The 243,793-nt window shown below is 37.6% G+C and overlaps 2 protein-coding genes, 3 non-coding genes and 1 pseudogene across 6 annotated transcripts; 3 read left to right on the top strand and 3 right to left on the bottom strand.

The window, feature by feature from the left end:
• Positions 1 to 423: 423 nt before the first annotated feature.
• On the bottom strand, positions 424 to 204,199 carry TEX11 (testis expressed 11). Of its 2 annotated transcripts, none has more exons than XM_061409806.1 (30): positions 204,082 to 204,199; positions 202,972 to 203,029; positions 186,363 to 186,484; positions 179,175 to 179,259; positions 174,406 to 174,485; positions 155,632 to 155,712; positions 155,431 to 155,550; positions 147,006 to 147,086; positions 132,346 to 132,431; positions 121,978 to 122,032; positions 118,069 to 118,164; positions 113,601 to 113,682; positions 110,640 to 110,718; positions 102,164 to 102,315; positions 99,241 to 99,326; positions 97,519 to 97,656; positions 85,312 to 85,414; positions 74,195 to 74,319; positions 68,332 to 68,417; positions 65,553 to 65,609; positions 62,982 to 63,022; positions 61,233 to 61,319; positions 59,799 to 59,869; positions 57,367 to 57,483; positions 51,472 to 51,544; positions 33,020 to 33,169; positions 31,286 to 31,394; positions 30,206 to 30,326; positions 1,709 to 1,873; positions 424 to 672 (listed from the first exon to the last, which is right to left on the bottom strand). In XM_061409806.1, exons 2-30 carry the CDS (start codon positions 203,006 to 203,008, stop codon positions 601 to 603), a joined length of 2,757 nt encoding a protein of 918 aa, XP_061265790.1. In that variant the 5' UTR covers positions 203,009 to 203,029; positions 204,082 to 204,199; the 3' UTR covers positions 424 to 600. The 2 variants fall into 2 exon arrangements, with proteins under 2 accessions (XP_061265790.1, XP_061265791.1); XM_061409807.1 differs by lacking the exon at positions 204,082 to 204,199 and adding an exon at positions 203,167 to 203,227.
• Positions 31,832 to 31,911, top strand: LOC133243605 (small nucleolar RNA U2-19). The gene has a single exon (XR_009735155.1). It is a non-coding gene; the product is annotated as a small nucleolar RNA U2-19 (small nucleolar RNA).
• Positions 32,054 to 32,123, top strand: LOC133243604 (small nucleolar RNA U2-30). Its single transcript, XR_009735154.1, has one exon. It is a non-coding gene; the product is annotated as a small nucleolar RNA U2-30 (small nucleolar RNA).
• LOC133243614 (small nucleolar RNA SNORA11) lies at positions 57,965 to 58,095 on the top strand. Its single transcript, XR_009735164.1, has one exon. It is a non-coding gene; the product is annotated as a small nucleolar RNA SNORA11 (small nucleolar RNA).
• Positions 204,200 to 213,605: 9,406 nt separating the features above from the next.
• SLC7A3 (solute carrier family 7 member 3) lies at positions 213,606 to 219,186 on the bottom strand. Its single transcript, XM_061409805.1, has 12 exons — positions 218,953 to 219,186; positions 217,540 to 217,943; positions 217,050 to 217,208; positions 216,690 to 216,867; positions 216,382 to 216,494; positions 216,034 to 216,256; positions 215,467 to 215,606; positions 215,273 to 215,375; positions 214,867 to 215,033; positions 214,561 to 214,727; positions 214,122 to 214,230; positions 213,606 to 213,989 (listed from the first exon to the last, which is right to left on the bottom strand). Exons 2-12 carry the CDS (start codon positions 217,907 to 217,909, stop codon positions 213,859 to 213,861), a joined length of 1,860 nt encoding a protein of 619 aa, XP_061265789.1. The 5' UTR covers positions 217,910 to 217,943; positions 218,953 to 219,186; the 3' UTR covers positions 213,606 to 213,858.
• A 17,861-nt stretch (positions 219,187 to 237,047) lies between these two features.
• LOC133242616 (histone-lysine N-methyltransferase SETMAR-like) lies at positions 237,048 to 241,039 on the bottom strand (annotated as a pseudogene).
• Positions 241,040 to 243,793: the final 2,754 nt, after the last annotated feature.

Here is a 243,793-nt window from a genome sequence, read left to right as displayed (position 1 = left end):
GATGAAGAGTCTATGGTTCTGTTATGTTCAGGTATCGGGAATTAGAGCACTTCTCGAATAAAATGCAATCTGTATTGGATTAGCATGAACATCCCCTTTTGTTCACATGGGGCATGAATCATCTTGCTCTCACATGGGCTATCTGAATAATTGCTCCATTGTGTCTGACTCTTTGCAACCCCATGGACTATAGCCCTCCAGGCTCCTCTGTCTATGGAATTCTCCAGGCAAGAATACTGGAGTGGGTTACCATTTCCTCCTCCAGGGGATCTTCTCAGCCCAGGGACTGAACCTGGGTCTCCTGCATTGCAGGCAGATTCTTTACGGTCTGAGCCACCAGGAAAGCCCAATATATTATGTATATATGTTTCTTAGCACTTTGGAAAAATCATTTGTCCCTCAGAAATGAGCTGGTCACAATAGTAAAAGTCAAAATGCTTTTATTTTTGGAAATTTCACTTAACAAGAAAACAGGGCAGGGGAAAACAGAAGCACAACAGCAAGCCTGGTAAGAATTTAAGCATTCAACATCTTAGAACCGTGTACACATCTTCAAGTTGCTGTCAGCTTGCCAGTGTATATATCTTGTTCCAGCAGTTCTCACTCTTCATTAAAAGCTGAGCGCTTGTTTTTTTCTAATGCTTCCATAAGCTCACCGTACAGAATATTCACCTGGGAAAGAGAACAGCAAATAGATTTCTTGAGAGAAAGGGAAATGTGGGAAAGCTTCCCAGACCCATGTTGATGGCATGAGAATCTAACCTTTACCTTCTGAGACCTGAAGCACCACTCTGGGGAGAACATACAGTGCTCTCTTGGGGAAAAGGGATCCTGTGACACTAGGTTTAATTTTACTAGCAGCTATTGAGAGTCCCTTGGACTGCAAGGAGATCCAACCAGTCCATTCTGAAGGAGATCAGCCCTGGGATTTCTTTGGAAGGGATGATGCTAAAGCTGAAACTCCAGTACTTTGGCCACCTCATGCGAAGAGTTGACTCATTGGAAAAGACTGATGCTGGGAGGGATTGGGGGCAGGAGGAGAAGGGGACGACAGAGGATGAGATGGCTGGATGGCATCACTGACTCGATGGACGTTGAGTCTGAGTGAACTCCGGGAGTTGGTGATGGACAGGGAGGCCTGGCGTGCTGCAATTCATGGGGTCGCAAAGAGTCGGACACGACTGACTGACTGATCTGATCTGATTATAAAAGATAAGGTACTTAAAACATAAAATATCCTTTGCTCTTATTTGATACAAAAACTTTCTCTCCATCAAGCCTCTCCTGGTGAGGTAGGGGCCCAGAAATAATTCTGCTCAAAATAATTCCTGCAGAAAATGTCTTTTTAAATAGTCACTGTTTGCAGAGAGGTCTTCCCTATGTGCATCGGCACTGACAGTGATACATCTTTCCTGAGCTCACTCCTGGCATTTTTCTTAGATTCCACTTGCTATTCCTAAATTTGCCTTGTTTGCCATTCTTCCTAGTTTTCACTAATTAAGAATTTCACTAATTACTGGCTTTCAGTAATTAAGAAATTACTGTTTATAGTCCCATAACTCTTACAGTTCATGGAACTACCAAGAGGAACAATGGTCAAGATCCTTTCCTAGTCAACGAAGGTAGGGTTGTGTCTTTACTGAGAGCTAGATAGAACCTCTCTATCCCCTGAGTCATGCCATCCACCCCTAACCTTCTCCTTCCTCACCTGAGTTTCATAGGTGCTCTTGAGGGAGCCAAGGTAGTCAAGGAGACGCAGTGCCAGGCCGCACCATTTTTCAGTAGATACATACATGCGTTCACTGTAAAGAAATATGCCAATATTCCAGGACTTGATCATCAGACAGAGAACCTCCATTTCTGGGTAGCCTTCCTAAAATCCAAGAACAAGAAGTTTACAGGTATTACTGTCACAATCACTGTAGCACTGATTCTATCAGAGCTGCATCCCATTATTATTAAACAATGGGTGCTCTGCCAACACTGAAGAAGAAACCCACAGCTTCTGTGAGCAATCCTGTGCTCCGGAAGAGGAGGAGAAGAGCACCTTTAAGTTCTGTCAGCTGTAGCATGTTCCATAGCAAGACCTCATGAAGTGACATATAAACTAAAAAAGCAGTGAAGCCCTCTGAGTGCAGCAGTGTCTCTCAGTGCAGCCCTCTGCACTGAGTTCTGTTTTTTCTGAAGCAGGAGAAAAACCTGTATCCTGTTTGGAGCTTCCCTTGTTGCTGTCCTCAGTCAATTATCTCCCTAATACCTATCTCTAATTTTCAGAGAAGCTTGTCAACAGTTTTACTGAGTCCGCAGTTTTATTGAATCTCTTAATTTTCTTGACCTGCATCAGTCCTGTGTTTGGAACAGAGCTTATATTAATCTTTATTTTTTTGCATATATCGATAGAGATTTATTTTAAGGAACTGGCTCACACAATATAGGGGTTGGCAAGTTTGAAATCTGTAGAGCAGGCTAGCAGGCTATAAATTCATGTAGTTGTGATCTTGAGTCTGAAATCTGTATAAATTCATCATGTATAAATCAACATTATGTATAAATTCATGATGTTATGATCTTGAGTCTGAAACCTGTAGGGCAGGCCAGTAGGCTTGAAACCCAGGCAGAATTTCTGTTACAATCTTAAGGCAGAAATCCTTCTCCAGGAAACCTCAGTTTTCGATTTGAAGGTAAAAACTGATTACGGAGGGTAATCTGTTTTACTTGAAGTCAACTTATTGTAATTTAAAAATACTAATCTTTGTGTTGACAGTATCTACCTAGCTATGAATGCAGGACACATTTCTTTTTAAATTTTTTCTTTCATTTTATTTTTTAAATTAAATACGTGTGTATGATAGATAATGCATGTATAGGAGACTTGGAAAATACAGAACAAAGTTACATAGAGTTCTACTATATATTACACTTATTAAGTAGATAAATTCAGATTTTTAGTTGGAGTTTCAATATCAAACTCTCAAAAATTAATAGAATGAATAGACAGAAAAGTAGAAGGATGCAGCAGACTCGAAAAGCACTATGAACCAACTCAACATAATTAAGATTTACACAATTTTCAAAAAACAGTAGGATGCAAATTCTATTCAAGTTCCCAAAGACTATAAAACAGGAGACAGTAGGACATATCCAGGGACATAAAACAAGGTGCAAAAATTTCACGGTCGAAAGGTTTTGAAATCATACACAGTCTTTAACCACCATGGAATTATGTTAGAAATCAGTATCAAAAGACATTTGAAAATAACCCACATATGCAATGTGACATGTACCAAGAGAGACCTTTGAACCTAGCCACTGAAAGCCTCAATAAAGTTAAAAGAGTGAAAAAAGACAGGGTGACTTCAGAGAAGAAAATATTTAAATAAGAAATTAATATCAAAAGAGAGATTAATATCAAAGATACTTAAAAAAACCCATATATTTGGGAATTAAATGTCCACTTTTAAATGATGGATGTATCTAAGAAGCTGTAACAAGGAAAATTAGAAAGTATCTGCAACAGAATAAAAATGAAAAGAGAATTTATCAGAATTTATTGAATGCAGCTGAAGTTGCTCAATGTAAGTAACTAAATACAATGTGGAATCTTGAATAATTTATGAGAACAAAAAATGGACACTAGCATAAAATTTTGTGAAATTTGAACAAAATCTGTAATTTAGTTAATAATATTGCAGCACATGTTAAATTTTCCATTTTTTACAACAACATAGTATTTCTTTATATTCTCAGAATTGGATTATTTTAATAGAAGTTTCAAGCCTCATTCAAATTTTTTAAATCACTAAGATAATAAGCTTTCTAGATTTTTAGCAGTAATAGTATATGCCAGAATAAATGGAATTGTATTTAAGTTTTGAGTGAATATAAATTAGAAATCTAGCATTCTACTCATACTTAGTCAAACAAGTGGAATCAAAATGTCAAATTTCTTAGCTAGGAAAAATTCATAATTTTTCTAAAATATATACATATCATAAATTATATATATGCATATACATATATACACAAAACCTTTTCTACTACACTTGATAAAGGCTTGAGAAAGAACAACAAAAAGAGAAATTGGAAAATATAAACTAAATGAAATAGAAAAAGTGAAACAAACTACATAAAAATAAAAGATCATCATATAGTTCAGTTGTTTTTAAACAAGGCTGCTCATCAGAATCACATCTGGAGCTTTGGAGGAAAAAATAGTATCTGTATTTTTCAAAAAATCCCAAGAGAATTCTAATGTGCATCTGGATTTAAAAAGTAATTACATAAACTGATACAGCCACTATGGAAGACAGTATAGAGAATGCTTAAAAAACTAGGACTAAAACTTCTACTATATGACCCAACAATCCCACTATTGGGCATATACCCTGAGAAAACCATAAATGAAAAAGATACATGTGCCCCAATGTTTACTGTAGCACTATTTACAATAGCTAGGACATGGAAGCAACCTAGATGCCTGTTGACAGATGAATGGATAAAGAAGCTGTGGTACATGTACAAAATGGAGTATTACTCAGCTATAAAAAGGAATGCATTTGAGGTGGATGAACCTAGAGTGTGAAGAACCTAGTGAGTGAAGTTAAGTCAAAAAGAAAAACAAATATCATATATTAATGTATACATATGGAATCTAGAAAGATGGTACTGATGAACCTATTTGGAGCAGCAATAGAGATGCAGACATAGAGAACAGGCTTATGGACACCAGGGGTGGGGAAGGAGAGGGTGGGACGAATGGAGAGAGTAGCATAGAAACATATACACTACCATATGTAAAATAGATAGCCAGTGGGAATTTGCTGTATGACTCGGAGCTCAAACTGTGGCTCTGTAACAACCTAGAGGGGTGGGATGGGGTGGGAGGTGAGAGGGAGGTTCAAGAGGGAGGGGACACACATATACCTATGGCCGATTCATGTTGATGTATGGCAGAAACCAACATAATATTGTAAAGCAATTATCATTCAATTAAAAATAAATGAAAAAAAATTTAAAAAGTGATTACAGGTTTTTCTATTAAGTGGTAGTTTTAGCGATATAGAATTCTGTTATTTTCTGTCGACCAATCGTGATACAAAGGTATTAAATAAGTAATAGTTACATAATCACAATAGTAAAAGATGTTTATCTGTTTTCACAATCCGTAGCCAGACAAAAAATAAAATATAATTATAATCACAAGCCATAATGGAAACAAGATTAACCTAACAATACAAAATAATTACATACAATTTAGGGGGTTAAAAGCAGACTGAGGTGGTAAGTGGAGGTGTGTACAAGCACATGGTTTCATCTAGCCAGCAACTCTATGTCTTTGGGTTGGTGCATTTAATCCATTTATATTTAAGGTAATTATCAATATGTATGATCCTAGTACCATTTTATTAATTGTTTTGGGTTTATTTTTGTAGATCTTTTCTCCTTATCTTGGGTTTTCTGGTGCTGAATTCTCGTTTAACTTTTGCTTATCTGGAAAGCTTTTGATTTCTCCATAAAATATGAATGAGAGTCTCACTGGGTAGAGTATTCTTGGTTGTAGGTTCCTCTCTTTCATCACTTTAAATACATCATGCCATTCTCTTCTGGCTTGTAGAATTTCTGTTGAGAAATCAGCTGATAATCTTATGGGAGTTCCTTTGTATGCTAGTAGTCATTTTTCCTTTTTGCTTTTAATATCTTATCTTTGTCTTTAACTTTTGTCAGTTTGATTACTATGTGTCTCGGTGTGTTCTGCCTTGGGTTTATTCTGTCTGGGACACTCTATGATTCCTGGACTTAGCTGACTATTTCCTTTTCCATGTTAGGGAATTTTTCAGCTATTTCTTTTCAAATATTTTCTCAGGTCCTTTCTCTCTCTCTTCTCCTTCCGGGACACCTGTAATGCAAATATTGGTGTGTTTAATGTTGTCCCAGAGATCTCTGAGGCTATCTTCATTTCTATTCATTCTTTTTTCTATATTCTGCTTTGTGGCAGTGAGTGAATTCCACCATTCTGTCTTCCACGTCACTTATCCATTCTGCTGCCTCAGCTGTTCTGCTATTGATTCCTTCTAGTGTATTGTCCATCTCTGTTTATTTGTTCTTTAGTTCTTGTAGGTCTTTGGTAAATATTTCTTGCACCTTCTCAATTCTTTTTCGGAGATTCTGGATCATCTTCACTGTCATTATTCTGAATTCTTTTTCAGGAAGGTTGTCTATATCCACTTCATTTAGTTGTTTTATCTTGTCCCTTCATCTGGGACATAACTTTCTGCTTTTTCATCATTACTTTCTGTAATGTGGTTTTTGTTGTAGGCTCTGTGGGACTCTCCTCCTTTCTTCTGTCTGTCTTCTGATGGACAAGGCTAAGAGGCTTGTGCAAGCTTCCTGATGGGAGGGAGTGGTGGTGGGAAAAACTGAGTCTTGCTCTGGTGGGCAGGATCATGTTCAGTTCAGTTGCTCAGTCACGTCCAATTCTTTTTGACCCCATGGACTGCAGTACGCCAGGCTTCCCTGTCCATCACCAACTCATGGAGTTTACTCAAACTCATGTCCATGGAGTCAGTGATGCCATCCAACCATCTCATCCTCTGCTGTCCCCTTCTCCTCCTGCCTTCAATCTTTCCCAGCATCAGGGTCTTTTCCAATGAGTTCGCTCTTCACATCAGGTGGCCAAAGTACTGAAGTTTCAGCTTCAGCATCAGTCCTCCCAATGAATATTCAGGACTGATTTCCTTTAGAATGAACTGGTTGGATCTCCTTGCAATCCAAAGGACTCTCAAGAGTCTTCTCCAACACCACAGTTCAAAAGCATCAATTCTTCAGCGCTCAGCTTTCTTTATAGTCCAACCCTCACATCCATACATGACCACTGGAAAAACCAAAGCTTTGACTAGACGGACTTCTGTTGGCAAAGTAATGTCTCTGCTTTTTAATAAGCTGTCTAGGTTGGTCATAACTTTCCTTCCATGGAGCAAGCGTCTTTTAATTTCTTGGCTGCAGTCACCATCTGCAGTGATTTTGGAGCCCAAGAAAAGAAGTCTGTCATGGTTTCCATTATTTCTCCATCTATTTGCTATGAAGTGATGGGACCAGATGCCACGATCTTTGTTTCTTGAATGTTGAGTCTTAACATTCACTTTAACTTTTTTACTCTCTTCTTTCACTTTCACCAAGAGGCTCTTTAGTTCCTCTTCGCTTTCTGCCATAAGGGTGGTTTCATCTGTGTATCTTTCACTTTTATCAAGAAGCTCTTTGTTATGATTGTTCTCCAGTTTGTGGATCACTTACCTGGCAGGTATGGGATTTGATTTTACTGTGATTGTGCCCTTCCTACTGTCTCGTTGCAGCTTCTCCTTTGTCTTTGGATGTGGGGTATATTTTTTGGTAGGTTCCAGGGTCCTACTGTTGATGGTTGCTCAACACCTAGTTGAAATTTTGGTGCTCTTGTAGGAGGAGATGAACACATGTCCTTCTCCTCTGCCATCTTTAACCAATTTCCCCTTTGTCTTTTAACATGGTTGATCACAGATTTTGCAATAGCAAAAAGGATTAGTCTAAGGAGCTACTTTCACAATTCTCATATAGGAGATGGACCACAAAGGGACCACTTGTGTGCTCATTTCATATTAAAACCGTTCATCTACACAAGAAGTTTTGAGCCCTTGAAAGGGGACATATGATAGAAGACCTGAGCAGCAGTTTCTTGAGAGTGTCAATGACATTATCTAAGCTGTACTTTCACTCGTGTGGATTTATAAAAAATTACTATGCATAAAACACTATGAGAATGAGGGTGCTAAGAGGGAGAAGACAAAGCTTTTATCCTGAATGACACATAACCCCTCCAGGGAGACACTGTATAAAGTTATCCATGTATACAGAGGATCACACCAGTTACATGATTAAGGAGTAGTCAGAATGACACAGGCATGAGATGCTTCAGCTCAGTCAAAGGAACGAGCATTGGGCTGCCAGTCAGAGGTCTAATTTTTCTGCTTGAAATGCTACCACTCCCACCCAGTCCTTATCCACCTGATAAAGTTCTACTTTTTCTTCCAATTAACAAGCAAAGTTATTCCTTTCTCTGTTACCACAGTAAGCTTTACATTCCTCTAATACAACTTATATCACATTGTTTTTAAACTGTGCATTATGTATCTCCTCTACCAGGTTGAGCTCCTTGAGTATAGGAACTTTTCTTATTCATCTTTGTATCCTCAGGGTCCAACACTGTGCCAGGCACATAATAAGGGCACAATACATATTTGCTAAGTGAATGAATGAACAAATCAATCAACATCCAGTCAAATGCTACCTCCTCTTAGGCTTTCCCTAAGACTCTCCACAATGAATACATATGCACCACTTTGTTTCTATGACACTTTGTTCACAGCACTACAGCAGCACTTACAAGCTGTACTGTCTGTCTTCTCCACTAGGCTGTGCTGTGTGCTTTGTTTAGTCACTCAGTCATGGCCAACTCTTTGCGACCCCATGGACTGTAGCCCACTATGCTCCTCTGTCCATGGGGATTCTCCAGGCAAAAATACTGGAGTGGGTTGCCATGCCCTCCTCTCAGGGGATCTTCCAAACCCACTAGGCTGGGAGTTCCTTAAAGACAGAATGTCATCTACCTTTGAATATTTACAACCTGACACATGACCATGTTGTGATTTTTAACTGATTAACTGAACAATGACTAAACAAATAGACATGATCTTAGGGTAGATGCACAGGTGATCTAGCTATAGAGAGGTTATATGAAATGTCCAGAATAGGCAAATCCAGAGAGACAGCAGATTGGTAGCTGCCAGGGGCTGAGGGAGGGGGGAATTGGGAGTGACTGCTAATAGTTATGGGATTTCTTTTCAGGGTGATGAAAGATGTTCTGGATTTAGATACTAATGATATTTGCAGGATTTTGTGTATATACTAAAAACCACTGAATTGCAGACTTTAAAATTGTGAATTTTATGATAAATGAATTGTATCTCAACTTAAAAAAATATATACAGAGAAAGAGATGGGCATTTCATGTGGGCAGAACTGAGTCAATAGACTCAGACTGTGTTTGAGTCTGAGGGGGACTAATGGTCATTTGGCCCAAGCAGACAATTGATGTAGGGTAATTAGTAGGAAATAGGACTGGAAATGTAGGATGGGGCTACCTAAGCACTTCCTAGATGCTTTTCCTTAAAACATTAGTGTCATGAAAAATGTTAACAGATGGTGTATAAAAATAGAGTTCTTTAGTCAAATACATTTTGGAAGTACTACATTCTATATATAACCTCTTGGAGCGTTATAATGAACATTAGTTCGTTAAAAGTTTTAGGAAGTTTTACAGTAATGAAGAAACTATGTTAACTTTGTTTAATCCAGAGTATGTACATCATTTACTAACATATTGTGGAAGTTAGTTTGTACAACATTGGGCTGGAGTGTTAAAGGTTTTTCATAACAGGCTACAGATTTTGAAATTTATTCTGCTGGCAATGAAGTCACTGAAACCTTCTGAGAAGGAAAGTTACATGATAAAAGTGGAGTTTTAATAAGACTGAAATGATAACGGTATTTAGAACAGACCTGAGTGTGAGAAAACAAATACAGTGAGACTAAATGGACTTGTAAGAGACAAAGTATGACGTGATGAGGGTCAGAACTAGAATAGTGACAATGGAAATGGAAAAATGTAAGAAAAGTTCTAAAGGAAGAATCAGTATAACTTGGATTGATATGGGGAATGGAAGACAGGTCAATTAAAAATGGCTTAAAGTATATAGTTTGAATGGCTGAGAGAATGCTGATACCACTAAAAGAAGAAATTGGAATAAAATGTTTCTGGGGATAAGGCATCAAGATAATGTTAAGTTCTAATTTAATCATGTTGAGACTGAGGCAACTTTGGAGATACGCAGGCTGTTGCAGATATGGACTGGAACTCAGGTTGGAGAATATCAACCCATTTAAATGACAGATTATAGAATATGGAGAAGGAAAGAGTAGAGAATATTAGAAATGTTCATAGTTGGGTGGTAAGAGGAGAAAGATAACACAGAAGAGCGATGAGAAAATAAAGGACAGAAGAAAAGACAATTTCAGTAAGGAAGGCAGTGGTTTATGAAGGCCAGGGTCAAGAAAGAGGTCTTCAAATTTGTCTAGGGAGATAGCAACTGGTGGCCTTGTATAGTGTGGTTAGCAGTACAGACAGTAATGGAAAGAGTGACTCAAGATGAGGACAGACAGGTAGGCAGGCCCTTGTAGGTCATGTTCAGGATTTTGGTTTTTAAGAGCAATGGGAAATTACTGAAGGAGATTAAGCAAGGTCATATGTATTTGAAAATTTAAAAGATCACTCTGGTTGCTAGATGGAGAGATGAAGAAAGCAAGAGATGCTAGGAGACCAGCTAAAAGTTTCCTGTAGTAGCCGAGGTAAGAGATGATAACTTGAACTAGGTTGGTGATGGTGGAAGATGAGAAAAAATGAATGGACACGATATTTAGGAGGTAGAATTGACAGGACTTAGTAATAGAAATGGGAGTGAGGGAGGAGTTGAGGATAACTCCTAGATGTCTAGCTTGGATAACTACAAGAATGACAGTGCCATTCAACGAGTTAGGGAACTCAAAGAGTTTTATTTTCATTTGCATTAACTACCCTCCTGTTCAGCACTGCTCAGGTGAACCATTAATCTTCAACAAAGAAATGCATCTATGCAGCTACTCACCCCGATGCAACACAGGCTTGCCTATGGTAATATACAAACCAACTCCAGCAAATAGAGGTGTTTGCACTTACGACTTTCTCGCGCTCATATCTGAAGCCAGTTTTCTCTGTCCTTAAGATCTTAATAAATATAGCGATCATACATATCTCTAACAAAATTGCAGATGTTCTGGAACACAAATGCCATCTTTTCAAGTTCTCTTCAGGGGTCCTGAAGTATATCAGCTTTACTGAGATACAATTCACATACCATACCATTTACCTATTTTGAAGTGTACAATTCAATAGCTCTTAGTATACTCACAGAATTCTGCCACCACTACCACAATCAATTTTAGAATATTTTCATCCCCCTAAAAGGAAACAACTGTGCCCATTAGCAGTCAATACCCATCTCCCCCCCAGTCCCTTGGTAACCACTAATCTAATATCTGTCTTTTATAAATTGGACCATTCTGGACATTTCAGATAAATGTCCTAAGTCATCTTTCATTTAGCACAATGTTTTCAAGGTCCATGTTGTAGCATGTATCAACACTTCATTTTTTTAATGGCCATATGACATTTTGTTTATCCATTCATCAGTTGGTAGACATTTAGGTTGCTCCCATTTTTGGCTATTATGAATAATGCTGCTATGAACATTTCTATATATGTCTTTGTTTAGCATTTGTTTTAATTTTTTATGGGTATATACCTTGAACTGAAATTGCTGGGTTATGTGGTAACTCCATGTTTAACCTTCTAAAGAACTTAGCCAGACTGTTTTCCAAAGCAGCTGTACTACTGTAGAGTAACACAGTGTATGAGATCACCAATTTCTCCACATCCTTGTCAATACTTATTATTGTATGTCTTTTTGATTATACCCATCTTAGTGGGTATCAAGTGGTAGATCACTTTTTTTTTGATCACTGTGTTCTGATGTACCTATCTCTGATGACTAATGTCAAGAATCTTTTGTATGCTTACTGGTCATGTGAATATGTTCTTTGGAGAACTGTCTATACACATCCTTTGTCCATTAAAAAATTTGTTTTTATATTATCAAGTTGTAAGAGCTCTTTCTATATTCTAAGCACAAGTCCTTTAACAAATGTATCATTTCCCAACATTTACTGCCCTTCTGTGGGTTGCCTTTTCACTTCCTTGATGGTCCTTTGCAGAAAAATTTTAATTTTGCTATTATCTAATTTATTGATTTTAAAAATTTTATTGCTTGTGCTCTTGGTGTCAAGCAATAAAACTGGACATGGAACAACAGACTGGTTCCAAATTGAGAAAGGAGTATCTCAAGGCTGTATATTGTCACCCTGCTTATTTAACTTATATGCAGAGTACATCACGTGAAATGCCGGGCTGGATGAAGCACAAGCTGGAATCAAGATTGCAGGGAGAAATATCAATAACCTCAGATATGCAGATGACACCACCCTTATGGCAGAAGTGAAGAAGAACTAAAGAGCCTCTTGATGAAAGTGAAAGAGGAGAGTGAAACAGCTGGCTTAAAACTCAGCATTCAAAAACTAAGATCATGGCATCCAGTCCCATCACTTCGTGGCAAATAGATGGGAAAACAACAGAAACAGTGAGAGACTTTATTTTCTTGGGCTCCAAAATCAGTGTAGATGGTGATTGAAGCCATGAAATTAAAAGATGCTTGCTCATTGGAAGAAAAGCTATGACTAACCTAGACAGCATATTAAAATGCAGAGACATTACTTTGCCAACAAAGGTCCATATAGTCAAAGCCATGGTTTTTCCAGTATTCATGTATGGATGTAAGAGCTGGACCATAAAGAAGGCTGAATACTGAAGAATACTTTTGAACTGTGGTGTTGGAGAAGACTCTTGAAAGTCCCCTGGACTGCAAGAAGATCACATCAGTCAATCCTAAATATTCATTGGAAGGACTGATGCTGAAGCTGAAGCTCCAATATTTTGGCCACCTGATGTGAAGAGTCAACTCATTGGGAAAGACCCTGATGCTGAGAAAGACTAAAGGCAGGAGGAGAAGGGGACGACAGAGGATGAGACATGAGTTTGTGCAAGCTCCAGGAGATGGTAAAGCACATGCTACCATGTGGACTGGCATGCTACAGTCCATGAGTTCACAAAGAGTCAGATATGACTGAGCGACTGAACAACAATAATGACAAAGGAGGCATAATATATAATGGAGAAAAGGAGTCTTTAGCAAGTGGTGTTGGAAAAGCTGGACAGCTACATGTAAATCAATAAAATTAGAACACTCCCTCATACTATATACAAAAATAAACTCAACATGGTTTAAAGACCTAAATATAAGACCTGACACCAAAAAACTCCTAGAAGTTAACATACGCAAAACATTACCTGACATAAATCACAGCAATGTTTTCTTTGGTCAGTCTTCCAAGGCAAACAAAATAAAAACAAATTATAAGGAAAACATCAATAAAACAAAAAGACAACCTACAGAATGACAGAAATTATTTGCAAATAATTCAACAAACAATGGTATAATATCTGAAATATAAAAAGTTTATATAATTCAGTATCAAAAAGCTCAATAGAAATTGTCAGAAAACTTAAATAGACACATCTCCAAAGAAGATGTACAGATAGCCAATAGGCACATGAAAAGATGCTCGAGATCATTAATCACTAGAGAAATGCAAATCGAAACCACAATGAGTTATCATCGGTCAGAATGGCCATCAAGAAATCTACAAATAATAAATTCTGGAAAGGGTGTGGAGAAAAGGAGACCTTCCTACACTGTTGATGAGGATGTAAACTGGTGGCACCACTATGGAAAACAGTATGGAGTTTCCTTAAAAAACTAAAAAGAGAGTTATCACATGATCCAGCAATATCACTCCTAGGCATATATGTGGAAAAGATGAAAACTCTATTTTGAAAAGATACATACACCCCAATGTTCATAAACAACATTATTTACAATAGTCAAAACAAGGAAACAACTCAAGTGCCCATCAATATACAACTGGCTTAAGAAGATGTGGAATATATACATCCAATGGAATATTAGCTATAAAAAAATGAAATAATGCAATTTGCTGCAACATGGATGGACCTAGTGAATATCATACTAAGCGAAGTAAGTAAGAGAGAGAAATACAAATATTATGTGTGGAAGGTAAAAAATAAAACAAATGAATCTACATACAAAACAGAAACAAACTCATAGAGAAAACAAACTTGGGGTTACCACAGAGGGAGAAAAGGAGGGATAGATAAATTAGGAGTACTGGATTAATGGATACAGACTACTATAGGTAAAATAAATAAGTACCAAGGTGCTACTGTATAGTGCAGGGAACAATATTCAATATCTTATAATATCTGAAATTAACACAATATTTTAAGTCAACTAAACTTTAATGTAAAAAAAAGAGACTGAAGGGAGAGGTTCAAAAAGGAAAACCATGAACACAATTCTTCTTATGAACACAACAAATTTACAGCTATATTTGGAATGATTTTACTTTGAAAAAGACCTGAAAACTAGATGGACAGCACCTTCCCAAACAAAAGATAAAGGAGACACTTTGAAACAGGTAGGAGAGGCAGAGACATGGTCTTGCCTGGGATTCCACTCTAGGAGCAGTGTACCCACAGTTGTGAGGGATACCAAAATATGGAATTTTCCCTTGAGGAGTGAAGAGATTGAACCCCAGAACAGGCACCCCAACCCCTGGATCCAGCAACAGAAAGACAAGATCCCAAAATGTCTGGTTTTAAAAATCAATGGGGATTAAGAGTTCCAGGAGAACTGAAGAACTATAGGGAATGAAGAACCTGCATTTAAATGGTTCATAGACAATCCCATTCACACTGAGATCCAGAGGAAAAGCAACAGTTTGAAAAGCACCTAAAGTAAGGGAGACCTACTTACTGATCTTACAGCAGCTACTGGGGAGGCAGAAACTTCCTGAGACTTTCTCTAGGGACAGAAGCATATCCTAAACTGCTGGTGAGTAAGCTGGTAGATGACATTTTTTGTGTCCACTCTCTAGCCTGGTTACACAATTGTACATGCTCTGCACACCCTACACAACAACCTGGCTGGGTGAGCACCCTGAGCACTTGCCTACCTCACACAACAGCTGTACTATACATGGACTGGGTGAGAACACCGCCCCCCACCCTCCTGAGTGAAGCAGTTGCAATGCAATGAGATCAGGCAGTTATCCTGTGCTTTCCACCTGCACAGCAATCTTACCACAGCTGGGCCAGGGGAGCACCCTGAGCCCAGCCCCGATATAACAACTGTTCTTCAACCAGGTCAGCATGCACCCCATCTTCAACCTTCGACGCAACAGCTGTGCTACAACTGAGGGCATAAGCACACACACTTTGCCTCACTCTCCCCATTAGCAGCTGTGGCCCCACAAAAACCCACATAAGGGACATCTCTTTAGTGCTTGGCTCTGAGTCCAGGGAAGAATGTGTTTCCAGGCTCCATAGATCATCTATTACACAAGAACTCTCATTCAAGACCAGGAGAGGTAGCTATTTTGCCTAATATATGTAGATAAGCATAGCATCTTGCCTGGAAAATCCCATGGATGGGGAAGCCTGGTAGGCTACAGACCATAGGGTTGCAAAGAGTCAGACACGACTGAGCAATTTCACTTCATTTCACTTCACTTAAAGCACAGAGTCAGACAAAATGAGGATATAAAAGAAAATGTTCCAAGCCAAAGACCAAATCCCCAGAAAAAGATTTTAATGAAAAGTACATAAACAATCTACCTTATAAAGTGTTTAAAATAATGGTTAAAAAGATGCTCACCAAACTCAGGAGAATAATAGAGAAGAAAATATTACTATAAGAAAGAACCAAACAGAAGTTATAACTGAGCTAAAAATGCATTTCAGGGATTTAACAGCAAATTAGTGAGCTGGAAGATAAAGTAATGGAAATCACTTAGAGCAACAAAATGAAAAAAGAATTTAAAAAGTGAATTTAAAAAAAAGTAAAGATATTTTAAGGGACCTCTTAGATAAACATCAAGAATATTATTAGTCACATTAAAGGGGTCCCAGAAGGAGAAGAGAGAGAAGAAGGGCCAGAAAAATTACCTGAAGAAATAATGGTTGAAAACAACCCCCATCTAGGAGAGGAAACAGACATCTAGGTCCAGAAAACCCAGAGAGTTACAAATAAGATGAACCCAAAGAAAACCACACCAAGATACAGTATAATTAAAATGGTAAAAGTTAAGGATAAAGAGAGAATCTTATAAGCAGCAAGAGAAAAAACAACATTACATTCAAGGGAAACCACATAAGACTATTAGCAGATATTTCAGCAGATAATTTGCAAGTCAGAAGGGAGTGGCAAGACATATTGAAAGTGCTGAAAGGAAAAAATTTTCTACCATGAATTTTCTACCCAGTAAGGTTATCACTCAGAATTGAGGGAGTGATTAAGAGATTTCCAGATAAGCAAAAGCTTCAACTCTTTTAGGAATTCATCACTAAGCATGCCTCACAAGACATGTTAAAGGAATTTCTCTAAGCTAAAAAAAAGGCAGTAACTGATAAAAAGGAAACATATAAAAGTAATACTCTCACTGGAAAAAGGTAAATGTATAGTAAAAGTAGTAGATCAATCACTTATGAAGAAAATATGAAGGTTAAAAGACAAAAGCAGTAAAATTAACTATAATTACAATATTAGTTAAGGGATACATAAAATGAAAATACATAAATGGTGCCATCAAAAATATAAAACTTGTAAAGGATGGAGCAAAAATGTAAGCTTTGGAATGAGTTTAATGTTAATTTACTAACAACTTATAAGAAACTGGTATATACACAGACTGTTATATGTGAACCTCATGATAACCACAAAGAAAAAAATTATAGGAAACACTCAAAAGAAACATTAAAGAAAGCCACTAAAGCACAAAGGAAGAGAGAAAGAGAAGAAAAAGGGACAGAAAAAAACTACAGAAAGAAATAGGAAATAATTAACAAAATAGCAGTAAATACATACCTATCAATAATTACTTTAAAGGTAAGTATGAAACACTCATAATCAAAAGACACAGAGTGGCTGAATGGATTGAAAAACAGGAACTATACATGCTATCTACAAGCGATTTACTTCAGAACTAAGGACAGACCCAGGCAGTGTGAAGGGATGGAAAAAGATATTCCATGCAAAAGAAACCAAAGAAAGGTAGTGTAGCTATACTCAAATGAGACAAAACAAACTTCAAAATAAAAACTATAATAAAAGAAAAAGAAGGGCACTACATAATGATAAAGAGGTCAGTTCAGAAAGATACAAAGCACCTTATAAGTATATGTGCACCTAAAATATGTAAATCAAATATTAATGAACCTAAAGGGAGAAACTGAAAACAACCCAATAATAGTAGGGGATTTTAACACCTCACTTACAGCAAGGGATGGATCATCCAGACAGAGAAGCAATGAGAAAATATTGGCCTTAATGACACATTAGTCCAATGGACTTAACAGACATATACAGAACACTCCATCCAAAAGCAGCAGAATAGTCTTCTCGTGCACATGCAACATTCTCCAGGATAGATCACATATTAGGCCATAAAACAAGTCTCAATAAATTTAAGAAGACTGTAATCATATCAAGTGTCTATTCTGACCATGTTGCTGCTGCTGGTGCTGTTAAGTCACTTCAGTCATGTCTGACTCTGTGCGACCGAATAGATGGCAGCCCACTGGGCTCCTCTGTCCCTGGGATTTTCAAGGCAAGAATACTGGAGTGGGTTGCCATTTCCTTCTCCAATGCATGCATGCACGCTAAGTCGCTTCAGTCATGTCTGACTCTGTGTGACCACATGGACAGCAGCCCGCCAGGCTCTACTGTCCATGGAATTCTCTAGGCAAGAACAGTGGAATGGGTTGCCATTTCCTTCTCCATTCTGACCATAAGACCATAAAAAACTCAAGATCAATTACAAGAAGAAAACCAGAAAAACCACACAGATGTGGATATAAAACAACATGCTACTGAAAACCAACTGGCCTTAGAAGAAATCAAAAGAGAACTCAAAATATACCCCCAAAAATAAAAATAAAACATAAATATTATGTACCAAAATCTATGGGATAGAGCAAAAGTTGTTCCATAAACAAACTAAATTTACATGTAAAGAAACCAGAGAAGAAAGAACAAATGAAACCCAAAATTAGTGGAAGGAAGAAAATAATAAAGATCAGAGCAGAAATAAATGAAGTAAACACTAAAAAGATTATAGAAAAGATCAACACAGCCAAGAGCTGGTTCTTTGAGAAGACAAACAAACTTGAGGAGCCTTTAGTTTAGACTAACCAAGAAAAAAAAGAGGACTCAAATAGATAAAATCAGAAATGAAAGAGTAAATGTTGTAATTGATACTACATAAATACAAAGGATCATAAGAGAATAATATGAATAATTATAAGTCAACAAATTGGGCAACCCAGAAGTAATGGGCCAATTCCTAGAAGCATACAACCTACCAAGATTGAATCATGAATAAATAGAAAACTGAATAGATCAATTACTAGTAAAGGAGATTAGATCAGTAATAAAACACCTCCCAACAAACAAAAGTTCAGGATGGAATGGCTTCCCTGGTAAATGCTTCCAAAAATTAAAGATTTACTACCCATCCTTCTAAAACTCTTCCAAAAAATTAAAGAAGAGGGAACATTTTCTAACACATTTTATGAGGCCAGCATTACCCTGATACTGAAAGCAAACAAGAATACCACAAGCAAAGAAAATTACAAGCCAATATTGTTGATCAACACAGATGCAAAAATTCTCAATAAAACAGTAGCAAACCCAAGTTAACAATTCATTAAAAGAATCATACACCATGGTTCAGTGGGATTTATTCCAGGGATGCAAAGATGGTTCAACATCTGCAAATCAATCAATATGATATACCATATAACAAAATGAAGGAATAAAAATTACATCATCTCAGTAGACACAAAAAAAGCATTTGATCAAATTCAACATCCACTTATGATGAAAGCTCAAAAAAGTGGGTAGCAAGGGAATGTGCCTCAACATAATAAAAGCTGTATATGACAAAACCATGATCTTAGTTTTCTGAATACTGAATTTTAAGCCAACTTTTTCACTCTCCTCTTTCACTTTCATCAAGAGGCTCTTTAGTTCTTCTTCACTTTCTGCCATAAGGGTGGTGTCATCTGCATCTCTGAGGTTATTGATATTTCTCCCAGCAATTTTGATTCCAGCTTGTGCTTCATCCAGCCCAGCATTTCTCATGATGTACTTTCCATATAAGTTAAATAAGCAGGGTGACAATATCCAGCCTTGACGTACTCCTTTCCTTATTTGGAGCCAGTGTGTTGTTCCATGTCCAGTTCTAACTGTTGCTTCTTGACCTGCATACAGAATTTCTCAGGAGGCAGGTCAGGTGGTCTGCTATTCCCATCTCTTGAAGAATCTTCCACAGTTTATTGTGATCCACACAGTCAAAGGCTTTGGCATAATCAATAAAGCCGAAATAGATGTTTTTCTGGAACTTTTTTGCTTTTCCGATGATCCAGCGGATGTTGATTTGATCTCTGGTTCCTCTGCCTTTTCTAAAACCAGCTTGAACATCTGGAAGTTCACGGTTCACGTATTGTTGAAGCCTGGCTTGGAGAATTTTGAGCATTACTTTCCTAGCGTGTGAGATGAGTCCAATTGTGCGGTAGTTTCAGCATTCTTTGGCATTGCTTTTCTTAGGGACTGGAATGAAACTGACCTTTTCCAGTCCTGTGGCCACTGCTGAGTTTTTCAAATTTACTGACATATTGAGTGCAGCACTTTCACAGCATCATCTTTTAGGATTTGAAATAGCTCAACTGGAATTCTATCACCTCCACTAGCTTTGTTCGTAGTGATGCTTCCTAAGGCCCACTTGACTTTACATTCTAGGATGTCTGGCTCTAGGTGAGTGATCACACCATTGTGATTATCTAGGTCGTGAAGATCTTTTTTGTACAGTTCTTCTGTGTATTCTTGCCACCTCTTCTTACTATCCTCTGCTTCTGTTAGGTCCATACCACTTCTGTCCTTTATTGAGCCCATTAAAATCACTGAAAATGGTGATTGCAGCCATGAAATTAAAAGACACTTACTCTTTGGAAGGAAAGTTATGACCAACCTAGATAGCATATTAAAAACCAGAGACATTACCTTGTCAACAAAGGTCTGTCTAGTCAAGGCTATGGTTTTTCCAGTAGTCATGTATGGATGTGAGAGTTGGACCTTAAAGAAAGCTGAGCACCAAAGAATTGATGCTTTTGAACTGTGGTGTTGGAGTCCCCTGGACTACAAGGAGATCTAACCAGTCCATCCTAAAGGAGATCAGTCCTGGGTGTTCACTGGAAGGACTGATGCTAAAGCTGAAACTCCAATACTTTGGCCACCTGATGAGAAGAGCTGACTCATTTGAAAAGACCCTGATGCTGGGAAAGATTGAAGGTAGGAGGAGAAGGGGATGACAGAGGATGAGATGGTTGGATGGTATCACCGACTCAATGGACATGAGTTTGAGTAAGCTCCTGGAGTTGGTGATGGACAGGGAGGCCTGGTGTGCTGCAGTCCATGGGGTCGCAAAGAGTCAGACACGACTGAGCATCTGAACTGAACTGATGACAAAACCACAGCTAACATCATACTCAATAGCAAAAAGCTAAAAGCTTTTCCTTTAAGATCAGAAACAAGACAAGGATGTCCACTCTCACCTCTTTGATACAAACATAGTTTTGGATGTCTTATTCAGAGCAACTAGGCAAGAAAAAGAAATAAAATTCATCCAAATCAGAAAGAAAAAAGTAAAACCCATGATTTGCAGATGACATGACACTGTACATATAGAAAACCCTAAAGATTGCATCAAAAAACTGTTGGAACTAATAAATGAAATCAGTAAAGTTACAGGATAAAAAATTAATATATAGAAATCTGTGGTATTTCTATACACTAATAATAAACTATCAGAAAGAGAAATTAAGAAAAAAATCCTATATACAATTGCATTAAAAAGAGTAAGATACCTAAAAATAAATTTAACCAAGAAGTGAAAGAACTGTACCCTGAAAAGTATAAGATCCTGATGAAAGAAACTGAAGATAAGCAAATCCATGCTCATAGATTGGAAGAATTAATATTGTTAAAATATCCATAGCACCCAAGCAATCTTAAGATTCAATGCAGTCCCTATCAAAATTCTAATGGCATATTTCACACAACTGGAAAAAAATTTTAAATTTGTTTGGAACCACAAAACAATCCTGAATAGCCAAAACAATCTTGAGAAAGAAGAACAAAGCTGGAGGTATATCACTTCCTGATTTCAAAGTATACAATAAAGTGATAATAATTAAATAGTATGGTCCTGGAACAAAAAGACACACAGATCAATGCAACAGATTTGACAGCCCAGTAATAATTCACTCATATAGATAATTTGGGCTTCCCTCATAGTTCAGTTGGTAAAGAATCTGAGAGAGTCATTTCCTAGGCAGGTTGTGAAGAAATGTAGGGGTCCCCAACGAGAGAGGGGTCTGGAATTCTCAAGGAGGAAGAAAGGACAAACTTTTCTTTCTTCTACATTCCTTAGGATTATGTATCCTGCCTGAGGACAGTCTCTGGATTAAACCTGGCTAATCCTGTTATTTTAAAATGTAAATTATGGGAGTAGGCCTGGTCTTTACAAGGATTATATAACAGTAATGTATCCTGCCTGAGGACAGTCTCTGGATTAAACCTTCTGGCTAATTCTGTTATCTTAAAATGTAAATTATGGGAGGAGGTCTGGTGAGGCCTTTACCACCTTCAGACATTCTTTGGATTCTTTGGAGAGTATATAACTCCATTGCTAACACTAAGCAAGCAGGTACTCTTTCTCCCCCCTTCTGATGTCTATGTCAGAAGCTTTCTCTATCTCCTTTATACTTTAATAAAACTTTATTACACAAAAGCTCTGAGTGATCAAGTCTCGTCTCTGGCCCCAGACTGAATTCTCCTCCTCCGGAGGCCAAGAATCCCAGGGTCTTTGTGTGGTTCAACAACTTTTCAAATCTACCTGCAATGCAGGAGACCAGGGTTCGATTCCTGGGTTGCGAAGATCCCTTGGAGAAGGAAATGGCAATCCACTCCAGCATTCTTGCCTGGAAAATCCCATGGACAGAGGAGCTTGGCAGGTTACAGTCCATGGGGTTGCAAGAGTCAGACACGACTTAGTGACTAAACCACCAAACCACCATAGACAATTAATTTACAACAAAGGAGCAAAGAATGGAGAAAGGACAGTCTTTTAAATAAGTGGCATTGAGAATACTGGACAGCCACATGCAAGAGAGTGAAACTATGATACTACCCTATGGCAGAAAGTGAAGAGGAGCTAAAGAGCCTCTTGATGAAAGTGAAAGAGGAAAGTGAAAAGGTTGGCTTAAAGCTCAACATCCAGAAAACTAAGATCATGGCATCTGGTCCCATCACTTCATGGGAAGTAGATGGGGAAACAGTGGAAACAGTGTCAGACTTTATTTTTTTGGATTCCAAAATGACTGCAAATGGTGATTGCAGCCATGAAATTAGAAGACGCTTACTCCTTGGAAGGAAAGTTATGACCAACGTAAATAGCATATTGAAAAGCAGAGACATTACTTTGCCAACAAAGGTCCGTCTAGTCAAGGCTATGGTTTTTCCAGTACTCATGTATGGATGTGAGAGTTGGACTGTGAAGAAAGCTGAGTGCTGAAGAATTGATGCTTTTGAACTGTGGCATTGGAGAAGACTCTTGAGAGTCCCTTGGACTGCAAGGAGATCCAACCAGTCCATCCTAAAGGAGACCAGTCCTGGGTGTTCATTGGAAGGACTGATGCTGAAGCTGAAACTCCAATACTTTGGCCACCTCATGCGAAGAGTTGACTCGTTGGAAAAGACTCTGATGCTGGGAGGGATTGGGGGCAGAAGGAGAAGGGGACGACAGAGGATGAGATGGTTGGATGGCATCACCGACTCAATGGACATGAGTTTGAGTAAATTCCGGGAGTTGGTGAGGGAGGCCTGGCATGTTGTGATTCATGGGGTCTCAAAGAGTCGGACACAACTGAGTGACTGAACTGAACTGAGACACTATCTTACACCATACACAAAAATGAACTCAAAATGGATTAAAGACTTGAATGTAAGACCTGAAACCATAAAAGTCCTAGAAGAAAGCATAGGCATTAAACTCACTGGTCTTAGTGATGTTTTTGTGGATCAGTCTCCAAAGACAAGGAAAACAAAAGACAAACAAATGGGACTACATCAACCTAAAACGCTTCTTCACAGTAAAGGAAATCATCATCAAAACACAGAAGCAACCTACTGAATTGGGGAAGATATTTATAAATCATATACCTGATAAAGGGTTAATATCCAAACTATATAAACAACTCATACAACTCAAAAAAAACACAACAACAATTGATTTAAAAATGGGCAGAGGAAACGAAACAAAACAGAAAAATGGGCAGAGGACCTGAGTAGACATTTTTCTAAAGGATACATACAGATGCCCAAGAGGCACAGAAAATGATGCTCAACATCATCATTAGAGAAGTGAAAGTCAAAATCACAATGAGATACTACCTCATATCTATTAAAATGGCTATTATCAAAAAGACAACAAGTGTTGGAGGGCACATGGAGAAAAGACAATCTTTGGGCACTGTTGGCTGGAATGTGCAGTTATTATGGAAAACAGTATGGAGATTATTTTAAAACTTTAGAATAGGTCTACCATGTTATCCAACTATTCCACTTTGGGAATTTATCCCAAGAATATGAAACAATAATTAAAAATGATATCAATATATGTGCCCCATGTTCACTGCAGCATTTATTATTTTTTATGGCTGAGTAGCATTCCACATGTAGACACAATGTAATGCTATTCAGCCATAAAAAATAATACATCTTGCCATTTGTGATAATATGTATTGAGAATATTATGTTAAATGAGTCTTAAGGAAAAAATATGCTATGATTTCACTCATATGTAGAATCTAAAAAATAAAAACAAAACAAATTCATAGATATAGAGATTATACTGGTGGTTATTCACTCATATGTAGAATCTAAAAAATAAAAACAAAACAAATTCATAGATATAGAGATTATACTGGTGGTTACCAGAGGGGAAGAGCACTGGGAATTGGGCAAAAGGAGTCAATTGTATGGTGATAAATGGTAACTATGCTTTTTGGGGTAAACACTTTGTAGTATATGCCAATGTTGAATTATAATGTTGTATACCTGAAACTTTTAATAAAAAAGGGAACATTAAAAAAGAGAGATTGGCAAAGTAGATGAAAGAAACATGTTGTTTATATGCTATCTACAAAAAATTTACTTCAAATAGGAAGGCTGAAAGTAAAAGGATGGAAATAGGTATATTATGTAAACATTAATCAAAGGATAGAAAGAGCTGCAATATTAATATTAGTCATTATAGACTTCAGAGAAAAGAAAATTACTCATGATATAGAGGGACATTATACAATGATAAAAGGTGAAATCCACAAAGAAGACATAGCAATAATAAATGTGTATGAATCCAATAACAGAGTCACAAAATACATGAAGCAAAAACCAGTAAGCATGAGAAGAGCTAGGCAACTTCACACTTTAAGTCGAATATTTCAACATGTCTACTCAACAAATAATAGAACAATTAGCCAGAAAATAAGGAAACATATACAAGAACTTGGTGACACCATTAACCAGAGAGATCTAATCAACATTTATAGAATACTCTTCCCAACAACAGCAGAATACACATTCTTTTCAAGTGCCCATGGAACATTTGGTAAGTTAGATCATATCCAGGGCCATAAAAAAATCTCAAACATTTTAAATAACTGAAATTATACAAGTTGTGTTCTCTGACCACAGTGGAACAAAACTAGAATTTAATAACAGAAAGATAATAGGAAAATCTGTAAACACTTAGAAACTAAACAATACATTTCAAAGTAATCTATGGATTAAAGAGGAAGTCTCAAGGGAAATTAAAAAAATACACTGAGTTAAATGAAAATGAAAATACAACATAGCAAAATTTGTGGGCTACAGCTAAAGTAGTACAGTAAGGGAAATTTACAGCACTAAAAGCATATATTAGAAAAGAAGAAAAATCTCTAATTTATGTTCCCATCTCAAGAAGCTAGAAAAGAAGAGCAAACTAAATGCAAAGCAAGTAGAAGGAAATAAATAATAAAGATAAGAGCATAAATTAATGAGACTGAAAACACAAAGTAGAGAAAAATCATTGGAGGAGATGGTGCTTTGATAAGGTGAATAAAATTTACTAACTCTAGGCAAGAATGACAGAGAAAAAAGGGAAGATTTAAATTATAAACATCAGAAACAAAACAGTAGATACCACTACAGACACTGCACGCATCAAAATAATAATAAAGGAATAATAATGCAAAGAAGTCTATACACCTAAATTTGACAACTTAGAAGAAACAGGTCACTTCACTGAAAAATATAAATTACCATAAATCATCCAATATAAAATAGATAATGTGAACAGCTCTATAATTATTAAGGAAATGGAATTTGTAGTTTTAAAACTCTTGGAAAGATCTCTAGCTAAACTGCAGAGTTCTACCAAACATTTAGAAAAGACTGACATAGATTCTACACAATCTTTTCCAAAAATATTAAATTTTATGAATCTAGTATTATTCTGATATCAAAACCAAAGACTGTACAGGTAAAAACTACCAAACAATATCCCTCATGAATATAGGGGAAAAAAAACTTAACAATATGCTGGCAAACAGAATTTAGTAATATATAAAAAGAATTTACACTATGACCATGTGGGGTTTATTCCAACAATGCAAGGCTGGTTTAATATTTGAAATCAGTCAATATAACCCCTCATATTAACAGTTTAAAGAAGAAAAATCACATGCTCATATCAATTGGTAAATGAAAAGCATGTGACAAAATTCTGTACTCATTCATGAAACTCAGAAAAAAAGGAATAAGGGAGAACTTTCTTAACTTGATCAAGAGCCTCTACAAAAATCCTATGGCTAACATTATACTTAATGATGAATATCCACTTTCATCACTCTTACTAACATGGTGCTGAAAGTTCTAGTCTGTGCAATAAGGCAAGAAAGGGAAAGAGAAGGCATATTGATCGGAAAGTAAGAAATAAAACCATCCCTATCTGAAGATTAGATGGTTGTTTACACAGAAAATCCTGAAGAATCTTCAAATAAATTGTATTTCTTCATACTAGAAATTAACACATGGACACCATTTACAATCACTCAAAAAAAAAAAAAAAAAAACCAACACACAACCCCCACAACACTTAGATGTAAATCTAACAACACATATATGGGATTTGTATGTTGAAAATTATATAATGCTGATGAAAGAAATAAAGAATCTAAATAAATGAAGAGACATATCCTGTTCATGGGTTGGAAGATTCAATATAATAAAGGCATCAACTCTTTTTAAAAACTGACATATAATTTAAGATGTCAATTCTTGATATATAGTGTACCAGGTTGGATGTAGCTCCCCCTCCAAATTCATATCCTTCCTGGTACCTCCATCATATGATCATATTTGGAAATAGGGTCACTATAGATGTAATTAAGTTGAGATCATACTGAAGTAGAGTGAACCCTTAATCCAGTAATGGATGTGCACTTATGAGAAAAAGAAAAAGACAGACAGATGGGGAGAATGCCATGTGGTGACAGAGACTGGAGTGATAAATCTATAAGCTAAGGAATGCCAAGGTTTGACAGCAACCACCAAAAGACAGGAAGAAGCAAAGAAGGATCCTCCCCATAGAGCCTATGGAGAGAGTACACCCTGCTAACACCTTGATTTTCAGATTTCTAGCCTCCAGAACTGTGAGAGAATAAATTTCTCCTATTATAAGTTACCCAGTTTGTGGCAATTTGTTACAGCAGTCCTAGGAATCAAATACAGTTTAATGCAATTCCTATCAAAATCCCGGGAGGAATTTTTGTTGATTTAGAGACGATTACTCTAAAATGAATATAGAAAGTCAATGGAACTAGACAGCTTATAACAATTATGCAATAGAACAATAAAGTTGGTGCAATCACTCTACTTGCTTTTAAGACATTATAGTAATCAGGACTGTATGGTACTGGCAGAAGGATTAACACATAGAGAAAATGAAGAACCCAGTAACAGACTCACATAAGTATATCCAACCGATTTTTGTCAAAAGTACAAAAGCAATTTAATGGAGGAAAGACAGCCTTGTCAACAAACGGTGCTAAGACAACTGGATATCGTAAGCGAAAATGAACCTCAACCTAAATCTCACAACTCACACAAAAATTAACTTGAAATGTATTATGAACTTAAATGTAAAACATAAAGCTTAAAAAAAGAGGAGAAAATCTTTAGGATATAGGGCTAGGCACAAAGTATACTAAATACCAACTTGAACTGAAATTCCTAGCAAGAGCAAATAAATAAATAAGATGTGTTCTGATGGAAAGAGTTCTGAAATTGAGGTCAGACAGTTCTAATTCTTTCATTCACTAGTCGTACAAACTTAGGCAAATTGGTAACTTGACATTTTTGAATCTTAAAAATCTCTCATTTGTAAATCAAGGATAATACGTATTGCCTGCTTCATAGAATTACTGAGGGTGGGGTGGTCAAATGAAATAATGGATGTAAGAATGCACTGTAAAATGTAAAACATGATACTGTGGGCCTGAGGTTTTATGTTTGTGCAACAGCCATTTTGCCACTGTATGGACATACTTGATAAAGGTTATCTGCTTAATAAATAATGAATGAGTGACTGGTCGTCAGAAAAGTCAAACAAGGGCAAATTTTTTTCCCAAGCATTTAAAACAAAAGGGGTGCACACCACATTCAATCAAACAGTAAAAACCAACATATACTATATAAGGAGATAGAGGGTTATTAAATATATGCATAAAAAGCTAACTATTCCATCACGTTTTAGAGAATTAACAATTATGGTGGGAGACTGGTCAAAAAAGTACAAAAATATTAACCTAACAGGCAATTCAAGAGTCAGAGAGATGGAACAGTAATACATTAGACAGAATAAAAGTGGCAAAAACAAAATGCTCAGAGCAGTTCTGACCTTATATAGAGACTATGGAAATTGATCAATTTGAATTTATAGTACAATTTAATTTTAGTTTGTATTCGTTACTATGGCAAACACATCTGAAGGTCCAGATGAGGCTCATGGCTTAGAAATTAAATTATTTCTTCTTCCAAAAGGAAGTTAAGATGAGGAAAAAAAAAAGATGTATGTATCTCCAAAATGTTCAATGCTGAAGTTTTTTTTTAAACTTAAATTCACACTGGCCATAATTACATAGTTCCAAAATTCTGGGTTTCTGCAAGACGATGCTAGTTTGTACCAGGTTGTCACCCTGCTATATTATTCCACCATCTGTTGTGGTTTGCAGACATTTGTATATGAAGAAGCAGTTGGGCAAGTCAGGATCCTTGGATATTAACATGGACTCAAATAATGACTTTTTGTGTGACTTTAAGCAGGCCATTTAACCTTCTTAATATTTTATAGCTCCCTTACAATACCAATACTACCTTACATGTATATGAGCTGCTAAAGTTCACAACACATATTATTATTTCAGTTGATCCTTAGAACCTCAGTGTAGGAGTAAGAGAAAGTATTATTTCCATTTTACATGAGAAAACTAAAGTCAAACAGCAGAGGAAGAATAACCTTGTGCAAAAACAAACAAATAAGAAACCATTTAGACCCTTACCTCATACACCATAAACAAAAATTAACTCAAAATGAATCACAGACCAACATGTATGAAATAAGGGTATAAAAGCTACAAGAAAAAAATAGAAGAAAATCTTCATAATTTTGGAATAGGCAAAGACTTCTTATCATGACTAAAAACATGACCCATAAAAGAAAAGATGACAAATTGGGCTTCATCAAAATTCAGAACATTTGCTTTTTAAATAATGCCACTAAAAAATGAAAAGACAAGCCAGAGACTGGGAGATAATACTTACAAACAGTATATTTGATAAAGGATTTGTATCTAGAATACATAAAGAACTCTTAAAACTCACTGAGAATCCAATTTTAAAAATGGGAAAATAATTGAATAGGTATCTTTCCAAAGAACAAATGGTCAATAAGCACATGAAAAAAAGATCAACAGTGTTAGCTACCAAGGAAGTTCAAATAAAAACCACAATGCGCTACCATTACATACCCAGTAGGATGGCTATAATAAAAGAATATGGACAATAAGAAGCACTGATAAGGATGTAAAGAAATTAGAACTCTCATACACTGCTGATAGGAACATAAAATTGATCAACAACTTTGGGAAACAGATTGCAATTCCTCAAAAAGTTAAATACAGAGCATTACCATATAACCCATTAATTCACATACTCTAGAGAATTGAAAACCCTTGAAAGCAAAGACTTATCCACAAATGTTCATAGTAGCATTATTTATTATAGCCATAAAGTGGAAACAAAGTATTTATCAACTAGTGAACAAAATGTGGCATACTGATTCAACAGAATAGTATTCTATTTATTCAGCAATAAAAAGGCCATTCCTTTACATTACTGATACATGCTACAGCATGGGTGAACCTCAAAAACAGTAAGCTAAATTGAAAGAAGCCAGACACAAGAGGTCACAAGTATGATTTCATTTATATGAAGTATCTAGAAAGAGAAAATCTATAGAGATAAAAAGTAGATCAGTGGTTCCTTGGATCTGAAAATGGAAGCAGGGATTAACTGCAAACAGGCAATGGGAAACTTTGTGGGTAATGGAAATACTCTTAAAACTGGAGTATGGTGACAGCTGCATAACCATAAATTTACTAAAAATCATGGAATTATACACAAACAATGAGTGAATTTTATGGTATGTAAATTACATCTTAATAAAGCTAATTTGAAAATTACTGAATTAAACCTGCACTGAAGAGAAAATCAGCAGAGGAGGGACTAAAATACAGGTCGTCTTCAGTGTTCCTTCCACTCTATTACCTATCTCAGAAGTGGCAGAGTAACAACAAACTTTTCCAGAGTTAGTATGATCACAAGGAAATAACAATTCTACCAGATTTGAAAATGCAAAATAATTAAAAATGCCAGATGGTACACTTTGACTTATTCCATAGTACACTTGTATTAGAAATTTTCTACTTTTAACTATTAATATTTACTTTTCACAAACCCAGGGAAATTTTATAGTATGTAACCACATTTTAAAGTGAATTTATTCACCATAAAACTCATATCAAAAAGCATTATTCTATGTAATTTCTAACACACAAGAAAACTCAATTCTTTAAAATTAGCTTAAAGTTTAATATTGTTTGACTTACGGTTTGGCTAATAAAGATCAGAGCATCTTCAAAATTGCCCCAAATTTCTTCCATGGGACAGAGTTCTGTATTCGGCACCCCATCTGGCACTAAGAGGTTAACCAAGCTGTGCATACATTGGCTGAAAATCAAAAAGAGAAAACTCATCCCATAAGGAAAGAAATCATTGACTTCATGGCTGAGACAAGTAAAATCTGGACCTCATCCCAGACTAAGAGCTTCAAAACACGTCTGTTCTTCCTTCAATTTTATCTGGCCTCCAAGCTCAACGACAGATTTTTGAAGATATAAAAGGGGCTGACCAATCCTTCATTTTATTATGCCTATGGCTGTCTTTCACTTTTTTTCTAGTTTCCTGAACTAAGGAGTTGTGTCTGTTTACTATATTTTATGAGCTGGTTTAATCTACATGCACTTTAAAGCATCTCATTACTCATTACATTCTCAAATGGGGAAAGGGAATTGGATTTAAACTGGGAATAATTCCAGGAGAACTGTCTCTCATGTCTCAGAAAAGGAAGACTGTTATGAAGTTTTCCAGAGAAAAATCACACAATATCTATTTTCCCCACATATTGGGAATAGAGAACATAAAATCTCCAATAAATATTATTTTATATTATGTACAGCACTTATTGGTCCTTAAAAGAAAGGTGCTTAGAAAAAAATATGAGGCAAATGTGCCAAAATGTTAGTGTCCGTTAAATTTGAGCAGTGGATACATTGGTGCTTGTTATATTAATCTTTGTACTTTTCTGTACAATCGGCATATTTAGTACTAAAAGAAAGGTACCAACACTTAATCAATAATTTTATTATATATAAAGACTCACAAAAGTAACTTTCTCCTTCTTTTTCTCCTTTGGGACAACCAGATTCCTTCACCTTTGCCTCAGTCTGTAACACAACTCTAAATGTGGAGCTGTTCTGCGGGCTGAGGACTTTTTAGTCCAGGAGTTACAAGAGTACCCCAATCATCTTTTGCACCAGTTGAGTATGATTGATAACAAATGGGACACTAATTATAGCACTTTTGGCTATCAAAAAGCTAGGATTCCATGTTGAATTATATTTACCAACCTGTATCTCACAACATCAATTGATTCCTTCCTTTTGTAGAAAAACAAAGCCTTTTTCAAGGCCTTCAGAGCAATAGAAGGATAGCATGCAGGCATTTCCATGGCCAATGCTACAAGAAGGAAAGCAAAAAGATTGTGAACATCATAATTTCATCCACTGAGTTTTCATCCTAGGTTACAACTTGTTTTCTCTAATGAAACTGACCGGAAACAAATACAAAAACAAACACGAAATTCCAAAAATGAATTTCATAATATGATGAACCCGTGGTGGCTTTCAGAGATAGTTTCTACTTTCTGGGCAGAGTAACATGGTAGGATCACTAGGTATATATATATATATATGTATTTCCCCCCCGCCCCCCAGTAAACATCAACAGAGAACCTACTGTTTCTGTGACTCAGCACACAGTTATATAGGCGAAATAATAATCTTATGAACCAAAGTGAAGGAGGGGCACATGAAGAAAAAACAGAAAGCAGATCAGTAAAAAGGTACTAATCAAAAACACATTTATATTCTCCACGATCTGCTTTTACTGAAGTGGATCAATAATGAAAGTAGTCAAATCTGAACATCAGAAAACCTCTTAGTTTACCAGATGCATGGTCTTTATAGTTCCAAAAAGCAAAAGAAAAATGTTTTTAAAACATTAAGGTGGGCATGTGTGTGTGCATCTGTAAAGGTAACAGTGGATAATTGAGAACTTACTGGTGGGTGAATGAGAGTGGACTGAGGGTGTGTATATATGAAATGCTGATCCGTTCTGAGCAATGATGAAAAGGTTTTACTATAGACCTTTATAACTATGAAAATTTCTACACTTGATCTGAGCTCAGAATTAATGAAAAAAAAAAAAAACACCTAGATTTTTACTACAATATACTGTTTCTATCTAATATTAAAAACAGGAAACCCTTGGCATAAGAATACATATCAAAGATAAAACTCTCAAAACTTCTAGATGCATTCACCAGGCTTCTAGAATTGGAGTTCCATTATACAAGGAGCAGTGGTCACCATCACATAGCTATAAGGTATACACCACCAGCTCCATGCTCCTAGAAATTCTGTCTTGGCAAGACAAGGAAAGGCAAATGTGACTCTTGTACATTTGGGGCTATCCAATACCTTTACTAGCCATATACAGGCTCCTGAGGAGGGTGAAAGATATAAAGGGAAGATAATTAGGCCATGTCTTGCAGTATATCCCCACAAAGGCTGAGTCCCCAAATACCACTTATAGCCCAACGAAAAATTTGAGGTTGGCAATTATGTTAAAAATACCACCAATATTTCTCTGTACACTTTAATAAATAAGATTATATCACCTTTGATTAGTGAAGCAGGTGATTATCTATTTCTAGCTAGCTGAGCAAAACTTTCTTAAGTTTGAGCTACTATCCCTATTGTGTAGTTACATTATTTGATTCTACACAAAATAAATATAAGTACCCATTATGAGCAATGCACATGGTTAGGGTTTACAAGTACAACAAATGTAAGTAATTATTATTCATGATTCTAAGGAGCTTATAATTTCATATAAAGAATAAGATAAACACAAATAATTGTAATACAGAATAGTTCAAGAATGCTATTAGAGAAGGAGAACAAAGTTCTATGGGGGTACATTGCTTCCCACCTGGATGAAAGAGAGGAGAGAGAGAAGAAAGAAAAATGTAGTATGATTTAAATGGGTACCAGCCTTCCAAAAACAAATTTAGCTCTTACCTGCCATTGTTTCAAATGCTTTACTTTCCAAAGTAGGTAGTTCCCACACTGGTTCCAGGAAGTGGTCCAGTAATGGGTCATTCAGTTTGGCTCTCACTTCAAACTCATACAGAATAAGCAACGTCTCGCATGGATCTCTTGAGAAGTCCCCTAAGAAAGAGGCAAAAACGCAACATTCTCTGTGATTACATTTCATTATTCTCTGCTATTCTACTCTCTTCTGGGGAGATTTTCCTATTGAGGAAAATTAATTCTACTTACAATTTGAGGTTATCTCAGCTCCTTTAGATATATCTTTTACATTTGTAAATCTATAAACTTACCAATACTTTCACACCCTGAAATGCATTCGCTAAAGTTGTCTACATTTCCTGAAATTATTGCCATGATATTTCTAAATAGCCTGGAAAACTCCTGCTGCTATCTAATTCAAATATAATGTTTGCCTGCCTTACTTTAATGACTGAGTTAACCAGAAGGTCCAGTGAAATATAAAACAACTGTAGTTTTATTTTCAACTAAGTAAGGGAAAGTTTCTAAACTGTTTCACTTAGTCAGTCAGTAATATTTATTTCTTGGTTATTACCATGGGCAGAATCTTGTATCAGGTGGCATATATCATACTATGTAAGTTGGTTTCCAATCACCCTTATTAGACTGAACATTTTCAAAAGTTTTGAAGTATAGCATATATACAATAAACAAGTATATTAATCTTAAAAGTGTGAATTTTAAATCTTAAAACAGTGAATTTTTATGTCTGTTAAAACCCATATAACCACTACCCAAATCATGATAAAGAACACTTCCAACACTCGTGCTCCTTTCCAGTTAATACCACCTTGCAGAGTTAACAACTATTTTGACTTCTATCACTACTGATTGTTATTTTTATTACTGAACATCAGTGACAGCATGTAGAACTATAACCATCTTTTGAATATTGACCTGTATCCTGTGACTTGCTTAATTCATTACTAGTTCCTATAACTCTTTTGGTAGATTCTTTGGACTTTCTATAAAGAGAATTATGTGTCCTCTGCAAATACATATAGTTTTATTTTATCTTTTTCACTCTACACATCTTTTCTCACTCTTTTGCTTGCCTTATTGCGTTGGTTAGAACCACCAGGATGATGATGACCAGGAGTAGTGAGACTAGATATTCTTGACTTGTTTACGTCCTTCAGTTCAATCGCTCGGTTGTGTCCGGCTCTTTGCGACCCCATGAATCGCAGCGCCAGGCCTCCCTGTCCATCACCAACTCCCGGAGTTCACTCAGACTCACGTCCATCAAGTCAGTGATGCCATCCAGCCATCTCATCCTCTGTTGTCCCCTTCTCCTCCTGCCCCCAATCCCTCCCAGCATCAGTCTTTTCCAATGACTCAACTCTTCGCATGAGGTGGCCAAAGTACTGGAGTTTCAGCTTTGGCATCATTCCTTCCAAAGCAATCCCAGGGCTGATCTCCTTCAGAATGGACTGGTTGGATCTCCTTGCAGTCCAGGGACTCTCAAGAGTCTTCTCCAACACCACACTTCAAAAGCATCAATTCTTCGGTGCTCAGCTTTCTTCACAGTCCAACTCTCACATCCATACATGACCACTGGAAAAACCATCGCCTTGACTAGACGGACCTTTGTTGGCAAAGTAACGTCTCTGCTTTTCAATATGCTATCTAGGTTGGTCATAACATTCCTTCCAAGAAGTAAGTGTCTTTTAATTTCATGGCCGCAGTCACCATCTGCAGTCATTTTGGAGCCCAAAAAAATAAAGTCTGACACTGCTTCCACCGTTTCCCCATCTACTTCCCATGAAGTGATGGGACTGGATGCCATGATCTTCGTTTTCTGAATGTTGAATTTCTGAACATTTTCTGAATGTTTACGTCATTAGAGAGAAAGTATTCAGTCTTTCATCATTAAAATGACATTAGCTGTAGGTTTTATTTTTTATGGATGGCTTTTATCAGGTTAAGGAACTTCCCTACTATTCCTGTTTAGTTGAGAGTTTCTATAATAAATGGATATTGAATCTTATCACTTAATCTGTTGATATGGTGAATTAACTGAGTTTATAATGTTGAAACCAGGACAAATCTCACTTGGTTAAAATCTGTTAGACTTTGAATTCAATGGGTTATCTGTTTCTTCTTGTGGGAGTTTTAGTAGTTTGACTTTCAAAGGAATTTGTGAGTCTCATCTAACCCTTCAAATTAATGGGCATAAATTTGTTCAGAATATCCCCTTGTTATCTTTTTGTAATGTCTGTAGGATCTGCAGTGATGTCTACACTATCATTCTTGGCATTGTTAATTTGTGTCTTGATCTGCCTGGTTAGAGGTTTCTCAATTGCATTGACAAACAGCAACAACAAAACAGCTTTTGTTTTCATCAATTTTATCAATTGTTTCCGGTTTTAAATCTTATTGACGTCTGCTTATATTATTCCTTTCATTCTGCTTAATTTGGTTCAATTTGATCATTTTTCCCTGGTTTTTTAAGGTGAAGGCTTAGATTATTTAAGATATTTTTCTAATTGAGGCATTTAATTTTACAAACTTTTGTCTAAACACTACTTTAGCTGTACCTCCAAATTTTTATATGCTGTGTTTTCATTTACTTCCTTTCAAACTATTTCTAACTTCCTCTATGAATTTATCTTTGATCCATTTGATTATTTAAAAGGACATTAAAAAAAACCTGAAGAAACAGAATCACAGACTTAGAGAATAAACTTATGATTGCCAGGGGGAAGGATGGGGGGAAGGGATAGGGGGTTTGTAATGGCCAGGCACACACTGTTATATATTATATGAGTGAAGTAAGAAAAAGAAAGACAAATATCATATAGTAATGTATACACATGGAATCTAGAAAGATGGTACTGATGAACCTATCATCAAGGCAGCAATGGAGACACAGACAGAGAGAACAGATCTGTGGATATGGGGGTGGGGTGGGGAAATGGAATGAATTGAGAGAGTAGCATTGAAAATATATATTATCATATGTAAAATTAGATAGCCCCTGGAAATTTACTGTATGATGCAGGGAGCTCAAATCAGGTGCTCTGTAATAACCTAGAGGGGTGGGATGGAGACTTAAGTGGGAGGGGACATATGGATACCTATGGCTGATTCATATTGATGTTTGGCAGAAACCAACACAATACTGTAAAGCATTGATCCTCCAATTAAAATTAAATAATTTTTTTAAAAAGAAAAAACTGAAAAAATAAAATGGATAACCAACAGGGACCTACTGTATAGCACAGGGAACTCTGCTCAATGTTATGTAGAAGCCTGGATGGAAGAGAGTTTGCGGGAGAATGGATATATATATATGCATGGCTGAGTCCCTTTGCTACCCACCTGAAACTATCACAACACTGTTAATTGGCTATATTCCAATACAAAATAAAAAGTTTAATAAAAAAGATATAGAAGTGAAGCATAGTTGATTTACAATATTGTTAGTTTTAGGTGTACAACAGAGTGATTCAATATTTTTACAGGCTACATTCAATTTTAAGTTATTACAAAACAATGGCTATATTTCACTGTGCTGTACAATACATCCTTGCTGCTTGTCTGTTTTATTATTATTTTTACTTTACAATATTGTATTGGTTTTGCCTTACATCAACATGCATCCACCAGTAGTTTGTACATGTTAATTCCATACTCCTGTATTGCCCCCTCCCCCTTCACTTTCCCTATGGGTAACCATTAGTTTGTTCTCTATATCTGTGAGTCCATTTCTGTTGTTATGTACATTGGTTTGTTTACTTTTTTTAGGTTCCACATATAAGGGATAACAGAGTATTTGTCTTCTTCTGTCTGACTTATTTCACTAGTGTAATATTCTCTAGGTCCATCCACGTTACAAATGCAGATTTCATTCTTTTTAATGGCTGAATAATATTCCATTGTGGGCTCAGTGGTGAAGAATCCACCTGCCAATGCAGGAGACATAGGTTTGATCCCTGGTTTGGGAAGATCCCCTGAAGAGGGAAATGGCAACCCACTCCAGTATTCTTGCCTGGGAAATCCAATGGACAGAGGAGCCTGGCGGGCTATAGTCCATGTGGGTCACAAAAGATTCAGACATGACTTAGTAACTAAACAACAGCAACATTCCATTGTGTGTATATATACACACATACACACACATTTATGCACACCACATCTTCTTTATCCATTCATCTGTTCACAGGTTGCTTCCCTACCTTGGTTATTCTAAATAATCCTGTTATGAACGTTGGGGTGCATGTATCTTTTTGAATTTTTTTTTTCCAGATACATACACAGGAAGGAATTACATGGTAGTATGGTAGTTCTATTTTTAGTTTTTTGAGGAATTTCAATTTACATTCCCACCAACAGTGTACAAGGGTTCCCTTTTCTCCACATCTTCACCAATGTTTGTTATTTGAGGTCTTTTTGAGACCCGCCATTCTGACAGGTATCAGATGGTATCTCACTGTGGTCTTGATTTGCATTTCTCCAATGATTAGTGGTATTAAGCATCTTTTCATGTGCCTGTTAGACATCTGTATGTCTTCTTTGGAAAAATGTCTGTTTAGGACTTCTGCCCATTTTTAATTGAGATTTTTTTTTATACTGAGTGTATGAGCTGTGTATATATTTTAGATATTAACATCTTATTGATCATATCCTTTGCAAGTATTTTCTCCCATTTCATAGTTTGTCTCTTCGTTTTGTCAATGGTTTCCTTTGCAGTGCAAAAGTTTTTATGATTAACTACACCCCATTTATTTGTTTTTGCCTTTATTTCTTTTGCCTTAGGAGACAGATTTGAAAAATATTTCTATAATTTATGTCACAGAGTGTTCTGCCTATGTTCTCTTCTAGGAGTTTTATGGTTTTAGGTCTTACATTTAGGCCTTTAATCCATTTTTAGTTTATTTTTGTATTTGGTGTGCAGAAATGTTCTAATCTCATTGTTTTACATGTGGCTGTACAGTTTTCCCAGCATCACTTATTGAAGAGACTGTCTTTTCTCCATTGTATATTCTTAACTCCTTTGTCATAGATGAACTGACCAGAGGTGTATGGGTTACTTTCTGGGTTCTCTATTCTGTTCCATTGATCTGTGTGTCCGTTGTTTTGGCAGTGCCATATTGTTTAGATTACTGTAGCTTTGAGCATAGTCTGAAGTCAGGGAGCATGATACCCCCCGTTTTGTCCTTTTTTCTCAAGATTGCTTTGGCAGTTCAGGGTCTCTTGTGGTTCCATATAAATTTTAGGATTATTTATTCAAGTTCTGTGAAAAATGTCATGAGTATTTTGATAAGAATTGCCTCAAATCTGTAGATCACTTTGGGTGTATGGACATTTGAACAATATTAATTATCCCAATCCAAGAACAGGAAAAAATCTTTCCATTTCTTTGTATAATTTTAAAATTGCTTCATCAATGTTTTATAGTTTTCAGAGTAACCTAGGTATTTTATTCTTTTCATGTGATTTTATTCAGGATTGTTTTCTTGCTTTATCTTTCTGATAGTTCATAATTAGTGTATAGAAAAGTAACAGATTTCCGTATATTAGTTTTATATCCTGCAACTTTACTGAAGTCATTTATCAGTCCTAACAGTTTTTTTGGTGAAGAATTTAGGGTTTCTTCTATACAGTATAATCTCATCTGCAAGTAGTGAGTTTTACTTCTTCCCTTCTAATTTGGATGCTTTTTTTTTCTCTTTTTCTGGTCTGATTGCAGTGGCTAGAACTTCCAATGCTACATTAAACAGAAGTAGTGAGAAAGGGCATCCTTGTCTTGTACCTGGTCTTACAAAAAAGACTTCCATTATTTCCTTGTTGAGTATGAGTGAGTTTATCATAAATGGCCTTAATTATGTTGATACATGTTCCCTTTATATCATAATACCATAATGAAGAGCCTGCGTATCACAGTGAAAGATCCTGCATGCCATAATGAAGATCCTGTGTTCTACAACTAATACTGGAGGCAGTCAAATAAATAAATATTAAAAAATAAAGTATCTTATCTGATATTAATACAGGCATTCCAGTTTTCTTTTGATTAATGTTTGCATAGTGTTTGCATAGAAGTATGTTATTTCATTTCCAAATATATATTTGGAAATAAAAATATAAACCATACATATATTTTATATTATAGATTTATCATTTAATTCCATTATGGTAAGAGAAAATACTTTTTATATTTTAATATTTTTAACCCTTTTCTGGTTTGTTTAGGTTTAGAATGTGGTATATGTTCAATGATCCACATGCATCTGAAAATAAATGTGTATTCTGGTGTAGAGCATTCTATGTCAATTAGATCAAGTTGACTGATAGTATTACTTATGTCTTCTACACCCTTGTTGAGTATCTATTGACTTATTATACTGATTACTGAGTATACTGGAGTCTCCAACCACAGGGTGGATTTCTCTAGTCTTCCTTTCAGTTCTATCAGCTTTTGCTTCATGTATTTTCAAGTTCTGTCATTAGGTAAATTACACATTTAGGATAGTTATGTTGTCATGCTTAATTGATCACTTTTTCATTATATCCCTCCTTATCCCTAGTGATATTCCTTGTTTTAAAGCATCTTTTCTGGGGATTTCCCTGATGGTCCAGTGGTTAAGAATCTGCCTTCCAATGCAGGGGATGCAGGTTCAATCCCTGGTCAGGGAACTAAGAGCCCACATGTAGTAGGGCAACTAAGTCCATGTGGCACAACTACTGAGCCAGTGCACAACCAGAGAAGCCTGCATGCCATAATGAAGAGCCTGCGTATCACAATGAAAGATTCTGCGTGCCATAATGAAGATCCTGTGTTCTGCAACTAATACTGGAGGCAGTCAAACAAATAAATATTTAAAAAAAAGTGTCTTATATGATATTAATATAGGCATTCCAGTTTCCTTTTGATTAATGTTTGCATAGTGTATCATTTTCAGTTCCTTTTATTTTTAACTTATCTATATACTCATATTTAAGTGAGTTTCTTATAGACAGCATGCAGTTGATGTTGATTTTTTAGCCAATCTTATATTCTTTTTTTCTTTTCTTGATCTTTTAATTGGTGTATTTAGATCACAAGTGATCAAACTACAGTCTGTGGGCTGGCCATTTGTTTGGCAATAAAGTTTTATGGGAATAGAGTCATGTCCATTTGTTTAAATATTATCTATGTCTATTTTCCTGCCTGTAATGGCAGAGTTGAGTAGCTGTGTCTGAGACCCTATGGCCTGCTGGCCTAAAATATTTATTAATATTATTGGCCCTTTAAGAAAAGTGCCTTGACCTCTGATTTATACCATTTATATTTAATGCAATTATTGACATAGTTGGATATTCTTGAACTTCATTAAAATTAATTTTGTTGTTGTTGTGTTAGTTTTCAGTTGTGTCTGACTTTGCAACCCCATGGACTATAGCCTGCCAGGCTCCTCTGTCCATGGAATTCTCCAGGCAAGAATACTGGGGTGGGTTGTCATGCCCTCCACCAGGGGATCTTACCAACATCTTACCTACGTCTCCTACATTGCAGGTAGATTCTTTATCAACTGAGCCACCAGGGAAGCCCAAAATTAATTATACTTAGAACAGTTAGAAAATCAAGAAAAATACTATAAACTTCAAGATATTTAGTTCACTTAAAATGTTAAACTGATATTACATTGAGTTAATAAATGGATAATAGATACCAAGATAACTTTTCAGTAAAACCAAATACTTTCATTACTAAGCATAGTTTTAAGTTTATATACTATTGTTTCTTATTTTTATATGCTATAGAGAGGCAATATCTTTGGGTTAAAGAATGTGTTCATTTTTCCTCTTTAAAAGGGATGAAGGTAGTCAGAGAAAGTTGTGCTGTGTGTTCATGAACTCTGCTAGTCTGCTACACTACTAGTGAGTGAGAGATGGGTCTCAATTACACCTAAGTTTTCTCTTTGAAATAAAAATTATTTTGGTTAAAAGTACAATTAAAACAAGTGGTTGAGATTATATTATGAGCAATAGCGTCAAATGGATATATGCCTTTGTTTTTAAAGGAAAATGCAGTTTACTCCCAAATCAGTGGTTCTCAAACTTTCTGTTCTCAGGACCCCCATGTACTCTGAAAAACTTATCAAAGAGATTTTTCATATGCAGGTTATAACTATTGATATTTACCATTTTAGAAATTAAAACAAAATTTAAATATATTTCCTGATTGAATTAATTTGAGATGAAGTCACTGTGTGTTAATGTCAATTAAAAAGTAATTGTATTTTGAAAGTGAATGAGAAGAGGGAGGTGGGAGGGACGTTCAAGTGGGAGGGGACATGGGTAAACCTATGGCTGATTCATGTTGATGTTTGGTAGAAACCAACATAATACTGTAAAGCAATTATCCATAAACAAAATTTTAAAAAATGAATGAGAAGATTGTTTCACAGTTTTGAAAAGCTCCTTAATGCCTGACTTAACAGAAATAGCTAGATTCTGTATTTTCTTCTGCATCCAATCTTATTACAGTATCACACATCATGTAGCCTCTGAAAAACTGTCTTAGTCTTTTCATAAAGCTAGTTTTGACAGGCAGATCCCCTAAAAGGTTGTCAGTTTGTTCAAGAATATAAAAGAGCATAATGAAGGACAAATCTGGAAAGTAAATTTCATTTGCCCTAGTTTAAACCTGAGTCTAAAATAAAGCTCTGTAATGTATTAAAATGGAGCAAAGTTATCTTGATTTTTTTTGATGGGCTTGCTTCCTTAGTTTACTAAATGATGGTTTCACTTATACTACAAGTCTATTCTTTGCCTTGTATGTAATCTACCTAGATAGCAGATTTTGTGTTTTACCAGAATAATTTTTTGATCTTTATTATCTTTGTGATGTCGTTATTTTTGATCATTTAATGACAAAAAGATTAAGAAAAAAGTTTTCTAATTTATTGAAGAGCTAAAGTTCTTTAGAATTGTGTTATTTTCTACACTTATTTGTAAATGTGTTATTGTCATTTTGCTTAGATGGGTAACCAAGTACTGTTTCTCAGGCACCCACAATTGTATTTTAATCAAGTGCCCAACTGCCTCTAACAACTCTTAGTTCTGCCCTGAAAAGTCACATCCCAAATATAGAAAATATAAAACAATGTTTTCAGGATATCTTCTAAACTAAAATTATCTTTGAGATTCCCAAAAGGGCCCCTGGAAAACTGCAAAAATTCATCCTTTCTCCTCATAAAGAGAGGAAATGTAAGAAGTAATTAGGTTTGTTTGATGGGTTACTATTGCTAAGAGTTGCATGAGAAGAGTTTCAAAATCAGAAGAGATGCTTAGCCTTCTCTACGTTAAATTTTTATAGGTAAAATATTAATATAAAAATTTCAGAAATTTTACTCTTTATGGGCAGTTCCTGGAGATTTCTGACTGTCTTCTCTGTTCCTAGTATATTTTTACCTTCAGATAAACATAAATCATACATTTTATGAATAATTTTCAAAAATGGATAGAATATGTAGATAGGGGATCAACAAGGAAATAAGAGGATGCCAACAACACTATAAACCAATTAGAACTAACAGATGTTATATATAATACTCTATCCGACAACAGAAGAAAACACTTTATGCTCAAGTGCTAATGGAATATTCTCCAGTAGAGACCATATATCTGGCTACAAAATAAGTCTCAATAAATTTAATAAGACTAAAATCCCATAGAGTATATTCTCTGACCATAATGGAATGAAGCTAGAAATCCATAACAGAAAGAAAACTGGAAAAGTCACAAGTATGTGGAAATTAAACAACAAGCATTGGGCCAAAAGAAAAAACAATCACAAGAGAACTTAGAAAAATACCTAGAGATGGTTGGTAACAAAAACAAAACATAATGAAATTTATGGGATGTAGTAAAAACAGTACTGAAAGGAAGACTTGTAACTATAAACATCCATAAAGGAAGAAAAATTTTAAAGCAATACCACAACTTTAAACCATGAGGAAGTAGAAAAAAGAGCAAAACAAATTCAAAGCTACTAGAGAAGTGAAATAATAAAGAGCAGAGAAAAATGAATTGGAGGATAGAAAAATAGAGAAAATCAATGAAACCAACAATTTGAAGAGATTTAAAAAATTGACAAAATTTTAGCTACACTGACAATAAGAGAAGTTCATTATTATAATCAGATCCTAGTAATTCAAAGAGAGGCTTCAAAAGAGGGGACATTATAACTGACTTTACAGAAATAAAAAGGATTACAAGAGATTACTATGAACTATTGTATGCCAACAAATTATAGATTTCCTAGATGAAACAACAAATTCTTTTCTTTAATTTTTCCCTTAGTTTTAACCTAATGTCCTTTTTCTTTTAAAAATTTATTTTTAACTGGAGGATAACTGCTTTACAATTTACAATGTGTCCGTTTCTGCCATACAACAACATGAATCAGCCAAAAGTGTACCTATATTCCCTCCCTCTTGAACCTCCTTCCCACCCCTCACCCCATCCCACCCCTCTAGGTTGTCACAGAGCACCAGGCTAAGCTCCCTGTGTTATACAGCAACTTTCCACTAGCTATCTTTTTTATATACAGTAATGTATATGTTTCAATGATACTCTCTCAATTCGTCCAAAGCGCTATATTTTCCCCACTGTGTCCACAAGTCTGTTCTCTATGTCGGCATCTCTATCCCTGCCTTGCAAATAGGTTCATCAGTACCATTTTGCTAAATTTCATATACATGCATTAATGTATGATATTTTTCTCTGACTTATCTTGTATAACAGGCACTAGGTTCACCCACCTCACCAGAACTGACTCAAATTCGTTCCTTTTTATGGCTGACTAATATAAAGAAGGGTGAGTGCTGAAGAATTGACGCTTTTGAACTGTGGTGTTGGAGAAGACTCTTGAGAGAGTCCCTTGGAGATTCCAAGCAGTCCATCTTAAAGGAGATCAGTCCTGGGTGTTCATTGGAGGAACTGATGTTGAAGCTGAAACTCCAATACTTTGGCTACCTGATGAGAAGAGTTGACTCATTTGAAAAGACCCAAATTCTGGGAAAGATTGAGGGCAGGAGGAGAAGGGGACAACAGAGGATGAGATGGTTGGATGGCATCACTGAATCGATGGACATGGGTTTCGGTGGACTCCGGGTGTTAGTGATGGACAGGGAGGCCTGGCGTGCTGTGGGTCATGGGGTCGCAAAGAGTCGGACATGACAGAGCAACTGAATTGAACTGAATATTCCTTGTCCCCCTTCATGGATCACAGCCCGGTCATGGTGAAAGAGCTTGTGTAACTCAATGAAGCTATGAGCCATTCCCTGCAGGACTACCCAAGATAGATGGGTCATAGTGAAGAGTTCTGATAAAACATGGTCTACTGGAGGAGGAAATAACAACCCACTCCAGTATTCTTGCCTAGAGAACCCCATGAACAGTATGAAAAGGCAAAAGGATATGACACTGGAAGATGAGCTGCCCAGGTCAGAAGGTGTCCAATGAGGTACTGGGGAAGAGTGGAGGGAAATTACTAATAGCTCCAGAAAGAATGAAGTGGCTGGGCCAAAGCGCAAACAATGTTCAGTGTCCGGTGTCTGGTGGTGAAGGTAAAGTCTGATGCTGTAAAGCACAATATTGTATAGGAACCTGGAATGTTCGGTTCATGAATCAAGGTAAATTGGACATGGTCAAGCAGGAGATGGCAAGATTGAACATCAACATCTTAGGAATCAGTGAACTAAAATGGATGAGAATGGGAGAATTTAATTCAGATGATCATTATATCTACACTGTAGGCAAGAATCCCTCAGAAGAAATGGAGTAGCCCTCATAGTCAACAAAAGAGTCCAAAATGCAGTACTGGGTGCAATCTCAAAAATGACAGAATGATCTTTATTCGTTTCCAAGGCAAACCATTCAATATCACAGTAATCCAAGTCTATGCCTCAAACACTAATGCTGAAGAAGCTGAATAGTTCTATGATGACCTTCTAGAACTAATGCCAAAAAAAGATGTCCTTTTCATCATAGGGGATTAGAATGCAAAAGGAGGAAATAAAGAGATACCTGGAATAACAGGCAAGTTTGGCCTTGAAGTACAAAATGAAGCAGGGCAAAGGCTAACAGAGTTTTGCTGAGAGAACACACTAGTCACAGCAAACACCCTCTTCCAACAACACAAGAGATGACTCTACATATGGACATCACCAGATGGTCAATACCGAAATGAGATTGATTATGTTCTTCGTAAGTCAAAGATGGAGAAGCTCTATACAGTCAGCAAAAATAAGACCTGGAGCTGACTATGGCTCAGATTATGAACTCTTTTATTGCAAAATTCAGGCTAAATTGAAGAAAGTAAGGGAAACCACTAGGCTGTTCAGGTATGACCTAAATCAAATCCTTAATGATTATACAATGGGGATGATGAATAGATTCAAGGGATTAGATCTGGTAGGCAGAGTGCCTGAAGAACTATAGATGGAGGTTCAAAAACATTGTACAGGTGGCAGTGACCAAAAACATTCCAAAGAAAAAGAAATGCAACTAGGCAAAGTAGCTTTCTGAGAAGGCTTTACAAATAGCTGAGGAAAGAAGAGAAGAGAAAGGCAAGGGGAGCCAGACATCCTGGAGTATGAAGTCAAGTGGGCCTTAGGAAGCATCACTATGAAAAAAGCTAGTGGAAGTTATGGAATTCCAGCTATTTCAAATCCTAAAAGATGATGTTGTTAAGTGATGCACTCAATATGCCAGCAAATTTGGAAAACTCAGCAGTGGCCACAGGACTGGAAAAGGTTGGTTTTCATTCCAATCCCAAAGAAGGGCAATGCCAAAGAATGTTCACACTACTGTACAATTGCACTCATTTCACATGCTAGCAATGTTATGCTCAAAATCCTTCAAGCTAGGCTTCAACAGTATGTGAAGAGAGAACTTACAGATGTATATACAAGCTGGGTTTCAAAGAGGCAGAGGAACCAGAGATCAAATTGCCAATGTTCATTAGATCATGGAGAAGGCACGGGAATTCCAGAAAAACATCTACTTCTGCTTCATTGACTATGCTAAAGCCTTTGACTGTGTGAATCACAACAAATTGTGGAGAATTCTAAAAGACATGGGAATACCAGACTACCTTACCTGTCTCCTGAGAAACCTGTATGTGGGTCAAGAAGCAACAGTTAGAACCGGACATGGAACAACTGATTGGTTCAAAATTGTTAAAGGAGTATGACAAGGCTGTATATTGTCACCTTGCTTATTTAACTTCTATGCAGAGTACATCATGCAAAATGCCAGGCTGGATGAATCACAAGCTGGAATTAAGACTGCTGGAGGAAATATCAACAACCTCAGATATGCAGATGATACTATTCTAATAGCAGAAAGTGTAAAGCAACTGAAGAGCCTTTTGATGAAGGTGAAAGTGAGTCAAAAAGCTGGCTTAAAACTCAACATTCAAAAAACTAAGATCATGACATCTGGTCCCATCTCTTCATGGCAAATAGAAGGAGAAAAAGTCTAAGCAGTGACAAATTTTATTTTCTTGGGCTCTAAAATCACTGTGGATGGTGACTGTAACCATGAAATTAAAAGATATTTGTTCTTTGGAAGGAGAGCTATGACAAACCTAGATAGTATATTAAAAAGTAGTGACATCACTTTGCCAACAAAGGTCCGTATAGTCAAAGCTAGGGTTTTTCCAGTAGTCATGTATGGATGTGAAAGCTGGACCATAAAAAGGGCTGGGTGCAGAAGAACTGATGCTTTTGAATTGTGGTGCTGAAGAATACTCTTGAGAGCCCACTGGACTGTAAGGAGATCAAACCACTCAATTCTAAAGTGAACCTGAATATTCATTATAAGGTCTGTTGCTGAAGCTGAAGCTCCAATTCCCTGGTTACCTAATCGAAGAGCCGACTCACTGGAAAAGACCCCCAGGAAAGACTGAAGGTGAAAGGAGAAGGAGGCAACAGAAGATGAGATGATTAGATGGCATCACTGACTCATTGACATGAATTTGATCAAACTCCAGGAGACAATGAAGGACAGGGGAGCCTGGTGTGCTGTATGCTGTGGTCCATGGGGATGCAGAGTAGAACACTACTGAACAACTGAACAACCACAACAAATAATCCATCATCCTTGGAGCTATACCTAGTAGTCTTTGGCATATAATTCTTTTCATATATTGCTGGATTTTTTCCAGCTTCATTGAGATGTATTTGACATATAACATTATGTATATTTAAGGTGTACAATGACATGGTTTTATACATGTATATACTGTGAAATGATTACCAAAATAAGGCTAGTTAACATATCCATTACTTCATATAGTTGCCATTTGTGTTTGTGTGTGTGAGGGGTGAGAACATTTAAGATTTACTCTCTTGCCAACTTTCAAGTATACAATTCAGTATTGTTAACTACAGTCACAATGGTGTACATTAGGTCTCTCAAAACTTATTCATTCTATATCTAGAAGTTTGTACCCTGTGACCACCATCACATGTTCCCCCATGCCCCTGGCTCCTGGCAACCAACAATCTACTCTCTGTTTCTCTGAGATTTTTTTTTTCTAAGATTCCACATATAAGTTAGGTCTAACAGTATTTGTGTTTTTCTGTCTTATTTCACTCAGCATAATGTCCTCCAGGTATTCATCCATGTTGTTACAAATGGCAGGATTTCTTTCTTTTATAAGGCCAAATAGTTAATTGTGTGTGTGTGCATACATATACATATATATACATATATACATACATATATATGTATGTCATATTTTCTTCATTCATTCATCCTTCAATTAATACTTAGACTATTTCCATGTCTTGACTATTGTGAGACATGAACACGGGGATGCAGATACCTCTCTGCAATAGTGATTTCATTTCCTTTAGATATATACTCAGTACTGAGGTTTTTGAAGATGGTTGCTCTATTTTTGCTTTTTTGAGGAACGTGTACATTGTTTTCCATAGTGGCTGTACCAATTTACATTCCCATCAACAGTGCAAAAGAATTCCCTTTTCTCCACATCTTCCTTGTCTTTTCAATAATAGCCATTCTTTTAAATAGTTTTAGGTTCACAGCAAAATTGAGTGGAAAGTATAGAGCATTCCCATATATACCCTATCCCCCACTGCACACAACTTCCTCCACTATTAACATCCTGCACCATAGTGGTACATTTGTTACAATCAGTGAATCTACATTGACACACCACTTTTACCCAAATTACATGTTACATTAGGATTCACTCTTGGCATTGTACATTCTATGGATTTTGACAAATGTATAATAACATGTATATACCACTGTAGTATCATACAGAATAGTTTCACTGCCCTAAAAAAGTTTCTTGTGTTTTATCTATTTATTCCTCCCTCCTCAGTTCATGCTGACAACCAAAGATCTTTTTATTGTCTTCATAGTTTTGTCTTTTTTATAATGTCATATAGTTGGAATCATATAGTATGTGGCCTTTACAGATTGGCTTCTTTCACTTAGTAATATGCATTTAAGTTACCTTCATGTCTTTTCATAGTTTAATAGCTCGTTTCCTCTTAGTTCTGGACAATATTTCATTGTTTGGACATTCCACAGTTTATTTGACTATTCACCTACTGAATGGTATCTTGGTCGCTTCCAAGTTTTAGCAATTGTGACTAAAGTTGCTATAAACATCCATGTGCAGGTCTTTTCATGGACATAAGTTTTCAATTTATTTGCATAAATAACAGGGAGCACCGCTGCTGGATTGTATAGCAAGAGTATGTTTAGTTTTGTAAGACACTGCCAAGCTGTTCTTCAAAGTGGCTATACCATGTTGCATTCCTGTCAGCAATGAATGAGAATTCCTATTCTTTCACATATTCACCAGCATTTGGTGTTGTCAGTGTTTTGAATTTTTGTCATTCTAATAAGTGGGTAGTGGTATCTCATTGTTTACATTTGTAAGTCTCTAAAGACATAGATAGATATAGCTATATAAAGAGAATCTAGCTGTGTTCCTAGAATGAAGAAACTGATTTTCAGTAGACAGCTAGCATTCTGACATACTTTTTAAATAAAAGGCACTAAAGGTATAAATTTCACTCTGAGCACTACTTTAGTAATTTAGATTCTGTTATGAGGTATTCTAAGCATCATTTTCTAGATATTTTATATTGCTGCTGCTGTTGTTTAGTCGCTAAGCCAAGTCCAACTCTTTTGCAACTCAGTGGACTGTAGCCTGCCAGGCTCCTCTATCCATGGAATTTTCCAGGCAAGAATACTGGAGTGGGGCTGCCATTTCCTTCTCCAGGGGATCTTCCTGATACAGGGATCAAATCCAAGTCTCCTGCATTGGCAGGCAGAGTCTTTACCACTGAGCCAGCAGGGAAGCCCAGATATTCCATAGTTACTTTTGTTTTTTAAAATGTCCAAGTGGTAAAGCATTCTGTTTCCTAATTCCATTATTAACTTCTAGTTTTACTGCATTGTGAAGCATTGTGGTCAGATAATGCTATTTGTTTTATTTTTAGAATTTATTCAGGTTTTTTTTTTTTCATTCAGGTTTTTCTTGTGATCAATTCTATCAATGTTCAAAGGGCACATGAAAAGAAAATGAGTTTTCTATTATCAGGCTGCTGCTGCTGCTGCCAAGTTGCTTCAGTCGTGTCCGACTCTGTGCGACTCCACAGACGGCAGCCAACCAGGCTCTGCCGTCCCTGGGATTCTCCAGGCAAGAACACTGGAGTGGGTTGCCATTTCCTTCTCCAATGCATGAAAGTGAAAAATGAAAGTGAAGTCGCTCAGTCGTGTCTGACTCTTAGCGACCCCATAGACTGAAGCCTACCAGGCTCCTCCATCCATGGGATTTTCCAGGCAAGAGTACTGGAGTATAAAGTATTTTTTCAGGCTATCTGGTATATTTCTATTAAATCTTCCATACTGAGTATGTTATTTAGGTATTTTCTCTCCTTTCTTTTTATTGTTTTTATTCTTCTAAATGCCTGCCATAGATTGAGATAGGTGAATTAAATTTTATATGTTTATGTTCTTTCTTGTAATTCCTATAGTTTGATATAAACATTCATCAAAGGTATCATGAATATACACATAAAATGACAGCCCAATAATTTTTAAATATAAGGAAACCAAATTCACCATTTTTTAAAATAATACACAATGACCAAATGGATTATTCCAGAAATCCAATGATGACTTAATTTTAGGAAATGTATTATTATTATAATTTAAGATATTAATACTTCAAAAGAGAAAAACCATGTAATGATCTCTAGAGAAGCTTAAAAGACACGTAATTTGGGACTTCCCTGGTGGCACAGTGGATTAGAATCCACCTGCCTATGTAGAGCACACAAGTTCAGTACCTGGTCCAGGAAGATTCGAAATGCCACACAGCAGTTAAGCCTGTGCCTTACAACTACTGAGCCTGAGCTCTAGAGCCCATGGACACCAACTATTAAGCCTGAGTGCTGAAGCCCATGCACCCTAAAGCCTGCATACTACAATTACTGAGCCTATGTGTTGGTTACAACAACTGAAACCTGCACACCTACAGCCTGTGCTCCGCATCAAGAGAAGCCACTGAAACAAGAGCCTGTGTACTGTAACAAAGAGTAGCCTCCGCTCATCACAACTAGAGAAAGCCCGTGCAAAGCAATAAAGAGCCAGCATAGCCAAAGTAAATAAATAAATTAATAAAAAATAAAAGGCATGAAATTCAATTCAGTATGTATATATTTTTAAAAAATTCTAACTAAAACAGGAATAGATGGACACAATATAATAAAGTCTATATAATAATACCATCCTTAATTAGGATACCATAGCAAGCTACTATATAGCTTCTAATGGTTTACTACTACACAGGTTATTTCATTACAAAATGTTAACAGTATCTGATATTATCATTGTGGTTTGGAAGATTCTGTATCCTACATTTAGTCAAAGTCAAAATTTGTTTAAATTAGATATCAAATCCAGTGACTTAAGAGCAATAAAGTCATATTGAACAATGATGGTACTATTTTTATACTCAACACTACAATGAAAATCAAGATTAAAATATATTCTTGGGACTTCCCCTGGTAGTCCAGTGGCTAAAACTCTTTGCTCCCAATGCGGGGGCCCAGGTTTGATCTCTTGTCAGGGAACTAGATCCCACATGCCACAACTGAAGATCCTGCATGCTGCAACTAAGACTCAACACAGCCAAGTAAATAAATATTTTAAAAAATATTCTTACTCTAAGTAGTGTGTCAAAGATTTAAAATACAAAATACAAACATAGAGTGGGGAAAAGCTAGTTCTTAAAGGATCATTTGGCTGGTCATCAAGTATTTCAGTGGCACAAATTTCTGTTGATAAAAGACTAGGTTATTCAGATCCGAAACCCCCTTTATAACCATGTTACCATACTCCCAGTCCCACTGTACCTGTTGTTTTCAGGACATTCCAGATGTCTCTGCATTTACGGATCAGATCAAGTGCACGATTTAGGAAGCAGTTCTGTTTGGTAAGAAAGTAATGAGAAAATTAGTCTCAACCAAACAAAACTTTAAGCAAATAAAAATCATATCATTAAAAGCAGTAAAAAATTAAACTAGAAAAATCGAAGTATAAACTGAATATTTTTGGATTTATATATAAATATTAGCCTCTATTTTTTTTCTCTTTCCTTTTCTCCCCCTAGTTTTATTGAGGTACAATTGATATAACAGCACTGTTTAAGATGCATAGCATAATCACTTAACTTATAGGAAATTGAGGATTAAACAGAAAATCTTGAGTAGTATCAATTTTAATAATCTAGGACAGAAGAAAATTGCTTCCAGAATGGTGATATGAGGAGATCTATGGATCTTCTCCCCAGCAAAACTACCATAACTGGTGAAAATGATAAAACATAATCATGTAAAGTCTCAGAAAATTGCCCTAAGGGCATATATTAATAGCCAATGGGGAAACATCTATTCCAGGAAATCTTCTAAAGTCTCAGTAAGAACAGTGAGTACCTGTAGCTGTTGAGCCATGATCTGGCCAACTCCCCTCCCCAGTTCAGTATGATGTAAATGTACTTTAGGTGGGTATAACCAAGAGGATAGGGCTCACTATACCCTCAGCTTCCAGGCTAGGGATGACCGTAAGGGGCATGTTGCCAGGACTTCTCATTCCCCTCCCCAAGACCTGTATTGCATGAATATGTGCTGTGCTTAGTTGCTCAGTCATGTGTGACTCTTTGAGACCCTATGGACTGTAGCCTGCCAGGCTCCTCTGTTATGGGGACTCTCCAGGCAAGAATACTAGAATGAGTAGCCTATCCCTTCTCCAGGGGAACTTTCTGACCCCGGAATTGAACCAGGGTCTCCTGCATTGCAGTTGGATTCTTTACCAGCTGAGCTACCAGGGAAGCCCGAGTTCTATTATAAACAAGCACAATTAAGAAGCCTGGCACTCTTTTCTTCTACCCAGTCCCTCCAAGCACTGCAGTTGAAAATACTGGGTCACAATGGCCCTCACCTCAGCTTCCTTATAAGAGAGTTTCCATGCTCATAGAGGCAAGTTAAGAATGTTAGGGACTATGACTTTTGCTAGATCCTGATTTACAGAGCTGTATTGTCATTCTGATACAAATGGGTCATGGTCCCTGCCTCTAGCTCCAAAGCAGTGTATAGAGTTTCTGCTCAGGAGGAGAGGAAGGTCATCAGAAGAGTGAGCTCTGCAGTCACCCTAAAGAGACTGACTGACATTTATTGAAATAGAGCTTGGGGAAGTTCAAGTCTAAAGACACTATAAAAAAAAAAAGTGAAGATTTTGGTGTGGGCAGTTAAGAGGAAGCTGGTAACTCAGTGATAATGACAAGCCAAACGGTAGAATACAAGTTTACAGAGAGAACTAAGGGGAAGAGAAAGCTAAGATTACTTACCCCTTCAAAGGGGCCTTACATTAATTGGATCAGACTGTGGAGCAATTTATACCAGAGTATTTTCAAACGTGCATGCGTGCATGCACACATGCACGTACATGTGCGTGCGTGCGCACACACACACACACACACACACCAGTCACCTAGTAATTCATCAAGCCTTACACCTGTGTATGATACTAACAGAAGACCACTCAGAAGCTTAACGGAGAAGGCAGTGGCACCCCACTCTAGTACTCTTGCCTGGAAAATCCCATGGACGCAGGAGCCTGGTAGGCTGCAGTCCATGGGGTCGCTAAGAGTCAGGCACAACTGAGCCACTTCACTTTCACTCTTCACTTTCATGCACTGGAGAAGGAAATGGCAACCCACTCCATTGTTCTTGCCTTGAGAATCCCAGGGACAGGGGAGCCTGGTGGGCTGCTGTCTATGGGGTCGCACAGAGTCAGACACGACTGAAGCAACTTAGCAGCAGCAGCAGCAGAAGCTTAACAGGGTGATCATGGAAAGCGATACTCAAAAATAACCCTGCTAAAACTACTTTCATTCCTTTCCAGAGGAGGGGTCATGGTGACTGCAAAGGCAAAGACTGCGATCTCTGAGGAATAACATTAGATGCTCTATACTATTATACAGCTGCAGAAATAAGACTGCACTGAACTAGCCCAGACAAGTCACTAATCAAACAAACAAGCACATATTAACAAGTCCCAGAGAGGGGGAATCAGTACCCAAAGATGTTCCAAAATATTATGCAAAATGTTCAGTTTTCAACAAAGAATTATAAAATATGCAAAGAAACAAGAAAGTATGACCCATACACAGGAATAAAGTAGGCAACAGGAACTGACTTTTGAAAGGTCCAATATTGGAAATTAGCAGACACAGGTTTCAAAGCAGCTGTTTCAAATATGTTAAAACAATTAAAGGAAACCACACTTAAAAAAGGAAGGCAAGATGACAATGTCAGGAAATGTAGAATATTGATTAAAAAGGCAGTGGGATAATATATTCAATGTGATGAAAGAAAACAGGCAACCAAGAATCTAATACCCAGCAAAATTCTCTCTCAGAACTGAAAGAAAAATAAAGAAATTCCCAGATTAAAAAAAGTTGCATCTTTTTGCTAGCAGAACCATTTACAAAAATGCTAAGAGAAGTTCTTCAGGCTGAGAGCATGTGACACCAATAGCAATTTGAATACAAATGAAAAAACAAAGTGCACTGATAATATATTTCTTTTCTTATTTTAAAATACTGTGTAAAACTATGTATAGTTTATTTTTATACCTAAAAGATATACACAGACCATTTCATCAACCCAAGAACAAATTAGATTCTTTCTCAAGCACACATGGCACTTTATCCAGGACAGACCATATGTTAGACCACAACACAAACTTCAAATACATTTAAAATAACTTGAAGTCAAAGTATGTACTCTGTCTACAGTGGAACAAGATTAGTTCTTCTACAGGAATTAAGGCCTCTATCTAGGTGGAGGATGATAACCTTAGGCTGAGGACAAGCATGTGGACCCCAGACTGGTTGGAACCAGAAGGCTAGTATCAGACTGAGATGATGACCATTCTATTACCTCACCACCAGCCAATCAGAGAAGAGCTACATACTCTGCAGTGCCACTTCCCCAAATGTTGCCTCAAAAAACTTCCCTGAAACCCACTGGGGAGTTCAGGTCTTCTGAGCACGAGCCACTCATTCTTCTTGCATGGCCTTGTAATAAGCCTTTCTCTGCTCCAAACCCTGACATTTCAGTTTGTTTGGAATGAATTTCAGTTTGACAACACCCTTACTTATAAAGAAGCCAAAACGGTTGTTTTGGTTTTGCTCTGAGGCTTGTAGATTTTTTTTCATCTTCTTTTACTATGGAAAAGTTTCTAAAAAGAGGTCCCTTTACTACTCAGAACAAGGGCTTTATATCCTTTATCTCTAGTAACTAGCAGAGTACTTGGTACTCACATGTTTTTTTGAGTTGAACTCAACAATGGAAAAGAAAGGAAAGAAAATATGTTGACAGAGATGTATTGATAGCTTGTTTCAGATGTGAAGAATCATATAAAAGAACATATTAACAGAAGGAACAGAATTAAGCAGCAAGAAGGATTTTGGACCAATTGGAAAGAAAAGAAGCTGGCAAGTATGGAAAATTAGGAAGTTTTCTTTGGCTAGGTAAGAGAAAAAAACCAGAGAGATCCAGAAGTTAAAATCATACAAACATGCTAGAAGTCCAATTTGGTGACAAATTTCCTAACTTGAAAGAAGGAAGGAAAGAACTAAAGACAAATGAGTGAATACTCTGGTATACGGGAGAGTGAGATACTGATGTTGCTATCTCCTTAAAAGGTGTAAAGTTTAAGCTGAGAGTGGGATTCAGGCAAAAGTAGGTATTTTGTTTTCTTGTTGTTAAAACTGAGTTAATGTGGATCACAATAAGCTGTGGAAAATTCTGAAAGAGATGGGAATACCAGACCACCTGTCCTGCCTCTTGAGAAACCTGTATGCAGGTCAGGAAACAACAGTTAGAACTGGACATGGAACAACAGACTGGTTCCAAATAGGAAAAGGAGTACGTCAAGGCTGTATATTGTCACCCTGCTTGCTGGGAACCCTGGCATGCTGCAGTCCATGGGGTCACAAAGAGTGACTGAACTGAACTGAATGATAAAATATTCAAGAATGTGGGTCAAAGAAAGCAAATGCAATTGAGTGACAATAAATAGTTCAGTTCAGTTAGTCATGTCCGACTCTTTGTGACCCCATGGACTGCAGCATGCCAAGCTTCCCTGTCCATCACCAACTCCCTGAGCCTGCCCAAACCCATGTCCACCGAGTTGGTGATGCCATCCAACCATCTCATCCTCTGTCGTCCTCTTCTCCTGCTTTCAATCTTTCTCAGCATCAGGGTTAGAGTTTCAGCTTCAGCATCAGTCCTTCCAACGGATATTCAGCACTGATTTCCTGTAGGATTGACTGGTGGGATCCCCTTGCTCTCCAAGGGACTCTCAAAAGAGTTTTCTCCAACACCACAGTTCAAAAGTATCAATTCTTTGGTGCTCAGCTTTCTTTACAGTCCAACTCTCACATCCATACATGACTACTGGAAAATCCATAGCTTGGACTAGATGGACCTTTGTTGGCAAAGTAATGTCTCTGCTTTTTAAAATGCTATCTAGGTTGATCATAGCTTTTCTTCCAAGGAGCAAGCGTCTTTTAATTTCATGACCGCAGTCACCATCTGCAGTGATTTTGGAGCCCAAGAAAATAAAGTCTGTCACTGTTTCCATTGTTTCCCTATCTACCTGTCATGAAGTGATGGGACTGGATGCCATGATCTTAGTTTTTTGAATGTTGAGTTTTAAGCCAACTTTTTCACTCTCTTTTTTCACTTTCATCAAGAGGCTGTTTAGTTCTTCACTTTCTGCCATAAGGGTGATGTCATCTGTGTATCTGAAGTTAAGTTGCCTCAGTCGTGTGGGACTCTTTGCAATCCCATGGACCGCCTACCAGGCTCCTCTGCCCATGGAATTTTCCAGGCAAGAGTACTGGAGTGGGTTGACATTTCCTTCTCCAGGGGATCTTTCCAACGCAGGGATCGAACCCAGATCTCCCTCACTGCAGGCAGCTGAGGTTACTGATACCTCTCCCGGCAATCTTGATTCTAGCTTGTGCTTCATCCAGCCCAGCATTTCGCATGATGTACTCTGTATATAAATGAAATATCAGGGTGACAATATACAGCTTGATGTACTCCTTTCCCAATTTGGAACCAGTCTGTGACAATAAACAAGTCAGCTAAATAATTCCAGATGGCTAACAAAACTGTGGAAGTGGAACTTCCCTGGTGGTCCAGTGGTTAAGAATTTGCCCTGCAATGCAGGGGGTGTGGTTTGATCCCTCCTTGGGGAACTGAGTTCCCAAATGCTGAAGAGCGACTAAGTCCGTGTGCCACAACTACTGAAGTGCATGCCACACCTAGAGAGTCCATGCACCTCAACGAAAGATCCTGTATGTTGCAGCTAAGACCCAACACAGCCAAATGGGAAAAAAAATGCTGTGGAAGTAAATGTGTTTCCTTAGAGAATGTGTGAAAGGAAACAGAAGTAGAACAACCTATGGACCTGTGATCACAAGGAGATGATGAAGATAAAGAATATTTAAAAGCAGATTCACAAAGAGCGGTCCGTGGCAAGGGGCATTTTAAAAGAAGAGGCTAAGCCAAATATTACCTTTCCTTAGAAAGGAATTACAAATCTTTGAAATCAAGATATCGCCAGAATGGAGGAAAAAATTCTAAAAAGAGAATCAAAAAGAATTGCATGAAGGAAGGCAAACATACCAAACAGCACACTGAATGCTTGCATTTTCTTTGAAGGTTGCACGTTACCTGTTCAAAAGCTGTTGAAGCTCTTCTCCCTTGCTGTAGATCAACTGCAGCTGCCATGAGTAGACATGTTTTCTGTGCAATCAGAATTACTTGATCAGAAGGACAAAACAGGGACATCTGATAAGAAATAACCAGAACATCAATGAATAGGGAGAATTCTGCCAGGTGAACACAAACAATCAGAATGAAAATCAGCAACATCCTGTCTGAATGACAAAATTCAGCTGGAAAACCACATCTCACCTTAACGATGATATCGGCTATAACACTGATTTATGGTTTTAATGTTATATTACTTTCTATTTTTTAGCACTTTTTGAGAGATTAAAAAGCTTCATTTCTTCAGAATTTTCCTCTTTCCCAGTGACAAGTACTGTCATTTGGCCCTGTATCTTTATCTAGTGATTTACTTCTTGGCTTATGTTGTAATTTCTAAGTGATTTTTCCCCTGGCAAATAGATTTTCCCTTTGCATTGAATAGAGCTGCAATTAGTACCTATATTGTTCATGGCTGAAAGAGACAATGTCAAATCTTGACAGGCATTAGGATAACTTCATCATTAAACCTTGTACTCTAGCTTTAGAAAAAAACTCCCATGGGGTGTGCTTAGAGTAGGGGGCCTGAAGAAATGAGTCCTCTGTTTATAACACACCCAACAGGAATCTGGGTTCATTGTGACAAGGGGCACAAAACTTGTGGCCTTTCTATGAACAAATACCCAAACACATGTCTCTCTGTAGCTCCACATGGTTGCTGGTAGGACCAGTAGGGCTCAATACTGGAAGAAAACCTACAGTATTTAATAGAGAAGTTTGCCACCTAGAGCTGGTGAGGTACACACATGAGTGGGCCATGGGTGGTCTTATAAAGGCTTTGAACCTCTCTTTCCAAGGAAAGAAAAAGAAAAAATAGATTGCAACAGCATGCCATTCTGGAAAACATAAAACTATGGAGACCATAAAAAGATCAACAGTTGCCAGGAGTTTGGGGGGAGAGGGGAGATGAATACACAGGGTACAGAAGTTTTATGAGCAGTGAAATACTGTGTATCACATTATAATGATGGATATATGTCATTGTACTTTTGTCTAAACCCACAGAATATGCAACACTACTCTCACTTATTAAAGCAAACCCTATGGTGAACTGTGGACTTTGGTAATTATGATGTGTCAATGCATTTCGTTCTTGGTTTTTTTAAAAAAGGTACCACTTAGTTAATAATGGCTATGCATGTGTGGGAAGGGGATATATGGGAAATTTCTGTACCTGTCAATTTTGTTGTAAACCTAAAACTGGTCTAAAAAGTCAAAAAAAAAAAAAAAAGAATTAACACTCAGGGTAGACATTTTTGGCAAAACTTTTGTTTCCCTTTCATGTGTGTATACATATTACACACAAGATTAACAAAGTTTGTAGGCCACTCTAGCCAAGTTATGCTGGCAAATAAAAGCACAAATTAACCTCAAAAAATAACCTCCCAGCATTGTACTACAATAAAATTCTAGGCTACTTAGGATTCTAACATGGAATTCTACTAGTGCTATCATAAATGTCAAAACTAAAACTGATTTACCTCATTAAATGGCAATTATACTTAAATTTTCAAACATTATTTCTTATGCTCCCCAAATATTTAGTGATCATAATCATCACCATCACTTAACTAAATAGCATTTCAAGATACTCAATCTCGACATCTCAGGTAACTCATATATAAGGTGAAGGAGTTGTGCTAGATTACCTATATAGTCTTTTCCAGTTCTAAAACATTTGATCTATGTCAACATAACAGATTTCATACTCCTGAATGTGTATGAGGGATATTCTTTACCACCTCCCCTTTCATCCTCTCATCAATGCTTGTTCCTTTGCCTGTCATTTAACCTCTACCTTGCAGGCTAATGACTATTTTTAAGTGCTTATAATTGCAAAACAAACTCAAATCCTTATACATAGAGCTTGCTCTCAGAAAAGTTATAAAGCAGATCTAAACTTCTTAGCATCCTTTTAACCTCCTGTTGTCCCCAAATACCTATTCTATATTCCTACAGACTTATATCCAGAACCGTTCCTAATGTTTTGGTAATTTACAACTTCTTAGAGTATTTCCTTCTAAAAATAGTTAGATTTTTATATAGGACTTTGAGAGACTGAAATTCCTTCAAAGATAAAAGAGTAAGTCTCTTATGGTAGAACTTTACACTCCAGGATGGTTGTTTGTGATACTGTGGTATGGGGAGATCTACCTCATGTTCTCATATTATATCCTCTAGGGAGCAAATTCTCCTTAGGTCATTCCTGCTTAAACGTATATTAAGAGTTCCTAGATTAAAAGCCAATCTCACTCTATACTTAGTCCTTGACTATAGCCATAGGGTCATATCCTTGTTGTGGTTCATACATGAGATACCTGTTAGAAGAGACTTACCTTGTAAGAAAGTACAAAAAATTCTCTCATTGACAGTGGATCTTTCTCACACTGCACAGCCAAGTTCCAAGCTGAACATTAACATAAAATAACATAATTATGAAAATTCACTGTTTATTCTGTACCATTATAATCTCCACAGATTTATAATCTCCACATCCTTAATATTAACATACTAATGTGGGGTTTCTCAAGGGTTAAAAAAAGCTAACTTTAGGTTTTTAGAGAAATTTTTTCCAGGTAAACTTAGAGACTTCTATTACTTCCAATCTTTAATTCTAGGACAATGACTAATGGCAATAGTGTTGAATTTTTTTTAAAATCAGGGATATACAATAAATTCTTAGTTGACACGAATCCATCTAAAAAATGAGTATCACATTGAAAGAAAGTTAAAATTAAGCAAAGATCAGGTATATTAGACTCAACGTTCAGGAAAACTGATGGAAAGATTCACATCTTTCATAGAGCTGTGGACATCCCCATTAGGCAACATTCAGCATGATCTTTATCTTGAAAAATCAAAATTAAAATTCAGTGAAACAAGTATTGAGAAATAACTTTTTGAACTTCTAAAACATCAAAGTCATTAAATCTTTCTGTAATTTAAATGTTTTCTATTTTCCATTATACACATAAGTTTCCCAGAAACCAGATTGTTGTATTTATTCCCTTTTCTCCTAGAGACCCAGTAAACCCCATAAAACAGAAAAAGGTTCATGAAGAACCAGTTAACCTTATAACACTGATGCTTAATTGCTCTTGCTTACTTATCACTGGAGTGTAAATTTTATAAATAGAATCTGCATAAAGTAAATTGCATAACTCATAACCGTATAACGTGATGAATTTTCATCAAGTATATAATATCCATGTAACCAATCCAGATCAAAGATCTTTATCATTACCAGAAACCCAGAAGCAATCCCACCTACCCTCTTCAAGTACTACTCCCTTCAAGGGTAACCACTATCCTGAGTTCTAAGACTGTAAATTAGTTTGCTGGCTTTTTGTTTCTTACTATATATAAATGGATCCATGCAGTATATACATAACATCTGGCTTCTTTTGCTCAACATTCATTTTGTTGTGATTCATTCATATTGTTGCATATAGTTTATTTTTCAGGATTCACATTTAGAGATAAATTGGGCATTCTAGAACAAGTTTAGGAACATAACCTTGGAGACCTGCAGTTCTAATTCATTATTTTATTCTTAGATTCATTTCAATAGAAAATGAAGAAAACTAACAGTGAGTGCATGGTATGTCCCAGGTTCCCCATTTTTTATAGTAAAACTGAGATTAAACAGTAAAACTGAGATTAAGCAAGTTATCCTTTTACCCATAGCTATAAATTTAAGAGCTAGAATTTTAATCTGTCTGATTCTATCACCCCACAATGTTTCGCTTAGCCACACAATTTCCTTTTACCTGTTTTTCGAAACCAATGAGCTTCGTTAATCTTAGAGGCTAAAGTCCAGGTTTCTCCTTCAAATAACTGAGTAAGGTTCAGGAGTGCTGCATCAAACAAGAAAATCTGATATTGAGGTCTTTTACTTTATACTCTAACAAAGTTGTTAATCCTGCTTTAAAAACAGTCAGACATGAGCCTGGATTTAGAAAGTCCTTTTTCAGTGTGTGTGCATGAGTGCATACCAAAACAATTAAAATGACAAAAAGCATTACCAAGCTCTTATAAACTGTTAATTCAAACTCTGGAGAACAAACACATCTTTGGAGAGATTTTTAATTAGAGCAATCATTCACTACCTGAGATAGAAAGATATGATTTATGTGTAAGGAAAAAAATAGAAATAATCATTTAAAATACTGAAATGGAGATTGAGGATTGGAAAGATACTGATAGGTTAGCATAATATTTATTTACTGAACTCCTAAGCAAGCAAAGTACAGAACCAAAATCTGTTGTGATCATCAGAAAACATTTATTACATACTCTTGTGCCCTTCTGAGAGAGAAGAATGCCAACAGTAAACATTCCTCTTTTGAAAAGCTGTGGTTTCTAAACTGCTTTGTTACATTTAACAACCTGTTGACAGATATTTGAGGTGTAGAAGTGAACTACTGCAATAAATGGGATAGAATTCCTAGGATATGGAGTTTTTGGTGTATTTTAGACTTAAGGAAATTGGTACATTGTTGTTATTTAGTCGCTAAGTCATACCCAACTCTTTTGTGACCCCATGGACCGTAGCCCACCAGGCTCCTCTGTCCATGGGATTTCCTAGCCAAGAATACTGGAGTGGGTTGCCATTTCCTTCTCTGAGGGATATTCCTGACCCAGGGATTGAACCCACATCTCCTGCACTGCAGGCAGATTCTTTACCACTGAGCCACCAGGCATGGGCAGTAGAAATCAGAAGACCTATTAGGCAAAAGCAACACCAAGAAAGAAAGCATGGAGTTGGAAAAAGAAATTCAATGGAGCTAGGAAGTTAGCTGAATGAAGTGGGCAGGCAGGAATTATTGGTATACAGAGGAGGTGACATAGACTTGGATAGATGGATAGTGACTATAGTGAAGTCGCTCAGTCGTGTCCGACTCTTTGTGACCCTGTGGACTATAGCCTACCAGGCTCCTCTGTCCATGGGATTTTCCAGGCAATAGTCCTGGAGTGGATTGCCATTTCCTTCTCCAGGGGATCTTCCTGACCCAGGGATTGAACCCGGGTCTACCGCAATGTAGACAGACGCTTTACCGTCTGAGCCACCAGGGAAGTCCAGATAGATCGATGGACAGCCTCAAAATAACAGAGTAAGCAATCTGAATTTGATGCAGAGATCATGAAAATTAGTGGGGTTCAGAGTGTTTTTGTTTTGATCCTTTTTTACCTGTTCATTTTCTAGGTTAGAATCAAGTGGAAACAGAGATGGAAGGCAGGTAGGGAGGGAGGAAGGAAAAAACAGAAATGTCTTTTTAAAAACTGTAATAAAAACAGAGCTGAAATCACATTTGGAGATGAATGCTAGTGACAGCAAACTTTTCTCTGCTTGTGAATAAAGAAACTAGATATACTGCTGTGACAAATGTTAGTAAAAACATGAAGCTTAACTCAAACATGAAGCCTGAGGCAGTGTGCTCAATATACTTGGAGAATTTATATATTGATAGAGGATAGAGGCAAGATGAATGAGTGAAAATAATCAAGGAGATATTTACCTGTATTGAAGTAAGCCAAAATTCTATCCATTTCTTGCCTTCTAAAAAGTAAAGAAAAGAGTATTTTCCTGCTGTTCCAAAGCTTTACTTCAGAAAAGTATCAAAAAGAGACTCTATTTGTACCTGAGAGCTTCTCAAAGAAAATGCAAAATTGTGAAGTTTGTTGCTCAAGGTGCAAATCTATCATTTTACACTGTTCTTCCCCATTATAGGATACTGTTCCTCAGCCCCAATGTCCTCGTATTTTTTTCTCTCTTCCCCCTCTACACCTAAGCAAAGGATTTCAATGACTGATAAAGTTTTATATTACAGGGTCGTAGAATTTGAGAGCAGGTACTGATCTCTGTGATTTTCAACTTTTTTTTTTTGAAGAGGGGAAACCAGAACCTGTGTTTCAGATAAAATTTTATAAAACTCTAATATACAAGAAGAGACAGAAGTGTAGCTGCTCTGGTTGAACCATTCGTGGGCTAGTAGATGTTCTTTATTTTTTTGGATGTTCTTTATTACTGTATTTACATGAAAACAATAAAGGCATATTTTAAAAATATTCCGTAATTTAAGTTTGTCCTTAATTCAAACAAGATGCCTTTCTTTTTCCCTATCTTCAAATTAGTTTTAATGAGTGGGATTTGACTGCATTGCAATTACATGGAGTATGAAGCACCCTTTAAGTCCAATATAAGATCTTCTTATAAAGAACTGATATTTAGTCATTTAAACAAATTGAGTGACTATTACGTATCTGATACTGTCCTAGGTTTCAGAGATACAAAGATCAATATAAATAGCCCTTTTTAGCCTTCAAGAAGCTTTTATGTTCTATTAGCTATCAAGGTTTAGTCTCTGAGTTTCCTATTTTATTCTTTAACTTTTCATTGTTGAAAATTTCAAAGAAGTTTACATGTGTTAACAGATGAATGAACCCCCAGGTATCCATGGCTTAGCTTCAATAATTATTAATTCATCATCAATCTTATTTCAGTGATACTTCCACCTAGCTATATTATTTTGAAGCAAATTCCAGACATCACATAATTTCATCCATAAATATTTTAGGGTGTGTCTATAAGATAAAAGGATTCTTTAAAAATCATAACTATATTACCATTATATGCTTTAAAGATAATACTTTAAAAAAATTTTTTAAATTATTTATTTGGCTGTGCTGGGTCTTAGTTGTAGCATGTGGGATCTTTTAGATGTGGCATGTAGGATTTAGTTTCCTGACCAGTGATCAAACCAGGACCCCTGCATTAGAAGTGTGGAGTCTTAGCCAAGTACCACCAGGGAAGTTCCAATAATTTCTTAATATCATCAAATATTTGATCATTATTCAAATTCCAATTATCTCAATACTTTTTTTTTTTAAGTTTAAGTGCCCTTCAAATGGATTCATAGAACCTGTAAAGAAGAGGCAAAACTTAACCATACATGTATGGGTAGAATTTGTATTATAAAAAAAGTTATGTCATCAATATAATATTACCTCAGTTACAGACGGTTCCCAATGAATTTAGCTGAAAAAATACTATACCTCCAGGTACAAACATACAAAGCAAAAATGAAGTAGTGGTACACTATTATAGACTTTTTGTTCAAGCAGAGACAATAGAGATGAGTGATATTTCTCTGAAAGTCATCCCTACTCAAGATCTTGAATAGTTTTCTTTTAAATTATTAGGAGTAAATGAATTTTGTGAATGAAAAATGGCTGACCTAATTCTTCCACAAATTGTTAAGTTCTTGATATCATATGCCACAGAAACTGTGAGCAGAAAGATATCTGAATACTCCCAGCTGAGGTGATAGAAAATCGGAATCAACAAAAATCAGGTTATTTATGTTTCTGTGGGAAAGTAAGAGATACATCTATATGTAAGTCTCCTGTTAAGAAAGGGAAAAACAGACTTCCCTGATGGTCCATGGTTAAGAATCTGCCTGCCAAAGCAGGGGACATAAGTTTGATCCTTGGTCTGGTGAGATTCCACATGCCACAGGAGCAACTAGACCCACGTGCCACAACTACTGAGCCTGTGCTCTAGAGCCCATGAGACACAACTACTGAAGCTTATAATATAGAGTCTGTACTCTACAACAAGAGAAGCCACCGCAATGAGAAGCCCTTGCACCACAATTAGAGAGTAGCCCCCGCTCACTGCAACTGGAGAAAGCCTGCATGTAGCAACGAGGACCCAGCACAGCCATAAATAAATAAATGGGAAAAACAGATGCAATATCATAATGAAATCATAGCTAATGTTACTGAGGGCATGGTAAGGGTCTGGCAATATTCTAAGTGTTTTACACTTATTTATTCATCAAGTCATCACAGTAACCTCATAGGGTAGGTACTATTATTACACCCATTCTACAGATGAGCAAACAGAGGCCCAGGCTACATATCTAATAAGTGGCAGAGCCAAAATATAAATCCAGGAAGACTAGCCCCAGAGTCTATACTGCCCTTACCCATTATACTATATATTTCTCAATATTACATTTCTAGTGGAAGTTTTTCTATTTTTTTTCTAATGGTGAATACATCATTTCTGTTGAATTATAACTTACTTGTTTTCAGATTCTGGCATTTGAGAAATTCTTGGAAGACAAAGACGAAACAAACACCTGTATGATAAAGTAATAAAAAAAAATGATGCTTAGAAAGAAATCAAGTTAGTAATCTTGATTACCCCAGGGGGTGGAAGTAAGAAAAGAGAGAGGAAAAGGAGATTAATTATTTTATTTGTAAGTCTTTGTATGTCTTAATGGTTGCAATGAAAACATACCAACTTAGTAATTTTGGAAGAGTAATTTAGTAAAATAATTTTAAAACAAAAGCACTGCTTATTAGATATTCTTAAATAGTTCCACAGTTTATATCATTGCCCCAAATCACCTGTTGGAACATTAGGCATAATGTACAAGTCTTTTATATTTTTCTTTCTATAAAGGAACCTGGAACTGGCCTTTGGGTTCCATATAAACTAGGATGAGTACTTTTTGAAGGGATCTGGCAGCATGATGACAAATGGACAAAATAAGGTATTTTGTTAAGTTTCAAACCTTAAAAATCTTTAAAAATAAAAAACACTATCAATCATCCTGGATGATTTTAGATATTTATCTGACTAAACATATGCAAGTATCTCAAGACTCCTTCTGATATTATTATATCTGTGATTCCATTTCCCTTCAGAAGAGTGGACTCAAGTACAGTTGGCCAACAGGATAATCACTACAGAACCCTTCTGGTTTCCAGTTTTTCCACTGGCATATTCTCTACCATTACCTCAGCCTCCTCTGCCTGATTATTGTATGTAAAAGTTCCCTTTTGATAAATCATTTTCCTTCATAGAAAGAGATAAAGAAAAGATCAGGTTTAACTGATATGTTCTTTTTTTTGTTTGTTTTTTTACTTTAAGCATTCTTACCAAATTTCCAATAGCATTTTTCACAGAAATAAAAGAAAAAAATCCTGAAATTCGTATGGAACCACAAAAGACCCTGAACAACCAAAGCAAGCTTGAAAAAGAAGAAGAAAGTTAGAGCCATCACATTTGTTTTCAAACTATACTACAAAGCTATAGTTATTAAAACAGCATGGTACTGGCCTAAGAATAGTCACATAGACCAATGGAATAGAATAGAGAGCCCAGAAATAAACTCACCTATATATCATCAACCAATATTTGACAAGGGAGACATGAATACTTAATAGAGGAAATAAAATCTTTGTCAATAAGTGGTACTGAGAAAATTGATATCCACACACAAAAGAATGAAACTGGACCTTTATCTCTCACTACACAGAAGACATAGATCAAAATGGATTAAAGACTTAAATACAAGACTTAAAACCAATTAAAAAACAAATAAATTTTTAAAAAAGAAAAAAAAAACCAACAAAAAACAAAAAAACGTAGAAGCATAAAACTCCTGGAAGAAAACACAGGGAAAAATTCCTTGATAATGACTTTTTGGATATGATACCCAAAGCACAAGCAACAAAAGCAAAAATGAATTAAAATGAGTAAGTGGGGCTAAATCACAGTAAAAATTTTGTGCATGGCAAAGGAAACTATCAAAAAAATGAAAAGGCAACTAATAGAATGGAAGAAAATATCTTCAAATAATATATATGATAAGTGGTTAATATCTAAAATATATAAGGAACTCCTACAGCTCAACTGCAAAATACAATCTTATTTTAACATGGGAAGAAGCCCTGTAGAGATATTTTTCCAAAGAAGACATCCAAATGGCCAACAGGTACATGAAAAGATGCTCAACATTATAATCATCAGGGAAATGCAAGTCAAAACCACAGTGAAATATCACCTCACACCTGTTAGAATGGCTATTATCCAAAAAAAAGAGATAAGTTTTTTTTTATAGAAAAAAGGAAACCCTCGTGCATTGTTGACGGGAATGCCACTGTGGAAAAAGAGCATGGAGGTTCCTCAGAAATTAAAAATAAAACTGCTATACAATTCACCAACCCAACTTTGGGTTATGTATCTGAAAGAAAGGAAATCAGTGTCTTGAAGAAATATCTGCACCCCCATGTTCACTATAGCATTATTTGCAATAGCTAAGACATGGAGACAGCCTTAAGTGTCCATCAATGGAGGAATAAAAAAATGTAATATGTGTACTTGCACACACACACACAGGAATATTATTTAACTAGATAAAAGAAAAGTCCTGTCTTTTGTGACAACATGGACAGACCTTGAAGGCATCATACTAAGTGAAGTAAGTCAGACAAAGAAAGACAAGTACTGGATTATCTCCCTTATATGTGGAATCTCTAAAAAAAAAAAAGAAAGCAAGCAAGAAATAACAAAAAAAGGAAGAAATCCAAACACACAGAAACAGAGTAGAATGATGTTTGTTAGGGCCTGTGGGTGGACAAAATGGAGAGATGCTGGTCAAAGGGTATAAACTTCCAGTTACAAATTGAATACAGCCCAGAGATCTAATGTACAGCATGGTGACTGTAGTTAACCACACTGTATTATATACATGAAGGTTGCTAAGAGAGTAAATCTTAAAATGTTCTCACCACATACAGTGTAGTATTTTGTGAGGTGATGGATGTAATCTTCTTGTGCTAACCATTTCATAATATGCATGTGTATTAAATCACCAAGTTACATACCTTAAACTTACAAAATACCACCATTTGTCAGTTATATCTCAATAAAGCTGGGGAAAAAAACCCCACTTGGTATTGTAGGCATTGTTTCAGCCTGAAGCCATCAGTACTATTACGGCAAAATTTATAGACCAAGAGTAACATGTATAGAGGAAATGCTTTTACATCCACAGGATGTGGATTACTTACTTTAAAGCTGTAAGAACTTGTGGCGGCTCTTCCGAATATTTAGCTAAATTTTCCAAAGCTTTTACTGCTACGACTTGTTGGCCATTCTAAAAAGGATAAATATGATATGTTAAATTACATTTCAAAATGATACTTATAAAATACTGTCTATATTCCTGCCCATTAAGGACAAGAAAAAAAAATCTAAACTTGTCTGTTTGCATTCTCAAACTAAGAGTTGCTGCAAGATGGTAGAAGGATTACTCACTGAAAAACTTTTTACTAAACAGGTTCATATTGGCCCCAGAAAGCCACTCCTCTCTATCCACAAACACTCATAGCCTTGCCAACACTGCCTTAACTCCACTAGGACTAATCTTACTGTGCTCTTTATTCCTGTTTATCAGCAGTAACCAAAAGAACCCCAGACTCTGAGATCACCCTCATTTCCAGCACCCTAATCCACATAAGGGTTTCCCAAATGGCTCAGTGGTAAAAAAATCCACCTGCCAACGCAGGAGACACAGGATTGATCCCTGGGTCAAGATGATCCCACTCCAGTATTCTTGCCTGGGAAGTTCCATGGTGAGAGGAACCTGGTGGGCTACAGTCCATGGGGTGGCAAGAGTTGGATACAACTCTTTTTTGACTATAAACAACAAACCTTTCTAATTCACTCCTTTTATCACTCCAGCAATTCTTCCACTGCATTAAGATCACCAATACATTGACACTACTAACATTTCACCATTCCTAATCTCTTTGAAGTCCTCCTCTGTATCTAGTTTAAATTCCATGGGGATTCATTATAACCATTTCCTTATTTCTTGATTTTCCCGCCCCTCTTTTGCTTCGTTGTGTTCATCTGGCAAAAGTATGTTGTTGTTGTTCAGTCACTAAGTCATGTCAGCAAACCCAAGCCTGGTTAAATTCAACTTTCTAGTCACTTTTGTGCCTGTATCCATGCAGCTGAAACTAGCCAGATAAAAACCTATACAACTATTTATTTTAAAATTTCATCAAATGGACCTTACTGCTACAAGGCAAGCATACCACATACCCTTGCCATTCACTTTTCTGATTTTCTGGATGATTAGTTGACATCTTGTCCTCTTTTCTCAAGTCTCCAACACCTCCTCTCCTATTCTTACTCTCGGGTGATGACCTTGTTTACCACTTCATTGAGAAAAGTGAAGCATACATGACTACTGGAAAAACCACAGCTTTGACTATATAGACCTTCATTGGAAAAGTGATGTCTCTGCTTTTTAATACACAATCTAGGTTTGTCGTAGCTTTTCTTCCAAAGAGAAAGTGTCTTTTAATTTCATGGCTGCAGTTAGCATCCACAGTTTCTTTGGAGCCCAAGAAAATAAAATCTGTCACTATTTCTACATTTTCCCCTTCTATCCATCATGAAGTGATGGGACTGGATGCCATAATCTTATTTTTTTTGAATGCTGAGTTTTAAGCCAGCTTTTCTTCCTAGAGCCAATCCCCAAAATTACACACTTGTGTCCATTACTGTTTAATGACATTAGTCTAACAACTTTCATTTTTGTAACATTGCCAACTTTTGTTCTCTAACTGGGTCATTCCTATCAGTATATAAGCATTCTCATTCATCCCATTTCAAGCAAATAAACAAGCCTCTTTATCCTACTTCTCTCACCAACTACTACCCAACCTCTTTTATTTTTCTTGCCCAACTTCCTTTCTTCCCTTTGTAGTAAACGTTTCTACAGAATTGACTATACTTATTGCATACAATTTCTTTCCTTCAATTCTCTCTTGAGCCTACTGTAATCAGGCATTTGTCCTACCTCGACCCAAACTGCTCGTCAAACTCACCAACGACCAACATATTATAAATTCCAATGGTCAATTCTCAGTCCTCATGGTATTTGACATATCAGCAACAATCAACATAATCACTCTTTCCTCCTTGAAACACAGCTGCCTTCTAAGACACCACACCATCCTTGTTTTCTCCTACCTCATGGGTTGTTCTCTTTCATTAATTACCCTTTTATTGGTTCCTCTCAGTTCAGTTCAGTCACTCAGTAGTGTCCGACTCTTTGTGACCCCATGGACTGTAGCACGCCAGGCCTCCCTGTCCATCACCAACTCCTGGAGTTTACCCAAACTCATGTCCATTGAGTCAGTGATGCCATCCAACCATCTCATCCTCTGTCATCCCCTTCTCCTCCTGCCTTCAATCTTTCCCAGCATCAGAGTCTTTTCAAATTAGTCAGTTCTTCGCATCAGGTGGCCAAAGTACTGGAGCTTCAGCTTCAACATCAGTCCTTCCAATGAATATTCAAGACTGACTTCCTTTAGGATGGACTGGTTGGATCTACCTGCAGTCCAAGGGACTCTCAAGAATCTTCTCTAATACCACAGTTCCTCTGAACAGTTACTGGTTCCTCTGCTTTTCTGCAAACCATTAATATTTGAGAGCTCCAGGCTCAGTCTCTGGTCATCTTCTCTATTTCATTTATACTCCCTTCCTTGGTGATGGTATCCCAGTCTAATAGCTTTATATATCATCTATATATTCGGAGAAGGCAATGGCACCCCACTCCAGTACTCTTGCCTGGAAAATCCCATGGATGGAGGAGCCTGCTAGGCTGCAGTCCATGCTAAGGGTCAGACACGACTGAGCAACTTTACTTTCACTTTTCACTTTCATGCATTGGAGAAGGAAATGGCAACCCACTCCAGTGTTCTTGCCTGGAGAATCCCAGGGATGGGGGAGCCTGGTGGGCTGCCATCTATGGGGTTGCACAGTCGGACATGACTGAAGTAACTTAGCAGCAGCAGCAGTAAACCTTTCTCTTCAGCCCCGACCTCTTTCAGAACTCCAGAGCTGTATCAACTGACTACTCGGATCTCCATTTGGATAGTCTAACAGACATCTCAAATGCATCATGTCCAAATTGCACTCCTAACTGTCCTCCCAACTCTGCTCTATTTGCAGCTTCTCCTAGTTCAGTTGATGGCAACTCTTTTTGATGACCCAGTCTCTTTCTCTTATACCCTTCATCTGTCAGCAAATTCTCTTATCATTTACCTCCACTGTTATCTCCCTTATCTGAGTCACCTTAATCTTTTCTCTAGATTACTTTAAAAATTTCCTATTAGGTATCCTTGCTTCCACCTTGGCTCTTCTTTTCTGGCCTAGTCTCAGTATAACACCCAAGAGTATTTCTGTTAAATAAAAGTCAAATCATGTCACGACACTCCAATGTCATTCAGAGTAAAAGTCAAAGTACTTTCACTAGTCTATAAGGATCTATATAATCCAGACTCTCTATTACCTCTCTGACTTGATCTCTCATTAATCCCACCCTTTATTCACTCTAGCCATACTGGCTTCCTTGCTACTCCTGGTTCCTACCTTACAGACTTTGAATTGGTGTTACCTCTGCCTGGAATACTGCTCCTCTTCACTTCCCCATCTACAGGGCTAACTCCCTCACCAATTTCAAGTCTTCATACAATGTCATCTTCTTGATGAGACCTATCCTCATCACTCTATTTGAAAAAAATAACTCACACCCATTTCAGCCCATTCCCATCCCTGATCTGCTCTATTAAGACTGCTCTATTTTTTCTATATTGCTATCAACTTCTAACATATTATGTCATTTCTTATTTATTATGCTTATTAATATTTTCTTTCCTCCTGCTTGAATGTTAGCTCCAAGAAGGCATATCAATGTTTTGTTTACTTACTTATACCAAGAGCCCAGAACAATGGTAGGCACATAGTAGCTACTCAATAAATATCTGCTGAATGAATGACAGTCTCATTAGCACTTGAAATGCCTTTTGCAAAGCGATTACACTAAGTGAAGACTGGATTCCATCCTTGTTCTTTTGTAGAAATATATTCAATTTCCTGGGCTTGGCTCATCCATACTTCCTTCCATCTTCTAATTCAAACTACTTTGGGTTTCTTCCCCCCGATTCTTTCTCTTCTATTACAATTATTTGCTTTTCAGAAATATAGTTCCATAATTCTTCCACCACCTTTCTTCTGCTTTCCATCAGATATAACTGTATAAACCTTCCTTTAAAAATATATTTGTTTTTGGGTTCCCCATTACAGATTTTTTTCTCATTTTCTGCACAAACACATCCTGTATCCACATCTGCCAAATATTTTTCCTCTTCCAGGAGTTTTATTATCCTATTCATTAACATCAAAACACATATCATTCAAAACTATATTCAGCTATTACTTTGAGCAAGATACTGGACTGGGTACCAGAAATACAGTCCTCAAGTGTCAGGAAGCATTTAACAGGAGGCTTCCTGTGTGCTGTTTTGGATCTGTCATGAATCTTCTGTTCCTTATTAATTCCCAAATATTCAGGAATTAAGAGGGGTGGCAAACCGCTCCCAGGGCTGAGGAATGCATGCATTTCCTTCGTTAGTTTTTCCATACAATAATAAGTAACTATTTACGACCCTCTTCCTTTTTATGAACCATAAGGTAAAAGTGATTATTTACAACCCTCTCTCTTTGATATAGATTGCCTTATGTTTCCTTCATAGTTTGTAAGTCTAGACTTTTGATCTTTATCTTTGCTGAACAAAGCTACCTTGTAAGACACTATATATACCCACACTATGTTGAATAAAACACCTTTGCTCCATCAGAGCTTGGGTCCCCGTGTCTTTCTCTCTCTCTCTGGCTAATTCTCTGGAGCACAGAAACTCTCATGCTCACTCTCCTGCCCAGGCTTCTAAGACCCTCTCAAGAAGGCGCACTGTGCCTTCACCCCCTGGAGAGGGCGCCCAGTGCCTTCGTGAGCAACACAAGCCCTGTGTCAAGGACTTCACTGGTTTTCTGCGTAAACCAGGGAATATCAGCCTCTCTCTCTCTTTTACTTTCTTATCATCAACTCCAGACCACCAGGTTCTGGTCCATTAAAGGATCTCAACACTCAAGGATCTTGTAAGTCAAGTTGGACAGACAATCCATGCATTAGCAATATAAGGCAGTATATAAAATATAGACCAAATAAGTAGTATACACATTAAAAATGACTGCAATTCAGAGTAGGAGGAGAGCACTGAGAACTAGAATTGATTTGGGAAATCTGTACAGTGGAAAAAAATCTTAAGGTAACATTTAAATAAGAACATTTCTTAAAAAATAGAATGGTGTCAATAAGACAGGGAAAAAGGAATGTGATTGGCCTGTTTGAGAAACACTGAATGTGCTTGGAGTTATAGAAGTCTTATGTGTCTGCTATTCTAGACCCTGTGCCTAAGGTAATAGTGGCTTATATCACTATGATGATGATACAGGGGAGTAATATGAGATAAAGTAGAAGAGACAACTGTGGCCAGATTGTATATTGTTGATAATATACTTGACAGTTGTTAAAATGCTTTTCCTAATCCTATGTATTACTAAGACCAGAATTTTGCCAATAAAAAAAGGAGGTACAAGTTATTATTGCTTCCAAACTAAAGTTGTTTTTTGGTTATCAACTAGAAAGGTCCATTAAGGTTCAAACTTTTTTTTTGCAAACCAAGGAGATAGACACGTCTCCAAATAAATATTTTTTTTTGCATAGTAGAGCATTTTAAATCTCAAGTTTCTATTAAAAGTTAATGTTTTGCTATGTGTATTTTCCTATTGTTTTAAGAACAAATATCTAACTTCACTTTGTTTTATTTACTTTAAATTATAAAAAGATGAAGAGAAATAAAACAATTCTACAACCAAATTTGGTGTGAAAATAATGAGGCAAAATAGATGGTAAAGAAAAACCTCTCCTGTGCCTAACTGATGATGATTCCATCATAATAGTCTCTGAAAATGGAAAAGAGGTAAAAATCTCATAAGTGGCTACATAAGAATTACCTCTAAAGCAAACTGGGCAGCCAAACAGAAAAGCATGACACCTGAAGTTCTCTTTGTAGATACATTATTCTCATTTTGCTCTTCAGTCGTTAATAAATACTCCAAACTGAAAATTGCCTGCAAAGCTGAAAAACAAGGAGACAATTAAACATGAGATACTCTTATCAAAGATAATAGCTATCTATGGTTATTACACCACAATGACTTTGGAATTCATTTTAAGAGCACTAATATCTTATTAATTTTCAAAAGTCACCTAAATAGCTAAACTGTTAAGGAAGACTTGAAAGTCAGAAAAATGCCCAACTGAGCAGTTCACCTCTTTGAATTTATTCCATGGATATACCTGCAAAAGTGAATAAAAACATACAAATATATTCACACAACAATTTTTTATAAGAGTAAAATATTCTAAATTTAATCAATAATGAATGGGATAAATATAATTTGGTACATATAATACAGAACAGAGTAAAAAAAATTATATTACATTTCATTATATGCCTTAAAGGTAGACCATGGTAAGTTAAATATATGTACTATAGACCTTAAGTAACAACTAAAATAACAAAAGAAAAAGTTATAGCTAATAAGCCAAAGAATGAGATAAACATAATGATAAAACATTGAATTAACCCAAAAGAAAGCAGAAAAAAGAAAAATGGCAACAAAGACCAGAAAAGACAAACAGAAGACAAATAACAAGATGTTAAATTTAAACCTAGCCATATCAACAATCACGTTAAAATATAAATGGTCTAGAGGATCCATTTAAAAGACAGAGACAGACTGAATTAAAGAAAGCGACTTTTAGCTATACACAACTAACAAAAAACATACTTTAAAAATAAAGCCAAAACTGGTTAAAAGACAATGATAGGATAATATACACTCTGGCAGAGGTTATCAAAAGAAAACCGGAGTGGTTATATTAATATCACACAAAACAGGTAAACATAAATTCAAAAGTTCTCAACAAAGTACTAGCAAACCAAATGTGACAACACACTATAAGGATCATACACCACGATCAAGTGGGATTTATCCCTGGGAGGCAAGGATTCTTAAATATATGCAAATCAATCAATGTGATACACCATATTAACAAACTGAAGAATAAAAACCATATGATCACCACAATAGATGAAGAAAAAGCTTTCATCAAAATTCAATACCAATTTATGATAAAAATTCTCCAGAAAGTGGGCATAGAGGGAACCTACCACAACATAATAAAGGGTATATACAACAAACCCACAGCAAACATTATTCTCAATAGTGAAAAACTAAAAAGATTTCCTCTAAGATCAGGAACAAGACAAAGGTGTACAATCTCACCACTATTATTCAACATAGTCACGGAAGTCCTAGATACAGCAATCAGAGAACAAACAAATAAAAGTACAAACTGGAACAGAAGTAAAACGTTCACTGTTTGCAGATGACCTGATACTATACACAGAAAACCCTAAATATACCACCAGAAAACTACTAGCGCAAATCAATGAATTTAGTAAAGCTGCATGATACAAAATTAACACAGAGAAATCTCTTGCATTCCTAAACACTAACAATGAAAGATCAGAAAGAGAAATTAAGGAAACAATCCCATTTACCATTGCAACAAAAAGAATAAAATAACCTAAGAATAAATCTACCTAAGGAAGCAAAAGACCTGTACACAGAAAACTGTAAGATATTGCTGAAAGAAATCAAAGATGATACAAACAGATAAAAGAGATATATCATGTTCTTTGATCAGAAGAATCAATATTGTGAAAATGACTATACTACCCAAAGCAATCTACAGATTCAATGCAATCGCTATCAAATTACAACATTTTCCACAGGACTAGGTAGGAAAATTTTACAGTTTGTATGGAAACAGAAAAGACCCTGAATATCCAACGCAATCTTGAGAATGAAAACTGAAGCTGGAGAGATCAGATTCCCTGATGTCAGATTATGTTACAAAGCTACAGTCATCAAGACAGTATGGTACTGTCACAAAACAGAAATGTACAGCAATGGAACAAGACAGAAAGTCCAGAGATAAATCCATGCACTTATGGTCACCTAATCTGTGATAAAGGAAGCAAGAATATACAGTGGAGAAAAGATAGCCTCTTCAATAAGTGGTGCTGGGAAAACTGGACAGCTATGTATAAAAGAATGAAATAGAATACTTCCTAATACCATGCACAGAAATAAACTAAAAATGGATTAAAGACCTAAATGTAAGACTAGACACTATAAACCTCTTAGAGGAAAACATAAGCAGAACACTCATTGACATAATTCACAGTAGGGTCTTTTTTGAACCACTTCCTAGAATTAAAAAAAAAAAAGAACAAATAGGACCTAATTAAACTTAAAAGAACAGAACTGCACTCATCTCACTCGCTAGCAAAGTAATGCTCAAAATTCTCCAAGTCAGGCTTCCATAATATGTTAACTGTGAACTTCCAGATGTTCAAGCTGGATTTAGAAAAGGCAGAGGAACCAGAGATCAAATTGCCAACATCCACTGGATCATCAAAAAAGCAAGAGAATTCCAGAAAAATATCTATTTCTGCTTTATTGACTATGCCAAAGCCTTTGACTGTGTGGATCACAATAAACTGTGGAAAATTCTGAAAGAGATGGGAATACCAGACCACCCAACCTGCCTCTTGAGAAAGGGGAATCCTCTTGCATTGCTGGTAGGAATGCAAATTGACACAGCCACTATGGAGAACAGTATGGAGGTTCCTTAAAAAACTAAAAACTATCATATGACCCAGCAATTCCACTACTGGGCACATACCCAGAGAAAACCATAATTCAAAAGGATACATGCACCCCTGCAGCACAATTTACAACAGTCAGGACATGGAAGCAACCTAAATGTCCATCAACAGAGGAATGGATAAAGAGATTTGGTATATACAGACTATCAAATATTAGTCAGCCATAAAAAAGAATGAAATTGGGTCATTTGTAGAGATGTGGATGGACCTAGAGACTGTCATATTAGTGAAGTAATTCAGAAAAACAATTGCATATTACTGAATATATGTGGAATCTAGAAAAATTATATAGATGATCTTATTTGCAAAACAGAAGTAGAGACAGAGATGCAGAGAACAAAAAAATAAACACCAAGGTAGCAAAGTGGGGGGTTGTATGAAGTGAGAAATTGGGATTGACAGTTCAGTTCAGTCGCTCAGTCATGTCTGACTCTTTGTGACACCATGGACTACAGCACTCCAGGCCTTCCTGTCCATCACCAACTCCCAGAGTTTACTCAAACTCATGTCCATTAAGTTGGTGATGCCATCCAACTATCTATCCTCTGTTGTCCCCTTCTCCTCCCGCCTTCACTCTTTCTCAGCAACAGGGTCTTTTCAAATGAGTCAGTTCTTTGTATCAGGTGGTCAAAGTATTGGAGTTTCAGCTTCATCATCAGTCCTTCCAATGAATATTCAAGACTGATTTACTTTAGGATGGACTGGTTGGATCTCCTTGCAGTCCAAGGGACTCTCAAGAGTCTTCTCCAACACCACAGATCAAAAGCATCGATTCTTCGGGACTCAGCTTTCTTTAAGGTCCAACTCTCACATCCATACATGACCATAGCCTTGACTAGATGGACCTTTGTTGGCAAAGTAATGTCTCTGCTTTTTAATATTCTATCTAGGTTGGTCATAACTTTTCTTCCTAGGAGCAAGCGTCTTTTACTTTCATGGCTGCAGTCAACATCTGCGGTGATTTTGGAGCCCCCCAAAATAAAGTCTGTCACTGTTTCCACTGTTTCCCCATCTATTTGCCATTAATTGATGGGACCAGATGCCATGATCTTAGTTTTCTGAATGCTGAGTTTTAAGCCAACTTTTTCACTCTCTTCTTTCACTTTCATCAAGAGGCTCTTCAGTTCTTCTTTGCTTTCTGCCATAAGGGTGGTGTCATCTACATATCTGAGGTTATTGATATTTCTCCCAGCAATCTTGCTTCCAGCTTGTGCTTCATCCAGCCCAGTGTTTCTCAAGATGTACTCTGCATAAGTTAAATAAGCAGGGTGACAATATCCAGCCTTGACATACTCCTTTCCCTATCTGGAGCCAGTCTGTTGTTCCATGTCCAGTTCTAACTGTTGCTTCCTGACCTGCATACAGATTTCTCAGGAGGCAGGTAATGTGGTCTGGTATTCCTATCTCTTTCAGAATTTTCCAGAGTTTGTTGTGGTCCACACAGTCAAAGGCTTTGGCATAGTCAATAAAGCAGAAGTAGATGTTTTTCTGTAGCTCTTTTGCTTTTTCAATGATCTAACTTGGGATTGACATACATACACTATTGATACTATGTATACAATAGATAAGCAATGAGACGCTATTGTATAGCTCAGGGAACTCTACTCAGTGCTCTGTGGTGACCTAAATGCAAAGGAAATACAAAAAGGAGGGGATATGTGTATATGTATAGCTGATTCACTTTGCAGTACAGTAGAAACTAACACAGTACTTTAAAACAACTATACTCCAATAAAAACTAATTTAAAAAATAATGGACAAAACAGATTTCAGAGCAAAGAGTTAGTGCCAGAAGGTTATTTCATGATGATAAAGGAATCAATTTATTATGATGACATAACAATCCTGAATGTTTATGCACCTAGTACCAGAAGGAAAAACTTACAGAACTGCAAGGAGAAATGAACAAATCCATAATTATAGTCAAAGTTTTCAATGAAGGCTCTCAAATAATTGACAGGACAGGTAGACAGAAAATATTTATATTTAGGATATTTAGAATATTTATAAATAGGATATTTAACAGTATTAATCTATCTGACCTGATTGACGTTTATAGAACACTTGACCTTACATCAGCAAAATACACATTCCACTCAGGTATACAGGGAACATTTATCAAGAAAGACAATACTCTAGTCCATACAACAAGCCTTAGCATATTTAAAAGGATTCATACAAACTTATGATCATAGACTGAAACAGAAATTAAATTAATAAAAAAGTTATCTGAAAAAAATTCTCTGGAAATCTACAAATGTTTGTAAAATAAATAGCATACTTCTAAACAATCCATGGGTTTTCACTGGAGTCAAGTCACATTGAAAAATATAACTGAATTAAAATGAAAACACAATATATAAAAATTTGTGGATTGTCACTAAGGCAGCACTTAGAAGGTAATTTATAGCATTAACTGTTTATATTAGACCAGAATAAAGGTCTAAATCAATAACCTCAGCTTTCAACCTTTGGAAACTAGAAAAGAAATAGCCAATGAAACTCAAAGTAAGTAGAAGAACGGAAGTGATAAAGATCAGAAAATTAATAAATGAAACAGAAAACAGAAAAAATAGAGAAAAATTAATGAAACCAAAAGCTAGTTCTTTGAGGTCAATAAAACTGATCAGCTTACAGCCACTGACAGGAAAAGAGAGAAGATGCTAATTACAGATATCAAGAATGAGAAATATGACATCATTTTAGAATTTACAGATGTTAAAAGGATAATATGAATGACATAATGAATGATTTTAGGCCAATAATTGCAACAACTTAGATGAAACACAATTTCTTCAAAGACATAAACTACCAAAGCTCAGGAAATAATAGATAACCTGAAGAATTCTATTATCTATTAAAGAAATTGAGTTTATAATTAAAAGCCTTCTCATAAAAAAAATTCCAGCCCCAGATGACTTCACTGGTGAACTCTACCAAACATTTAACAAAAAAATAACACCAACTGAGCAACAAAAACTCTACTAGAAGATGTAAAAAGGAAGTGTATTTTCCAATTCATTCTATGCAATAAGCATTACCCTAACAGGAAAAGAAAACCAGAGGCCAATATCTGTGACCATGGACACAGCCACAAATATTCTTAAACAAACTATTAGCAAATCCAATCTAACATTATATTTAAAAAAGAACACATCAAGACCAAGTGGAGCTTATTCCAGGAAGGCAGCATTGGTTCAACAGTTGGAAAATCAATATAACTGACCATACAAAAAACGTCAAAAAACTGATCATTTTGTTTGCAAATATTTTCTTCCATTCTGAGGGTTGACTTTTCATTTTGGTTATGGTTTCCTTTACTGTGCAAAAGCTTTTACGTTTGATTCGGTCCCATTTGTTAATTTTTGCTTTTATTTTCATTACTCAAGGATGTAGATTGAGAAAGATCTTGCTGTGATTTGCGTCACGGAGTGTCCTGCTTGCATTTTCCTCTAATAGTTTTATAGTATCTGGCCTCATACATTTAGGTCTTTAATCCATTTTGAGTTTAGTTTTGCGGATGGTGTTAGGGAGTGTTCTAATTTCATTCTTTTATATGGAGCTGCCCAGTTTTCTCAGCATCACTTATTTAAGAGACTGTCTTTTCTCCATTGTATATTCTTGCCTCCTTTGCAACAGATTAGGTGTGTGGGTTTATCTCTGGAATTTCTATCCTGTTCCATTGATCTGTATTTGTTTTTGTGCCAGTATGGATTAATCTTTCCAAAAATACACAAACAGCTCATGAAGCTCAACGTCAAAAAACAACCCAATCAAAGAGTAGACGAAGATCTAAACAGATATTTCTTCAAAGAAGACATACAGATGGCCAAAAAGCATATGAAAAGATGCTCAACATCATTAATTATTAAAGAAATGCATATCAAAACTACAATGAGATAGCACCTCATACCAGTTAGAAGGGCCATCATCAAAAAATTTATAAACAATAAATGTTGGAGAGGCCGTGGAGAAAAGGGAATCTTCCTGCAGTGTTGGTGGGAATGTAAACTAGTATAGACACTATGGAGAACAGTATGGAGGCTCCTTAAAAAATTAAAAACAGAGCTACAATATAATCCAGCAATCCCACTCCTGGGTATCTCTCCAGAGAAAACCGTAATTCAAAAAGATACATGACCATTCACTGCACCATTATTTACAATACTCAGGACATGGAAGTGACCTAAATGCCCATCTACAGAGTAATGGATAAAGAAGATGTGGTATAAATATATGACGGAATATTACTCAGCCACTAAAAAGAGTGAAATAATGCCACTTGCAGCAACACGGATGGACCTAGGGATTGTCATACTGAGTGAAGAAAGCCAGACAGGGAAAGACAAATATGATAACACCTATATATGGAATCTAAAAAAAGGGTACAAAAAATTTAAAAAGGGTACAGGTGAACTTATCTGCAAAATAACAGAGTTACAGATGTAGAAAAGAAACTTATGACTACTAGGGTGTAAGGGGAAGGAGAGACAAAAGATTGGTACTGACATATACACACTACTGTATATAAAAGCAATAACTAATAGAGACCTACTGTATAGAACAGGAAACTCTACTCAATACTCTGAAATGGCCTATATTGGTAAAGAATCTAAGAAAGAGTCAACATATGTATATGTATAACAGACTATCTTGGTTGTACACCTGAAACTAATACAATATTGCATTAATACTTTAGTTTAATTACTATTAAAGTATACTCCAATAAAATTTTTTAACTTGATAATTTCAATAGATGTAAAAAAAATCATGACCAAATTCAACATCCATTTCTGATTAAAAACATCTAGGAAACTGGAAACAGAAGGGAACTTCCTCAATCTGATGAAAAGTATCTATGAAAAACCTATAGCTAACATCATACTTAATGATTGAAAATTGGATGGTTTCCCTCTAAAATCAGGAAAAAGTCAAGGATATCTGCTCTTTACCAATTTTACTCAACACTGTGCTAGAGATTCTAACAAGTACAATAACACATGAAAAAAACTGCACCCAGATTGGGCAGAAAGTAGTAAAATTGTCTTTATTTGTAGATAACATTACATCTACAAGGAAGCTACTGAAAGCAATAAGTGAATTTAGAAATCTTTAGGATACAAGATCAATATACAAAAATCATTTGTATTTCTACATACTAGCAATGAACAATCAAACTCCAAGATTTTTAAAAAATGCCATTTGAAATAGCATAAAATATACAGTATACTTAAGGATAAATCTGACAAAAGATGAGTAAGACTGATATGATAAAAGACAGAAAAGATCTCTGAGAGAAATTAAAGAGCTAAACAAATGGAGGTATATAACTCCATTTCACAGATTGGAAGATGTTGATTCTCTCCATACTGATGTATATCTACATTCAATGGAATCTCAATCAATATTTACTTTTGTAGAAATTGAAAAAACTGATTCTAAAATTCACAGAGATGTACAAAGACTTAACCTAAACAATTTGAATGAGAAGAATAAAGTTGGAGGACCAATACCACCTGATTTCAAATTTACTATATAGTTACATTAATCAAGACAGTGTGGGAATGGTGTAAAGATAAATAGATCGGTGGAACACAATGAAGAGTCGAGAAAGGGACCCATACACAGCTGATTTTCATTAAAGGTGCAAAGGAAATTCAGTTGGGAAAGGACAGAACTTATAAATAAATGAAATTGGAATAATTAGGTAGCCATGTGCCAATAAAGGAACTTCAATCCATACCTTAAGTCAAAAAAATGCAAAATGGATCACAGAACTAACCATAAACTTTAAACCTAAAACCACAAAATTTCTTGAAGAAAACATAGGGAAAACTTTTTGTGATTATGGATTAAGTAAAGATTTCTTAGTTACAATACCAAAAAGATCCATAAAAGAAGAAAAAATATAAATTAGACTTCATCAAACTTGTCATGAAATACACTAAGAAAATAAAAAGAAAAAATTTATAAAACACATATCTGATAAATAACTTGTATTTAAAATATATAAAGAACTCTCAAAATTCAATAAGAATATAAAAGCTCCTTATATAAAACTGGGCAAAAGATTTGTACAAACACTCCATCAAACAAGATGTATGGATGTCAAATATTAGATATTGTGGAAATACTAATTATAACCTTATCATGATATCTCAACCTGCTAATTAGAATGACTAAATTTTCCAGTGGACAATTCCAAGTGCTTATAAGGATGCAGATCAACTGGAACTTTAACATATAGCTAGTTAGAGCATAAAACTGTAGAGCCATTTTAGAAAAGAGCTTGGCAAGTTTCTAACAAACATATACTTATCATATGACCCAGCAAACATATCCCTCAATATTTACCCTAGAGAAGTGAAATCTTGTCATTGCACAAAATCTGTAAATAGATGTTTATCACACCTTTATTCATAATCATCAACACTGAAAAATATTTGAATATCCTTCAACTGGTAAATGTATAAATTGCAAATGTATAATGTATAAAATTCATTCATACTTATGAAATACTACATGAATAAAAAAAGAACAAACTATATCAGTATGAATGAGTTTCAAAGGCACACACAACAGTATGAATGAGTTTCAAATGCATTATACTAAGTGAAAGAAAAAAAGCTTCATATTATATGAATTCATTTATATGATATTCTGGAAAAGGTACAATTATAGAGAGAAATGAGATTAGTAGGAATGGCTAGAAGTAGTGGGAAGGAGAGACAACAAAGGGGCATGAAGTTAATTTTTTCTTCTATATCATGATTGTGGTGCTGGTTACATGAGTGTATGCAATTGTCAATTTGTCATGTCATACACTCATGTCAGTTACTAATATAAATAAATCTCATAAAATCCTACACTAGGCAATAATAAATTTTATTGTATGTATTTTCAGTAAGTATGTATGACTAAAAATGATCACAGATAAATGGGGAAGAAATAAAAAGACTGAGCTTATGTTATGCTTAAAAAGTAAAATAATTTTAATAGAATGTTAAAAGAAAAAGTTTAACTGGAAATCTGGTTTTGTGGGGTTATTTTTTTGCTACTTCTGCTGACAAAAGTTTCAAGTGCTTCTATACTTCAGCATAATATATCAAGAAAAATAAATGCCCAGAAGTCTCTAATAAAAACCTTAATAACAGACATTGAAAGCAATATTAACCTTGATAAAGAGCTGATTGCAATTTGTTATTCCTTAATTAATATACAGGTATACTTTATAACCTAGAACACTTCTTTTTCAAAGAAAAAATATCTTTTTCTTAGAGTGAATAATGAAGTCCACTGCAAGTCTCCCCTGTCCCTGGGATTCTCAAGGCAAGAACACTGGAGTGGGTTGCCATTTCCTTCTCCAATGCATGAAAGTGAAAAGTGAAGGGGAAGTCGCTCAGTCGTGTCTGACTCTTCGCGACCCCATGGACTGCAGCCTACCAGGCTCCTCCATCCATGGGATTCTCCAGGCAAGAGTACTGGAGTGGGCTGCCATCGCCTTCTCCAGCACATACAGTAGTATTCATAAATAGCTGCTTAACTGGATTAGTATAAATTCTGTTTGAACCCATTAACTCAAGTTTCTCAGTTTCTCTCCTTGTACCCTTAACAAAGGGCAACCAGTCTGGAGTTCACATTGCTCCAGGATTTGCTCAGTCATCCAGAGTTGAGCAGGAATAATATCACAGCATATGGAAACCGATAACCAAGTCAAGATACCCATGTGTGCAGACACCAAGCAAGGAAACTATGCTTAACTTAATAGAAAGGACAAAGCACTAATGGGATAAGGTTCATGTTAGCAATTTTAACACTGTCAACTTTGTGGAGAGAAATTCCATTTTCAGGGCCAAATATCTCACTGATAACCTCCCAGGCTAAGTGAAAACAATTAAAAGGTATCCTGGAGACTTCCATTCTCTAAAGACAAATTCTTAACTGACTGAATTATAATTTCTCCCTGCCCCCAGCTTTTTAAGGTTAATTTTTAATAGGCTGTTTCAAATGACAAAGTATAAAAAAGTCTACAGTGACAAGACTTCCCCCTAATTCTTATCCGACATCTGCCTAGTTCCTATTCCTTCAGTAGGTAGACCTTTTGCTTTTATTTTTATGCAACCTTCCATAGTTTCTTGTTGTATGGTTGTATCATCTTTACATAGGGAAGCTACCATATATATATATATATATACACACACATATATATACACACATACACATATACATACATACATATACCCAACTCCATTGTCTTAAAGACTACTTTTTTCTTTTATGGTCAAAGATGATTATTCTTTGTGTTAATAGACAATATAACATTTATACCTCTGCCAGAGTTGCCTTCCACGATTGAAATCTTGAATATATAAAACTGAGTGAAAATGTTTCTAGGATCACGTTGTGCAGCTTTGATAACCGCATCTTTAGCCTGGGGAAAAAAAAAAAAGGAATATTAGTGTGTTTTCATAAAACATATAAGGAAGATCTTACCATACTAATACTATCAATATAGTCACACTGGCTTAGGGACACTCATAATGAAAAGTCATGAACATAAGAAAAATCTTTAAAGAACTGTTCTATCACAATGCAATAGAAATCAAGAATTCTGCTCCTGAAAACAGGGCATATTATATATGTCAAACCAACAAAACACATTTTATATGTCAAACCTACTTAAAACAAGCAAAAACATTGCATGACATTTTTTTTTAATTCCAAAAGCAACTGACTAGTAAAGCAATTACCAAGAAATATCTAAGGAAAAGTGAGGTCCCAAAGAAGTAAATGGAGATTTAAAGCCATTGAAAAAATTTATTTATTCATCTATTGGCCATGCTGTGCAGCATGCGGGATCTTAGTTCGCCAACTAGGGATCAAACCCGCATCCCTGCATTGGAAAAATGGAGTCTTAACCACTGGACCATGAGAGAAGTCCAGCGACTTTCTTTTTCTGGTGGGCATTTGTAAACCTAGGCAAATGCTAACTTTAATTTAGCAAAACTAGCTCAGGAAAATAGACATCAAAACTCAAGGGACCATACTCTTAGGCTAAAGGTAAATCAGAAGTAAACTCACTTTTATCCACATTCTCAGGAGACTACAAAAAAAGTTACCTTGGTTCTGAGAAGAATGAAACAAAACAGGGTAGGGAGAACCAATCCCTAAGGTATAATATGAAGAGACTCTTTCATGTATCTACAGCCCCAAATCATATTATATGGGAGGCCAAAAGATATCAAGCTACGAATTTATCTTTCATTGATATCAAACAGGGAGCTGACTGTGGCACAGACCATGAATTCCTTACTGCCAAATTCAGATGTAAATTGAAGAAAGTAGGGAAAACCACTAGACAATTCAGGTATGACCTAAATCAAATCCCTTATGATTATACAGTGGAAGTGACGAATAGATTCAAAAGATTAGATGTGATAGACAGAGTGCCTGAAGAACCATGGATGGAGGTTTGTGACCATCCCCAAGGAAAAGAAATGCCAAAAGGCAAAACGATTGTCTGAGGAAGCCTTACAAATAGCTATGAATAGAAGAGAAGTGAAAGGCAAAGAAGGAAAGCTATACCCATTTGAATGCAGAGTTCCAAAGAATAGTAAGGAGAGATAAGAAAGCCTTCCTCAGGGATCAGTGCAAAGAAACAGAGGAAAACAATAGAATGGGAAAGACTAGAGATCTCTTCAAGAAAATCAGAGATACCAAGGGAACATTTCATGCAAAGATGGGCTCAATAAAGGACAGAAATGGTAGGGACCTAACAGAAGCAGAAGATATTAAGAAGAGGTGGCAAGAATACACAGAAGAACTGTACAAAAAAGATCTTCATGACCCAGATAATCATGATGTTGTGATCACCCATCTAGAGCCAGACACCCATCTAGGCCCACCTAGATGCGAAATCAAGTGGGCCTTAGGAAGCATCACTGTGAACAAAGCTAGTGGAGGTGATGTAATTCCAGTTAAGCAACTTCAAATTCTAAAAGATGATGCAAAATTCCAGTTAAGCTACTTCAAATTCTAAAAGATGTTGCTGTAAAGTGCTGCACTCAATATGCCAGCAAATTTGGAAAACTCAGCAGTGCCCACAGGACTGGAAAAGGTCAGTTTTCATTCCAATCCCAAAGAAAAGCAATGCCAAAGAATGCTCAAACTACTGTACAATTGCACTCATCTCACACGCTAGTAAAGTAATGCTCAAAATTCTCCAAGCCAGGCTTCAACAGTATGTGAACCGTGAACTTCCAGATGTTCAAGCTGGTTTTAGAAAAGGCAGAGGAACCAGTGATCAAATTGCCAACATCCGTTGGATCATCAAAAAAGCAAGAGAATTACAGAAAAACATCTACTTCTGCTTTGTTGACTATGCCAAAGCCTTTGACTGTGTGGACCACAACAAACTCTGGAAAATTCTGAAAGAGATAGGAATACCAGACCACGTTACCTGCCTCCTGAGAAATCTGTATGCAGGTCAGGAAGCAACAGTTAGAACTGGACATTGAACAACAGACTGGCTCCAGATAGGGAAAGGAGTATGTCAAGGCTGGATACTGTCATCCTGCTTATTTAACTTCTATGCAGAGTACATCATGAGAAACGCTGGGCTGAAGGAAGCACAAGCTGGAATCAAGATTGCCGGGAGAAACATCAAATAACCTCAGAGATGCAGATGACACCACCCTTATGGCAGAAAGTGAAAGAACTAAAGAGCCTCTTGATGAAGGTGAAGGAGGAGAGTGAAAAAGTTGGCTTAAAACTCAGCATTCAGAAAACTAAGATCATGGCATCTGGTCCCATCAGTTAATGGCAAATAGATGGGGAAACAGTGGAAACAGTGACAGACTTTATTTTGGGGGGCTCCAAAATCACCGCAGATGTTGACTGCAGCCATGAAAGTAAAAGACGCTTGCTCCTTGGAAGAAAAGTTATGACCAACCAAGACAGAATATTAAAAAGCAGAGATATTACTTTATCAACAAATGTCTGTCTAGTCAAAGCTATGGTTTTTCCAGTAGTCATGTATGGATGTGAGAGCTGGACTGTGAAGAAAGCTGAGCACCAAAGAATTGATGCTTTTGAACTGTGGTGTTGGAGAAGACTCTTTAGAGTCCCTTGGACTGCAAGGAGATCCAACCATCCCATCCTAAAGGAGATCAGTCCTGGGTGTTCATTGGAAGCACTGATGTTGAAGCTGAAACTCCAATACTTTGGCTACCTGATGCGAAGAGCTGACTCATTTGAAAAGACCCTGATGCTGGGGAAAATTGAGGGCAGGAGAAGGGGATGACAGAGGATGAGATAGTTGGATGGCATCACCGACTCAATGGACATGAGTTTTGAGCAAGTTCCAGGAAATGGTGAAGTACAGGGTAGTTTTTTGAACATTGAGTTTTCAGACTGCTTTTTCATTCTCCTCTTTCAACCTCATCAAGAGGCTCTTTAGTTCCTCTTCACTTTCGGCCACTAGGGTGGTGTAATCAGCATATCTGAGATTATTACATTTCTCCCATCAATCTTGATCCCAGCTTGAGCTTCATCCAGCCTAGCATTTCACATGAGGTACTCTGCATATAAGTTAAATAAACAGGGTGACAATACACAGCCTTGACATACTCCACTCCCAATTTTGAATGAGTCTGTTGTTCCATGTTCAGTTCTAACAGTTGCTTCTTGATCTGCATATGGGTTTCTCCAGAGGCAGGTAAGGTAGTCTGGTATTCTCATCTCTCTAAGAATTTTCCAGTTTATTGTGATCCACACAGTCAAAGGCTTTAGTGTAGTTAATGAAGGAGAAGTCCATGTTTTTCTGGAATTCCCTTGCTTTTTCTATGATCCAATGGATGTTGGCAATTTGATCTCTGATTCCTCTGCCTTTTCTAAATCCAGTTTGTACATCTTGAAGATCTCCATTCCCATACTATTGAAACCTAGCTTGAAGGATGTTGAGCATAACCTTGCTAGCATGTGAAATGAGTGCAACTATGCAGTACTTGAACATTCTTTGTACGAGGCAATATAGATTGTGTGTGTGTGTGCGCACGCACGCACACGCGTGTGCACTCAATCACTCAGTAGTGTCTGACTCTTTGCGACCCTATGTACTGTAGCCCACCAGGTTCCTCGTTCATGGGACTATCCAGGCATGAATACTGGAGTGGGTTGCCACTGCCTACTCCAGGGGATCTTCCGAATTCTGGGACTGAACTTGGGTCTCTTGCATCTCCTGCATTGCAGGTAAATTCTTTACCACTGTGTCACCTGGGAAGCCTATCAGGCATAGATTAGATTTCAATAAATATTTGTTGACTTAAAACCTAAATTATAGTGTTTTTACATTATGGCTGTACCAAGAATGAGTAAACATTAATCTTTACCTCAGGGTTACTTAAGTGCTAACTTTCTTTTACATCCATACAGAAACGTTTGTGGGGAAAGCTATACCTGCCAAAGAATCACAAAATTGCTTCAAAATCACTGATAAGTTATTATTGTACTAACAGAGGCCACAGTGCCATCTAGTGAATGTTATTCGTTTACTTCTGCTGATTACAAGCTCATTTTCACTCCTATAATGGAAAGGCATGATTTTTGGTATTTCATATAGCAAACAGAACCAATATAAAACCAACACATGAGACATGGTTGGTTGCATTTTAGGTCTTATAAATATTCTATAAAGAGTCTCATCTTGGGGCTGTTGTAAGTCTTATGACCATACTGCGCTTTGAGATTATGCTTTAGTTTTATCAATCTATAGTGATACAATGACATTCATGTATCTAAACTGCAGATACAAGCTGAGGATGGAATTTTTGTACTGAGTTAAAGAGTATTCAATTGTGTATGACTATTAACTTATAAACTATCACCAAAAGAATCCATTATCCTTCTCTTAACAAATATTAAAGTTTTATTATGATTTGCAGTAAATTCCATTATATCAAGTTGCAATAAATTACTCCTATACTTGTAACCCCAGCTCATTTCTCCCATATAAAGTCTGTCCATTCAAGTCTATGACTTTCACAAGCCAAACACTTTAACACCTTCGAAAATAAAAAAAAATTAGGGTATTGGGCTTAAGGTGCTACAAATTTCCCAAAGACAGATTTGATGTCTATGAAACTACAGAGTTTAATACTGCCTCACAAAATGTACTGGAGATACTGAATAGATAATGGTGATTAAAAATTTACATTTCTACAAGTTAGAAAAATAAACTAAAGAAACTACCTATATTTAGCATTGTTATCTCAGAGTGATGTCACCAAATACATGAACTGATGAATCTGTAACATAACCTACTAAGAGTTCAGAAAATAGATTCTCCAACCTCTTTAACCCATTCAAATTGATTTATGATCTATGACTCAATGTTTCATGTCAAAAGAAAGGAACTGAGCTAGAGAAAGGAATAATGGGATGATTTTTAAAATAACATAACCTCATTCACTTCTGATAATCCAAGACATTCACATATTTGGTTACTTTTAATTTCCAATTATCCACAGTAGGAAGGACACAAATAGCATGAACAAATAGAATTCCTATATCAGGGAAACTGACAAGCATTTATGGAGTCTCTATGACTATTTTTTTAATATAATGAGTGTTTACTATGCAATAGGCTCTATGCTAGATATCAGACAAAATAAAGACATAGCCCTATCTTAGAGGAGGTATCAATTTAATAGGGAGCTAAGATAGGTATAGGGCTTCCCTGTGCTTCAGGGTAAAGAATCTGTCTGTAATGCAGGAGACGTGGGTTTGATCCCTGGGTCAGGAATATTTCCTGGAGGAAGAGATGGCAACCCACTCCAGTATTCTTGCCTGGGAAATTCCATGGACAGAGGAGCCTGGAAGGCTACAGTCCATGGAGTTGCAAAGAGTCAGACATGACTGAGCACACACACAAAACAGGTATACAAATAACTAGAAGAGAAGACATAACATAAGTACCTAGGTAAAAACAGATGTGTAACAAAATCTTAGAGGAAGACCAAGACTCAGAAATTTCCTTAGGAAGCTAAGACTGTCATTGTAATCCAGGCTTTGAAAAAGTTATTTCAAAAGGTAGGGATATACAGAAGAGGTAATTTGCAATACATAAGCATGGGAAAAGTTACAGAGGCAGAAAAACATGTAGTATGGTTAGGAAGCAGCAGGTACTTCAGTTGGGGACAAACACAGTACATGTGTACAGGAAATAAAATAGGATTATTTTATTTAAAGATTACGGAGGACCTTAAGTCTAAGGAATTTGGTCTTTATTTATAGTGAGCCAGTGAAAATTTTTAGCAAGATATAATAATCATTTATAAGATTATTCCAATTGTCTTAGAGGTAATGAAGGCTTGGACTAGGATAGTAAGGTAAAGATGGAAGACGAGACAGTTGGCAAAAGTAATGCAGAGGTAAAAGTGACCAGATGTGGAACATGACTAAATATAGAGGGAGAAGAAAGAGTCCATGAATGTGATATTTCAGTCTTAGATAGATGTATATACCCAAGGACAGTAAAAAGGTAGAAGTGGGCTGTGAGAAAGATCAAGGTTAGAGATATAGATGTGGGAATGGAGAGCTGAAGCTAAGAAAGCAGCTGAGGGATTACTGAGGGCATAGTGTACAACTGAAATAAAAGAATAAATTCAACAAATGTTTACTGAAAACTTATAAAACACCAAGAAAATAAATTTTAAAATGTTTACTGAAAACTTATCATGTACCCAGAATGTTCATGCAGTGTTAAGGATAAAATGGACAATGAGATAAACATAGAACCTGCCCTCATCCAACATTTGGGAAGAGACTGCTGGTAACATAAATAGAAAAGGAAGAGTCAGAGCACAGGATTAAGAGAGTATATCACACAGAGAAAACAAACTTACGGTTACCAAAGAGGAAAGAGGGTAGAGGAAGGATAGAATAGGAGTTTGGGATTAGCAAACACAAAATACTATATATAAAACAAACAACAAGGCCCTACCGTACAGTACAGGGAACTATATTCAGTATCTTATAATAAACAATAATGGAAAAGAATATGAAAATACATATGTGTGTATATATATATCTGAATAACTTTGCTGTAAATCAGAAACTAACAACATTGTAAATCAATTATACTTCAATGAAAAAGAGTATGTTATAGAAGCCAAGGAGAAAGTTTCTAGAAGGGAAAAAGTAGTTGACAGTATTATATTCTTTTGTGCTAGAAAGACCAGAAAACAAGAAGGACTGAGAAAAAATCATTATACTTTATCATTAAAAGGTCATTAGTGGGACTTCCCTGGCAGTCCAGTGGTTAAGACTGTGCTTCCAATGCAGGGGATGCAGGTTTGATCCCTGGTCAGGGAACCAAAATCCCACATGCCACATGGTATGGTAAAAAAGTTTTTTAAAAGGTCACTAGTGATATTCAAAAGAGCAATTTATAGAATCATGGACATAAAAATCATGAAGAGGGGAGTAGATGATGAGGCCAAAAACTTGTCTTTCCCTCTACTATCCTGGTGGCTCAGATGGTAAAGCGTCTGCCTTCAGTGTGGGAGACCTGGGTTTGATCCCTGGGTTGGGAAGATCCTCTGGAGAAGGAAATGTCAACCCACTCCAGTACTCTTGCCTGGAAAATCCCATGGATGGAGAAGTGTGGTAGGCTACAGTCCATGGGGCTGCAAAAAGTCGGACATGACTGAGCAACTTCACTTTCACTTTCTACTATCCTGTATGTGGTGTGTCAGAGAATTCTCTCACCTCCACTTTCATATTCTATCTAGAATCTGACCACTTCTCCCCATTCACACTTCCTCCATACTGGTTCATGCCACCATAATCTCTTGCCTAGATAATTTCAGCAACATCCTACCTCTTCCCCCTGCTTCTACTCTTACACCCAGCTCAATCTGTTCAACACAGTGAGTGAGTGATTTTATTAAAATGCGAGTCAGATATTATCACTCCTCTGCCTCAAACTCCCTCACTGGTTCTCCATCTCAAGAGTTAATGACATAAATCTTTACAATAAAATACAATGTCTTTCTTACAAATCCGTTTCCCTGCTACTTCCTTGATCATATCTCCTACTTTCCCTAATATTCCCTTAGCTCCAGACACACTAATCTCTCTGCTGTTCGTCAAACACCACCCATATGCTCCTACTCCCACATCCCCCACAGCCTTTGCACTTGCTACTCCTCTGTCTGGAATGCTCTTGTTTAAGATATTTATAGCTAGATCCCCCATTTCCTCAGGTTTCTACTCAAAAACTACCTTTTCACTGAGGCCTTCTGTAAAATTACAACCCTTCATTCCTCCTCTAAAACATTTACTACCCTTTCCTACTTAGTTTTCTCTAGCACTTATCACTGTCTAATATAACAGGGATCAGCAACCTATGGCCTTTGGGCTACATCCAGTTTACCATCTATCAAGCTAAGCTTTACTTTTTTTAAGGGTTGAAAAAATCGAAAGAAGAATACTTTATGACACAAAAAGTTATATGAAATTCAAATTTTAATGTTCCTAAATATAAAGTTTTATTAGCACAAAGTCATGTCAGTTTGTTTACATTTGGTCTACAGATGTTTTCATGGTACAACTGCAAAGTTGAGTACTTGCAAGAAAGACTGTGGCCTAGAAAACCTGAAATATTTACCATCTGGTTCTGTACAGAAAATATGTTGACCTTTTTAATATACCATAACATTTATTTTTTCATTGTCTGTGTCTCCAGTAGAATATAAACTCTGTAGGAGTAGACAGTTTTGTCTACTTTGGTCACTACTATATCCCCAGTGCCTAGAATAGTATTTAACATGTAGTAGACAGTTAATAAATATTTTTTGAATGAATGAATACTAAAAAAATATAGGCAGTAATTTTAGGTTATAAACTTTGGTAATGAAAAGAAGGACAAACTATAATTTGGGGAGGATGACAGGTTGAAGGAAAGCTTTCGGATAGAGAAGGCATAAAAATAATTGTAGTGACAGGGAAAGAAACAGTAGAGAGAAAAAGATTAAAAAACTAGCACTGAAATTTGTAGAGAAGGTCCCATGGGAAAGTTACTTCTTTCTCCAAGATAAGCGAGAAGAAAGAATGGATAAAGAGGAGAGGAGCTGATGTCAGTGGCTACAAACCCAGAAAATTAATTTTTGTTGTGTTTTTTTTTTTTGGCTAAAACAAAGGATAAAGCTTTGGGCTTAGGGATAAAAAAACATTTCACAATTACCAAGGGTTGGTGGAGAGTAAGACAGAAAGTCAACAAGACTCCGTTTTAGTTAGTGCTTATGTGAAAACTGTGGGTTTCCCTAGTGGCTCAGATGGTAAAGAATCTGTCTGCAAAGCAAACCTGGGTTTGATCCCTTGGTTGGGAAGATCCCCTGGAGAAGGGAATGGTTACCCACTCTAGTATTCTTGCCTGGATAATTCCAGGGACCGAGGAGCCTGGTGGGCTACAGTTCATTGGGTTGCAAAGAATCAGACACGATTGAGCGACTAACACTTGGGCTTCCCAGGTGGCAGGAGTGGTAAAGAACCTGCCTGACAATGCAGGAGACATAAGAGATGTGGGTTCGATCCCTAGGCTGGGAAGATCCCCTGGAGGAGGGCATGTCAACCCACTCCAGTATTCTTGCCTGGAAAACCCCATAGACAGAGGAGCTTGGTGGGCTACAGTCAATAAGGTTGCAAAGAGTAGAACACAACTGAAGCAACTTAGCATGTGAAAACTAAGAAATTTTATCAGATTCAATAAACATGAATAAAAAAATTTCTGAACAATGCTCAAATAGATCAAGGGAAGGAGTGAAAAAATCATAAAATAAAATTAACCAGGCTAGGTGGGAATAGCAAAATAGTAAAATATGATGAACTGTGTGATTTTTTTCACCTTTCTATCTGTCTTAGTGCACAGTAGACTATTCTTATATGGAGGGTATCAAATCGGTATCTGGTAAGTTTAAGACAAGAAAAATAAAATGGAGAAATAAACTAATAGTAATCAAGTAGGCAATCTAGCCTTAAATGATATAATCACAAACCGAGTATACATATTAGAACCCACCTGGTTTCCTGCTGCCTTATTCTTCCCTTCCTCACTACTAATACCATTTGAACTCCCAATTATAGGCTCAGTCCTACACTAGGCTCTAGAACCAAAGCTAACACAAAGGAAATTTAAGAAGCATTGCTTCAAGTCTTAGAAAACTCTAATGCAAACTAGTACAGCCACTATGGAGAACAGTGTGGAGATTCCTTAAAAAACTGGAAATAGAACTGCCTTATGATCCAGCAATCCCACTGCTGGGCATACACACTGAGGAAACCAGAAGGGAAAGAGACACGTGTACCCCAATGTTCATCGCAGCACTGTTTATAATAGCCAGGACATGGAAGCAACCTAGATGTCCACCAGCAGATGAATGGATAAGAAAGCTCTGGTACATATACACAATGGAGTATTACTCAGCCATTAAAAAGAATACATTTGAATCAGTTCTAATGAGGTGGATGAAACTGGAGCCTAGTATACAGAGTGAAGTAAGCCAGAAGGAAAAACATAAATACAGTATACTAACGCATATATATGGAATTTAGAAAGATGGTAACAATAACCCTGTGTACGAGACAGCAAAAGAGACACTGATGTACAGAACAGTCTTATGGACTCTGTGGGAGAGGGAGAGGGTGGGAAGATTTGGGAGAATGACATTGAAACATGTAAAATATCATGTAAGAAACGAGTTGCCAGTCCAGGTTCAATGCACGATACTGGATGCTTGGGGCTAGTGCACTGGGATGACCCAGAGGGATGGTGTGGGGAGGGAGGGGGGAGGAGGGTTCAGGATGGGGAACACATGTATACCTGTGGCGGATTCATTTTGATATTTGGCAAAACTAATACAATTATGTAAAGTTTAAAAATAAAATAAAATTTAAAAAAAAAAAAAAGAAAGAAAACTCTATTATCTCTTCACTTTGTATTCTCTTTTAGGTAACTGCAGTCTGGCTCCCCATGCTTGAGCTCCTCTTTAGAGCCAGTCACTTTAGGTTTGGAGCTCGACCTTGCTTTTTTTAGTCTATGTACACATACGCCCAGTGATATAAAGATTTTAGTCCTGCATCTGAGTCCAAATCTCAATGATTGAAGACCTGTTCCCTGATTGATGAGCTTATGTGATACCAACTACCTATGTGCCTGACTTATGGAATCTTTCCAACTTAAACTTTCCCCACTGCCATAATCTTCTGATTTGCTCATTAGGATACCCTGATGCCAACTGCTTTACTGAGCTGAAGGCAACTTGTTCATCTTTGTAACTTCAGAGACTATTACAGTATCTCATACAATATTCTTTCCATCTTGATGAGCTGATGAGATATCCCTCCTTGGCCTGCAGATGCATCCATCTCCCAGCTCTAGGTCTCAGTACTTCTCAATCTTCCAGATTAACACAAATCATAGAAGTCACAAAAGCTTTGTGATTCTCTTCTTTATACGTCTTTAAGTAAGCAGTGGGAAATTAACTTTCTGAAATAGTTAATGGTATTCTGAGCAGAAATATAATTAATTAGGTAACAAAATCTATGTGACATCTTTTCAGGTCTTTAAATAAATAGTAGTCAACTATCTTTCTGAAACAATTAAATGTTAGCCTGTGTAGAAATACGATGAAGTAAATAAACTTTCAACTTCTCTTTCAGGACTGAATTTATACAAACTAAATGGTAAATACTCTTGTGAAAGAAAATCTGAAGTATTCATTCAGACAAATAATCCTTCAAAGTGAACAAATCTTCAAAGAAAATGTCTATAATTACATCCTTTAATCACATATTTTCCCCTAAATTTGTCATTAAAACTTAAAAAGCAACCAAAAGCTTCATACTGGGTCCATACTTGTCCATCCCGTTTCTTTGTCCTACAACAAGGCAATATAATATACTCCCTTCCCATCATGTGCATACTATTATGTAAGCAAAGGAAGAAATGTCCCAATTGCTTTGGGAAGTAGGAATGGCTCTATCCTCAAACAAGTTTTATCTATTTTACCTTCTAGAATTTTGTCCTGATAAGAAACCAATTGCTGAACTTTTTAAATAGTGGTAGAAAGGCAAGAGCTAACCCATAAAGTAAAAGAATGATATTTCATCCAAGTATTTGTTCTAACTGAGTGCCTGACCCAAAAAAGTGTTTACCTTAAAATTTATTCTGCTTCAAAGGACAATACTGCAGATGGTTAGTAGCAGATAACTCTGTTCATGAATTCCAATGATACACTACCTTTCAGAACAGAGTTAAAAATAAATAGTAAGCAATGGAATTAAGAGTCTATAAATTCTTTCTCCTATTGGGAAGTTCTACTAGTGTGTGAGTCAGGAAACTATCAATTTGACTTTGTCCTGTATGAAGGAACTCTCAGATATCCTAACCTAATAGTCAAGATATCACATTGTAATTATCTCTCTGCCACCGCCTATAACATATGCTATTTTTGAAAAAGAGATAAATTAAATGACCTTATCAAATTGTCCCAAATGCAGGTAACAAGAAGCCATGTTCCTCTGTAGCTTGGCCAAGTCCAGATCAGATTGATCAGCTGCATAAAATCTCAGAGAATAACAGTACCAGTGCAGGGCATCATCAAAATTGTGTACCTAAAATTTAATAAGAAATAACAAAATTACAGAGATATTTCTACATTCGACCCTAATTGGTCCAAGTCATCTCTAGAAACAAAAAATGGTAATGCTGAAATTTTTAGTCAACCAAAACACATCTTTAGTTGGATGCTAAGTGCATTTTATTACCAGCCTTGATGAATATAAGTCATAGTGGCAATCAATATTCTCTCTTCTTCCCTCACATCAACAAAATTAAAAGGCAACCTATGAAATTAGAGACAATACCTGCAAACTACATATTCAATCAGAATATGACCCATCAGAACAAGACCCAGTTTACCTCACAGTTAGTATCTCCCATCAGGAAGCTTCCATAAGCCTCTTATCCTTATCCCTTGGACTGCAAGGAGATCCAACCAGTCCATTCTGAAGGAGATCAGCCCTGGGATTTCTTTGGAAGGAATGATGCTAAAGCTGAAAAACTCCAGTACTTTGGCCACCTCATGCGAAGAGCTGACTCATTGGAAAAGACTCTGATGCTAGAAGGGATTGGGGGCAGGAGGAGAAGGGGACGACAGAGGATGAGATGGCTGGATGGCATCACCGACTCGATGGATGTAAGTCTGAGTGAACTCCGGGAGTTGGTGATAGAGAGGGAGGAACTAAAGAATCTCTTGATAAGGGTAAAAGAGGAGAGTGAAAAAGCTGGCTTAAAATTCAGCATTCAAAAAACTAAGATCATGGCATCTGGTCCCATCACTTCATGGCAAATAAAAGGGGAAAAAGTGGAAACATTGACAGATTTTCTTTTATTGGGCTCCAAAATCACTGTGGACAGTTAATTGTAGCCATGAAATTAAAAGATGCTTGCTCCTTGGAAGAAAAAGTATGACAAATTTGGACAGCGTATTAAAAAGCAGAGACATTACTTGGCCGACAAAGGTCCATATGAGTCAAAGCTATGGTTTTTCCCGTAGTCGTGTATGGATGTGAGAGCTGGACCATAAAGAAAGCTGAGCATCAAAGAATTGATGCTTTTGAATTGTGATGCTGAAGAAGACTCTTTAGAGTCCCTTGGACTACAAGGAGATCAAACCAGTCAATCCTGAAGGAAATCAACCCTTAACAGTCATTGGAAAGACTGATGCTGAAGCTGAAGTTCCAATTTTTTGGCCCCCTGATGTAAAGAGCGGACTTATTGGAAAAGACACTGATGCTGGGAAAGATTGAAGGCAAAAGAGAAGAGCATGGCAGAGGATGAGATGGTCAGATAGCATCACCAACTGACTCAATGGACTTGAATTTGAACAAACTCTGGGAGATAGTGAAGGACAGGGAAGCCTAGTGTGCTGTAGTTCACGGGGTTGCAAGGGGTCAGACACTGACTTAGAGACTGAACAGCAACAAACTCCCAGTGGGGATGAATCACATCTTAGCATTTTTAAATAAATTCTTGTCCACTGCCCATTAATGTTCTGTATTACATTTAATAAATAGTATATAAGCAGAAAGAGATTATTAAGTATTTGATGCTCTATGATCTTTATAGTGAACACACTGTTTTATTTGTTAGTGTGAAGAAAGAATATAAAGAATAAAAATAGATTATTCCCAAACCTCAAAACTTCTGGCAGCTTGTTTCCAAATAATGTTGTGGAAATAGCCTATTAATTCTGATGCCAGTGGTTTTCCTGTTTGGTGACCTGAAAAAAAAAAAAAAAACAAGCTCTAAAAACAAGAATCAAGATCTATTACATTAAATAAAGAGCAATAACTGTATTCAGAACCTATAACCTTTACGTAATGGACAAACACAACCACATTCAGACAGGTTTTCATCATCAATTTTAGATTTTTCTAGCAAAATTGACTATATAATACAATCAGAGTTTGCTAGAATCACTGTAATTTTCCCATCAATCTGTAATAGTTTTCCAGCCCAGTTTCTTTTTAATGTGTTTTCTATGTTCCAAATTTGATCATCATCTGGTGCCTTAATGTTATTATCAGTGAACAGACAGCAATGCTAGAAATCATGAATAAGAAGTGTTTATACTATTATATACTAACTAGATCAGTTCAAGTTCACAAGAAAGGCCAATTATATCTTAAAGCCTTTGTAAAATACTTTAAGACCATGTTTACACATAAACTCTATTACTTTAAATTGTAATATGTCTGATTGTTTCTGGTCTAGACGTTTACAGGGCTCAAATACATTAGCACACACTAAAGTAAAGTTTAATCTATAGTAGAATTGTATACCTCTTCCAATTCCACCCCTTTGTCACAATCAATTTCCACAAAAGTCTTGATTAGAAAACAGAATCTCTCAGCAAAAGACACACAGATGTATAGGACAGTCTTTTGGACTCTGTGGGAGAGGGCGAGGGTGGAATGATTTGGGAGAATGGCATTGAAAAGGCATTTATATTATCATATGTGAAACGAATCGCCAGTCCAGGTTTCATGCATGAGACAGGGTGCTCGGGGGTGGTGCACTGGGATGACCCAGAGGGATGGGATGGGGAGGGAGGGAGGTTCAGGATGGGGAGCACATGTACACCCGTGGCAGATTCATGTCAATGTATGGCAAAACCACTACAATATTGTAAAGTAATTAGCCTCCAATTAAAATAAATAATTTTATATTAAAAAAAAGTCTCTGACCCCTCAAGCAAGTCAGCAAAGTTTGTTCCACGATTTAGTCAAAAATAGTCACATGAAAGTAAAAAGCCCTGTAAAGTACATACCTAAAATATTATAATATGTTGAAAGTATAACTGTATAATTGGATACCATAATACAACTTTGGCTAACTGTAATCATGGAAAAGTAGTTATTCTAGATAATAAAGTTTTCTAATTACCTGGCAGTTTACTTTCATCAAACAAAATATTTTTAAGAAGTCTAAATCACTTACGGTTCTTAAATTTTTCTAAAAATCATGTTTTAAGAATTATGTTTTTCTTTTTTAAATATATTTTTTAAATGAATCATGTTTTAAAAGAAACAAAGAGAAAGAAAAATGCCCAGGAAATGAACCAATAAGAAAATCCGTTTTACCATCTGGATCTCTGATACAATGAGAGAAACCAACATGAAACACTTTCATCTCAGCCAGATCCTCCCAGAGTGGCTTCTCCAGCCTTCAGTGCTGGAAAGCTATTATCCATGAATATATCTAGTCTTTTTTAAAAAATTTATTTATTTTAAACATACTTTCTAGTTTATGAAGCATAACTATTTTTAGACTATTGAAGGTCAACAATTACAGCCATTGTATTTTATTATACTGTTAGTATACCATAATGATGACTTCAGGGATTATTGTATAGTAAAGAAATGGCAACCCACTCCAGTATTCTTGCCCGGAAAATCCCATGGATGGAAGAGCCTGGGAGGCTACAGTCCATGGGGTCACAAAGAGTCAGACATGACTTAGCAACTTCACATATTATTATACTTTTAAAAGTATTTAAAATGTTTTTATACAATTTATAAGGTTTTTCCCTCCCTTGTAATCAGGATATCTTTATATTTCCTTGTAGGTCATCCTTTCTCCCTTCATAATATACTACCATTAAAATGCTGAGGGTTGGAAAATCACATAACCAAGCTTATCAACACTGGGTCTAAAAATAACTAGATTCTTAGTGAGGATACGGAGGAAAGGTGTCATCAGTAAAATACACTTCATAGAATCTAGAGTTCAAAAGACTCAGAGATTATCTAGTCAAAAGATTTCCTTTAAAAATCAATGCCTTTGTTTTTATAAAACATGATTCATACTTATAAAATTCAAGCAATCCGGTAAACAACAGAAAAACAACAAATCACCAAAACTTCCACCACTCAGAATAAATCCCAGTGTTAACATTAGTGACTATCGTTCCAGTAATATCTCTATATGTATAGAGTTGAAAGAACAGATTAGGGTAAGAATTTTCTAAGAAAGAGTTCACACTATCTGTGTTCTTCAGAGTATAAGGTTCTACAGAGAGGTGGGGGATTAATGGAATGCTGAGATTTGGCTCTACATCTTTGCTTTAACTACAACAACTCTAATCTGTTTTATGTGGGGCAGGGTTCACATAACATTGCATCACAAAAGGATGCTACTGCTGCTGAAAAGAAATAAAAAATTAGGACTGTAGTTCACAACCTTCATTATATAGTTGGAAAAAACCAAGATCCAGAGATATTACTGACTTGCCTGAAGGTACACAAACTAATCTGAGATCAAACTGAAACATGAAATTAGGCTTTCCATCTCACAATTTTCCACTACAGATGAGTTTTAAGCTGAGTCTATTTTTGTTGATATTTTGTTATTTTTGTTTAGTTTTCATCCTGGCTTACCACATAGGTGGAATCTGGTTAGGTGAATTGTTATAGTTAAACGATATTAGGGAGGAAAAATAGTGAGAAAAAGAAAAAAAATCTGTTGATCTGAGGATTTTCCTACTGTTCTGATATCCATCTCTGAAGGACATGCATATGAACACTTTTCTAAAACATCTGCAAAAATCCTACTGACCTATAATGATTTCTTCAACCTTCTCCTTTGCAAACAAGTCTTCCTTCCTTTGTAAAAGCATGTCAATGTGGAGTAGTTGAGCTTTACTAGTATCTTCTGATGACTGAAAATGTTCACAGATAATCTTCAGGAAATAAAATCCAACAGAGTCTCTGTTCAAGAAAACACAATTTTAAGTGGTGTGAATAAAATACCTTTTTTAAAAATTTGTTTGAGCATGACCCAAACAGGCAAGATAAAACTATATCTGAGCTTAAGTAATACCATTAAATATCTCAACAAAACTATTTGTCAATAACAGATAATTTAATTCACTTCCTATTTATCAAGCCACAAGCATTTTCTTCTTATAAATAAATATATACAGTCAGATAATCATCTCTCTACTAATATTTAATTATTCTTTTTCTCCAAAATGGATGCCAATTTATAAATAAATACTGTAACATGAGATATATCAAGTGAAGATACACGAACAGACATTAGAAATTTACTAGTCCCTTGTCATGAGAACTTTTATGATCTACTCTAGAATCAACTTTCAAATATACCATACAGCACTGTTTACTACAGTCAACATGTACATTACATTCTCAATATTCATTCATTTTATAACTGGAACTTTGTACCTTTTGATTATCTTCTCAAGTCATTATGCTATACAGCTTAAACTTACATAGTGCTGAATGTCAATTATATCTTAATAAAACTGAAAGAATGAAAAGAAATTTCCCAATTCCCTCAGTCAACAACTCCTTTAAAAAGTATGCTTCATTACACAAATAATGTAACAGTAGATAATGACTATGTTAAATGCAAAGAGTTCATGGATTGGAAGACTTAGTATCATTAAGATGGTAACACACCCAAACTGATCTACAGATGTAATGCAATCCCTATGAACATCCCAAAGATATTTTTTGCAGAAATGGAAAACTCCATCCTAAACTCATACAGAGTATCAAGGTACCCAGAAGAGCCAAAACAATCCTGAAACAGAAGAACAAACCTGATGGACTCATACTTCATGATTCAAATTTTACTACAAAGATACAGTAATCAAAATAGTGTGGTACCGGCATAAAGATACACATACACCAATGGAATAAAACGAAGAGTTTTGAAAGAAAATCTCACATACATGGTCAAATAATTTTCAACAAGGGTGCCAAGACCATTCCATGAAGGAAAAAAAATCATTTTTTCAATAAACAGTGCTGGGACAATTGGATATCCATAAGCAAAAGAATGAAATTCTTTCTTTTCATTCTTTGATGAAATCACCTTACATCATATAAAAAAACAAACTCAAAATGGATCAAAAACCTAAACGGAAGAACTAAAATGTAAAACTTATAGAAGAAAATATAGGGGAAAACCTTTATAACACTGGATTTGACAATGATTTCTTTGATATGACACTAAAAGCACAAATAACAAAATTAAAAACAGATAAACAGGACTATGTCAAAATTTTTACATTTTGTATATCAAGGAATACAATCAAAAGGGTGAAAAGGCAACCTATGAAATGGGAGAAAATATTTGCAAAATGTACATCTGATACACTGTTAATATCCAGATATATAAACTCAACAACAACAACAACAAAAAAAACAACTGACTTAAAAATGGGCAAAGAGGTTGATTAGATATTTTCCCAAAGAAGGATTTCCCTGGTGGCTCAGTTGGTAAAGAGTCTGCCTGCAATATGGGAGACGATTCGAACCCTGGGTTCGATCCCTGGGTCGGGAAGATCCCCTGGAGAAGGCAATGGCAACCCACTCCAGTATTCTTGCCTGGAGAATTCCATGGACAGAGGAGCATGGTGGGCTACAGTCCATGGGGTCACAAAGAATCAGACATGACTGAGTGACTAACTTTCACTTTCAAAACAATAAAAAATCAACTGACTTTTAAAATGGGCAAAGAGGTTGAATAGACATTCTTCCCAAAAAAGATATACAAATGGAAAAAATCACATGAAAAGATACTCAATATTACTAATCCATTAGTGAAATGCAATCAAAAGCACAATGAAAAAAAAAAAAAAAGCACAATGATACCACCTCATACCCATTAAAATAGTTACTGTCAGAAAAACAAACAAAAAAAAATGTTGGCCAGAATATGGAAAACTTGGAAAGCTTGTGCATTGTTGGTGAGAATGTAAAATTGTATAGCTGCTATGCAAACCAGTATGGTGATTCCTCTAAAAAATTAAAAATAATTTCCATATTATCTACTAATTCTACTTTGTATAAACCCAAATAACAAAAAATAAGGTCTCAAAGAGATATTTTTACACCCAAGGGCATAGCAGTATTGTTCACAACAGCCAAAAGGTGCAAGTATTACAAGTCTCCATCAATGGATGAATGAATAAACAAAATGCAGTACATAACAGTGGAATATTATTTAGCCTTTGAAGAGCAGGAAATTCGGACACATGCTACAACACAGATGAAACTTGAGGATACTATGCTAAGTGAAATACAATAAATGGGAAAAGCACAAATAGTGTATAATTTCACTAATATGAGGTACCTACAGTAGTCAAATTCATAGAAAGTAGAATGGTGTATGCCACAGACGGCAAAGTGGAGAACAGAGACTTGTTATTTAATGGGTACAAAGCTGTAATTCTGCAAGATGAAAAGAGCTCAAGAGTTTTCTTAATGTACTTTAAACACTATGAATGTTCATTGTAACACACATAACAATTTAAGTGTACTTAACACTGATGAATTGTATACTTAAAAATAGTTAAGATGGTATGTTTTATATATTTTACCACAAAAAAGGTTTAATTTCTTTAAAAAATTAATTAAACATTTGAAATATAATGGGTTTTGAACTTTGTCTAAAGCTTTCTCTGCATCTATTGAGAATATCATATGGGATTTATTTTTAAATTTAATGTCAATGTATCACATTGATTTACTTGCATATATCAAAAAATCCATGCATCCCTGGGATAAATCACACTTGATCACAGTGTATGATCCTTTCTATGTGTTTTTGTATGTAGTTAGACAGTATTTTGTTGAGGGTTTTTATGTTTATGTTCATCAGCGATACTGGCCTATAATTTTCTTTCTTGAGGATATCTTTGTCTGGTTTTGATATCAGGGTGATGGTAGCTTTGCATAGAGTAAGCTTGGGAGTGTTCCTTTCTCTACAATTTTTTGGAAAAATTTCAGATGGGTAGGTATTAACGACCCATCTGAAGGGAATGGCACCCACTTCAGTATTTTCACCTTGAGAACTCCATGAACATTATGAAAAGGCAAAGAGATAGGACACTGAAAGAGGAACTCCCCAGGTCAGTAGATGCCAATATGCTACTGGAGATCAGTGGAGAAATAACTCCAGAAAGAATGAAGGGATGGAGTTAAAGCACAAACACCACCCAGTTGTGGATGGGACTGGTGATGGAAGCAAAGTCTGATGCTGTAAAGAGCAATATTGCATAGGAACCTGGAATGTTAGGTCCATTAATCAAGGCAAAGTGGAACTGAACAAACAGGAGATGGCAACAGTGAACATCGGCATTCTAGGAATCAGCAAACTAAGATGGACTGGAATGGGTGAATTAAATTCAGATGACCATTATATCTATATAGTAGATATATCTATATATCTATATCTATATAGTAGATATAATGGTCATCTGAATTTAATTCACCCATTCCATTCTACGGGCAAGAATCCCTTCGAAGAAATGGAGTAGCCATCATAGTCAACAAAAGAGCCCAAAATGCAGTACTTGGATGCAATCTAAAAAATGACAAAATAATCCCTGTTCATTTCCAAGACAAACCATTCAATATCAAGGTAATCCAAGTCTATACCCCAACCAGTAACGCTGAAGAAGTGGAAGTTGAACGGTTCTATGAAGACCTACAAGACCTTCTAGAACTAACATGCAAAAAATATGTCCTTTTCATTATAGGCCAGCAAAAACAAAACCAGGAGCTGACTGTGGCTCAGATCACAAACTCCTTATTGCCAAACTGGAGCAAGCAGGGAAAACCACTAGACCATTCAGGCATGACCTATATCAAATCCCTTATGACTATACAGTGGAAGTGAGAAATAGATTTAAGGGACTAGATCTGATAGACAGAGTACCTGATGAACTATGGATGGAGGTTTGTGACATTGTACAGAGGCAGGGATCAAGACCATCCCCATGGAAAAGAAATGCAAAAAAGCAAAATGGCTGTGTGAGGAGGCCCTACAAATAGCTGTGAAAAGAAGAGAAGTGAAAAGCAAAGAAGAAAAAGAAGGATATTCCCATTTGAATGCATAGTTCCAAAGAATAGCAAGGAGAGATAAGAAAGCCTTCCTCAGCAATCAATGCAAAGAAATAGAGGAAAACAACAGAATGGGAAAGACTAGAGATCTCATCAAGAAAATCAGAGATGCCAAGGTAACATTTCATACAAAGATGGGCTCGATAAAGGACAGAAATGGTACAGACCTAACAGAAGAAAGAGATATTAAGAAGAGGTGGCAGGAATACACAGAAGAACTGTACAAAAAAGATCTTCATGACCCAGATAATCACAATGGTGTGATCACTCACCTAGAGCCAGATATCATGGAATGTGAAGTCAAGTGGGCTTAGAAAGCATCACTATGAACAAAGCTAGTGGAGGTGATGGAATTCCAGCTGAGCTATTTCAAATCCTGAAAGATGATGCCATGAAAGTGCTACACTCAATATGCCAGCAAATTTGGAAAACTCAGCAGTGGCCACAGGACTGGAAAAGGTCAGCTTTCATTTCAATACCAAAGAAAGGCAATGCCAAAGAATGCTCAAACTACTGCACAATTGCACTCATCTCACATGCTAGTAAAGTAATGCTCAAAATTCTCCAAGCCAGGCTTCAGCAATATGTGAACCGTGAAATTCCAGATGTTCAAGCTGGTTTTAGAAAAGGCAGAGAAACCAGAGATCAAATTGCCAACATCCACTGGATCATGGAAAAAGGAAGAGAGTTCCAGAAAAATATCTATTTCTGCTTTATTGACTATGCCAAAGCCTTTGACTGTGTGGATCACAATGAACTGTGGAAAAATCTTGAAAGAGATGGGAATACCAGGCCACCTGACCTGCCTCTTGAGAAACCTATATGCAGGTCAGGAAGCAACAGTTAGAACTGGATATGGAACAACAGGCTGGTTCCAAACAGGAAAAGGAGTATGTCAAGGCTGTATACTGTCACCCTGCTTATTTAACTTATATCCAGAGTACATCATGAGAAATGCTGAGCTGGAGGAAGCGTAAGCTGGAATCAAGATTGCCAGAAGTATCAATAACCTCAGATATGCAGATGACACCACCCTTATGGCAGAAAGTGAAGAGGAACTAAAAAGCCTCTTGATGAAAGTGAAAAAGGTGGGTGAAAAAGTTGGCTTAAAGCTCAACATTAAGAAAACTAAGATCATGGCATCTGGTCCCATCACTTCACGGCTAACGCTGAAACTCCAATACTTTGGCCACCTCATGCGAAGAGTTGACTCATTGGAAAAGACTCTGATGCTGGGAGGGATTGGGGGCAGGAGAAGGGGACAACAGAGGATGAGATGGCTGGATGGCATCACCGACTCGATGCACATGAGTTTGGGTGAACTCCAGGAGTTGGTGGACAGGAAGGCCTGGAGTGCTGCGATTGATGGGGTTGCAAAGAGTCGGACATGACTGAGCGACTGAACTGAACTTTACTGAATTCCTTTATTGGGTCTAATAGGTTTTAGTGAAGTCCTAAGAAGTTTCTGTTTAAGATCATATCATTTTAAATATGAATAATTTTGCTTCTTTTATTCTGATTTAGATGCCTTTTATTTCTTTTTCCCATCTAACTGCTCTAACTAGGACTTTCCAGTTCTACACTGAAGACAGGAATAAGAGTGGGCAACCTTGTCTTGTTCCTGATCTTAGAGGAAAGGTTTTCAATCTCTCACCATTGAATATGATGTTAACAGTGGGACTGTCATATGTTTTTATGTTAAGGTATGTTCCTTCTATACACAATTTGTTGAGCATTTTCTCATGAAAGGATGTTACATTCTGTCAAATACTTTTTTATCCTACATCCATTGAGAGCGTCATATCATTTTTATGTTTCATTCTATTAACGTATTTTATCACATTTATTGATATGCCTATGTTGAACCATCCTTGTATCCCAGGGGTAAATTCCAGATGGTCATGTCATTTAACCAGTTTAATATTCTATTGAATTGACTTGCTAATATTTTGTTGAGAATGTTTGCATCTATATCCATCAGGAATATTGTTCTTCAGCTTCTTTGTTTGTAGTGTCCACATCTGGTTTGGTATCAGGACTGCCTTTGTAAAATGAGTTTGTGAGTATTCCCTTCTCTTCAACTTTTTGGAAGGGTCTGAGAAGAACTGGTAATTATTCTTTAAATGTTTGGTAAAATTCACAAGTTAAACTATCTATTCCTGGGCTTTTCTGTGTCTGGAAGTTTTGATTATTGATTTAATCTTTTTGCTATTAGTTTGATCAGATTTTCGATTTCTTCTTCATTCAGTTTTGGTAGGTTGTACATTTCTAGGAATTTATCCTCTAGGATAGCCAATTTGTTGGCATATAATCCCTCAAAATAGCCTCTTATTCCCCTATGTATTATGTAGTACCAGTTGTATCCTCTTTCATTTCTGACTTTTCTTCTTTAATCTAGCAGTAAGTTTGTCAATTTAGCTTATCTTTTAAAAAACCACTCCTTACTTTTGTTGATTTTTTCTATTTTATTTCTGGCCTCTATTTCATTTATCTCTGCTCTGATCTTTGTTATTTCCTTCATTCTATCATCTTCTGAGTTTAGTTTATCCTTCTTTTTCTAGTTCCTTGAGATGTAAAGTTAAGTTGCTTATTTGCAACCTATTTTTCCAAGATATGCATTATTGGTATAAACTTCCCTCTGAGAAATGCTCTTGCAGCATCCTATATGTTTGGGGTATTGTGTTTGCATTTTCATTTTTTTGAGATTTTTTAAATTTCCCTTTTTTATTTCTTCTTTGACCCACTGGCTGAGGAGTGGTGTTAATTTCCACATATTTGCATATTTTTCTGCTTTCCTCTTACTGTTGATTCCTAGTTTCACACACTGTGGCTAGACAAGATATATGGTTTCAATCTTAAATTTGCTAAGATGTGTTTTGTGTACTTTCACATGGTTAATCCTAGAGAACATTCCATGTGCACTTGAGACGAATGTGGGTTCTGCTGCTGTTGAATGGAATGTTCTATAAATGTCTATTAGGTCTACTGACCTACTGTATGGCTGATGTCAAATATTTCCTTGTTGATTTTTGTGTGGATGATCTACTGCTACATGTGGGGTACTGAAGTCCCCAATTCTTATTTTTCATAGTCTCTTTCACTTTCATCTCTTTCTTCTCTTTCCTATATTAGAAGTCTCTGATAGCAAGATTCCTTATTTGTATAGTTTATGGCTTTAATGTGAACATGTTGAAAAATGATAGGTCTTGAAGATACTGTGGGGCTGGTAAATTAGTTATCAATATGGTTGAATAAAAGCAAGAGCAGCAAGAGTACACTAACTCAAAATGATACAATGCTAATGCCAAATATATAGGCAAGAATAATTTTATCTTTATAAATCATCCACTCATAAGCCCCTCTTTGGTAATACCAAAATAACTGTTACTATATTTATTTCATAATTTTGAACTACTCTTCCCCATTAGGCAGTGATCTTCTTGAGACTAGAGACTGCATATTATTTAATTTCTATATCTTCAGTGCCCAGCAATAAAATAACTGATACACTGTAGGAACTCAGATGTTAAACAATTAATTGCCACTAATTGTCAATTTAATTGCCACTAATTGCACATAAGGCGTGCTGAGTGCCAAAGAATTGATGCTTTGAACTGTGGTGTTGGAGAAGACTCTTGAGAGTCCCTTGGACTGCAAGGAGATCCAACCAGTCCATCCTAAAGGAGACCAGTCCTGGGTGTTCATTGGAAGCACTGATATTGAAGCTGAAACTCCAATATTTTGGCCACCTGATGCAAAGAGCTGACTCATTTGAAAAGACCCTGATGTTGGGAAAGATTGAAGGCAAGAGGAGAAGGGGACAACAGAGGATGAGACGGTCAGATGGCATCACCGACTCAATGGACATGAGTTTGGGTAAACTCCGGGAGATGGTGATGGACAGGGAGGCCTGGCGTGCTGTGGTTCATGGGGTCGCAAAGAGTCGGACACAACTGAGCGACTGAATTGAACTGAACTTATTGTTTAAATCAGTAAGCAAGCAGTTCCATCTTCTAATTTGATTAACACAATGCCAAATATTGTGCTTTGTGAATATGGGTATAGATAGATACAGATACAAACAGATATAATTCAACTTATGTTGAAACCTTAGAAAAATGTTAGTCTTTAAAAAAAGAAAATCAATTCTTCTATACCTTTCATGATCCATCAGCAGTTTAACAATATTCAGACAGAAGTTCATAGTCATGCCCAAATGTAGAATTTCCATAACATCTAACAAAAAGAAAAAATGAAATAATCACATCAGTTTCCTTTTTGAGGAAGCTTAGCTATTTTCAATAATTTTCCTTTGTTCAAAATCTACTTTCTAAATGTTTGCCATATATCATGTATTGCCTAACAATTTATCAAAGCCTTTTTATATGCCAGTAATATCCAATGCTGCAGAGAATGCAGTGAAACAGGCAAAGTAACCTTTTGAAAAGCAATTTGAGTACTATATGCTAAAAACCCAGTGATTAAGAGCTTGGGATATGAAGTCAGTCAGATAGATCCATATTCGAAATCACTTGCCACTTTTATGGCGATAGTCAATTTAGTTAATTTTTCTGACTTTAGTTTTGCCATCTGTAAAGTGGGGAACAAATCACCAATCTCTCAGGGTTGTTGAGAGATTTACGTGAGATAATACATGTAAATTACATAGCAAAAGAGCTAGCACTTAGTAAGCATTCAATAAACGACAGCTGCTCTTATGATTCTATTTCAGAAATTGTACTTCTGAAAAGTCACCTGAAATAAATGTGGGGAAATGTAACGAACAAAGATACTATTAATAAAAGCAACACAGATTATAATGACAATAAAAATGATGCATACTGAGTCTCCACTATACGACAGTGACAAATTACTATGCAACCATTAAAATTGTTAAATATAAAACTGTGTTTTCCATTTAAAAAATGAATATGCACCAATATGAATTATAAGATTGGTAAAACAAAATTGGAAAACAAAGGCTATCTATAAATTCTGTAAAAGAGCAAATTAAAATAGAAAAATACTGAAAATAAACCATCAAATTTCTAAAAGTGATTATGTTTAGATTATTTATTCAACAAATAGCTAACAAGCGTATTCTCTGTGCCAGGGAGCTGTGCTGGGAATCCAGCAATAGACAAAGCACACAAAAATCTCTGCTGCCACAGAGCTAATATTCCAGTGCATGGTGGACAATAAGTATTTTTAGTATATTCCAAAAACTTCTTCAATGGGTATGTACTACTTTTTCATAATAAAAAACATTAAATATTTTTAAAATGTCTACTTTCTCTACTATAAAAAATACCAGTGAAGTTCCAATGACAGTAGTTAAGGTTGATGATTCTTAAAAGTACTTTCATTAGCAAGGAAATGAACATATAAAAATGTGAGTTTCATATATACCAAAACTTTTAATATAACAAAATGAAAGATAATTGTATTATTTTAAACTATACAAAACTTAAACTCATGGAAGTTTCCTAGTTTATAATCTGATGTTGCAATTTCATTACTCTATCATGAGTATCTAGACCAAGTTAAGTAAAAACAATCTGGAAATAAAGAATAATTTCATTTTAAATTGTTTCTTTTCTACATTTTGATTTTAAAAAATTTAATAGGAATTAACTTCAAACTAGGTAACTCCAATAATCTCTCTGATCTTCCCACACTATATTAGTTTGAGTAAGACTATTCCTCTACTTGCTTAGTTGGTTTGTTTGTTCCCATACTGCAAAAAAAGAATGAAGTTGTCTTTCTGGCTCCAAAAAGATTTCAGCCTGTGCATATCTGAGCTGATACTATTACCTAGAGATGCAGAATCCTCTATGTATTTTAGATCCTGTGATCTCCTGATGATTGGCTAATATTCTAGAAATCACAGAAAGTTTCAGTAGTACTAAATAGGCACTAAACTTACAGCAACTTCCAAATCTGATTACTGTCCTACTTATTATAAATTGCTATTATTTATTGGATAATCAGTTATACTAACATGTAATTTTATATACCAAAAATAATACAGTTCTATGATTATATTTTATACAGTACAAAATAAAGCATGTACACATCAAAAATTTTAAATTAGTTTTATGACTAAACATAATTGAAATACTGTTAGGTCAGTGTGCACAGAGAGATATTTTTCCTCACTTAATTCCTCTATATAGTAGTAATAACAGTTAATAGTAGTAATCATAATAACTAAATGATAGGTAATATTTATTGCACACTAACTATGTACCAAGCATGGAACTAAATGCTTTACATACTTTTTTCATAGAATTCTCAAAACAACACAATGAGATAGACATTAATATTATGTATTTTTTAAAGCTGAAGAAACTGAAGCACAGAAAATTTAAGTGACTTGCCAAATGACTCAGAGCTCCATAACAGTTTATGCTGACATATGCACACTCTAGTTCCTTGAGAATTTTGAAAAACAAATAGCAATGTTTATACAAGTATTTGGGCTTCCTTGATAGCTCAGTTGGGTAAAGAATCCACCACAATGCAGGACACCCCAGTTCGATTCCTGGGTCAAGAAGATCTACTGGAGAAGGGATAGGCTACCCACTCCAGTTTTCTTGGGCTTCCGTTGTGGCTCAGTTGGTAAAGAATCCGCCTGCAATGCGGGAGACCTGGGATCAATCCCTGGGTTGGGAAGATCCCCTGGAGAAGGGGAAGGCTACCCACTCCAGTATTCTGGCCTACAGAATCCCATGGACTACAGTCCGTGGGGTTGCAAATAGTCGGACACAACTGAGCGACTTTCACATTCACTTCACAGACAAGTAATTATAAAAGGCACAGCATTGCAAAGGCTTTTTCTATCAATAGGTATCTTTTTTCATGATGGGCAGGTTGGGCAGCTGCAATTTTCTGCTAGACAAAAGGAAAATTGATAGCTTTTACTATGCTCTTTTTTTTATTACTTGCTAAATTTGCTACTGTGTTCTCTTCCTTCTCCTTTGCTTCCTGACAATTTTATGTACTCAGTTTCTTTCTCAGTCACCATCAAATTATACCTATGCTAATACATAATATCTTACAGTCAACAAATTGGTATTAATATTTCTGTACTTTTCACACACAGAGATGTTACTTACTTTGAAAAAGTTCTTCATTACCTATTTCACCCTTCAAGAGGATTTTCACCTTTAAGAAAAGCCCAACTGGATCTAAATGTTCCTATTTTAAACAAAGAAATCACAATGATATTAACCGTAGAATGTAAAAGACAATTTTCAAGTAATTGCCTATTTCACTAAACCACACCAAGATGACTCATGATCAAAGGAAATCAAAATTATAAAAGATAAAATCATAATATCCAGTCTATCCATGAGGCTATTTTCTGATATTTTATTCAATCTAAATTGAACAGTACATGGAAAAGAACATGTAAACACGTCTATTGAGTGGCAAGCATTTAATGGCAAGGTCAATATTTAAACTGTGAGAATATAAGACCATATTCTTATCTTGGTAAGCAAAACCCTACACATCAATTAGATCTGCTTTCTTTTGAAATCTTAATAACAACTAAAGTCCTTTGCAAATAATGGTTGAATGAAATAAACATACTATAATATGCCTGTCACATTTACTATTAATAACAATATACTCAGAATGGTTTTTCCAAGTCCTTGCTACTTGGACTTGGTTCTACTTCTGCCTGACAGTGTACATTTTGAAACAGCTGTCTACAATTAAAAGTGCAGTCTAGGCTCACAGAACAGAATTTTTCTTTCTACAACATTAATCAACCTCTACATGGACACTATATTCATTAGTTCCATGCTCTGTAAATTCATACGTGAGATGCCTGAGGAATGGAAAGTTAGGGAAAGCAACCACAGGTATTATAACCAATTGCAAATAATGATGGTATCAATACAAGAATAAACTAAGAATGCATTAGTTTCTTACATTACCATCTTTCCTAATGGGCATATTCAAATATGTCTTGAGCTCAAAACATGTTTTATACACTAGCAATGAACAATCCAAAAGTGAAGGTAAGAAAATAATTCCATTTATAATAGCAACAAAAAAGAATAAAATACATAGGAATGAATTTTAAAAATAAGGGCAAGACTTCTACACTGAAACTTATAAAACACTATTGAAAGAAATTGAAGAAGACCTAAATAAATGAAAACACATCTCATATTCCTGGATTGGAAAACTTATAACTGTTTAGATAGAAGTAATTTCCCAGTTGATATAGATTCAATGCAATCAAATTCCCAGCTGGCATCTTTGTAGAAATTGATAGGCTGATCAATTTGGGAACCAATTCCCAAATTCATATGAAAGTGCAAGGAATGTCAAAACAACCTGGAAACAGAACAAAGCAGGATGACTCATACTTGCAATTCCAAAGAGGTATACCACTTTACACTGACATCAGTTGTGGATAAGAATTTCCAGTGTTCCATATCCTTGTTAACACTTGGAATTACTGGACTTCTAAGTTTTTGCCCATGTAGTGGGTATTATACCCACTTTAAGGTGTTCCTCTTATCTTCCTAGCACCTTACTGTGAGGCTTTCAGCTTCTATAAAACTAAATACTCCTTTTCCTACACTCTCTTTAAGCAATCTTACACATTTTCCAGACTTCAAATATAGTTGCTTAAGTTAAAAAAAAATCTGCTGAAGCAAAAGGTAAAACAGAAAAGGAAAGACATACCTATCTGAATGTAGAGTTCCAAAAAATAGCAAGGAGAGATAAGAAAGCCTTCCTCAGAGATCAATGCAAAGAAATAGAGGAAAACAATAGAATGAGAAAGACTAGAGATCTCTTCAAGAAAATCAGAGATACCAAGGGAACATTTCATGCAAAGATGGGCAAAGATGGGCACAATAAAGCACAGAAACGGTATGGACCTAACAGAAGCAGAAGATAGTAAGAAAAGGTGGCAAGAATACACAGAAGAACTATACAAAAAAGATCTTAATGATCCAGATAACCACGATGGTGTGATCACTCACCTAGAGCCAGACATCCTGGAGTGTGAGGTCAGGTGGGCCTTAGGAAGCATCACTACGAACAAAGCTAGAGGTGATGGAACTCCAGTTAAGCCACTTCAATTCCTAAAAGATGATGCTGTAAACTGCAGCACCCAATATGCCAGCAAATTTGGAATACTCAACAGTGGCCACAGGACTGGAAAAGGTCAGGTTTCATTCTAAACTCAAAGAAAGGCAATGACAAAGAATGCTCAAACTACCGCACAATTGCACTCATCTCACACGCTAGCAAAGTAATGCTCAAAATTCTCCAACAGTACATGAACCAAGAACTTCCAGATGTTCAAGTGGGTTTTAGGAAAGGCAGAGGAACCAGAGATCAAATTGCCAACATCCGTTGGATCATCGAAAAAGCAAGAGAATTTCAGAAAAATATCTACTTCTGCTTTGTTGACTACACCAAAGCCTTTGACTGTGTGGATCATGACAAATTTTGGAAAATTCTTAAAGAGGTGGGAATACCAAACCACCTTACCTACCTCGTGAAAAATCTGCATGCAGCTCAAGAAGAAACAGTTAGAACTGGACATGGAACAACAAACTGGTTCCAAATTGGAAAAGAAGTACATCAAGACTGTATACTATCACCCTGTTTATTTAACTTATATGCAGATTACATCACGAGAAAGGCTGGGCTGGATGAAGCACAAGCTAGAATCAAGATTGTGGCAGACATATCCATAATCTCAGATATGCAGATGACACCACCCTTAAGGCAGAAAGTGAAGAGGAAATAAAGAGCCTCTTGATGAAAGTGAAAGAAGAGAGTGAAAAAGTTGGCTTAAAACCCAACATTCAAGAAATGAAGACTGTGGCATCCTGTCCCATTACTTCATGGCAATAGAGGGGAAATAATGGAAACAGTGACAGACTTCATTTTCTTGGGCTCCAGCCACGAACTTAAAAGACGCATGCTCCTTGGAAGAAAAGCTATGACCAACCTAGACAGCATATTGAAATCAGAGACATTACCTTGTCAACAAAAGTCCATCTACTCAAAGCGATGGTTTTTCCATTAGTCATGTATGGATGTGAGAGTTGGACCATAAAGAAAGCTGAGCGCCAAAGAATTGATGCCTTTGAACTGTGGTGTTGGAGAAGACTCTTGAGAGTCCCTTGGATTGCAAGGAGACCCAACCAGTCCACCCTCAAGGAAATCAGTCCTGAATATTCATTGGAAGGACTGATGCTGAAGCTGAAACTCTAATACTTTGGCCACCTGATGTGAAGAACTGACTCATTTGAAAAGACCCTGATGCTGGGAAAGATTGAAGGCAGGAGGAGATGGGGACAACAGAAGATGAGATGGTTGGATGGCATCACCAACTCAATGGACATGAGTTTGAACAAGCTCCTGGAGTTGGTGATGGACAGGGAAGCCTAGTGTGCTGCAGTCCATGGGGAAGCAAAGAGTCGGACTCGACTGAGCAACTAAACTGAACTGAATAATATAGAGAAATAGAATGCACAATAACAGGTGATGGACAATAACAGGTGATGCTAGGTATATAGGCAAGTATTCTTCACACTATTATTCTTTCAGTCTTTCTCTAGGTTTGAAATTGTTTACAAATAAAACTCTGTTATACATATACTGCCACTGAAATCCTAACACACCTAGTTTATTGATATCCATGATCAATAATTAGCCTATTAAATGTATTATGTCAGGACTAAGGCAGATGAACAATTATTGTTATAAAAACTGTAACTTCTACATCTAGTGAACAAAAACACATGCTGAAAAGAAGCCATGTAGCCAGTACGCAACCACCTGAATTGTCTTGGATTCTGTTTTTTATTTAGACTTCCATCTCAGCAAATGCAAAACAAAACAGGATGCAACTTTTGAAAATGTTCGTGTATATTAATGTTTTTAAATTTAAAATTTTAATATAAAAGAAGCTTTTCAGCATTAAATAACCCCATCCATGTGACATAAATTTCAAGAAAATATAGTTCAAATAAATGGTCTCTCAATTTAATATCGTGATTAAACTATCCCTTTCATGCATCCCATTTTGTTGAAAAAAAAAAAACAACCTTTAAAAATATATTAGTATATTTAATTGCCTTACAGAATAAGACACATTGATCCTAACTGAATCTCTTTTATTTAAATAGTTATCAGTCTATCAGTGTTCCTTGTTCGGGAGTATAAAGTATGTACACGTGTATATATGTGTGTATGTGTGTGTGCGTGTTTGTATGTATGAGTATGAGCTAATGTGAAACACTGATGTTGTTTTTTAAACTAAATCCCATTATCTATTTTCTCATCATTTATTTTTTATCCTAAAGTTTACTCACAGTAGACAACACTTTCTGTTCTGTACAAAAGAAAATTTTTTCAAAAATATCTGTTGTCATAGAAGTATATTTTATTCTTCCTTTCTGCACTGCAGAAGAAACTGTCACAATATGTTATTTAAAAAAAAAAAAGGAATACTGGAGCAAATGTCTAAACTGGATTTCAAAATGCGAATCAATGCTTTCAGAATTGCATTAAGATAATATTCAAAGTAAAAACTTCTTATACCTTGTTTGCTAGGTTTATAATGTTGAGAGCCTTATCACGATGTTCACTGCTGTCCCAATCCAAATAAGCTGTGGCTAGTAACCGCAGAACTTTAGCCTATAATTGAAAACAGAAAACACACACACACATAGTTGAGGGTTAAACTGCAATACAATAGCTGACTATGACTTACACAGTGATAGGCATTTCTCAAACCTCAGTCATAATTATGAAATATCATTTCCTTAAGCAACAACATAGTCTTAGGATGTATCTCATCATCACGTTACCCACACCAAACACCGTCTGAGAATTTTATAGTAATAGTTTATTTAAATTTAATATAATTCTGTTAATATAATTATTTTCTTAACAGTTTTCTAGTGCTAAAGTACTTTTTCATTCCCACTTTAAAAATAAGGAAGTTAAAGCACAGCAATATTTAATGTAATCATCTTATCACCTACTGTTTTGGTAGCATTATATTAGGCATCCATCAAAAGCAATAAATAGAAAGACATAATTCTTCTCTCAAAGTCTTTATAGCCTAGTTGAGATTAACCAACTGCAGCACTGTTTCAGTAGGAACAGATACTCTTTCCTGTAGAGAAGATTTCTCCCAACTCAGCCAAGTTTTAAAATTAATAAAGTATTTCTTAATTAAGTCAGTTTCTCCAGGCAGGTCTACATTGATAAGGAGAGTAAGTCTAGTCAGCACACATTTGTTTAACTACAGATTCACATTTTGAAAGAAGAAGGCCTATTTCCATGAATATTCTACCTTCAAGTATAGTGAGGAAAGTAGGACCAGACAAAGGTGGTCTTCTAACTTAAAAAAAAAAATGTTAAGCACATTATGGCTCTGTGAATCTTTGAGAAAGGACATTTAGGGTGTCACATCTGTGAGTTTTTTAATTCAAGAATTAAGATGGATATAATGTACTTAATATCATTATTATTATCATGGAACAACTTTCAACTTATAAACTCCTCCAGAGGACTTTGATGGAGTAATTATGGCATCTCTGAAAAAGACTGCAGTTATTCTGTAACAGTAAAAGGGTCAAATAATCAGAAAGGTAACACAAAATGGATGAATCTCAAAACTATTATGTTAAGCAAAAGAAGCCAGAAATAAAACAGTACATACTGTATGATTCATTTATACAAAGTTCAAGAAAAGCCAAAAATAATCTACAGCAATAAAAATCAGAATACTGGTTTTATCAGGAGGGTAGGAATAGCTGTTAACTCGAAAGGGGCCAAGGTAACTTTTAAGGGTGATGGAAATGTCTGTATCTTGATCTGTGTGGTTGTTATAAGACTATATAGATAAACTGAAATTCATCATGCTGTATACTCTTAACATTTGTACAGTTCAGTTCAGTCGCTCAGTCGTGTCCAACTCTTTGTGACCCCATGAATTGCAGCATGCCAGGCCTCCCTGTCCATCACCAACTCCCAGAGTTCACCCAAACCCATGTCCATTGAGTCGGTGATGCCATCCAGCCATCTCATCCTGTCTTCCCCTTCTCCTCCTGCCCTCAATCTTTCCCAACATCAGGGTCTTCTCAAATGAGTCAGCTCTTCGCATCAGGTGGCCAAAGTATTGGAGTTTCAGCTACAACATCAGTCCTTCCAATGAACACCCAGGACTGATCTCCTTAGAGTCTTCTCCAACATCAAAGTTCAAAAGCATCAATTCTTCGGCGCTCAGTTTTCTTTATAGTCCAACTCTGACATCCATACATGACCACTGGAAAAACCATAGCCTTGACTAGACGGTAGACGGACCCTTGTTGACAAAGTAATGTCTCCGCTTTTAAATATGCTGTCTAGGTTGGTCATAACTTTATTATATATATATAAGTTATACCCCAATAAAGTATTGCTAGCATGAAAGAAAAACTATTTCATAATCTTACTTCTCCATACCTCACAATATGAATATTAGGTATCAATCACACTTAATTCCTATCTTCCATCTTCATTTCCTCCTTCAGATGTCTTCTCAACTAGATCATGCCTCGAATTCCCTTTTCCCTCCCTTTTAACTATACGAACTCCATCTGCTTTTCAGGTCTATCTCCTACCAGAAGGTTTCCTTTTTTTTATTCTTTTGTTTATTTGTTATGCTGGGTCTTCAGTGCTGCACGGGCTTTTCTTTGATTGCGTCAGGCAGCAGCTACTTTCTGGTTATGGTATGCAGGCTTCTCATTGTGGTGGCTTCTCTTGCTGTGAAGCACAAGCTTTAGGATGCAAGGGTTTCAGTAGCTGTGGCTCGAGGGCTCAGTAGTTGCAATTCCCGGGCTCTAGTGCACAGGCTCAATAGTTGTGGTGCACAGGCTTAGTTGCTCCTTAGCATGTGGGATCTTCCTGGACTAGGGATAGAACCCATTTCTCCTGCACTGGCAGGTAGATTCTTTACCACTGAGCCACCAGGGGTCATCAGAAGACTTCTTCAAATATTCTAGTCAATACTAATATTCCCCTATTTTGTATACCCTTCTGCATACTTTAGCTTAGTACCACACAGTCTGTGACTTATTTTTCTCAAATTGTTTCACTTGTACTCTTTTTAATCTTCTTTTGACATTTAATTGAAGTAAAAAATCCATACAGAAAAAATTCAAAAATCTCAATGGTACAACTCAGAATTTTCTCAAAGTGAACAAACATATATTAACAACACAGAAATCAAGAAACAGAACATTAGTCTCATCTCATACCTCTTTTCAGACACTATTCAAAACAAGGGTAACCAATTATCTGACTTTTAACACCATGTATTAGCTCTACCTACTTTTGGCATTCATATTTATGTAAATATACAGTATATACTACCTTGTATTTTGCTCTGTTCAACATTATATGTGAGGACATCCACATAGTTACAATTATTGTAATCTATTCTCATTGCTGTATAAAATTCTAATATATGACACTATCATAATATAATCTTATTATTTTTAATTGTGGCAAAATACACATAACAAAAAATTGATCATTTTAACCATTTTTAAGTGCATGGTTCAGTAATATTAAGTATATTCACACTGTTGTTCAACCATCACCATCATACATCTCCAGAACTCTTTTAATCTCACAAAATTTAAACTCTATACTCATTAAACAATAGTTCACCATGTTCTCCTCTCTCCAAACCTCTGCAACTACCATTTTATTTTGTCTCTATGAATTTGACAAACCAAGATACCTCATTGAAATCGAATCATACAGTATGTCTTTTTGTGAATGGCTTACTTCACTTAGCATAATGTCCTCAAGGTTCATTTATGTTGTAGCATGTATCAGAAATTCTTTCCTTTTCATGGCTGAATAATATTCCATTGTATTCACTTATACTAGTTTCATCTTTTAAACATAAGCTTCTTAAGGATAGAGGCCATGTTTTATGTTTCTCTTTTATTCTCTATCTACCACAATGCTAGATGTATATAAGTATTGAGTTACATTTCGATTGATATATTGTAATAATGGTAAGAAGCAGAAATGGATATTCAAAAAAATTCCATTCTGTTATGGCATTTATTAAATTAGCTTTATATCAGATCTATTACATAATCACATTTTATTTGATTAAACAGTAAAATTAAACTTCCATACCAGGCGTGTACTATCTGAGTGGTTATAGGAAACCTAAAATTTGTGAGCATTTAAATAAAAGCTAAAACGTATATATCCAAACATTGTCCTAAGCACTTTACATGTATTAACTCATGAGTATAAGAATCTACGTGGATGGTAGATTCTATAAGTTTATCAACTTTATAAAAACTAACACTGAGATATTAAGTGATGTGCCCAATGAACACTCACAAATAGAGGGATAGATTACTATAAATTTATTAAAATAACATAAACTGTATTTCTTCCACCTATTTCTGCAATATTTAACATGATTCTTACCAGCATTTCTGGCTCAACAGAATTCCCATCCGTCTTCCCAATATCAAAGCTTTGGCTGTAATTTAAAAAGGAAAAAAGAACATATATATACACATTTATTTCAAATAATACTTTTTTTCAACATTACGTATTACCAAGAAGACATGTGATAATTATACTTAATTGCAACTTTTTTATTTTGTACTACAACAGATTATTAGCCTATTAATAAATAAAAATCAATTGTATAAAGCAATATTTTCTAACTTTAGAAAACCACAATTTCCTGAGGATGTATATTCAATAAATCAACACCATAATTACAGTATTGCTCTCCTCCATTTGGCTATATATACTATATAAAACTGTTTTACATATGTGTACAAGCCCTTGCTTTATGAGCACATTTTAAACTGTAAGAAATATATTTTTATAATAAAACAAATACATGAGTTTTCATGAAAACAAATGTTTCAGCAATACTTATTACGCTTCACAACACCCTTGTGATGCACAATATTAGTTCCATTTTGCAGCTGAATGAATCAGTTTAGCAGTTAAGTGATTTCTAATATTTCCTAGATTAATACTGAAAATGAGACCAAGGGGTTGGGGAGAAAAGAAATTTGACTTTCAGTTATCTGCTTTAATTACCATATTATCTATCGGACATTCTGATAACCACAAATAATGTATGAATATGAGCCTCAGGTTTTCAAAACACCTAAAAGCAAAACAAAGATCACTCACCATAAAACTGGTATTCCAAGGATGGAAGTCAATAAAATTTTGGTGAACTGTACTAAATTGAAGCCATTGTTTTGAAGAATTTCTTTTTAAAAACTCTAAGACCCAGAGCTACCAAACTGAGTTTTCAGCTTGCTAACGAAGGTATAAAGCTGGCCTATATTATAATAGCCTCATTGAAAGCCCTGTTTCATAGAGGTCTCTGTTGGTACATTAAACCTTCTACTCCAGATTTTAAAATCATCAATGAAAACAGAACTTCTGCAACCGTGGTATTAAGAAGTTCTTGGACTCTCTCTCCCCAGTGAAACAACCATCTGCCTGGATAAATCATTAAAACAACCATTTAAGGTCTCTGGAAAGTGTCCTAAGGGCATACAGCAATCGAAAAATATTTATTAAACAAAAACCAACAGAATTTCAGTAAAAACAGTGAGTCTCTGGCATTTGAGCCATGACCTGCTCCTATCCACACCACCTCCATGTGATGGAAGCTACTCCAGATGAGTGCTGTCAAGAAAGGAATTAGGCAGTGGGGTGGGGAGATGAGTGAACTATGTGACAGAAATCAAGAGGCACAAGCTTCCAGTTTTAAATTAAATAAGTCATGGAGACATAATGTACAGTATAGGGAATACAGGCAACTAAACTTGTGGTGATCATTTTGTAAGGTACAAAAATATCAAGTCACTATGTTGTACACCTCAAACTGATATAATGTTGAAAGTCAATTATACTCCAATTTAAAACAAAAAGTAAGTGGGAATTCTCTCTTCCTCCAAGTCCTAGACTCAGGCTGCTAGCCTCTCTTATCTTCCCCAGATCTGTGATGCAGAAGTACTATCATGGGCAGGCACAATGAAAGGACTGGGTCTTCCTTTTCCGAACTCAGTTCTCACTCGTAGGCTAAGGGCTCTACCCCTGGTGTTAACAGCTGATCACCTTCACCGAGGCTGGCTCTTGGCGCAGAAGCTCCAGGAATGGAGGGCATACTAAGAAGATTAGGGGCTACCATCTCCACAACGTCTACTGCAGGAGGAGCTACCACACTCCTGCCACCAACTACAGCACTGTGGCACAGTTTCTGCCCAAGGAAAGAAGAAGGCAATAAAGAGGAAGAGCTCAGCATTTCTGCCTAAGGGAAATGACTTGAAAACCAAGCAAGGAGAGATTCCTGCCTAAGAGTATAGTCAAAAACAATGGAGATCTTAGCTATTCTTGATTAAGGAGGAGGATATGCATGTGGCGGGGAAGGGGGTATGTGGGAAATCTCTGTACCTTCCTCTCAATGTTGCTATAAACTTAAAACTGTCCTAAAAAAATTCTGTCTTAAAAAAATGAAATCACATTCATTTCTGGGGGGTGAGGGGTGGCGAGTAGTGTTGGAGATTGTGCACATGCCCAAGATTACTCACTCAGGCATGACCAGAGAGAAAGCATATTGGCTACTAGCGCCTGGCTGAATACAGGGCAAAATAATGAATTCACTGAACTGTGAAGACAGTCTTTAAGCCAAACACATAATCAAAAGGAAAGGGTGAAAATCAAACTGGCTAAGTGGGCTTAAAACAACCTTTGACCAACATGAGGTTTATGTTTCCAGATGCAGGGGTGAACCCCAGAGAGCTATGAAAAGACAAAAACAGGAGAAAAACCTCTCAGCAGGGACATTAGAGGTCATATACGGTAAGAAAAACAGACCTCACAGAATTAGTCCAGTCAGGTGAACTAACAAATAGATGACCAAACAAACAATAAAAGAAAAGTAACTACCAGAAAAGAGGGGGATAGGTATTCAAACTTGCCACAATATATTATCCAAAATGTCTAGTTTTCAACAAAATATTATATGACATACAATAGAACAGTGACTCATACAGAGGAATAGGAGAAAGCAATACAAACTGCCTTTGAGAAGTCCTAAATATTATACTTATTAGAAAAATACTTCAAAGAAGCTATTGGAGATATGCTCAAAAAGCTTTAGGAAACCATGTTTAAATAATTAAAGGAAGGTATGGTAACAGTGATTCATCATTTAAGAATACATTGATTAAATGATCAAAATAATTTTAAAAAGTACAAATTCTCAAGCTGAAAAGTACAATAATTGAAATGAAAAATTCACTAGAAGAGGCTCAAAGTAGATCTGAGCAGGCAAAAAGAGAATAAACAAACGTGAAGATAGATTGATAGTGATTATAGAAATCTAAATAAAACATAGATGAGAAAAAAAAGAACAATGCCTCAGAGAAATGTGGGACATCATTCAGTTCAGTTCAGTTGCTCAGTTGTGTCCGACTCTTTGCGACCCCATGAATCACAGCACGCCAGGCCTCCCTGTCCATCAGCAACTCCCGGAGTTCACTCAGACTCACATCCATTGAGTCCGTGATGCCATCCAGCCATCTCATCCTCTGTCATCCCCTTCTCCTCCTGCCCACAATCCCTCCCAGGATCAGTCTTTTCCAATAAGCACACCAACATAAGCACAATCAGAGTAACAAAATGAGGGAGGCAAGATAAAGGGATAGGAAACATATTCAAAGAAACAATGGCTGAAAATGTCCCAAATTTGATGGAAAAAAAAAAATCTACTTGGTAAAGCATCTGACTTGGAGAAGGAAATGGCAACCCACTCCAGTGTTCTTGTCTGGAGAATCACAGGGACGGGTGGGCTGCCGTCTCTGTGGTCGCACAGAGTTGGACACGACTGAAGCGACTTAGCAGCAAAGCATCTGACTGCAATGCATAACACCCCCGCTCAATCCATAGGTCAGGAAGATCTGCTGGAGAAGGGATAGGCTACCCACTCCAGTATTCTTGGGCTTCCCTTGTGGTTCAGTTGGTAAAGAATCCGTCTGCAATGTGGGAGACTCGGGTTCAATCCCTGGGTTGGGAAGATCCCCTGGAGAAGGGAAAGGCTACCCACTCCAGTATTCTGGCCTGGAGAATTCCATGTACTGTATAGTCCATGGAGTCACAAACAGTCGGTCACGACTGAGTGACTTTCACTTTCACTGTTTTTCACACATTAAGAAGCTTAATAGGCTCCACATAGGATAACACAAAGAAATCCATACTCAGACACATTATGGTCAAATTATCCAAAGAGAAAATACTGAAAACAATAAGAGAAAAATGTTTCATCATGTAAAAGGGAATGATACATGTAAAAAGTCAGATTAACAGCTGACTCTTCATCACAAACGATGGGGGCAATGGCAGGGATGACTAATTAAAAAATTATCAACTAAGAACCCTATATTATATATCTAGCTCTTCTGGTAGACCCCAAGGACACCACAGAATATAGCTTCTTAATTATTGAACTAGATGATCTGTAAGAGTTCTCACAGTGATAAAGTGTTATGTGTAATAAATTATCTTATTAAAATTGCTACTATATAATTTGTTGTATTTCCACAAGATGGCGCTAATATATTTCCATTTTCCATCAAAACATGTCTTCTATATGATCATTTCTATAGTTAATAATTTAATCATAGTCTATTATTACATACCCTTAACTTTTCAAAGTACTGTTGTATTATTTATGCTATCTTTATTGCAAGTCATCTACACAAATAATGCTGAACTAATATTTCAGATGGGTAAATCAAAGCACATAGCAGTTACATAAGTGATCCAAGGTCACACATTTCATTAGTAATAGATTTTCTAATGTTAGTTCTATGATCTTTCCCTAGATTGCACTGCCTGATTACAGATAATGGTGTCAAATTCTCAAGGTCTCAGGCTGAGAACAGAAGCAAAATTAAAGCAACGAATATTAAATAGCATTAAAACTGATACAAACTTCCCTTGGGCTCATATACTGAACCATTAATATTTCTGAACACAAGTACATTTATGCATATTTCCTTTGCTGTTTCCCTTACTTCTTATTAGACGACCTTGGCATTATATACTCCTATACAACCATACTAAAAGCTCAATATTGATAAATTAACACTGTCCTTATTGTAAACATAATAACTATATTTTAAAATGATCACAGAAGGACTTCACTGGAAGTCCAATGGTTTAGACTCCATGCTTCCAATGCAGGGGGTGTGGGTTTGATCCCTGGTCAGGGAACTAAGATCCAAAAACGTGCTGCATGGGCAAAAAAAATTTTTTTTAACTCAAATGAAAGTCTATTTTTCAAAAAACCATCACAGAACTCTCGCGACCCCATGAATCGCAGCACACCAGGCCTCCCTGTCCATCACCAACTCCCGGAGTTCACTCAAACTCATGTGCATAGAGTCAGTGATGCCATGCAGCCATCTCATCCTCTGTCGTCCCCTTCCCCTCCTGCCCCCAATCCCTCCCAGCATCAGTCTTTTCCAGTGAGTCAACTCTTCACATGAGGTGGCCAAAGTACTGGAGTTTCAGCTTCAGCATCATTCCTTCCAAAGAACACCTAGGACTGATCTCCTTTAGGAACACCTAGGACTGGTTGGATCTCCTTGCAGTCTAAGGGACTTGCAAGAGTCTTCTCCAACATCGCAGTTCAAAAGCATCAATTCTTCGGTGCTCAGCCTTCTTCACAGTCCAACTCTCACATCCATACATGACCACTGGAAAAACCATACCCTTGACTAGATGGACCTTTATTGGCAAAGTAATATCTCTGCTTTTTAATATGCTATCTAGGTTGGTCATAACTTTCCTTCCAAGGAGTAAGAGTCTTAATTTAATGGCTGCAATCACCATCTGCAGTGATTTTGGAGCCCAAAAAAATAAAGTCAAACACTGTTTCCACTGTTTCCCCATCTACTTCCCATGAAGTGGTGGGACCAGATGCCATGATCTTAGTTTTCTGGATGTTGAGCTTTAAGCCAACTTTTTCACTCTCCTCTTCCACTTTCATCAAGAGACTTTTTAGTTCCTTTTCACTTTCTGCCTTAAGGGTGGTATCATCTGCATATCTGAGATTATTGATATTTCTCCCAGCAATCTTGATTGCAGCTTGTGCTTCTTCCAGCCCAGCATTTCTCATAATGTACTCTGCATATAAGTGAAATAAGCAGGGTGATGATATACAGCCTTGACGTACTCCTTTTCCTATTTGGAACCAGTCTGTTGTTCCATGTCTAGTTCTAACTGTTGCTTCCTGACCTGCATATAGGTTTCTCAAGAGGCAGGTCAGGTGGTCTGGTATTCCCATCTCTTTCAGAATTTTCCAGTTTATTGTGATCCACACAGTCAAAGGCTTCGGCATAGTCAATAAAGCAGAAGTAGATGTTTTTCTGGAACTCTTGCTTTTTCGATGATCCAGCAGATGTTGGCAATTTGATCTCTGGTTCCTCTGCCTTTTCTAAAACCAGCTTGAACATCTGGAAGTTCACGGTTCACGTATTGCTGAAGCCTGGCTAGGAGAATTTTGAGCATTACTTTACTAGCGTATGAGATGAGTGCAATTGTGTGGTAGTTTGAACATTCTTTGGCATTGCCTTTCTTTGGGATTGGAATGAAAACTGACCTTTTCCAGTCCTGTGACCACTGCTGAGTTTTCCAAATTTGCTGGCATATTGAGTGCAGCACTTTCACAGCATCATCTTTCAGGATTTGAAATAGCTCAACTGGAATTCCATCACCTCCACTAGCTTTGTTCATAGTGATGCTTTCTAAGGCCCACTTGACTTCACATTCCAGGATGTCTGGCTCTAGGTCAGTGATCACACCATCGTGATTATCTGGGTCATGAAGATCTTTTCTGTACAGTTCTTCTGTGTATTCTTGCCACCTCTTCTTAGTATCTTCTGCTCCTAGCTTAAGGATTCCCAATTTCATTCATAATTACAGCAGCCTGTTTTAATCTGTGGCATCTCTAATCAGGAGATATAATCCAAAAAGTGTGGAAGAATTCAAGGAAAGCAGCAGCTATTTATGAAGTTTTTTACCAAAAGAAAAGGCTTGGGGGAGACAAAAACTAACAAGGTCCTAAACTGAGATCTGTGAACAAGAACTGAGGGAATGAAAAGGGCTTTATAAACAATACCCACTACCACCCTTTATGTCCTAGGCTTTTACTTCAACAGAATTCTAACACACTATAGCAATTTTGATCTCTTATCCTTTGTGTAAAGATGAGGGGTTTTCCTTTTAGACTGAAGACGTACTTTCAATTTGTACATAACTTCTAGCTTCAGATATTCACTATTTGCAAAAAAGTTAAGACTATAGAAAGTACGCTCACTTTCCATGCCCTCCTTCTACAACAAAATTCACAGAGAAGGGTGCTTAATTAGCAGCTATTTATTCCTGCTTGTATCACCAACTGCTCCCAACTGGTCCCAACATACAGATAATTAAAGTCCAAAGAAAAACTGACCCAAAGACTGGCATTATATGATAAAAGATGTGTTTGTCTCTGTAATATTTTTACCTGGGGAGTCAAGATGTAATCTGCATTTTATTTCATTTTGATAAATTTTGGAATAAACTAGTGTAGTGGCCATATTAGTGCCCGTTATCACCTAGTAATATCAAAAGCTACTGCCATTTATTGAGCAATTTTTATTTCCAAAGCATGTTACTAAACACTCTACTATATATGCATCATCATAATCAAAAAGTTGGTATCTAAAAATATGTATAACAATGTTGATAACTATATTTGCCTGTTTTTAAACTCATTAAAATACAGTCTTTTTCAAGGCATTTGATAATACCTCACTAAGTTATTTTTATATCCCAAAAAGATGTGGGAAAAAAACTGGAAGATTAAAATAATATATAATAACTAGGCCAAGAATTCAAGCCCTTCCTGTTTTCCTCAATCTCATTCTAGTGACAAGAATACAAAAGAGTCAAAAGATAGTGGTGCTCTATAAATTTGTTATTATGTAGTTTTTGATGAAAATATGACTGTGGGTCAAATAATGTTCTTAATAATTGTGTGTGTGTGTTTGTATGTGTGTGTGTAAGTCGCTCAGTCATGTCTGACTCTTTGTGACCCCATGGACTATGGAATTCTCTAGGGCTAATAATACAGCCACTAAACATACACTGAAAAATTGATGCTTTTGAAATGTGGTATTGGAAGACTCTTGAGAGTCCCTTGGACTGCAAGGAGATCCAACCAGTCCATCTTCAAGGAAATCAGTCCTGAATATTCATTGGAAGGATTGATGCTGAAGCTGAAACTCCAATACTTTGGCGACCTGATGCGAAGAACTGACCTGACACTGGGAAAGACTGAAGGTGGGAAGAGAAGGGGATGACAGAGGATGAGATGGTTGGATGGCATCACCAACTAGATGGACGTGAGTTTGAGTAAGCTCCAGGAGTTCGTGATGGACAGGGAAGCCTGGCATGATGCAGTCTATGGGGTCACAAAGAGTCGGACACAACTGAGAGACTGAACTGAACTGAACTGAACTGAAACATATAGTAAAAATCTGATACAGTTAGTTTACGATAGAAATATCAGTCATGTTCTATCACCATCATAGTTTCCTTCTATAAGGTTTTCTTAAAAAGATGATGACAGGTAAGAGGTCAACAATCCATGGCATATATGATAATAACCTACATGTTATGCCACTTCAGCCTAAGTCTACTCTTATAAACCACTTCCTAGAGAATATTCATGTTCATATTTATTCCTGGCATAAACTACAGGCTCACCTCCATAGTGTTAATCTTCCAGAAGCCATCCATGGCACCATAACATCCTTTTTTCTTATTTTGTCCCTCCCATTTCTGTCCCTTTGGCATACTAATCTTTGATAGGTTGATGCCATCTTTCTGAGTGCTCCTCCTTAAAATATTGCCAAATCTTGGAGTAGAACTTACTCTTTATCCACTTTATAAAAAGACTGCTCATTTAAAGGAAACCTGTGGTGTGGAGATTCCTTAAAAAACTGGAAATAGAACTGCCATACGACCCAGCTGGGCATACACACTGAGGAAACCAGAAATGAAAGAGACATGTGTATCCCAATGTTCATCAAGCACTGTTTACAAGAGCCAGGACATGGAAGCAACCTAGATGCCCATCGCCAGACGAATGGATAAGAAAGCTGTGGTACATATACCCAATGGAGTATTACTCAGCCATTAAAAAGAATGCATTTAAATCGGTTCTAATGAGGTGGATGAAACTGGGGCCTATTATACAGAGTGAAGTAAGGCAGAAAGAAAAACACCAATACAGTATATTAATGCACATATATAGAATTTAGAAAGATGGTAACAATGACTCTATATATGAGACAGCAAAAGAGACACAGATGTAAAGAACAGACTTTTGGACTCTGTGGGAAAAGGTGAGGGTGGGATGATTTGAGAGAATAGCACTGAAACATGTATATTACCATATGTGAAATAGATCGCCAGACCAGGTTCGATGCATAAGACAGGGTGCTCAGGGCTGGTGTACTGGGACAACCCTGAGGGATGGGATGGGGAGGGAGGTGGGAGGGGGGGTTCAGGATAAGGGACACATGTACACCCATGGCTGATTCATGTGAATGTATGGCAAAAACCACTATAATATTGTAAAATAATTAGCCTCCAATTAAAATAAATTAATTTAACCAAATAAGTAAATAAATAAAGGAAACCTGTGGTAAACCTACATTAAACTAGTTAGTTCCTTTGGTATACTTTTAATAATTCAGTTTATAAAGTGTGATTTATAATAAAAATTGCAGGTATATCCCACTTGTGTGAAGCAGTCTACATTGAGACAAGTATATCTCTTATAACTGCATAAGCCTGTTCTGTCATAGTTCTTTATAGAGTTTAATCAATCTGTGGGCCCAAAAAAGTCTTTTATACAAACTATTTGCATAAATATTTTATTAGAAATATATATGCCTGTGAGGACTATAATCTTAATGATATTTCTATTTATTTCATTAATGGCAAATGTAATTTTCACTAGTTAAACTAACAAGAGGCTATCTCCAAATAACTATAATTAACTCGATACTCAGAGAAGGGAAACATTTAGTGAATTAATTTAATATATTTTACCCCATAATCCCCTGATATTCAAAGCACTTTATGTAACATCTACAGAAAAATGTTTTTCACAAAAATTCATTTAACCAGCAATTACTGAGTATCTACCATGTGTCAGAACCTGTACTGGGCATAGGTATTAAGTGAAACACAGGATTCTTGCATATGAGTGCTACATTTTTTCACTATTCCTTTGATATTTCCAGATTCAACACAATAGTACAAATCTTAGTATAGTAATAAGCATATAATAAGTGCTTAATATATATTTACTTGAATATTGTTAAAATACCAAAATTCATTTAAGAATAATAATTTTAGCTGATCTTCCTATTTACCCACCTGCCCTTATACTCTTGGGTAGCAGACACCAATATATACACCAAAGCAAAAAATAAAGTTTTCCATATTCTTGTTGGAAATACAAAGGAGGAATGGACACAGAAGATGCTCTTTATGTTAGTATTAAGAATAGAATATACTTTTCTATCAACTGGAAACATACAAGAATAAACAATACATGTTAAAAGAGTAAATAAATTTAGCATGTTGGCTTTTGAAATTAGAAAATATTTAAACTTCCAAAGTACCCCATGCTAAGTATTAACTGAACTCTATGATAATAATCGTGAATTTACATTCATTATTTTTTTATATTACCTAAGCCAGAAACAACTTTCTTCATATTTATTCTCCCTGTAGGTTTGTAGTCCAAAGTTGTAACAGACAGTATGAAGATAACAAACCTGCAATATAAAAAACAAATAAACAAGATATGTCAGATTTGTGATTCTTTTAACATTAAAAAATTTATGGCATTTCAGAGTCTTTAAGACATTAAGTATTCTGTACATCAAAATAACCAATAACCCACTCATCCTTGGGCTTCCCTGATAGCTCAGTTGGTAAAGAATCTGCCTGCAATGCAGGAGACCCCGGTTCAATTCGTGGGTCAGGCAGATCCAATGGAGAAGGGATAGGCTATCCACTCCAGTACTCTTGGGCTTCCCTTGTGGGTCAGCTGGTAAAGAATCTGGCTGCAGTGCGGGAGACCTGGGTTCGATCCCTGGGTTGGGAAGATCCCCTGGAGAAGGGAAAGGCTACCCACTCCAGTATTCTGGCTTGGAGAATTACATGGACTGTATATAGTCCATGGGGTCACAAAGAGTCGGACACGACTGAGCAACTTTCACCTTCACTCATCCTTAACAAAACTTCTCAATTTATATAAAGAGGAGCTAAAAGTATTCAGGGTGTGGCATGAGTTACATATGGAAAAGTAATAATTACTAGTTGAACTTGAAAGGTTCTTTGTAACAGAAAATGGGGAAACCAATCATTGCCCAGCAAAAGAACAGGCCACTGTAGGCTGCCAGATTTTTTAAAAAGCATTAGAAAAGAGTATATGCAAAGAAAACAAAATCACTACTGAAGGGGGAAAAAATGAATATCTTTCAAAATTAAGACAATTAAAAATAATTCTAAAGTTCAAAGCACTATCTAGTTATAAGACTTATCTAGAAATAATTAATTTGGGGCTTCCCAAGTGGCTCATTGGTGAAGAATCTGCCTGCCAATGTAGGAGACACATGTTTGATTCCTGATTCAGGAAGGCTCATGTGCCTCGGAGCAACTAAGCCCATGTGCCACAACTCTAGAGCCCAGGAGCCACATCTACTGAGTCCACATGCCACAACTACTAAAGCCTGCGCACCCTAGAACCCGTGCTCTGAAACAAGAGAAGCTCCCACATTGAGAAGCCCATGCACCACAGCTAGACAGTAGCCCCCACTTGCTGCAATGAGATAAAAGCCCACACAGCAATGAAGACCCAGAACAGCCAAAATAAATAAAATTATTTTTTTAAAGAATTAATGTGTCTCTTAATAACAACAAAAATTTTCTTTACCTAAATTACAACTGAGATGAAAGTAGAAACAGTATGTGAATGATGCCATAGGAAAATACTCTTACAGATTATTAACCAGCATCTCAGTCCTTGTATCAACAATGTCATATCTTATAGAATTTGGTGGCAGATTCATTTTGATATTTGGCAAAACTAATACAATTATGTAAAGTTTAAAAATAAAATTAAAAAAAAAATACTGGGAAATGGCATAAAAGAAAAAATTTAATTCTAATAATTTATCCAAATATTCCCCCAGTATTTATAGAAATCATCTATCCAGAATCTGTCATACCCATATAAAGGAATCTTTTATATAAGTTTTACCTGAGTAAGACTACAGAGGCAGATCCTGAGGCAAGTTATTCATAAGGAATATGTAAACAGCTGTCTTGCTTCAAATGTTTCCCTTTGAAATTTTGTACACTACATTAAGAAAGTAGAAGTTCAATATGCGTGCCTGAGTACATCAGACCTACTGTATATTTAAATCCAAACTAAAGAATAGTCTTGGTAATGTGGGCCTGGCAAGAATCCAGAAGTATTTAAATGCATTCTCAACATTTTAACAGAAAAAGCTTAACTCATTACATGCCCCAGATCCCATAGGTGCACACAGGGCCACACCAATTATACAGCTATACTGGAATAATGCAGCTTGTACCCACTTGCTGCAGAAAGGCTTGCAACTAACTTATACAGAGAAAAATGGAAAGTAAAACTTTTGATGAACATTAAATATACTGAGTCTTTATCCAATTTCCTCAGTGTTTTCTTTTTTTCTGCCCTCACAATTCTTTCAAGTGTACTTACATTAAATGCTACTTTCTAGGGGAGAAAAGAATACCAAATAATAACAAATTTATAAGACCAAACCTTGTTGTTTTTGTTGTGGTTTGGTCACTAAGTCATGTCCAACTGTTTTGTGACCACATGGACCATAGCCTGCCAAGCTCCTCTGTCCATGGGATTTTCCAGGCAAAAATACTGGAGTGGGTTGCAATTTCCTTCTCCAGGGGATTGTCCCAACCCAAGAATCAAACTCACAGCTCAGATTCTTTACCACTGAGCTACCTGTGAAGCTCAAGACCAAACCTACAAAATACTAAAATATCTAACATTTTAAATACACTAATTTAGTATAATAAATATACTAAGAGATCTGTAACATATTTCACTGTAATGATCAAAAAATCTTTTAATTATCAATAATGTTCCCTTCACTCATTCATTTATAAAATAAACAATATTATAAATAAAATAAAAATATTTATGAATAATAAATATTTACTAAACATGTTCTATCTATAATGTGAGGGTGTTAGTCGCTCAACTGTGTCCAACTCTTTGTGACCCCATGGACTGGGGTCTGCCAGGCTCCTCTATCCATGGGATTTTCCAAGCAAGAATACTGGAGTGGGTTGCCATTCCCTTATCCAGGGGATCTTCCTGACCCAGGGATCGAACCCAGGTCTCCCACATTTCAGGCAGACTCTCTACCATCTGAGCCACTAGGGAATTTCTATGAAAGTGAAAGTGAAGTCACTCAGTTGTGTCCGACTCTTTGCAACCCCGTGGACTGTAGCCCACCAGGCTCCTCCGTCCATGGGATTCTACAGGCAAAAATACTGGAGTGGGTTGCCATTTCCTTCTCCAGGGGATCTTCCTGACCCAGGGATCGAACCCAGGTCTCAAACCCAGGGAATATCTATAATATTAGGCAATATTAAAGATACATCAATGAACAAAACAGACAAAGATCCCTATCCTCATGAAATATTTATAATGGGGTATTAAATACTAAGATCTATACAAATATCTCTTTTAAAAATACTTTCCTGGCCTTCCATGCAGTGGTAACATCTCACTTTGCAAGTAATATACAATTGCAAGTAATACAAAGATGGTAGATCTGTAAGTCTATTGTATATTGGTCATATAGAAATGGACTTATGAGACTAGAACTATGGAATCTCTAGAACCTCTAGCCACTGTTACATCTCTGGCCCAGAAATGACAGATCCAACCAAATACCTACTTTACAATGCCAAGATTAGACTATACAGATGATTTTTAAAACTCACTTAGATACTGCAGCTAAAAATGACTTTGATCACTAACTTTTGAGTTCAATACAAGACTTTTTATTTTTAATTAACCAGATAATTTCATTTCTGTATATTACTTTGTAAATTAGATTCTTAAAATAGAGAAAAAGCAGACCTATTATTTTCATTCCAAGCTATTTTCCTTTGTGATTTTGTTGTCTTTTAAACATTTATAGATCATGCATTTTTACATTTTGTTAAAGTATAATAGTGTAGCAATAATTAAATGATAATTGCTTGACTGCCGGGGTCCAGCCCCGGCTGATCCAGAGTATTTGAAGGGGAGACGGCGTCGGCAACTATTTAAATATTCATCAAAGATATAGAGAGTAATAGAATGAGGATAGCTCAGCAGGAAAATTCAGTGGAGAAAAGAGGCAGAGTAGCTTGGTTTATGCAGAAAATCAATATAACCTGTGACACCAGGTTATCTCTGACCACGGAGGCCACAGGCGCCCTCTCAAATAGCGGAAGGTGCCACACCTTAGACACCTTCTCGAGTGGGTCTTAGAAGCGCAGGCAAATAAATGGTCGCAGAGGACCTCTGAGCTCCAGATGGAGACTCAGCTGGAAATTGAGGAGAAGAATGACATGGGGAGACCAAGCTTTGGTGAGCAAAGCCCATAGCTTTATTTTCAACAGGGGTTTTTATACCCTAAGTTACACATAGAGGATAATAGGGGATGTGAAATCATGCAAAGTCAGCAGTCTTTGATCCTTATCAAAAACTAGGGTTTCTTTCCTACAAATTTATCGTATACAAATGGTTTAGGTGATTTACATCATCTTCTGGCCAGAAGGCCTATTAACATTTTATGACTCTTGACAAAGGTTTGTCAACCTTAAGACTTATTTTCTCTAAGAGTAATTATTTTAAGGTTTGGCGCCATCTTCCGAAGGTGTTAGATAAAACTGCATTCCTATAGGGCAGAAGTGCAATGGGTTTACAACAAAGGAAAGAATTTATTACCTTAAGGGTCTAAAGTTGCTAACACCAAGGCCACTACTTATTTTTTCTACATACCAAGTATATTAATTAATACACATTCAAGGATACAATACAGGGGATGTGGAAACTTGGCAGCAAGCATTGGCTCATCAATGAAATCTTTTACTAGTTTTATTCTGACAGTTTCTAACTCTCTGAGAGGCTCTAAGCTATTTGAATATCTTAAGCTTCCCGTGCCTCTCTCGAGGCTGGGAGACTGTAAACAATCATATGCATAGCTGTAGGAGTCTGGGTAAACTTGTCAGGAGAGTTAGAGAGCTATCTGAGGGGTTTAGATTTAAACACTCCTAATGCCCAGGAACTTTATTAATTGGAGCTGTAAGTTAACTCTTTGTCAGAGAGAGCGAGATGGTGGTGGGGGACAGCCCCCAGTAAAGTCAGAGGGGAGAGCACAAAGCAATAAAGTAGGCAGACTCTGGTTTTTTGGGGTAGATGCTCGAGAATATCCAGGGGGACTCCTGAGGCTCGATCCTGCCTTTGCGTATGCCGAGCCTCCTTCCTCATAACCTCTGTCACGAGTGGAGTGCCTCTCGCCAGCTCCCAGCACCTGACTTTCTTCCTTAATGGCTTTAGGACATGTATCTTCCAATCCCTCCCTTACTCAGCTTTCTCTAACCCTCAGATATCTCAGTAATAATAAACTCATTAGTCATTAGTTACTTCTCTTGGTGCTCTAAGAAAAAATTTTCCAAACACTTTATTTCTTTGCCTCTAAACAACAATACAGCAGTACCTTCTGCCATTATGTCAACATCTTAGATAATTCTTAATCTAGTTTTGGGATACAGGAAGGATGTATCAGAAAACAAGAAAGGTGGCTTATATAATTCATTAACTCCTTTTAAGTGACTAACACTACAGTTAGCTCCTCTCCAACCTTTATCTGGTCATTTCCTCTCGCAAGACTTCTTGCCCTAGATTTTCAAGTCTCATCTAAATCTTAAGTTCATCAAAAGCACACAAAACAATTTCATTGACCTTTAGAATGAAAATATTTCTAACAGTATAGCTTTATCAATCATCTTCTAAATATAAACTCTTAACTATGAACTTCAAGGTCTTTTACTGGTAGCCCCATTCTGACAAAGGCATAGTTAATTACTTTTCTGTTACATATCCTCGAAACCTCTAATTCAGTCTATCCCCTGCCCTCTACATTTGCTTTTCTCTTTATCAACTCTAACTCTGAGCAAGATACCACAAGTTTCCTTTCCCTAACCACTACCTGAGTCTCCTTTCATATTTTTCAATATCCAGTTCACTGTCCATTTACTCTACAAAGCATATTAAAGAGAAGTCTCTATCCTCTACTAATTTATAACGTCAAATAGATAGCAACAAAGATAATGACAAAAGAAGCAGATAGTAAAAAACATGCAAACAATCCAAGAAATTTTACAGATAAAATTATCAGAATTCACAAGATTTCAGAGAAGTTGTTGATATTAAACAAACATTTAAAAGCATCTGCAATGACAACCAACTCAACAATGTAAACTTTAAGATATCACTATCCCTGGTGGCTCAGATGGTAAAGAATCTGCCTGCAATGCGGGAGAGCTGGGTTTGATCCTTGGATCAGGAAGATCCCCTGGAGAAAGCAATGGCTACCCACTCCAGTATTCTTGCCTGGGGAATTCCATGGATAGAAGAGGCTACAGTCCATGGGATCCCAAAGAGTCAGAAACGACTGAGCAACACACACACACACACACACACATGACAACAGTTTATTGTCAAATATCTTTATGAAGAAAATTGACTCTATAAGGAATATGGAAGAATAAAAGGCCCAGAACAGCTAAAACAATGCTGAAGAAGAATAAAGTTAAAGAACTTATGCTATCAAGACTACTGAATTGAATAACGCCCGCCTCCCAAAATTCAGGTCCATCTGGAACCAGTGAATGTCTTTATTTGGAAATAGGGTCTTTGTAGTGTCATCAAGGAAAACTGGATTAGGGTGTATCCTAAATCCAACATGACTGTCTTTATAATGGCAGCACTCAAAAATAATACGGATAAAATGCAATTTTAAAAATGTTCATTTAACCCACAGGAAGGTGGGAAAATTAAACATGAAATAAAAAACAGAGAAAACAAAAAAGCCAGCATTACATTCCTGTTAAAAATGTCAGACTGAGCACACACAATTACCTCTGCTCCCTCCTAACACCCCAGTAAAATGACAATAAAAGAAAACTTATTAGCTGTGGTAAAAAGCACATAACAAAATGTACCATCTCTATCATTTTTAAGTGTACTATTTGGTAGTGTTATAGACTATACTCATATTGCTGTGTAACAGATCTCCAGAATTATTTCATCTTCCAAAACTGAAACTCTTTACCCACTGATTAATAACCCTTCATTTGCCCCTGCCAAAACCACTGGCAATCACAATTCTATTTTCTCTTCCTGTGAGTTTGACTACTTTAGATATTTCATATAAGGGAAATCATCAAGTATTTGGATTTTGTGACTGTTATTTCACTTAGTATAGCATCCTCAAGGCTCATCCATGTTGTAGTAGTTTATCAGAGCTCTTTCCTTTTTAAGAGTAAATAATATTTCACTGTGTTTTTTGCAATCTACTCATTTGTCAATTAACACTTGTGTTGCTTCTACCTCTTGTGAATAATGATGCAAGGAACATGGGTGTGTGCAAGTATTTCTTCAAAAACCTGCTTTCAGTTCTATTGGACATATACCCAGAATGGGATTGCTGGCTTATACAGTGATTCTATTTTTTGAAGAACTGTCATACTGTTTTCTATAGAATCTACATCAGTTTACAATCTCCACATCCAATTTCTCCACATCCTTATCAACATCTGTTATTTTGTTGTTTTGACTGTCCTGTAGTGTGAGGCAATATCTCATTGTGATTTTGATTTCCTTTTCCCCAATGATTAGTGATAGTCGCATCTTTTCATATGCTTGTTGGCCATGTATATCTTTGGAGAAATATCTATTCTGGTTCTTTGTTTTTTGTTGTTGTGGAAATTCTTTGTGTATTTTGGATATTAACCACTTATCAGAAATATATGACTTGCAAATATTTTCCCATTTCATAGGTTGGCTTTTCACCCTGTTGATTGTTTCCTTTGATGTACATAAGTTTTAAACTTAATGTTGTCACTTTTGTTCATTTTTGCTTTTGCTGCCCATGCTTCTGGTGCATATCTAAGAAATCACTGCCAAATCCAATGTCATAAGGTTTTTCTCCTATGTTTTCTTCTAGGAATTTTATAGTTTTAACTCTTACATTTAGATTCTTCAATCTACTTTGAGTTAACTTTTGTATATGGTGTAAGCTATGGCTCCAACTTCATTCTCTGCATTTATGTATTTATATAGTTTTCCCACAGCCATCTGTTGGAGAGACTGCTGTTTCCCCACTGAGTGGCCTTGGCATACCTATTGAAGATCATTTGACTATATACACAAGAGTTTATTTCTAGGCTCTCTACTCTGTTTTATTAGCCTCCATGTCTATCTTTATGTCAGTACCACAGTGTTTAGATTGTTTTCGCCTTACAATATGCTTTGAAATCAAGACGTATGAGGCCTCCAAATTTACTCTTCATTTTCAAGATTGTTTTACCTATTCAAGTTCCCTTGAAATTCCGTACAAATTTTAGGATGGTTTTTCTATTTCTGCAAAACATGTCATTGAGATTATGATAGGGATGACATTGAGGTTGTAGATAGTTTTGAGCAGTATGGATATTGTAACAATAGTAAGCCTTCTAAGTCATAAACATGGGATGTTTTTCCATGTATTTGTGTCTGCTTTAATTTCTTCCATCAGTTTTTTAAAAAGTTTTCAGTGTACAAGTCTTTCACCTCCTTGGGTAAATTTATTCTTCACTATTCCATTCTTCTGATGCTATTAAGTTAAAAAAAATACAAATAGACTAGGATAAAGACAATATGATAGCAGACCAAGACCAATGTAATTTTGGAAGCTAGAAAAGAGATGGTAAATTAGTAAATGACCTAATAGACATGAGAAAGCAGAATGCTATGCTAGCAATAGGGAAATCTGAAAATCCAGTTTATATTTCTAAATCCTCCTCCAAAATTTAGCAGTTAGCACCCCAGGTACATTACAAAAGTGGAGCTAAAAATAGGAGGATTGGTTAAAAGTCTCTTTAAAAAGGAGTTAGACCTCAAGTCTCTCTCCTCACTCCATCAGACAAGCAATTATCCTTCCATGATCCTACCAACAGACTACAGGGGGCAAAACTGAAGGCCTCTGAACTTGGAAAGATGAGGCACAGTTGAGAATAAGGGTGCTATAGTGAAAAGAGGATGCTCAAGTAAAAATTTACACATTGACTATCAAGACCCAAGTCTGTTTCCTCCTCCTTGACTCCAGAACCCAGGAGGCCAGGTATTGATTCACTAAGGAGTAGTCTGGAAGAGGAATTTGACCAACCCAAGAGAAAAGAAACAAGGACACTGAAATCAGCAAAGAGGTCATCTTGCAAATCAGCTCATCCAGAACATCTTACAGAGAGAACCCAGAGCTTCCAATGAGATCTTTAGTGTTTTGTTATTATTATAAATGTAAGCATCCAGTGATAATCAAAGGCAGAGACAAAACACATGCATACATACATACAGGAAAAAAAATCACCTTGGAGAAAACAGATGCAGAGAAAAAAACAGGGGAGATGAATCTATCAATATCTTCTGAGAGAGAATAAAATATTGCAACCCTGAAGTAAGAACAAGATGCTATGAAAATAGAATATTCATAAAAATAAAAGGAGCTTTTGGAAGTTAAAAGCATGATATCAAAATGAAAAATTCATGAGAACACTTAGAAAATAAAACTGAGAAAATCACCTAAATAGTAAAATAAAATGAAAAGGACATGGAAAACAGGTAAGAAAATATAGAACATTAAGAAACTAATCTAGGAAATCTAACATCTTAAAACAAGCACTCTTGAAACAGAAAATAGAGAAGAGTACATCAACAAAATGAGTAACTAAGAAAACAGAATTACTACATTGAAATGGATTTTTCAAGTGCCCATAAAAATTAATACAAAAAGATACACACCAAGACACTTCATGAAATTTTAAAACACTGGATACAAGAAGACTCATTTCTAATTAAGAGAGAAAAAGCACAGTGGTTAAGAGCAAGGACACTGGAGTCTCACTAAATTTGAATCCAGTTTTCAGCACTTACTGCATATCCTTGGTCAAGCTCCTAAAACCCTTTAAAAAATTACCTCAGTCATCATCTGTATGATGGGGAAAATAATATTCATTCTACAAGGTTGTCACAAGGTTATTGTGAAGGTTAAATGAATTCATATTTACAAAATGCTGAGACTCATGCCTGGCACATAGTAATGGTACATCAGTGTTGGTTATCCTCATTATGCAAATTTCCAAAGCAAAAAATCATGTTTTATACAAAAGATGAAGAATCAGAAGAGTGAGTGACATCAGAGAAAATGACACAGTAGGGAACTCCAAGGATCTGGCCTTCGAAAGAAACACTAACAAAAGTAATTTTTTAACTGCCAGAAAAGAAGCGTTGCTGCTGCTGCTGCTAAGTCACTTCAGTAGTGTCCGACTCTGTGCGACCCCATAGACAGCAGCCCACCAGGTTCCCCCGTCCCTGGGATTCTCCAGGCAAGAACACTGGAGTGGCTTGCCATTTCCTTCTCCAATGCATGAAAGTGAAAAGTGAAAGTGAAATCACTCAGTCGTGTCTGACTCTTAGCGACCCCATGGACTGTAGCCTACCAGGATCCTCTGTCCATGGGATTCTCCAGGCAAGAATACTGGAGTGGGTTGCCATTTCCTTCTCCAAAGATCACAGCATCCAGTCCCATTACTTCATGGCAAATAAGTGAGGAAACAATGGAAATAGTGGCATATTTTATTTTCCTGGGCTCCAAAATCACTGCAGACAGTGACTGCAGCCATGAAATTAAAAGATGTTTCCTTATTGGGAAAAAAGCTATGACAACCCTAGACAGCATATTAAAAAGCAGAGATACCACTTTGCCAACAAAGGTCCACACAGTCAAAGCTATGGTTTTTCCAGCAGCCATGTATGGATGTAAGAGTTGAACCATAAAAAAGGCTGAAGGTAAAAGTGAAAGTCAGTCATGTTCAACTCTTTCATTCTTAGGTCAGAATACTGGAGTGGGTAGCCTTCCCCTTCTCCAGGCCATCTTTCCCACCCAGGGAACAAACCCAGGTCTCCCACATTGCAGGCAGATTCTTTACCAGCTGAGCCACAAGGGAAGCCCAAGAATACTAGAGTGGGTAGCCTATCCCTTCTCAAGCAAATGTTCCTGACCCAGGAATCAAACCAGGATCTCTTGCATTGCAGGCAGATTCTTTACCAACTGAGCTATCAGGGAAGCCCCAAAGAAGGATGAGCACCAAAGAATTTATGCTTTTGAATTGTGGTGTTGAAGAAGACTCTTGAGAGTCCCTTAGACAGCAAAGAGATCAAACCAGTCAATCCTAAAGAAATCAACCCTGAATATTCATTGGAAGGACTTGCTGAAGCTGAAGCTCCAATACTTTGGCCACCTGCTGCAAAGAGCTGACTCACTGGAAAAAACCCTGATGCTGGGAAAGACAGATGGCAGGAAGAGAGGCGGGTGACAGAGGATGAGATGGTTATGTATACACACACACACTCTTTCCCCTTACAGGTTATTACAGAGTATGGAATATAGTTTTCTGTGCTATACAGTAGGTCCTTGTTGGTTATCTATTTTATATAAACAGTAGTAGATGCATGTTAATCCCAACCACCTAATTTATCCCTCCCAGCCTTTTCCCTTTGGTAACCATAAGTTTGTTTTTGAGCTCTCTGTTTCTGTCTTAAATAAGCTCATTAGTATCTTTTTCAGATTTCACATATAAGCAATATTATACGATACATGTCTTTGGCTTACTTCACTTAGCATGTTAATCTCTAGGTCCATCCATGTTGCTGCAAATGGCATTTATTTCATTATTTCTTATGGCTGAGTAATATTCCATTGTGTATATATACCACATCATCATCCATTCATCTGTTGATGGACACTTAGGTTGCTTCCATGTCTTGGCTGTTTATAAATAGTGTTGCAATGAACACTTGAGTGCATGTATCTTTTTCTATTACAGTTTCCTCAGGGTATATGCCCAGTAGTGGGATTGTTGGGTCACATGGTAGTTTTATTCCTAGTTTTTTAAGCAATCTCCATACTGTTCTCCACAGTAGCTGTACCAATTTACATTCCCAACAACACTGTAGGAGGGTTCCTTTTTCTCCACATCCTCTCCAGCATTTATTATTTGTAGACTTTTCAATGATGGTCATTTTGACCAGAATGAGGTGATACTTCACTGTAGGAAAAACAACCCAACTTTGTTTTTATTTAAACAGCAGGAAATAATTTCTTACAGTTCTGAAGGTTACAAAAGTCCAAAATTAAAAGTTTAACCATCACTTTTCTATGGTAAAGGCTCTCTTCCCAGAGCTGCCTTCATGCATGATAGGGTAGAGGATATGAGAAAAGCAAGTTCTCTGGTGCCCTTCTTATAAGGGTACTAACTCCATCATGAAGGCCCTTCCTCATCTAAGCTTAATTACCTCCCCAAAACCCTACCACCATACACATGGAGAGTTAAGGCTTCAGCAGATAAGTTTGGGTCAAGAGGGGACACACTTTAGTTCATAGCATTTTGTAAAAACTGGCACCAGTAGAAATGCTAAATATTTTCATGTTCAGCAACTTGTAACACTATTTATAACAGTATTTAAAATCATATTAATATAGTTATAATCTTAAAAATCCCCATTTTAAAAGATCCAAGGACTTTAATACATAGGTCCCAAGGAAGCTATAAAAATAATTGGTAAGCACATGAAAAGATGCTTAGTGTCATTACTTAGTAGGGAAATGCAAGCCAAAGGCACAATGAGAAACCACTTCACACCTACTAAGATGGCTATGATAGTAATTTTTTTTAAAGCCAAGACAATAACAAGTGTTGCTAAGGGTATGGAGAAACTGGAACCCCAATTCAAATGCTGGTGGGAATGTAAAATGGTACAGCCAGTATTAAAAAGAGTTTGGTGGTTCATCGAAAAGTTAAACATAAAATTACCATATTACCAACCATTCAAGTCTTAGATTAAAACAGCTAAAAGCAGGGATTCCAATACTTGTACACCAATGTTCATTACAGCATTATTCACAGTAACCAAAAGGTGGAAACAACTCAAGTATCTATCAATTGATGAACAGATAAAATTAGGTATATACATACAATGAAATATTATTCAGTCATAGAAAGGAACCCAGTTCTGATACATGCCATGATATGCACCTTGAAAATATTAATGCTAAATGAAATAAGTCAGACACAAAAGGATAAATATTATATGATTCCATTTATATAAAATATCTAGAACAAGCAAGTTCACAGAGACAGAAAGTAAATTAGAGGTTACCAGGGGAGGCAGTAATGAGGAGTATTTGTGTAATGAGTACAGAGTTTCTATCAGTACAGAGTGGTGATGGTTATACAACACTGTGAATGTACTTAGTGCCACTGAATTGCATGCTTAAAAATTGTTAAAATGGCAAATTTTATGTTATATATATTTTAGCTCAATAAAAAATTATACTAGAATGTCACCTAATAAATATAGAAAGGATAGAATTAGAAAAATAGCCAGGTGTCAACCATCACAGTACCAATTCAGGCAGGAAATCTCAACAGATAGTGAAAGTTGGATGAGAAACTGGATTTTACAAAGTCTCAGAGCATCATTTCACAAAACACTTAGGAATAACAAAGGGAAAAAATACATAAGTTTGAAACCTGTAAGAAACCATTTTAACCAAGAGATCAAAGTTAGCACCACCACCAATAGAATAAATCAAACTTGTATGTCATTCAACAGAATCATTTCTGTGATTTTCTGGCCCCAAATTCATAACCTAGTCTAATCGTAAGGAATCTTTGAACAAACCCTAATTTGGTTAGAGAGAGGTAATTGCAGAGACGTCGTTTAAGGGTTTAAACTTGCAGCTAGTAGATAATTTCTGGAAATCTAATGTACAACATAGTGATTTTAGTCAACAATACTGTGCTTTAAATTTTTAAATTGCTAAGGAACTAGATCTTGACTCTTCTCAACACAAAAAAATGACATTTATGTGACATTATAAAGGTGTTAGCTAACACTACTCCAGTAACCATACTGCAAATTAAAAGTGTATCAAATCAACATGTGAAATACCTCAAATTTATACAGTGTTATATGTCAAATATACCTCAATAAAATTTCTTTTTAATTTTTGAAAAATAAATTAAGTCACATTCTACAAAATGGCTGTTCTGGAATCTTCAAAATTGTCAAGGTCATGAAAGTCAAGGCAAAAGTGAGGAAGTTTTCCAGTGAAAGAGACTAGAGACTAAGTGAATCCTAGAAAGAATCCATTTTGTGTAAAGATCAGTATTGAAAAACTTGAACTAGGTCTCAGGGCAAAGGATATATAGGAATTCTTTGTATGATTCTTGTTACAGTTTTGTAACTGTGAAATTGTTTTTAATTTTTTTAAAGACTAGAAGAGTACCTCCACATAATATTAGCAATATATAAATAGTTACTGAATTAAGTTCTACATTATAACATAGAATTTGAGAGAAAAGTACAACCAGTTTCACACGAAGGTACAAGTGATGGAGCCCTGAGACCATCCTGATACCAAATTTATCTTTGGTATCAGTCTCCTCTGTACCAGTAAAGACTGAAGTAAGCATAGGCCTGAAATAGGGGAGAAAGAATGGAAAAGGGAGATAAAGTGGAAAAATTAAAAATTATCTACTCTGGAATACTGATGAACTCCAGTCTGAGAAACAGGTTTTATTTATCCTATCAAACTGCTCACACCTCCAAATCCCAATATAGAAAAATACTATGGCAATGATAATGAATAGCTGCTATCAACCTTGTCAGTAGGGCAATAAACTCATTTTTTCTTTCTTTCATCATATACCATGACATATGGAGGAAATATTACCAAAGTATTTTGACAATAAAAGGGAAAGCAAAGAAATGTTAAGTAACCTGTATCACTTTTTAGAACACCTGTTCTATTAAAGAGCAAAAGAAGCAAAATATTTCAAACCTTGGCTAAGTAAGTAAATCTTATACAAAATATAAACTCTATAGGAGCACATGAAGTAGTAATGAGTCTTCCTAGAATGTGATACAGGAGAATGAAGGCAGAGATTTCACTCACCATTTGGGGAAGCCTCACCAACATATCTTTACAGCGTAGTATACAACGAGATGCTTTTTGAAAATCCCCTCCAGCAACTGCCTGGGAAAGCAAAAAACAAAATGTCAGTAACTGGTTAAAATGAATAACAAGCTATATGTCTAAAAGTCAATTCTGACATGTGAACTGCTGTTAAAAAGTCTTGATTTGTTTACTTCTTCTTTTCCAATGTGGATTCCTACTATTTTTCTTCTCTGATTGCTATGGCTAGGACTACGAAAATTATGTTGAATAATAGAGGTGAGAGTGGGCACTGTTATCGTGTTCCTGACTTTAGAGGAAATGCTTTCAGCTTTTCACCATTTAGGATGCTTACTGTGGGTTGGCTGCATATGGCCTTTATTATGTTAAGGTATGCCTACTTTCTGAAGAGTTTTTAATCATAAATTATGATTTAATCATAAATCATAATTTTCTCAAAGGCTTTCTATGCATCTATTGAGATGATCAATTTGTTAATATGGTGTATCTTCTTCAGCTCCATAGTTCAAAAGACTAAATTCTTTGATGCACAAGCCTTCTTTATGGTCCAACTCTCACATCCATATATTTGTTGTTGTTCAGTTGCTTGGTCATGTCTGACTATCTGCGACCCCATGGATTGCAGCACACCAGGCTTCCCTGTCCTTCACCGTACCCCGGAACTTGCTCAAATTCACGTCCAGTGAGTCAGTGATGCCATTCAACCATCTTATCCTCTGTCGTCCCCTTCTCCTCCAGCCTTCAACCTTTCCCAGCATCAGGGTCTATTCTAATGAGTCAGCTCTTCACATCAGGTGGCCAAAGTATTGGAGCTTTAGCATCAGTCCTTCCAATGAATATTCAGGACTGATTTCCCTCAGGATTAACTGCTTTCATCTCCTTGCAGTCCAGGGGACGTTCAAGGGTCTTCTCCAACACCACAGTTCAAAACCATCAATTCTTTGGCAGTAAGCCTTCTTTATGGAGCAACTCTCACATCCATACATAACTACCAGAAAAACCATAGCTTTGACTATATGGACCTTTGTTGGGAAAGTAATGTCTCTGCTTTTTAATATGCTGTCTAGGTTTGTCATAGTATTTCTTCCAAGGAGCAAGTGTCTTTTAATTTCACAGATACAGTCACTATCCATGGTGATTCTGGAGCCTAAGAAAAAAATAGTCTGTTACTGTTCCCATTGTTTCCCCATCTACTGGCATGAACTGATGGGACCGGATGCCATGATCCATCTTTTGAATGCTGTGATTTAAGCCAGTATTTTCACTCTCCTCTTTCACCTTGATCAAGATACTCTTTAGTTCTTTTTTGCTTTCTGCCATAAGGGTGGTATCTGGAAAACTCAGCAGTGGCCACAGGACTGGAAAAGGTCAGTTTTCATTCCAATCCCAAAGAAGGCAATGCCAAAGAACATTCAAACTACCGCACAATTGCACTCATCTCACACGCTAGCAAAGTAACACTCAAAATTCTCCAAGCCAGGCTTCAACAGTACGTGAACTGTGAACTTCCAGATGTTCATGTTGGATTTAGAAAAGGCAGAGGAAGCAGAGATCAAATTGCCAACATCCGTTGGATCAGTGGAAAAGTGAGAGAGTTCCAGAAAAACATCTACTTCTGCTTTATTGACTATGCCAAAGCCTTTTGACTTTGTGGATCACAACAAACTGTGGAAAATTCTTAAAGAAATGGGAATACCAGACCACCTGACCTGTCTCCTGAGAAATCTGTATGCAAGTCAAGAAGCAACTATTAGAAATGGACATGGAACAACAGACTGGCTACAAGTCAGAGAAGGAGTACATCAAGGCTGTATATTGTCACCCTGCTTATTTAACTTATATGCAGAGTACATCATGAGAAACACTGGGCTGGATGAAGCACAAGATGGAATCAAGATTGCAGGGAGAAATATCAATAACCTCAGATATGCAGATAACACCACTCTCATGGCAGAAAGCAAAGAAGAACTAGAGAGCCTCTTGATGAAAGTAAAGAGGAGAATGAAAAAGCTGGTTTAAAACTAAACATTCAGAAAACTAAGATCATGGCATCTGGGCCCATCACCTCATGGCAAATAGATGGGAAAACAATGAAAACAGTGAGAGACTTTATTTTGGGGGGCCTCCAAAATCACTGCAGATGGTGATTGCAGCCATGAAATTAAGACACTTGCTCCTTGGAAGAAAAGCTATGACCAACCTAGACAGCATATTAAAAAGCAGAGACCTTATTTTGCCAACAAAGGTCTGTTTTGTCAAAGCCATTGTTTTTCCAGGAGTCATGTATGGATGTGAGAATTGGACTATAAAGAAAGCTTGCTGTTGCTGCTGCTGCTGCTAAGTCACTTCAGTTGGGTCCGACTCTGTGTGACCCCATAGATGGCAGCCCATCAGGCTCCACCGTCCCTGGGATTCTCCAGGCAAGAACACTGGAGTGGGTTGCCATTTCCTTCTCCAATGCATGAAAGTGAAAAGTGAAAGTAAAGTCGCTGCTCAGCCATAAAAAAATAAAATTTTGCCATTTGCAACAACATAGATGGACTTGGGAGGGTACTATGCTAAAAAGTGAAATGAGCCAGATAGAGAAAGAAAAATGCTGTATGATATCACTTGTATGTGGAATCTAAAAACTGCACCAAACTAGTGAATAAAACAAACAAACAAACAAACAAAAAGACTCACAGATCCAAAGAACAAACTTGCAGTTACCAATGAGGAGAGGGAAGGGGGGTAAGGGCTATATAGGGGTAGGGGATTAAGAGGTATAAACTATTATGAATAAAATAAGCTATAAGAATATACTGTATAATATGGGAATATTTTATAATAACTATAAATGGAGTATAACCTTTAAAATTGTCAATCACTATATTGTACATGTGTAACATATAACACTGTACATCAACTATACGTCAACAAAACAGTAAATAAAATAAACCATATAGGTCTTTTTCACATGAACTACTATCAAGTCAAATGCATCCCTGTCACAGTATATAATATAGAGTTGTGATCTCTTAAATATTAGATTTTTATAGGCCTGAGGAGGTTAAGTAACACCCCAAAGTCATAGAGCGAGTTGGTAGAAGAGTTAAGATATAAGACCAAGACCTGCTGGACTTTTTATCAATTTTTTAGTAGTTGCATTAAAGTAACTGACAAAGGATATTAACATTTAAAAGCAAACAAAATTACCACAAAGGGTTCTCTTTTTTTACAGCAACCTAATTTGAGTGAACTCCAAGAGACAATGGGGGACAGAGGAGCCTGGTGTGCTGTAGTACATGGGGGGGTCACAAAAGAGTTGGACATGTCTTAGTGACTGAACAACAACAAAGTTGTGGGTAGGGAGTGTTAGACTAAAAGTCAGAGAATCATGGTTCTAGTCTTAGATCTTCAATTAACTCACATCATCTCTCTGAACCTCAGTTTCATCATTTAAAAAATGAGAAGGAATTAAAACCTAACTAAATGGGTAATATCTCATATCCATGGATCAAAACACTTAACATTATTAAGATAGCAATACTCCTCAAACTGATCCACAGATTCAGTGGTTTTCTTATGAAAATTCCAACTGGCTTTGTTGCAAAAATTAACAAGCTTTTTCTAAAATTCATATGGAAATGCAAGAGACCCAGAAGAGTCAAATAATCCTGAAAAATAACAAAGCTGGAAAATTCACCCTTCCTTATATCAAAACTGACTACACAGCTACTGTACTCAAGACACCATAGCACTGGTGTAAGGACAAACATATAGATCAATGGGAACAGAATCAACAGTTCAGAAATAAATCCTCACATTTCTGATCAATTAATTTTTGACAAGGGTGATAAAACCATTCAATGGGGAAAGAACAGTCTTCAACAAATGGTGCTAGGACAACTGGAGAGTTACATGCAAAAGAATGCAAATAGACTCTCATCTCATACCATACATGAAAATTAACTTGAAATGCGTCAAGTCCTAAATGTAAATTCTAAATCTATAAAATTCCTAGATATGAAGAAATTAGAGCCCTCAGAGACTAGTGGCAGAAGTGTAAAATGGTACAAAGCCACTGTGGAAAATAGTCCAGCAGTTTCAACAAAAGGTTAAACAGAGTTATCATGTTTTTGAGCAATTATATTTCTAGGTATGTATCCAAGAGAAATAAAAACATGTACATGCAAAAATCTGTACATGAATGTTCACAGTAGAATTATTTACAATAGCTCCAAATTGAAAACATTCCATATGTTCATCAATAACTGAATGGATAAACAAAATGTGGTATATCCATATAGTACAATAATATTTGGTAATAAAAATACTGATAGATGCTACAACATAGATTGGGCTTCCCTGGTGGCTCGGTTGGTAAAGAATCTGCCTGCAATGCAGGACACCTGGGTTCGATCCCTGGGTTGGGAAGATCCCCTGGAGAAGGGAAAGGCTACCCACTCTAGTATTCTGGCCTGGAGATTGTATAGTCCACGGGGTTGCAAACAATTGGACATGACTGAACGACCTTCACTTTCACAACATAGATTAAAGATTAAATTTGAAAACATGCTAAGTAAAAGAAGCTAAGCACAAAAGATTGTTATATGATCTCATTTATATGAAATGTCCAGAACAGATAAATCTATAAAAACAGCAAGTAGATTAGTGGTTGCTAGCGGTCAGGAAGGCAATGGCACCCCACTCCAATACTGTTGCCTGGAAAATCCCATGGATGGAGGAGCCTGGTAGGCTACAGTCCATGGGGTCGCTAAGAGTCAGACACGACTGAGCGACTTCACTTTCACTTTCCACTTTCATGCACTGGAGAAGGAAATGGCAACCCACTCCAGTGTTCTTGCCTGGAGAATCCCGTGGGTGGAGAAGCCTGGTGGGCTGCAGTCCATGGGGTCGCACAGAGTCGGACACGACTGAAGCGACTTAGCAGCAGCGGTCAGGAGGAATAGGGAATGACTGCAATGTATAGGGGATTTCTTTTGGGGTAATGAAAATGTTTTAAACTTAAGATTGTGCTAAAAGTTCTCAATTGTATGAATATACTGAAACCATTGAATTGTATTTTTAAATGTGTGAATTTTACAGTATATGAATTATATTTCTGTGAAGATGTTAAAAAATAAGATTAGATAATTTTTAAGTTCTCTTTCATTTCCAGAATTACATAATTTCAGAGAGTAAACTCATTCCAGCTTATATTTTGTCAACTTAAAATGCACACCGAACAGCATGGTGACAAAAGAAGGAAACCTATAAGCCAAACTGAGGAAAAGTACAACTCTGAACACTGACATCAACCATTCAATATCACAGTAATCCAAGTATATGCCCCAACCAGTAATGCTGAAGAAGCTGAAGTTGAACAGTTCTATGAAGACCTACAAGACCTTTTAGAACTAACACCCAAAAAAAGATGTCCTTTTCATTATAGGGGACTGGAATGCAAAAGTAGGAAGTCAAGAAATACCTGGAGTAACAGGCAAATTTGGCCTTGGAATACAGAATGAAGCAGGGCAAAGACTAATAGAGTTTTGCCAAGAAAATGCACTGGTCATAACAAATACCCTCTTCCAACAACACAAGAGAAGACTCTATATATGGACATCACCAGATGGTCAACACCAAAATCAGACTGATTATAGTATTTGCAGCCAAAGATGGAGAAGCTCTATATAATCAGCAAAAACAAGACCAGGAGCTGACTGTGGCTCAGACCATGAACTCCTTATTGCCAAATTCAGACTTAAATTGAAGAAAGTAGGGAAAACCAATAGACCGTTCAGGTATGACCTAAATCAAATCCCTTATGATTATACAGTGCAAGTGAGAAATAGACTTAAGGGCCTAGATCTGATAGATAAGAGTGCCTGATGAACTATGGAATGAGGTTTGTGACATTGTACAGGAGACAGGGATCAAGACCATTCCCATAGAAAAGAACTGCAAAAAAGCAAAATGGCTGTCTGGGGAGGCCTTACAAATAGCTGTGAAAAGAAGAGAAGTGAAAAGCAAAGGAAAAAAGGAAAGACATGCATATCTGAATGCAGAGTTCCAAAGAATAGCAAGAAGAGATAAGAAAGCCTTCTTCAGCGATAAATGCAAAGAAATAGAGGAAAACAACAGAATGGGAAAGACTAGGGATCTCTTCAAGAAAATCAGAGATACCAAAGCAACATTTCATGCAAAGATGAGCTCGATAAAGGACAGAAATGGTATGGACCTAACAGAAGCAGAAGATATTAAGAAGAGATGGCAAGAATACACAGACGAACTGTACAAAAAAGATCTTCATGACCCAGATAATCACGATGGTATGATCACTGACTTAGAGCCAGACATCCTGGAATGTGAAGTCAAGTGGGCCTTAGAAAGCATCACTACAAACAAAGCTAGTGGAGGTGATGGAATTCCAGTTGAGCTATTTCAAATCCTGAAAGATGATGCTGTGAAAGTGCTGCACTCAATATGCCAGCAAATCTGGAAAACTCAGCAGTGGTCACAGGACTGGAAAAGGTCAGTTTTCATTCCAATCCCAAAGAAAGGCAATGCCAAAGAATGCTCAAACTACCACACAATTGCACTCATCTCACACACTAGTAAAGTAATGCTCAAAATTCTTCAAGCCAGGCTTCAGCAATATGTGAACCGTGAACTTCCTGATGTTCAAGCTGGTTTCAGAAAAGGCAGAGGAACCAGAGATCAAATTGCCAACATCTGCTGGATCATAGAAAAAGCAAGAGAGTTCCAGAAAAACATCTATTTCTGCCTTATTGACCATGCCAAAGCCTTTGACTGTATGGATCACAATAAACTGTGAAAAATTCTTCAAGAGATGAGAATACCAGAACACCTGATCTGCCTCTTGAGAAATCTGTATGCAGGTCAGGAAGCAACAGTTAGAACTAGACATGGAACAATAGACTGGTTCCAAATAGGAAAAGGAGTTCGTCAAGGCTGTATATTGTCACCCTGTTTATTTAACTTATATGCAGAGTACATCATGAGAAACACTGGACTGGAAGAAACACAAGCTAGAATTAAGATTGCCGGGAGAAATATCACTAACCTCAGATATGCAGATGACACCACCCTTATGGCAGAAAGTGAAGAGGAACTCAAAAGCCTCTTGATGAAAGTGAAAGAGGAGAGTGAAAAACTTGGCTTAAAGCTCAACATTCAGAAAATGAAGATCATGGCATCTGGTCCCACCACTTCATGGGAAATAGATGGGGAAACAGTGGAAACAGTGTCAGACTTTATTTTTCTGGGCTCCAAAATCACTACAGATTGTGACTGCAGCCATGAAATTAAAAGACGCTTACTCCTTGGAAGAAAAGTTATGACCAACCTAGATAGCATATTCAAAAGCAGAGACATTACTTTGCCAACAAAGGTTCGTCTAGTCAAGGCTATGGTTTTTCCTGTGGTCATGTATGGATGTGAGAGTTGGGACTGTGAGGAAGGCTGAGCACCGAAGAATTGATGCTTTTGAACTGTGGTGTTGGAGAAGACTCTTGAGAATCCCTTGGACTGCAAGGAGATCCAACCAGTCCATTCTGAAGGAGATCAGCCCTGGGATTTCTTTGGAAGGAATGATGCTAAAGCTGAAACTCCAGTACTTTGGCCACCTCATGTGAAGAGTTGACTCATTGGAAAAGACTCTGATGCTGGGAGGGATTGGGGGCAGGAGGAGAAGGGGATGACAGAGGATGAGATGGCTGGATGGCATCACTGACTTGATGGACGTGAGTCTGAGTGAACTCCAGGAGTTGGTGATGGTCAGGGAGGCCTGGCGTGCTGCGATTCATGGGGTCGCAAAGAGTCGGACACGACTGAGCGACTGATCTGATCTGATCTGAACACTGACATCAGCACACTTTTAGAAAATATTAGCAAACAACTCAGAATAATTTCAAATGTGAAGGCTCTTTTGGGGCAGTACTTTGGGTATTGGAGAAGGAAATGGCAAACCACTCCAGTATTCTTGCCTGGAGAATTCCATGAACATCAGAGCCTGGTAGGCTACAGTTCACAGGGTCACAAAGAATCAGAAATGACTGAACAATCAACACACTTTAGCCATACTGTAAACATAAGAGAGTCACAGAGATAGGTGTTTCAAATAGAAACCACTGCCACAAATAATGATAGATATTACATGCAGTGCTTGAAAATAAGGATTAGTTATCTAAGTCTTTTCAATTTCATCTACCCCAATAAATACCAATTACAATTAGTAATGTCACCTTCAGCTATAAAACAGAGATTAAAAAGGTTAAATATAATATGCAATAAAAGACCAATGACACCTGACTTTCTTCTAATAGGTTATATCTCATCACTTTTGCATTTACATATAGAAAATGCCCCACTGTAAACCTCTGGTGACTATGATACTTACTGCCTCTGCTTGGTAAGAAAGCACTTTCAGAAGGTCCCTCTCCACAGTATTCTTCTGCACCATCACATGTTCCTCAGTGGGGCTCCTCTGAGTTATTTTGGAATATAACTTCTCCAGACTCTGGAAAATAAACCACATTACAATGTAATGATGAAAATAACCACAACTGCTACTAACAGTTAAAAATCAACAGTAACTTACAGTTATGGCAGATTGAAAAAAATCATCAGCAAGTACCACATTTCCAACATTCACCCATCCTTTTCCTGTTTTCATATTCATCTGGAAGAAAGAAGGTACAAAATAATTGTTAAAAATTCACACCTCAAGGACGTTCAAGATGGCAGAGGAGTAAGATGGGGAGATTACCCTCCCCACCCATCAAATGCATCAAAAATTCATCTGAATATGGAACAATTTCTACAGAATGCCTGCTGAACACCAGACTTCCAAAAAGGCAAGCCAACCTCCCCACAACAACGTACAGCAAAAGATAAAGATAAGAAAACAGACAAGATTTCAGGACAGGGACTTGTGCCCCTGGGAAGGAATCCCGAAGGAGGAAAAGTTTCCACACACTCAGAAACCCCCTCAGAGGAGGGGTCAGGGGGGAGCTTTGGAACCTCCGAAGGAAACACAGCAACAGGTGCTTAGAAGGCCAAACGGAGAGAATTCACCAGAGTTCGTTGTCAAACAGCACTTTTCAGCAGAGAAGCAGCTTACATGCCCTTCACGACAATTGGGGCTAGATGCTCAGGCTCAGGCTTCAGGGGTCAGACCCCAGGGAGAGGATCAGGGTTGGCTGCCATCAAGATACTCTGAGGGGACTAGTACAACACAGCTGAGGGAGTCCAGGGAAAATCATGGGCCAGCCAGAGAGGCAAGAGATCACTGTGGTGGGAACGCTCTAACTACGCACACTCCCAGAATGCAGGACCTCACCTTTGCCAGTGCCATAGGTGGGATGAGTCAGCTGTGGTCTATGAAGGTAGAAAAGACATTGCGAGAGCTAGAGGCAGAGGATAGGAGACTACTACAATCTCAACCCCAGGGGTTGCAAGTGCCGCCAAGCTGTGAGCAGGCACAGGTCACTGCCCACACCTTCCTGGGAGACTGAGCAGTTTGACTCTGCTGAGGGACCCACAACTCAGGGCCAGCTCCTATGGGGAAATACATGAGCCACCTGAGACTGTGGCAACTTACCACAGGTCTTGGCTCCAGCAGGCACTCCCCACACACCCCAACTGAGCATGTGAGTCCTAATAGGCTGCCTTGTATCTGGGTTGGGAACAGACACCAGAGAGCAGCCCACAAACAGAGGGACGGCCAAAACCAAAGTGGAACACCAGAGGATGTGTGAGCAAAGGAGAGAAGGGGGCAGTACTCCTACAGCAGGTGCAGTGGATTAAATCCCCACAATTAGCCTGAGACTGTGGGCTTAGGAGCAACTGTGGACTTTAGGAGCAAGTACAAGCTGGAGAAAGGCAAGATATGAGTCTCAGACATACTGCACAGAACAGCTCCACAGATCTTCCTAGAAATATTGGAGGAATTTCTGAATAGGCAGATTGAGTACAGCACACAGTATGGAAAGGTCAATGGAGGAATTACAAGAATATTCTTCATATTACCATTCAATATATACTTTGCTATTTTTTCCCTTTTTTTATCATACTGTTCTAATGTTGTTTTTTCTCCATTATTCTTTTAATGTTTATTTTTTATAACCTACTTATTATTCCTTTTTAAAAAACATCTTATTTTTAAATAAATTCATTTTATTTTCCTATTTTTACAGTATTTACATTTCCCCCATGTTTCTTATTTTGTATTTTTGCTAGTCTAGTTTTTAGTATTCATTTTCACTTCTGGGTTTGTCTATTGGCTTGACTGTTCTCTTCTGACTCCTGCTTTTATCTTAATTTTATTTCTTTTCTCTTTTTTTTCTCTTCTGTTTGTAAGTGTGTAAGTTTCTTTGGGTGTTCTGGGCTGTTCAGTGGAGCTTTCACCATTAGTCTTCTCTGCTGTGAGACCTGTGAAGTCTTGGTCCTACAGTAAGGGGTCAGGCCTGAACTCCAAAAGTGGAAGACCCAAGTTCAGGACTTTGGATCCCAGAGAACTCGCAACCCCATGGAACATTAATTGATGAGAATTCTCCCAAAGGCCTTCATTTCAACATTGAGACCAAGCCCCAAGCAAAGGCCAGCAAGCTACAGTGTGGACACCTCACACCAAAACTTCTGCAAACAGGAACACAACCTTGCTCATTAGCAGAGAGGCTGCCCAAAGCCATATCAACCCATACACACCCCAAAACACACTATTGGACCCAACACTGTCCTTCAGAGAGATAAGATCTAGCTCCATCCACCAGAACACAGGCACAAATCTGCCAAACCAGGAAACCTTCACAAGGCATTGGTCCAACCCCACCTAGGGGAAGGAGACTCCACAGTTAAAAGGAACTACAACCTTCCCGCCTGTAGAAAGGAGACCCCAAACACAGTAAATTAAATAAAAGGAAAAGACAGAGAAACATCCAGCAGATAAAAGAACATGGTAAAAACTCACAAGACCAAACAAACGAAGAGAAAATAGTCTACCTCAAAAATAAATCAAGAGTAACAATAGTAAAGATGATCCAAAGACTAAGAAATAAAATGGAAGCACAGATAAATAGACTTGAGGCACAGATCAAGAAGATACAAAAATGTTTAACAAGGACCTAGCAGAAATAAAGAAGAGACAATCAGCAATGAACAACACAATAACTGAGATTAAAAATACACTAGTGGGAATCAACAGCAGAATAACTGAGGCAGAAGAATGAATAAGTGAGCTGAAGACAAAATTGTGGAAATAACTGAAGCCAAGCAGAATAAAGAAAAAAGGACAGTCTCAGAGACCTCTGGGATAACATTATGCATACCCAACCTTTGAATTATATGGGTCCCAGAAGAAGAAGAGAAAAAAAAAGGGTAGGAAAAATACTGGAGGAGATTATAATCAAAAACTTCCCTAACATGGGAAGGGAAATAGCCACCCAAATCCAGGAAACCCAGAGAGTCCCATACAGGAGAAACCCAAGGAGAAACACACCAAGACAAATACTAATCAAACTAATGAAAATTAAACACAAAGAACAAACATTAAAAGCACCAAGGGAAAAGCAACAAATAATATTCAAGGGGATCCCCACAACAACTATCTTTCAACAGAAACTGCAGGCCAGGAGGGAGTGGCAGGATATACTTAAAGTGATGAAAGTGAAAAGCCTGCAACCAAGATTACTCTATCCAGCAAGGATTTCATTCATATTCAAAGGAAAAATCAAAAGCTTTCCAGACAAGGAAAGGTTAAGAGAATTCAGTACCACCAAACCAGCTTTACAACAAATGCTAAAGGAACTTTTGTAAGCAGGAAGCATAAGACGAAAGAAAAGGACTAAAAAAAACAAACCACAAACAATAAAGTAAATGGTAATAGGATCATACATATCAATAATTACCTTAAGTATAAATGGATTAAATGTTCTGACCAAAAGACACAGATTGGCTGATTGGATGTAAAAACAAGATGGCTATATGGGCTGTCTACAAGAAATCCACTTCCGACCTAGAGACACATACAGAATGAAAGCGAGGGGCTTGGAAAAGATATTCCATGCAAATGGAAATCAAAAGAAAGCTCGAGCAGCAATACTCATATCAGATAAAATAGAATTTAAAATAAAGACTGTTACAAGAGACAAAGAAGGGCACTACATAATGATGAAGGGATCAATCCAAGAAGATATAACAATTATATGTGTACCCAACACAGGAGCACCTCAATACAGAAGGCAAATGTTACCAAATATTAAAGGGGAAATCAACAGTAACAAAGTAATAGTGAGGGCCTTTAACACCCAACTCACACCAATGGACAGATCATCCAGACAGAAAATTAATAAAGAAACAAAAGCTTTAAATGATACATTGGACCAATGGGACCTAACTGATATCTTGATACATAAAGGGCATTTCATCCAAAAACAGTAGACTGTACTTTTTCTCAAGTGCACATGGAACGTTCTCCAGGATAGATCACATCTGAGTCACAAATCAAGCCTTGGTAAATTTTAAAGAACAGATATCATTTCAAGCATCTTTTCTGACCATAATGCTATAAGATTAGATATCAACTACAGGGGAAAAAATATAAAAACACAAACACATAGAGGATAAATAATACACTTATGAATCACCAAGAGGTCACCAAAGAATTTAAAGAGGAGCTCAGAAAATACCTAGAAGCAAATGACAATGAAAAACAACAACTCAAAACCAATGCGATGCAGTAAAGGCAGTGCTATGAGGAAGTCTATGGCAACACAATCCTACCTCAAGACACCAGAGAAACATCAAATAAATGACTTAACCCTAAACCTAAAGTAACTAGAAAAAGAACAAAAATAATCCAAAGTCAGTAGAAAGAAAGAAATGATAAAGATCAGAGCAGAAATAAAAGAAATGAAGGAGACAGTAGCAAAGACTGATAAATCTAAAAGCTGGTTTGAGACAGCACAAGAGACACAGATGTATAGAACAGCCTGTTGGACTCTGTGGGAGAGGGAGAGGGTGGAATGATTTGGGGGAATGGCACTGAAACATGTATAATATCATATATGAAACGAATCACCAGTCCAGGTTCGATGCAGGATACAGGATGCTTGGGGCTGGTGCACTGGGATGACCCAGAGGGATGGTATGGGGAGGGAGGTGGGAGAGGGGTTCAGGATGGGGAACATGTGTACACTCGTGATGGATTCATGTTGATGTATGGCAAAACCAATACAATATTGTAAAGTAATTAACCTCCAATTAAAATAAGTAAATTTATATTAAAAAAGCTGGTTCTTTGAAAAGATAAACAAAATTGATAAACCATTAGATAAACTCATGAAGAAAAAAGGAGAAGACTCAGATCAATAAAATTAGAAATGAAAAACAAATTACAACAGACAATGCAGATATACAAAGGATCACAAGAGACTACTACAAGCAACTCTATGCCAATAAAACACACAACCTCTAAGAAATGGACAAATTCTTAGAAAAATATAACCTTGCAAAACTGAATCGGGAAGAAATAGAAAAAATGAAGTGACCAACTAGAAGCATGGAAATCAAAACTGTAATAAAAAAATCTCCCCACAAAAAGCCAAGAATCATATGGTTTCACAGGTAAATTCTACCAAAAGTTTAGAGAAGAGCTAATACCTATTGTCCTCAAACTCTTCCAGAAAATTACACAGGAAGGAAAACTCCCAAACTCATTCTACAAAGCCCCCATCATACTGATACCAAAACCAGACAAGGGACAAAGTTGCCACAAAGAAAGAAAATCACAGGCCAATATCAATGATGAACATATATGAAAAAATCCTCAACACAATTCTAGCAAATAGAATCCAACAACACATTAAAAGGACCATACATCATGATCAAGTGGGCTTTATCCCTGTGATGCAAGGATTCTTCAGTATATGCAAATCAATCAATGCTATATACCATATTAACAAACTGAGAGATAAAAAACAATCATCTAGAGAAAGCTATTCCACAAAATTCAACACTCATTTATAATAAAAACTCTCGAGAAAGTAGGCATAGAAGGAACATACCTCAACATATTAAAGGCCACATATGACAAACCCATAGCAAACATTATTTTCAATGGTGCAAAAATGAAAGCATTTCCTCTAAAATTAGGAACAAGAAAAGGGTGCCCACTCTTGCCACTATTATTCAACACAGTTTTGGAAGTCCTAGCCACAGCAGTCGGAGAAGAAAAAGAAAGAAAAGGAATGCATATTGGAATAAAAGATACACAGACATCCCTTGCATTCCTATACACTAACAATGAAAAATCAGAAAGAGAAATTAAGGAAACAATCCCATTCACTACTTCAAAAAAAAAAAGAATAAAATATCTAGGAATAAACTTATGTAAAGAGACAAAAGACCTGTATGCAGAAATCTGTAAGACACTGATGAAAGAAATCAAAGATGACACAGAGATATATCATGTTCTTAGATTGGGATTGGAAGAATCAACATTGTGAAAACGACTAAACTACTCAAAGCAATCTACAGATTCAGTGCAATCCCTAACAAACTACCAATGGTATTTTTCACAGAACTAGAACAAGAAATTTCATAATTTGCATGGAAACAGAAAAGACCTCGAATAGCCAAAGCAATCTTAAGAAAGAAAAACTGAGCTGGAGGAATCAACCTTCCTGACTTCAGTCTTTATACAAAGCTACAGTCATCAAGACAATATGGTACTGGCACAAAAACAGAAATACAGATCAATGGAACAAGACATAAAGCCCAGAGATAAACCCACGCACATATGGGCACCTTATGTTTGACCAAGGATGCAAGGATATACAATGGAGAAAAGACAGCCTATTCAACAGTGGTGCTGGAAAAGCCGAGCAGCTATATGTAAAAGAATGAATCTAGAACACCTCCTAACACCACACACAAAAATAAACTCAAAATGGATTAAAGACTTAAATGTAAGGCCAGAAACTATAAAGCTCCTAACAGGAAAACATAGACAGTACACTCCTTGACATAAATCACAGCAAATTCTCTATGATTCACATCCTAGAGTAATGGAAATAAAAATGAAAATAAACAAATGGGACCTAATTAAACTTAAGAGCTTTTGGACAACAAAGGAAACTACAAATGAGGTGAAAAGACAAACCTCAGAATGGGAGAAAATAATTACAAATGAGATATCTGACAAAGCATTCATCTCTAAAATATACAAGGAGCTCATGAAGTTCAATACCAGAAAAACAAACAACTCAAACAAAAAGTGGGCAGAAGATCTAAACAGACATTTCTCCAAAGAAGACATACTGGTGGCTAATAAATACACGAAAAGATGCTCAACACTGCTCATTATTAGAGAAATGCAAATCAAAACTGCAATGAGGTGTCACCTCACACCAATCAGAATGATCATCATCAAAAAAATCTATAAACAATAAACGCTGGAGAAGATGTAGAGAAAAGGGAACTCTCTTGTATTGTTGGTGAGAATGTAAATTGATACAGTGACTATGGAGAACAGTATGGATATTCCTTAAAGTACTAGGAATAAAACTTACCATATAACCCAACAATCTCAATACTGGGCATATACCCTGAGGAAACCATAACAGAAAAAGACACAAGCACCCAAATATTCACTGCAGTACTATCTACAATAGCTAAGACAATGGACATAGATATCCACTGACTGATGAATGGATAAAGAAGTTTGGGTATCTATATATAATGGAATATTTCTCAGCCACAAAAAGGAAAACATTTGAGTCAGTCCTAATGAGGTGGATGAACTTAGAGCCTATTATACAGAGTGAAGTAACTCAAAAAGAGAAAGATAAATACAGTATATTAATGCATATATATGGAATCTAGGGCTTCCCTGGTGGCTTGAATAGTAAAGAATCTGCCTGCAGGGGACCTGGGTTCAGTCACTGGGTCGAGAAGATCCCCTGGAGAAGGGAAAGGCAACCCACTCCAGTATTCTTGCCTGAAGAATTAATTTCATGGACAGAGGAGCCTGAAGGGCTACAGTCCATGGGGTCACAAAGAGTCAGACATGACTAAGTAACTAACACTTTCACTTTCACATGGAATCTAGAAAGATGGCATTGATGAACCCACTTGCAGGGCAGCAGTGGAGATGCAGACATAGAGAACAGACTTGTAGACACAGTGGGGGAAAAGAGAGTGGGATGAATTGAGAGAATAGCACTGAAACATATATTACCATATGTAAAACAGATAACCAATGGGAATTTGCTGTATAATTCAGGAAGCTCAAATTCAGTGCTCTGTAACAATGTAGAAGGGTTGGATGGGGTGGGAGGGAGGTTCAAGAGGGTGGAGAAATACATATGCCTATGGTTGATTCATGCTGATGTTAGAAACCAACACAATATTGTAAATTAAGTATCTTCCAATTAAAAATTAATAAAATTTTAAAATTCACACCTCTTCTAAATTGGCTGATGATTATACTGGGTAAAATATTTAATCCTCTGTCCAGATTCAGTAGTGTAATCCACAGAAAACAAAAAAGTAACAGCATTTATTAGAATCCTATGTTCTCCATGGAACTCCATAATTAAAGAAAAATGGTCTTAAAAGCAATAATAAAAAATTAATAGACTTGAAAATACATCTTCTAAGAAATATGAAAAGAAAACTTCGGGATAATTTAAACAAGAAGAGAAAGTTCTAAAAATTAATGCCTCACATACCTGAAGAAATTTTTCTATGATAAACACTAGATTATAAGTCAACATACCTGGGATCTGGTATTTAATTATATCTCTAATAAAAATTTTCTTAGTTCAGCAAATGCTTATTATATATCCATTACACGCCAGGCACCCCAAAGAAGCTCACACTATTGTAACTGAAAGACATCTAAATAGTTGATGAGTAATACATACAAATACTGTGGAAGCAAACAAGAACTGAATCAAGATGGAGGATTGAGTATACACTATAGCCACACCCTCTATTACAAATCCCTAGAAATGATATGTATATATACTATATACTATGATATACTAGAAACGATATATAATATCATATATATATATTATGATACAGATCATATATATCATATAATTTCTAGGAATTTACATATTTTTATAGAAATAATATTAATATATGCATATTTTTATATTAATAATAGTCCTGAAAAAAGAGTATTTTTAGTTGATTGGAAATTATGAAGAACCTCTGAAAAATAGCAAATTGACTGAGGCAAAAACCTACATGCTAAAATGCACAAAAATGCAAAATATGGAAATATTCTAGATGTGAACAGGAGTAGTATCAGGCAGTAGGCTTCACTCCCAAAAGACTTTCCCCTCCTCCTCAGAAAGGAACAGTGAGTATGATCACTTAGACTAGAAAAAAAGTAGAGTTCCAAATGGCTGACAACACAAGTCAATGCAAAATCTCTGCTCCTAATTCTCGATCAGTTATTGGACTCAGGTTACAGTAAATAGTGTGACACGCTATTCACAGAAAACTATCAAGGACTCTCAAACCAAATATAAGCAAGAATCACCAAATTTTTGAGGGAAACCAGTAATATGAAAGGACAACCCACTACTCAACAAACAGAATACCTGAGGAAATAGAATTAGGACAGCTAATAGATGGAAACAAAGAGATACATCATTATTATCCACAGAATTAAATAGCAGTCACAATCAATAAAATGCTTTTAGTTATCATTCTTTAAAATCAATAAAGCCAAAAATGCAAACATTAGATGTAACTGAAGTTGGAAGGTTAATGATGAGGAAACGGAGAGAGAATGATAAAGGTACTAATATCCTCACAGAGTTGAACGTAAAGATATACTCTCTGGGACTTCCCTGGTGGTCCAGTGGTTGGGCATCTGCCTGCCAATGAAGGGTACGCAGGTTTGGTCCCTGGCCTGAGAAGATCCCACATGCCATGGGGCAACTGGGCCAGGCACCATAACGACTGAGCCCGCTTGCCCAGAGCCTGTGCTCCACATAAGAGAAGCCACAGCAATGAGAAGCCCATGCCCAGCAAAGAGGAGTAGCACCCCCACTCACCAGAACTAGATAAAGCCTGCATGTAGCATTAAAGACCCAGCACAGTCCAAAAATATAATTAACTTAAAAAATATATACTCTCCAAAACTGATGGAGTAAGAAATAAATACTTAAATATATAAAAATAAATAAATTTGAATTTAAATAATAATCATTAACATAAATAAAAAAGAGTATAATATAACTAATAAAAACTGAAAGGCAGAGTCAGGGAGGCAATATGTAATATGAGATAAATCTTCACATATCTGTGAAACATGGTATATGTAGTATTTCTGTATAAGAAACAGACAATATATGAAGCTGATGAATCAAGAATTAATTATTGTACGCTGAGCTGTATCGCCCCCCTCCCCATCCAAAAATTTATTTGAAGCCCTAGGTCCCGGTACCTCAGGATGTGACTGTATTTGAAGGTAGGTCCTATAACAAAATAAATTTAAAATGAAACCATTAAGGTGTGCCCTAATCCAATCTGACTGGTATCCTTATAAGAAATCTGGATACACAAAGGGACACCAGGGATGTGCACACACAGAGGGCACAGCCAAAAAGCAGCCATCTGCAATCCAAAAAGAGGCCTCAGAAGAAAACAAACTTTCCAACACCCTGATCTTAAACTTTTTAAGATTTTAGATTTTAGATCGTGATTTTTGACAGAACTGTGAGAAAATAAATTCCCACTGTTTAGACCACCCACTCCATAGTATTTTCTAACGGCAGCCTAGCAAACTAATACAGTGATACAAGCATATGATTAAGATATATGGACATAAACATGACAAATAAAAACAAAAATGGTTATGAGTAACAGCCTTAAAAACAGGAAAAGATACATGCACAAGGCATTTCATTGCAGCACTCAAATGTCCATCAAAGAGGGCAGGTTGAATATAAAGTACATGCACCAATTGAATAATACCATGTAGCTAAAAAAATAAAGAATATGTCTGTATACTGCTATGGAGTGATCTCTAGGATATAATGTTAAGTTGGGTAAAAAAAAAAAAAAGGAAGGACCTACCCTACAGTACATGGAAATCTGCTCAATGTTATGTGGCAGCCTGGATGGGAGGGGAGTTTGAGGGAAAATGGACATGTATATGTATGGCTGGAAAAAAGTTAAATAAATAAAAAATACACCTAAAGCCAGACATCCTGGAGTGAGAAGTCCAAGTGTGCCTTAGGAAGCATTACTATGAACAAAGCTAGTGGAATTACAGCTGAGCTATTTCAAATCCTAAAAGATGATGTTGTGAAAGTGCTGCACTCAATGTGCCAGCAAATTTGGAAAATTCAGCAGTGGTCACAGGACTGGAAAAGGTCAGTTTTCATTCTAATCCCAAATCAGGGCAATGTAAAAGAATGTTCAAACTACTGTACAATTGCACGCATTTCACATGCTAGCAAGGAAATGCTCAAAATACTTAAAAGTTAGGATTCAACAGTATGTGAACTGAGAACTTCCAGATGGTAGAAGCTGGATTTAGAAAAGGCAGAGGAACCAGAGATCAAATTGCCAACACCCACTGGATCGCAGAAACAAGCAAGAGAATTTCAGAAAAACTTCTGCTTCATCGACTACGCTAAAGCCTTTGACTGTGTGGATCACAACAAACTGTGGAAAATTCTTCAAGAAATGGAAATACCAGACTCCCTTACCTGCCTCCTGAGAAACCTGTATGCAGGTCAAGAAGTAACAGAACTGGACATGGAACAATGGACTGGTACAAAATTGGGAAAGGAATACATCAAGGCTATATACTGTCACCCTGCTTATTTAACTTATATTCAGAGTACATCATGTGAAATGCTGGGCTGGATGAAGCTCAAGTCAGAATCAAGATTTCTGGGAGAAATATCAATAAGTTCAGATATGCAGATGACACCACCCCTATGGCAAAAAATGAAGAGGAACTCTTGAAGAGCCTCTTGATGAAGGTGAAAGAGCAGAGTGAAAAAGCTAGCTTAAAACTCAACATTAAAAAACTAAGATCATGGCATCCAGTCCCATCACTTCATGGCAAATAGATGGGAAAACAATGGAAACAGAGACAGACTTTATTTTCTTGGGCTCCAAAACCTGCAGATGGTGATTGCAGCCATGAAATTCGACGACATGTGCTCCTTGGAAGAAAAGCTATGACCAACCTAGACAGCTTATTAACAAGCAGAGACATTACTTTGCTGACAAAGGTCCATATAGTCAAAGCTATAGTTTTTCCAGTAGTCATGCAGAGGTATCAGAGTTGGACCATAAAGAAGGCTGAGCACCAAAAAACTGATGCTTTCAAACTGTGGTGTTGGAGAAGACTCTTGAGAGTCCCTTGGACTGCAAGGAGATCCAACCAGTCAATCCTAAAGGAAATCAGTCCTGAATAATCATTGGAAGGACTGATGCTAAAGCTGGAGCTCCAATACTTTGGCCATCTAGTGAGAAGAGCTCACTTACTGGAGAAGACCCTGATGCAGGAGAAGGGGATGACAGAGGATGAGATGGCTGGATGGCATCACTGACTTAATGGACATGAGTTTGAGTAAATTCCGGGAGACAGTTAAGGACAGGGAAGCCTGGCATGCTGCAGTCCATGGGGTCTCAAAGAGTCGGTCATGACTGAGCGATTAAACAACAACACATCATAAGCATGCACACTCAGTCATGTCCAACTCTGTGTGATCCTACAGACTACAACCCACCAAGTTCTTCTGTCCATGGGATTCTCCAGGCAAGAATACAGTAATCAAAGTTAACTGTAGTGACCTCAGAATAAAGTGAACTATTATTTTCCAAAAAATGGTGGAGAAAAGTATACATACGGAATGTTACCAACTATCTAAGAGCCTTGGGGCAGGTTCCTAGATAAACAGGTATTCTCAGATAAATAGGTAAGAATAATCTTATAAGTATTCTTAGATAAACAGTTAAGATATTCTTAGATAAATAGATATGAATACCTATTTGCTTATATGTTAAAACAAGAAGAAAGAAAGTGGAAGTGAAGTTGCTCAGTTGTGTCCAACTCTTTGCGACCCCATGGACTGTAGCCTACAACACTCCTCCATCCATGGGATTTTCCAGGCAAGAGTACTGGAGTGGGTTGCCATTTCCTTCTCCAAAGGATCTTCCCAACCCAGGGATCAAACCTGGGTCTCCCGCATTGTAGGCAGATGCTTTACCATCTGAGCCACCAGGGAAGACTTTAAAACCAAAAGGAAAGACAAATATTCTATGCTATCACTTACACGAAAAAATCTAAAAGATAAAACAAACAAATACATATAACAAAACAGAAACAAGCTCACAGATACAGAGAAGAAACTAGTGGTTACCAGCGGTGAATGGGAAGAAGGGACAAGAAAGGGGTTGGGGATAAAGAGATACAAACTACTGTGTATAAAATAAATAAGCAACACAGATATATTGTACAGCAAAGGGCCATATAGCCATTACTTTATAATAACTTTAAATGGAGTATGCTGCTGCTGTCGCTTCAGTCGTGTCCGACTCTGTGCGACCCAATAGACGTAAGCCCACCAGGCTCCCCCATCCCTGGGATTCTCCAGGCAAGAACACTGGAGTGGGTTGCCATTTCCTACTCCAAGGCATGAAAGTGGAAAGTGAAAAGTGAGAGTGAAATCGCTCAGTCGTTTCCAAGCGACCCCATGGACTGCAGCCCACCAGGCTCCTCCGTCCATGGGATTTTCCAGGCAAGAGTACTGGAGTGGGGTGCCATTGCCTTCTCCAAAATGGAGTATAATCTATAAAAATACTGAATCACTATGCTGTACACATGAAACTAATACTATAAATAATGCTTCAATAAAATACATGTGTACATACAGGCATACATACATGTGTTTATGAAAAATGTTTGTATACATATTTATATAATATACACATACATACATACATGTCTATCAAAGGATTTGTTAGATACCATCACCAACTCAATGGACATGACATGAATCTGAGCAAACTCAGATCCATATGAAGGACAGGGAAGCCTAGTGTGCTGCAGTCGATGAGTCACAAGGAGATGACTTAGCAACTTAACAACTACAATCAAAAGGATAAACAATAAATAAACAAAATAGTTATCTACAGGGGAAGGGAGGGAATAGCGTGTAAAAGAGAGAGATAGAAGCTAGACTTATCCGAAGATAGTTCCTTTAGTAGATCTGACTTAACTTCAGAACCATGTCAATATTTTACATAATTATAAAACAACATTAAATCAAAATGAGTAAGAGGGAAGCAATCACAAAAATCAAAAGCAAATAGAAGCAAATAAATCTAACTGTATCAAGTTGACAGCATAATCATAGAGAAAGGAATTTTTGACATAATTTTAAAATAATATTTTAATAATACTGAAACAATATTTTGACTGTACATTCCTAGTGGGATATACCTTTAAGAACAAAACTGCAAAAAAATTCCTAACCATTTTTAGAAATCATTCTTTGTAATAATATTGATATTGGTATATTCTGAAACTGTTATAAAAATAATTTTTAGGATAAAAGAGGTTATTCATTATATTAATGTTTAGCACCAAGATTTTTAGAACCAAGAGACACAAATATAAAATCCAGAAACTAAGTTTAAAAAAAAAAAGAAGCTAAGTAAAATACTATAATCCTAAATAGCAACTGGAAATATCAGTATGAACTCATTATGTACTTTCTTTTTAAAAAAATGTACTTCATAGCTCTGTCAACTTAAAAGGTCTAGAAACAATGCCAATGCAATAGCAATGAGCACCTGTAACATCCAGACTCTTATTTCTAAATAACACTCTCCACTAAAAGGAAACAGGGCTCCTTAGAGGAATGGCTGATTCCAGGTCTAGAGCAAGAACTATACAAGACAAACCTGGATAACTTGTCATATCAGAAACCAAATAAAACTATTAAAAACTGCTGAGTTCATGCCAAAAGACTCAGAACCACTTAAAGAAGCTCCTACTAGCCAAAAGTAGGACACTGTGCTTCAGTAAGAATAATAACTACAAAGGATTGACAGTCACTAAGTATGTTAAAACCCATGAATTCACAATGTTAAAAAAAAAAACACTTAGCCATTATTAAAGGATGTTAGAGAACCAACTCATTATTCTGAAAACTGTTAAATAAAGGGGAAGAGTCATGACTTTCTCAGACAAAGTATACTTCAGAGTGACCAAATCATTTATGAAAGCTTCTCTCTATTCCAGTTAATAAACAAAGAAGGAATACAGAGGTAGAATATGCAAATCTCCACAGAAATAATGGATCTAGGGATAACAATCATCAAAGGGCACTACACAACAGAAGAGAAACAACAAACATTACTGACTCCTGACGGAAGCACACCATGCCGCTGATGAATTCTTCCTGACAAAAATGAACCTGAATCAGATCAAGCTTCTAAATCTAACTACTAGTTTTCTGGAAAAACAGAGGACAAAGTACTAATATTAAACAATACACTAACAATGTAGTTATCAGAATGCAGAATTTAGAATATATTAACAAAGTACAAGGTGCAAATTTAATGCTGATTCTAAAAACCAACTGGAAAGAAGCAGGATGGATGAGAATAAGTGTGAGTAGTTGCAGGGAGGGAAGACTGGATATTTTATGATTTTAGAAAAATCCTTATTAAATTTAATTGGGTATAATAATAGGTAGGGGTTTTTTTGGAATAAAAATCTTGTCTTTAAGAAACATGTACTGAAATATTTATGGGCAAAATAATATTTTTTTGGATATGTTTCAAAATAATCCATGGGATTGCTTAGGAGAGATATAGAACAAACAAGAGTGGTGGTGAGTTGATGATTACTCTAGCTGAGTGATGAGTAAATAGGGGAATCATACTGTATCTTCTACTTTGTGTGTACATTTGAGCTTTTCAATAAAATACTGTTTTAAAATACTGGGAAAAATATTTTCCATTAAAAACATACTTGCTCATAGGGAGCAAGACAGAGGTAGAAAGGGATGGAGTAGAAAACTATTACTTTTGACTACTTTCATTACTTTTCATAAATCCTAAATTATAAGTTCAACATTTAGTCCACTGAATCACTGTACTAACAACTACAGTACTACTGAGACCTCTAATGGTAACAGATATAATTATTATGAAAGTAACATTGATAGCATGAAAAGACAAAAACATACGACACTGGAAGATGAGACTCCCAGGTCAGCAGGTGTCCAATACACTACTGGGGAAGAGCAGAGAAATAGCTCCAGAAAAGAATGAAGAGGCTGGGCCAAAGCAGAAATGATGCTCAGTTGTGGATGTGTCTGGTGCTGAAAGTAGGGTTCGATGCTATGGAGAACAATATTGCACAGGAACCTGGAATGTTAGATCCACGAATCAAGGTAAATTGGACATGGTCAAGCAGGAGATGGCAACAGTTAGCACTGTCATTTTAGGAATCAGTGAACTAAAATGGATGGGAATGGGAGAATTTAATTCAGATGACTGTTATACCTACTACTGTGGGCAAGAATCCCTTAGAACGAATGGAGTAGCCCTCATAGTCAACAAAAGAGCCCAAAACGCAGTGCTTGGGGAGCAATCTCAAAAATGACAGAATGATCTCTGTTTGTTTCCAAGGCAAATCATTCAGTATCACAAAAATCCAAGTCTATGCCCAAATCACTAAATGCCAAAGAAGCTGAAGTTGAATGGTTCTATGAAGACCTACAACACCTTCTAGAATACCCAAAAAAGATGTCCTTTTCATCATAGGGGACTGGAAGGCAAAGTAAGAAGTCAAGAGATAACTGGAGTAACAGGCAAGTATGTCCTTGGAGTACAAAATGAAGCAGAGCAAAGGACAACAGAGTTTTGCCAAGAGAATGCACTGGTTATAGCAAACACCCTCTTCCAACAACACAAGAGAAGACTCTACACATGGACATCACCAGATGTCAATACCGAAATCAGACTGATTATATTCTTTTCAGCCAAAGATGGAGAAGCTCTATACAGTCAGCAAAAACAAGACCGGGAGCTGACTATGGCACAGATCATGAACTCATCATTGCCAAATTCAGACTTAAATTGAAGAAAGTAGGGAAAACCACTAGGCCATTCAGGTATGACTTAAATCAAATCCCTTACAATTATACAGTGGAAGTGGGAAATAGATTCAAGGGATTAGATCTGACAGACAGAGTGCCTGAAGAATTGTGGACGGAGGTCTGTTAACACTGTACAAGAGGTGGTGACCAAAATCATCCCCAAGAAAAAGAAATGCAAGAAGGCAAAGTGGTTGTGTGAGGGGGCCTTACAAATAGCTGAGAAGAGAAGGGAAAGGCAAAGGAGAAAGGGAAAGATATACCTAACTGAATGCAGAGTTCCAGAGAACAGCAAGGAGAGAAAAGAAAGCCTTCTTGAGTGAACAAGCCAAAGAAGAGGAAAACTAGAAATCTCTTCAAAAAAATTAGATACCAAGGGAACATTTTATGCAAAGATAAACACAATAAAAGAGAGAAATGGTAAGGACCTAGCAGAAGTAGAAGAGATTAAGAAGAGGTGTAAAGAATTAACAGAAAAACTACACAAAAAAAAGGTCTTATTGACCTGGATAAGCACAATGGTGTGTGTGGCCACTGACCTAGAGGCCAGACATCTTGGAGTGTGAAATCAAGTGGGCCTTAGGAAGCATTACTATGAAGAAAGCTAGTGGACGTGATGGAATTCCAGCTGAGCTATTTCAAACCTAAAAGATGATGCTGCACTCAGTATGTCAGAAAATTTGGAAAACTCAGCAGAGGCCACAGGACTGAAAAAGGTCAGTTTTCGTTCCAATCCCAAAGAAAGGTAATACCAAAGAATGTTCAAACTACCATACAATTGTCCTCATTTCACATGGTAGCAAGGTAATACTCAAAATCCTTCAAGCTAGGCTTCAGCAGTACATGAACCAAAAAATTCCAGATGTTCAAGCTGGATTTAGAAAAGGCAGAGGAACCAGAGATCAAATTGCCAACATCTGCTTGATCATACAGAAAGCAAGGGAATTCCAGAAAAACACCTACTTCTGCTTCACTTACTACACTAAAGCTTTTGACTGTGTGGATCACAAGCAGCTATGGAAAATTCTTAAAGAGATGGGAATACCAGATCACCTTACCTGTCTCATGAGAAACCTGTATGCAGGTCAAGAAGCAACAGTCAGAACTGGACATGGAACAAAGGACTGGTTGAAAATTAGGAAAGGAGTACATCAAGGCTGTATATTGTCACCCAGCTTATTTAACTTAATGCAGAGTACAACATGTGAAATGCTGGGCTGTATGAATCACAAACTGGAATCAAGACTGCTGGGAGAAATACCAACAATCTCAGATATGCAGATAATACCACTATAATGGCAGAAAGCAAAGAGGAACTGAAGAGGCCCTTGATGAAGGTGAAAGAGGAGAGTGAAAAGTCTGGCTTAAAGCTCAGCATCAAACGCTAAGATCATCGCATCCAGTCCCATCACTTTATGGCAATCAAATGGGGGAAAAGTAGAAATGGTGGCAGATTTTTTTTTTTCTTGGGTTAAACAATCACTGTGGAAGGTGATTGCAGCCATGAAATTAAGATGGTTGCTCCTTTGGAGAAAAGCTATGACAAACCTAGACAGCGTATTTAAAAGTAGAGACATCTCTCTGCCAACAAAGGTCCATCTGTATAGTCAAAGCAACAAAGGTCCATCTGTATAGTCAAAGCTATGGTTTTTCCAGTAGTCATGTACAGATGTGAGGGATGGACCATAAAGAAGGCTGAGCACTGAAGAACTGATGCTTTTCAAGTGTGGTGCTAGAGAATACTCTTAAGAATCCCTTAGACAGCAAGGAAATCAAACCAGTCAATCCTAAAGGAAATCAACCCTGAATATTCACTGGAATGACTGATGCTGAAGCTGAAGCTCCAATATTTTGGCCACCTGATGCAAAGAACCAACTCACTGGAAAAGCCCTGATGTTGGGAAAGACAGAGGGCAGGAGAAGAACGGGGCAAGAGAGGATGAAATGCTTGGATGGCATTACTGACAATGAACAGTTTGAGAAAACTCCAGGAGATGGTAAGGCACAGGGAAGCCTGGTTTGCTGCAGTCCATGGTGTCACAACGAGTCAAACACAACTTAGAGGCTGAATAACAACAACATTGACAGAATTAAAGGATATAACACCCCTTCCACGTTTACACTAAATTCAACCATCTTCACAGGAAAATTCAACCATTTTCATAGGAGTAATGACTATCTCACTGCATGTGCCCTCTCCTGATTTAATTAGGACTTACCAGAATTTGTCTATGAATAGCTTCTTCTGAAGCATCTGGGTGTTCACACATGCGAATCAACTTACAAGCAACATGCCGCACTGCAAAACAGTAATTCAGTAATTAAGACACCCATAAACACAAAACATTCATTCTCCTTTTATATATACCTATAAAGAGAAAAGAGGAGTGAAGTAAAATCATATTTGTTGTTAAAAATAGGACTTTTAAAGGCCTTTTTAAAAAATCAATTACCAAAAGTAGATGACCTGAAAATTACCAAATGAATAATTTGCTTAAGTCAAACAGATATTTTCAAATTTTAATTTCTACAGGTCTTAAATCCCAAAGACTCATATGATGCTCTTGTATGCACCATGCCAGCAGGAAAATTCTAAGTAGAATTGGAATCTAAAGCTATTCAACATCTGACAAAATTTCTGAATATCAGAATATTTTAAGATTATTCTCCTAAAATGTGAAACTTCCTAAATACATTATTTTCTTCAGATGAGGTAAAGTTCTTGAAGCATAACTTAGAAAATACAGATATCTTCGTTGTACAGTTAATTTACCCTGAAAATAGAAAAGCTTGAATAACTGTAACCTTTTTGTGTGGTTTCTTTCATCATAAAACATACCCAGATTTTTAAAGATAACTCCACATATAACTGAACTAATTGCCTTGATATTTTCAAAACTCTGCAGCCATTCTATGTTAATATCATTTTAATTAATATTCCAATAAAAAGTGATTTGCCCAGCTTCAATTACAGGGTAATTGAAGTAATCAAATTTTTATTAACCATCACAAAAAGGAAAATTTATTCATTCCCTCAACAAATTTAATTTGTTTCTGGAAAAAAACTTACAGTAAAATAATTTCTAAACATATATTTACTTTGTCTTGCATTTCCAGTTTTGAAAATGTTTTTTTTTCCAAAGTTTACTAATTTTTCAGTATTCTCAATGACCCTGATCTCTCTATTCCTTCCCCACTACCTTCAAATATATCTATTTCCCTTCTTTGAAAAAATTCAACTAACCCCACTGTGCTTCAAGCTTCCATCCCATTTCACCTCTTCCTCTCATTGCCCAACTTTTTTTTTTTAATTATTTGGCTGCATCAGGTCTTAATTGCAGCACTTAGGGTCTTCTGGTTAAGGCATGTGGTCTCTCTAGTTGTGGTGCAGGCTTGTGGGATCTTAGTTCCCAGATCAGGGATCAAACCCGTGTCCCCTGCATTGCAAGGTAGTTCTTAACAAGGACCACCAGGAAAAGTCTCAAAATTTCATGATCTGAATGACCCACTATCTCAATTTTATTACTGCTCCCTCTTTTCCCTAATGTCCTGCCATCTGTTAGGCTTCATTATCATTTTACTAAAGCTGCACTCACAAAGATCAGCTTCCCTGACTTCACAGCAACATTTCCCAATGATCATAACCTTTTTGAAAAATACCACTTCCTTCACCTCACTCTATCCTAGTTCAGCATGAAGCAGTGTCCCTCTGTGGGAACTGTCTTAGTCTAAGAACTTTGCTCCAGGCCTACGTTCTTGATCCAGGTGTGTATAACTATCACCATTAAGCCTTATGACCAAAGGCAGCTGAGGCTAAGACAGAACACTATTTCAGTATAAAGATGTTTTCTTTGATGTTGTTGTTCTATCCTCATCTTTTCATCAGCCTGTTCTTGGCCCTCTATACTATAAATATCCTGGTTAGGTGCTTGTTGACAGACTACACAAAACAAAGATTTTTTCTCACATCTCTAACTTTACACAAAACATAGATTTGCATCTGCTGGCACTTGTGAATTCTTTATTTGTCCTGTTTATTTAGCTTTAATCCATTCCTTTCTAAATCTTCAAGAATAATGTGCCTTGTATTTTCATTCTGGAGTCTTACCTTGTCCCTTTTACCTACTGCCTGCCATAACATGGTTTGACAACCCTATAAAGGAGTATGTACTCAATAAGTGGGTGTGCTTATTTAACTTTTATGCAGAGTCCATCATGTGAAATGCCGGGCTGGATGAAGCACAAGCTGGAATCAAGACTGCTGAGAGAAATATCAATAACCTCAGATACGCAGATGACACCACCCTTATGGCAGAAAGTGAAGAGGAACTAAAGAGCCTCTTGATGAAAGTGAAAGAGGAGAGTGAAAAAGCTCGCTTAAAACTCAACATTCAAAAAACTAAGATCATGGCATCCAGTCCCATCACTCCATGGCAAACAGATGGAGAAACAATGGAAACAGGGACAGACTTTATTTTCTTGGGCTCCAAAATCACTGCAGATGGTGACTGCAGCCATGAAATCAAAAGACACTTGCTCCTTGGAAAAAAACCTATGACAAACCTAGACAGCGTATTAAAAGGCAGAGGTATTATTTTGCTGACAAATGTCCATCTAGTCAAAGCTATAGTTTTTCCAGGAGTCATGTATGGATGTGAGTGTTGGACTATAAAGAAAGCTAAGCACCAAAGAATCAATGCTTTTGAACTGCGGTGTTGGAGAAGACTCTTGAGAGTCCCTTGGACTGCAAGGAGATCAAAACAGTCAGTCTTAAAGGAAATCAGTCCTGAATATTCATTGGAAGGACTGATGCTAAAGCTGGAGCTCCAATACTTTGGCCACCTGATGTGAAGAATTGACTCATTGGAAAAGACCATGATGCTGGGCAAGACTGAAGGTGGGAGGAGAAGAGGACAACAGAGGATGAGATGGTTGGATGGCATCATTGACTTAATGAATATGAGTATGAGTGAGTCCTGGGAGTTGATGATGGACAGGGAAGCCTGGTATGCTCAGTCCATGGGGTCGCAAAGAGTCAGACACAACTGAGTGACTGAACTGAAGTGGATAGTGAGTCTCTAGAATATTTTGACTATTCCTTTTATGTCTCCTATCCTTGCTCTTTTACTTCTTTTACTTAACTGGAAGAATTAAGGTTAAAATCTCACTACTCTATTCTCTCAACACCATTGGTTCTTAAAATTTGCTGTGCATGAAAATTCCTAAGAATTTTTTTCAAATTATAGACATGCCCAGAATTCCTCCTAAACCCCAAAATCAAAACCTCCAATGATGGGGCCTCGGCATCTGTATTTGAAAAAGGCTCCACAAGGGACTCTCATTTATACAAATATTTAAGAACCACTGTTCTTTCTTTTCTCCCTCCGAGAATTCAACAACTGTGTGGCTTCAACAATCACCTCCATGTGAATAACTATCAAATCTATAGGCAGCCCAACTTTTCACACAAGCTCCAGTCTCACATCTCTAACTTTACTGTCACCTCAAATACAACAGGTCTAAAACTAAAGTTTACAAGTCATTCCTCTACTTCTCGCTTTCCCATTTCTGTCCATTGTTCCATAATCCTTCCCAAGAATACAAAATTATAGTGCATAAATCTTGAATGACTTTTTTGATCACATAACATAATCCAGGCACATTGAATTTGTTTTTGAGACAAAATATCTTCCAACCAATCAATGTATTTTGGAAATAAAATTTTTTTAAACCAGATGCTTCCTGCACTACATCCTGTATTCCACTGTATCTTAAAAATACTGTACACATAACAAGCACCCAAATATCTAAGAACTGCAGAGTCAGTACATTAGGAAAGGTCCTAGGGCTACAGCTCCCATTTCATCTACCAAATCCCCACTACTGGGCAAGAAGTGAAAAACACCCAGAGCAGTGTCCCTTGATACGCAGAATGGGAGGAGTTTAGAATTAACCCATTTTAACATCACACAATTCATCTATGCAGTAGGTTTCTCCCACAGATGAATTTCCAACTCTTCCCTCCTCACAACTCCAGGATCTAAGCCCTCTAGGAGCAATGATATCAACATTTATCTGAGAGTTAAAGAGATAGAACTGTTCTCTAAACATCTTAATAGAAGAGTAGGCTAATAAGTAAGTATATTATTGACTATACTAACCACTAAGTACCCAATACGTACACTGAGGTTGTATACAGTTTGGTTTATATTCATACAGATAAATATTTAGTATTAAATTCTATTTGTTGCATACAGACAAAATTCATTTCTCTGCAAGGCAAAGCACTCCAGAGATTCACCTTTTGACAGGTTGCCTCAACATAATCTTTATAATGAAGCAATATACTTTCCATAAATGCATTAACTGTCACTATCCTTGTTGGAAATCAGTAACTGTCAGCACACTAGATCCTGCCCATTTAGCTAAAGTGCTCATACTCTGCCAGACAGTGGATCACATTTAATACACCAAAGCAGATGAATATGGTTTGGGGTTTTTTTTTTAGTTGTTGTTATTCTTGTTTGCTTTATAATTTTCCTCAGTAACTCGGTCCAATTCAATCTAAATTCCTCACACAGCAACATTTTTCATTATTTTCTTAATGGAGAAGAAAACCTACTATTTGATGGTTCTTCAGAATCCAGATGATTCTAATCATCTCTTCTCCAGAGAAACAAACCACGTCCTTTGACACTTCTTCAAGTTCTCATTTTCCCCACCTCATTTTTAATCATCTTTTTTGTTCACCACCAGACTATTTCTTCAGTGAAGCTTTTAAATTACAATGAAAAAGAGCTAACCTCTGAAAAATGATAAAACCAAGGCAGGGTTTGCTCGAGAAACTACAGTCTAAGGATTGTTTTGTTTAATTTTCTTTCAACAAATATGCATTTAAGAACTGATAAAAATATTTAAATTACAGGAACACAATCTGATGTACAATAAGAATATTCCTCATAGTATGAGTTACTAAATATATACGTACCTTTAGCTTTCTGTTCTTCATTTATCACCAAACCTATATTATTGGTAATTATCCAGTTCCACAGGTTTACTGCCATTTCTTCAATCTGTGCAACAGAAACATTTTCTTAGTTAAAATACTGTCTGCCTCCAATGATATTTTATTTCTTGCATGTTTCACATTTACGTGACTATTGTGGGTTATTTACACATCTGTTGGGAGCAGCATTAGGCATTACTGACAAAATGGAGGCATGGCCCCAACCCCCTCTCCTCATCCCACAGGCACAGTCCTGGGATGAAGGAGTTAGGTCTTGTGATTCTGACTTGTTCTTTCCTTTCTTCAGTTGGCTGGTAAGAATGTTAAGGTGCTTACTGTTTTTGAGAGAAGCATGAGAAAGCACAAAGACTTCTGCAGTTGTGCCCAGAAAATAATCTATAAAGTAACCACTGACATTTGTTCAAGGATCTTTACAAAGAATGTTCCAGGATGAGCACATAGGCGGCAGCTTGAGGCCATGGGAAGGATTGTTATCTGAGACCTGTTTGTGAGGGAAATATTTATGGCAAAAGAAGTTTGCTGGGTTTAGGAGTAATTAAGAATAGTTAAAAGCTAAAAGTTTAAGGAATGTTGTAGTGTTAGCATATTTTACTATAGCTTACAGAGATTAGGAATTTTAAAGATATAAATAGCTAGAAGCCTTTTTAGGAGATGGTGATCTTAAGATGCTAGAGGCAAACAGGATTTAGAAAGATAAGAAATAAACTGAGGAATGTAGCATGAGTTACAACATAATCACAAGTTAAGTATAGGACACATAAGAGGAAGTAGATAATAGTAAAGCCATTCTGAGAGAATTGCTGAAACAGGAACTCTGTTTGTAGGGCAACAATGATTTCTGGAGACAATAAATCTGGGTGTGGTGGGGGGACTAAAAATGTCAAACCTCTGACCTAATGCTTTTGTCAAAGTATAAAAGAAAACCTGAAGCTTAAAATAAACATGTAGCCCCGCACCTTGAGTCAGAGGCTACATCAATGTCCACCGACACCGCTCACCCCTTCAGGCTGATTCCCTGGCTGCTGGAGCTGGACTCCGGCACATGTCCTCCACAACCTAGTCTTTTTACTTTTTCTCCCAAAAACTTAACATCAGAGTAATTATATCACTGTCCTATCAACACAACTTGTTCATTCCTATCTGTGTACCTTTATTCATACAAACCAGTCAGTCCTAAAGGAAATCAACCCTGAATATTCACTGGAAGGACTGTTGCTGACACGGAAGCTCCAATACTTGGGCCACCTGGTGTGAAGAGCCAACTCATTGGAAAAGACCCTGATGCTGGGAAAGATTGAGGGCAGGAGGAGAAGGGGGCAACAAAGGACAAGATGGTTAGATGGCACCACTGACTCATTGGACATGAGTTTGAGCAACCTTCAGGAGATAGTGAAGGACAGGGGAGCCTGGCATGCTGCAGTCCATGGGGCTGCAAAGAGGACACAACTTAGTGACTAAACAACAAGAAATTCATAGTTGGCTTCACCAGATATACCTCCTCCCCTTATCTTTATGTAATTCAAATTCAAATTCAACCTCACCAAGAACATACATGCAATTTTCAACAACTACTACATTCTTCATTATCTTTCTCTTCTTTGAATTCCTGTATTCACTAAGTTTCACATAATTGAACAATTAATTATGCTACTTTGTATTATTTATCTTTTGTTTTTGTTGTTACTCTTATTTCCCAACTAGGCTTCTTGATATCAAAGATCGTACCTTACTCAATTTATGTAGCACTCACATTACCTACCAAAGTGCTAAGTAAAGAATACATATTCAAATAATAAGATTCATTTTACTATGTCCTGTTCTAGGAACAAGGGGAGCAAAGATTTTGGCAGCTTCTTTTGGGGTTTATCTTTCTATCAGGTCAACCAGATGAAAAAATGAATCAATCTCATAGCATCAAAAGAATAAAATTTGCAATAAGTTGGCTTCTGGCAAGAGATCTCTAGAGGCAATAGTTGATCCTGGGTGGTACTACTGCCTGAGACCAATATACCATAGCTCTGGCCTAAATCTCCCAGTGTGCTATAGTGACGACAATACAAGTTATATACCTACCATTCTTATCATAAACATATTGATAGCAAATGACTAAAAGGAATAATAACTGGAAAAAAAATTTAAACTCAGTTTGTGTACAATAATGGTACACAATTGTATTTTAGTTTATTCGTTTATTTTCTCCAGTGCCACTTTTTCCCCCTATGGTTTCAAATTTCCCTGATGAGCTCTGCTTTAAACAGATTATTTATTTGGCATGGCCATCATTTCACTAACTATTCTGCAGCTAATTGTCATGCTTACCTCCATCTCTCTCACATAGTATCCCCATCCCACAACTGACCTAATGATGACTTTCGCATGAAGTATTATTTGATATGTTTCATCAAAAGCACATGGAGTTAATATTTGACTCAAAATTTCCCAGAAAAACAAATGGTATTTAGAGGGAAATATTAACATCCAGAATAAAGCAACTTAAAGAAGTTGCCTTTTTTGATATTTTAGAAAGCAATTTAACAATATGTAAAAAGAGCCAAAAATGTTCTTATCTTTTGACACAGTTAATTGTTTTACTGAAATAATCTAAAATATGGAGGGGATAATCTCTGCACTTAATAGTGTTCCTCATATCATTATTTACAATAGTGAAAAATTAAGAACAATATAAGCACTCAGTAATAAAGAAATATATAGATAAATTACAATAAATCTACTAGATGGAATGTTATTCAGTCATTTAAGACAGTGATCATGGACCTCCCTGGTGGCCCAGTGGTTAAGACTCCACCTGCCAACACAGGGGACATAGGTTCAATTCTTGGTCCAGGAAGATTCTACATTTCTCAGGACAACTAAGCCTGCATGCCACAACTACTAAAGTCCACACGCCCTAGAGTCACAAAACAATAAATACTGTTATGATTCCACTTATATGAGGTACCAAGAGTAGTCAAACTTATGGAGATAGAAAGCAGAATGGTGGTTGACAGAGTCTGGGGAAAAGGAAAATGAAGTAGTTGTTTAACAGGTATAGAATTTCAGTTTTTCAAGATGAAAAGAGTTCAGGAGTTGGTTGCACAATGATGTGAATGTACTTGATACTACTGAATTTTACATTTTAAAATAGTTAAGATGGTAAATTTTATGTTATGTATACTTTACCACAATTAAAAATAAAACAAGCACAGTGAGATACTACTTTATATTCACTAGGATGGCTATAATCAAAAAGACAGATAACAATAAATTTTGCTCCTGATGTGGAAAAATTGGGTCACTCATACACTGCTGTTGGGAATGTAAAATGGTACAGTCACTTTGGAAAACAATCCAGCAGTTCCTCAAAAACAAAAGAGTTACTATATGACCAGCAAATTCACTCTTAGGTATATACCTGGAAGAAATGACAGAAACCAACAAAATTTCTGTAAAGCAATTATCCTTCAATTAAAAGATAAATGTTTTAAAATATGTAAAACCTGTACATGAATGCTCATAGCAGCATTATTTTTAAGACATTCATTCTCCTCAGATTTATATATAGATTTAATATAATCCTTATTAAAATATCTAGAGCTTTTTTTCACTTGGATTAATACTTTTTTAATTAGAGGATATTACTTAACAATATTGTGATGGTTTTTGCCATACATCAACATGAACTGGCCATAGGTATATATATGTCCCCTCCCTCTAGAACCCTCCTCCCACCTCCCTCCCCATCCCACCCCTCTAAGGTATCACAGAGCACCAGCTTTGGGTTCTCTGTGTAATACATCCAACTCCCACTGGCTATCTATTTTACATATACTAGCATATACGTTGGAGAAGGCAATGGCAACCCACTCCAGTACTCTTGCCTGGAAAATCCCATGGATGGAGGAGCCTGGTGGGCTGCAGTCCATGGGGTCGCTGGGAGTTGGACACGACTGAGCGACTTCACTTTCACTTTTCACTTTCATGCATTGGAGAAGGAAATGGCAACCCACTCCAGTGTTCTTGCCTGGAGAATCCCAGGGACGGGACAGCCTGGTGGGCTGCCATCTCTGGGGTCGCACAGAGTCGGACACGACTGAAGCGACTTAGCAGCAGGAGCAGCAGCAGCGTATATGCTTCAAGGCTATTCTCTCAAATCATTCCACCCTGTCCTTCCCTCACTGTGTCCAGAAGTCTATTCTGTAGACACAGACAGCAAAGTGTATCTCCTTTGCTGCCCTGCAAATAGGATCATCAATACTATCTTTCTAGACTCCATATATACGCATTAATATATGATATTTGTCTTTCTCTTTCTGACTTACTTCACTCTGTATAATACGCTCTAGGTTGATCTACCTCATTAGCACTGACTCAAATGCATTCCTTTTTATAGCTGAATAATATTCCATTACTGATGGACCCTGATGCTGGGAAAGACTGAAAGCAAAAGAGGGTGGCAGAGGATGAGACAGTTGGATAGCATCACCAATTCAATGGACATGAACTTGGGCAAACTCTGGGAGATAGTGAGGAACAGAGAGTGGTGGTGTGCTACAGTCCATGGAGTTGCAAAGAGTTAGAAATGACCTAGTGACTGAACAACAACAATATTCCTTTGTGAATATGTACCACAACTTCCTTATCCATTCATCTGTCAGTGGACATCTAGGTTGCTTCCATGTCCTAGATATTGTTAATAGTGCCATAGCAACATTATTTATAGCAGCCAAAAGGTATAAACAGCCCAAATGTTCATCAACAGATGAATGGATATACAAAATGTGACGTACCCAAAGAATGAAATGTTATTCAGCCATAAAAGGTAATGAGTTACAGATACATGCTACAACATGAAAGAACTTTGAAAACATTATGCTAAGGGAAGATCCCCTGGAGAAAGTAGAGGTTACCCACTCCAGTATTCTGGCCTGGGGGTCGCAAAGAGTTGGACACAACTGAGCGACTTGGACTTTCACTTTCAAGTGAAAGCAGTCAGTCCCAAAAGACCACATACTGTATAATTCCATTTATATAATATGTCCAGAATAGGCAAATCCATAGGGACAGAAAGTAGATTAGAAGCTGTCTAGAGCTGGAGAAGAAAGAAGGAAATAGAGCATGTTTCTTTCCGGGGTGATGAAAATGTTCTGAAGTTCACTTTGGTGATGAGTATACAACTCTGTGAAATACTAAAAATCATTGACTTGTACACTTGGGTAAATTATATGGCATATGAATCATATATAAAGCTACATATGTGTGTGTGTGTGGGTATTAGTCACTCAGTCGTGTCCGACTCTTTGTGACCCCATGGACTGTAGCCCACCAGGTTCCTCTGCCCATGGGATTCTCCAGGCAAGAATACTGGAGTGGGTTGCTGTGCCCTTCATATGAAAGATATTTACAATAAACTTTCTTCTCACCTTTCCATTTGTACAGTCACCTAAATGGAAGGATCTGCCCAAGGTAAACATTATCAAAACGTTTCAGAACCTCAAGGCAATTTCAAAATTAAGTGACAGATTTCCAATTAAACACTAGAAAAAAAATACCCTCCCCTCAAAAAAAGCACTACCTCCGAAGGCTTATATTCAACTGAGTTCCCCACTACTAGGTAGTTTCTTATTCTACTGCAAAAGGAAGGAAAAGAGAATTGCTATTAAGTGACTAACTACTATGTATAAGATGGGTTTAGAAAAAGCAGAGGAACCAGAGATCAAATTGCCAACAACCGTTGGATCATACAGAAAGCAAGGGAATTCCAGAAAAACATCTTCTGCTTCATTGACTACTCTAAAGCCTTTGACTGTGTTAATCACAACTATGGAAAATTATTAAAGAGACAGGAATACCAGATCATCTTATCTGTCTCATGAGAAACTTGTATGCAGGTAAGAAGTAACAATTACAACTGGACATGGAACAACTGATTGGTTCAAAACTGAGAAAGGAGTATGACAAGGCTGTATATTGTCACCCTGTTAATTACATGCAGAGTACATTATGCAAAATGCAGGGCTGAATTAATCACAAGATGGAATTAAGATTGCCAGGAGAAATATCAAAAATCTCAGATAAGCAGATGACACCACCCCAATGGCAGAAAGGGAAGAACTTAAGAGCCTCTTGATGAGGGTGAAAGAGGCAAGTGAAAAAGCTGGCTTAATTAAAAAAACTAAGATCATGGCATCTGATCCCATCACTTCATGGCACATAGAAGGGGCTCCAAAATCACTGCGGATGGTGAGCACAGCCATGAAATTAGAAGATGCTTGCTCCTTGGAATAAAAGCTATATAACAAATCTCGACAGCATATTAAAAGCAGAGACATCACTTTGCCAACAAAGGTCTGTATAGTCAAAGCTATGGTTTTTCCAGTAATCATATACAGATGTGATAGCTGGACCATAAAGAACGCTGAGCACTGAAGAACTGATGCTTTCAAACTGTGGTGCTGGAGAAGACTCTTGAGAGTCCCTTTGCCTGCAAGGAGATCAAACCAGTCAATCCTAAAGGAAACCAACCCTGAATGGAATGATGCTGAAGCCGAAGCTCTAGTACTTTGGCCACCTGATTCAAAGAGCCAACTCATTAGAAAAGGCCCTGAAAGACTAAAAGCTAAAGGAGAAGGGGGCAGGAGAGAATGAGACAGTTAGACAGCATCACTAACTCAGAGGACATGAATCTGAGCAAACTCCAGGAGATAGTGAAGGACAGGGGAGCCTGGTGTGGTACAGTCCGTGAGTCATAAAGTCAGACACGACTTAGCAACTGAACAACAACAACCCAGGACCTAAAATATGTTATTTTGTTCACTATTCATAACAACATTGGGAGGTGGGTTTTATTATTCTCCTTTTAACATATGAGAAGAGTGAAGCCTAGAGAGGTTAAATAGTACATAGTAATTTGAGACATATTTTTCCATTGGTTTCTAAAACACTATTTTCCCTAAATGTGCCATTAGGCTTGATTTCTATGTATTTAGATTTCATGTTAATCATGAAGATTGTTTTTTTATTTATACATTAATTAAAACAGTGAATCATAAAAACTTATCATAAAATTATTTTAATTTTATCTTATTTTTAAACTTTACAATATTGTATTAGTTTTGCCAAATATCGAAATGAAATTATTTTTATACCAACCTGAGAATCCTGTATTTCAGCCATAGACTCTCTGTTGACATTTCCTATATCCATGAAGAGTCTATCAATTGCCGCAGGTGTGGTAGGTGAAATGTCTGTCGCAATTAGGTTTTCAATAGTTTCTGAAATAACAAATGATAAAAGTGACATGAACTATCAACATTGGCTGAAACTAGCAAATCATTCTGAAATCTGTTCCTACAGCATGAAGAAACTTCAATGATCCTTAGGGTAAAACTGAACTGGAGATAAAGTTTATTTTAGCTAAAGGAAGAGTACAATTTTCAAATACATTTTCTATTTCCTAGGACTCACTTGTTTATAACTTAATTATCATTACTCATTCTCAAAGTAAAATGCATTGACTTCACAAATAGTATTGTTATTAATAGGTCATTTTAAAACTATAAAATAGAAATTAACAATGTCTTCAAAACTACAAAATGTAGAAATTCTGAAGGGAGACTTAAGATATATGCCCTATAAAACTGAGATACTTATTAATACATTCAAACATTAGGCAGACATACTCTGAAGTCTTGACCCTACTTTCTGAGAAAAAAAATGACATGCTCAGTTAGCAACAACATTAACCAGTTACTGAATACTATACAAATAATTTCACCATTTTCTAAAAGACTTGAGCTTCAGAATCCATATGGCTGAACCTGATTAAGCCATAGAATTCCTTAAAATTAAAACATGATGTATAACCATAATTGATGCTTTTCACATTACCAAAATTGAAGTTTTTACAAACTCATGTAACAGAGGTCTCCATAACCTACGTCTCTAATTTCTTGCACTGCTTCTGAGCATTAACTAGCTTTAACGATACTAATAAGAACACCTTCTGGAATATTTTTAATCTGCTACAATAAACAGATTTTTAACCTGTTAAACAATACATCTTCTAAATTAAATTCTTTGTTAAATATCAGAAAATAGATTCACATAGCCACTTCATAAAGCAAATTATTTTCAAATATACTCAAATATTTTTTAAAGCTCATAGAATCTTTAGAACCCTTCATGATCAGATTTTAGGGAAAACGTATCATATATATTTCAGAGGCCTCAAGTAATGATACATATGAAAATAAAAACCTCTAGCTTCCTTACTCCCATAAAGCAGTTAATAGGCTAATATTAAATTTTTTTATTCTTCTAAGATTAGGTAACCATTATTCCTTGCTCAAAATACTGATAACAGATTTAGAAAAGTTTAGAATGGAAGAAAATATTTGCAAATCATATATCTGATAAGGGCTTAATATCCAAAACATATAAAGAAATCAGACGACTTAATGGTAAAAACTCAAACTTAAGAAACATACTGAAGACCACTAGGCACACGAAGAAAAGAAGCTCAACATCATTTATCATCAAAGAAATGCAAATCAAAACCACAATGAGATATCACTTCACACCTGTTAGAATGGCCATCATAAAAAAAGACAAGCAATAAGAAGTGTTGGCAGTAATCTGGAGAAAAGGGATGCCTCAGCACTGTCAGCGGAAATGTAAATTGGTGCAGCCACTATGGAAAACAGTAAAGCTCCTCAAAAAATTAAAAACAAAACTACCATATGATTCTACTTCTAGGTATTTATCTGAAGAAAATTTAAAAACTAATTGAAAAGATATGTGCAAACTCATGTTCACTGCAGGACTATTTACAATAGCTAAGATGTGGAAGAGAAGACTACACATGGACATCACCAAATGGTCAACACCAAAATTAGACTGATTATATCCTTTGCAGCCAAAGATGGAGAAGCTCTATACAGTCAGCAAAAACAAGACCAGTAGTGGACTGTGGCTCAGATCATGAACTGCTTATTGCCAAATTCAGACTTAAACTGAAGAAAGTGGAGGAAACCACTGACCATTCAGTTCAGTTCAGTTCAGTCGCTCAGTCGTGTCCAACTCTTTGCGACCCCATGAATTGCAGTATGCCAGGCCTCCCTGTCCATCACCAACTTCCAGAGTTCACCCAAACTCATGTCCATCGAATTGGTGATGCCATCCAGCCATCTCATCCTCTGTCGTCCCCTTCTCCTCCTGCCCCCAATCCCTCCCAGCATAAGAGTCTATTCAGGTATGACCTAAATCAAATCCCTTATGATTATACAGTGGAAGTGAGAAATAGATTTAAGGGACTAGATCTGATACACAGAGTGCCTGATGAACTATGGATGGAGGTTCGTGGCATTGTACAGGGAGCAAGACCATCCCCCAAGAAAAAGAAATGCAAAAAAGCAAAATGGCTGTCTGAGGAGGTCTTACAAATAGCTGTGAAAAGGAGAGAAGCGAAAAGCAAAGGAGAAAAGGAAAGATATAAGCATCTGAATGCAGAGTTCCAAAGAATAGCAAGGAGAGGTAAGAAAGCCTTCCTCAGTGATCAATGTAAAAAAATAGAGGAAAACAAGAGAATGGGGAAGACTAGAGATTTCTTAAAGAAAATTAGAGATACCAAGGGAACATTTCATGCAAAGATGGTCTCAGTAAAGGACAGAAATGGTATGGACCTAACAGAAGCCGAAGATATTAAGAAGTGGCAAGAATACACCAAAGAACTGAACAAAAAAGATCTTCAGAACCCAGATAATCACGATGGGTTGATCACTCACACTCACCTAGAGCCAGACACCCTGGAATGTGAAGTCAGGTGGGCCTTAAGACGCATCACTATGAACAAAGTTAGTGGAGGTGATGGAATTCCAGTTGAGCTATTTCAAATCCTAAAAGATGATGCTGTGAAAGTGCTGCACTCAATATGTCAGCAAATTTGGAAAACTCAGCAGTGGCCACAGGACTGGAAAAGGTCAGTTTTCATTTCAATCCCAAAGATAGGTAATGCCAAAGAATGCTCAAACTACCACACAATTGCACTCATCTCACATGCTAGTAATGCTCAAAATTCTCCAAGCCAGGCTTCAGCAATATGTGAACCATGAAATTCCAAATGTTCAAGCTGGTTTTAGAAAAGGCAGAGGAACCAGAGATCAAATTGCCAACATCCGCTGGATCATCGAAAAAGCAAGAGAGTTCCAGAAAAACACCTATTTCTGCTAAAGCCTTTGACTGTGTGGATCACAATAAACTGTGGAAAATCCTGAAAGAGATGGGAATACCAGACCACTTGACCTGCCTCTTTGAGAAACCGTATGCAGGTCAAGAAGCAACAGTTAGAACTGGACATGGAACAACAGACTGGTTCCAAATAGGAAGAGGAGTACATCAAGGCTGTATATTGTCACCCTGCTTATTTCACTTATATGCAGAGTACATCATGAGAAACGCTGGGCTGGAGGAAGCATAAGCTGGAATCAAGATTGCTGGGAGAAATATCAATAACCTCAGAGATGCAGATGACACCACCCTTATGGCAGAAAGTGAAGAAGAACTAAAGAGCCTCTTGATGACAGTGAAAGAGGAGAGTGAAAAAGTTGGCTTAAAGCTCAACATTCAGAAAACTAAGATCACGGCATCCGGTCCCATCACTTCATGGCAAATAGATGGGGAAACAGTGGAAACAGTGGCTGACTTTATTTTTCTGGGCTCCAAAATCACTGCAGATGGTGACTGCAGCCACGAAATTAAAAGATGCTTACTCCTTAGAAGGAAAGTTATGACCAACCTAGACAGCATATTAAAGAACAGAGACATTACTTTGTCAACAAAGGTCCATCTAGTCAAAGCTATGTTTTTTCCAGTAGTCATGTATGGATGTGAGACTTGGACTGTGAAGAAAGCTGAGCGCTGAAGAATTGATGCTTTTGAACTGTGCTGTTGGAGAAGACTCTTGAGAGTCCCTTGGACTGCAAGGAGATCCAACCAGTCCATCCTAAAGAAGATCAGTCCTGGGTGTTCACTGGAGGGACTAATGTTGAAGCTGAAACTCCAATACTTTGGCCACCTGATGCAGAGAGCTGACTCATTTGAAAAGACCCTGATGCTGGGAAAGATTGAGGGCAGGAGGAGAAGCGGACGACAGAGGATGAGATGATTGGATGGCATCACCGCCACAATGGACATGGGTTTGGGTGGACTCCGGGAGTTGGTGATGGACAGGGAGGCCTGGCGTGCTGCAGTTCATGGGGTCGCAAAGAGTCGGACACAACTGTGACTGAACTGAAGATGTGGAAAGAACCTAAGTGCCCATCGATGGATGAATGAATAAAGAAAATGTGGTAAATATATACAAAAGAATATTATTCAGCCATAAAAGAATGAAATCTTGCCATCTGCAACATGGATGGACTTTAAAGGTGTTATGCTAAGTGAAACAAGTCGGAGAAAGACAAATACTATATGATCTCACTGACACATAGAGACATTAAAAAGAGAAAGCCCATAGATACAGGAAATAGATTGGTGGTTGTCAGAAGCAGGAGGCAGAGTGGGCCAAATGGGTAAAGGAAATCAAAAGATACACTTTCAGTTATAAAATACATAGGTCATAGGAATGTGATGTATAGCATGACAACTATTATGTATTTTTAAATTGCTAAGAGTAAAAAACTGCTAAGACTAAATCTTAAAATTTATCAACACAAGAAAAATTTCTAACTATGTATAGTGATGGATGTTAAATTAGATTTATTATGCTGATCATTTTGTAATATACATAAATATTGAATCATTATGTTGCACACTTGAAACCAACATGATGTTGTATGTCAATTATACCACAATTTTTAAAAAATTAGGAAAAATTTTTAAGTGTTTTAAAAAAATCCAAGTATCATTTAGAAAGATTTCTTAAAATGTTTTTGAAAAGAAAAAAACCATTAGTGTGGGGTGTCTGGCACTGAAGCTTGCTGCCTCTTGGGTGGAGTGTGGTCTCAGTGTAGGTATGTCATAGGGAACAATATTCCTTGGGGTCAGGAATTCTATGATAGTCCAAAGTTCTGGAGTTGAGCCTCCTGCTTCTGGGTTTCAATCCCAACCTCTGACAGTAGCATCAAGACTTCTCTGTCCACACAACTCAGAAGACAAAACCCTTAGGTCAATGGTGAAACAACTCCCCACAGCCAGGAACACCCAAAGAGATTCACAGAGTTATATAGAGAAGAGGGAGGAAGGAGATAGAGGTGATCAGGAGGAGAAAAGGGGGAGTAGTCAAAAGAGAAGAAGGCAATCAAGCCAGTAATCAAATTCCTAAGTGAAAATGGGTATTAGAAATTAAACTCTTAAAGGTACAAAATTAATAACAAAAGATCAAAAAGCAAAAATTAAAAACATAGAAAAATTGGACTCTTAAAAGTACAATATAAAAAAAAAAGTAAATTGAACATAAAGAACCATATTAGGATAGTATGAGGAAAATGAGGATGGGGAAGAAAGTTTAAAAAACAGGAAAAAATAAGAATAAAAAATAAAAAGAAATAATAAACTTTTAAAAAATAATAATTATATAGAAAAATATATCTAGGAATTTCTCTGGAGCTGTTGTAAGCAGTGTGGGGTCATTTCAGTGTCAGATAATCCCTTGTTCCAGCTTGTACTTGTTCTCAAAGTCAACAGTTGCCCCTCAAATGCAGTCTCAGCTTAACTGCAGGATTTTAATCTGTTGCACCTGCCACTTCTGGGGCAGTTCCCCTTTCTTTTCTTTGCTTAGGTTGGCCTCCTCTGCTTGCAAGTCTCTTCAGTGTCTCATTTCTGCGCTGACATGAGGGGACAAAAGTGGCCACTTACTCAGGCTCACTTGCTCAGTTGTGCAGTGGCAAGGGAGGGATAACAAACACCACTGAGATGTGTGGGTTGGATGTGCTCACAATGGATGGACCGCATGGGAGTCGCCACAGCCCAAGGTGGCATGCACTTCCCAGGTCCAAGCCACTGGAGCTAATCAGTGAATATGGTAAAATCACAGGATATAATATTAATACACAAAAATCCCTAGTATTCCTGTATGCTAACAATGAAAAAAATTAGAAAGAAAAATTAAGGAAATAATACCATCCACCATTGCAATGAAAAGAATAAAATATTTAGGAATAAACTTCCCTAAAGAAACAAAAGACCTGTATACAGAAAACTATAACACTGATGAAAGAAATGAAAGATGACACAACAGATGGAGAAATATGTCATGTTCTTGGATTCAAAGAAATCAATATAGTGAAAATAAGTATACTACCCAAAGCAATCCACAGATTCAATGCAATCCCTATCAAACTACCAACAGTATTTTTCACAGAACTAGAACAAATAATTTCACAATTTGTATGGAAACACAAAAGTCCCCAAATAGCCAAAGCAATCTTAAGAAAGAATGGAACTGGAGGAATCAACCTGCCTGACTTCAGACTATACTACAAAGCCAGAGTCATCAAGAAAGTATGATATTGGCACAAAGACAGAAATATAAATCAATGGACCAAAACAGAAAGTCCAGAGATAAATCCACACACCTATGCACACCTTATCATTGACAAAGGAGGCAAAAATATACAATGGAGAAAAGACAGTCTCTTCAACAAGTGGTGCTGGGAAAACTGGGCAACTACGTGTAAAAGAATGAAAGAACACTTTCTAACATCATACACAAAAATAAACTCAAAATGGATTAAAGACCTAAATGTAAGACCAGAAACTATAAACCTCTTAGAGGAAAACATAGGCAGAACATTCTCCAACATAAATCACAGCAAGATCCTCTATGACTCACCTGCCAGAGCAATGGAAATAAAAACAAAAATAAACAAATGGGATCTAATTAAACTTAAAAGCTTGAAGGAAACTATAAGCAGTGTGAAAAGACAGCCCTCAGAATGGGAGAAAATAGCAAAGGAAACAAATGACAAAGAATTATTCTCCAGAATATATAAGCAGCTCATGCAGCTCAGTATCAGAAAAAAGAACACCCCAATCAAAAAGTGGGCAAAAGACCTAAACAGACATTTCTCCAAAGAAGACATACAGATGGCTATTAAACACATGAAAAGATGTTCAACAATACTCAATTCAGAGAAATGCAAACCAAAACCAGAATAATTATCATCTCACACCAGTCAGAATGACCATCATCAAAAAGTCCACAACCAATAAATGCTGGAGAGGGTGTGGAGAAAAGGGAACCCTCTTACACTGTTGGTGGGAATGCAAACTGGTACAGCCACTATGGAGAACAGTATGGAGATTCCTTAAAACACTGGTACTAGAACTTGCCATATGACCCAGTAATCCCACTGCTGGGCATATGGAGGAAACCAGAATTCAAAGAGACACATGTACCCCAATATTCATTGCAGCACTATTTACAATAGCTAGGACATGGAAGCAACCTTGATTCCATCGGCAGATGAATGGATAAAGAAGTTGTATAGAACAGTCTTTTGGACTCTGTGGGAGAGGGAGAGGGTGGGATGATTTGGCAGAATGGCACTGAAATATGTATAATATCATATATGAAACAAGTCGCCAGTCCAGGTTCGATGCACGATACTGGATGCTTGGAGCTGGTGCACTGGGACGACCCAGAGGGATGGTATAGGGAGGGAGGAGGAAGGAGGGTTCAGGATGGGGAACACATGTATACCTGTGGCGGATTCATTTCGATATATGGCAAAACCAATACCATATTGTAAAGTTAAATAAAATAAAATAATAAAAAAAGAAGTTGTGGTACATATACTCAATGGAATATTACTCAGCTATAAAAAAGAAACACATTTGAGTCAGTTCTAATGAGGTGGATGAACCTGGAGCCTATTATATAGAGTGAAGTAAGTCAGAAAGAGAAAGATAAATACAGTATATTAACACATATATATGGAATTTAGAAAGATGGCACCAACGATCCAACATGCAGGGCAGCAAAGGAGACACAGACATAAAGGACAGACTTTGGACTCAGTGGGAGAATGCGAGGGTGGGATGATTTGAGAGAATAGCACTGTAATATGTACATTACCATATTTAAAACAGATGACCAGTGAAAGTTCAATGCATGAAGCAGGGTACCCAAAGCCAGTGCTCTGGGACAACCAAGAGAGATACAGTGGGGAGGGAAGAGGGAAGGAGTTTCAGGAGGAGGACACATGTATACCTGTAAGTACTTATCCTCCAATTAAAATAAATAAACTAATTTAAAACTAAGTTTTAAAAAAGAAAAAAACCAATATAAAACTTTTAAATTTGACTTCATTTTTTTTAATCCAGATATTTTATTAGAATATCAATTATAACTCCTAGTTACATAGTATATGAGACTGTGATTCTGACTTGTGAATGTTCTCTTAATGTTTTATATAATTCATTCTTTGTCAAAATAACCTGATCCTTTCAAAACATATTTTCAGTGTCATTCAGTTGAGCAACTTGACTGACACCAGCTGAGGTAATGACAGCACTGGAGTTCTTTAGGATAAAATGCAGTCAGCAAAGCTGAGTAAGTAAGAGAGATCACATAGCTGAATGGTTGAGAGTTACACTATGAAGGAGAGACTTTCTTCTGGGAGAAGTTCAGAAAAAAGCTTCTATAAATACAGGCTATTCCTGAGATGTGAAGACAACATCCTGTATTAAGGTTATATCAAGCAAGATTGTACATTTTGAAAGAAAATGATTAAATTATCTTCCTGGCTACTGAAATAAACTATGATTTACAATATGATTTCAGTTAATTTAAATGAGATTCATCCTGGTTAAAACTGGGGAGTCACTCTATTGAGGCAGCCATGTTAATCTGTACCAATTAATTCTAATTAGGTAGACAGCATTTTAGGTACAGTATAGGGAAAATTTCTCTGTCCTTGAGGACAGGAGATTCTGTTACAACATGGAAAAAAAAATCTATCAACAGTCCTGCCAAGTCTCTCCCCATGACCTCCATCAACTCAAGCAGTCATTCAAAAGCCAAAGCAGTTCAAAGACTTTCCAGGGGCAAGATTTTACTCCAAATCACAATAATTATCTGCAAATTCTTCAGTGAGAAAAGGATGAAAAATGACAATAAAGTTAACATTTGCCTAGTGCTTTATATAGTCTCTTAGCTTTTTCATATGCATTTTCATTTAATCATCAATGTACTCTGTAAGGGAGATTATTTATTTAAAGAACTTTCTTCTTTTTTAATATTTATTTATTTGGCTGGGTCTTAGTTGCAGCACACAGACTCTCTAGTTGTGGTATATCGATTCTCTAGTTGCAGCATGCAGGCTTAGTTGTCCCTTGGCATGTGGGATCTTAGTTCCTTATCCAGGGATCAAACCCACATCCCCTGCACTGCAAAGTGGATTTTTAACCACTGAACCACCAGGGTCCTGGAATATATTTTTATTTTATGAGATGCAGGCACTGAGATTTAACAAAGCATAGTAACTTCTTAAAACTGACAGAAAGAGGAAGTAGTAAACTAGGACTTGAACTGAGGCTTTCTAATATGAAATCCTATACTTTCCACTATATTAGGCCTATTGAGAAAGGCCTGGAAGAACTGACTTGCCAGGACTCTGAGACAACTAAAAAATAGTAAAGAGAGAATAAATGAGCCAACACTATTCAGAGTGCTACACTATAATTCTGTTGTGGGCTAAGAAAATCTCCCAACAGAGGCTGGTTTTAATGAGGACAGTCAAAATGTCCAAAACAGTGTCAAGGGGGCATGGGAAAAAAAATTGGACAAACAGGTTAGTGATGGACAAAATCACACTGCAAATCATACTGCCTATCTTATGGTCAGAGAGACAATCATTTTTCTTATGCAATGTTCCAGGAGGACCCAACTGACGAACTGGGTATGGCACAACAGAATCCAATCAGTGAATCATAATGCCTAAGTCACATGAAACTGCATGCACCATAGTTTAAGAGAATTATTCACAGCAATGTATTGTAGTTCTGAGCAGAACCTTCATCCTTGAGAGCAACTAGGAAAGGATACAGGGCAGGGCTAACTCCATGAAAACCATGACAGTTAGAAATGATAAAGCTCAACAGGTGCCCAAAGTATACCCATAGCATGTTAAATATCAAATCTGATGGCCACTATGACTTCATTCCAAAACAACCTCTTCCCTACTTCATAATACTGTTATTCTTTCTTGCTCCAGACAGAATTGGCTCAGGGACTGGAGCAAACTTAAGTCTGGGTTCATCAGGAGATAAAGGTACGTCAAATTTTAGAGGGCAACTGGCTGGGCAGCAGGGAGCATAAAAAGGCAAGAGATGACTAGATCATGCTAATCAAAAAAGGAATTTCCAACTTGATTCTGGTGAGGAAATACATCTAGTCTCATCCAGGGCACTAAACTTTAGAGACTAAAGGGTAGAATTATACTTACTCTGAACAAACTATAGCAGTAGGAGGAATATCTCAAAAAGCTACAACTCAGTCCTCTCAATCAAATGCACATTGTATAAATGTTTCAGTGAATTTGGTATTTCCTTCACACGCCTATAAAATGGAAGGTCAAAAACCAAACTCAACTTGCCAATTCATCCAATCCTACCCCTAAGTATCTGTATAGATTTACAAAGTCTCTGTATAAGTTTTACTCTCATTACATCCTCTTACCCACTGTAGCTGAGCCCTGCTGCTCTTGACTGAGTCTTTTATTCAGCTGAGATCTGGTTTGTTTTAGTTACCACCATACCAAAGGCTATTTTTATCTAAGTACTTAATTAACTTCTGTTTACACAGCGTTAACACATTAAAAACCAGAGACATTACTTTGCCAACAAACGTCCGTCTAGTCAAGGCTATGGTTTTTCCAGTGGTCATGTATGGATGTGAGACTTGGACCCATTTCCCTCATCCTTCTCCCCAAAATTGTAACTATGTGAGGTGATAGATGCCTTAAACAACATTACTGTGGTAATCACTTTGCTATACATACATATATAAAAATCATTAGGCTGTACATCTTAAACTTACACAATATTATATGTCAATTTTATCTCAATAAAGCTGAGGAGAAAGGTGAATAGGAATTGGTAACAGAAGTTCATATACAGAGAGCCTCAAGAGGCCTTCAAAGAGATGAACCAAAATTCTAAATCTAGAGTTAAAGCCAAGTACAGAATAAGACAGTGGCCAGGCTTTGGAAACAACAGAAAATCAGGCAGGTTGAATAAGCATACTCAAGAGTACTTGAGCTCATCAATGAATTTGGTAAAGTTGCAAGATACAAAATGAATATACAGAAATCTCTTACATTCCTGTACACTAACAACAAAAGATCAGAAAGAGAAATTAAGGAAACACTTTCATTTATTATCACATCAAAAGAAAAAATACTTTGGAATTAACCTATCTACGGAGGCAACAGACCTCTACTCAGAAAACTGTAAGATACTGATGAAATCAAAGATAACACAAAAAGATCGAAAGATTTACCATGTTTTTTGGTTTGGAAAAATCAGTATTGTGAAAATGACTATATTACCCAAAGTAATCTACAGATTCAATATAATCCCAATCAAATTACCAATGCCAGTTTTTCACAGAACTAGAACCAAAAACATTTACATTTTGTATGGAAACACTAAAGACCCAGAATACCCAAAGCAATCCTGAGAAAGAAAAACGGAGCAGGAGGAATCAGGTTTCCTGACTTCAGACTTATCCTACAAAGTTTATAGTAATAAAAACAATGTGGTACTAGCATAAAAACAAATATAGATCAACAGAAAAGGATAGAAAGTCCAGAGATAAACCCACACACCTATGATCACCTAATCTATGACAAGGGAGGCAAGAAGATATAATGGGAAAAAAAGAACCTCATCAATAAGTATTGCTGGGAAAACTGGACAGCTACATAAAAAAATGAAATCAGAACACTCTCTAATACTATACATAAAAATAAACTCAAAATAGATTAAAGACCTAAATGCAAGACCAGATACTATAAACCTCTTAGAAGAAAAGAAAAGTAGAACACTCTCTAACATAAACCACAGAATGATTTTTTTTGATCCATTTCCTAGAGTAATGAAAATAAGAACAAAAATAAACAAATGGGACCTAATTAAACTTAAAAGCTTTTGTGCAGCAAGGACTTCCCTGGCAGTCCAGTGGTTAAGACTCTGTGCTTTCAATGCAGGGAGTGTGGGTTCGATCCCTAGTCAGAGGAGGAAAGATCCCACATGCTGTGGAGCAGCCAAAAAAAAGGAATCCATAAACAAAATAAAAAGACAACACATTGAATGGGAGAAAATATTTGCAAACAAAGTGACCAATAACGATTACTCTCTAAAATATACAAACAGCTCATGTAGCTTGATATCAAAGAAACAAACAGCCTAGTCAAAAACTGGACAGAAGACCTAAATAGACATTTCTCCAAATACAGAGGCCAAGAGGCACATGAAAAGATGCTCAACATCACTGATTATTAGAGAAATGCAAATCAAAACTACAATGAGGTATCACTTCACACAAGTCAGAATGGCCATCATCAAAAAATCTACAAACATTAAATGTTGGACAGGGTATGGTGGGAATGTAAATTGGTACAGTCACTATGGAAAACAGTATAGAGATTCCTTAAAAAGGCAAATATAGAGCTACCATATGACCCAACAATCCCACTCATGGACATATATCTGGAGAAAACCATAATTTGAAAAGATACATGTGCCCCAATGTTCACTACAGCACTATTTACAATACCCAGGTCATGGAAGCAACCTAAATGTCCATCAAAGGAGGAATGTGGTTATATATATACACACACATACACACATACAGAGGAATATTACTCATCCAAAAAAAAAGAACAAAATAATTTCATCTGCAGCAAAACGGATGGACCTAGAGATTGTCACACTGAGTGAAGTCAGACAGAAAAAGATAAATATCATATGATATTGCTCATATGTCGAATCTAAAAAAAATGGTACAAATGAACCTATTTACAAAACAGCAATAGAGTCACAGATGTAGAAAACAGAATTTTAGTTACCAAGGGGGAAAGGGGGGAGGGATAAACTGGGAGACTGGGATTGACAGATACACACTACTTTATATAAAACAGATAACTAAAGAATCTACTATATAGCACAGGAAATGCTAGTCAGTACTCTGTAGTGACCTATATGGGAACAGAATCTAAAAAAGAGTGGATACAATATGCATGTATAACTGATTCACTTTGCTATAAGCAGAAACTAGCACAACATTGTAAATCAACTATACTCTAATAAAAATTAATTCAAAAAAATAAATACTTTTTTAAAAAGCATACTCAGAGCTTGCTGCCTAATGAATTAATGTCAGTCTTAAGTTTTTAATAACATAATATTCCGCCCTTGGCTCTACCCTATTTAACAATTTTATCAATGATTTGCATGAAGAAGTTGAGAGAGAGACAAGAAATAAGAGACAAGATATAATCAGGAACAAAAATTAAATCCCCAATTACAGAATGACATTAACGTAAGAAACAAAAAGTCCTGCATTTAAGTCTCTGAAACTAACTCTACCAATATGACAGTCAAGATGTAGCTTAATATAAGCATGTATTAAAAAAAGACTGAGGGTCTTCTGGGACCAAAAGCTCAAAATGAGTCATTAGTATGGTGTGATTGCCAGCTTCCAAAAAAAAGAAAAAAAAATTCAATCTTAGCTATAACAGTATCTAAAGACAGCAATGATCATTTCTAAATCTAAAGCAAAAGATTACTTTGAGCTTATCATACTGAACCGAGAGAACTGTGTTCTGTTCTGTGTACCATACTTTAAGGAATAACATGAAAAGAATAGAGCATGTTCAGAGGACAGCACACAAAATGATGAGAGGACTAGAATCCATGTAATATGAGGAATGACTAAAAGAACTAAAAATGTTGAATCTGAAGAAGAGACTTTCCAGGGACAGAAGTATTTTAAAATAGTTGAAAAGCTGACATGCAGAAAAGGAGTTACAATGATTTAGACACAATGAGTATAATTTAGACCAATTTCTGTTCCTTTTTGACCTTGAAACTGACTGTAATTGTTGATTCAAAAAGACAGATGTTATGTCAATTCTCCCTGAGAAGAAAATAAGCTATCACATGGCCTTTTGTGATCCATTTTTACAAAACTTGACTAAAAAGGTTATGTACACAGAAGATAAACCTCAAATGGAAAATAAATCTATGAAAATATACCCAACTTCACTACTTAACAGATATGCAAATTAAAACATCCATGTAATACATTAGAGCAAATGGAACTGGCTGAGAAGTATCTAAGAACTCTCTATACTCTCTCTGTAAATATAAAACTGTCCTAAAATAAAATGTTACTTAAAAACAATAACACCCTTCAATCATGCAAAATTTTTTAAGTCTGACAAAAGCAAATATTAGAATAATAAGGAAAGAGAAAGGAAAAGGCAGTATAAATTGTTCAAACTACTTTTGACAATGATTTGGCAATATTTGTTAAGTTAAAGATGCTTATAGCATTTCACCCAGCAGTTCAAATTCTTAATTACAATCCAGAGTAGCACTGCCACTATAGGGTAGCCACTAGCCATATGAGACTATTGAACACTTGAAATGTGGCAAGTCCAAAATGAGACATGCTTTAAGTATAAAATACATACTAGACTTCAATGATTTTGACTAGAAAAGAAAAAGAATATAAACTATTTCATTAATAATTCTTATATTGATTACATGTTGAAATGATAGCATTTTGGATATACTGAGCTAAATATTTGTATCGTTAAAATTAATTTCATCTGTTTAAGCTTTTTTAATGTGGTACAAAAAATACAAAATTCTTTACGTTTGCACTATGTTTCAGTTGTTCAGCACTGCCCTAGAGCTTCATCCACTAGTGTTCAAGAAATGAATTAATTTAATGAGTCATAACCAACATTTACATTTTTAAAAGAAAAAGCATAGAATAGAAAATATCATTCAAAAAGCATAGAACAGAAAATATTACATACACATGCACTGTATGTAATAAGGGTAAAATGATTTCATTAAACTTTTGATACAGTGTGTATATACCAAGATGTGATGGAAAATATATTTCCTTTCCATTGGTGTTGGTGGTAGTCAAAAATGTTTGAAAGCTCCTGATAAACTCTTCAAAACACAATGTTGTAATGCTGTTGAGATTAGATAAATAAATTGTGGTACACTTATAGTCAGTGTAATATTACTAATAAGCAGTATAAATAAATGAACTAGAGCTAAAATATCTGTATGGGTAAATATCCAAAACATAATACAGAGCAAAAAAAAAATACAACTTGCAGGAAAATATCATACAAAATGATAACAATTTATGTAATATTTCAAAGATGAAAAAAAGGCACCTTAATCTTTTAGAGAGCATCCCTGGGGGCTCAGATGGTAAAGAATCCACCTGCAAGGCAGGAGACCTGGGTTCAATCCCTAGGTCGGGAAGATCCCCTAGAGGAGGGTATCGCAACCCACTCCAATATTCTTGCCCAGAGAATTCCCACGGACAGAGGAGCCTGGCAAGCTACAGTCCATGGGGTCGTAAAGAGTCAGACAAAACTGAGCGACTAAGCACAATCTTTTAGAAGCATGTGGCAAAATGTGAAGATTCAACAAAACTTTGTGGTAGTTTTACAGGTCTTCATTACATTCCTAAACTTTTCTGTGTGCTTCAAATATTTATGTAAATACCAGGTCTCAAATACAATATATTTAAAAGTAATAATCCCTACTCAATGTTTTTAATCCTTAAAATGAAAAGTGAAAGTCACTCAGTTGTGTCCAACTCTTTGTGACCCCATGGACTATACAGTCCATGGAATTCTCCAGGCCAGAACACTGGAGTGGGTAGCCGTTCCTGTCACCAGGGGATCTTCCCAACCCAGGGATTGAACCAAGGTTTCCCAAGTTGCCGGCGGATTCTTTACCAGCTAAGCCACAAGCGAAGCCCTAAAATAGCATATCCTAAATTAAAACTTAAGGTTAAGTGGTAGTGGGCTTTGTTGTTGTTGTAAAATGATAAGCATTAACAAAATACTGACCTAAACTTTTTTAAATCACAGATTTCTAGCCAATCTGGTTATGACGTATTTCATTATTATATGAACGTGAATGCAAATATACCATAGGTCTAATCATGTCCCTCCAAAAAAGAAGTACAGTAAACTCTCCCATACCTGGCATGGTTGCGGAATCTGGTTTTCTAGTCAATTGAACTGCTTTTTAAACTAAGAATTCCCACAAATATCATCCATTGAGTACCAATTTTCAAAAGAATTAAGATATAATAAAATGCACTTAAACCTAATGCTACACAAGATATAATTTATTTTTCACTGATGATTATGGACAGGCACTTCAGGATCTAGCAGTAATTTTTTTAATGTCCTTTTAACACAGATTTTTATTTCAGATTAAACCAGAGTCACTATGCATGCACAACAATCCCGAGAAAACAAGCTAAAAATTGTGAATTCTATTTCCTTATGCTAGTTTTTAAAAGGATTCCAGTGTCTTAAACATTAACATTGTTTTCCAATACGTAAATGAGAAAACTTGGAGCTATGGATACTCCGAAGAGACAAAATTAGGAAATAAAATACATTCAGATGATCTGAATAAGATAAGGCAGCAAATAGTTAAACATTTTCTTTACTATTTTTACATTTTCTAGTGTAAAGCTAGATACCTTTAAAGTCCATGCCACGAAAATGAATGTCGTCCATTTTGGAATCTCCGGCTCAGGCCTACGAAATAAAATATTTTAATATTCTGTCCTTTATTCTCTAGCTTAGCAATAAATTTCTTTTCAAATTTTTCCTGTCAGTTCTGTTCCAAAAGAAAAAATGCTGAGGAGATTTTTAAACCCAGAAAAAGCAGTTACCGAACGCCAGGATCAAGCTCCTCCGACGTGAACTCGGCTTCGAGAAAATTTTCATCTGCCCCGCAACACAAAAACCGCCCCCTGGGCCCGGGTTACCCTGTGATTGGTCTGTCTTCTTGCTGCCTCCTCTAATTGGTTCAAAATCTCCCTTGCCGCTCATACGTTCAAAACATCCAATCACTGACCGTCTTTTTTCCCGCTCTCTGCAGACCCAACTAGCGACCGTCTTTTTTCCCGCTCTCTGCAGACCCAACTAGCGCGCCTCAGCTCCCTTCCCCCAACGGTAACTAACCATGAAGCTCCGCGCCCCCAACGGTCACTGACCATGAAGCTCCCCACCCCCAACAGTCACTAACCATGAAGCTCCGCGCCCCCAACGGTCACTAACCATGAAGCTCCCCGCCCCCAACGGTCACTAACCATGAAGCTCCCCGCCCCCAACGGTCACTAACCATGAAGCTCCGCGCCCCCAACGGTCACTAACCATGAAGCTCCGCGCCCCCAACGGTCACTAACCATGAAGCTCCGCGCCCCCAACGGTCACTAACCATGAAGCTTCAACCGAATTTTAAGTCCGTCACATCCAAACTACAATAAATATCTCCCACTTTTGGTGGCCCCACACCACTGTCCATACTTCATCCATGTCCCCAAACCCTGCCTTTTGCCCACCTTCCTTCACCCAAGAGTCAGTTCCATAGTTCAAATCACTGCCTCAGAACCACTTTAAAAAGTATTTGCCTATGGCCGATTCATGTTAATGTCTGGCAGAGGCCATCACAATACTGTAATTATCCTCTGATTAAAATAAATAAATATATATATATATTTTTTAAGTGGTAACCTAATGGCAGCATCTCCTCGCTAATTAGAAACCACCCAACTAACCTGTACCTGACCAAAAAAATCACTCACAGCAGCCGGCAGAGCCGACGCCACCGCGCTCCTCCGCAAACCCAGTCGGCAGAGCGAGTCGTCGAAGAAGAGGAGAACGCCAGACGCCGGACGCTAGGAAAGCTCCTCCCCCAAAGTGACGTAAATCAAAGGACGTAAATCGCAGAGCCGTCGCAGAGCGGATGTAGAGCCTGAGCTTCCGGGGACAGTCTGTACATGAAGTTCTGGGGACGCAGTTCAGAGGGCTGGGTGAGAATCACTGACAGTGAGGGAGTATAATGTAATACTAAAACATACTGCAGTTACTACGGGAAGAGTGCAGATGGTAAGGGTTACAGAAAAGAGGAGAGCAGGTCTTCGAAAGAAAAAAAAAAAGAGAGCAAAGAAGGAAAGAAAAGTAAAATAAACAATGTTGCGCACTGATATTCAAGATATGTTTCTGCTGCCCTGCCCTTGTCAAGTCTTAAGAAAAATACCCAATGACTCCCCTGCAGGTTCACAGCAAGGGCAAGGGACCTACCCATCTCCAAACAAATGATTTCATTGATGGTGTGTAATATATATATATATGAATATGTTAGATTCCAGCTAAATCTATGGGTGATGCTTGCAAGGAAGGAGTTGGCCTCTGCCGAAATCTCCACTCAGAGACAGCAGTGTTAAGACATCGCATATCAAAACATTAACAAGCCTCCCACCTCTTGCCTCACATACCCCTCTTTTAAGCCCTGTGCACCTCAGTCAAGCCAGATGCGGAGCTGGCTAACAAGATGAAGAGAAGAGATTATGGCTTCAAATCTGGGAACACTAACATAGCTTCCTCGCAACCCTGAGAGTCTCAGATTCAGTCATTATTTACTATGGAAAAGAAGAGATTTCTAAAAATAATTTCTTTTCCCTCTTCAAAATTTTGTGCATCTAAATCACATAGTATCATGAAGAAAAGGGAGTAAAACAGGAAGTACTGCTGTTAAATACTTTTCTTTTGGATCCTCCTCTATTAAACCCTGGTATATAATTCACAATCCTTTTCACTTTCACTTTTTACTTTCATGCCTTGGAGAAGGAAATGGCAACCTACTCCAGTGTTCTTGCCTGGAGAATCTCAGGGACCGGGGAGCCTGGTGGGCTGCCGTCTATGGGGTCGCAGAGTCGGACACGACTGAAGTGACTTAGCAGCAGCAGCAGCAGCAGCAGATTGCTAAATTAGGGGAAGAAATATGGTAGAAAAGGGCAATGTGGGTGTGTGTGTGTGTGTGTGTTCAGTTGCTTAGTTGCATCCAACTCTTTGTGACCCCATACACGGTAGCCTACCAAGCTCTTCTGTCCATGGGATTTTCCAAACAAGAATACTAGAATGGTATTTCCTCCTCCAGGGGATTTTCCTGACCGAGGGATCGAACCTGCATCTCTTGCATTGGCAGGTGTATTCTTCACCACCTGGAAAGCCCAAAGGCAGTAGAGTATCCCATAATTGACTGAATCTTTATGCACTACATACTGTGTGACCTGGAGCTAGCTACTTAGAATCTCAGTACATCAATTTCCCCATCTGTAAGATGGGAATAAAAGTCATTCTAGGCTTCTGGTTCAATGGAATAGTGTACGTATTAACATCTAAAACAGTGGCTGGCATATGGTAGGTACTTATCAAATGTAAATTCCCATTGTAATTCCCTATTTCCTGGTTGGCAGTTAAGAGCTCCTAACTTCCATCATCCCACCCAAGCTCCTGGCTGTAGCATAACTCCTTTGTTCATGGATGAACTAATGAACAAACAGGACGATAATTAGACCTCAGTTCTCAAGCCTATAGTGGTCCTTTGAGAGCTCTTAGTTTCTAATCATGTCTGTAGTAGAATAGCTATTATCCAAGATTATATAAGGCATCCAGGAATCAAGTGACTCAATTGATCAATACTGACTGCAAATATGACTCCAAAGTCAGGTCTACTTATTGAGCTGACACCACTGCATTGAAAGGGCCAGTGAAAAAAGGAAAATATGCAGAAAGGTGAAAAACCCTTATGTTGTTTTGGTATCTCCAATTTTTTTTTTTTTTTGGTCTCGATAGCCTCTTTAGATGTTACAAGTAAGTAAGATTAAGAGACAGAAAAAAAAGTAAAAGAGAGAGAGTAGAGGAAAGGAAATAAAAGAAGCTGGTGCATGTTGAGAAGGACATGCAACAGTGAGCAGTGAAATACCATTAAGTAGCACTCAACCGGCTGTAAATTATCTTCCCTTTCCCCTAGCATAAACTATAAATTTTCCACTCCAACCCTTTAACAAATTAGTGCAGAAATGGTGAGATAAGTACATAAGGCAGGTGAACAGCTTGGACTCTAATGAGAGCTTATTAAGACTCTCATTAATAGAGTGGATTAAAAGAGAATAAGCAACTGAGAATACAAATTAGTTAATAAGCATTACATCTTGTCAAAAGAAGAAGACCTCTAGAGTAAATATAAGTATAGGCTGGAAAATTCCAAAAACAAATTAATAATGAAGCAAGGAATGGGCTTATTCTATTAGATATTAAAACTACCATAAATAAAATTGTATGGTAATAGTGCATACAGAGAAATGGAACAAAATAGAGTCCAGAAACAGGTCCACGTATATATAGAAAGGATTCAAATCAGTGGAGAAAAGAGCTAGTCAGGAAAAAGTACTGAAGTGCAATAGCCATTTTAAAAATATAATAAAACCAAATCCCTGACTTACTTCATATACCAAAATGAATTCTGAATTAATCAAGTACTAAATTGAATCATAAAACTTCTAAAGGAACTTTGAGTGAATATTTTATAAACACAACAAGATTTAAACATGATCTAAAACCAGAATCAAAATGGAAAAATAAGAAGTTTTACCACATAAAAATTAAAATCTTCCTAATGGTACTGTAAGCAAGGTTGAAAGACAAACCACAGATTAGAAAAAGGTACTTTCAACATATGTAATAGATAAACAGTTAACATATCTAACATAAGAGCTCTTAAAGTTAAAAAAACAAATCTTCTAGCACATAAATCAGCAAAGAATGTGATCAGACAATTTGCACAGGAAGAAATATAAATAACCAATAAACACATGAAGAGATATTCAGCCTCACCAGTAATCAAAGCAATGCAAATAAAGCAAGTGAGTTTTTTTTCATTTATCAGATTGGCAAAGGTTAAAAAGATTAACAAAACTTCAAATTGATAAGATGTACAAAAGACCCACTCTTGTGTACTCTTCGTAGGAGTACAAATGGGTATCAAAATCTTAAAAGTGGGGGTTTCCCTGGTGGTCCAGTGGCTGAGACTCTCATGTTCCCAATTCCAGGGGTCTCAGGTCCAATCTCTAATTGGAGAACTAAGACCCCATATGCCACAACTAAAACCCAGCACAGCCAAATAAATAAATGAATATATCTTTAAATCTTAGAATGTATATACCCTGTTCCACAACAATTCCTCTTCTAGGAATTTTCCTAAAGAAGAAATTGGAAAATTCTGCAAAGATAGATTAACAGAAATGTTCACTGACACATTGTAAATCTCTTAATTGTTCACCTAGTTGAATCTAGACTATTTATACAGCCTAGTGTACATTAATACCATATAGTGGAATACTTATACAGCCTTTAAAGACACTGCTGAGAAAACAACCTAAATGTGTAAGACGGGAAATGCCTGTATCCTACCACTGAATTTTAAAAAGAAAGAAGTTACTAACTGCTCAAAAAGGTGTAATTTTATAGATTTGAATAACTACAAAAACTTATACAGGGAGTTCCCTGGTGGTCCAGTAGTTAGGACTCAGCACTTTCATTGCAGTGGCCCCAGGTTCTATCGCTAGTTGGAGAACTAAGATCCCACAAGCCATGTGGTGTGGCCAAAAAAAAAGACTATACATACAATAGATATGCAACAAAGATTTACTGTATAGCACAGGGAATTATACCCAATGTCTTGCAATAACCTATAAATGGAAAAGAATCTGTAACAAAGCTGAATCACTATGCTGGACACCTGAAACTAACACAATTGTAAATCAAGTATATGTGTTTGTAGCTGATAAATCGTGTCCAACTTTTTGTGACCCCATGGACTGTAGCCCGCCAGGCTCCTCTGTCCATGGGATTCTCCAGGCAAGAATACTAGAATGGGTTGCTGTGCCCTCCTCCAGGGAATCTTCCCAACCCAGGGATCGAACCCAGGTCTTGGGCATCTCCTACATTGGCAGGTGGGTTCTTTACCAGCTGAGCCACAAGCGAAGCCTTCAATAAAAATAAATAAATATAAAAAAATAATAAATAAACTGTTGGGATGGTTTCTGTCTGAGTATGAATGGGAAGCGACATACATGGCTACAGGGACCAACCAATCCCACTAATACGTAAATTGAAAAAAGAAAACAGTTCACAGAAAGATAAACACTCATGTATGCATATTTTAACAAAAATGTGTGGAAGAATATTTACCAAAATATTAATGTTTATCTTTGAGTGTTGGGATTTGGGATTCTTTATATCTTTCAGTTGTTCAGTGTCCTACAATGAACACATTTTTATCATCAGGGGACAAAAAGAAAAGCTATTTCCATTTTTAAAAACCCACAGGAAGATGAGGAAGTTTTTATCTGATGGGCATGTGTTTTTGCAATAAAGTATGAGACAAGGTCAACAGCAGAGAGTAGGAGGGAGAGATCTGAAGAACGTGACTAAGGTAAGAAATAGTTGTTTCAGAGAGCAGGGCAATCATAGAGAAAAAGAGGATTTCCAGCACATTTGAGGGCCTGGTCAAGCTTGATCGTTAACCCACCCACCTGTGTGATTGCCACCAACAATCTTGAACTACAGAGGTGAAAGTATGAAAAAGATGTTTGGATTCCTCTGGGTGGGGCAGAGAGTACTCTGGAGTATTGCCTAGTGAGATAAAGATATTCACAAGAATGATAATGGTAATAAATTCAGAAATGTAAGTGGAAAAGAGAACAAGCAAAGATTGGAGGAAACTGATAAAAAGAGAGAAAGTATATCTGGAGAGTTGCGGAGTAGCAAATTGGAGGATTCATGAAGTCAGAATTGTGGCAGTGGGATTACTTGGGCAAATGAGCTATAACTTGAGAAGATGTACACAGAAAATTTGATGTAAGTATCTGAGGTGTATGTAATTCACTGAAACAAATCACAGACCCACTCTCACCTTCGCTTATTATAATACTAATCCACACACTTCCTGTCCTTTAGTTGCAGGCCCTGGAATTAACTGAGTTCAAGAGTGACTGGAATCTACCTCTCCTTCTTTCTTTATCCACTTCAGTACTTCAAAATCCTAGGCTCTGGGGAAACAGAATTATAAACTTTCCCATCTTCTTGCCTTTAGCACAACGTTCCCGCCTCCTGAAATGCTCTCCCATCATATCTGGGAGATACATATTTTACCCATCCTTTAAATCAGTTTAAAAGCTTCAACCTCCAGGAAGATTTCACAGAACTCCCTCATATGACTGGTACTTCATGCATACCTCTCTTATGATACTTATTATTTCCCACTTTGTGTCTATAATTATTTGGGGCAATTTTATCTCTGACTCTTTGAAGAGATTGATTACACCATGCTTAAAGAAATTTTCTACTCCAGCTTCAAGCATGGCATCCTACAGAGATTATTCACTTTGTTAACTGTTTCCAAAATATGGTGTAGGCCATTATTTTAGGTGATGCACAGCCAAGCATTTTTTAATAGTTGGATATTTTAATTTATATTAGAAAAATTCTATTTTCCACTTATAATAATGGCAAAATGTTTTCTTTTTTGATTAATTAATTTATTTTTTGGCCATCCTGGGTCTTGTTGCTGCACACAGGCTTTCTCTAGTTTCAGCAAGTGGGGGCTACTCTCTAGTTCCAGTGGGTGGGCTTCTAATTGTGGTAGCTTCTCTTGTTGCAGCGCACAGGCTCAGTAGTTGTGGTGCACAGGCTTAGTTGCCCCATAGCATGTGGGATCTTCCCGGATCAGGGATTGAACCCATGTTCCCTGCATTGGCAGATGGATTCTTAACCACTGGATCACCAGGGAAGTCCCCAAATAGTTTTTTTAAAGAAGTATATTTAATCTAAAAATGGTGTTTTTTATAAATAGTATAGTACTTACACAGAAAAATTCATGAAGGTTATACTTATCTGTCTGAGATCTGGAAACACTGCACTGAAAGAAAAAAGACGTAGAGAACCGAATCAAAGAACTACTCCTTCCTTCACAAATGATTTGTTTAAACAGTAGTGCCAGGATGTATTGTGCTCTCTCCATTGACAATCTCTTTTAAGCATATAAATACAAGAATTGCCCATCTTAAAAAAAAAAAAAAAAGGAAATCTCTCCTTCAACTCCCTCCAGCTGTGCCTTGAAATGCTCACCTATAGCACACATCCTCGTCACCTTCCATTCACAATCCACTGCAATCCCCCCTCCCCAACATCTGACAGACCCTGCTCTTAAAATGATCAATTACCTACTAACTGACAAAACCAATGAAACATTTCTGTTGTCATCTTATTTAACTTGACTCTCTAGGCAGTATTTGGCATTGTTGACTGCCCTTGAGAAGCTTCTTCCTCCCTAGACTGCCACATCACTCTCCTGTCTCCTCAATCATTCCTTCTCCATCTCCTCCTGCACCGTGTCCTCCTCCTCCTCCATCCCTTCAATGTTAGTACCTCCAATTTTTTACTATGATTATAAAAGGAATTTTAAAAGTAATGTTTGTAGCTAGTAAAAAACTGAAAAAGTACATAAGAGAAATCAGAGGTTTCTGGCTAATTTTTCCACACACACAAAAAAATATGTATAGATGCATTCTCTTTTGTTCTTTCATATAAATATTTTGCACCTTGGGGGTCTTTGTTCCATTTTGTTCTGTCTCTGCTTAAAACTTGTCTTGGATCTCTGTCCATCTATATCATCTCTTGGCACATATAATTCTATCTCATCTGTTTTTAAGTAAATACCATGCTGTTTCATTTTATTTAGATTTATAAGCTTCATATTCAGAAAAGCAAGATATTCTACCATGCTATCTCATCATTCTAATGGCTGTATTAAGTATTCCATGGAATTAATGTAACTTAACTAGTTCCTGGCTGGTGCACATTAGGTGGTTTCCAACTTTGACACTATGATGAAAACTGTCACTGTTAATATCCTTATATATGTAAAATTTTAATTCCTATCAATGAAATTATCAGATTAAAAAGGAAGTGTTTTTAATTCTGGTATCATCAAATTACCCTCCACAAGTCACAAGAATGTATATCCCTATCATGCATAAGATTGCCTTTTTACCCTCACTTTTGCCAGTGCCTTGTCATTGAAATTTGTTTTGCCAGTCTGTAAGAACTGAATTTTTATGATTGTTTTCATTTGCATTTCTTTGATAAGTGAGGTTGAGTATCTTTTTTATATTTGTTTGCATTTTATATTCTTTTTCTGAAAACTATATCCTTTGTATCAGGTTATTCATCTCTTATTGACTTTTTATGAGTTCTTTGTATATAAAGGAAATTATATAATTTGTGCTTCAATTTTTTTGTTTATTTCACCCCAAAGCAATCTTTAGCCCCACACAGCTTCCATTACATACTCATCTGCTCTCTGAGTTCAGTTCAGTTCAGTTCAGTCACTCAGTCGGTTGATGACTTCTAAATCTGTAACTCTAGCTTAAGACCTCTAGCCTAGCTCCAAGTTCCAATTGGTGATTATGTATCTTCACCTATATGAAGCTAAACTCCTGTACATGTTTATAAACTCAGCATATATGGAACTGGATTTGAAAAGTGAAAGTTAGTCACTTAGTCATATCTAACTCTTTGTGACCCCATGGACTGTACCCCACCAGGCCCCTCTGTCCATGGAATTCTCCAGGCAAGAATACTGGAGTGGGTTGTCATTTCCTTCTCCAGGAACTGAATTTATCTTTCCCCAAATATGCTCTTCTTCTTATGCTCTCCATCTTGGCTAATAATTTGATCATTCACCCAGAAATCTAAATCAGCCACTTTTTTCTTACCTTATACATCCACATGAACAAAATTCTTGAAATATTTTGCCCAAATGACTATGATGCTCTTCTAGTCACTGCTAGCAATGTCACACAGTGGTTAAAGAGTATACACTGCAGAGTCAGAACTGAGTTTGTATCCTGGCCCTGATCATTCCAAGTTATGTGACCTATAGCATATTCCTTACCCCAAACCTGTTCCCTTATCTGTAAAAAATAATTATCATAACATGTACTTCACTGGGTTATTGCAAGAACTAAGAGATTTATTCACACTATCTGGCCTATAATAAATACTTAAAAAATGGCAGCTATTATCACACTGCTTTAACTTCCCCCACCCTCTTCCAAGCTATCCTCCTTGCTGCTGCCAGACTAATAAATCCAACCACCTCTTTTGCTTGGAATCATTCAGTGACAACACCCCCTCCCCTCCATACACACACACAATTTTAAGATAACATCTGAATTCCTAGGTAGGGTACACAAGGCCATCCACATGTTCTGTTATCTTTTACCACAACCCCATACTGCTGCCCTTCAGCCACATTAAACTATATGTCATACTCCCAATACAGTACGCCTTTTCATACTCCCACAGCCTTGTGCACACTGTTCACTGGCAGACAAGCCCTCCCCTCAGTCCACTTCATGAACACCTACTCAGGGGAATTCCCTGGCAGTCCAGTGGTTAGGACTCTGAGCTTTCCCTGCAGAGGCCTCGGGTTAATCCCCCATGAGGCACACTCAAGTCAAATGCATCCTTTTCCATGCTTCTGCAGCACTCAGCACTTACCTCTACCCTGGGACAAATCACACTGTTTCCTGCTGACCTGCTTGTCTCCACCACTAAATGATGAGTTCCTTGAGAGCAAGGACTATGTCTTATTCATGTTTGTATCCTCAGCACCCAGCACAGGGCCTAGCATTTTATAGGAGCTCCTCATATGGTTGTTGAGTAAATGGATGAATGAATAGTTCTTGGTCTGAGCAGCTCTAACCTGTTTCCTTACAACAAGTATCTATAACATATACATAGTCCTTTACCCACTCTCTCCTGCTGTCCCCTCTTCTTCCCAGAAGTACCAAACACCCCAGCCAAAATTTCTGTTGTCCAGGCAGTCACAGGAGTCTGGGACTGGTCCAACTAGAAGGAGTGGAACAGAAGACAATGGTCTCAGTGTTGGCCTTGACCAATGCCAATGTTGAGATGAGAGTCCACCCCCAAATCCCAGAGATGAGTGTTGTTGCCTACTTATTTACAAACTAACCTTTAGTGTAGCAAGGGGAAAGTATATCTCAAGTTTGTTCCCTGAAGTGTGATTAGACTTGATGCTACTTACACCATCCTACTCAAACCCCAAGCCAATAAGAAGCACACACAGGCATAGCAGATACTTTTGTGCTGACAGAGCAAACAAAAGACTTATCTGAAGTTCTCCACACTGAAAGTCAGGCTCCACATCACCTCTAGCAAACAAAGAACAAAACATAGATTCTTTTTCTAGTTTCTTTTAATAATAATTTTTTAAAAGCTGGTTAAGCAACTACAGATACAATTAAAAAGTAAACGAATAAAAAAAAAAAAAAAGATGAGAAACAGCAAAGACACATCCTTGACTCCACAATAAATACAGAGCTCTGTCTGTGTTCCCCCACCAACATCCCATGGGAAGCCTAGCTCAGTGTGGTCAGGAGTACACTCCATTATTGTGCAGGGAGACCAGACAGCATTCAGGTGTGATGATGTCAAATCGAATGCACACAGGCACTGCTGAGGTCCAAATCTACAGTTCTGGCCCTAGACTTGAGTGAGGGTTGGTCACTCTTAACCTCTTCCAGGCTGTGCCGCATCCCATAGCCGAAGTAGATAGCAAATCCTAGTGGGAAAAGGTAGCTGTGAGGTAGAGAAATAGTGGTCTGCAAAGGCTTAATATGACTCCTACTTGAGACCAAGAAAGAAAGGAGGTGGGATAGGACCCAAGAGGCCTACTCTTCCCAAGAATACCTACCAATCAGCATCCAGACCCCAAATCGGGCCCAGGTGCCAGCTGTCATCTGCATCATAAGGTAAATATTCACAAAGATGCTCATTAGTGGAAGAAAGGGCAAAGCAGGTACCTGGGAACAAAGCAAAATCTTTGTATAGACCACGAGGTAAGATAGACGAGATTCCTAACCTTTTTTAACCAGGAAAGGGAGAGTCTGACTCCTACTCAGGCTATGTGTTTCAGTGCCTGCTCATGTAGTGTACCTCATATGGGACTCAAGAATATGCAGAGTCTGGGGGAATGGAACAGGAAAGAAATAAGCATCAGATAAGATGTTTCGGCCTAGGTATCTCCTATATCTTTCCCTTCTTGTCCAGTGAAAGAATATGTGAGACTGTGAGGTTTCTAGAACCTATTCTTCCAACATGGGTTAGTTGCGGGGAAAGAAGAGGTCATTTACCTTAAAGTGAAGTTCAGCGGAGCTCTGTGGCTGTCTCCAGATGACTCCAGTGATCCCAGCAATGAGCATCAGGAGCAGCACAACCACTGCAATCCACACTGGGTCTCCAGAAAGCAGTGGAATGGACCACTGGGCCAGTACTAGGCAAAGGACACTCAGCAGCAGAGCTTCAAGAGTCAAGTTGAAAAGCATCAAAACCAGTTCTTGAGAGCAATATGTTAAAACATTAGGCACCCCATTCCAAGGAGAGCCACCCTCTCTCCAGTTCACATCATGCTGACTCAAGAGAAAAATTCCAATGCTCACCAAGCAGTGAGGAACAAACATAGACAACTTGGCCAGAGACTGGAGTGGGGATGGAGTTGAATGGACAAAATAGTCCCTGTAGGGTCAGTTTCTCTGCTTCAGGGATCTTCTCCTCCTGCAACTCCACTTCATCTTCCTCATTCCTCATCTCCCGGTCAGGCTGATACCTGAGGCAAGAGGAAGATGGGAGTATTAAAAACAACCCTTAACCATCTTCTCCCAGGCAGGTTAACCTTCCTCATCACCACTAAGGGTAGTCGCATTTTTTGGCAGGGAGGGATAGCCATACTCCTCGAGGAGAGTCAGAATGATGAAGGCAGAGAGGGGGGAAGAGAAGCAGATCCCTATCACTCCTCATCTAAGAATTAAAACCCAAACGACAGTATGCAGAGGAAAGGAGCCTCACCTGAGGATAAGAACACAAACAGCCACCAGGGAATAAGCAAGCAGGGTCCCAATTGACATGAGGTCCACCAGATCAGTGAGTTCAAAGAGGAATGCCATGAATGCTGAAATTGATGGGCAGAAAACATGAGCTAAGGCAAGAGCAAAGTGAAGGGAGTTGGTGAAATAACAAAGGGAATGGCAAAGAGTTTTCACCTGCAATAATGCCAGAGACCACAGTGGCCACGATGGGAGTGTGTGTGCTGGTGTGGATCCGGGCAAGGCCACGAAACAGGAGGCCATCCTCCGCCATCGCATAGATCACTCGAGGCATGGGGAACATAGAGCCCAAGAGGCTGGAGAGAAGAATGCCCAGAGCAGTGTTGACCGGGTATCTCTTTCCTCCAAAATGTGAGCTTAAGGAGCCTCCGCTTTCTGCTCACAGGCCTTTTAAAGGCTTCTAAAGGGCCTTTTAGGGCTTCCCAGGTGGTGCTAGTGGTAAAGAACCCACCTGCCAATGTAGGAGACGCAAGTTTGATCCCTGGGTTGGGAAGATACCCTACAGGAGGGCATGGCAACCCACTCCAGCATTCTTGCCTGGGACATCTCATGGACAAAGGAGCCTGGCAGGCTACAGTCCATAGGGTCACAGACAGTTGGACACGACTGAAGCAAATTCTCATGCAGGCAGGCATGCAAGGGCCTTTTTAGGGGTAGTCTCTGGTATGGAACACTATCACCTGAGACTCTGGCAGCAGAGGAGAACAAACATTTGACACTGACCTGGTAGAGAGAGCACAGAGGGATCCAATGGCTACAACATAGCGGGCTGGGGCCCACCCAGTATAGAGAAAGGCCTCAGGCAAGGGACTCTCGGGTTGAAGCTGGTAGTAAGGCATCATGAGCGTGAGCGCCGAAGAGATCCCAAAATAGGCCAAAAAACAGACGAAGAGTGAAATCACAATGCCTGTGGGGATGGAACGCTGAGGATTCTGGGCCTCTTCCCCTGCAGGAAGGGGCACAAGGTCTGAATCAGAGAAGCAGGCTTGGTTCTCTACCCTTCCCCCAACCCACAACACCACCTGAGCACAACAAGGTGCACAAGCCCCAATGGAATGGAATGACTATTACCAGTGGTAGCAATACAGTCAAAACCAACGAATGCGTAGAAACAGGTCGCTGCTCCACGGAGAATCCCCTCGAAGCCAAAAGGCACAAACCCTCCAGAGCCCAGAGGGCCCAAGCTAAAGTGAAAGAAGAGACAGAAAAGGTAAGGGCATGTTCAGCCAACTGTTCTTTTTCTCTGAAGCCCAGCTACTCAGCTGGGTCTTCAAGGCCTAGGTTCCCATCCCCACCCCCAGCCCCACCCCCACCAGAAACCCTCAGTGCAGATCCCCTGCTCTCCACCATGCTCCCAGCTTTGTATCTCCTCTCCTAACCTAGAAGTGTCATTGAGTCCGGCCACGGCCAGTTTGTAGTCCTCTTCTGTGAGCTTCCAATTGTGCAGATCTCCCTTAACGAAGCCAGAGATGATGACAAAACCAAGAACTAAAAGATTCACCACCGTGAACACCTTGGTAACTAGGGCTGACTCACTAGCCCCCAGAGCCAGCAATCCTGTGGGAAAGAGGCATTCAGGACTTTAAGAAAGGCCTCAGTCCCAGCTCTGTTTCCCTGCCTCTAGATGCAGACCTTTACTCCCCAGTTTCTCTTCTTTCTCACAGCTACCACCTCCACAAGCTCCCAAGCCTAGTCCCCACTAGCCCCACCCTGGTCACTGTCCCTGTCCCTTGTCTCACCAGTGAGCAACAACACAAGGCCCATAGCAAAAAAATCTGGATATTCTGCGAGGACACGGGGAACATGCAGTGAGATGCTCCCCTGCAGGGTCTGAGAGATGTGGTTCCCAATCAGGTTGTCAAAAGCTGAGCTCCAGGCCCGGGCCACACTGGCTGTACCTAATGGAGCAGAGGGAGAAATACGGGGTCAACCTTCCTCTCTCATCTCCTTTCCTCCCTCTCCCAGACCAGTGTCATAAGAACCCTATTTTCACCTATTCTTACCTTTTAAGAACCAAAACCAGCCAATTAAGGAAGCCAGGACAGAGGTAGGTAGAACGAACAATTTCTCCATACCTTCAACCCACCCAGCCCCCCCAACAAATACACGCATTTATGAATATTTAATTCCTGTGAATGATGAATATCTCGCTTCACCATTCCACCCAGATTTCCTGACTCCAAGCCCCTTCACTGGCTGCGTAAGTGCCCCCCTGCCCCACCATCTCACCGATGACATAGGAGAGGATGAGGTTCCAGCCAGTGGTGAAGGCCCAGAGTTCACCCACAGTGACATAGCTGTAGAGATATGCAGAACCAGAACGGGGCACCCGAGCACCAAACTCCGCATAGCACAGCCCAGCCAACATAGAAGATAGGGCGGCCACCAAAAAGCAGATCACAATGGATGGTCCTGCTTTATCTTTGGCCACCTCACCAGCCAAGACATACACGCCTGCACCCAAAGTGCTGCCCACACCTAGGGCCACTAAATCCAGAGTGCTCAGGCATCTGGCAAGGCGAGTCTCAGCCATGCCTGGCTCCAGCGTACGTCTGCGTACCAGCTTTTGACCAAATCTGCAAAGCGCCTGCCACAGCATTCTAGCTGGAATTGAAGAGGATGCTAGGAAGGATCTGGTGAAAAACAAGACAAAAGACCTTCAATAGGGCTCATTATCCCTAAGCTCTGAGAGTGAATTACAATACCCATGCCACCAAGTAAAAGAATTGTGGGGGGAGGGGAGGAGGATGTTGAGGGGACAAAGGCAAGTCACTCTTCCTCTAACCTCAGTTTCTTCATTTGCAAGTAGGAATAACAATACCTCACAGGTTTGTGAAAGGACAATTTCAGAAAAGGCACGTGAAATTCCCCATCCTTCAGTGGTCTGGCACCTTGTAGGTGCTCAATCAATATCAGTCTCTTCTTTCTTTGGCGGGGAAACTATAGAGCTTATCCTAGACCCCAACCCAGGAGCTAGGGAAGCTCATTTGCCTCCGTCCCCTGGCCTGTGGCTCTTTAGGAATTAAACAGAACTCAACCCAGGAGGGGCCAGCAACTCTGGGGAGAACCTCCTTCTAGCACCCAATATCCACATTCCTTTCCGGGGCTCACCCCCAGGGCTTCAAATAAGCATGGTTCCTAGATCCCCCGGAGAGAGGGGAGTCCAATCTCGGCCACAGATCAAAAGTGAGCACCGACTCAGTTCCATCCCTCATATCCAAGCCCACACTGTAACTGGCACTGCCGTCGCCCAGGGGAGTAAGCAAATGCTCCCCCACTTCCTCCCGCCCCGCAAGGCTGACCAGCAAGCATCAACAGTGAGGCGGGGCTTCGACATCTGAAGATAAGGAGATACCCACCCCCCGCGAGAGGGGCCCCTGAGCAGCCCGAAATTGCTAGCACCCGAGAAGAGGGGTTCCGCCTTATGCCCCCCGACTCAGCTCCCAGTTTCTTATGCTCTCATCTAGAAAAGGTCTGGGGCTGAGATGCAAATGGGAGCCTTGGCTCCCAGGACTGGGGTCTCGCCTGCAACAGGTCACGGCCGCGTTGATGCAACTGCATGCCATGGTTGCCAGAGAATCCTAGGTATGCCCAGACCCTCGCTCGTCCCCTCCGACACACGTGTCGGCCTTCAAGGCTTACCCAGGAGCTGTTGCAAGCCCAGGGCGCGGAAAATCTCGGTTAGGATTCCGCGAAGCTGAGTTCAGCCGAGTTGGGTTGGGGCTACCGAGTTCGGTTGCTCAGGCTTCAAAGCTGCTGCTTGGGGTCGTTGCGCGCCAAGCGCCCCTTATATATACCGGGAGGCGGAGCCGCTAACGTCATGGAATCCCACCCCCAATCCTCTTCGCTACACACCACACACACAAACACACACCCCCCCCACACACACACACCACACACGACACACACGACACACACACACACACACCTCTCTCTCTCTCTCTCCCGCTTTGCAAAAGGGATTGCGTGGGGCCTGACATTGCTTTCCACTTGCAAAAGCAAGACCGGTGGGCAGGGAGCGAGAAAGGGGGGAGGGTAGCCTTTTCCTATTCTTCTCTAGGCATCAGAGCTGGACAGTAAGAGGCCTCCTGGCCTGAGACCCCCAGGGGATTTTCTACCTTTGTGCTAGATAGTCAGAATCGGTGATTGACAGGAGTGGGGGAGGGGTGAGAGTTGGAGGGGAAAACAGCACAGAGGGGTCTCCAACTCAACTCTCTCCTTCCCAAGCTTTCCTACATGAGGTTACCTGAATTTAACTGAAATTAACCTGAAATTCTACGTGAGCTTTCACCCCTGAAATCTTTCCCAAGGACCCTACCAGATTGTGGATAGCCAGCTGACTCCAACCCCTCAGTTCTCACCCTCAACTGTGGTGTTTTCCTAATGCAGTCAGCAGGAGAATGGAAGATGATTTCAAGACTTAATTAATCCCATCTAGATGTATAGGCCCCAGTCTCTCCATAGTGTACCTCCAGCTACCCATTAATTAATAAACTAAATATTAACTATGGCTCTTTGGGAATTAAACAGAACTCAACCCAGGAGGGGCCAGCAACTCTGGGGAGAACCTCCTTCTAGCACCCAATATCCACATATTAAACTAAATATTAACTATGAAATTATGACAATATTGAAATATTAGAGGAGGGGGCTTATTTAATTCCATTTTACTGATGAGTAAACTGAGGCTCAGAGGCATAACTTGGCTGACGTAACTCCATAATTATTTGTTGACCACTTTACTGATAAAACCTGGCATGTTGGACCTGCCTCTATAGGTGCCGTGGTGGTTTGTGGTGGTTTAGTCACTAAGTAGTGTCGGACATTTGCAACCCCTTGGACTATAGTCCCCATGGACTACAGCCTGCCAGGCTCCTCTGTCCATTGGATTCTCCACACAAGAATACTGGAGTGGGTTGCCATTTCCCATTTCCCACACAAGAAAAGGAGTGGTGTAAGAAAGCAATTTAACTTGCTTATTTAACTTATATGCAGAGTATATCATGAGAAACGCTGGGCTGGAAGAAGCACAAGCTGGAATCAAGATTGCCAGGAGAAATATCAATAACCTCAGATATGCAGATGACACTATGCTTATGGCAGAAAGTGAAGAGGAACTAAAAAGCCTCTTGTTGAAAGTGAAAGAGGAGTGAAAAAGTTGGCTTAAAGCTCAACATTCAGAAAATGAAGATCATGGCATCTGGTCCCACCACTTCATGGGAAATAGATGGGGAAACAGTGGAAACAGTGTCAGACTTTATTTTGGGGGGCTCTAAAATCACTGGAGATGGTGATTGCAGCCATGAAATTAAAAGATGCTTACTCCTTGGAAGGAAAGTTATGACCAACCTAGATAGTATATTGAAAAGCAGAGATACTACTTTGCCAACAAAGGTCCGTCTAATCAAGGCTATGGTTTTTCCAGTGGTCATGTATGGATGTGAGAGTTGGACTGTGAAGAAAGCTGAGCGCTGAAGAATTGATGCTTTTGAACTGTGGTGTTGGAGAAGACTCTTGAGGGTCCCTTGGACTGCAAGAAGATCCAACCAGTGCATCCTAAAGGAGATCAGTCCTGGGTGTTCATTGGAAGGAATGATGCTGAAGCTGAAACTCCAATACTTTGGCCGCCTCATGCGAAGAGTTGACTCATTGGAAAAGACCCTGATGCTGGGAGGGATTGGGGGCAGGAGGAGAAGGGGACGACAGATGAGGAGATGGCTAGATGGCATCACTGGCTCTATGGACATGAGTTTGGGTGAACTCCGGGAGTTGGTGATGGACAGGGAGGCCTGGCATGCTGTGATTCATGGGGTCACAAAGAGTCGGACACAACTGAGCGACTGAACTGAAGCAAGCAAAGCCAGACCAGGAGAAGCACTAGTGTGGAGATGGGCCCTTTTAGGCTAGGAGTTTCTAGAAAACAGAAGAGAACCAGAAGAATCAAAGAAGGATCACACCCTAATCCCATTCAGCCTAATCAGTTCTTAGTCAGAAAGAAGCAATCAGCTTTGTGAAGGTGTAGTTCTCTTCCATACACATCTCAGGGATTAAGGAAGGACCTAAATATCCTTGTTTCCTTTAAGTAATCCATTCTGAATAGATTACCAGTGAATCCATCTAATATATAAATCCATTTTGAAGTAACTGGTAGTTTCAGCTAGCTACAGCTATTGGCTTTAAGTACCCATTGAGGACTATGTGTATAGCAGTTAGCATACACAAAGCAAAGGAAAGAGAAAATAAAATCCTTGCCCTCATAGTCTTAAAAATCTAGTTAGGGAAAGAAAACATATACAATACAATTGAAACTGTATTATTAATACCTAGTGGTTAGGAGGGCAGTCTTTGGAATTACACCTATGTTAAATTTCCAGCTCAGACACTTGGTCTTGAGCAAATTATCTAACATCCCTGAGCCTCAGTTTTTGGATACATGTTTCAAGGGGGCTTCCCGGGTGGCTCAGTGGTAAAGAATCCACTTGCAGAGCAGGAGTCAGGGGTTTGATCCCTGGGTCGGAAAGATCTCCTGGAAGAGGAAATGGCAACCCACTCTAGTGTGGTTGCCTAGGAAATCCCATGAACAGAGGAGCCTAGTGGGCCACAGTCCATGGGTTGGCCAAGAGTTGGACATGACTTAGCAACTAAGTAGCAACAGCATACAGGTTTCACAGGGTTGTTGAGATGCTTAGATGTGCTTATGAAGTCAATTCGTCCTGCCTGGCACATAGGAAGTATTCAACAAAAACTTAATACATATTCAGAATAATATTCGTGTGTCTGATAATTATTTGGTTGCTTAGATTAGGTGATTGATTCAATTATGAGACTGACAAATTGCTATTGTAAATAATTCAGGGAAAGAAGTCATTGGTACAGACTGGAATATATTGATATATATTAGTTCGTAAGGGGTAGAGGCATGAAGTAAATTCAGGAGCCCCTGTAGAGACCAGTCTAGCATGTGCAGATTAACAGTGGATTTAATAGACCTTCAATTGAAGGTGGTCCCCCAGGTGGCTCAGATGGTAAAGAATCCGCCTGCAGTGCAGGTAGACCTGGGTTCGATCCCTGAGTCAGGAAGATCTCCTGGAGAAGGAAATGGCAACCCACACCAGTGTTTTTGCCTGGAGAATTCCATGGACAGAGGAGCCTGGCAAGCTACAGTCCATGGGGTGGCAAAGAATCAGACATGACTGAGTGATTACACTTTCACTTTCACCTTATTCAATACAAACTTGATCAATTAATTAGAAGCATCAGGAGGTACTCTCCAATTCTAGCATTTCAAGATTTTATGCAGCTCTTCTCATTCACTTACCTATCCCTTTCATGAGTGTGTAAGTTCAACCCTATTTCCTTCCTCAGCTTTTATTTTTCCAAAAGTTCCACGGTATCCTCCATCATTATGGACTTTCTCCAACTTCGTTATCTCTTTCTTGTGGTATAATGGCCAGGGGCAAAACAATGAATTTTGTGTGTTTTTATTATAAAACAACTTAATACTAATGAAAACTGTCCCCCAAACCACCGAATATTATCATATAATTTTGCCTATTTCTTTTTTCATGATCAAATATTTTTCAAATTACTTCTAATACTCAAAATTATCATTGCTAGTGGTTGCATAATATTCCATAGTACTGATACACTATTTTTTATGTAACCATTTAAACTTTTATTCAGGTTGTTTCCAGTTTTCCTTCATTCTAAGAAACACTTTCATTAATACAATGTCTATATTTAGTTGAATTACTTTCTTAGGTTTCATTCCCAGGATTGGGATTATTGATAATCAATATCAAAGATAAGAAACATATTTATAAACTTTGATACTTGTTACAGTGCTTTCCCAAAGGATTTTTATCAATTTACAGTGCTATTAGCCATGTTAGAGTAAACCAACCTTATCACAATCTCAACAGCATGTCTACAATTTAAATAAGTCATTTGCTAATAAAAGTAGAAGGAAGTACATTCTGTTTAGAATTAATATTTCTTTTGGAAATTGCTTATTCCTATCTTTTCTTTCCCCCAAACTTGGTTATTTGGGTCCTCATGCTTTCCTTATAAATTAGAATGTGAGATCCAACCAGTCCATTCTAAAGGAGATCAGTCCTGGGTGTTCTTTGGAAGGAATGATGCTAAAGCTGAAACTCCAGTACTTTGGCCACCTCATGCGAAGAGTTGACTCATTGGAAAAGACTCTGATGCTGGGAGGGATTGGGGGCAGGAGGAAGAGGGGACGACAGAGGATGAGATGGCTGGATGGCATCACTGACTCGCTGGACGTGGACGTGAGTTTGAGTGAACTCCGGGAGTTGGTGATGGACAGGGAGGCCTCACCTGTTGCAATTCTTGGGGTCGCAAAGAGTCAGACGCGACTGAGTGACTGAACTAACTGAGTGAATATATAGATATTAAACTTTCTTCTATAATACTTGATTCAAATATTTTCCAATGTTTGTTGCTTTTATTTACAAAGTTTAAGCTTTTTAAACTTTTTATTGAGATATGATATACACAGAGAAATGTGCACACTGGTATCATTAAGCGTACAGCTCAATGAATGTTCAGAAAATGAACACACTCATATAACAGCACCTACATCAAGAAACAAAACATTATCAGTACCCCAGAAATTCCTTTCATGCTTCCTTCTAGTAACTACTTTCCCTTCCCACAAGGGCAACCTCTGTCCCAACTTCTAACAGCCTAGATATTTTTTGTTTGTTTTTCTTTATATAAATGAAAGCATATAGTATTATTATTTTGATAATTGAGATAAAATTCACACGCCATAGAATTCAACCTTTTGAAATGTACAATTCACTAGTTTTTAGTATAACTACAGAGTTGTACCTCTATTACTACAATCAATTTTATATATATTCGCTATCCCCAAAAGAAACCCTGTTCCCATTTCCAGTCATTCCCTGTTTCCTCCCAACCCCCTCACTCCAGCTCCAGGCAACCACAATTCTACTTTTGGTCTCCATAAATTTGCATATTCTAAACATTCCCCTAAACGGAAGCCTGCAGTATGTGGTCTTTTGTGAACCTGCTCCTTTCATTTAGCATAATGTTTTCAAGGTTCATCAACTTTGTACCATGTATAAGTATGTACTTCATTCCTTTTTTTATTGCCAAATAATGTTCTATTGTACGGAAAAAAAACACATTTTATTTATCCATTAATCAGCCAGCAAACATTTGGGTTGTCTCTTTTCTTTCCTTCTTTTTTGCCTATTATGAATAATGCTGCTATGACCATTAGTATACACGTTTTCCTGTGGACATATGTGTTAAATTCTTTTGAGTACATACTTAGGAATAGAATTGCTGAGTCATGTGGTAACTATTTTTAACCTTTTGAGAAACTACCAGACTGTTTTCCGTGAAAGCTGCACCACTTTATACGCCCACCAACAGTATTATGAGGCTTCCATTTATTCCACCTTCTTACCAACACTTGTTATAATTCATCTTTTTTTTTAATCCTAGCCATCCTAAGTGTGAATTGGTATCTTATCATGGTTTTAAATTGCATTTCCCTAGTGATTAATGACGTTGAATATCTTCTCATGTGCTTATTAGCCATTTGGCTGTCTTCTTTCAAGAAAAATCTATTCAAATCCTTTGTCCATTTTTAATTGATTGTCTTTATATTGTTGAGTCTTAAGAGTTCTTTATATTGTCTAAACACTAGACTTCTATAAGATAAAAGATTTGCTAATAGCAATGGCACCCCACTCCAGTACTCTTGCCAGGAAAATCCCATGGACGGAGGAGCCTGGTAGGCTGCAGTCCACGGGGTCACGAAGAGTCCGACACGACTGAGCAACTTCACTTTCACTTTTCACTTTCATGCATTGGAGAAGGAAATGGCAGCCCACTCCAGTGTTCTTGCCTGGAGAATCCCAGGGACGGGGGAGCCTGGTGGGCTGCCGTCTATGGGGTCGCACAGAGTCGGACACGACTGAAGCGACTTAGCAGCAGCAGCAGTCCATTTTATGGGCTGTCTTTTCGCTTTGTTCATAGTGTCTTTATTTTTTTTAAGATGTATGCTTTTTTTAATCTTGCATTTATTTATTCTTTTGGCTCCACTGCATGGCATTTGGGATCTTAGTTCCCTAACTAGGAATCAAACCCATGCCCCCTGCAGTGGAAGCTGAGTCTTAACCACTGGACCATCTTGGAAGTCTCCTTCGTAGTGTCTTTTGATACATAAAAGTTTTTAATTTTGATGAAGTCCAATTTATCTATTTTTTCTTTTATTGCTTCTGATTTAAGTGTCATATGTAATAAACCATTGCCTAATTCATGGTCACAAAGATTTATACCTACGTTTCCCACTAGTTTTATGGTTTTACTTCATGTTTAGGTCTTTGGTCCATTTTTGAGTTAATTTCTGTGCAAGGTGTGAGGTAGGAGTCCATATCCATTCCTTTGTATATGGATATAAAGTGTCCCAATACCATTTGTTGAAAAGACTATTCCTCCCCCAATGAATTGTCTTGGCACCTCACCAAAAATCAACTGACTGAAAATGTGAGGGTTTACTTTTGAACTCTCAGTTCTATTCCACTGAGTTATATGTCTGTCCTTACACCAGTCCCACACTTTTTGTTTTAATATCTATTTATTTGGATGTGCTGGGTCTTAGTTTTGGCATGTGGGATCTAGTTCCCTGACCAGAGATCCAACCCAGATCCTCTGCTTTGGGAATACATAGTGTTAGCCAATGGACCACAGGGAAGTCCCCCACACTGTCTTGATTACTGTAGCTTTGTAGTAAGTTTTGAAATTGGAAACGTGAGTCCTTTAACTTTGTTCTTCTCTTTGAAGATTTTTGACTATTCCAGGATCCCTTGAATTTCCATGTGAAATTTAGGATCTGCTTGCCAATTTCTACAAAGACAGTTGGAATTTTGAGGGGTATGGCCATATATCCATACATTAATTTGGAAAGTATTACCATCTTAACAGTATCAAGTCTTCTGAACTGTGAACATGGATGTCTTTCCATTTTTTTAAGGTCTTCTTTCAATTTGTCAACAATATTCTATAGTTTTCAGAGAGTAAGTTTTATACTTCTTTAGATAAATATATTCTCAAGTATATTATTCTTTTTGATATTATTATAAAAAAAAAAGTTTCCCTCTTTTTCTTCTATAGAAATATAATTGATATCTGTATATTGTTCCTGTACCTTGCAACCTGGCTGAGCTCACTTATAAGTTCTAATAGTGTTTTAACGGATTCCTTGTAACTTTCTATATACAAGATAATGTCATCTACAGAGATGGTTTCACTTCTTCATTTCCAATCTGAATGCCCTTTCTTTCTTTTCCTTACCTAATTGCTCTGTTCAAACTTTCAGTACGATATTGAGTAGAAGTGGTGAGAGTAGACAACCTTGCCTTGTTTCTGATCATAGGGGGAAAGTATTCAGGTTTTCACCATTAACTATGTTGCTAGCTGTTGGTTTTTTGTATATACCCTTTACTAGACTGAGGAAGTTCATTCAACATTAACTTTTTGAAAAAAAAAAAACATTAACTTTTTGAGATTCATCCATATTGTTGTGTGTCATTGTAGATCATTCATTCTTAGCTGTACAGTATTCCTTTGTGGGACTAGATCACAATTTATTCCTTCTACCTTATTGATCACTTTTTGGTTATTTTCCAGTTTAACTACTGCAAATAGTACTGCTTTGAACATTCTAATACATATTATTTGCTGAAAACATGTACATTACTATTGGTTATAAATCTATCAGCATGGGCTTCCCTGGTAGTCCAGTGGTTAAGAATCTGTCTTGCAATGTGGGGGACACGGGTTTGATCCCTGATCCAGGAAGATCCCACATGCCACAGAGCAGCTAAACCCGTCTGCCACAACTACTGAGCCTGCACCCTAGAGCTCATGCTCCACAACAAGAGAAGCCACTGCAATGAGAAGCCTGTGCACTGCAACTAGGGAGTAGCTCCGCAACTAGAGAAAGCCCACGTGCAGCAACAAAAGCCCAGTGCAGCCAAAAATAATTAAATAAATATTTTTAAAAAATTACCAGTGGACTTGCTGAATAATAGAATGTGGATATATTTGACTTTTGAAATTTTATATTTGAAGCTGTCAAACTTAGTTTCAAAAGATATTGAAGTATTTTTTGATATTTATTCGATGCAAGTAAAAGTGTTAGTCCTTCAGTCATGTCCAACTCTTTGTGACCCCATGGACTGTAGCCTACCAGTCTCCTCTGTCCATGGGATTTTCCAAGCAAGAATACTGGAGTGCGTTGCCATTTCCTTACAGAGAAAATGCATAATTTCATAGTGATGCTTTAAAAGGGCATGGGGAAGCTCTTCTTTATAGAAGAACACCAGCTAACAGAGACTTCCCCAGTGGTCCAGTGGCTAAAACTCCATGCTTCCAATGCAAGGGGCCCAGGTTCTATCCCTGTTCAAGGAAATAGATCCCACATGCTACAACTAAAGATCCTGCATGCTGCAACTAAAAAAAGGTCACACATGAAGATCGTTCATGCTGCAACTAAGACCTGGTGCAGCCAAATAAATAAACAATTATATTTTTTAAAAAAAGAACACCAGCTACTAAATCTATAAGAAATGCTAGAATTAAAAAAAAAAAAAGAAATGCTAGAATTCAAAACTCACCATTTTGTACTCACCAAAGAAGTAACTGATTCAGACAAAGATAATCAATAATGATCCTTGTAGCACCCCACAGTTTACATATTAATTACAAAAGGAAACATACCTATATTAGTTTTCTATTTCTGCAGTAAAAAATTACCACAAATTTATCAGCTTAAAACAACACAAATTTATTATTTCACACTTTATAAAGGTCAGAAGTCCAGCACTGCATGGCTGGATTATTTGCTCAGGGTCTCACAGGGGTAAAACCAAAGTATCTGCATTCCTATTTAGAAGCTCTGGGGAAGAATTCGCTTCCAAGTTCAGTCACGTTGTTGGTAGAATTTAGTTCCATGCAATTGTAGGACTGAAGTCCCATTTCCTTAACATATAATCTTCTCCATTTCTAAGCTCCAATGCATCAAATCCATCTGCTTTGAATCTTTCTGACCTCCCCTCTTCTACTATTAAGGGCTTCTGTGATTACACTGGGCCCACTAAGGTAATCTAAGACAACCTTCCTGTTTTTGGATTGGTAACCTTAATTTGGATTGAAAACTCAGCATTCAAAAAACTAAGATCATGGCATCCAGTCCCATCACTTCATGGCAAATAGATGGGGAAACAATGGAAACAGTGACAGATTTTCTTTCCCTGGGCTCCAAAATCACTGCAGATGGTGACCAAAGGCAGATGGTGCAGATATACCAAATACAGACTCAGAACCAGGCAAATCAAAATGATTTGCCAAAGGAAACCCAGAAGAAATGCCCCATATGAGTGACTCAAACTACCACAAAGGCACGACTCTCTCTCTCAGTCCACCCATGTGTCTATCCACACATACTGTACTCTTTTCCTCCTAGAAACACTTGGTTCATTACTTCCTGTCTTTGTGGGAATTCTCTTCTGAAAAGCTGAAGGGCCAGGACCTTGTCACTGACCACTGGTCTAGTGGCTGGGATTCAGCACTCTCACTGCTGAGACCTGACCTCAATCTCTGGCAGAGAACTGTAACCCTGCTTCAAGGTGCTGCAGGCCAAGGCCACCTGGAGATCATATTTGGTTCTGAAACTTGAGAATTCAAGGTAAACCATGGACTTCACAGGCCCTGAATCAAGTCAGCTTGAGGCCCCTTTTCAAGACTCACAAGGCATAACCTCTGTCTGCCCACAGCACTATGGCTCCCCCCAACATTGGGAATGGCAGGGGGATTCCTTGAGCCTTGCAGATTCCAAATAATGCTTGGGTAACAGCTGATGCTGGGACATGGTGGAAACACAATTTCCAACCATGCAGGAGCCCAAGGGATCTCTCTCACTCTCCTTCTCTCACGGTCCCATATGGAACCCTCCACTATGCTTTTCTTTCCCACCTTACTCACACAACAAAGTTTCCTTCTCACTTCTTATCTCTGCATTCATTTAGGGAAGGATTTCCTGGACTTCATTCCTAAACTGCATCCATGCCACTGCCAAACTTGGTGCTGTGTCAGACAGAATCATCAGACGATTCCCAATTCTATCTTAGCTGCCAGACAGATAGGGCAAGGGATTTGGGGTTCTTCTGCTGTCCAGTCTCTCACCTCACTCAATGCCCAAAAAATTTACTATGAGAATTTCTTCACCTTCCAGCCCTTGAGTCTTGAATCTGTGCCATCTTCCATAGTGCCCAACTCCAATTTCTCCAAGGGTCCCTCTTTGCATTTATCAGACCCCTTCACTCCAGTCCTTGGCAGCCTCCACAGTGCTACCGACAATCTATCAGGCTGCTTGCAACCCAGAAGCCCAAATTATAAACTTTGCTGATGCTCAGTTGTGAGGAATAGGCAGACCCCAGCACAGGAAAACTCATTACAGGAGATAAGCTCTATAGACAAGGGATCTCTCCAAAGGAAAGTCTGGCAACTGGTCTGCACTGGTTCAAATGTCCTCCCCTGGCCATGTGGGGGGACACCTTGTGTTATTGTTGTTCAGTCACTAAGTCATGCCCAACTTCATGATGCATGGACTGCAGTACACCAGGCTCCCCTGTCCTTCACTACCTCCCTGAGTTCGCTCAAATTCATGTCCATTAAGTCTGTGATGCTATCAAACCATCTCATCCTCTGCCGCCCCCTTTTCCTTTTGCCTTCAATCTTTCCCAGCATCCATGTGGAACCAAGGAAGACTAGAGGCATTTGGTCAGGAATCAGTGGGAGAGTAGAGGACACTTGAGACTGCATCAGGTTTAAAGGGAATTTAGAGGGCATCCTGAACCCCTTCAAGCTAAAGCCTCCAGGTAAATATTTCTGGGACACCAGATTTCATTTCTAGGAGCACTCTCTTGTTCTCTGTTGCAAGTTACCCAACATGGGAGGGCTCCCCATCCCCACCCCACCCCACCCCCACAAACCAGAAGCAGCACCTCTGGAGTGTATCCTTAAGAACTGGAAGTTGTTTAAAATAAAAGGACTGAGAAAGGAAAAACTTAAGTTCTACCATAACGGTGCCTGACCTTTGTATAAGTTGGAGAATAGAGAAAAATGGCCTGAAAATGGGTCTCTAAGTTATAATACCATTCTGCAATTGGATCTTTATTGCCCCTTTCTTGTTGTGCCTCAGTATTCTACCCTTTTCCTTGGGAGGGACCTTCTGAGCTCCCCTGGGGCCACCTTCCAGTTAGGAGGCCCTAAGTAGCCCCTTATTTTGACTCTGCTAAGACAGACCAGCCAGAAGAGCAAGATTCTATTCCCAGCCATATTCTACAAACAATAGACTCTTCCGTATAGGACAAAGGAATCCCTGGAAGGGCCACAAACACCCAACCTGTAAGAATTACCCTTGGGCCAGAAACTGCCTATCCTAACAAGAGACAATATCCTATAAAGTCGGAAGTAAAGAAGGGCTTAAAACCCCTCATAGATAAATTCTTAAGGCAAGGCCTCTTGGTTCCCTGCAGTCTCTGTGCAATACTCTTATTCTCCCAGTTGTTAAGCCAAATTGGGACTATAGGATGGTACAACACCTTAGAGCAGTCGGGCACGACTGACCAAACTGACCTGAACTGAACAGGATCTTACATATCGATAAGTACCTTAAATATAAATGGATTAAATGCACCAACCAAACGACAGACTCGCTGGGTGGATGGAAACATGTGCATGTATGCACTTCCACTTACCACATCACTCTGCTTGATCGCCCCAAATTGTATGTAATTATTTTATATTGATAAGTTAATCAAGTTCTCATTATGGCTTGCAATTGTAATTATCTTTAATTTTTGTCTGGCTATTGATTGTGAAAACTGATAAATATATTTTACTATTATGATTATGTAACTATTACTTAATACCATTGTATCTTGATTGTTCAACAGAAAAATAATAGAACTGTATATCACAAAAACTAGGATCTAATAGAAAAACCTGTAATCACTTTTTAAGATCAGATGCATATCAGAATTATCTTGAATTTTTTGAAAAGTGCAAATGCTCAGGTATTGCTTTTTTTCTCCAGAGCTCCAAATATGTTTCTAATGAGCAGTCGTGTTTGAAAACAACTGGACTATATGATGATCTATTACTTTTATCCAGTTTGTTTCACTTTTTCTATTTCATATTCAGTGCTCCCATTTCATTTAGTTGTGTTCTGCAATTTCTCCATCTCTTTTTTTTATGTTCTTTCTCAAGCCTTTATTAAGTGTAGTAGCAAAGCTTTTGTATACATATATATGCAGAGTACATCATGAGAAACACTGGGCTGGAGGAAGCACAAGCTGGAATAAAAGTTGCTGGGAGAAATATCAATAACCTCAGATATGCAGATGACACCACCCTTATGACAGAAAGTGAAGAAAAACTAAAGAGCCTCTTGATGAAAGTGAAAGAGGAGACTGAAAAAGTTGGCTTAAAGCTCAACATTCAGAAAACTAAGATCATGGCATCTGGTCCCATCACTTCATGGCAAATAGATGGGGAAACAGTGGCTGACTTTATTTTTCTGGGCTCCAAAATCACTGCAGATGGTGATTGCAGCCATGAAATTAAAAGACGCTTACTCCTTGGAAGGAAAGTTATGACCAACCTGGACAGCATATTAAAAAACAGAGACATTACTTTGTCAACAAAGCTCCATCTAGTCAAAGCTATGGTTTTTCCAGTAGTCATGTATGGATGTGAGACTTGGACTGTGAAGAAAGCTGAGCACTGAAAAATTGATGCTTTTGAACTGTGGTGTTGAAGACTCTCGAGAATCCTTTGGACTGCAAGGAGATCCAACCAGTCCATTCTAAAGGAGATCAGTCCTGGGTGGTCTTTGGAAGGAATGATGCTAAAGCTGAAACTCCAGTACTCTGGCCACCTCATGCGAAGAGTTGACTCATTGGAAAAGACTCTGATGCTGGGAGGGATTGCGGGCAGGAGGAGAAGGGGACGACAGAGGATGAGATGGCTGGATGGCATCACCAACTCGATGGGCGTGAGTTTGAGTGAACTCTGGGAGTTGGTGGGACAGGGAGGCCTGGCATGCTGCAGTTCATGGGGTCGCAAAGAGTCGGACACGACTGAGCAACTGAACTGAACTGAACCATACATAATAACAAAAATTTCATTTCTTGTGATGAGAACTTTCAAGATCTACTCTCCTACATTCAAATATGCAATATATTTTTATTAACTATAGTCACCATGCTGTACATTACATTCTCATGACTTACTCATTTTATAACTGGAAGCTTATACCTTTTTATCCCCTTCACACATAAAAACAAGTCATTTTTAATCATTTTACTCAAAAGAGAACCAATCAACAAGATCAACCTCACCATAGTATGACCTAAAATAGAATACCACTTATAATTTAACAACTGATATCAATTATTCTGTCACATTTATCTCCTTGTCTTCCATTCTTGAAGGTAAGCTGATTTAGTCATAAAATTAAGGGGAAAAGGAATGAATTTTTAATGTGACTTTTATTGCATTTTTCTAATTATAATACATGTTTTATTATAGAAAATTTAGAAAATACAGAAATGCATAAAGAAGAAAATATTTTAAATTATTCATAATTCTCAAACTCTAAAAAACCATTAATATTTTTGAGTATTTCTTTCCAGTCTTTTTCTGCATATATTTATATGATTAGAATCACACTAAATATTATATTGGGGCTTCCCTGGTGGTTCAGTGGTAAAGAATCAGCATGCAGTGCAGGAGACGCAGGTTTGATCCCTGGGTTAGGAAGATCCCCTGGAGAAGGAAATGGCAACCCAGTCCAGTATTCTTACCTGGAAAATCCCATGGACAGAGGAGCCTGGTAGGCTATCGTCCATGGGGTTGCAAAGGGTTGGACATGCCTTAGCAACTAAACAACAACAAAATATTACATTATATCTTGCCTTTTAATTCATATTGTAAAACTTTCCCCCTGTTGTATGGACTGAACTGTGTTCCTCCAAAATTTGTATGTTGAAGCCTTAACTCCCAGGACCTCAAAATGTGACTGCATTTGCAGACAGGGCCTTTAAAGAGGTGCTGAAGTTAAAATGAGACCACCAGGGTGGGCCCTAATCCAATCTGACTGGTGTTCTTATAAGAGGAAATCTGGACACACACAGACACACAAGGGATGGGTATACACTGGAAAAAAAAAAACGTGAGAACACAGTGAGAAGGTGGTCATCTTCAAGCCAAGGATGAGGCAGGAGATAGATGGGCCCCAGGGTGAGCAGCTAGAGTTCCTTCCTTGTGGACAGAAACTCCAAAATAGCAGGACAACTGAAAGAGGAGGCTGGGCCCTGCCTAGATAAGAGATGCTGCTGCTGCTGCTGCTAAGTCCCTTCAGTCATGTCCGACTCTGTGCGACCCCATAGATGGCAGCCCACCAGCCTCCTCTGTCCCTGGGATTCTCCAGGCAAGAACACTGGAGTGGGTTGCCATTTACTTCTCCAATGCAGGAAAGTGAAAAGTGAAAGGGGAGTCGCTCAGTTCTGTCTGACTCTTAGCGACATCATCATGGACTGCAGCCTACCAGGCTCCTCCGCCCATGGGATTTTCTAGGCAAGAGTACTGGAGTGGGGTGCCACTGCCTTCTCCGAATACAGACTCAGAACTAGGCAAATCAAAATGATTGGCCAAAGGAAACCAGCAAGAAAAGCCCTGAGGGTGCACTGTCTGAGTCCACTGGTATGTCTATCCACACGTACTGTACTCTTTTTTCTCCTAATAAACACTTACCTCGTTTCACTACTTTTTTCTTTTTGAAAATTCTTTTTTACATGGCCAAATGGCCAGGGCCTTGTCACTGACCACTGGTCTAGTGGCTAAGATTTGGCTCTCTTACTGCTACAGTAAATCTCAGTCTCTGTCTGGGAACCAAAACCCTGCTTCAAGCCACTGCAGGGCGTGAGGCCACCCAAGGTCAAGGAGAGAAGCCTCAGAAGAAACCAGACTTGTCAACACCTTGATTTTGGACTTCTAGCCTCCAGATCTATGAGAAAATAAATTTCTATTGTTTAAACTGCCGAGTCTGTGGTATTTTGTTATGGCAACTCTAGTAAACTTTTATACTTACCACTAAACATTCTTCAAAACCTACTGTAATATCCTTTTGAAATATCCTAAAATAACTATTATGGTAAATTTACGTTGTTCTTGAATTTTCACTATGATTAACTCCTCTACTGTACTCTGGAGAAATTTATGTCTGCTCTCAAGGTCAAGCCTGGTGATACACTCATGAATTCTCACTTTTGGTTCCATTATTTCTATTCTTCTCATAGAACACCAACTTTTTGTCAACGTCAAACAGATTATAATAAAATTAAGTGATTTCATTTTCTTTACATCAGTTACACTCCAGATGTGAGGATAAGCCCCATACCCTCTGTTAGAACTGAGAATTACTCTGAGCTCTTCCTTAGGTTAGGGAAGATATTCAGGTTTCCTGGACAAAAATTTAGGAAATGTCCTTGTCTTATAAGACACTGTGGTTACACTGTTTCAGAGGGTATCATTTCTTGATTCCATTCCCAACTCTTAGGGGTTTGGTATCACAAAGAAATAAGCACTGGTAGAATCAGACACGACTGAAGCGACTTAGCAGCAGTAGCAGCGGCACAGATATCAGAAAGAGGAGCTGGCAATAATTCTCTACTCTGTAAAGAGTATTTAGCTTATTCTACCCATAACTTGGGGGCTTCCCAGGTGGCGCTAAAAGTAAAGAATCCGCCTCCCAATGCAGGAGATGAAAGAGATGTTGGTTTCATCCCTGGGTCAGGAGGATCCCTTGGAGGAGGAAATGACACCCCACTCCAGTATCCTTGCCTGGGAAATCCCTTGGACAGAGGAGCCTGGCAGGCTACAGCAAATGACTGAGTACCTACCCGTGACTCAGGTACTCAGGCTTCAGTATTTTCTGCCGTGAGAGGATCTTTGTGATATTGTGATGTGGTCTTTGCTTCCCTTCTGGCACTGCTGCTAAGTCACTTCAGTCGTGTCCGACTCTATGCAACCCCATAGACAGCAGCCCACCAGGCTCTCCCGTCCCTGGGATTCTCCAGGCAAGAACACTGGAGTGGATTGCCATTTCCTTCTCCAATGCATGAAAGTGAAAAGTGAAAGTGAAGTCGCTCAGTCGTGTCCGACCCTCTGCGACCCCATGGACTGCAGCCTTCCAGGCTCCTCCGTCCATGGGATTTTCCAGGCAAGAGTACTGGAGTGGGGTGCCATTGCCTTCTGGCACAGAGATCCTAAAATCCTTGGAATTCTCTAAAAGAGGAGAGCAGTCAAGGTGTCTATTGTTATGTTAATATAATAAATGACCTAGCGGAAGAACGGGGGCTGGGTGCCAGAAGAAACAACTTTCAGTCCCACCCTCTGACCTTGGGGGAGGAGAAGATTCTGGAGGGTGAATCAATCACCAGTGGCCAATGATTTAATCAACTATGTCTGGGTAATGAAGCTGCCACAAAAATTCCAAAAGTGGGAATTCCCTGGCAGTCCAGTGGTTAGGATTCGGCACTTCACTGCTGGGGGCCTGGGTTCAATCCTTGGGCGGGGACTAAGATGCTTCAAGCTGTGTGGCATGGTCAAAAAGAAACAAACAAAAAATGAAACAATCCAAAAAGACAGGGTTTGAAGGGCTTCTGGGTCTGGGTGCTCTCAGAGAGGGCATGGATGGAATCTCCATGTCCTTTCCTCATACCCTATGCATTTCTTTCATCTGGCTGTTCTTAAGTTATACTCTTTTATAATAAACTGGTAATCTAGTAAGTAAAATACTTCTCTGAGTTCTGTGAACTACTCTAGAAAGTAATTAAACTCATGGAGGGGTGTTTTGGAACCTCTACTCTATAACTGGCAATTCTGAAACACAGGTGACAATATGAATTTGGAGTTGATGTCTGAGCTGGATGGAGCTCAGTCTTGTAGGACTGAGCCTGTGGGATCTGATGTTATCTCTAGGCGCATAGTGTCAGAATTGTGTTGAATTTAGGACACCCAGCTAGTGTCTGAGAATTGCTTGGTGGTGTAGTACCCACACGTGTTGTAATTGGGTACAGAATTAGTCTTGAATTAAATGTACCTGTCAAGCACAGTTAGGTCAGGAAAGGGGCCACCATAAGATGCAAAGGACAAAAGGAGGCTTATTATCATAGCTCTATCCGTAAGTGCGAGAATAGGGGCAGAATTCACCTCAGAGAGGGGTTGCAATTTTCATGGAGACTTCAAATCATATCTGTGGTGTATCAAGGACAAAAGAACAGAAAAAAACAAGGAGGGTCTTGGAATGCGGGAACAGAAAAAAACAGACCCTTATCCTTGCCCTCCCCCATGTTGTAACTATTCAAGAATTTCAGGTCCTCCTGAGCAGTATACCTGTCTCCCCTCCTACCCCATATAGGAAGAAGGTATTTGCCTTACTCTTCCCCCACCCAGTATATGTGCCTCATCCAATCAGCAAATGACCTGCAAGACCCCTATTTCACTCCTTGTACCCTGGCTATAAAAATGGACCAAGGACCCCATTCAATGTTGGCTCTCCCTCCCAGTATATGTGTCTCATCCAATCAGCAAATGACCCACAAGACCCCATCTCGCTCCTTGTACCCTGGCTATAAAAATGGACCAAGGACCCCTTTCAATGTTGGCTCTCCCTGATTATCAGGAAGCCCGACCGCTGTGCTAGCAGCAACTGCCCCCACTCTAATAAACTTTATTCTCCTTTCATTCTGCCTCATACCGGAAATTCTTTTCCAACCTGTGCACAAACCACGACAATATCCTCCTTCGACCTCTTCTGTTTAAGTCATATGAAGCATTTCCTATTATTGATCACTTCTTTCATTTTACCCACACAACAAAAAAATTATTGAGCTTCTATTATGTCAGGCACTGCACTAAGATGTGAAAAGTCAAGGTCCCTGTCTTTTAGGAGTTCATAGTCTAGTGGAAAAGATGAGCATGTGAGCAGATAATCACAATGTACTGTAATAATGCTACAATACAGTAAGTCCCCTACACATGAATGACTTCCATTCTGAGAGTGTGTTCATAAGCCTAGGTACCCAACTGACACTTGGCTATATAGTACTTTATACTACTTTTCACACAAATAATACATTAAAAGCAAACACAAAAAATGAAAACATTTTAAATCTTACAGTACCTTGAAAAGTACAATAATACAGTACAACAGCTGGTATACAGGGTCTAGCATCAAGTGAACTGGCAAGAAGAGTTACTGACTGGAGGAGGGAGAGGAGGTTGGAGATGGTAGAGCTGAAGGATCATTGGCAATAGGAGACGGAGGGAAAGCTGCAATTTCACACACACCCGACACTGATAGTATGCACATTCACATCTTTGAAATTTCATAACTTGAAGGTTCATATGTAGGGGACTTCAGTTCAGCTCAGTTCAGTCGCTCAGTCATGTCCTACTATTTGTGACCCCATGGACTGCAGCACACCAGACTTTCCCATCCATCACCAACTCCTGGAGCTTGCTCAAACTCATGTCCATCAAGTTGGTGATGCCATCCAACCATCTCTTCTTTTATTATTCCCCTTCTCCTCATTCCTTTAATCTTTCCCAGCATCAGGATCTTTTCAAATGACTCAGTTCTTCACATCAGGTGGCCAAAGTATTGGAGTTTCAGCTTCAACATCAGTCCTTCCAATGAATATTCAGGACTGATTTCCTTTAGGACTGACTGGTTTGATCTCTTTGCAGTCCAAAGGACTCTCAAGAGTCTTCTCTAACACCACAGTTCAAAGGCATCAATTCTTCAGTACTCAGCTTTCTTTACGGTCCAACTCTCACATCCATACATGACTACTGAAAAAACCATAGCTTTGACTGTATGGACCTTTGTCAGCAAAGTAATGTCTCTGCTTTCTAATATGCTGTCTAGGTTGGTCATAGCTTTTCTTCCAAGGAGCAAGCGTCTTTTAATTTCATGACTGCAGTCACCATCTGCATTGATTGTGGATCCCAAGAAAATAAAGTCTGTCACTCTTTCCATTGTTTCCCCATCTATTTCCCATTAAGTGATGGGACCAGATGATATATCTCAAAAGAAAGAACAATCCATAGTGTATTAGAGGAAAAGGACAGAGAAAAACCATCCAAGAAGAACTCACAGAAGAGGAGATAAAACTTCTCAAATAATCTACATGCATAGAACACTGATTCCAAACCAAGAAGGTGGGATTTAATGGTAATAAATACTTAAAAGTCATGTACTAAATTTAAAAACTTGACTTCAAAGGAATAAGATGGAGTGAACTGACTTAAAATGACATGAGGAAAACTTGGAAGCTCTAAGAGTCAACAATTTAAGTAAATTAATTTTCTACTACAGTATAACAAATTATCACAAATTTATCAGCTTAAAACAATCCCATTTATTATTTCATAGTTTCTATGGGTCAGGAGTCCCAGCACAGATAGGCTTAGTTCTCTGCTTAGGATCCTAGTGGGCTGAAATCAAGGTATAGGCCAAGGCTGGGGTCTCATCTGGAGCTTGGGATGCTCCTCCAAACTCACACAGTTGGCAGAATTCAGTTGTTGCGATTATGGGTCTGAGACTCTCAGCTCCTAGAGGCCACTAGCAGTTCCCTGCTACATGGCACTCGCCATAGGCAGTTTATTTCCTAGCAGTTTGCTTCTTTAAAGCTGTTAGGTTGGTGCAAATGTAATTGCAGTTTCACACAGTGAAATTTAAATCATTGTAACTAGTCTCAAACACATCTTCATTAATCAAAATAGGAACCATTAACAATCAACACATTTTTGCCAATGAGAAAAAGAGTTTGTTTATTCTTATAGCATAAAAATCCATGCTTCAGGATTCAATGAACTCTTGGAAAGTATTCTCTGAATCCTGCTAGTTGTGGAAGCATTTTCCCCACAAAAAGTCATGGAGATGCTTGAAGAAGTGGTAGTTGGTTGGAGAGAGGTCAGGTGAATTCGGCAGATGAGGTAAAAATTCATAACTCAGTTCATTCAATTTTTGAAGTGTTGGTTGTGTGACATGTGGTCAGAAATCGTCGTGGAAAAGAATTAGGCTCCTCTTTCTATTGACCAATGCCAACTGCAGGCATTGCAGTTTTCAGTGCATCTCATTGATTTGCTGAGCATACTTCTCAGATGTAATGGTTTCGCCAGGATTCAGAAAGCTGTAGTGCATCAGATGGGCAGCAGACCACCAAACAGTGACCATGACCTTTTTATGGTGCAAGGCTGGCTTTGAGAAGTGCTTTGGAGTGTTTTCTCAGTTCAACCACTGAGCTAGTTGTCACTGGTTGTCATATACAATCCACTTTGCATGTCACAATCTGATCGAGAAATGGTTCGTTGTTGCTGCAAAGAATAAGAGAACATAACACTTCAAAATGATTTTTTTAAATTTTCGGTCAGCTCACAAGGCACCCACTTATCGAGCTTTTTCACCTTTCCAATTTGCTTCAAATGCTGAACAACCTTGGAATGGTTGCGGAGAAGGCAATGGCACCCCACTCTGGTACTCTTGCCTGGAAAATCCCATGGATGGAGGAGCCTGGCGGGCTGCAGTCCATGAGGTCGCTAAGAGTCGGACACAACTGAGCAACTTCACTTTCACTTTTCACTTTCATGCATTGGAGAAGGAAATGGCAATCCACTCCAGTGTTCTTGCCTGGAGAATCCCAGGGATGGTGGAGGCTGGTGGGCTGCCATCTATGGGGTCGCACAGAGTCGGGCACGACTGAAGCGACTTAGCAGCAGCAGCAGAATGGTTGACATTGAGTTCTTTGGCAACCTCTCATGTAGTTGTAAGAGGATCAACTTCAATGCTCTCAGTTGGTCATTGTCAGCTTCCAATGGCCAGCCACTGTGCTCATCTTGAAGGCTCTTGTCTCCTTTGCAAAACTTCTTGACCCACTGCTGCACTGTACATTCATTAACAGTTCCTGGGCCAAATGCATTGTTGATGTTGCAAGTTGTCTCTGGTGCTTTATGATCCATTTTGTATTCCAGTAAGAAAATTGCTCAAATTTGCTTTTTGTCCAACATCATTTCCATAGTTTATTTTTATTTATTTATTTTTAGTTCTACCAGTTTATTGCTACCAACCCATCACCCTCCACCCTTATGCACACATGCTCAGTCATGTAACCCCATGGACTGCAGCCCGCCAGGCTCCTCTGTCCATGGACTTTTCCAGGCAAGAATACTGGAGTGGGTTGCCATTTCCTTCTCCATTTTTCCATAGTTTAAAACAAATATAAAATACATGGCAAATAATGTCATTAGCAAAAAAACATAAAGTGAGAAATGCACATTAAATGATGTATAATATAACCACGTTTATTTAAGAATGTATTCCAGTATTAAATGGCAAAGTTCAACAATGCAAAACCACAATTACTTTTGCATCAACCTAATAGCAGGAGAGTTTCTCTCATTCTAATCTGCTAACATAGAGCCTTATATAACCTAACGTAATCATGAGAGTTGCATACCATCACCTTTTCCATATTTTATGGATTAGAATCTAGTGACAGGTTCTACCTGCACTCAAGGGGAGAGGATTATACATGGTATGACAAATTGGGGGTCATTTTAGGTATGTCCACCACAGTAAGGCAGGTACTAAATATTTTAAGAGAAGCAGAGTATTCATCTTGTTCATTCAAACAACATTTATATACAACCTACAATGAGCAAGGAAATATGTTAGGTACTAAAGATGCAGACATGAAGAAAACATTGTCTCTATTCTGTAGGACAAATAGGTAGCTATCTATAAATACGTAAGTTGGATTCATGGGTATATCTTGCACCAAAATAAGATAAAACAGGGCTTCCCTAGTGGCTCAGTGGTAAAGAATCTACCTGGCAATGCAGGAGACATGAATTTGAACCCTGGTCCGAGAAGATCCCACATGCTGCACAGCAGCTAAGCCTGTGTACCACAACTACTAAGCCTGTGCTCTAGAGCCTGGGAGCTGTAACTACTAAGCCCACATACTGCAACTACTGAAGCCCTCACACGCTAAAGCCTGTGCTCCACAACAAGAGAAGCCACTGAAATGAGAAGCCTGCAAATTGCAACTAGAGAGTAGCCCATGCAGCAGTGAAGACCCAGCACAGCCAAAAAGAAATACATAAAAATAAAAAAAATACTAACCCCCCCCAAATACAATAAAAGTAATTCCATATGGAAGAAAAACTTAAATATAAATTGAAACCATAACTAGCCATAACAGTACTAGGAAGAATCATAGACATCATTTTTTTTTTTAATCTCAGAGGAAGAAGGGGAGATGCCCTTCTAAGTATGACTCAAACCTAGAAGTCACAAAAGAAAAGACTGAAAAATTTGACTACATAAAAATAAAAGAAATCTTAAATAATAAAACCCCAAATAAAAAATTTAAACACAGGACATACTAAAGGAAACAATATGTAATTCATATGGCAAAAGGCTTATTTTCTTAATATATAAAAATCTACAAATCAATAAAAAGACCATCATCCCAATTTTAAAATGACCAAAAGATAAAAATAGAGCACAGAAAAGCAAATGCCTGGCTCATAAGCATATTAAAAGATTCTTAACTTCACTCATAGCAGGAAAAAATTAATTAAAATTATATCTAAAATCAGTTTTCACATAAGGATAGGAAAGACCAAACATTTTGATAATATACTATGATGGCCAGAGTACTATGAAGAAATAGATACACTTTTATATTAGTGGTTGAAGCCCTCAACAGAGGTAACCTTGGGAACATCTATCAAAGCTATTTATGTTCATATTATTTCATCCAGCAATTGAAATGTATCTTACAGATATACTAGCATATGCATTCATGCATGCATGCTAAGTCGCTTCAGTCGTGCCCGACTCTTTGCGACCCCAGGACTATAGCCCACCAGGCTCCTCTGTTCATAGGATTCTCCAAGCAAGAATACTGGAGTGGGTTGCTGTGCCCTCCTCCAGAGGATCTTCCTAACTCAAGGATCAAACCCATGTCTCTTACATATCTTGCATTGTTAGGCGGATCTTTATTGACCTCTCTCCCCTTCCCTGGAGAAGGCAATGGCACCCCACTCCAGTGTTCTTGCCCGGAGAATCCCAGGGACGGGGGAGCCTGGTGGGCTGCCGTCTACCGGGTCTCACAGAGTTGGACACGACTGAAGCGACTTAGCAGCAGCAGCTCCCCTTCCCTGTCTCCTCTCCTTAACCCTTCCTATCTTTCCCCGTTTTTCTAGTTCCCCAGTCCTGTTTTTCTGGTTCCCCAGTCCTGGAAGCAGGAATCTGGTCAAAGGGCCCTCAGCCTGAGCTGAGGATTGGAGACTGATCACCTCCTCTTGGCAGAGAACTCGAATTCTGGTTCTGATTTCTGGTAGGGCCGAGTTCCAGTCCTCCCTTCTCTGGAGGCCCAGGGAAAAGTCCCATAAAGCCTGGGTATCTGTAGGTGGCAGGAGACATCTGTAAGGCCACCCCCTTTGCCCTCCTCTCCCACCTCCTCCCCCTTCTTCTTTCAACCTGGCTTCCTTTCCTCCCTTTGAAATCTTTGATGTTAGCACTTGGATCTAAAGTTCTGTGTCTCTATAGGAGGTTTTCTGAGAGACTGTGTTCTTGTATTTAAGGGCTTCCCTGGTGGCGCAGAGGTTAAAGCGTCTGCCTGCAATGTGGGAGACCTGGGTTTGATCCCTGGGTCGGGAAGACCTCCTGGAGAAGGAAATGGCAACCCACTCCAGTATTCTTGCCTGGAGAATCCCATGGACAGAGGAACTTGGTGGGCTACAGTCCATGGGTTGCAAAGAGTCAGACACGACTGAGCGACTTAACTTTCACTTTCACTTTACCACTAGTACCACCTGGGAAGCCCTATTAGCATATACAAGGGGTTATTAATTGGAGCATTGTTTTTAAATAACCTGTTAACTAGTTAAATAAAGTATGGTCCTTTCAATGCAATGTAATAGAGTTATTTTAAAGAGGAAGGAGGTTCCATTTCCCAGTGGCAATGTGAAGAGCTGTGAAGATCCACTCCCAAATGAAGTACCCATAAGTGGTGAAAATTACTTTTAAGACACAGGCAGTGATTTAACACTCGCTGGAAACTGTCTTATGGGCATAGAGCAAACACAAAAACATTTATTCAAGAAAATCTAAATCTCAATAAGAAGAGTCTGTGACACTTGAGAAAAGACCCACAACCTCCCCCACCCCAGTTCAGCATGACTGAAGCTCCACTCCTGGCACACGTGGGCAAGAAAACAGAATATCCTCTTCTCTCAGGTCTCAGTCAGGGATTAAAGTATCTTTCCAGGAGGGGTA

Source organism: Bos javanicus, chromosome X, assembly GCF_032452875.1.
Source record: "Bos javanicus breed banteng chromosome X, ARS-OSU_banteng_1.0, whole genome shotgun sequence".
NCBI lineage: Eukaryota > Metazoa > Chordata > Mammalia > Artiodactyla > Bovidae > Bos > Bos javanicus.
The sequence above is the reverse complement of the archived record's forward strand: the minus strand, read 5'-3'. Positions and strand labels throughout refer to the sequence as shown.

Excerpts from the sequence above, each read along its gene's own strand:
- TEX11 (XM_061409806.1), bottom strand. The coding sequence starts at position 203,008 with ATGGACGACATTCATTTTCGTGGCATGGACTTTAAAG. Across the intron at positions 155,551-155,631 it reads TTTTTCAATCTGCCATAACT|AGTCTGGAGAAGTTATATTC; the intron begins GTAAGTTACTGT and ends TTTATTTTCCAG. Across the intron at positions 33,170-51,471 it reads GAATGTCCTGAAAACAACAG|GGGACTTCTCAAGAGATCCA; the intron begins GTACAGTGGGAC and ends CCTCTTTCTTAG.
- SLC7A3 (XM_061409805.1), bottom strand. The coding sequence starts at position 217,909 with ATGCTGTGGCAGGCGCTTTGCAGATTTGGTCAAAAGCTGGTACGCAGA. Across the intron at positions 216,257-216,381 it reads TGACTGTATTGCTACCACTG|GGGAAGAGGCCCAGAATCCT; the intron begins GTAATAGTCATT and ends CCCTTCCTGCAG. Across the intron at positions 215,376-215,466 it reads GGTCTCTGGCATTATTGCAG|CATTCATGGCATTCCTCTTT; the intron begins GTGAAAACTCTT and ends CATCAATTTCAG.